The sequence below is a fragment of the Sus scrofa genome, chromosome 6, assembly GCF_000003025.6.
Source record: "Sus scrofa isolate TJ Tabasco breed Duroc chromosome 6, Sscrofa11.1, whole genome shotgun sequence".
Classification (NCBI taxonomy): Eukaryota; Metazoa; Chordata; class Mammalia; order Artiodactyla; family Suidae; genus Sus; species Sus scrofa.
Genome location: NC_010448.4, coordinates 81,997,322 through 82,241,481, shown reverse-complemented (window position 1 = coordinate 82,241,481; position 244,160 = coordinate 81,997,322). Strand labels below are relative to the sequence as shown.

At 47.1% G+C, this 244,160-nt stretch overlaps 4 protein-coding genes across 20 annotated transcripts; 1 reads left to right on the top strand and 3 right to left on the bottom strand.

Annotated features, from left to right (window-relative positions):
• Positions 15,342-55,176, bottom strand: RCAN3 (RCAN family member 3). 4 transcript variants are annotated; one of them, XM_021095552.1, is made up of 6 exons: positions 54,903-55,014; positions 45,765-45,910; positions 45,082-45,330; positions 20,725-20,898; positions 18,933-19,104; positions 15,342-17,398 (listed from the first exon to the last, which is right to left on the bottom strand). In XM_021095552.1, exons 2-6 carry the CDS (start codon positions 45,771-45,773, stop codon positions 17,214-17,216), a joined length of 789 nt encoding a protein of 262 aa, XP_020951211.1. In that variant the 5' UTR covers positions 45,774-45,910; positions 54,903-55,014; the 3' UTR covers positions 15,342-17,213. The 4 variants fall into 4 exon arrangements, with proteins under 4 accessions (XP_020951211.1, XP_020951214.1, XP_020951212.1 ...); XM_021095555.1 differs by lacking the exon at positions 45,765-45,910 and having other exon boundaries at positions 45,082-45,333; positions 54,903-55,176; XM_021095553.1 differs by lacking the exon at positions 45,765-45,910 and having other exon boundaries at positions 54,903-55,110.
• NIPAL3 (NIPA like domain containing 3) lies at positions 75,183-129,954 on the bottom strand. Of its 6 annotated transcripts, none has more exons than XM_005665096.3 (13): positions 129,725-129,877; positions 125,900-126,230; positions 109,990-110,058; positions 108,037-108,208; positions 104,112-104,171; positions 99,851-99,996; positions 95,622-95,718; positions 93,314-93,449; positions 91,307-91,395; positions 88,163-88,226; positions 85,014-85,108; positions 83,522-83,553; positions 75,518-79,607 (listed from the first exon to the last, which is right to left on the bottom strand). In XM_005665096.3, exons 2-12 carry the CDS (start codon positions 125,990-125,992, stop codon positions 83,537-83,539), a joined length of 1,038 nt encoding a protein of 345 aa, XP_005665153.1. In that variant the 5' UTR covers positions 125,993-126,230; positions 129,725-129,877; the 3' UTR covers positions 75,518-79,607; positions 83,522-83,536. The 6 variants fall into 6 exon arrangements, with proteins under 6 accessions (XP_003127748.3, XP_005665153.1, XP_020951200.1 ...); XM_021095541.1 differs by having other exon boundaries at positions 125,927-126,230; XM_003127700.6 differs by lacking the exon at positions 83,522-83,553 and having other exon boundaries at positions 75,183-79,607; positions 129,725-129,954.
• On the top strand, positions 130,014-188,800 carry STPG1 (sperm tail PG-rich repeat containing 1). 8 transcript variants are annotated; one of them, XM_021095548.1, is made up of 10 exons: positions 130,022-130,253; positions 138,491-138,626; positions 150,012-150,130; positions 160,297-160,398; positions 165,650-165,820; positions 169,761-169,820; positions 171,535-171,643; positions 176,337-176,502; positions 185,616-185,806; positions 187,701-188,800. In XM_021095548.1, exons 2-10 carry the CDS (start codon positions 138,554-138,556, stop codon positions 187,775-187,777), a joined length of 1,068 nt encoding a protein of 355 aa, XP_020951207.1. In that variant the 5' UTR covers positions 130,022-130,253; positions 138,491-138,553; the 3' UTR covers positions 187,778-188,800. The 8 variants fall into 8 exon arrangements, with proteins under 8 accessions (XP_020951206.1, XP_020951203.1, XP_020951209.1 ...); XM_021095544.1 differs by having other exon boundaries at positions 130,019-130,253; positions 185,616-188,800; XM_021095549.1 differs by lacking the exon at positions 169,761-169,820.
• Positions 191,242-227,460, bottom strand: GRHL3 (grainyhead like transcription factor 3). 2 transcript variants are annotated; one of them, XM_021095540.1, is made up of 16 exons: positions 227,198-227,460; positions 214,774-214,960; positions 211,738-211,799; positions 209,383-209,728; positions 209,056-209,129; positions 208,439-208,592; positions 208,106-208,217; positions 206,630-206,724; positions 203,920-204,078; positions 203,121-203,199; positions 202,855-202,988; positions 200,965-200,999; positions 199,636-199,724; positions 198,756-198,841; positions 196,257-196,321; positions 191,242-192,145 (listed from the first exon to the last, which is right to left on the bottom strand). In XM_021095540.1, exons 1-16 carry the CDS (start codon positions 227,212-227,214, stop codon positions 192,031-192,033), a joined length of 1,809 nt encoding a protein of 602 aa, XP_020951199.1. In that variant the 5' UTR covers positions 227,215-227,460; the 3' UTR covers positions 191,242-192,030. The 2 variants fall into 2 exon arrangements, with proteins under 2 accessions (XP_020951199.1, XP_003127753.4); XM_003127705.6 differs by lacking the exon at positions 227,198-227,460 and adding an exon at positions 224,499-227,191.

Below are 244,160 nucleotides of genomic sequence, written 5' to 3'. Positions count from 1 at the left end.
TTTATTTTTTTCTTGCTTTTTAGGGCCGCACCCGAGACGTATGGAGGTTCCCAGGCTAGGGGTCCAATTGCAGCTACAGCTGCTGGCCTATACCACAGCCACAGCAACTCAGGATCCAAGCCATACCTGTGAGCTACATCACAGCTCAAGGCAACGCCGGATCTGTAACCCACTGAGTGAGCCCAGGGATCAAATTTGTGTCCTCATGATTGCTAGTCAGATTCGTTAACCACTGAGCCATGACGAGAACTCCCAAGTATACGTAAATTTTTTTTTTTTTTTTTTTTGTCTTTTTGCTATTTCTTGGGCTGCTCCCACGGCATATGGAGGTTCCCAGGCTAGGGGTTGAATCGGAGCTGTAGCCACCGGCCTACGCCAGAGCCACAGCAACGCGGGATCCGAGCCACGTCTGCAACCTACACCACAGCTCATGGCAATGCCGGATCGTTAACCCACTGAGCAATGGCAGGGACCGAACCCGCAACCTCATGGTTCCTAGTCAGATTTGTTAACCACTGCGCCACGACGGGAACTCCTATACGTCAATTTTTTAAGCAAAGTGTAATTCTGTGATTCTACTTCTTCACCAAAAACATGAGACTCAATCTTTGGCTTCAAAGAGCTTTTCTGGTGGGAGAGGCAGATCTGTGCACAAAGCAGGGGCTGTGAGGGAAGACAGAAGGCAAGGAGCTCCTGGTGAGAGATGGTGGGCTGGTCCTGAGACCTGAGATCTAGAAGGCCACTTCAAGATGCTTCCAGAAGCTCTTTCTGGGTTGGGCATGGGGTCAAGGGCTCTGCAATCAGATGGCCTCAGGTTCTGATCCTGACTTCATTGCTTACTAATTGCAAGATATGAACGATTTTGTTTGTTCCTTTTTTTAGGGCTGCACCTGAGGCACATGGAAGTTCCCAGGCTCAGGGTCAAATCGGGCCTGCAGCTGTGAGCCTACACCACAGCCACAGCAACACTGGATCCTTTACCCACTGAGCGAGATCCCCACTGAGCCACAACGGGAACTCCTGAACAGTTTTTTTTTAAGCTCGCTGAGATGCAGTTTCTTCCAGTTAGATAAAAATAATAATATACTTACCTTAGTATAGTTGTGAGAATTAAAAATGAAATAAGGCTGGAGTTCCCTTGTGGTACAGTGGGTTAAGGATCTGACATTGTTACTGCTGAGGCGTGTGTCCCTGCTGTGGCATGGGTTTGATCCCTGGCCCAGGAATTTTTATATACCATGGGTACAGCCCCCCAAAATGAGATAATGCTTTTTTTTTTTTTCCAGGGCTGCACCCATGGCATATAGAAGTTCCCAAGCTAGGGGTCGAATCAGAGCTACAGCTACTAGCCTACATCACAGCAATAGCAATGCAGGATCCAAGCTGCACCTGAGACCTATATCACAGCTCATGGCATGCTGGATCCTTAACCTAGAGAGCGAGGCTGGGGATCGAACCCAAATCCTCATGGATGCTAATCAGGTTCATTAACTGCTGAGCCATGAAGGAAACTCAAGATAATGCTTATAAAATGCTAGATAAATGGAAGAATGATTATGCTAAGTGGTAGGGGGCTGGCTGCCCACACAAAGGGGACCTTAGTATCTGGTAGGCCCCCCTCTGGGGATTCAGTGGTCTTCAGCCCTCTGTCATCCAGGGCTCTGCTCCCCTTTCTGCTTTCTCCCCTAACCCAGGCCAACCAGGTCACAGGACCACGTCTCAGGACCCTGCCCTGTCAGAATGACTTTGCACACACCTGCCCTGAGGCTCTTGGGAATGAAACTGAAACCAAGCAGGACCCTGCAGGGCCTTCCCCAATACAAGCCCCTCTGTGCCCCCTACTTCTTGTTTGACCTTCCCCAGTTCCAAAGAGCAGACTCAAGCTGTTAATGATTAGAAAACAGAGTCAAAGATTCCTAGTTCCTCCTGAAGGGATATTGATAACTATCTGACACATGTCCTTGAGTTGTCCTGCAGAAACTAAGATCCCCACCTCCCAACCCGGTGAGCATGGTGACCACATGCTGACCACAAGCAGGTAGACCCCAGACTGGTTAGAACCAGAAGACTGATGATTGAGATTCAAAAAACATCACCCTCTCACCTCACCACCAACCAATCAGAAGAACGTTCATGAGCTGATCATGTACCTGCAACCTTCCCCCTGATGTTACCTTAAAAACCCTTGCTTGATGACCAGGGGAGTTCAGGTCTTTTGAGTACCAGCAGTCCATTCTCCTTGCCTGATTCCCTGCAATAAATGCTGTATTTTCTTCACCACAACCCAGAATCAGTAGCTGGGCTTTGCTGGCCTCAGGTGAGCAGACCCAAGTTTGGTTTAGTAAAACTCTTCCCTCTCACCAGACTCCGCCATACGGACTTGACCAAGGTCAAACACACAAGCCAAGCCCATCAAGGCAGAAGCATAAAAAGGCTCCAGCTAATCCTCATCTCTTGATTTATTTAGGTATTACATCCTCCTGAATGTTCACAATAGGCCAGGCACTCTGCAAGATGGGGCAGAGCCAATGGGGGCCCCTCCCCACCCTCCACCTTCCAATGGAGATGTGGGACAGCTGATACACAAGCACAAAAGATTGTAACACAAGAGGAAGATAGTCTGTGAAAAGCCCTATGAAGGAAATAACATGCTCTCTTTGATCATTACACGTGGGGGGGGGGGCAGGGCTCCTTCAGAAAGGGAAGGAGGACCATTTGCAAGGAGAAGACAGGTGGGCTGAGATCTAAAGGATACGCAGGCAGGTGCAAGAGGGGCTGGGGCTGGGGCTGGGTGGAGGGAAATCCCATAAGGAGAGTGTGGTTGACTGGAGTCGGGGCTGGAGGGCAGAGTGGACAGGATGAGGTCAGATCTCATGAAGTCTTAAAAATCAGAGTGAGGAGTTCAGATTTAATTCCAAGAACCATGGAAAGTCATCAGAGGGTTTAAGAAAGGCAACAGCCTGATCTGACCTAGTTTTTTGTTTTGTTTTTGTTTTGCTTTTGGGGGCTGGACCTGTGGATATGGAAGTTCCCAGGCGAGGGGTCCAATCAGAGCTGCAGCTGCCAGCCTACACCACAGCCACAGCCATGCCAGATCTGAGCCTTGCGTCTGTGACCTACACCACAGCTCAGGGCAATGCTGGATCCTTAACCCACTGAGCGAGGCCAGGGATGGAACCCACATTCTCATGGATACTAGTCTTATTCTTAACCCACTGAGCCACAGTGGGAACTCCCCTGACCTATGTTTTTAATAGGCCACTCTGGCTGGTTGAGAAGAATGGACCAAAGGAGCCCAGGGAGGAAGGTGATGTGGAAAGGCGGCGGCAGAGGCAGAGGAGAGAAAGGGTCAGATGTGGGATGTATTTTGGAGGACCGGCAGACAGGAATTGCTGATGGGGAGGAACATTCAAAGAAGACCATGTCGTGGTTTGGTTGCTGCTGAGCGGTCATGTCCTGAGCAGCAGAAGCTTCCATGACCAGAATCAGACTCTTCCTCTGCTGAGCAGGATGCAGCTCCGAGAAGTTCAGGTCAGCCCCGGATCTTCCACCCACCGTCTGAGCCCAAGCAGGTGCGGAAATGTGTAGTAAAGGCAGAGCTCCTAGTTCCCAGTCTAGAACCTGCCCGACCCACTGGTCTTGACTTATTCCTTGCGCAAACCAGGAAGAGATCATCTAAGGTGCCACACTGGGCGAAGGGATTATCAAGTGATGTTCTGCATGTAAAAACTAGCAACAGTCATGATGCTAAGTGATAGAGAATGACCAGCCATTGTCCTTCACCAGAGAGGCAGCAGGCAAACATCCAGGTGTTTCTAGGGGTAGAAATGTGCATATGTGAAATTGTGATGTTTAGTAAGAAATATGTCTTTATCCAAGGTTTCTGGCTCCCAGCTCCCCAAACCCCGTAATTCCTTAGTGATTAGCACAAGAGGGGCAGCTTTGGTTACAATGTTTGGTTTTTGCCCTCAGTTCCTAAAATAGCTTCAGAGTGATAAAGGTGAAATGAGTGTCTTCTGTGATTCATAACAAACCCTGTTTGGAGTTCCCGTCATGGCTCAGTGGTTAACGAATCCGACTAGGAACCATGAGGTTACGGGTTCGATCCCTGGCCTTGCTCAGTGGGTTAAGGATCTGGCATTGCCACGAGCTATGGTGTAGGTCACAGACACAGTTCAGATCCCACGTTGCTGTGGCCCCGGTGTAGGCCAGCGGCTATAGCTCCGATTAGACCCCTAGCCTGGGACCCTCCATATGCCTCAGGTGTGGCCCTAAAAGGACAAAAGACAAAAACAGAAAACAAACCCCTCTCAACCACACCTGAATTTATGTTAATGAGGTGATTTTTGGAAAGCCTCTAGGGAACCTAAAGATGAGAGCCAGTTGCCAGGCCAGCCAAGTGATTCAAGGGTTGGGAAATTTTAGTGCCACCCGCCCCACACTGGAGGAGGTGGAGGTTGATTCAATGACCAATGGCCAAAATTTAACCAACTGTGCCTGTATAATGAAGCCCCCATAAAACCCCAAAAGGACAGGGTTCAGAGAGCTCCCCAGTTGGCAAATAAGAATGCAATGGGTCTCTCACCTCAGAGTCCACAGGGACTTCACTGTCTGTTTCTCTTCATATGGCTGTTGATCCACATCCTTTCATGTCCTTTGTTGGAGTTCCCTGGTGGCTCAGTGGGTTAAGGATCTAGCACTGTCACTGCTATAGCTCAAGGTGCTGTGGTGGCACAGATTCAATCCCTGGCCCAGGAACTACTTTGTGGTGCAGGCATAGATCACCCCCCCAAAAAAATGTCTTTGTAATAGCCAGTAATCTAGTAAGTACACTGTTTTCCTGCATTCTGTGAGCAGACTGATGGAGTCCAAGGAGGGGATCACGGGAACCTCTGCTTCATACCAGGTCATCAGAAGCACGGGTGAGAACCTGGACATTTAGCTGGCATCCAAAGTATCAGGCTTGTAGGACTAACCCTACCTGTGGGAGCCATAACCCGTGGGATTGGATGTTAACTCCAGGTGGACGGTGTCAGAATTAAGTTTTAGCACACCCAGCCGGTGTCACAGAATTGCTTGCTGTTGAGAAAACCACCCTACATCTCCGCACTCCACCCCCCACACTGGGTGGCCAGCATATTGAGAGGAGAGGAGACATAGTATGTTTTCACATAAGCGTGTGTAAAAAGAAAATGAAAATGCACGTGCAGACTCCGACGACTATATAAAATGTCTGTCTAGCTGATGAAGATTTGGAGGGAATTTGGTGGAATGTAAATAAAATGGGAGATTTTTCTATGTTCTTTCTTCTGTCGAGATGGTGATGTTTATGCAAAACAGTTTTACACGTCAATGAAAATGGCTTAGAAAATTACCCAACAAACCGCCCCGGTTTCAAATGTACCATATGGAGCCTTAGGTGCTGGGAGATTTAAAAATAACAAGAAACTGCTCTTTCCACATGGAAAATACTTGAATGCACTGAGCTCTTCTTCATTGTCTTGTTAGCAGAGCGTGTTGTTGGGAACCAGCCTTTGAGCACCTGGGTTTTTATCTCCTGGCCGGGGCTGTGCCGTCTCTCACTTCTGCCCTCGGAGCCTTCATCTGCTATTTATGGCTTTTGAGATGGTTGCTGGGGAAACGAGGCAAATGTCATGTAGGATTAGAATGCAATTTCAGGGAGAGATGGAGCCCGGAGAATCATGAACCCAGAGAATTCCTAGTCTACACCGATTCATCCAGCACACAAAAACAGCTGCAGCAAACATAACCAGGCCAATTGATTCTGAAATCAATTCCTTGCCTCTCAGCCAAGGGGATGGAGGGTGCCGCAAAGGCCAAAAGCCTCAGAAGCCATGGTTCTTAATTAACGGTAGGGCACACGGTGCCACTTTCCATGTGAGTGCTCCCCAGCGTGACCTCGTGGTACCCAGGGATGCGATCAGAGGAGGCGGCCCTCCCCCCACCGCCCCACCCCCGGCTGCAGCCCTGCATTTGGGTTAATTCCCATTTCAGCTCTGGGAGCATCTGGGTGATGGAGGGTGAAGAAAAGAGAGAGGGGCCAAGGCTGAGCCAGGTTGCTGGAACCCCCAGAAAGCTACCTGGTCTCTCGGAGCCTCTAGTTTCTCATCTATAAAATAGCGGTTTGGATTGTTTGGTTTCTGAGGCCTCTTCCAGCTCCGTGGTGAGTCTGAGGTCATGCCAGTCCCTTTAAACAGCCAGACCAGGTCATTACCTGGCAGCCTCCTCATTTTCATGCTACCCATTTAGGAACTCCATGTTCCCAGAAGGAAAATGAGAGGCTGTAAATTAAGCCCTTTGACCACCGGTAGAAGCTGCCCTTCCTCGCCTTGAAAAGGAAACTGTGCTTTGATCTGAAATTCTAGGAGCACTTCCTGTCAGCAGTCAGCACACTTGCAGCTCTCTCTGCCGCTGGATGCCCTCTGCCCATGCACATCCTGGGTACCTAATATCACAGCCACCCTAGGAAACACAGAGCAGGAGTAGAAAGAACACACACAGAGAAGTTCCTCCATTTACTTGCTGGGTGACCTCAGGCACATTTCCTAACCTCTCTGGGCTTGAGTTTACTCCTCTATGATTCATTCACGCATTCATTTAAACAATATTTACTGAGAAGTTCCCGTCGTGGCTCGGTGGAAACGAATATCACTAGTATCCATGAGGACACAAGTTTGATCCCTGGCCTAGCTCAGTGGGTTAAGGATCTGGTGTTGCTATGAGCTGTGGTGTAGGTTGCAGATGCAGCCCGGAACCCCCATGGCTGTGGCTATGGCATAGGCTGGCAGCTGTACCTCTGATTGGACCCCTAGCCTGGGAACCTCCATATGCCATGGGTGTTGCTCTAAAAAGACAAATATAAATAAACAAACAATATTCACTGAGTGCTTGCTATGTGCCAGCAGTAAACAGAAGAGACAACAATCCCTGTCCTGATGAAGCTGACATTCTGATATGAGGGGAAAACAATAAAGATAAATAAGCCAAAGATATGGCATATCAGAAAGTAGAAAGTGATCTGGAGAAAAATAAAAAGGAGGTGGAATAGTGACGTCCACCCAGTGCCCCCCCAAAGGGTTGTGATGAGACTGAAGGAGCTGATGCTCATAAAATTACTTCCTCAAATGGTAATGGGCTGTGCAAATATGAAGAACAATTATAATATTATAAATGAACATTTTGTACAATGAAAGCATTTGCAGGGATCCTAAAGCCCCAGAGAATGTGGTGATCCAAGGATGGAGAAGCCAAGTCAGCCTGAATCACGCCCTGGGGCTGGAAGGGAGCTTGAATCTTCTTTAGCCTGGGGATCTGGATGTCCCTCAGAATCACCTAGGTGCTTTGAAAAACTGCAGAGATCAAGGTTGCACTGGAGAGTCCCTTGAATCAGAGTCTCTGGGGGACAAGGCCAGATACTCATGTTTGTTTGTTTGTTTGTTCTGCTTTTTAGGGCTGCACCCAAGGCATATGGAAGTACCCAGGCTAGGGGTCGAATAGGAGCTACAGCTGCCCACCTACGCCACAGACATAGCAATGTGGGATCTGAGCCTACACCACGGCTCACAACAATGCCAGATCCTTAACCCACTGAGCGAGGCCAGGGATCGAACCCGCATCCTCATGGATCCTAGTCAGGTTCGTTAACCACTGAGCCACGAAGGGAACTCCCCTTATGTTGTTTTTTAGAAGCTGCCCAGGTGATGCTAATATGGACCAGGGTCAAGAGCTGCATTTGACCATAGAGAGGGGGTGACCTGCCCAAGGGCCGATACCCGGGCTGAGATCTTCCCTCTCCCACACACGCTGCCACTGTGAGCCGTTCACACCTCATTCCCCTCTGTGTTGGGAGCCCCACAGGGCTGTAATGGCATCTTGGCCTCTCCTCCCACCTGCCTGCAGGCTGGAGCATCTCTCTAACTGAGGCCTAAGAGACTGTGTGACTTCTCAGTCATGGCTGATCCTTCCGAATTGGATTTCTGTTATGGACTGAATCGTTGTTACCTGCTCACTCCTCTGTCCCCCCTCAAATCCATGTGTTGGCAGTCCTAACCTCCAGTACCTCAGAATGTTATTGTATGTGGAGATGGGCCTTTAAAGAGGTAATTCAGGTAAAATGAGGTCAGACGAGTGGGCCCGATGCAGTATGACCGGTGTCCGTGTGAGAGGAGAGATCAGGACACAGACACAGAGGAAAACCTTGTGAGGACACGGGGAGAAGACAGCCATCTACAAGCCGAGGAGGGAGGCTCTCAGGAGAAACAGACCCAGGAGTTCCCGCTGTGGTGCAGTGGGTTAAGAATCTGACTACAGGAGTTCCCATCTCGGCTCAGTAGTTAATGAACTCACCTAGTATCCAGGAAGACACGTGTTCAATTCTTGACCTTACTCAGAGAGTTAAGGATCCAGTGTTGCCATGAGCTGTGGTATAGGTTGCAGACGAAGCTTGGATCCTACGTTGCTGTGGTTGTGGTGTAGGCCGGCAGTTACCGCTCTGATTTGACCCTCAGCCTGGGAACCTCCATATGCCTCGGGTGCAGCCCTAAAAAAACAAAACAAAACAAAAGAATCTGACCACAGCAGCTCAGATCACTGCAGAGGCTCAGGTTTGATCCCCAGCCCTATATAGTGGGTTAAAGGATCTGGCACTGCCAAAGCTGTGTAGGTTGCAGCTGTGGCTCGGATTCAATCCCTGGCCCAAGAACTTCCTTATGCTGTGGGTGAGAAAAAAAGGGAGAGAAAAAAAGGAAGGAAGGTAGGAAGAGGGAGGGAGAGAGGAAGGAAGAGAACCACATCTTAGGTTTCCAGCTTCCACAGCTCTGAGGAAATAAGCCACCCAGCCTGCGGCACTTTGTCCTGGCAGCCCTGGCAAACTAACACCATCTCGTAACCGGTTACATCATGGGCATCCAGAGAAAGCTGAATGAAGAAATGAAATACGGTCTTCCTTTTTTTTTTTTTTTTTTTTTTTTTGCTATTTCTTGGGCCGTTCCCGCAGCATATGGAGGTTCCCAGGCTAGGGGTCAAATCGGAGCTGTAGCCACCGGCCTACGCCAGAGCCACAGAAACGCGGGATCGTGGGATCCGAGCCGCGTCTGCAACCTACACCACAGCTCACAGCAACGCCGGATCGTCAACCCACTGAGCAACGGCAGGGACCGAACCCGCAACCTCATGGTTCCTAGTTGGATTCGTTAACCACTGCGCCACGACGGGAACTCCAAAATACAGTCTTTCTTGGATCATCAGATAAGGGTGAATAATAAAAATTAAAACTATAGGTCACATTTAGGGAGCAGGTGTGACATGCATAAGTCATGTGATTGGCTGGACAATTCTATGAAGTAGTTACTATTATTCATTGCATTTGACACATTGAGGCTCGGACAGGTCAATGTAATTTGCGCAAGGTCATCCAGGGAGTCTGGCCCAGGGCTTTCAGGCTTCCTCACCATGGGGTTAGCACCGTGTGGGAGGAGAACCAGAAAGGGCCTGTCTAGCCTCGTGATGAAGATGATGCTGGGCCTTCAGGGACGACTCTGGCCCTCAATTCCACTAATGCCCCTGATCTGCCCATTTCTTCACCTCTTGCTCGCATCACCGACCATCACTCTCTGGATCTGCCGGGCTTTTCAGTCTCCTTCCTCCCCTCCCTCCCTTCCTCCCTCCCTTCACTTTTTGGCTTTTTAGGGCCGCACCCACGGCATACGGAGATTCCCAGCTAGGGGTCAAACTGGAGCAGCAGCTGCCGGCCTACGCCACAGCCACAACAGTGCCAGATCCAAGCCGAATCTGTGACCTACACCACAGCTCACAGCAACGCCGGATTCTTAACCCAGTGAGTGAGGCCAGGGATCAAACCTGTGTCCTCATGGATGCTAGTCAGATGCGTTTCCGCTGAGCCACGATGGCAACTCAGATCCTTTAGGCTTATCTGGACTCCTCCTCAGCCCTATGGGCAGCTCCTGCTCTTTAAACTTGCCCTGTGCTCTGGGTCAGAGCCAGCCATTCCTTCCAGATAAATGCTCTCCTGTGCCTCCCATTCGAGAATGGCCTTCCTTAAAGATCCCACATCTTGGAGGTTCCCCTGTGGTGCAGCAGGTTAGGGATCTGCGTGGCTGCAGCTGCAGGGGAGGTCAAAACTGTGGCTTGGGTCTGACCCCTGGGCTCAGGAGCTTCCACATGTTACGTCCAAAAAAAAAAAAAAAAAGAAAAAGGATCCCATGTCCTTCCATGAAGCCTCTCTTAAACCTCTAAAGGCTGGAAAGGCTAAAAGACATCAGGGACCAATCCTGAGAGTTGCCGATGGCTTCGGTTGTGCCTGGACTGCTCTGCCTAAGGACAGAAAAGCGACACTCGGTGTGAGGACATCATCCTGGGATTTACTTATTAGGTTCTCAGAGGAATCAGGTGGGAAGGACCCAGTCATCCAAGGGTGCTAAAGATCATCGAATCCTGGGTGCCCATGGGCCTAGTAGACGTTGTGGAATTTTCTAGAAAGACTGGTTTCTTTGGGGCAGGGGCGGGGACGGGGGGGGGGTCTGCTCCCAGGGCGGGCGGATTAGAGAGCTGTTCGGGTTGAGGTCCCTCTCTCTGTCCCTCTCTGCAAGGTGAACTGAATTGGGCACAGTCCAGGGGAAGCCTGTCTGCAGCTGCCTGTGAGTGACAATGTCCTCTACCACTTCTTATTCCTCTCCCTCTTTCTTCCTTTTTAGGGCTGCACCTGTGGCACACAGACATCCCCAGGCTAGGGGTCCAATTGGAGCTGCAGCGGCTGGCCTGCAGCCACAACAATGCCGGATCTGAGCCATGCCTCCGACCTACACCACAGCTCATGGCAACACCGGATCCTTAACCTACTGAGGCCAGAGATCAAACCCACATCCTCATGGATATTAGTCAGGTTCATTACCACTGAGCCACAACAGCAACTCCAAGAGTGCGTCACTTTCTATAATAGAATACAGATGTATTGCCTTGTTTCCAAGGTGACTTCAATCATAAAATGCATAATTGTTTAAAAATCATGGATACCGGTCGGGTTCATAGTGCCTTTAACTCGGGCACAACACAGCACTAATGCTCAGCTGGGATCAAGCTAAAGCAATAAACGTATTTCACTTTTTTGCATTTTTTCAGCCAAATATGATATGTATTGAAAATACTACACCAGAGAACTTAATACAAAGAATTGACTTTTTTTTTTTAAAAAAAAAAACGCTAACTTTATTAGCTTGAAAAACAAAACTGGTTACAATTAATCACAGAGATTTCCCCCAACATTCCCCTGCTTTTGTCACCTTGATAGGACAAGGAACATATTTTTAAATGCCCTCAAAAGATGGAAGCGCCAAAGTTGACAAATACACATTATAAACAGCCACTTCGAGCACACCAAAATGTGGAATACACAGTGTGAATTACTGACTAGCTTTCTGAAGTACTGTAATAGTCACCACAGGTCACATACAGAACGTGCCCTCAAATGCAACACATGATCACAGACATGTTCAGATAAAATAATAAATCCAGCTCCTGGCTTGAGTTAACAGGGAAGTGAAATGGTGGAGAAACCTTAGCTCCCTTGGAGGATGCGCACAACACAGCAGAAAGGACATCCCTGGGCCCCACCCCGGGCTGAGCAGCAGTGGGGAATTCTGGTACAAGGACAGCACCAGCCACCTTTCTCCCTCCTCGGTCCCCGAGGTGAGTTAGGGAGGTTGAGGACTAACTAGAAAACAGTACAGAAAAACAGATACTGGCTGCATAGAGAGAAGTCTTCCTTTAGGACAAGAATGGACATTTGGTCGAAGCTGTGCAGAGTTCCAAGAGCGGCAGATGTGTTTTGTTTCAAAAAAAATGTAGTTGACAAGCTAGACCACAGGGCTAATTTCATGAAAGGGCTTTTGTGTGTGTGTGTCTTTTGTCTTTTGAGGGCCGCACCTGCAGCACATGGAGGTTCCCAGGCTAGGGGTCCAATTGGAGCTGTAGCTGTCAGCCTATACCAGAGCCATAGCAACACCAGATCCGAGCTTGCATCTGAGACCTCCACCACAGCTCACGGCAACACCAGATCCTTAACCCACTGAGTGAGGCCAGGGATCGAACCCAAAACCCTATCGTTCCTAGTCGGATTCACTTCCACTGTGCCACAACGGGAACTCCGTGAAAGAGCTTTAAACTTTCGTTTAAATGGACAGAGACACTGACTGGGCCCAAGGTCAGTTCTTAACCTTGGTTGGGAACTTCTATTTGGGACTTGATCATTTTTATGATTTTTTTTTGGGGGGGGGAGGTCAGTGCACCTAGGAGTTGTTGCAAATTTCAGTTGCTTTGTTGACTGTATCTTCGGTTATAATAACACTCTCCAAATTATAACCGTTCTCCCCGATTGGTGACAAACAAAACAAAACAACAACCAAAAAATGGCCTTCCAATGGAGATGTTCTGGCTGACCCCACTCCAATGAAAGATTAAAAAACAAGTATTTATCAAATTGTTGGACAAGCTTCAAAATCTTATTCTTTAAATTTATTTAACCTTTAAAAGGCAGGGTTCCGCAACATGGACTTACCTCCAGGCTAGGAGGCGACTATTTCTCCAAGTCTTTTGTTTCATTATATTGTCACACTTATGCTAAGTAACGTACAGGAAGATATCAATGCAAATGTGCCAAGAAGGGAAAGGCTGAGCAAGCTCACCTGCAGGCCAGGTATCTGGGACACAACTCGGGAGAAAAGAGAGAGAGACCCAGCACAGGGAACCTGGAGCACCAAAGAATTCTGTATATTTTCCATGGTTGCATTATGTTTGAGTTTTTTCCCTTTTAAAAATAAAGCCACAGTATGTAAAAGAGACTATATAGGAGTTCCCGTCGTGGCGCAGTGGTTAACGAATCCGACTAGGAACCATGAGGTTGCGGGTTTGGTCCCTGCCCTTGCTCAGTGGGTTAACGATCCGGCGTTGCCGTGAGCTGTGGTGTAGGTTGCAGACGCGGCTCGGATCCCGCGTTGCTGTGGCTCTGGTGTAGGCCGGTGGCTACAGCTCCGATTCAACCCCTAGCTTGGGAACCTCCATATGCCGCAGGAGCGGCCCAAGAAATAGCAACAACAGCAACAACAAAAAAAAAAGACAAAAAAAAGACAAAAGACAAAAAAAAAAAAAAAAAAAAGAGACTATATAAAAATATGATGCCCAGGTGGCCTTCAATTTTCAACGGAACTCCTCCTTACGAGCATGGAGCGAGCATGTCATGCCAATGCAAACTCTTTCCAAATCACAATAGGTCTCATTCTGCTTCATTAGAATTCACATCTCAAGCATGACTATTTATTTTTTCATCTCCTTACTATGAACATCTAGGGAAGTCCACGTAAAATGTCAACGCACCTGCTGGCTACCAAGATAACATTATTTAAGTAAGTAGAGTCCAAACCCAATGGTTCAAAGGCAAGGAAAACACAAAACACAGAACATTAAATTCATTCATTAAAACTACTAAGTCACTGACTTCATCAGATAAGGTTTTTCTTATTCACTGTATCCTATCAGGGGAAAAAGAATTTTTTCCCTTTTGTTTGTTTTCTTATAACTGGGATTCACTGCCTCTGAGTGTCTCAAAGAGGCTAATACAAGAAAAAGTAGAGAAAGCCCTAGCCCGGGCATTGGGAAATGCCAACTCTAGAACCTGGGCTGCCTTTCCATGGGCTTCATGGTAAGTCCTATCTCCTGTTTTAGAATCTGAGTCACACAAGGGGTGGACTATATGATCTCCAAAGTCACCTTCAGCTCTGTAATTGAGATTCTGGGAAATCGAATCTTTTCACTTTGTATCACAACATTTTTTAAAAGATGGAATTAATGTGAATGGGAAACAAAAACAACCATATTCTAGAAGAATGGCAGTGCTGTGCCTCACTGTCCCTTGGCATCTTTCTGATCGTTTCTGCCTGTTAGCACCTGAAACTGGTAGATGCTCACTCAAGTACTAAATGGATTCACTTCTGGCTCATCAGGTGGGTGAATTGCGAGAAGCCAGAACAGAAAAGCCCATGCATGGCAGGCTCTGTTGACTTTTTTTTAATGAAGCCTTGTGATTTTCTTATCCTTCATAGAGAGTTTTTCCTACCAAAAGACATCATCTTCTTTCCTCACAACTGTCTAAATAAACTGATACCCAAGAAGAGGTTATGATTTCTAAGGAAAACATAGAAAGTGACAGTACTGTCAGTTCAATCTAAGCAATGACTAGATTTCAAAGAAGAAAAAGAAAATGTAGATAAACTTATTAAAGGGAAGAGGAGCTCCCTGGTGGCCCAGCAGTTAAAGATCTGGGGTCGTCACTGCTGTGGTGAGGGTTCAATCCCTGTCCCGGGAACTTTCCCAAGCCGAGGATGTGGCCAAAAAAAAATAAAAGGAACTTTTTTTTAAAAAAAAGAGAGAGATGCATGGGACTCACCTCTTACAAGATGGATACACGATCTGGATACAAAATAGCAAAAAAAAAAAACAAAACAAAAAAACAACAAAAAAAGAGAAATCATGATACCTGGTGAGATCCTGGTAGATCTCACAGTATTAAATGGGCTTTCAGTAGTTTTTCTCTCCGAGTCCCTCTTATGGAAATATTATATACTTCTAGAAAAATGAAAACATTACTGTCCTTCAGAAACGTTTAACATATAATAAATAAAATATACCATTTAACATATACGTAATTTCAGTTTAAGTTTTTCTTCATTTATTCAACACTCAAAAAAAGAGAAAAGAGAAAAAGGAAAATTCAGGTAGTTTGCATTGCTTGACTTTAAAAAAAGATTTTAGTTAGGGATAGAATTTTTTTTTTTTTTTGTCTTTTTGCCTTTTCTAGGGCTGCTCCCGGGGCATATGGAGGTTCCCAGGCTAGGGGTCGAATCGGAGCTGTAGCCGCCGGCCTACACCACAGCCACAGCAACGAGGGATCCAAGCCACGTCTGCAACCTACACCACAGCTCACGGCAATGCCGGATCCCTTAACCCACTGAGCAAGGGCAGGGATCGAACCCGCAACCTCATGGTTCCTAGTCAGATTCGTTAACCATTGCGCCCCGACGGGAACTCCAGGGATAGAATATTCTTTAATTGGAGGGAAAAGCATGACAGCCAAGCCAAGTAATAAAACATCATGACTTTTGACCACTTAGAAAATATTAGTGAATAAATATTATCTAAAAGTAAATTTAAAAATTCTCAAATGTTGAAAATACATAATTTCCTGACTTACAGAGTCTGTTCTGCAATGATAAATCCGTGTACCCAGTGAAGATTAAAAACTGGCAAAATGCTGAATTTAGAACTGCAAAATAAATTTATTTATTGGGTTCCAGTTAAACTACCAAATAATGAATTTAATAAAATCACTTATGGAATTACAGATTTCAAGCGAATGCACACTGAGGCTTAGCAGTGGTGGACACGTACAAAGAGAGGAAGTGATCGTCTCAGCATTTGAGGGCAAGGAAAATATAGAAAACTTTTTTTTTTTTTGCAACAAAGTTTAAGTCCTCAGAAATAAATTCTACCACAGTAAGAACAATTAAACCACAGAAACATGTTACCAAAAATGTACAGACAGCGCGGCCTGCATTTCTGCATTTTTCTTTCTTTGTAGTGGCAGCCACATGGGTTTATTAGTCCAAACTCACATGGGAACACATATACACCAGGGAACACGAAGCACTTGCCAAACAAAGAAAACCACAGCGTGAGTAGGGAATCAGCAGAGCCACCCCACCGGAAACAAGGCCTTCTTGGTTGTGATACTTTTCTATGAAAGGGACTTGAAAGTCCGAAGAGACCACAAAGAGTTAAAAGGTGTCTGCTGCTACTTTAGCAGGTTCAACGATACACTCTGAAACACAAGCAGGAAACAGTTCTGTTTTAGGGTCAAAAAAATGTCACCCCAAAGGAAGTCTGACTCATGAAATATTTCCACCTGGCCCCATCTTCCCCTAATGCATACAAAAAGAATGTCTGTGACGTTTCTTTCAAAGGAAACTGGAACATGTCTGGATGGACAATTTAAAAACGGCCTTCAGAACATCTTATCCTTACTACTTCTAATTTAAAGACTATGAATGACAATGACACCAATATGTATAACAAACTCAACTGGTGCCTGAAGACAGTCCTGGCTACAGGCCAGGACCTGGTCACAAACGGCAGAGCGCGGTGGCTGCCTGAGGTCACAGTTATCCAGCTTACAGGGGATACCTCCGCTTCCAAAGCAGTAGCTCAGTCTTGGGAGGGCCAGCACTGGAACTGGGGTCTGGGTGTCCCTTTTCTCTGACTTCGAGTGAGTAAAGGAACAAGAACATGTGCCTGTAGATTTGGGCCCCTTGATTCTGAGAGTCAGAGCAAATTTGGCATTTCTTCCCCAAAGCTAAATAAAAAAAAAAAAAAAAAAAGCTTAAGACTAATGATTTTCTATGAATCACTTGTATTTCAGGTTTCTTTTGTGTGTGCAAAAAAATTCCTATGTTTATTGAAGAGTGATAAACTTTTGACCAGTAGCTTAGTTGGAAGCCAATACAACATTACGAAAATACCCACATTAGATGATTAAGACTATTTTGGGTTTTTTTTTTTTTTTTTTTTGGTCTTTTTAGGGCTGCACCTGTGGCATACGGAGGTTCCCAGGCTAGGGGTCAAATCAGAGCTGTAGCTGTTTGCCTATGCCACAGCCACGCCAAATCCTTAACTCACTGAGCGAGGCCAGGGATCGAACCTGCGTCCTCATGGATACTCGTCAGATTTGCTTCCACTGAGCCACGACAGGAACTCCTGAGTAAGACTATTTTTAAGTAGTACTGCACCTGGTGACTAGTTTTGGTTTTCTGGGTACCCCATGCTATATAGAATCAGAGAAATTAATGTTGCTAGAGGGGGGGCATTTTCCTAATTTGCTACTGTTTAAAAAGGGTGAAGAGTTGCCACAGGTTGGGGGGCTATTCTTTACTTTAAGGTGCTGTTTGGAACATCGTTTAAGTTTTGCACAGGCAAACCCGGCCACGGTTCTGTACCGCACGGCCCACGGCACAGGTGCTCGGCTCCGTCCTGGCCTGGCCGAGGTTATGCAGGTGTCAGGCGGTCCCCATTTCCGGCGTGTGGCCCCCGCTGCCCAGCCACGCGGGCCGCTGCCTCGAGCCACCAAAGCCTCACAGCGCACAATCGAAGGCCCGGGGCTCGCTCAGGGCTGCAGGTGGAGGCTCGGGGCGCCTTGTCTGGGTGATTTTCTGTTTAGGGGTTCTGGTTTCTTCTTCCTCTTCAGTCTCACTTTCACAGACATGAACCACCACACTCGGTGTTGACTCTGTTCCTGCGTGAAGCTCATATTTCTCTCCTGTGGAGGTAAACAGCAGGGTGGAGTCTGTCCTTGGAAACATATTGTTCTGCTATTCTTTTCATTGCTGTTTATTGGTTTTTAAATATTTAAATCCTATGTCCGAGGACTTGAGCTTGCTTCAGCATTAGAGAGGTGATGCTTTAAGGTTCTTATAAAGTTCTGGCATTTTGGGAAACAAGCCAGGGAGGTGTACTGAGGTCTTGTGTGTTAAAATTAACTGCCAGTCACTGTGCTATGAACAGCCCGGGTGTATCTGCCTAACTTCCTAATGGTCTCCGCTTTTCCCTTGGGAGACACCTGTCAGGTTCCAGGCAGCAGCGGCATTCTCTTTCGTACAGGATCTTAGAGAACCAAAATACAGCTCTGATGTCTAAAAACAACTAATAGCCACTTCCCCTCAAGATGCCTTTGGATCCCCTATAAAAGACCTAACTTAATTTTACGTGTGAACGAACAATGGCACTGGTTCTTTACACTGCTTTAAATGGATGAGAGGAGTTCCTGCAGTGGCGCAGCGGAGGCAAACCTGACTAGGTTGCAGGTTTGATCCCTGGCCTTGCTCAGTGGGTTAGGGATCTGGCATTGCAATGAGCTGTGGTGTAGGTCGTAGACAAGGCTCAGATCTGGCATTGCTGTGGCTGTGGCGTAGGCCGGCAGCTACAGCTCCGAATGGACCCCTAGCCTGGGAACCTCCATATGCCGCAGGTGTGACCCTAAAGACAAAAAGACGAAAAAAATAAAATAAATAAAGGGATGAGAGAGAGTAGTTAAAGAGGAGGAAAAGAAGAAATGAAAAAATTTAAATACAGGAGGAGAACATGGAAGAGATGATATGGTTATCACCACCAATTCCTTGAAATACTATTCAATGCACAAGTTGTCTGTTATTTTGATGGCAACTAACACTCATTAACAACCTGTGATGGGAGTTCCCATCATGACTCAGCAGGTTAAGAACCCAACTAGTATCCATGAAGATGCAGGTTTGATCCCTGGCCTCACTCAGAGGGTTAAGGATCGGGCATTGCCCACAAGCTTCGGTGTAGGTCACAGATGCGGCTGGTATCTGGCGTTGCTGCGGCTGTGGCGTAGGCCGGCAGCTGCAGCTCTGATTTGACCCCTAGCCCAGGAATTTCCATATGCTGCCGGTGAAGCCCTTAAAAAGACAAACAGAAAAAACAAAAACCTTGACCTGTTATTTACTAGAATTTATAGTGGTAAAAACTGCAGATAGCTCTATTAAGTATTATGTATATATCATTTAATCCTCATAACCACATTGAAAGGTAGCTGTTCAGATCCCTAGTTTAGATGAGAAAACAGAGGCTCTGAAAATGAAGCTAGGTAACTCGCCTAGGACCACAAAGTTAGCAAGTAATAGACTCTAGGCCTGTGTCTGTGGGATGCTGTTCCACACTGCTGACGTTTTGCCACTAGTTGGCTAGAACACAAGTGCTGAATACAGCCTTCAACACAAAAGCTTCTTGGGAAAAAAGCAAACACACGCACAGGAAAGACGGAAGTGTGTTACCTGGTCCCAGTTTGGAAACAGCACAGAGCAAATCATAATTTATAACAGGCATCGCGTCCTCCCCCTGCTTCCAGCCCACCGGAGGAGACGCAGGCGGGGAGATGAGGAACTGCTTGACAGGCTGGGGCGGCAGCAGGTACGATCTGTCCCGAGTTTCACTGGACACCTGCACCTGCAGGGAAGGAGAGACTCAAAATTCATGACTAGGCTCTTTTTCACCTTCATCCTTACATGAACTGTAACATCTCATAGGAGAAAATTAAAATTTTCTCTTCGACAGTCTACATCTTGGAGTGCCCTTCATGGCTCAGCGGTGAACGAGCCTGACTAGGATCCAAGAGGATGCAGGTTCGACCCCTGGCCGCACTCAGTGGGTTAAGGATCTGGTGTTGCTGTGAGCTGTGGTGTGTGGTGTAGGTTGCAGATGTGGCTCAGATCCTGCGTTGCTGTGAGCTGTGGTGTAGGCTGGTAGCTGCAGCTCTGATTCAACCCCCAGCCTGGGAACCTCCATATGCTATGGGTACAGCCCTAAAATGCAAAAACAACAACAACAACAACAACAAAAAACCCACACAAAACCAAAACAACAACAACAGCAAAACAAAAAACAGTACATCTGGCTGGGTCTGGATCTGTCCGGTTCACCACTGAGCACTTAGTGCACACATAGCACAGAGCATGAGGTGCTCAATAGATACGGGTTGAACAGAAAAATAAGTCAAAGAATAGATGAAAACACAGTGAATACTACTAAGCGCTGAATTCCAATTTTAGAAGAGATTAGCTTATATACAGTCCCCATCAACTCCACCAAGAAAATGTCCAAAACAGGTTTCCATTTGGAGTGTGAGACAACAAACCCCCGTGAAAAAAAAATTTTTTTTTTTAATCTTGAAAGCTAAGACCAAGGGAAAAAACACTTTGCTGAAAATAAAAGTGCTGTTTCTTTTTTTCTTTCTTTTTTTCTTTTTATGGCCACAGCTAAGGCATATGGTAATTCCCAGGCTGGGGTCGAATAGGAGCTGCAGCTGCCGGCCTACATCACAGCCACAGCAATGCTGGATCCTGAACCCACCACGTGAGGCCAGAGACTGAACCCGCATCCTCACGGACACTATCCCGGGTTCTTAACCCGCTGAACTACAACAGGAACTCCATACAACAGTGCTCTTAACGCATGATCTAATAATGCCTTTATTTCACTAATTCTTCTGAGAATATACTGGTTTCTCAGAATCGTAGCAGGGTAGGGTTAGAGTAAGGACAGCCAATTCTTGGTAACCTGCAGGATTCCCCTGCACTTTCAAAGTCTAGGACAGCCTTTCTGCACAGGCTGCTGCGTCTCCTTCCTGCTCGCCCCTTGGGCTGGGAGCCGTTTTCAGGGGGGTGGTTAGGTGAACCACAGAACACAGAACTGAGTTCAGAGATCACGTTCTCATTTCTCCCAAGGATGTCCTATCACAAGCACCATTCTCGATGCACAGGAGAAAAGCGACCTTAAGGGGTTACACCTTAACACTCAACCCTAGTTGAGAAAACCTGCCAGAAAAATGAATTCCTTTAACTAATCATCTAATACGCAACACAGAGTTAGGAGGGTAGCTATGCTTCAGAAATAAATACATTTATAGATCTGTAAAATAAAGGAAAAAAGGTTTTTACATGACTTGCTGATTGGGATTATTTATTTCAAAGACCTCTGATATAATAACATAGAAAATGGAGCAGCGGCAGTGTTTCTGGAAGAAGGAAACCAAGTTTAGAGAACACTGGCTTTTGCACGATGAAGTACCTGTGCGAAATACAGCTTCAGCTTCTTCCCGTTGAAGTCTGTCTCATGAAGCTCTATTCGAGCCCTTGCTGCTGCTTCAGGTTTGCTGAAATTTATTCTGACTCTTCGAAAGCTTTTAAACAACTGAAACGTTACTTGGTCGTCATAGATGGTGAAAAGTGCTTCGAATCTCTCCTATAAATGCAAGGCAGCAGGGCAGAGAAAACAGGGAGAGGGGAAAGAAAAACCTTTACCAAAAAGAAATTTAAATCATTAAACATAAGTGATGGGGTGGAACTCATGACGATGTGCCTTTTATCTCCCCAAAAGCATTCTTTTCTTTCAAGATCAAGTATCCTGTTAGTCCACATGCTCAATTCTGCAATTTGCGCTGAGGTTAAAAGTAATTAATTTTATTAAATATTGTATAGATTCATGTTATAAAACCAATAAATGTTAAGTATAAAAATGATACAAACATGCCCAGTTATAGAACATTACTATTGTTTTAAACTCCTCAGTGTGCCAGAATTTTTCCTATTCCTTTATTGCTTTTAAGTAGCCATTTCCTGGAATTTCATGCTTCTCTTGCTTTTCTTTATAGTTTTACATTTATATGTACCCCTAAAGATTTAACCATATCATATTGTGTGTATTCTTTTTTTTTTTGGTCTTTTTGTCCTTTTAGGGCCTTAACTGCAGCATATGGAGGTTCCCCGTCTAGGGGTCTAATTGGAGCTGTTGCTGCCAGCCTAGGCCAGCGCCACAGCAACACCAGATCCAAGCCGCATCTGCAACCTATTCCACAGCTGACGGCAATGCCGGATCCTTAACCCACTGAGCGAGGCCAGGGATGGAACCCGCAACCTCATGGTTCCTAGTCGGATTCATTTCCGCTGCGCCACAATGGGAACCCCGTGTGTATTCTTTTGTAACTTGCTTTTTTCCATTACATTTTATTCCTAAGACTCTTCCTTGCTGCTGTAACTCTGAGCTACCCTTTCACAACTATACAGTATTCCACTGCTGAGCTATATATGCCACAATTCTTCCAAAACAGCTGGAATCTAGACTGCTTCCAGTTTTTCGCTCCTACAAGTGCTGCTGTGAACATGTGTGGTACCCACATGCATGAGTTTCTCTGGTGTACATAGTGCAAGAGGAATTCCTGAGCCTCAGCACTGGTACATCTGTAACTTTACTTTTTTTTTTTTTTTGCTTTTCAGGGCCACCCCTGCAGCATATGGAAGTTCCCAGGCTAGGGGCTGAATTGGAGCTGTAGCTGTCAGGCTACACCACAGCCAAAGCAACTTGGGATCTGAGCCATGCCTGCAACTTATACTGCAGCTCTTAGCAATGCTGGATTCTTAACCCACTGAGCAAGGCCAAGGATCGAACTCTCATCCTCGTGGATACTAGTCAAGTTTGCTAATGCTGAGCCACAATAGGAGCTCCTTTTTTTTTTTTTTTTTTTTTTTTTTTTTTGCTTTTTTTGTTGTTGTTACATCTTTGAACTTTATAGATGACGCCAAATTGTCTTCAAAGTGTTTGTACCAATTTACTCTCTAAGAATGGATACATGTTCTGGTTGTATTATATCTATGTCAACATGATACAGATTTTTATATTTTTATTGATGTGACATAGGGAATATGAAATGGGCTCTAAACTTGGTTACAATTCACATTTCTCTGAATAATAAGGAAGCTGAGCCTCTTTTCACATTTACTGGCCATTTGGTGCTCCTCTTAATGAGTTACATCTGTTCCTACCTTTTGTCTGTTTTTGGGTTGTCTTTTTTTACTGTGTCATGGGAGTCCTATGGAGATCCTAATTTTTTTTTTTAAGGCTGCATCTGCAGCATAGAGATACTTATTCTTTGTCAATTATTGTGCCATAAATATTTTTCCCACTTCTTTTCACTGTAGTTCTTTGAGAAATATGTTTTATATTTGAACATTATTAAATGTATCCACTTTCCCTTTTGCATTGTATCTTAAATCTTTCTACAGTTTGAGATCATAATGATGTTTTCCTAGATTGCCTTCTCAAAGTTTTATGGTTTTACCTTTCATGTTCAATTTTTTTTTTTGTCTTTTCTAGGGCTGCTCCGGTGGCATATAGAAGGTTCCCAGGCTAGGGGTCTAATCGGAACTGTAGCCGCTGGTCTATACCAGAGCCGCAGCAACATGGGATCCGAGCTGAGTCTGCGACAGATGCCACAGCTCACGGCAACGTCGGATCCTTAACCTGCTGAGCAAGGCCAGGGATGGAACCCGCAACCTCATGGTTCCTAGTCGGATTCATTAACCACCCAGCCACGACGGGAACTCCCTTATGTTCAATTCTTTAGTCAATATAAAGCAGATGTGGGGTACCCGTTGTGGCACAGGGGAAACAAATCCAACTAGGAACCATGAGGTTGCAGGTTCGATCTCTGGCCTCACTCAGCAGGTTAAGGATCCGGCGTTGTTGTGAGCTGTGGTGTAGGTCGCAAATGCGGCTCAGATCTGGTGTTGCTGTGGCTGTGGCGTAGGCCGGCCGCTGTAGCTCCAATTGGACCCCTAGCCTGGGAATCTCCATATGCCGAGGGTGCAGCCCTGAAAAGACAAAAAAAAAAAAAAAAAAGCAAGCAAGCAGATGTGTCTGAGGAGCACCCCTCCTCAGTAACCACTCTCTCTTTTTTTCTGTCATTCTAGATTAGATTGTATTTTTTTAGCATTTTATATAAATGTACTTTTGGTGGGGGTGGGGTCTGGGTTTCTTCACTGAGCATGATTGTTCTGAGATATTACTGTGTTCTCTTTCCTGGTCCTTTATATTGTCGAGCAGAATTCCACTGTAAGGATGGTTATCCATTTACCTGTTAATAGACATTTGGGTCATTTCTAGTTTTGAACTATAACAAATAAGGCTGCTATGAACATTCACGTAGAGGTTTTGGATGGACTTTTTTTTTTTTTTTTTTGGCTGCACCCATGGCATAAAGTTGTTCCTGGGCCAGGGATCGAACCTGAGTCACAGCAGAGACCCAAGTCACTATAGTGACAATGCCGGATCCATAACCCACTGTGCAAAAGAGAACTCCTATGTACCCTTATGTTTTAAATACACATCCTGGAGTTCCCGTCGTGGCGCAGTGGTTAACGAATCTGACTAGGAACCATGAAGTTTCGGGTTCAATCCCTGCCCTTGCTCAGTGGGTTAATGATCTGGCATTGCCGTGAGCTGAGGTGTAGGTCACAGACGCGGCTCGGATCCTGTGTTGCTGTGGCTCTGGCATAGGCTGGTGGCTATAGCTCCAATTCGACCCCTAGCCTGGGAACCTCCATATGCTGCGGGAGTGGCCCAAGAAATAGCAAAAAGACAAAAAAAAAAAAAAAAGACAAAAAAAAAAAAAAAAAACCCACATCCTAAAAAGAATGTGTGTGTAAATGAATCCAACTTGACGAGCATTGTCTTTAAGTTGGAGAAATCAGCCCACTGTTGGGATTACTGATATTTTTGGATACTACCATCCTTCTTTATCTATTTGCCTCGAATTTTCTATGTTCATTTTATCTCTTTTTGCCTTCTTTTTCAATGGATTTTTTTTCTCTGAATGGAATTTCTATGAAAGATGTTAATGTGCATTTAGCACCTTTTCCCAAGATGTATAACATCCTATGGCCATGGATCCTCTCCTACAAAGATAAAAAGTCACATCTTGCTCTCAGGGTTCATTTCAGAGTAATTCCACAACAGTAGCACTTTTTAGTAAAAAGTAAAATTAGATAAATACGCCCTAAGTATTTGAGATGAACTAGAGCAGGAAAGAGGGAGAACAATATTTGAGTCACTCTATGAGGCAGAGAACAAAATGGCTCTTTTCCCATTTGTAATGAATTGGGATAGTGGGAAAAAAACCCTAACTTTAATTACCGAAAGAATAGCAAAATTAAACATTCTTTGCCAGTCATTTTATACAATAGTTTAATAAGTGAAATGCAACAAAATAGAACTAAAAAAAAAAAATCTCAATATCTTAAGAAATATTCCAAGAGTTCCCACTATGGCTTTGTGGTAATGAACCTGACTAGTAACCATGAGGACACGGGTTCAACGGCTGGCTTTGCTCAGTGGGTTAAGGATCCAGTGTTGCCATGAGCTGTGGTGTAGGTTGCAGACTCAGCTTGGATCTGGTGTTGCTGTGGCTGCTGTAGGCCAGCAGCCGTAGCTCCAATTCAACCTCTAGCCTGGGAAACTCCATGTACTGTGGGTGTGGCCCTTAAAAAAAAAAAAAAAGCAAAGCAAAAAAGAAATATTCCTTAGGCTTGTCAACAGTGACACAATAAAAGGAACCTATAAGGTAGCTTTATTTTTGGCCTATGTGAAGATCTTTTAACTACCGTTGATAGTGAAGTGAAAATTATATATTTCCTCATTTATTAACTTCTCCCAATCTAAACATTTACTTACCACTTTGTGGTTTTTCTCCAATTTGATAAAACATAGAATGATCTGTGCATAAATATTTATTTTCTCCTAACATTCAAATATCTTATTATTTAGGAAATGTCATTTAAATCCTAAAGATATTATTTTTTGTTCATTTGCTTAAAAAAAATATAAAACAACCAACGACCAGCCAGGCCATGTGTTAAGTGACGGATTTCTTTCTTTTTTTGTCTTGTTAGGGCCACACTCTCAGCATATGTAGGTTCCCAGGCTAGAGGTCCAATCAGAGCTGTAGCTGCCGGCCTACGCCACAGCCACAGCAACGCTGGATCCTTTACCCACTGAGCAAGGCCAGGGATCGAACCTGTGTTCTCATGGATACTAGTCAGATTCATTTCTGCTGAGCCACAACAGGAACTCCAAGTGATAGCTTCCAAATGTACTACAGAGGGAGGTGAACTTTAAGATCAAACCTGTTCTTATTTTCTACATTATTTCTACACATTAATGAAACAGGGACAAAGCACCATTTCCCTATCTATTTTAAAAGATAAACGTTTTAAAATAGCACATCAGGTCTTAAAAAGAAATATAAACATGTAAGTATATTCAATACTAGTAATTATCAATACTTCTAGGCATATTTCACAGTTTCCTCAGTATCCATTTCAAAGATGTTTGGCTTTGTCACTTTTAAAAAAATTAGAATTGAGACTCTGTGGAATCACATTTCATTTAATTCCTGGTAGATGCTTACTTTAAACATATTTTGAATACGAAGTAAACATTAAAACTCCCACAGGAGGCAGTTAAAAATATCAACACTGATCACAACAGAAATGGAAACCAAGGAAGAAAACTAATTAAGTATGGCTTAGAAAATATTAGTATAGTAATATGGAATAAGTGTTCCACATTCAGGGTGAAAGGACCATGTATTTATTCCTAATTTTTTCATAATAACAATAACACAAGCTATTTTGCAAACTAAACAGCTATTGATAATCATATCCTTCTTCCTATTTCCTTTCGTTTCTTAAAATTTAATTAGAATATAGTTGACTTACAATATTGCATTAGTTTCAGGCGCACAGCAAAATGAATCAGCTATACATATATCCATTCTTTTTTCCCCACAGAGGCTATTAAAACTATTTAGTAGACTTCCCTGTGCTATACAGTAGGTTCCTGTTAATTATCTATTTTATATAGCAGTATGTATATGTTATTCCCACTCTCCAAATACCTCCCTCCCCCCAAAGGTTTCACCTATGGTAACCATAAGTTCAGCTTTGAAATCTGAGTTTGTTTCTGTTTTATAAGTAAGTTCTTTTGTATTATTTTTGTTAGATTCCGCATATAAGTGATATCATACGATGTCTGTCTTACTTCACTTAGTATGACAATCTCTAGGTCCTTCCATGTTTGCAAATGATATTATTTTGTTCTTTTTTTATGGCTGAGTAATACTCCTTTGTATATAGGTACCATATCTTCTTTTTCCATTTCTTTGTCAATGGACATTTAGGTTGCTTCCATGCCTTGGCTGTTGTAAACAGTGCTGCAATGAACGCTGGGGTACATGCATCTTTTTGAATTATGGTTTCCTCCAGATAGATGCCCAGGAGTGGACTGTTAGATCATATTGTAGTTTACTATTTTTCAAAGGAACCTCCATACTGTGTTATACCAATTTATTTTTTTATTTTTTTTTTTGTCTTTTTGCTATTTCTTGGACCGCCCCTGCGGCATATGGAGGTTCCCAGGCTAGGGGTTGAATCGGAGCCATAGCCACCGGCCTATGCCAGAGCCACAGCAACGCGGGATCCGAGCCGCGTCTGCAACCTACACCACAGCTCACGGCAACACCGGATCCTTAACCCACTGAGCAGGGGCAGGGACCGAACCCACAACCTCATGGTTCCTAGTTAGATTTGTTAACCACTGCGCCACAACGGGAACTCCCTATACCAATTTACATTCCCGCCAACAGTGTGAGAGGGTCCCCTTTTGAATTACGGTTTTCTCCAGATAGATGCCCAGGAGTGGACTGCTAGATCGTATCGTAGCTCTATATTTTTTTAAGGAACTTCCATACTGTCCTCCATAGTTGTTATACCAATTTACATTCCCACCAACAGTGTAAGAGGGTTCCCTTTTCTCCATACCCTTTCCAGCATTTACTGTTTGTAGATGTTTTGATGATGGCCATTCTACTGGCGTGTGGTAGTTTTGACTCGCATTTCTCTAATAATTAGTGATGTTGAGCATCTTTTCATGTGCTTTTTGGCCATCTGTCTTTGGAGAAATGTCTGTTCAGATCTTCTGCCCATTTTTTTTTTTATTGAGTTGTATGTTTTTTTGATATAAAGCTGCATGAGATGTTTGTATATTTTGGAGATTAATCTCTTGGCAGTGGCTTTGTTTGCCAAGATTTTTCTGTGGATTGTCTTTTCTTTTTTAGTTTCCTTTCCTGTGCAAAAGCTTTTAAGTTTAATTAGGTTCCATTTGTTTATTTTTCTTTTTATTTTCATTACTCCTAGGAGGTGGATCAAACAAGATATTGCTGTAATTTATGTCAAAGGGTGTTCTGCCTAAGTTTTCTTCTCAGAGTTTTTTGTTTTTTGTTTTTTTCCCTTTCTTTCTTTTTCAGCTGCACCTGTGGGATATAGAAGTTCCCAGGCCAGGGATGGAAATTGAGCCAGAGCTGTGACCTATGCCACAGCTGTGACAATGCCAGATCATTAACCCACTGTACCACACCAAGAACTTCCTCCTCTAGAAGTTTTATTGTATCTGCCTTTGTTTAGGTCCTTAATCCATTTTTGAGCTTATTTTTGTGTATGGTGTTAGAGAGTTCTAATTTCGGTCTTTTGCATGCGGCTGTCCAGTTTTCCTCAGCACCACTTTTTTTTCTTTTTGCTTTTTAGGGCTGCACACGTGGCATATGGAAGTTCTCAGGCTAGAGGTCCAATTGGAGCTGCAGCTGCCAGCCTACACCACAGCCACAGCTACTCCAGATCCGAGCCTTGCTTGTGACCAACACCACATCTCACCACAACACTGGATCCTTAAACCACCGAGCAAGGCCAGGGATCGAACCTGCATCCTCATGAATACTAGTCAGGTTCATTTCTGCTGCACCATAATGGGAACTCCCCAAGCACCACTTATTGAAGAGACTGTCTTTTTTCCATTGCATATTCTTGCCTCCTTTGTCATACATTAATTGACCACAGGCGTTTGGGTTTATTTTTGGGCTTTCTATCCTGTTCCACTGATCTACATTTCTGTTTTTGTGCCAGTACCACACTATTTGATTACTGTAGCTTTGTAGTATGGTCTGCAGTCAGGGAGCCTGATTCCTCAAATCCCAGTCTTCTTTTCAAGACTGCTTTGCCTATTTCAGGTCTTTCGTGTTTCCATACAAAATTTAAAATATCTTGCTCTAGTTCTGTGAACACTGTCATCGGTAATTTGACAGGGATGACATTGAATCTGTAGATTGTGATGGGTAATAGAGTCATTTTGACAATATTGATTCTTCCAACCCAAGAGCATGGTATATCTTTTCATCTGTTTGTGTCATCTTTGATCACTTTCATCAGCATCTTATAGTTTTCCAAGTACAGGTCTTCTGTCTCAAAAATATGGACGGCTTCACAAATTTGTGTGTCATCCTTGCACGGGGCCATGCTAATCTCCTATGTATTATTCCAATTTTAGTAAATGTGCTGCTAAAGTGAACACCTATTTCCATTCAAAGCAATTTTTAAAATCATTTCCCAAATACACTGTAATTGAATGTAACAGGCAGGTGACAGCAATATATGGGTCTCTCTTCTAAATCCTAATATCTATGAACCAATTAAGAATTCCTCAAAAATGAAGCTATGCAAGAATTGATGAGACCTTTCCTACATTTAGTTTGTTCTTTCCTTCTCTTTCACATGCATTTTTCCCTGGATGTGGCACAAACAGGGTTTTTGGAATGTGTGATTTCAAGGTTACAGGTGTGCAGAAAACATGAAAAATGGACAGGGAGACAAAACTATTGCTGTTTCCTGTTTGAGGAAAAAGGGAAGATCCCTTAGCTGGTGGCTCCACCCTTCCATGAGTCCGCAGATAGCAGCTCATGGATTTCTGAGGCTGTCCCTGACTGTCCCAGGGATTTAGAAGACTGCAGGTAAGGACTTAATCTGTGACCTTGGGCTGAAAATGACTTGTGACAAATGACTGGTGACAAACATAATTTATTCAGAAACCAAATTACTTGCCTCCCTAAATTGTTTTAGAAATAAATCATCTTGTAAGTTTTCTGACTTCTCTAATGATGTAAAAGTAATATCATCCTGTTAAAAGGGAGATGGCTGCACACTGACTTTTGATAAGATAACAAGGATCCCATAAAATGAAAATCATCACTGACCACGCTTTCAGTGGTCACTACATAGTCCCCTCTGGCAGTACAACATCTTTTGGAATAACAAATAATTTGGCCTAAAAAACAAGGCTTCTCCTGTTATGTAAGTTTTCCACAAAATATAGACCAGAGCTGCCTTCACGTGCTGAAATCATCCATGCAGCAAGGCAGCAGTGAAAACGCCTATGAATACCTTGCACCTAAAACGTGCAAGGGATAAGGCGTAACCAACAACTTTCCTGGGAACTCAGGAAAGTACTGTGGAGCTAGCCGACAGGCACCTAAAATCACTGAAAGAGAAAACAAGAAAAGGTCCCAAAGGGGACTTCCTGTCGTGGTGTAGTGGTTAACGAAATCCGACTAGGAACCATGAGGTTGCAGGTTTGATCCCTGCCCTTGCTTAGCGGGTTAAGGATCCGGCATTGCCATGAGCTGTGGTGTAGGTTACAGAAGCGGCTCGAATCCTGCGTTGCTGTGGCTCTGGCGTAAGACGGTGGCTATAGATCCAATTCAACCCCTAGCCTGGGAACCTCCATATGCCGTGGGAGCAGCCCTAGAAAAGGCAAAAAGCAAAAAAAAAAAAAAAAAAAAAAAAAAAAAAGAAAAGGTCCCAAAGGAAACCAGGCTTCCGGGAGTAACAGAGGAGGATGGCAGCTAAGTGCACATTTCCCGACCTTTCTGGAAATACATCTGCTCTACTCTCTGATCCCCAGACCAAAACAGAGAAGGTGAGGTTTATCAACTTCACTGAGAAACAAACTATGATAAAAATTTTGCTGCACCCCTTGGCCTTGGATCCCTAAGACCTGAGGGATCTAACATTTCTGTACATTAAGTTGGAGGAGGAACAATTTCACTGTTGAGATAAGTGATGCTTCAGTCCATTCAGATATGAAATTACCTTTGGGGTCCTAAGGCAAGAGATTTTTACCTTCTCTGTCTTTCAAGTCCAGAGGAGACAGGGTCAGCGAAATCAGAGGCAAGGCCATCAGTTCTGCCTTTTCCTTTATGGCTAAGCTGGAAAAGAGTTTGTGATTGTGCTTGCACAGAGGACGTGTGCACAATGCAGAAGTCATTTTCCAGCGGGTTGGTGGCTAATTGCTCGTTCTAAAACACCTAGAGAACACAGCCTGCCACTTCAGGAGGGCAATGAGATCTGCAGCTACCACCCAATCACATTAACCATTAAGCTGATTATGTAGGGTCTCCACAGGAAAAATCTCCACCCAGACAAGTGTGTGCATGCACGCGCACACACACACACACACACACACACACACACACACACACACGCTCTTTCTCCCTTCCCCCCAGGATTCCTCCACCCAGACTCACACACACACATACACACATCCCATTTTCAAGTTATGAAGGCAATGCACTCAATCAATGATATTCAAGCCCCTAGGCCCAACAATAAACAAAAACACTTCTCATCTGGCTTTTCTGGGGAATATCTATTGGAGAAACACAGTCTTTGAAACCCTAACTATGAGAACTTCTAACAAGGTCCCAGCTGCTGACAGTCCCTCAGCAATGGCAATAGCTTTTGTCTTTTTTCTTATTAGCTTAAAAGCTCTTTGGCTGTTTACTGAAAAGAGCAGGGAAGATAGAGCAGTAGATTACCAGGTCCCCTGGAGGAAAGAGCAGACGGAACAAAAGTAGGGAGACAGGACAAATGGTGAGGCAGAGAATTCTGTCTCCTGTTTAGCCGTCCCCTGGCCCCTCATGAAGCATCTCTGCTGCTGACGGGTATCATGCAGAGGCAGTCAGATGACAGGGCAGTTACCTAAGCAAAGACTCAAAATGGCCCACGAAACACTTCAGGTTTGCAAACCCATCCAGGCACTTGTGCTCCAACATACAGCTTGTTCTAAAAATATCAGAGGTGAAGAGTTCCCGTTGTGGCACAGCGGAAACAAATCTGACTAGGAACCATAAGGTTGCGGGCAATCCCTGGCCTTGCTCAGTGGGTTAAGGATCCGGCATTGCCATGAGCTGTGGTGTAGGTTGCAGAAGCGGCTGGGATCCTGCGTTGCTATGGCTCTGCTGTAGGCCAGCGGCTACAGCTCCAACTGGATCCCTAACCTGGGAACCTCCATATGCCGCGGATGTGGCCCTAGAAAGACAAAAAGACAATAAATAAATAAATAAAATAATCAGAGGTGAGAAACACCACAAAAGTGAGTTCTTCTGAAAACTCTGTGAATTTTCCCAGGAAGAAGGAAAACAATTTCAGTTGCCCAGACTGCTGTTCCAAGCACTCAGGCTTCAGTTGTCAAGGTCAGCGTTGTGTATCTCTGCCAGCTGCACCAGGAAATCCATGACTCCCTTCCCTAGGCGTCCACCTGAATCTTCACTCTCTCTTTCTTGTCTCCCTGCCCGAGAAGTAGGAAAGATCAGAGAAGGTCCGGTTCAGCTTGAACTTCACGTCCAGGCTGAGGCTTCTGCTGGAGTAGGGAAGATAGCAGGTGCCAGCCTGGAGATGCTCTGATGGCCCCGTCAGGGACAAGGTCATCAACATGGTGGTTTCCTTCCTGTGACCTCGGTGACGGAGCACTGGCTTTGATGAAAAAGTACCAAACCCACCTCTGCATCTGAGGGGGATATGCATACATATGATCCGTTCCTGAGGACCAGCAGCTCTCTGTTCACTGGCCTTTAGCGTGGATAAAACCCTCCTTTCCGCATCCAGGGACAGAGACTGTTCGTGTCTTCATACATGAGACCACAAAAGGAAGACCCGGGGAGGAACCCATACCCTGAACGGATAACTGCAGCAAGGTCTTAGGGCTGCTTCTACCAGCCACTTATCTTCTGAGCACAGAAGTCTGGAGCTAGCTTGCCTGGTATTGATTTGTGGCTCTGTTTACTAGCTGTGTGACCTTGGGCAAGTTACTTACTTTCACTGTGCCTACAGTTTCCTTATTCATTAAATGAGGATAATAAAAGGACTCACTTCCCCGGTTACTGGTGAAGATAGCAAGAGAGAATACTTAAAGCTCTTACAACAATACATAGGGAGCATTATCACCATCATTAACAGAAATAGGTCGAGCTTTTGCAATAGTCCACTCGCCATTCTGTGGTCACAGAAACAGCCACTCTATTGGGTGCCGCGGATTCCCCAGGAAGGAGACAAATGCAGAGCGATGACATAGGATGAACCTGACAGCAGGTCCTATGGAGGTCACCAATGGAAAGTTAGAAACTGCCCTTCTTAAAAGCCCTTTAGCTGAATTCAGGTGCATTGAGCTGATGGAACAGTCACCTAGGAGACATGCCCTCCCAGGAGAGTCAGGTGCAGTGGGTGACAAGTGACTCACTGATTAGAACCAGTGGGTGATACAGTGAATCACTGATTAAAATCCATCTTCCCAGGATTCTTCAGAAGGTGACCTATGACCCTGACCCTCTGAAGCAGAGGACACTGCTTCTTTGTTATGACACTGAGGACTCTGCATGCCTGCTATGAACATGGACTTGAATTGAGGAAGAGAGTGCAGCGATTTTTTTCTAAAAAAACTGTAGCCATAGCAGACTGTATATATTGAAAACATATACTGTTTTCGCATCAGCGGCTTTCCATCTTGCTTATTTACTTTTTTTTTTTTTAAGGGCTGAACATGCAGCATATGGATGTTCCCAAGCTAGGGGTTGAACTGGAGCTATGGCTGCCAGCCAACACAGGATCCGAGCCATGTCTGTGACCTACGTCACGGTTCACGGCAACGCCAGATCCCCAACCCACTGAGGGGGATTATTAATTTTACCTTTCGGGAAAAAAAAGATAGGGCCATTCACTGTAGGGTAAATCTCTTTTTCCTTAAAATACCAGGTACTACGTATATTTCTGCATCTCCATCTTCTTTTCTTTAAGATGGAAACTTTATGGACACTCAAGAGATGATACTACTGAACAAGCATCAACAGTAAGTCTAGAATTTATTCACTAAATAAATACTTGCTGATCACTTACAATTTTTTTTTCTCTTTTTGTTTTGTTTTCTATTTTATCAAGCCAACCATTTGGTGATGGCCCTGAAATTGCTTCCTGCATGTGTAATCATGATGCGAAGCTTGCAGAGAATGAAAAGTCACTTAAAACAAGTGGACAAGGCTGACATGAAGGCTGACACAGTTTATAGGAAAATGTGGAGGCGCAAAACAGGACTCCTCTTCGTCAACGTCAGTTACACAAAAAGACCAGCAAACCTTTCACTCTCAGGCTTGTCCATGTGCTCAGTGATTGGCAGTAACATGGAGATCTGTTGTCTTTGGACTCCTTCTAGATCTTTGTGTGTATGTGAGCATAAAAATCACGACAGTAACAGATTATAACCATCAAATAAAATTGGAAACTGTGAATATCACTGATAAGAATAAATATATTTAAAACTTGATGGGTAAGCAGGACATTTACAGTTTCAAAGTACCTCCCACAAAACAGTTACTAATTACAAGGAGAAAAAGAAGGACCTGACAGTGGAGAAACCTGAGAGACACTGTCTTAAGGGCTCAGAGTGCATTTCATGGGTAACAGGACAAATTAAAAATGGATGTGCAAAGAGAACAGCATCACTTCTGTGATGTTCCTGCCAAAGATGCACAACCTGACTCTGATCCTGAGGAAACATCAGACAAACCCAAACTGAGATGCGGGCCACAAAATACCTAGCCTGCAGTCTCCAAAAGTGTGAGCATCCCGAACGGCGGGGAAGACCAGGGACTGCTTCAGACTGAAGGAGACTAAAGAGATTGGAGAACTGAATGAGCTGTGGGATGGGGGCTGGATTTTTTTTTTTTTTTTTTTTTTTGCTATAAAGGACACTGTTGGAACCAATATAATGGGGCCTGACGATTAGAAGGATGTAACGCATGAATCTTAATTTCCTGAATTTTGATTTTTCTTTTAGAATACCCTTGTTTGCAAGACATACATGCTGCAGTATTGGAGGTGCTGGCCACCACTGCTGGAGGCGACTCACTCTTAAAAGGGGTTGGGGGGTTCCCGCGGTGGCACAGCAGATGAAGGATCTGGCATTGTTTCTGCAGCGACACAGATTTGATCTCTGACTTGGGAACTTTCACATGCCTCGGTACAGCCAAAAAGAAGGCGGTTTAGGGAAAAGAGTCCTTTGTACATCCAAACCAGTGTAAGTGTTTCAATATGCACTGCCAATACATTTTATTTATCTACTTTTAAAAAATATACACACATGTATTATGGACATGTTGTGCTATCCCAATATAATACAACCTATAAAACTTATAAAAATAGAAATATAAGTCAGATAAGGAAATTAAATAGAAAATACACAGCTATTGAAATTAATTTAGGAGAGTTTAACATAATGTTAACATAAATGTTATCTGCCCTGTAGATAAGCTTCCCATTTTTTTATTCATCACATATTTTAAGGAACAGCAAGGCTCGAAAGCTGGGCTCCGTGCCAGGCAGTGTGAAGGCAACGCACACGTCTATCCTGAGCTCCCGAGCTCCTGAATTGCCCAAACTTCACCCCGAGGAGCAGCTGCTTTGGAGCACATACACAGGGTAATCTAGAGGTCTCTTAGAACCCAAGAGCATTCCATCCTAACCTGATCCTGGGAGTGGCCAATCTGTTTCAACTGAAATTGAAATTACTGGGGAATAAAAAGCTTCAACGCAGGAGTTCCTGTCGTGGTGCAGCAGAAACAAATCTAACTAAGAGCCATGAGGTTGTGGGTTCGATCCCTGACCTTGCTCAGTGGGTTAAGGATCTGGTGTTGCTGTGGCTGTGGTGTAGGCCGGCAGCTGTAGCTCCGATTTGACCCCTAGCTTGGGAACCTCCATATGCCATGGGTGCGGCCCTAAAAAAAGCACTTCAATGCAGGATAGGTACCCTTATTTGTTTTGAGATAGATTAAAAAAAAATTACAGGAGTTCCCGTTGTGGCTCAGTGGAAACGAATCTGCCTAGGATGGCGGTTCAATCCCTGGCCTCACTCAGTGGGTTAAGGCTCCAGTGTTGCTGCGAACTGTGGTGTAGGTCGCAGACTCGGCTCCAATCTGACATTGCTGTGGCTGTGGTGTAGGCTGGCAGCTACAGCTCTAATTCACTCTCTAGCCTGGGAGCCTCCATATGCCACGGGTGTGGCCCTAAAAAGACCAAAAAAAAAAAAAAATTTACAAGGAGTTTTGACTATATATACACATTGGAGAAAAGCTGTTTAAATTATGTTAGGATAAATCAGAGTTACTTTATAGGAAGCCAAGGCATCTTAAATATTCTACTGGTTCTTCCTCATTATTCAGTGACTTCAAATATCACTTCTTTCAGACAGGCCTTCCCTGACTGACTTGTCACCCATCAAGTCATTCTCTATCCCCTACTATTCATTTTCAGCATAGTATTTATTATCTGAACTTCTGATTCACTTGTTTGTATGTTAAATATCTTTCTCTCCTTCATGTTCCACGAGGGCTGGCATGTCATCAAGTTCACCACTGCTTCTTAGCACTCGTAACCACGGCTGGCACAATGCTCAGTGACCTGGGCCACAGCCAAGACACTAGACCCTTAACTGCTAGGCCACCAGGGAACTCCTGGGAATTTGTACACCCAGCTGGTAGGAATGCAAACAGGTACAACTTTGGAGACTATTCGACAGGATCTGCTTAAACAAGTGCACCCTGACGAGCCAGTAAGACCATTCCTGATCACATACCCTGAGGAGACCCTCCCTCTACCCACCTCCACACACACAGGACACACACACAACATTCACAACATCGCTTGTGCATAAGAACAGGTAAATCAATGATGGTATATTTGCAAAAGAGTATAGTATTCAGCAAGGGAAACTGAATATATATTTCAACATGGATTAATCTTACAGATAGAATATTGGAAGAGAAACTTACACAGTTCTGCCATTTTTATAAAATTTAAAATAATGTAAAATACTATGCACTTCATTAGTGTTTTACATTTTTCACTGTACAGATCCTATACATTTTTTTTATTCCTTTTTTTTTTTTTTTTTTTAAGGGCTGCACATGCAATATGGAAGTTCCCAGGCTAGGGGCTGAACTGGAGCTGCAGCTGCCGGCCTACACTACAGGCACAACAATGCCAGATCCGAGCTGTGTCTGCGACCTACACCACAGCTCACGGCAACGCTGGATCCTTAACCCACTGAGCGAGGCCAGGGGTCAAACCCATAACCTTATGGTTCCTAGTCGGATTCATTTCCGATGTGCCACGACGGGAACTCCATCTTCACTTACTTAAAAATTTGCTTTATACCAGCACGTTGCTTTTTACAAAAGATGTACGTTAGTATCTGTTTTTGTGAAGTGAAATAAATCCAAAGAGGATTTTCTTTTCTATGAAAAATGGTGAAAACATTCAGCCCCTGTTCTGCCATGGCCAGCACAAGAGGCACGGCACCTGAGCAGCAAGACTGATCCTGCAAAGCTCCGTCCCGGGAAACTACCCTCAGCATCTCAGCATCAACGGCCGATGAACCCGAACTGTGCCTGAGAGCATCTATGCTTTACCCTGATTTATTGTGAGTCCGCTAGCAAGATGTGCCGTAAGTAACTGTTTCTACGCTTTGCACCATTTCGGTTCATGAAAGGTTTGGTAAGAACACTGCACTTTCGGAGAGAGGGGGAAACCTGTATCTGAACATTTTGTTGCCCTACAAATACATCAATTTCACATGGTTAAACTTAACAAAAAGTTAAAATTGCATGGGAAATGATCAACATGGAATTTAGGATAATGGTTATCTCTGGGAGAAGGCTTCATTGTATTAGCAAAATTTTACTTGCTAAATTCAGTGGGCACAGAGACTTTCTTTATATTAGTCTTTGTCCTTTTTGCATAACCTAAAAATTGCCCCTTTATTGAGAGCCTGAGATAGATTCTTTCACACAGGAGGGATGACCAAGCGTGGAGGTTATCTGCCTGTGTCTTCCCCGGGCTTCTTGGGAAAACAGGGGTCAAGGCAACGGTACACACAGGGAGCCTGATTTGGGAAGTGACCCCCCAGGACAGGAGAGTGAACAGGGGAGGAGGGAGAGCCGGTCCTCCATCCATCCGTCCAGGTTGTGTTACCAAGCTGGTCACCTCTGTGGGTGGCTGAGGCTTGATCCCGCTGGGAGCCCTCTGCAGAGCTAGGACCCTCAGAATCAGTGGCCCGAGTCAGAGGAGGAGGGACTTACTGGCTTCAGTCCCCTCCTGGTCAAGGGCTGCCCCGTGAGAAGTTAACTCCCTCACGCTGCTATGTCTGCACAGGCATCCATACGGCCAAGCAACTTTGCGGAGGCAGCAGAGAAACACTGGGACAAAAAGCAGGATATTCACAGTGTCGTGAAGGCCAGCAGCTGCGGGTGACACACCTGCACACAGCTGAGTGCTCTGGCCACTGCTGGACTGAAAAGGTGGGCCAACAGGGTGCAACGAGGGGCCAAAGTGTTACTATCCATAAATACTACATATCATACACATATGTATTTTATATATATTATATATGTGTGTGTGTAAAAGCATATTACAAAGAATGCTAAACTCAAGAAAAATGGGGGGCTTTTGCATTTTTTTATTGTGGTAAAATATACAAAACACAAAATTGAGCATTTTTCACCATTTTTTAAGGGTACAATGAAAGTATAAGCATTAAGTGTGGCATTAAGTATATTCGCACTGTTATACACAACCACTATCCATCTGCAAAAGTTTTCATTGTCCCAAATGGAAACTCTGGACCAATTACACTGTAACTCCCCCTTCCCCGCTTCTTACAGGCCCTGGCAACCACCATCCTACTTTCCGTCTCATGTAAGAAGAATCATACAATATTTGTCCTCTTGGGTCTGGCTTATTTCACTAAACATAGTATCTTTCTTTTTCTTCTTCTTCTTTTTAAGGCCACATCCATAGCACATGGAAGCTCCTGGGCCAGGGATAGACTCTGAGCTGCAGCTGCAACCTCCATCACAGCTGCGGCCACACCAGATCCTTAATTTACTGTGCCTGGCCAGGGATGGAACCTGTACCTCGGCAGCAACCTGGGCCAGTGTAGAGACAACAGTAGATCCTTACCCTGCTGAGCTGCAGCGGGAAGTCCTAGCACAGTATCTTTCAGAGTTCCTCCACGGTGTAGTATATATCAGAATTTCATTTGTTCTTAAGGTTGAATAATATTCTATTATATGTATACACTGCATTTTATTAACTTATCCATCGATGGACATTTGAGTTGTTTCCACTTTTTGGCAACTATGAATAACTGCTGCTGTGATCATTAGTGTTCAAATACCTGCTGGAGTCCTTGCTTTCCATTCTGCTGTGTATATAGACACCCTGAAGCAAAACTGCTGGATCATATAGTAATTCTTTGCCTCATTTTTTGAAGAACTGCCATACCATTTTCCACAGCAGTCATACAATCTTATGTTCCCACCAGCAATGCACAAAGGTTCCAGTTTCTCCACATCCTTGTCAATGTTTGTTTTGTTTTTAATAATAGCCACCAACCCGATGGGTATGAAGTTATCTCACTGTGAATTTGATCTGTATTTCCCTAGTTATTAGTGATGCTGAGCATCCCTTCATGTGTTTATTGGCCATTTTGACATCTCCTTTGGAGAAATGTGTCTATTCAAATTGTTGCCCATTTTTCAATGGGTTGTACATACCCAACTTGGTTTTTGTTGAATTTTAGGAGTTCTTTATATATTCTGAGTATTAATCTCTTATCAGGTACATGATTTGAAAATATTTTCTCCCATTCTTTTTACTCTGTGGATACTGTCAACTGATGCACGTACTTTCAATTTTTTTTTAATTTAATTTTATTTTTTGTCTTTTTGCTATTTCTTGGGCCGCTCCCGCGGCATATGGAGGTTCCCAGGCTAGGGGTTGAATGGGAACTGTAGCCACCAGCCTATGCCAGAGCCACAGCAACGCAGGATCCGAGCCGCGTCTGCAACCTACACCACAGCTCACGGCAACGCCAGATCGTTAACCCACCGAGCAAGGCCAGGGACCGAACCCGCAACCTCATGGTTCCTAGTCGGATTCGTTAACCACTGCGCCATGATGGGAACTCCCGTATTTTCAATTTTGATGAAATCTGATTTATCTATTTTTTTCTATGGTTGCCTGTGCTTCTGGTGTCACACTCAAACAATAAACGCCAAATCCAATGTCAAGAAGCCTTCTCACTATGTCTTCTGAGAGTTTATAGTTTTATAGCTCTTACATTTAGGTTTTTGATCCATTTTGAATTAATTTTTGTATAGCGTGTAAGGTAAGGGTCTAACTTCATTCTTTTGCATGTAGATATCCAGTTTTCCCAGCATTACTTGTTGAAAAGACCTTTTCTCATTGTATGGTCTTGATATTCTTGTTGAAAGCAATGTGACCATATATGTTACGTAAGGATTTATTTCTGGACTCTCTGTTCTAGTCAGCTGGTCAATATGTCCATCTTTGTGCCAGTACCACTCTGCTTTTTTTTAAATTGAGATATAATTGACATGTAAGTACCAGACTACTTTGATTACTATAGCTTTGTATTCAATTTTGAAGTCAGAAACTCTGAGTTCTCCAACTCTGTTCTTTTACAAATTGTTTTGGCTATTTGGGGGGTCTCTTGAGATTCTATGAATTTTAGGGTGAGTTTTTCTATTTCTGCAGGAAACATCATTGGATTTTGAGAGAGACTGCACCACATCTGCAGACTGCTTAGGCAGTACTGACATCTTAGCAGCAATGTTTTATAGCTTTCAGTGTATAAGTGAAAAATGAGTTCTTAAGCAAGCTCAAATACTCTGTTACCCTATAGAAGAGGCTTGACTAGAATTTCTTCTAGCTCTAAACTTCTATGATTCTCTAGTACTTAAAACTAGCCTTGAAGTTAACTAAATGTTTACTAATTCCTGGCCAGAATGGCACTACAGATTCAATGAAACAAGTATTTACTAAAAATGTTTTATGTTCTAGGCATGTTAAAAATACAATTCACAGAGTTCCTGTCATGGCTCAGTGGTTAATGAATCTGACTAGGAACCACGAGGTTGCAGGTTCGATCCCTGGCTCCCTAAGTGGGTTAAGGATCCAGCGTTACCATGAGCTGTGGTGTAGGTCGCAGATACAGCTCGGATCTGGCATTGCTGTGGCTGTGGTGTAGGCCAGTAGCTATAGCTCTGATTAGACCCCTAGCCTGGGAAGCTCTATATGCCGTGGGTGCGGCCCTAGAAAAAACAAACAAACAAAAAAAAAATTCAGTTCACTGTAACAAACATGCTTCCTTTGATCCGTCTTTTTCAATTCCTAAAATTAAAACAAATTACTTTCCTCAAAAGATTTACTTCTTCCTGGAGTTTCCGTCGTGGCACAGTGGTTAATGAATCCGGCTAGGAACTATGAGGTTGTAGGTTTGATCCCTGGCCTTGCTCAGTGGGTTAAGGATCCAGCGTTGCCGTGAGCTGTGGTGTAGGTTGCAGACTCGGCTCAGGTCCCGCGTTGCTGTGGCTCTGGTGTAGGCCGGTGGCTACAGCTCCGATTAGACCCCTAGCCTGGGAACCTCCATATGCCATGGGAGCGGCCCAAGAAATGGCAAAAAGACCAAAAAAAAAAAAAAAAAAAAAAAAGATTTATTTCTTCAGTTGGAAGTTTGTATCAGAACACTTAATTGATTAGATCTGAGAATCAGCATATTTCAGTTAATCCCCAAATAGCGTTTACTTAAGTAATATTTTCTATTCTTCTTCAAACAGAGGATATAGAAGCCAAATGCTCGACAGAAAGTTTTATATCGTACACATGATAACACAGATCCCAGAAGAATGTGGGCCAGTGTGTCTGAAATTACAATTTCAGATTGAATCTCCTACGTACTAATTAACCTCACTCAGCTCACAGGTCTGTTTCTTCGTCATAGCTCTATATCACTAATCCTCTATAATCACCTTACAGAATCCACTCACTCAACAAACACTTAGCAGGCACTGCTCTCTACTGGGACCTGCATTAACTGTTAAGTGTCACTAATCAAAAGGCAGAACCAGGAGAGCAAGGAGAATTGTCCTAATACACTCCAACTATGGGAGTTCTCGGTGTGGCTCAGTGGTTAATGAATCCGACTAGGAACCATGAGGTTGCGGGTTTGATCCCTGGCCTCACTCAGTGGGTTAAGGATCTGGCACTGCCGTGAGCTGTGGTGTGGGTTGCAGATGCAGCTTGGATCCCGTGTTGCTGTGGCTCTGGTATAGGCTGGTAGCTACAGCTCCGATTGGACCCCTAGCCTGGGAACCTCCATATGCCACGGGAGTGGCCCAAGAAATGGAAAAAAAAAAAAAATACACACACACACACACACACACACACACACACACTCCAGCTACGGTCAGTAGGAAAATGAATCAAATGTTGTATGGTGAGGCAGTCAGGAGAAACAGTTTTATGTACAAGGAGTAGCTGCTTTGCCACGAGACTCATCCAAAAGCCAAATGCACTTCTTGGTAAAGTCAGTCCTATCGGAAATACGGCTTTGCATCAACATGTACCGAGTCCCTTCAGACACACAGACCTCAACCCCAAAGAAAAAACAGTCCAGTTTCTCCCACTAGACAAACCTAAATTGTATTCTGAAAACCCTCACGTTCAAATCAGAAGCCTGCTTCATTTTTCCTTATTTTAAGAAAGGGAACCCTGGGGTTAAAAATGAGAGGTCAGTAAAATTCACACTGGGACAACTTCCAGTCTGTTACGGAAACACTGACGAAAATGCAGAGCCCAAATCCAGCAAAATCAAAAATGAAGGTTCACCTTTTCTTGGCAACAGTTCCTGTGGTATTCCGTCTACCACTCAGAAGAGGGTAAAAGTTCACTCCAACAATTATAAAGTTATGAAGACAAAAACCTTTCCAAGTCAGGAAGACAACTAAAGTTCTTTTGAATATACAGCATTTAATTGCAGTCAGGATTATTTTGCCCATAATCCATCAGAAGTGGTTTTTGTTTTGCTTTGGTTTTGGTACATATGTGGATGACCTGCACAAACAGGTTATTCTAGGAGAAACTAAAGCAAAACAAGACACTGATAGAAGAAAACCGTAAAGGAAAAGATCTGATTCTCCCCATACTTTCTATCTAGTGATCTACATATAATTTGCTACATAAACAGGTTTTCTGCAGCTATTCATATTACCATGAAAGCTTTTATATAAAATTTACTATGAGTAAGAACTGCGCATAACATGAAGTCCACTAAACTATTACGAGAATTTCTGATATGATTTCTAATATAAATCAAGGTTAGCTGTAACCTCAAATGGTTTTAAAAATGAAAGCCAAGAATTCACCACTTTGGGAGTTCCCACTGTGGTGCAGTGGGTTAAGAATCTGACTGCTGAGGCTTGCATCACTGAGGAGGCGTGTGTTCACTCCCCAGCCTGGCACAGTGGGTTAAAGGATCCGGCATTGCCATGGCCATGGCATAGGTCACAGCTGCAGCTCAGATTCAATCCCTGGCCTGGGAACTTTCATATGCTGGAAATTTTTAACATGGCCATATTAAAAAAAGAAGAATTGACTACTTTGGCAAGTTAAAAAAAAGAATCCCTAAGCTATAGATAAAAAAGAAAAAGTTGGAATAGATAAGACTGTGAAGTTTCTTTTTTCTTCTTTTTTTTAACAGCCACATCTGAGGTATATGGAAGTTTCCAGACTAGGGGTTGAATTGGAGCTGCAACTGCAGGCCTACACCACAGCCACAAAAACGCAGGATTCTTAACCCACTGAGTGAGGCCAGGGATCGAACCTGCATCCTCATGGAGACTATATCGGGTTCTTAACCCGCTGAGCCACAATGGGAACTCCAGACTGAGGTTTCTCGAAGAAATCTTCTAACTTTAAGATAAACTCATAATACATGTGGTTTCTCATGCTAACAAAGTTAATGTAATTATTTATTACATGAAAATTCAGAGCTCTTAAAGCGCTGAGAAGCACGACTTCAAAATGTCTACACTGTGACTGAACTTGGGAAAGTAAATGGCATTTGTACATGAAAACAACCCTAAAGGGTACAAACCCGGCAGCTGCCACCCTCTCCTGCTCCCCTTCCAGGTCTTTGCATCTCTAGGCTGGTTTCCCGCAAAAGCACCCCAGCAGGCCCCTGCTTCTGGCTCTTCTGCCACCACTCAGCCCTTCCTGATGTGTGACTCCGTCACACCTTTGCTCAGAGACTACTGACCACAGAAGGGCGAGTCTGCAGGATGCTCCACCCTCACTTTTCCAGCCCCATTTCTCTTTGGCTCCCTCTCATTTCTGCTCCTGCCACACTGAACTGCTTGCTACTCCCCGAAGTGAGTGGTCCACGCTCTCCTGATTCGGCTCTTTTGCTCATTCTGTTCCCTTTGGCTGGAATGTCCTTTCCCTCTCCTGCTAAACCCCTTCCCGACTCACAGAGCTCTTGTGAAATGCCATCCCCTGGAAGATCTCTCTCTCCATCTGGCTGTGATCCTCTCTCCTTTGATACCTCAGTACTTTGAAGCGTCTCTAAAGGCACTAGTATTCCATGGAACATAATTTACTTAACTCCACCGCAGGGCAGGAAGCTCTCTGAAGCAGAAGCCCTTTAAATTCCTGCTCTATCCCCTGAAGCAACTGGGAACTTTGGTTGTGCCTTACACACCAGAGGCACTCAAGTATGTACCGGGTCCAGCTATATTGAGTTCTGCTCCACAAGAGTCCTTTCCGCTGGAAGGAAAGTACTTCGAGGGTAGAGATAGCAAATTAAAAGGGATCATGATGGGATTTTGAAAAAAAAGTCTTAGAACACATGCAAAGTTCACACCAATGGCAGAAATATTTTACTTTCACAAGAGCCTCAGGCTTTAGTGAGGTCATGATGGAAAAGAGAAAACAAACCACACAATCTCTTTTTCCAGGTAAATAATAAATGAGCTAAAGAAGATGAACCTTTAAAAAAACAAATTCAATCATTTTGCCCCAGTCAGCTTGTAGAAAGTAAAACAAGAAATACGAACAACTCTGTTAACATGAAAGCATGAAGAGTCCTGATTATATAATTAGCCCCAGAAAAAGGTTTAAAATAATTCCTTCTTTTGTGAATTCACTTCCAAGTAATAGGAAGCAGGGTTAAAAATCACTTAGCTTTTCTTTAACCACAGGCTCCGAAAATGAATGACTGAAGGAATAAATGGATGAACTCAATAAAAACTGATGTAGGGTTCACTATAAACCAGTGCCTCTCCCCCTATCTGCAGGGAAATATTAAATACTTAAATTTAATTACTTCCTATCTGTTGCAGACTAATGTTCTCATAAAACACACTAAAAAGGCTGCAGCAATGTCTAAAGTTTGGTGCACCCTTCTCCACCTGTCATGGATCCAAGAACCAACTTTGCAAACAGGCAGCCATCTGCTGGTTCCCCAAATCCACCCACATTCGACACAGCACCAAAGGCAGGGAACGGGAGGATATACGCCTACCTTCTGCTCCTGCACCTCAAACACTGCTTCATGGACACTGCACGCAAAAAGGGAGGTAGGCAGGTCACTTAAATCCATCATCTCTTCCAAATCCTCTTCATTTTCACCAAAAATCATGTCTTCTTCCTCTTGGTCACTGCTACAGAGATCTGACTGGCTATCACTCCAAGATTTCATAGTGTCCCTCAGCACTGTCCCCTCAAAGCAGGTCTTTTCCGTTTTTAAAGTTCTAAGGTGTCTACCAGGCATCTACTGTTTAAAAAAAAAAAAGAAAAGAAAACAACAGATAAGACTTTGAAGGCCCAGTAATGTTCCCATCAATTCTCAAGACAGCAATCATCAAATGACACAATTTTACTCAGGAAAGATCAATCAACTCATTAGAGTCCTCACAAATGAATTCTACATATACTGATTTGATTTGCTTAGCATACTTTATGCAAGGTATTTCACCAGCAGTGGCATAATACCAAAAAAAAAAAAAGAAGCCCAAAGTATTCTAGTGAAATGGGGTGTGGTGGGGGGTGGGGGATACAGCCTGAGATACTATCAACACGCACATCAGTTTCCAAGCAGAAGGAAGAAAAATGTGAACCAGAACTGCCTTCGCCTGTTTGTTTGGGTGTTAGGTCTACAACACTGGAACTCGCACAGCAGAATAAAACCCACGCTCGTTCACTCACCATCTGCATCCTGAAATACGGTCTGTGATGAGCTGACTTTACGTTTTTCACCGCTTTGTTCCTTTTGACTATGCTCTCAAAGAACCAAGCGACGCAGAAACAAAAGTTCTATATAAAGTTGGTCTTCGCTAATATCAGAAATATTTCTAATAGGGAAAATAGGACGTAGAAGACAATTAAAAAGATCTCCTTTTTTCTGAATGTGTAAAAATCAGGAATTTTAACCCCAAAGCATGGAGCTGTCAGCGTCTCATGGTTAACCTATGGGACCATCTACGCGCATTTTTGTCGCTTCTGATGAACTCCATACATGCACCATCATAACACTGACATGACACATTCAAGATGCTGGATTTTAAGCCATATCTATCAGGCATAGAAAAGTTAAGGTAGTATGATTATTACTACCTCAGTGTTACCTTATTTGTGATTTTTCTCTTTTATTTCAAAGAACATGAAGTTGCAAATATATTCCTTATATAGAATACAGTACAGAATGTAATTATGGGAAAACACTGATTTTTCTCCCCCCTGTTATTCCACTATTATCAAGCAGGGAAAACAGTGATTTTCTTTCCCCGTTATTCTACTATATCACTTCCACTAAATGTAAAAAGTAAAACCTCAGCGTTCCCTTGGTGGCTCAGCGGTTAAGAAACCCGACTAGGATCCATGAGGATGTGGGTTCGATCCCTGGCCTTGCTCAGTGGGTTAAGGATCCGGTGTTGCCGTGAGCTGTGGTGTAGGTTGCAGATGAGCCTTGGACCCCGTGTTGCTGTGGCTGTGGTGGAGGCTGGCCCCTAGCCTGGGAACTTCCATATGCAGCAGGTGTGGCCCTAAAAAGACAAAATGAATAAATAAAAGTAAAATCTCTCCTTGTTTTCATAAACATTTTCCAAATGCCTACTGCACGCCAAGTGCAGGGAGCTACGAGATGACCGACTCTGTTGCTACCCTCACGGAGTTCCCCCCAAAGCAAAGAGTTTCTTCTCCTCAACAACGCCAAGCACTCCAAAAGGACCTTGTGCCATTAAGCCGCTCCTACACTTTTAAAAAATTTCTCCGGCTCCACCCATCCCTTCTCCTCAGCAAACATGCCACTTGGAGGCTCCGCGCCCCACCCGGGCCAGCCTTGCACAGAGAAACCCTTCGCTCTGCAGCTGACCCGCCCCGCCAGCTACCTCTCTGTTCCGCTGCATGCTTCCTGCCAGCCGCCTGGAAGGAGGAATCCACTCAGTCCAGAAACTCCTGGACTCGGTGCCGCCGGACCCCTGCCACCGCTTCCTGGCTGCAACTGCATGTGTGGGACAGCGACAGCTTCCTGGGGCCTCAGCCTGTGTCTGCAGCTGAGACCCCCGCCCACCCCCGCACTGCCGGGCCTCTCGGGGGCCCTGCCCTCCGGCCTCTCCTCCCTCCCCAACGATCCTTCCCTGTCACTGGCTGCTCTTTCTCCACCCACCCTTCACGGCTCCGTCTCTCTGAGGTTTAACCCCAACCTCTTCCTCATCTTCCCCTTCCTGGGTGGTTCTATCCACACCCGGGCATGCACCCACTTCACAACCATGTGTCTCAGCTTGGTTTCCTGCTTCCCTGCGGGTCACACACAGCACATGTGTAGCAACACAGTCTCTCGATTCAGACAACTATTCATAAGGCAGAAAGGATGTCACCAAGGTGGAGGGGGAAGCCAGGGCAGAATCTTGGGCACTGGAGGGGATGGAGGTTTGAGAAACTACACAACCGACCGAGAGACTCTGCCCCCCAGGACCCTCGGGCATTCGTGCACTAACAATCACTGCGGTGATTTACACCCAGGCTCCGCCTCTCTCGCCTGAGATCTAGACTTGGGTTTTGAGCTTTCCATTGAATCTATCTATCTGGGTGGCCCACGGGTACTCCAGTTGTTTTATTTATTTTTAGCCTTTTCTAGGGCCACACCCTCGGCATATGGAGGGTCCCAGGCTAGGGGTCGAATCGGAGCTGTGGCCACCGGCCTACACCAGAGCCACAGCAACACGGGATCCGAGCTGCATCTGCGACCTACACCACAGCTCACGGCAACGCCGGATCCCCAACCCACTGAGCAAGGCCAGGGATCGAACCCGCAACCTCATGGTTCCTAGTTGGGTTCATTAACCACTGAGCCACAACAGGAACTCCCCACCCCAGTTGTTTTAAACTTATTCCTCTAAGTAGACGATTGCGCTAGAAACCTCCAATCAGAAAGGGGCTTGGGGCTTGGCGCAGAGAAATGATATCTCATTACGACTGTCATTGTCATCTTTTCTTCAAGAGGGAGCTGTCAGGCAGAGCCCTAGCTTTCAGAGCACTTTGTTCATTTCTCTCTTATGCACTTATGATGATTTGTTTACAGATCCCTCCTAGCTACCAGAGTGTGAGTGCCTCTGAACCCCCGTCCCTGGCATAGTCTCTAGCTCACAGGATACGCGTAATGAGGACTGCTGAACGGGAGCAGATAGCATTGTGTTTACCCCTCTGACACGGCAGCACGAAGGAAAATTTAATTCTGCAAGAGATTAGAGGCAGCTTCCCAAAAGAGGTTATGGATGGACTTAAAGGAGGAACAGAATTTCAGCAGGAAGAGAATGGGGGTTCCTCCAGGCGAAGCCAACAGTTCACAGACAGAGGCAGGAAGACAGGAAGGTGAGCAGGCGCAAGACGACGGGATCCAGCGTGGCCAGAGGGTACTGTGTACCGTGTTTGGTGGGGATGCCGTGAAACAAAGTGAGAGAGGCAGGTATGGGCCAGGCTGCCTGGAAAGCAGGGTTACCGAGTTATGACATAAAGATCAGTGTCAGCATGGCACTGAAGGGCTGAGGCAGGGAAATGATGATATAAACCAATGCAATTTAACTTCGGTATCACGAAGACTGGGCTGTCTTTATCTCTCTTCTCTTGGAGACGCCAATCCTCCCTCCTCTCACTGAAAAGAGGTGAGGAAAACACTGGGCCTGGTTGGAGGGTTGGGGAGCTCTGAATGGCTTGATTTGAGAAATGTGAGAAAAGTCAAGCTATTTTTGATGAGATTTTCTGTTTGTTTCAAGTTCCCTCCTTCAACCTTTAAAAAGAATTAAAAAAAAAAAAAAAAAAAAAAAAAAAAAAAAAGAGTTCCCATCATGGCATAGAGGAAACAAATTTGACTAGGAACCATAAGGTTGTGGGTTCGATCCCTGGCCTCGCTCAGTGGGTTAAGGACCTGGTGTTGCCGTGAGCTGTGGAGTAGGTCGCAGATGCAACTCGGATCCTGCATTGCTGTGGTGTAGGCCAGTGGCTACAGCTCCGATTAGACCCTTAGCTTGGAAACCTCCATAAGGTTGTGGGTTCGATCCCTGGCCTCGCTCAGTGGGTTAAGGACCTGGTGTTGCCGTGAGCTGTGGAGTAGGTCGCAGATGCAACTCGGATCCTGCATTGCTCTGGTGTAGGCCAGTGGCTACAGCTCCGATTAGACCCTTAGCTTGGAAACCTCCATATGCCACGGGTGCGGCCCTCAAAAGATAAAAGACAAAAAAAAAAAAAAAATCAGAGCACAGGAAACAATCTTTTACCTGACTTAAAAAAAAATTCTTAGAATGTTACACCTTCATTTCCTGTTTTTGATCTTCATTTTGGGGTAAATTTTTCTTCTGCTATAATTTCAAACAGAAAAGTTGGAAGAATAGTACAAGGAATTCCCATATCCCTTCTTCCTGGAGTTACTTACCAATGACCTACATTTTAGCCCATTTTAAAAATCATCCTCTCATTTTTTCACATATACATTTTTCCCCCCAAACCACTGGGACTAAGATAAAGTATGCCCCCTTTACTCTCAAATACTTTGGTGAATAAGAACAAGATCAGGGGAATTCCTATCATGGCTCAGCGGAAACAAACCTGACTAGTATCCATGAGGACGCAGGTTCGATCCCTGGCCTCACTCAATGGGTTAAGGATCTGGCGTTGCCATGAGCTGTGGTGTACGTCACAGACACGGCTCAGATCTGGTGTTGCTGTAGCTGTGGCATAGGCTGGCAGCTAGAGCTCTGATTCAACCCCTAGCCGGGAACCTCCATATGCCGCAGGTGCAGCCCTTAAAAAAAAAAAAAAAAGAACAAGATCATTTTCTTATATAAAAACCAATGAATTCAATATTGATATAATCCTATTATCTAAATCAGTCTATTTTCAGATTTTGTCAGTTATCCCCTATAATACCTTTAGAGGTATTTTCCCTTTGATTTTTTTATACTATTGCTAAAGTATTTGCCTTTTCTCCCAAGATAGCTCAATCATCTTTATAGCATTGCTACATTTTCTTCACTTATACATTACTATATATTTGATACGCTTTAAAAGGATGGATTGATGAAATACCACAGTTAACTAAAATCAAGTTTCAGGAGTTCCCATCGTGGCTCAGTGGTTAACGAATCTGACTAGGAACCATGAGGTCGAGGGTTCGATCCCTGGCCTTGCTCAGTGGGTTAAGGATCTGGCGTTGCCGTGAGCTGTGGTGTAGACTGCAGACACAGCTTGGATCCCACATTGCTGTGGCTCTGGCGTAGGCCAGCGGCTACAGCTCTGATTGGACCCCTAGCCTGGGAACTTCCATATGCTGAGGGAGCGGCCCCAGAAAAGGCAAAAAGACAAAAAATAAGATAAAATAAAATAAAAACAAGTTTCAACAGTCTATCTCAGAGAGATTCAGGCTCCATAATCAGACTTTTTTGGATTTAAACTCTGCTCCCCACCCCCAGTACTTTATATTAGGTAAATATAATTATTTTGCCTCCTTTTCTGTTTCCTCAGCTATAAAATGGGCATAACAATACTCCTTATCCAGTAAGGCTGTGAGAAATATTAAACGAGAATACACACTAAGTGCTCAGAATGATGCCTTGCATATAGCTGGTGCTCAGTAACTAATTACATTTACACAGGCACAATCTATGTCAATGTACTGTTGGGTTTAAAGGATCCCAATGATATCAGAACCTTGGGGGAGTTTATATTAAAAGAACAAAATGAGAAAAATACACACCCAAATGATCTAATTCCAGGCAACAAAAAGGATACAAAAATTAAACTAACACTTTGTATCATTTTAAGCAAACTGTTCAGTCACAGACCTATCAATAAAATCAGCTCCAGAACAACCACTGGCAGTAGTAACATGGCTCCAGTATGAAATCACTTAAAGATTTAAAAACAGAGCTAGCTGGAAAGAGCACGTGGTACACTTTTTAAGGGCCTCAAAGAATTTTATGCTGTGATTCAGCGCACACAATATTAGAGACATTATCTTTCAGATAATGGTTTTCATGCTAAAGGCTTGCCCTGAGATTTTTTGGGGACATAGCTTAAGTCAACATCGTCAACAATTTCATGATTTTCTGAAATCATAAATGCAGCTAGATTTGAATAGAGCGACATGATCAGAGTCAGCAAGTGGAAAAACAATCCTAGCACATCTGTAAAGAAATAGGCTTATAAGGTAACTCAGCTGGTACTTAAAAAGCAGTTTGGTTTTAGTAAGGCAAAGAAAAAAAAAGTGCAACCCTTCTACGCTGCTATTACTGGAGTTGTTGCTAACTCTGCCTCCCTCCAACTCCTCTAAGACTACACGTCTCTCAGTTTATTAACTCGGGGAAATATTGACTGGTTCAATGGAAAGGGCTGCAGAGGGCTGAACCAATATCCAGCAGCTTCGCTAAAGCAAAGGTCTGTGTTAATCAGGGTTTAGCATCATTTCCAGTGCAATTGTGGCTGTGGCTGGCTTCTGGCAAATTGTTTCTTCATGGAAACATCAAATGAGTGGAAAACTCCAAGGAGCATGACCATCTGCTCTGCTACAAGCCTTGTGACAAAAGTAATTCATCAAGACAAACTGTCAAGCACGCAGGTTTGCCTTTGCACTTTAAATTCTGATCAGGAGAAGATAAATTCCTCCTACTCCTCCAGGATGTGTTTTTCCTTTGCTTTTTAGGCTCTCACCTGCGACCTATGGAAGTTCCCAGGCGAGGGGTCAAATTGGAGCTGAAGCTGCTGGCCTACACCACAGCCATGGCAATGGTGGATCCAAGCCTCATCCATAACCTACACCACAGCTCATGGCAACACCAGATCCTTAACCCACTGAGTGAGGCCAGGAATCAAACCTGCATCCTCATGGATACTAGTTGGGTTTGGTACCGCTGAGCCACAATGGGAACTCCCATCCTCCAGGATTTAAAAAAAAAAAAATCCAAAACAGTATGCTTCTCAACTTGGTGAATATTTAAAATACCTTAGCTAGATGCACTTTATTATTTTTATTGATGTGCTCAAAATGCTACTGATCAATACTGTAAGCAAACGAGTACCCATTTCCAGTTCTACAAGTGTCCTGCTGAATAACCGTGGAAAACTCATTTGGCTTTTAATACTACGTTTGTTCTCTTACATTTAACAAAAAAAAAAAAAGGAAAATACTCACAGATGCTGTTGAACTACTAAATCCTTTTTAAGGATAAACAAGGTCCTATTGCATGGCACAGGGAATTATATAATCAGTATCCTATAGTACACCATAATGGAAAAGAATATGAAAAAGAATATATATGTATAACTGACACACTTTGCTGTATACTAGAAACTAACATTGTAAATCAGTAAAAAAAAAAAAATTTAATTCACTAATGAAATAATGGGAATGCCGAAAAAAAATTCCTTTTAAAAATTCCTAAATTACAGGAGTTCCCTCACTGTTCAGTGGGTTAAGGACCTAGCATTGTCACTGCTGTGGCTCTGGTTAAGCCTGTGGCACAGGTTTGATCCCTGGCCCAGGAACTTCTGCATGTCAAGAGTGTGGCCAAAAGAAAAACAAAAACAAAACCCCCAAAACTTCTTTTTTATTTTATTATTTATTTTATCACATCTGTAGTTGTATAATGATCATCACAATCCAATTTCACAGGATTTCCATCCCACAACCCCCAAACCTCTAAATTATAAATTTAGACTAAGTTTCTCTTTAAAAACAAAAACAAAAACAAAACAACTCTCAGGATTTTCAATGTGGGGGGTTCCTAATAGGCAGCAAGCCAGCCTCTCTCTCTTCTCCATCCTCCTCATTCACCAGTTACAGGCAGAACCTTAGACTTTTTAGTAGCTGTGGTAAAAGAAAAAAAAAAAAAAAATGGTGCAACCGTAAAGCAAAATAGGTAAAAATTAGATTTTTGAATCTCCTATGTTTCAATGACCTATTCCCTCTTTTCACAGATAATCTAGAATTGGTCCTATTATAATTATTGAGGTTCAGTGAAGTACTTGTCAGCAGAGAGAGAAATAACGAAAACCAACTGTCAGAACACATGAAAACAATAGGTTTTAAAGTATAATTGGGGAGTTCCCGTCGTGGCGCAGTGGTTAACGAATCCGACTAGGAACCATGAGGTTTCGGGTTCGGTCTCTGCCCTTGCTCAGTGGGTTAATGATCTGGCGTTGCCGTGAGCTGTGGTGTAGGTTGCAGACGCGGCTCGGATCCCGAGTTGCTGTGGCTCTGGTGTAGGCCGGTGGCTACAGCTCCGATTCGACCCCTAGCCTGGGAACCTCCATATGCCGTGGGAGCGGCCCAAAGAAATAGCAAAAAGACAAAAAAAAAAAAAAAAAAAAAGTATAATTGAAGTAGAGATATAAAGATTGATGCTATTTGTTTTGCCATAGGTAATTCATTGCCCTTCACTATCATCTCTACATTCTGGAGGAAAAGTGGAGATCCACTGTCTGACCTCCACCTTCTGTGGTCATTTGGGTCTAAATAACAAATGATGTTGAACTTCAGAGCTCCCATTGTCTTACAGGCTTCAGCCTAATGGATTTGCAAATCGTACTGTTTTTCATGATGTTTCACCCAAATTTTTCAACCAACATATACCGGCTAGTACCATACAAAATTTAGACTGATTCATAACCCTTAATGGGCGCATGTTTAAAAGCTTTACAAATGTGACAATTCCATTGTGGGGAAAAATCTTGGGTTTCTGAAAACCACTGGAATCTCTTCAAAGAAAAGATTTCCCAAGTGCTAAAACATAACGCTGACAGCATGGCTAAAGACGGGCCTCTGAGTTTACAGGCCTTTCACCATCCACCTGCATCAAGTCTATGTCTAGAAAAGCAATATAAAATCCCCACCAAAAAGCATGAACTTGTGTTATACCACAAACATCTATATTCTGAGTCTCAATACTGTGTTTTTATAATTTAGTATGCTGAACCGGAGCTAATGGAACAGTCTTAAAATTAATCATTTTAAATCCTATGTAATCAGAGCTACAAATAAGTAAATCGCTTCTCCCATCAAATGGTACATCAGAGACTTGCAGGAAAAGCAGAGACCTCTATTAAAAGTTCAAATAAACGTGGTGTGCTAGGTAACTTTCAAAAAGAGGAAGCGAATACTTTTGGCTTTGAGCACTACACCGAAACATCACTTTTAACAATCCCAGTCTGTATCTGCAACACGGATCTGAACTGCTTCCTACTCTAGACTCCTAATCCCTGAAGGAGACGATCTGATTCTGCACGGAAGCTGGGACGAGGCAACCCGAAAACAGACCACTCTTGCTCCATGGGTCCAGGCAGTAAACGGAGCAGACAGACAAGTTTCAAGAAGTTATCGAATAAGTCATACGATGGTTACCTGGGCATCACGGAGAAAGGAGAGCAAGAAAAAAAAGGAGGGCTTCCAACTTTTGGCCACCCTTGTTTTGTTTTTTGTTTTTTTTTTTTACTGACCGCACCCTTCTGCTTTCAGGAGCAGGTTGGGCCTTCAGCTTTTCAAAAGTCAAACAGGTGTTGGGAGAGAGAACATTTTTCTAGGTTTGTTTTCTAAGACACCACACCAGAGCTGCCAGAGAAGACCCTGGACGCGAGAGGGGCTGAACCTGGGTGGCAAAGGCGCAGCATCTCTGAAGTATGGGGCACAGGAGCGCCCACCCATCCCGGGCACCTGTGGACCGTTTCTTTTTTTTTTTTCTTTCCTTTTTTTTTTTTTTTAACTTTCTGCACGCGATGCCCCCCACCCTCCCCAGTGCCGGCTGCTAAGCCTGCTCGGAGAAGCAGGCGCCGGCCCCACCCTGCGAAGGGGAGACTCACCTGCGCGCATGGCGGGCGCAGGAAGGCAGGAAGGCAGGGAGAGGCCGGACGCGCTGCAAAGTGTCCAAGGAGCCACGAAGGTCCGGTCCTGGGGAGGCGCAGCGGACGCCAGCGGGGTAAGAGTCGGTGCCGCGCCGGCCGCCAGCAGCCTCGCCGCCACGCCCTCGACGCCGGCGGGAGCTGCCGCCTTGGCGGGGGCGCGAGCGGCGTCTAGGCAAGAAAAGCGGCCGGCGCCGCGCCCGCCCGGCTCCGCCCCGCCTCCGCCTCCGCCTCCGGCGAGCCCGCGCAGCGCAGGCGCCCGAGGTCGGCCGCCGGGGGGCGTGCGGGGGCCCAGACGCCGGCAGGAAGCGGCCCCGCCTCTCGCGTGCCGCCGTGGGGCTGGCGGGGGCGGGGGGGGCCGCGGGAGAAGGTCTAGCCGCGCTCGCGCGCGCGCGCGCACTTGGCACGCAGCCTGGGGTTTTCTCTTTACAGGCTTGTGAGGGGCTTGGGCGGTTGTCGTAGGGCGGATTCTTTAGGTGCCCCCGACGACGGGACCTTTGGGTATCTTCTTGTCTTGCGCCATGACTAGAAATAGCTTAGCTCCTTTTCCTGCCTGGCCCCATTGTGTCGTCGCAAGGAGTAGGAATATGAACGTTTACTGAGGGCCAGCTACTATGTACACTGCACCGCGTGCTTTGCAAGATTTACCTCGTTTAACCTCACAGCAACCAGCGAACCGAACGTCATTATCCTCCTTTTATAGATGAGCAGGGCGCCCAAATGCTTAATTGCCCGAGGAGAGGCAGCTAGTTAGGGGGCTGAGCTGTAGGTTGCATCGGAGTGGGTGCTATTCCTTATCCTGGGTCCTGAACCACTACCGGATTTTGCTGCCTCCACCCACCCCTCCTCTTCATCGTTTGTACAATGCTAATAATATTTACATTTCTAATGCTTATTTCCCGTTTGCAGAATAGTTTCAGGGCGGTCTTGCTTGCTTCTCTGAGAAGCCTTGGAAGACAGTAGGGCATAATTATGCCTATTTTACCAACAGAAAGACGAAGGGCCTAAGCTGTTCAATGAGTTGTCCAAAGTTACAGTAGTAGGACTGGGGCTTCCTTTTCTTTTTTAGAAAATTTATTATTATTTTTCTTACAAGGTACCTGAGCCAAGCTTGGAAGGGAGCCTGTGTCCCCTTAGTTCCCGGACAAGGAAACAGAGGCACAGAACAGGAAAGGAATTTGTCTTAAGGGTGTGCATTTAGAAGAAAATCAGCTCTGATCTCTCACACATAGCCCCCTCTGAGGCAAAGTGAAGCAAACTGAAGGTCAATGTCAGTGCTGTCAGGCACTCAGTACCTGGGATCTGGGTCAGGAAGAAGGGTTTAAGTCTGTAAAATACGTCTAATGTCTGTGAGGTTTAGACTAACGAAGCAGTTGCATTACGGTCACTCTTTAGCAGTTGACCTGGCACAGTCACAGAGACAGGTCCAGTGGATCACCCCTCTTGCTTCCTGTTTACTGCTTCTCTTGTTTCTGCTGTTTCCATCTCTGTTGCCCTTTGCTCCCCACCAAGGACTCCCTTTCACTCAAATGTTTACTAAGAGCTGCTTCTTGAGTTAAGGTCACCCTAAGAACCACAGTAAATTTTCCTCTCTACATTTCTTGAGTACAGCAACTTCTGCAAAAATTGAGTTTTTTGGGTCAAATGAGTTTGGAGACTGCTGCATTCTGTACCCCTGCTTGGGATCCATAGTGCATCTTAACACAGAAGTGCTTCTGGGACGTCCTAAAGTTAAAAGACTGGTTTAGCTTTGTTTAACTCAGGACGTCCCTGAGGTATTAAGCCTTATGCTGGGTACTGGGCTTGCAAGGGTAAGGGCCACACAAATCTACCCCTTTAGGAACTCACAGATAGGGAAGACAGAGAAGCAAACCACTAATTGTTTTTTTTTTATTATTATTAATAATTTTTTTATTTTCCCACTGTACAGTAAGGGGGTCAGGTTATCCTTACATGTATACATTACGCAAACCACTAATTGTGAAACCATTTGGGATATACACCAATAGAGGCATTTGCAAAATACTGACAAAATGGCAGCAGAAGAGAGCAATTCTGCGTGGAAAACTGAGGGAAGGCTTTACATTAAAAGGATATTTCTAGGTGGAGAATATGGAAAAGGGCATTCCACAGGGGGGAAAAAAGCATATTTAGAGATATATAGGTATGCCTTTGCATTGGTCTTTGGGTTAAGTATTAAATATTATTTGAAAGATATTTTTTTCTGTATGCGGTACATCACTCGAACTGGGTTAAACAACAGTTGGAATTCATTGACTTCTGTAACTCAGAAAATTTGGGGGCTTCAGGCATGGCTTGATCTAGGAGCTTAAAAGTATGACATCAGGATTTAGTCTTTGTTCTCCATTTCATAACGCTATTTTCCAATGTGTTGAATTTAATCTTAGGCTACCTTTCCCCATGAGATGGCAGAATTACTGCTTACAACCTCAGATCTTATCCTTTGAGAAAAAGGAAAGACAGTTCCTTTTTTTCAATGCTATCCATAAAAGTCCCAGGACTTCATTTTGTTAGTTTAACTTGAGTTACTTGTGCATCATTAAGCCACTCTCTTCAGAAGGGGTATGGAATATTCTGACAGCCCAGATTGAGGGTCATGTGCTAACCTTTAGAGCTAAGGTATGGTCGCGCCCCCCTCCTTTTTTTCTTTTTAGGGCCACATCCATGGCATATGGAGGTTCCCAGGCTAGGGGTCAAATCAGAGCTACAACTGCCGGCCTATGCCACAGCCACAACAACACTGGGTCTGAGCCATGTCTGCTACCTACACCACAGCTCATGGCAACCCTGGATCCTTAACCTACTGATCGAGGCCAGGGATTGAACCTGTGTCCTCATGGATGCTAGTCAGTTTCATTTCTGCTGAGCCACTGCGGGAACTACAAAGGTATTATTATTATTATTACTCCACAGGCCCTTTCCCTGCTGGGTCACTGCAGGTTGGCTTCTACTGCCCCTCTTCATACAGGTCCATCTCCTGGTTCTGGTAAAGTCTCCCTTCTCTTGGCCTAGAAGTGGTAATAGCTCCCTCCTGCTGGCAGCCTCAGCACATAAGACCATTGTTCCTTCTTATTTCCTTCAACCCTGCCCACACATTTGTTTATAACCTTTACCAAACTCACCTTGGATTAATCTTCTGCTGGAATCCTGGTGGTTACAGTCACCAAAGATAATTCAAGTTTCTGTTACTGAAAGACAGGGAAATGAATGAAGAGCAGCCTACAGCGATAAGATAGCGATGCTGGTTTGGGAGTTTGGGAGAGCTGTTGCAGTAAAGCAGACTAGAGATGACCATGGCTCGGACAAGGGTTATAGGGAAGGAAGTGGTGAAAAAAATAGTATGTTTCTAATATTTAAAGGGAAAAGTTTACAAAATTTACTGATGAATTATACATAAGTTATGAGCCTTAGAGAGGAGTTGGGACGGAAGCAGCTGGAAGAAATAGGTCTGGAGCCTAGCAGTGGGCTCAGACCACGCGTAGTGATTGTGGAAGGAGATGTGCTGGGTGGTGGAAATCACTGTCTCAGGTGAGATGGCCCAGGAGGAGCATGTGGGGAAAAACACAAAAAGGGCAGAGGGCAGAATTCAGAACATCAATCTTTTTTTTTTTTTTTTTTTTTTTTTGGCTGCGCTCATGGTGTGCAGAATTTCCCAGTCCAGGGATTGAACCCGAGCCAGCGGTGACAATGCCAAATCCTTAACCACTGGGCCACCAGGGAATATCTTTTTTTTTTTTTTTTTAAAATAACATCAATCTTTATAGCGCGGGCGGAAGAGGAGGTGTCATCTTGTATCCATTAACGAGGTTGTGAACTACATGAGTGGAATCTTCCACATCTTCCCTCTTATCATTGTATCCACATGTGTAATAAATGCTTGTTATGAATGAACTTTCTGTAATTTCACATTTCTTTCGTTCTTTTTTTCTTTTTGGCCTCCGCTTGGCATATGGAGTTTCTGGGCCAGGAATCAGATCTGAGCCGCAGTCTCGACCTAAGCTGTGTCTTTTTTTTTTTTTTTTTTTTCTATTTCTTTGGGCCGCTCCTGCGGCATACGGAGGTTCCCAGGCTAGGGGTCGAATCGGAGCTGTAGCCACTGGCCTATGCCAGAGCCACAGCAACGCAGGATCCGAGCCGCGTCTGCAACCTACACCACAGCTCACGGCAACGCCGGATCATCAACCCACTGAGCAAGGGCAGGGACCGAACCCGCAACCTCATGGTTCCTAGTCGGATTCGCCAACCACTACGTCACGACGGGAACTCCTCGACCTAAGCTGTGGCTGTGGCAACAGCGGAGCCTTAACCCACTGTTCCTGGCCAGGGATCGAACCTGCGTCCCAGCGATCCCAAGACACTGCTGATCCTGTTGCGCCACAGCGGGAACTCCTGTAGTTTCACGTGTCTAACACTCCCTCCTTCTTCTCCTCACCATTGTGATTTGAGTTACAGGCAGAGAAAAAAAAAGAGAGAGAAACTGATCCCTGTGGCTCAACCCATGTGCCCAGGTTGATAAGCATTTTGCTGTCCTGAAAAACTTAAGTAGGACCTGTCAGATAATGCTTCAGATCCTGAGGCGTTCATCTCTTGCTTTGCAGGAGAATTTCCAGACTGGCGATCTCATTTTAGATTGTTATTCTCATTTGAGTAGTCTTAAAAGGATATTTTGAAAAATCCGTGTTAGGTTTGTGCCGTGAAATTCGTAGAAATGATAAAAGATCTCCATCTTACACTCCAGTGTTGCTGGTAGAATGTAAAAAGAGGCTACCAATTTTTGGAAACTATATGCCAGTTTTTCAAGCTAAATGTACCCCAACCCTGAGATTCAGAAATTCCACTTTTAGGAGTTCCCATTGTGGCTCTGTGGGTTAAGAACCCAACATAGTGTCTGTGAGAATGTGGGTTCACAATTCCTGTCCTTGCTCAGTGGGTAAAGCATCCAGCGTTGCTGTGAGCTGTGGAGTGGGTCTCAGATGAGGCTCAGATCCCGAGTTGCTGTAGTTCTGGCATAGGCTGGCAACTGCAGCTCTGATTCGACCCCTAGCCTGGGAACTTCTATATGCTACAGGTGCGGCCCTAAAAAGCACACACACACACACACAAAAAGAAAGAAAGAAATTCCACTCCTAGATATACATTCAAGAGAAATGTCAGCAAAGGCTCAAAGAGGAGGTTGTGTAAGAATACTTTTAACATCTTTATTCATGATATCCCCAAACTGAAATATTCTAGATGTCCATCCAAAGAAGAATGGATAAACAAATGAAGCAATCAGTTCCATTCAAACAATGGAATACTACACAGCCATAAAAAGAATGACCTAGTGATACACATAGCAACATAAATAAATCTCAAAAAAATTGTTGGGCCAAAGAAGGCAGACATGAAGTTCGAGAGAAGGCCAAACTAATCCATGGTGATCAGCAGCAGAATAGTGGTTGCATCTGAAGGACAGAGATTGGTTGGAAGGGGTCCCAAAACAACACTCAGGGGACATTCATATTTGTTGGATTTCTATTTACCAGGCACTGTTCTGTGCATTGAAAAGCTTGTGGTGAAGAAAACAGACCAGGCCTCTGCTTTTAAACAGATGTACCTCAGTTCTTTTCACTGCTGTAGAGCATCGATGCATTTTATTTTATTTATTTGCTTTCTTGACAGCAGCAGCAGCTCGATGTGGGATCTCACGTCCCAGAACAGGGATTGAACCTGGGCACAGTGGTGAAAGCATCAGTCCTAACCTCTAGACCACCGGGGAACTCCCCATCAATGCATTTTAAATAGGAAACAAAAAAGTGCCTTCTTTTTAAATATAGCCAATGACAAATCTGAGGAACTTCTTTCTCCATTTTTCTTTTTTTTTTTTTTTTTTTTTTTGTCTTTTCTAGGGCCACACCTACGGCATATGGAGGTTCCCAGGCTAGGGGTTGAATTGGAGCTGTAGCCGCCAGCCTACACCTCAGCCACAGCAACGCCAGATCCAAGCCGTGTCTGTGACCTACACCACAGCTCACGGCAACGCTGGATCCTTAACCTACTGAGCAAGGCCAAGGATGGAACCCGCAACCTCCCGGTTCCTAGTCGGATTTGTTAACCACTGAGCCACAACAGGAACTCCCCTTCTCCATTTTTCAGTTGCTGGTGGGAAGGCAGCCAAATGCAGTAGAAAGAATATGTATAGGCTTCAGGAAGTCAGCTCCACCATTCACTGGTTGTGTGATCTGAATTGAACCTCATTTTCTCATCTGTTAAATGACACCAATGCTATCTGTATTGCAGGATTGTTTAATAAAGTGCCAGACATATCACAGACCTTCTGTAAATATTAATTGGTTTACAATCCGTTTACAAGTAAATTTTATTCAAGGCAGCAATGTGTTGCCTCCCTTGGAGCTAGGTTTGAATTAATATTTCCCAATGAGATACAAGCAAAAGGAAGCTGACTGAGCTGGGAGAGGTACCCTGTGCTCTTTTACTGTTCCTCTTTCTTCTGGCCTGCAGTGTGAATATGATAGCTGGAGCTCCAGCAGCCATTTTGGACCAAGAGGTAACCTTGAAGATGGAGGCCACATGCTAGGATGGGGGATCGGAAAGATGAGGATTCTGGATTCTTTGTGACACCGGAGTTGCCATACCAGCCCTGGGTTGCCTATATCCAGACTGCATTTACCTGGGAGAGAAATACTCTATACTGCTAGATGTCTGTTGCAGCCAAATGGGATTCCAACTGATATACCTTGTGAGTGACCCCACCATTCCTGTACTACTTTGCATGGCATCTATCACAATTTTATTTTTTTAATTTAATTTAATTTTGGTCTTTTTAGACTTGCACCTGCGGCATATGGAGGTTCCCAGGCTAGGGGTTGAATTGGAGCTACAGCTGCCCGCCTACACCACAGCCACAGCAACTCGGGACCTGAGCCTCATCTGCAGCCTACACCACAGCTCACAGAAATGCCAGATCCTTTAACTCACTGAGTGAGGCCGGGGATTGAACCTGCATCCTCAGGGATAATAGTTGGAGTCTTAATCTGCTGAGCCGCAACGGGAACTCCTAAAATTGTGAGGTTTTTTTTTTTTTATTTTTTTTATTTTTAATTTTTTTTGTCTTTTTGTCTTTTTGTTGTTGTTGTTGTTGTTGCTATTTCTTTGGGCCGCTCCCGAGGCATATGGAGGTTCCCAGGCTAGGGGTTGAATCGGAGCTGTAGCCACCGGCCTACGCCAGAGCCACAGCAACGCGGGATCCGAGCCGCGTCTGCAACCTACACCACAGCTCATGGCAATGCTGGATCGTCAACCCACTGAGCAAGTGCAGGGACTGAACCCGCCACCTCATGGTTCCTAGTCGGATTCGTTAACCACTGCGCCACGACGGGAACTCCGAGGTTTTTTTTTAATTAAAGTATAGCTGATTTACAATGTTCTATCAATTTCTGCTGTACAGCAAGATGATCCAGTCATATATATATATACATTCTTTTTCTAAGATTATCTTCTGCCATGATTGTGTTCTATCACAAGTGATGGGACATGTTACAACTTTCATTGAACAGTGAAAACATTACGCTAAGTGAAAGAAGCCAGTTACACTAGTCCACGTGTTATATGATTCCATTCATGTGAGAGTCCAAGACAGGGAAACCTAGACAGACAGAAGACAGAGGTCGCCCGTGGCTGGGAGGGCGCGGATGGGGGCATAAGGAGTATAGGGGGGTGGTAGCTCCAGGGCACATGGTTTTTTTTCCCTGATGGCCTAGCAGGTCAAGGATCCCATGTTGTCACTGCTGTGGCAAGGGTTCAGTCCCTGGCCTGGGAACTTCCACATGCAGCGGATGCAGCCAAAAAAAATTGTGGTACAGTATGCATAACATAAAATTGACCAGTTTATCCATTTTTAAGTATACAGTTTAGTGACATTAAGTACATTTGTGCTGATGTGCAACTATCACCATCCATTTCCAGAACATTTTCATCTTCCTAAGTTGAAATGCTCTGCCCAGTAAGCAGTAACTCCCCGTTCCCCCTCCTCCTGACTCCTGGCACCAGCATTCTGTACCCTCTGTCTCTATGAGTCTGACTACTCTAAGTGCCTTATATAAGTGGAATGGCCCAGGATTTGTCCTCTTGTACCTGTTTTTTTCACTTAGCATAATGGTTTCAGCTTTCAACCATACTGCAGCCTGTGTCCGAATTTCCTTCCTTTGAAGGCTGGATCATATTCTGTTGTGTATACCCCAAATTTTGTTTCTCCATTGGTTAATGGACACTTGAGTTGATTCCCTCTTTTGGCTTCTATGACAATGCTGCTGGGAACACAGGTATTCAAAGATCTGAGGCCCTGCTTTCAATTCTTTTTTGTATACACCCCGAAGTGGCATTTCTGGATCATATGGTAACTCTATTTTTAAATTTTTGAGAAGTTGCAATACTGTTTTCCATCGTGGCTGCATCATTTTCCTGCTAGCAGTGTAAAGGCTTCCAGTTTTTCCGCATTCTCTCCAAAACTTATTTTCTTTTCAGGGTTTCTTTCTGAGGTGGTGAAAATGTTCTAAAATCGATGGTGGTGAAGGTTGCACATATCCAGGGATATACTAAAAACCACTGAATTGTACAATGCACATGCTTGACGTGTATGTGAATTATGCCAATAAAGCTATTTAAAAATAAATGTAGGGAGTTCCCATCGTGGCTCAGCAGTAACAAACCTGACTAGCATGCATGAGGATGTGGGTTTGATCCCTGGCCTTGCTCAATGGGTTAAGGATGGGGCATTGCCGAGAGCTGTGGTGCAGGATGCAGATGCAGCTCAGATCCCATGGTGCTGTGGCTGTGGTGTAGGCCAGCAGCTGCAGCTCCCAATTTGACCCTTAGCCTGGGAACTTCTGTATGCCCAGGTGCCGCTATAAAAAAGGGCGGGCACAGTAGACCTGGGCCCCAGACCTCTGAGGAGAGGGTGCTGATGTCTCTGAGGGGTTGCCATGCAGCTTGTTGTGCAAGAGTTAGAAAGAACTGCAAAACCCCATGCCGGCAGCTGCTGTGCTGGAGTGAAGCAGTGATGCTGGGTGATGTATTCAGGAACAGGAAACAGAGAGAGCAAGTCCCTTCTTCCTCCTGCAGCCTCAGTCTCCCTCTCTGGGAGCAGCTGGCAAAGCAGAAAGGCGGTTTCTGCCCTGGCCTCCCAAAGCAATTCCCTGGAAGGGTGGGTCTTTAGAGCTGAGAGAAAAGAGCCCAACGACATAAGGTCTTAATCAGCTTGGGCTGCTGTAACAAAACACCATAAACTGGGTGCCTTATCAACAACAGTCATTTATTTCTGAGTGCTGGAGGGTGGAAGTCCGAGATTGTTGTGCCAGATCATGATCAGGTGCTGGGGAGTGCCTTCTACCTGGTTTATGGATGTCTTCCTGTGTATCCTTGCAGGGTGGGGAGAGAGGGAGCCACCTCTCTGGTTTTTTTTTTTTTTCTTCCTTTTTTTTTAATATTAAAAAAACCAACCCAATTTATTTGTGTATGTATTTAGGTGTTTATTTATTTATTGTCTTCTTAGGGCTGCACCTGTGCCATATGGAAGTTCCCAGGCTAGGGGTTAAATTGGAGCTGTAGCTACTAGCCCACACCATCTGTGACCTATACCACAGCTCACAGCAATGCCAGATCCTTAACCCACTGACCAAGGCCAGGATTGAACCTACATCCTCATGGATGCTAGTTGGGTTCATTACCACTGTGCCACAGTGGGAATTCCAGCTCTCCAGTCTTCTTATAAGGGCACTAATCCCATGCATGAGGGCTGCACCCTCATTACATAATTATGTCCCAAAGACCCCACTTCCTAATACTGTCACATTGGGATTAGAGTTTCAATGCATGAATTTGGGGGCCACGCAAACATTTGTTTCAGTCCATTGCATCTGCATGCCTTGGCAACGGGAAGATTTTATCCTTCAGTAGGACAGAGGCTAGCTTCGTACTCTTAGAAACTCTGTCTGCAAGGGGGTCTTCAGAAAGATACCCACAGACTTGGAGACAAGGTTAAACTTGTTAAAATCCATTCACGAGCAGATGAGGTAGATATCAGTTCAAAAGGCCTTGTAGATGACCAAACCCCAAATGCAACGCAGGAAGCCAAACATATAAGCACTAAGCTCTTTGTCTTTGGCCTTGTGGCTCTGTGCCTCCACTTATACTGCTCCCTAACATAAAGAAAAATAGTAACAATAGCTAATGTTATTGAGACGTCACTTGGTGCCAAGCATTGTTCTACATTATATCCTTAAGGTGGTATTATTGTCCCAATTTGCAGATGCGGAAACTGAAGCTTGGGGGGTTTATGTATTTCCCCGAGGTCTCAGAGAAAGTAAACTCCAGAGCCTGCCGGCACAGCCTTGTGTCTTGCCCTGTATTTCTCTTAGTTATTGGGCAGGGCATGTGGTCTTCCTTTGGTCAGGGAGCAGCATCTGTGTTTGCTATCTTGAAATCTTAATAATTTTATCTCTGAGCATCTTTCTGTTTGGAAGCGAGGTCTGATGCGACAGTGCCACATGCATGTCAGCAGAGGAGTTAAAAGCAACCTGGGTCCAGCATTCTTTGCACGTAGCCTTCCCAATGCCTCATCAGGTGTGCACAAGGCAAATCCTAGGGGAACATTAGGCCTGTGATTCAGTGGGGGCGGGGTTAGGAATGGGGAAGGACTGGCATTCTGAGAGGCCACACTTCCCATTCTTAGCAAAACTTTTTTCCAATGCAGGAAGAAGGCAACAGAAAAGAGTCTCCATCACATTACTTCCGGGTATCAGCCTATCAGACAATCACTTCTGCTGAAAATGATGACCGAGACAAAGGGGAAGCTCAGGCCACCTCCTCTTTTCATTTCTTTACTCATCATAAGCTGAAGGCAGAGAACATCGATTGGCCAAGTGTGTGTCCATTAAGAAATAAAAACAGTTGACTTAGTTTTGTGCAGGATTTCCACTGTTCAGGTAAGAACAAAATACCTATTCAGGTATAAGCCATGAAATACGAACTGTATAATAGCAGTGATTTCCATATGAGTTAAGTGCTCTTATGGTTGTATTTTAAATGGGCATTGAAGGAAATAAAATGAATGGTAAAAAAAAAAAAAAAAACAACTGTCCCTTGAATGGCACTTTTTCCCGCTTTTTTGGGGGGGGAGCTGTTGTTGAGCTGGCTCTGCAGATATCCTAGTTTGGATTAAAAAATTGTCTCCACCTTCTCCTGAATTCTGGGTTGGGCTGAGCCCAAGCGCTGGGGCAGAGACAGGCTGCCTACTCTCTGCCACACCTGGGGCCACGTCCACAGCTTCCTACTCAGTGCTGACATTGTTAGGGGACCGTTGACTGAAACTGCCCACCTTGGCCAGGCACAATAATACCTCCTTGGGAGTTCCCGTCATGGCGCAGTGGTTAACGAATCCGACTAGGAACCATGAGGTTGTGAGTTCGGTCCCTGCCCTTGCTCAGTGGGTTAACGATCCAGTGTTGCCGTGAGCTGTGGTGTAGGTTGCAGACGTGGCTTGGATCCCTCGTTGCTGTGGCTCTGGCGTAGGCCGGTGGCTACAGCTCCGATTCGACCCCTAGCCTGGGAACCTCCATATGCTGCGGGAGCGGCCCAAGAAATGGCAAAAAAAGACAGGAAAAAAAAAAAATAATAATACTTCCTTGCATGAGCCGTCTCACAACAGGAGGCCCTGGTAAGGAACTTGGTGTCCCCCTGAAGACTAACTGCGAGGATGTGGGAGGGGCCCCTAGGAGGAAGGAGACAACCAACCTCCCAGGATCCTGGGTGCGGGAATCCCTTCTGGCCAAAAGGTGCATGTGCCACCAAGAAGGACCCAGGGCCAGACCAAATAAGGGCCGAGCAAGTCGATTGGCCAGAGACAACATGGAAACTATTCCCATTCCCGTTAAACCGGAGACTGCAAGCCACGTGGCAGAGCAGTTCTCCCGGGTTCCCTCCCTCTGCTGCTCTCCGCCAGGGCACCGCTTCCCAAAAAAGACTTTTGCTTTGTCAGCAGTCGTATCGCCTCTGACAATTCATTTCAGAGTGTTAGACAAGAGCCCATTCTTGGGGTCCCCCCTCCGGCAACAATACCATGAAATGTCAGCATCACTCCTTCAGATATATTAACCATCAACCTTTATATCGTTTGCTTCATTTTCTGACTCCTTTGTATGGAGTTTCTCTGTATGTATGTACTTGGCATAGAACAAGTGCTCAAAACACCTTTTTTCTCCACTTTTTATTATGAAAAATTTAAGCATAATGACGAATGAATCCGTGTGGACTATTGCCTTTGTCAATGGCCCTCTCCTGCCATTCACGTTTCATCTCAGCTTTAGTCTTTTTCTCTCCTGCTATTGGATTTCCTCAAATGCCTTGTGATTCTCGGTGGATGACTCTGATTTATGAGCTAAGAGCTTTATTGCTTAGTACATAGAGATGGGCGGGTTTCCTTTGCAGATGTGTGGGTTTCTGTGGCAGTTGTGTGCATTTGTTTACCCAAAGGCTTTCAGTCCCCTGAGGGTGAGGGGTAATTTTTGTCTCTGAAGAAGTGAGCAGGGTCTCGCCATCAGCTTCCCCTTCAGGTGCATGAGTAAGAAGCCAGCAGGCTGCCTTGGGAATGCAGGCAAAAATAAGCAAGACTTGGAGTTCCCATTTGGCTCAGCAGGTTAAGAACCCAACATAGCATCCATGAGGATGCAGGTTCAATCCCTGGCTTTGCTTGGTGGGTTAAGGATCTGGCGTTGCCACAAGCTGACATAGGTCACAGATGTGGCTTGGATCCGGTGTTGCTGTGGCTGTGACATAGACTGGTAGCTGTGGCTCAGATTCAGCCCCTAACCTGGGAACTTCGATTTACAGCAGTAAAATTGCAAAAAAAAAAAAAAAAAAAAAAAAAAAGCAAGACTTGACTGACTCTCGGGATAGAGAGCTTCAGTGTCTAGCCCATCTGTGCAGGGCTGTTTTTCCTTTTCTCCTCTCCTGGTTATTGCAGAGGTCCATTCATTTCTTCAGCTCTGACTCACCCCCATCCCTACCACAATATCCTTACCATGGGTCCTGTACAGCCTCACTTCCACTGTTTAGAGTAATTCTTCAAGCTCCATCTGGGGCCTATGCTGCTCTGGGCCCATAGGGTCTATAAATAGACTTCGATTAATCTCTCTGATTGCTGCCCAGAGCACACTTCTTGGTACCTCCTAACTCTAAGCCCAAAGCCACTTTGAGCTGGAAAGGCGGTGAATGTGTGTGCTTAGGCTCCACGGTGAACAGATTAAAAAAATTTTTTCTCCCACTTAAGTTCAGGGAATGTGGCTTCTTCATCCGTGCTCTCCAGGACTTATATAGAGGCTTGCTGGCCTGGGTCCCAGTTTTCCAGGGCCTTCCACCAAGCTCAGAGACGGAGCTCCTACCTCAGTTCCAGCAACTCTGAGTTTCAACTCCACAGGGCCCCTCCTCCAGGCATCTAAGGTTTAACCACCCAGCCTCTTCCTTCTTTCCCTCCAGCCCTCGGGTGGGGGGAGTTGCTTTTTACAGTTGTTGCCTCCAGGACTCTGTACACTTTCTGTCACCTCGTGAACAACTTTATTCCTAGTTATCAATTCTTTGTGTTACATTTTCTGTTCTAAAAACTGGTGTGGTTTCTGTCTCCTGACTGGACCCTGATTCATACAATAGTTGTCTAAAATATAAAATAAATATAAATATACATGTAACAAAGATGGCTTGGCCCAGGGCAACTGCGAAGATTGAAATCAGACTCAGAGAAACTTTCTTTTTATACTAAAATTTTATACTAGAATTTAAAGGTTAAAAGAAGTATTTTCTACTGATATATCAAGGAAGAAATTTTCTTTATTTCTTTTCTTTCCTTTTTTTTTTTTCTTTCTTTTCTTTTCTTTTTTTTTTTTTTTCACTGTGCCCGTGGCATATGGAAGTTCCCAGGCCGGAGCTCAAACCCGTGCCACAGCTGTAGCCAGAGCCACAGCAGCGGCAATGCTGGATCCTTAAACTGCTGCTCCGTGACGGAATTCCACCCCAAGCAAATTAATAAAAAGTCCTTTTTAAGACAAAAAAAAAAAAAGAGAGAGAAAATGCTCACAGAGTTCCTGTCGTGGGTCAGCGGTTAATGAATCTGACTAGCATCTGTGAGGATGCAGGTTTGATCCCTGGCCTTGCTCAGTGGGTTAAGGATTCAGTGTTGTCATGATCTGTGGTGTGGGCTGCAGATGTGGCTTGGATCTAGCATTGCTGTGGCTGTGGCATAGGCTGGAAGCTGTAGCTCAGATTCCACCCCCTAGCCTGGGAACCTCCATATGCCGTGGATGTGGCCCTAAAAAGACCAAAACAAAACAAAACGAAAAACCAAAGAAACCTGAAAAAACTAAACCAAAATCAAAAAGTAAACAACAAACTCTGAGGACATACTTGCAGTTCATATCAGAAAGTGTTAATTGATGAAAAATACAAAGAACAACTTAAAATCAATGAGACCAACAGAATCATAGAATGATGGGCAAAAATGTGGACATTCACAGAAAACGAAACAAATGACATGTAAACACAGGCAAAAATACTTATTTTTTATTTTTATTTTTGCTCTCTTTTTTTTTTTAGGGGCCCCACCTGCAGCATATGGAAGTTCCCAGGCTAGGGGATAAATCGGAGCCATAGCTGCTGGCCTACACCACAGCCACAGCAACTCAGGATCTGAGCTGCGTCTGTAACTTACACCACAGCTCACTCTGGATCCCCAACCCACTGAGTGAAGCCAAGGATGGAACTCACATCCTCATGGATACTAGTTGGATTTGTTTCTGCTGTGCCAAAATAGGAACTCCTATATAGCTTGTATGTATGTATGTATGTGTGTATTTTTGCTTTTTAAGGCCACACCCATGGCATATGGATGTTCCCAGGCTAGGGGGAGGAATTGGAGCTACAGCTGTCAGTCTACACCACAGCTCACAGCCGGATCCCCGACCGACTGAGAGAGGCCAGGGATCCCACCTGTATCCTCATGGATATCAGTAAGATTTGTTTCCACTGCACCACAACTGGAACTCCCAAAGATACTTAGACTGCATGAAGAGAAATGTTCATGACTTGAACATTTTGATAGAAGATAGTATTTTGATAAGTGATGATGACGTATGTCCTAGCTATCTAATTTCCTGAATCATCCTGAAATGCTGGGCTTGATAAGATCAGAGCAACTGTATAGTTATCCTTCTGGTACTATTACTATTATTATTATTCTTTTTTAGGGCCACACCCACAGCATATGGATGTTCCCAGGGTAGGGGTTGAGTCAGAGATACAGTTGCTGATATATAACACAGCCACAGCAACGCTAGATCTGAGCCGTGTCTGCGACCTACACCCAGCTCCTGGCAGCGCCAGATCCTTAACCCACTGAGTGAGGCCAGAGATGGAACCTGCATCCTCATGGATACTAGTCAAGTTCTTTACCACCAAGTCACAATGGGAATTCCTTTCTGGTACTATTGCTTTAGGGACAAACAGGCTGTTGGAGAGTTAATGATGGGTTTTGTGGGTTTTTTTTTTTTTTAAAAAAAAACATATAGTTTTGTTAAAAAAAAAAAAAAAACACGTTTTTTTAAAAAACGTAAATCTTTAGGAGTTCCCGTTGTGGCGCAGAGGAAACGAATCTGACTAGGAACCATGAAGTCGAGGGTTCGATCCCTGGTCTTGCTCATTGGGTTAAGGATCTGGCATTGCCATGAGCTGTGGTGTAGGTTGCAGATGCGACTCAGACCCCGAGTTGCTGTGGCTGTGGTATAAGCTGGCAGCTACAGCTCCGATTGGACCCCTAGCCTGGGAACCTCCATATACTGTGGGAGTGGCCCTAGAAAAGGCAAAAAGACAAAACAAAACAAAACAAACTTAAATTTTTAAATGCATAAAAGTTTCTAGGGTGCAATGCTGAAGATTCACATTTCAGTGTAAACAGAAGGCAAAAGGAAATAGTCTCTTGGCCACAGGATTTGTCTCTGATTATACCTGGTGTCTTAGCCATTCAGTTTACTCTGAAAAAGATGCCACAGATTGGGCGGCTTAAATAACAAGCAATTACTTCTCACAGTTCTGGAGGCTGGGAAGTCCAAGACCAAGGATCCAGCAGATTCAGTGTCTGGTGAGAATCCAATCCCTAGTTCATAGTCTTTTTACTGTGTCCTCACTGGATGTCAGGGATGCAGGCGCTCTCTGGGCACTTTATCTTTTTTTTCTTTTTAGAGCCTCACCTGTGGTGTATGGAAGTTCCCAGGCTAGGGGTCGGATCCGAGCTGCAGTTGCTTGCCTTTACCACAGCCACAGCAATGCCAGATCTGAGCCGCATCTGCGAACTATGCCACAGCTTGTGGCACCACTGGATCCTTAACCCACAGTGAGAGGCCAGGCATTGAACCTGCATCCTCATGGATACTAGTTGGATTCTTAACCACTGAGCCACAATGGGTTTTCATTCATACTCCTCCTTTTTCATTCATGAGTACACTGATCTCATTCATGAAGATTCCACCCTCATGGTCTAATCATTTCCTAAAGGCCCCACATCCTAATCCTAGGGATTAGGTTTCAATGTATGAACTGGTGGGGAACATAAACATTCAGTCTATAGCCCCTGGGTGGTCTTCACACAATTGTGTTCTTACATAAATCTCTCATAGTATCACAGTAAAAACAAAACAAAACAAAACTTGTTTTTTTTGGCTTGCATTTGTTTATATCTTACAGCCTTCATGCTTGGTGCATTATTATATTTATGAAGACTGTGAAAGAACACTGCTGCTTTTATACCAAACACAATCTTTCTCTTAAACAGGACTTGGGCTTTGTTTTCTCTTGTCTTTTTTGTTTCTATTGCTTGTTTGGACAAAGCAAGCTGAATTTATTTTGTAGTAAAACTGAAAATGAAAACTACTAAGAAGGACACGATTAACTACAAGAAGAGTTAGTAACCCTTGCTAATCTCTATTTAGAAATTTTGTGATTCAAGGAGTTCCTTGGTGGTGCAGCAGGTTAAGGACCTGGTGTTGTCACTGGTGTGGCTTGGGTTTATTCATCCCTGGCTCAGGAAATTTCATATGCTGCATGGGCATGACAAATAAATAAATAAATACATTTTGTGATTCCATAAAGCTGAAAAGTAAAAACTAAAAATAACAAAAACATAAAAAATTAAAGAGAATAAGATTAACCACAAAATCCTTTGTCAATATTTTTTAAATAATGATTTTTATTTTTCCCATTATAGCTGGTTTACAGTGTTCTGTCAATTTTCTACTGCACGGAAAGGTGACCCAGTCACACACATGTATACATTCTTTTTTCTCACATTATCATGCTCCATCACAAGTGACCAGACATAGTTCCCAGTGCTGTACAGCAGGATTCCACTGCTTATCCATTCCAAAGGCAATAGTTTGCATCTATTAACCCCAAATTCCCAGTCCATCCCACTTCCCTGTTTCCCCTTGGCAACCACAAGTCTGTTCTCCATGTCCATGATTTTCTTTTCCATGGAAAGTTTCATTTGTGCCATATATTAGATTCCAGATATGTGATATCATATGGTATTTGTTTTTCTCTTCCTGACTTACTTCACTTAGTATGAGAGTGTCTAGTTCCACCCGTGTTGCTCCAAATGGCATTATTTTGTTATTTTTTATGGCCGAGTAGTATTCCATTGTGTATATATACCACATCTTCCTAATCTAATCATTTGTAGATGGACATTTAGGTTGTTTCCATGTCTTGGCTATTGTGATTAGTGCTGCAATGAACATGCAGGTGAATGTGTCTTTTTCAAGAAAAGTTTTGTCCAGGCATACACCCAAGAGTGGGATTGCTGGGCCATATGGTAGTTCTACATATAGTTTCCTAAAGTACCTCCATACTGTTTTCCATAGTGGTTGCACCAGCTTACCTTCCCACCAATAGTGTAGGAGGGTTTCCTCTTCTCCGTACCCTCTCAAGCATTTGTTATTTGTGGACTTATTAATAATGGCCATTCTGACTGGTGTGAGGTGGTATCTCATGGTAGTTTTGATTTGCTTTTCTCCAATAATCAGGGATGTTGAGCATTTTTTCATGTGCCTGTTGGCCATTCAGTCTCTATTTTAAAATTGTATTGTTGGAATTCTCATCATGGCACAGTGGAAACAAACCTGATTAGTATCCATGAGGATGCAGGTTCAATCCCTGGCCTTGATCAGTTGGTTAAGGAACTGGCATTGCCATGAGATGTGGTATAGGTCACAGACATGGCTCAGATCTGGCACTGCTGTTGCTGTGGTGTACACTGGCAGCTGCAGCTCCGATTCGACCCCTAGCCTGGGAACCTCCATATGCAGAGGGAGTGGCCCAAGAAAATGGCAAAAAAGACCAAAAAAAAAAAAAAAAAGACCGATAAATAAATAAACAAATAAATGAATTGTACTGTTCCATGAAATCAAAAAGTCTGAGACTCATAATTCTAAAATCCCCCCAGTTCTGTGACAAACTTTTTTTTTTTTTTTTTTTTGTCTTCTTAGGACTGCTGCGGTGGCATATGGAAGTTTCCAAACTAGGGATTGCATCGGAGCTGTAGCTGCTGGCCTACCCCACAGCCATAGCAACGTGGGATTAGAGCCTCATCTGCAACCTACACCACAGCTCACAGCAATGCCAGATCCTTAATCCACTGAGTGAGGTCGGGGATCAAACCTGCATCCTCATGGATACTAGTCAGGCTTGTTATCACAATGGGAACACCCTGTGATAAATTTTATTCCTGTGTCCCTGATGTTGGTGGCATAGCAAATGTGGTCCTTAGAGACTCAGTTGATGAGCTTCTCTTAAGTTTATATCCTTCTTAGAAATGGTATACCTTTTCTTTTCTCTTCCAGATAAATGTGAAATAATAATAATGCCTGGCAGAATTTATCCCATGGAAATTCAATCACACTAGGAAAGGCAGCAAGTAGAGGGGTGACAAGTTCAAGTTTGGAGTCAGTTCTGAGCTTAAAGCCTAGTTTGGCTATTCACCAGCTAGATGACCTGAGCCTCAGTTTCTTTCTTTCTTTTTTTTTTTTTTTTTCTGTCTTTTTGCTATTTCTTGGGCCGTTCCCGCGGCATATGGAGGCTCCCAGGCTAGCAGTTGAATCAGAGCTGCAGCCACCGGCCTACGCCGGAGCCACAGCAACACAGGATCCGAGCAGCGTCTGCAAGCTACACCACAGCTCACGGCAATGCCGGATCGTTAACCCACTGAGCAAGGGCAGGGACCGAACCCACAACCTCATGGTTCCTAGTCAGATTCGTTAACCACTGCGCCACGACGGGAACTCCCAGTTTCTTCATCTCCAAAATGGGGATAATATTAAAACTCACCTCATGGAATTGTTATGAAGGAGACTTGAGATGTACATGCAGTCTTTGTATAGTGTGTGGCATATGATAAGTGCTTATGAAATGTATGAGTATATATAAATTATTCTGTGTGTATAAATAAATAAATATTTAGGCACTATTCCACACCTGCCTTTGTAGATTGAAAACCTAGAATGAAGAGAGATACCTGTGCTTAGAATTCCTTAATAAAGAAAAAACATGGGAGTTCCTGTTGTGGCTCATCAGGTTAAGGACCTGATGCTGTGTCTATGAGGATGTGGGTTCAATCCCTGGCCTTTTTTATTTATTTTATTTTTTTTGTCTTTTCTAGGGCCGCACCCTCGGCATTTGGAGGTTCCCAGGCTAGGAGTCTAATTGGAGCTATAGCCACCAGCCCACGCCACAGCCATAGCAACATGCGATCCGAGCCACATCTGCGACCTACACCACAGCTCACGGCAATCCTGGATCCTTAACACACTGAGCAAGACCAGGGATCAAACCTGTAACCTGATGGTTCCTAGTCAGATTCTTTAACCACTGGGCCACGATGGGAACTCCAGTCTCTGGCCTTTCTCAGTGAGTTATGAATCCAGCATTGCTGCAAGCTGCAGCGTGGGTCACAGATGTGGCTAGATCGTGTTGCTGAGGATCCAGGCTGCAGCTGCAGCTCCAATTTGACCCCTGGCTGAAGAACTTCCATATGCCACAGGTATGGCTGTAAAAAGAAAAAAAAAAATCACAAGTGCTCATTATATAATTTTAAAGTGAATAAGTAAATAAATAAGTAAACAGAGAAACTATTGCTTCAGTATAATACAACATCTTGATGGGATGCTGGACACAGTTCTGACTTTACACCTATTAACTCGCTTGATCCTCACAATAACCCTTAGGACGATACTGTTACTATCCCGGTTTTACAGATGAGGCACAGAGCGTTTAAGCAGCTTGTCCAATGCTACACAACTAATAAGCAGTGGAACCAGGAATCAAACCTAAGCAGTGTGGCCACAGGGTCTACGCTCTTCACCACTGCAGGAAAAAAAAAAGTGCTGAATTTAGCTTTAACTGCAATCACAGGTGTTTCTAGATCTGCACTGCTACTACAGAGGCCACTAGCTATATGTAAATGCTTAAATTTAAGATAATCGCATTTAAATAAAACTAAAAATCCAATTCCAAGGACACATTCATCACATGTAACATACTCAATAGCCAGTGAGGACAGTGGCTGCTGTATTGGGCAGCAGAGACATCAGATCTCCATCATTGCAAAGTTCTACTGGACAGCATTGTTCTAGAGAGCTCTAGAAAATATTAACCAAACATAAGACTCAAGCTCAATGAGTGAACATAGATTTTTTACACCAAATACTTGCTAATGTTATCTGCACCTAGCACACACATTTTTTGGAAAAATAAGACATGCCATATATTAGTCTAAATTAACAAAATGTAAGCATCCACGTAGAATATATGCTGAGGTGACCTCACTTACACAGCTTCTCAGAAAAACACACAGTAAAAATTCTTCACCCATCGGCCAGTATTGGGCCAGATTTGGAACCCACGAGGCTGCAGGTTGGGGGCTCCCCAGTGCTACCCTGATGGACATCTTGTCTCCACACTGTGCCATCAAGCTGCCCGGCCTCCACCAGAAGAGCAACGGAGAAGTGAGTCCTTCCCTGCCTACCCGGCATTTGAGTTAATCCCGCCAAAACCCTCCATGACCTGAAGCTTGATGCCATCTGTAGCTTCATGGGAGGGGTGGGGGTGGGGTGGGGTGGGATGGGGGATGGGGCTCAGCTCTGTTCCCCACCTACAGGGAACCTGTCTGTGAAGAACTGGTTTTAATGTCTGATCAGGGCACCCAGAATCCCAGCCTTTAGAAGAGGGGGACAGAGTAGGGCTGGGAAAGGAAGCCAGAGAACAACTGGAGAGGTGAAACCCAAGACTGGTGACTCTGTTTTAGGCACTGGCTGTGGGGAAGGATATGCAGTGTTACTCTGAGTTTCAAGAAGGCTTGAGGACGTGAAAGCCGTGAGGAACAGAGTCACTGCCGTGCATGGAAAATTGATGTACTCCTTCCCGGGTCCTAACAGGGAAGTGTTTATCTGTTACCAGCAATAGTGCATTTATACGTGGGGACAAAGACTGGAAGGTGTCATCCCAAGACAGAGTCAGAATTCTGGAGACGGGGGCTCCACACCAGCGTCTTGGCATCCATTCTGGCAGCCACCATGAGGCTCTGCACAGCCTTCTGGTGCTCAGCTTCAGCGGACAATTCTGTCACCCTAAACCTGATGGCAGGCGAGCTGCCCAGGCCCCAGCAGCAGCTCCTGGGCAGCACTGAACCCCTAACTGTCAGTGGACACAAGACTGATTACAATGCACTTTTACCTGCTCATTGCTGTTGCCTGACTCTAGGTTAAAAGACCCACAACAAAACAAAGGGAAGGGACAGAGTAAGATTGGAAGCACGTAAAATGCCAAATGATCACCTGGGCTTGACACATTTTAATGGCCTTCCTTTTGTCCACTCTGCCCTCATACTCCCTCCTAGTCCACTTTAGAAACATTATTTGAAATTTTTGAATAGCAGCAAATCTGGATTTTAATTCCGCTTCTGGGTTTTGTTTCTGTAGGCCTGCAGCCTGACCCTGAAAAGTGACTTTTATCACCCCTTCAGATTCTTTCTCCACAGTGCATAAGGCCTCCTTTCCAATCAGTGCTGATCCTACCACTGTCAACCTCATGAACCTCATCGATGACTCCCTTGCCCTCCAGGATACACTCTAAATTCCTCGGCCAGGCCTTCAAGACCCTCCATGATTCTGCCTCCACTGCCTATCTTCCCAGGCTTGTCTTCTATCACCAACCCTGGCTCTTCTGTTGCCACCCCCCTCACCACCCATCCCTGTGCCTTTGCAAATGCTGGCCCCTCTGCCTGGGGGTGACCACTCTGCTTTCTGTGCTTTGCTCAAATCTTGGCTGGATTTGCCACCCACCAATGAGTGGAGCCAAAGTCATTTCCAATTCTGAAGACCTAGATCTAGGCTCAGGGTCGGACCATTAATAGGGCCTCCATAACTGTCATTTGCTGCAGTCTGCGATGGCACTCGGCCTGCCCTGCCATAGTTTCCTGGGTCTTTGTGTCTCTCACCATTGGCTTGGAGGGCAGAAACCAAGTCTTTTTATTTGTAGTCCTCGCCGTCCAAATGTTGAACCCATAGTAAGTGCCTCCTAAATATTGCTGAATTGAGCTGATACCTCTCCTAAAGGAAAAAAAGTCTCCATCTGTTGCCTTCTCAGGCATGTGAGATGCAATACAGAAGTGGTTAAGACACAATACAGAAGTGGTTATCACAGGCAACAACATCGGTTTTGAAGTCAAGGTCCTAAATCAGTACAAAGCACAATCCATAAAGGTTAATGATCTATCAACACTGGTCTAGTTAACACTGTTATCTGGCTTATTAGTTCAAGGCTGCCGAGAGAAGCAGGAAGTGTGGTTCTAAGAAGTAGTAATTACTGGATGGAAAAATGCCATGGATCCTATGGGGATTACTCGGCCTGCCAAAGGAACCCCCAAGAGGAAACAAGGAACCATTAATTCCAACTTTCCAGCAGGAAGGAGTGTGTCGGGTTTCAGCAGACTGCGTCTCGATTAGGAGGCTTTCAAGGTATGTGATACTTCGATTACCTGCCTCAGAATCACCTGTGCTGTCAGTTGAGAATGCAGACTCTTGGGCCCAATCCCAGTCCCACTTAATCAGAGTTTGTTTGTTTGTTTGTCTAGGGTATAGGAATCTGTATTTTAAATAAACTTCCTAGGGCATCCTTATTTTCATTGAAGTTTGCAAATCTTTTACCTGTCATTCTCAAACATATACAGTCAGTCTAAGGGAAGACAATTGTGAATATATGCAGCCAGACGGCAGGAGCAACCCTGCTGAGAATCCTTGCTTTTCCCAGTAGTATATGCACAGGACGGACAAGGAGCCACAGAGTCTCTCAACTCCAGGCAAGTTAGCCAATGACCTGAGCTTGGGTTGTTGGTCTATAAAGGAGAAGGGGGGAGGAGAGGTGAGTGAGGTGGTCTCTGGAATAAGCACCCCCAGTGTTCCCAGAGGGCACTGGTGTGCAGGCAAAATACACATAAAACAGCCAGACTGTCTGTCTGTCCTTTTATAGCGGATGCAATCACCTCTTGGAAAATGCAAAGGGAGTTTTCTTCCTTTCTGGGCTGAAGTCTCATCACCCCTGTTCCTGTCCTTCTTATTCTTCCCCTTCTCTTCTCAGCTCCTTTGAGGGGAATTAAAAAAAGTCATCCAGTAGTTCCCAGAACTAAAGCGAAATTAGTTTTCAAAGTGGATCCGACACACACACCTCAAGCACATTTTCGTTGGAAAGGCACAGACAATCGGAAGGCAGAGGCGCATTTCTTACAGGCGAGTGACAGAATGGTACACCCAGGGCTGGCTCGCCATGCTGCGTGAAAGTGACACGAGTGTTATCACGAGAAGAGAATCACGAGTAAGGTGAGGAGGGATCAGGCCTGCACATGTTGGGGGGCGGGGGGGCAGACCAGCCTTTCAAGGGATTTGGAAAGTAAGGGCAGAATCTCTGCCTTGCTTTAGCTCTGAATGGGGTCGCCTTTGGTCACTGACTGGGGAAGCTCAGTTACCATCCTCAAGGATGATTTATCAGTTTCCATCCTCAAGGATGACTTTCCAAATCTCGGTTGGGCTAAACCAGACAGAAGCTGAACGCTGCACTGCCCACCTAGAATGCTGTGTTCATCCCCCCGACCCCCACCCTCATCATTTGAAATTTCCAGGACCTATGTAATCTACTCTTTAACAGAGACAAAGGCTTTTCAAGATCCCCACCCATCAAGTTCTTGGATTGAAAAAATAAGACTCGCCCCGAAAGGCAAGTTTGAGGATTTAGAGTGGAACCGTGGTCTGCAGGGCTGGAGCAGCTGTAAATGGAGGGAAGGCGAGTCTCCTTCAAGGCGGGCTCACTCCTTCTTGGTGTGTTCCAGGACGCGGTAGGGAACCCCAGAGGCGCTTCGAGAGCCGTGTTCTTCCTGCATGACGGGCAGTGTGGCGGGAGCGTAGATCTCAGAGATGTTGTCGTTGTTTTCCAGGGCCCCGTAGGAAAAAGAAGCTTTGAGGTCAGGCTGGACCGTCATCCCCTTGTCATGCATGTTTTGCATACCTGAAATGAAATCCATTTCCCCCAAATCATTACATGGGGAGAGGGTCAAATTAGACCACATGCTCCTCCATCCCCCCGCCGATCCCCAGACTAATCATAGTGCTCAGGAGCTGATCATGTGTAGTGTCAATTTCCAGAATGCTTTAGCTTGAAAAGAGAGCACCCATGAATATACACTAGAAATGTTACAGTTGCTAAGCAACAAAGGATGAACCTTCAGGAAATATGCACACAGACCAGCCATTGTCAACAGAAACCCCTAGTTGGCTTAGAATGAGGCGGGAATGTCTGGGTCACAGCGGTGTGGAATCAGCACTGTGCTTAGAACGTGGTAGGTGCCAACACTTTTCGCTGAATTAAATCAGGATCCAGAAAACTTTACTATGCTGTTGAGAGAAGAGGGTAAAGGATACGTGATGGTGACACATCTATCAGGACTCTCAAAGGGAGAGTTTTGACCTTTAACATTAAAATCCCCGGTCCATAGAAAACCGACAGAACACTATAAACCAGCTATAACGGAAAAAATGGCAATCATTTAAAATAAATAAATGGGAGTTCCCGTCGTGGCGCAGCAGAAACGAATCCGACTAGGAACCATAAGGTTGTGGGTTTGATCCCTGGCCTCGCTCAGTGGGTTAAGGATCTGGTGTTGCTGTGAGTTGTGGTGTGGGTCGCAGACGCGGCTTGGATCCTGTGTTGCTGTGGCTGCGGTGTAGGCCGGCAGCTACAGCTCTGCTTAGACCCCTAGCTTGGGAACCTCCAGATGCCTCAGATGTGGCCCTAAAAGAACAAAAGACAAAATAAATAAATAAATAAATAAATAAATAAATAAATAAAATCCCGATCCACAGATGGGGTAAGGTGCAATTTTGGTCATTACTTTTGTGCACACTCATGTTGGATTTCCACTACATTTGAGGGCAAAGACTTTAGTCGGTACTTCCTTTAAACTTGAAATTGTATTCTACAGTTCCCCAAGTCAGGTGGGATGTGATCTCCTCTAAGGCCAATCCTTTTCCTGGTATGCAATTAAGACCTTTCAAATTCTCTTGCCCCCTGGCTGAGTCCTAAGAAATTGAATGCAAAGTGTTTTCCGTGAGACTCCGATGATAATAACAGCTGACATCTGACTGCCTCATATGCCCTAGGCACTGGGCTAAGTGCTTTAAATAGTAATAGTAACCACAACAGCAATAATGGTAATGGCTAATGAGGATTGAATGTTTAGTTGGTGGAAGGCACAGCTCTCAAAGGTTATAAAGTTTTATCTCATCCGATTCTCACAAATATCGATTAGGAAAATGAGGCAGTTGGAGGTTAAGGAACTTGCTTGAGGTCACTACGTTTCTAAGGGGCAGTGCCCCGGTTCAGACTCGGGTGGCTTAAATTTGAAAGCTCACAGTTAACTGGAATGCTGTGTGGACTCTCTATAGGCCTGTACTTAATCCTCCCAAATCTTATGACAGAAATATGCTACTATCCTCCATTCCTGGATAAGAACACAGAGATTCAGAGAGGTGAAGTAACTTGCCCAACGTCACACAGCTAATGAGAGACAGAGCTGGGATTGGACACCAAAGCCCGTGCTCTTATTCATTCTGCAAATGGCTTGGGAAGAGCCAGTCTGTGGAAGGTCCTTTGCTTCCACATGGCACAAGCCTTAGCTGATGGGAGTCTGAAGGGTACCTTTTAAGAGTCTGTGGTTTGGATTTTGGGGAGGGAGGTGGGAGGAGTTGAGGGGACGCCTACTGCTCAGGGGAGAGAGTTGGCCTCATTTAGCTTCATCAGGGCTCTCTAGCCCAAACCCGCCAGGAAGACACCTATAGTCTAATAAACTTGAGTTTCTTGACTCATTGCAATGAAGGAGATGTACACCACGGTAGTGGGGAGGGTTTCAGGAAGAGGGTATTGGAGAGGACTTATTGGAGTTCCCTGGTGTCCTAGTGGTTAAGGATCTGGTAATGCCATTGTTGTGGCTTGGGGCACTGCTCTGGCACAGGGTTTGATCCCCAGTCCATGGACCTCTGCATGTTGTGGGTGTGGCCAACAACAAGAACGAAAAAGAGAGAGACTTATTACAGGATTTGGATTGTGTCAGATGATTTTAGGAAGGGCTTAAGGAATCAGGGCTTTGCTTTGGATTTGATGGGGTCAGGAAGTGGGGATAATTCTATATAATTGGGGATCTTTTTTTTTTTTTTTTTTTTTTCGTCTTTCTGTCCTTTTTTTAGGGCCTCACTCGCTGCATATGGAGGTTCCCAGGCTAGGGATCTAATCGGAGCTGTTACTGCTGGCCTACGCCAGAGCCACAGCGACACCAGATCCAAGCCTCTTCTGCGACCTACACCACAGCTCATGGCAACGCTGGATCCTGAACCCACTAAGTGAAGCCAGGGATTGAACCCGCAACCTCACGGTTCCTAGTCGGATTCGTTTCTGCTGCGCCATGTTGGAAACTCCAATATAATTGGGGATCTTAATGATTGTTACCTAGAGGGAAAGACGAGTTGGGGACGAAAGCTGTGGTTAGTAAAGAGGCAGCAGTCACGCGTGTGAGGGGGAGGGTTGGTCTCCCTGTGGTGTGGACAATGTTCATGTTCTGTCTGTGTCTGGACACGATGACAGAGTGGTCCTGTCTGTCTTGATCTATCACAGTCCCAGGGTGACCTTGTCTGATGTTCATGTTCCATGAAATGGTCTATGTTCAGCCAGGAACGCCAAGGCTCAGCTGTGAGAGCCAGGCCAGCTCCCAGCTGTCAGGGGCTGCTTTTCTCTTTCTCATTTTCTTAAAAAAAACCCTTTTTATTACTATAATTTTTTAAAAATTTTAATTTGTTGTGAGTTTTAGGGCCATACCTGCAGCATATGGAAGTTCCCAGGCTAGGGGTGGAATTGGAGCTGCAGCTGTCAGCCTACACCACAGCCACAGCAACTCGGGATCCAAGCCACGTCTGTGACCTACACCCTAGGTCACAGCAACGCCAGATCCTTAACCCACTGATTGAGGCCAGGGATCGAACCTGTATCCTCATGGATCCTAGTCAGGTTCGTTAACTGCTGAGCCATGAATGGAACTCCCTATTACTACTGTTTTTTCAATCCTTCTCATTTTTTAGAAGTCTTTCAGGTGCTAGGTTCATTTCAAGCCTCTCCCAACTGTGATGTGTGAATTTTTGGAATTTGAATGCCTTTTGAACTGTGGCTACTGGTCAGTTGTGAAGATACCAATCTGGGTAGATCAAAAGCAAGGCAAGTCCTGATGCTGACTAGGGAAACCAAACAGCTGGAAAAGTGATTCTGTTTAAATATCCTCTTCCTGTTCTGCCTGGCATCAGATCAAGCCAGTGATTGAGATTTTCAAAGCCTTTTTTTTTTTTTAAAGCAAAAGGGAAGTGAAGCCAAATTCAACCAGGCATCTACCAGGTCCTAGACACAGTGCCAGGGGCTTTTAACATCTTATCCCACTACCCGGGGAATCCCAACTTACAAGTGAGGGTCAGAGGCCTTGGGAGGTCCAGGCACACGCCCAAGGTCACTCAGCAGGTAGGTGGTGGAGCTGGGATTTGAATCCAGGTCATCTGAACCCCAAGCCCATGCTCCGCTTTAGAGTACAGAACCCATGCCTACTCAGAAGTCCTGACATGCCATGGCAAGCGGGCAGGGTCTCCTTTCTCCAACATCCGAGGTCCCAGCAGTCACAAGGCACAAAGAGGAAGCCAAAGCCACATCCACAGACAGATCACAGAACGTGGATAACTAAGATTACCTTCGGTTACCTTCTATCTTCTACCAGAAGATACGTCTATATATATGCAGATGCAAATACTTATACAGATACATACACGTACATAGTTTGTAAACACACACATGTACATACACATACTTGCACACACACAGAGTTGACACCTCACCTATCTCGAATTCAGCTATCCAGCGCCCTCATCTATCCGGAACACAGCCGAGAAACAAGGAAGTAAGCAAAAAAGGCATCTGAGCAGCCAGATTAGATGTTTCAAAAGTCCATGCATTAAAGCTCATGCACTTAACTCCTAGGGGGAACCTTCAGGCCCCAACTCAGAGTTTATTTTTATTTTATACACAATTCCAACAACTTGGGTCAAGTGAGAAGATGGACAGGGAGCTGCGATATGCAGGCAGGCTGGTAACACCAAGAATGACACACAACTGCTTTGTAGCAAGAGATGAGGAAATAATAGACAAAGTAGACACATAAACTCTGGGGCCGTTAGAAGTAGGGCACCTCGGTCAGCCCTGAGGACATACCTCCCTCTCGAGTACTTTATTAGGCAGGGCTCTGCGTCATCACTGCAAATGTATCTTGTTCACGAAACTGTCTTAACGAAGGGTGGGAGATTACGTTTTGGAGAGAGTTCCATTTTATACATTTAAACTAAAAATTAGGGAGCTCCCTTTGTGGTGCAGCGGAAACAAATCTGACCAGTATCCATGAAGATGAGGGTTCAGTCCCTGGCCTCGCTCAGTGGGTCAGGGATCCGGCATTGCTCTGGCTGTGGTGTAGGCCGGCTACTGTAGCTCCAGTACAACCCCTAGCCTGAGAACTTCCATATGCCATAAGTGTGGCCCTAAAAAAAAGCATTAAAAAAAAAAAAAAGATAAAAACTAAGTTTGAGTTAAAGCTAGTGATCGCTGGCATCCTGTAGGATTTAGGTCAGCAAGCCTAGATGGGGCTGGTCCAAGGTCAGAGCTTTCTCGTCTGAGTCCCTTGAGGCTGGACGGGCACTCTCTAGCCCCACAAGCCCACCACTCCCTTTCGTGCAGCCCTCAGCCGGTTTGCACGTCTATGCTTCTGCCATTTGAACTTGTGCTTCCCAGTGTGAACCTTCAGCTCCCTGGGAAATTAGGCCTCACAGAACAATCCACTCCCTTGTGACACCAAAGGAGTGAGGTTATAGTATCTGAATTTCACGCCTCCTGTTTTCCTTCCCATCTCTGATCTCCCTTCCATGGAGACGAATGGATTTTCCCTTCGGTAGGCATGAAGCCTGGCACTGCACATTATAATTCTATCCAGTAGGAATCAGGATTGTCTTTGAAAGATCCCCAGAGAGACTCGAGAACTGGCAAGGTGCGCTCAAAGCCAATCGAGGTGCCCCAGCCACCGCCTCCTCTTTTGCAAACTGAGATTAAACAAATAAAAACCCCAACCCCATCACTAAAACAAAGAAAAACAACAACAACAACAACAACCAAAAAAAAAAAAAAAAAGAGAGAGAGAGAGAGAAAGAGACAGTCACACCATAATGACACAGCACATTTTCCCTGTACCAAACCCGGAGGCTGGCTGTGTCTTTTTAAACAGGAAGTAGCGGTCACTTTACACGGATGGACTGGCTGGCTGGAGACGTGGGATCTGAACGTTACCTGGCATGGCATCCATGGAAATATAGGGCTCAAAGGGAATGGCCTTCTTCCTGTTACGTGTGATTAGGAAGACGCCCAAGAACGCGATGAGGCACCTGACCAACACAGGAAAGGGAGGAAGAGAAAGTCAGAGTGAGGTCGGGAGGGGTACTTTCAAGTCCAGGTAATGAGAAAAAAGGGAAAAGAAGGTCACAGGCTGCTGCGGGGAGCTGACCGCAGAGCGGGCCTGAGAGGTGACCAGGCCTGGGGTTAGCAGGGAGCAGATGTGAGGTGAATAGCAACAGCCCCCGCAGCCCACACAAGCCTCAATCAGAACAAGTCAGGCTCTCCTGGCCCAAACCTGCAGCGTGTTCCCTGCCACTTACCCTGCCTTTCAGAACCTTGCCTTTCAAAATGTGTGTTTTTGTGGGTTTTGTTTTGCTTTGTTTTGTTTAATTACAAAAGCTCTTGGAGTTCCCATTGTGGCTCAGCGGAAACAAATCTGAGTAGCATCCATGAAGACGCAAGTTCAATCCCTGGCCTCACTCAGTGGGTTAAGGATCCAGTGTTGCTATGAGTTATGGTGTAGGTTGCAGACACAGCTCGGATCTGGCATTGCTGTGGCTATGGTGTAGGCTGGCGGCTAGAGCTCTAATTCAACCCCTAGCCTAGGAACACCCATATGCTGGGGGTGTGACCCTGAAAAAAAAAAAAGTTCTTTATGGCCTAAATTCAATCAATGCAGGAGCAGAGAAACTGAAAAGTGGAAAATCCCTGTACTCCCCCAAGCCCTGCCCCATCCCCCCCATAGATGTATATTCTTCCAGAATCTTTTTTTGTTTTTTTCTTTTCTCCAGAGCTTAGGTAAAAAAACACACTTTTTGAAAATGGAGGTATGATTTACATGCAATAAAATGCACAGTCCCTAAATGTGGAGCTCGATGAATCAATCTTACCTGTGTGCACACTCGTGTGATCACCACCCAGGTCACTAGGGAAGTCACTTCCATCCCTTCCACCCCAGAAAGTTTCCTGTGTCCCTTCCCCAGTTCATGCCATAACCCTTCCCTGGAGGAAACCACTGTGCTGACTTCCACAGATTTGATTTGCCTGTTCTTGAACTTCTTGTAAGTTAAACTATATAGTGTGTTTCTCTGCCTAGTTTCTTTCACCTGATAAATGTTCTTAAAATTTAGCCACTTCATTGTATGTATTAGTAAGTCATAATTATTATTATTATTTTGGCCATGCCTATGGCATGTGAAAGTTCCTGGGCCGGGGAATGAACCCATACCACAGCAGTGACAACACTGGATCCTTAACCTGCAGAGCCACCAGGGAACTTGGAGTAGTTCATTGTTTTTTTTGTTGTTGTGGTTTATTTATTTATTTATTTTGTCTTTTTGCCTTTTCTAGGGCTGCTCCCATGGCATATGGAGGTTCCCTGGCTAGGGGTCTAATCGGAGCTGTAACCACTGGCCTACACCAGAGCCACAGCAATGCAGGATCTGAGCCACGTCTTCAACCTACACCACAGCTCACGGCAATGCTGGATCCTTAACCCACTGAGCAAGGCCAGGGATCGAACCCGCAACCTCATGGTTCCTAGTTGGATTTGTTAACCACTGCGCCATGACAGGAACTCCCGACAGCTTCTGTTTTAAAGTTCATTGTTTTCAATTGTTGTGTTGAACCCACTGTTTGAATATATCACGATTTTCTTCCCACTCTCTTATTGATAGATATTTAGGATGTACCCAACTTGGGCATATTATGAGTAAAGCTACTATAAATATGCACGTACAGGACATTTTGTTAATATATGTAACTCATTTCTTTTGGGTCTATATCTAGATGTGAAATTGCTGGATCACAGGCACACTGTACATTTTAAAAATGTAAATTTTTTCATTAAATGTATCCTATCCACGGTTCTATGTCAGTACCTATAGACCAGCCTCAATGTTTCAAAATGGCAGTACGGTACTTAATTGTATGGTGATAGTATAATTTATTTTACCTGCATTTTACTGATGGGCATTTAGGTTACTTCCAATTATTTGCTTATACAGTTAATTTAAAAAATAATTAACACCCTCATACATATGTCTTTATGTCTATCATTTACTTTTCTAAGACAAATGATTAGAAATGGAAAACTGCATCAAGAAACATGCTCATTTAGGAGCTGTGGCTCAGCATAACGAACCTGACTAGTACCTATGAGGATGAGGGTTTGATCCCCGGCCCCGCTCAGTGGGTTAAGGATCTGGCATTGCCGTGAGCTGTGGTGTAGGTCACAGATGCTGCTCGGATCCTGCATTGCTGTGGCTGTGGTGTAGATCCGCAGCTGTAGCCCAGATTCGACCCCTAGCCCGGGAACTTCCACATGCCGTGTGTACAGCCCTAAAAAAGACTAAAAACAAAAACAAAGAAGGATGCTCATCTAAAAGTTTTCCTGATATTGCCAAACTGTGCTCCCACACGAAGGAACATCTCACACGGCAGCAGACAGCTTGTCTCCTTAGCCTCTTGTGGACATGGGCCACGACCCAGCCTATTAGTTTCTTTTTTTTTCTTTTTTCTTTTTTTTGTCTTTTTGCCTTTTCTAGGCCTGCTCCCGCAGCATATGGAGGTTCCCAGGCTAGGGGTCCAATCGGAGCTGTAGCCACTGGCCTTCGACACAGCCATAGCAACGTCAGATCCAAGCCATGTCTGCAACCTACACCACAGCTCACGGCAACACCAGATCCTTAACCCACTGAGCAAGGCCAGGGATTGAACCCTCAACCTCATGGTTCCTAGTTGGATTCGTTAACCACTGCACCACGACGGGAACTCCCAGCCTGTTAGTTTTTGCAAAATGATGGCCTCTCTAGTAGCTTCGATATGCATTTCTTTGATCTAAGGTGGGATTGAGAGCATTTTTGTGGATCAAATGGGATGTTTTTGAAATGACAAGGAGATTAAAGCCCAAAAGAGAAGGAAGGGAAAGTAAAGCTCTTGGGGAGTGAAATGCTCACCTCTGGGGACAAATCTCCCAATGCCAGCTGCTCCTCTGGCTCTAAAGGATTCTGCCTGAGAGGCTGAAGCCGGTGGCAGCGTGGGGGGAGGGTGCGGGGAGGGGCAGCCTGCCTGGAACTCAGGGCCGGGGAACAGGAAGGACTCACCCCAGTGCAAACATGCAGACGTGCAGCACGTCCTCCCCGAGGAAGTCCAGGTAGAAGATGGCACCTGCAGCAGCAAATGACAGAAAACACGGGTGAGCTGTTTCTGCATCCCCTCCTGGCCAGCCTGTCTAGGATTTGGAGAAGCTCTCATCCTTGCAGGAGACCAAAGTCATTCAAAAATACCCTGACTGCACCTAGTAGGATATTAGAAGAATGGAAGAAAAGCCCTTTGGGAGAATAAGTTGTCTTTTCTTTCTCCTCCTCCTAGGCCCCGCTTTTTTCTTTTTTCTTTTCTTTTTACGGCCACACCTGAAGCACATGGAGGTTCCCAGGTTAGAGGTCAAATCAGAACTATAGCTGCCGGGAGTTCCGGTCGTGGCGCAGTGGCTAACAAATCTGACTAGGAAACATGAGGTTGTGGGGTTCAGTCCCTGGCCTTGCTCAATGGGTTAAGGATCTGGAGTTGCTGTGAGCTGTGGTGTAGGTCGCAGATGCGGCTCGGATCCCGCGTTGCTGTGGCTCTGGCGTAGGCCAGCAGCTATAGTCCCGATGGGACCCCTAGCCTGGGAATCTCCATATGCCGCAGGTGTGGCCCTAGAAAAGACAAAAAAAAAAAAAAAAAAAAAAAAAAAAAAAAGAACTATAGCTGCCGGCCTACACCAGAGCCACAGCAAGACCAGATGAGAGCCGAGTCTAGGATCTACGTCACAGCTTTCAGCAACACCGGATCCCTAACCCACTGAGCGGGGCCAGGGATGGAATCTGCATCCTCATGGATACTAGTCTGGTTCTTAATCCACTGAGCCACAATGGGAACTTCAGCCCTTCTTATTTCTTTTTTTCCTTAACTTTTCATTTTGAGATAATAACAGACTCACAAAAATAGTAAGCAGTTCCCATGTCTCCTTTATCCAGAGTTCCCCATAAAGAGGATCTATGAACAAAACTATAGACCTTATTTCACCAGTTTTTACATACTCCTCTCTCCATCTTGTTTTGTTTTGTTTTGTCTTTTTGCCTTTTCTTGAGCTGCTCCCGTGGCATATGGAGGTTCCTAGGCTAGGGGTCTAATCGGAGCTGTAGCCACCAGCCTACGCCAGAGCCACAGCAATGCAGGATCCGAGCCATGTCTGCGACCCACACCACAGCTCACAGCAACGCCAGATCCTTAACCCACTGAGCAAGGCCAGGGATCGAACCTGCAACCTCATGGTTCCTAGTCGGATTCGTTAACCACTGCGCCACGATGGGAACTCCTCCATCTTTCTTAAGATGGAAAACAGGCTTGATGTTTAAGCTTTCTAACTTCACACAGCCAGCAGTTGTCAAGCCCTATGGAGTGAGAGTGCCACCGGCCTGCTGCCCTTACCATGCAGCCAGTGTCTGTCTGGACTCACTTTGCCCCTACGGGCTTCCTGCTGTGTGTATCCCCAGGTCCCTGATTCCCTGGCTGACTTCTGACTCAACCACAGGGTTTGCTCTTCCCCTCCACCTTGTCTGGACCAAAGTTGTTGACTGTGGATGAGGTTAGCTTTCTGGGTGCTCTGGGTCAAGCTCCACATGATCCCCTGGTACCGCTTACAGCACAGACCCTGGCAGGCCGAGTGCCCTCTTGTTCCAACCTCTGTGAGCAGGGTTTGGGCACCACTTGTCCTAAGTGCAGTGCAAAGCATATGGCTTAATGGCCAGGCCTTCCACAAAGGGAGGCACATTAGTTCTTACTGGTTTTTCACTCTGAAAATGTGAGTCACCATTGCCACTTAAAAACAAACAAATAAACGGATATGCTTGTAGCTTCAGCTACCTCAGAAAGAAAAAAAAAATATATAGGGGTGAAGCAGAAGAAAAGGGGGATGTGGTAAGGATGATGTTGGCTTACTGAGCACCTATTATGCATATTCTCACGATCTCTAAAAATTATACACACAAGGAGTTCCCACCGTGGCTCAGCAGGTTAAGAACCCGACTAGTATCCATGAGGACGTGGGATGGCTCCCTGGCCTCACTCAGTGAGTTAAGGATCTGGTGTTGCCGTGAGCTGTGACGTAGGTTGCAGAAGTGGCTTGGATCAGGTGTTGCTGTGGTTGTGGTGTAGGCTGGCAGCTGCAGCTCTGATTCTAGCCCTAGCCTGGGACCATATGCAGGTGCAGCCCTACAAAAAAAATAATAAGCAAAAAAATAGAATAAAATAGGGAGTTCCCACAGTGGCTCAGTGGAAACGATTCCAACTAGTAAACGTGGGGATACAGGTATGATCCCTGGCCTTGCTTAGTGGGTTAAGAATCCGGTGTTGCTGTCAGCTGTGGAGTAGGTCATGGACTCGGCTTGGATCCAGAGTTGCTGTGGCTGTGGTATAGGCCAGCAGCTGTAGCTCTGATTCAACTCCTAGCTTGGAAACGTCCATATACCACAGGTGTGGCCCTAAAAAGCAAAAAGACAAAATAAATGAATAAATAAAATAAATGATACAGATAAAATGTGTGGTTACTTGGCCAGTGGAGGCTGTGGAGCTAGCCCAGTGATGGTAAAACTTGTTAAAGGAGTTCCCAACCTGGAGCAGCAGAAACAAATCTGACTAGGAACTGTGAGGTTTCGGGTTCAATCCCTGGCCTCGCTCAGTGGGTTGAGGATCCAGCGTTGCTGTGAGCTGTGGTGTAGGTCGCAGATGTGGCTCGGATCTAGTGTTGCTGTGGCTGTGGCGTAGGCTGGCAGCTACAGGTCTGATTAGACCCCTAGCCTGGGAACCTCCACATGTCGCGAGTGCAGCCCTAGAAAAGACAAAAACCCCCACAAAACTTGTTAAAGAAACCTCCCACAAGCAGTACCAAGTAGGGGGCATTTGGACTGTACATATTTCAGTTCTTGGAGGTGTTGTTATTCCCATTTTATGAATATGGAACGGAAGCTCAGAGAGGTGAAGTGATTTTCCCAGAGCCACACAGCTCCTGTCTGTGCTGGGGTGCAAACCCAGGTCTCTCTGGCTCTAAATCCTGCACTTTCCCCATGAAACCATCTACAGCTGTGACGGACAGAACAAGTCAGTAGCACTGGCCTTCTGACAGAGGCGGCACCCCCTCCCTCCGCACCAGCATAAGGTCCCTGCTGTCGAGGAAGAAGACAGAAATCTAGCAGCTGCACCCTTACCTGCTGTGATGGCCACAGTCGTGGACAGAATGTAGCCCACGCTGGCAATCAGAGAGGAGTCATACATCTGCGAGGCCTGACCTAAAAACCTTCAACACAGAAGCACTCTGGTTAGTGGGCTGTTGGGGGTGTTACAAGGCCGAGGTGAAAGCTGATGACCGCAGGCTTGGTTTGAAATATGAAGATGCAGCATGAAGGAACATCCCCTGGGCTTATAAAGATGCTAGCCTTGTGTGTCTCCCCGGCTGGGGTCCATGCTTTGTTCCCTTTCTTCTCCTAGACGTGGCCTGTGGCCCATCCTCCTGCCCTACATGGGCCATGCCTTCCTGGCCTCACACCTCTGACCACCTGAAATGCCCTTCACTGTACCTCTGTGTCCCCTGCATCCTCAACCCACTAAAAAGCCATTCCTGGCTCCTTAAACACGCCAAGAAACTCTCATAGCACAGAGCACATTGTGCTTCGTGTTGTAATTATTTTAACTATTTTTTTTGAACAAGTCTTAATTCAATACTCACTGCAATACATACAGGAAAAAGAGAAAATTAGAATCATTTCTAATCTCTCCATCTAGGATACACACCCCATCATTTCAGAATATATTCTTTGCCCATTCTCTGCACAGCATTTTGGTTATTGTTGTCTAGCTGCTTATACCGTAACACACTTTCCTCCCAACTGTGATTGTCCGTCTGTTTACTGGCTGTCCCTGCACCAGGGCCGTGGGCGCCTTGACTTCAGTGACTATCGCTCTGTATGCAGAAGGCCCTGCACAGGCCTGGCACACAGAGGCCTCAGTGAGAGTGTGCTGACCCTGTGAGTAAGAAGCTCCCAGGGCGGGTGGGGCACCTGATCATCTGCGTAACCCCTGGAGGGCACAGCCCTGGGCAGGGGCACTGCAGAACAACCAAGAATAGTTAACAATGGACATCATAATAGTAACAATTATAAAAGAAGCTGTGCTTTGCTGGACGTTATCCTAGGGATTGTACTAAGGGCCTGATGGGATTCTGTTGTTATTCTCATCTGCGGACGAGGAATCTGTGTCTTGACGCTGAGCGGGAGGCATAGAGCCGAGGCTGAGAGGCGTGGGATGGGGTGCGAGCCAGACGCCTGCCTTCCAATCTCAGCTTCACCACTTCCTGGCTTCTTAACCTCACTCTGCCGCAGTCCCTTACATGCAAAATGAGGATGATTCATTGTTGTGGGGATCAAATGAACTCAAGTTCATGTGACGGCAGTGAGAGTTGAGCTTACACTGGGGAGCAGCAGACCCCCTATGATCCCTGCAGGCGCTGCTGGTGGACAGGGAGCCTTGGGGGCTGGAGTCCAGGGCCTGACCACCCTGGGTGAACCAGCCCCAAACACCACACTGAAACTTGCCCTGTCCACCCTCCCGCCCCCATGCACGATTGTCACATGCTATCCAGGCCCCCTGGTGGGCACCAGGTCTCAGATGTGAACCAGGTCTACCTGCTTTTTGGGGGGGGCCATGCTTGCCTGTGGCATGTGGGAGTTCCTGGACCAGGGACCAAACCTGAGCCACAGCAGTGACAATGCTGAATCTCTAACCCACTGCACCACAAGGGAACTCCCCACCTTCTCTTCCACTTGGAAAGATTTCTTGAGGACAAGAAAGGACAACTTTCTGCCTTCCATCTGGCAGACGAGTGGCTGCTTCATGGGGACGGCACAGCTTCCTCTGAGGTCCCTGAAACGGACGCCTGCCTTGGAGCAGGTGGGGGTGAGGCTGCCTCTGACAGGGTGGTTCTCACATTCTGAGGCAGAGGGAGAAATACACCCACTCCGGCTTTTCAAGTGGCACGGAGCCCCTGCGCGTGATAACTCGGCAAATTAGCAAGCCCCCTCAGGGAGGGCAAACCCTGGCCACAGGCTATGTTTGAATGTTCTGCTCTCCCTACAGCTTCAGACACAAGTGGAATCAGGCTCAGAATATGGGAGAGACCCTCGTGGAGATGCCCTGCGGGAAAAGAATCCACAACTCACGCGGCTTGATAGATGGCGGTGGCCACCATGCACACGAACATCACGTAGAAGATGGGGTAGTCGAGCTGCAGGTTCCCCTGTATGGACAGGATGAGCATCCCAGCCACGGCCTTCACCGTCACCACGGTCATCGAGCCTGAGGAAGGGTACAAGGACGTGTGGGAGCCTTGGACACGTGGAACAGGGCAGCCTCCTCTGAAAGCAGTTTATAACCCCAAAGGGCTCAGCGACAAAGGTGGAGGGAACGCGGGCAGAGCCAAGCCAGGATTCGCACAGTGAGCAGATGCGGTCGGCATCGGATCTTCTGTGCCTCTCTTGTCAAAGCAGAGAGGAAGGCAAAACCCAGACAGCTACTTCCAAGTGCCCCTTCTAAACTCCACTGAGAAAGGGCAGTGAGTTCCCTCTGAACCCCTGAGTGGCAGCACTGCATCTGGAACACAAGGCGAGGGCCAAACGATCTTTGACTGTATCGATACCGATGGACTTCTTTTGAGTATCATTTTCACAGCAATCACAGGAAAAAGGTGGCTTGCAAAGACCTTAGGAATTTTTATTTTTTCAAAAATTATTTTATTTTTTGGAGTTCCTGTCATGGCTCAGCAGTTAACAAACTCAACTAGAATCCATGAGGATGTGGGTTTGATCCCTGGCCTTGCTCAGTGGGTTAAGGATCTGGCGTTGCCGTGAGCTGTGGTGTAGGTTGCAGACGTGGCTTGAATCCCACATTGCTGTGGCTCTGGCGTGGGCCGGAGCCTACAGCTCCGATTTGACCCCTAGCCTGGGACCCTCCATATGTCGCGGGAGTGACTCAAGAAAAGGCAAAAAAAAAAAAAAAAAAAAAGTAAAATGATTGACTCGGAATTCCCATTGTGGCTCAACAGTAATACACCCAACTAGTATCCAGAGGACATGGGTTTGATCCCTGGCCTTGCTCAGTGGGTTAAGGATCCAGTGTCGCTGTGAGCTATGGTGTAGGTTGCAGACTCGGCTTGGATCTGGAGTTGCTGTGGCTGTGGTGTCAGTGGGGAGCTGTAGCTCCGATTCGATCCCTAGCCTGGGACCTTCCATGTGCCACATGTGTGGCCCTAAAAAGACAAAATATATATCTGTATATATATACTTATATATACAGATATATATATATATATAATTTTTTTAAAATATAAAAATAAAAAATAAAATGTTTGACATTCATAGTTTTAAAAAACATTTCTTGGGAGTTCTCATTGTGGCACAGTGGGTTAAGAACCTAACATTGTGTCCAAGAGGATGTGGCTTCAATCCCTGGCCTTGCTCAGTGGGTTAAGGAACTGGCATTGCCACAAGTGGGACATAGGTTGCAGACATGGCTCAGATCTGGTGTTGCTGTGGCTGTGCTGTAGGCCAGCAGCTGTAACTCCGACTGGACCCCTAGCCTGGGAACTTCCATATGCCACAGGTGCGGCTGTAAAAAGAAAAAAAAAAGGGGGAACCTTGTCCTGGGAGGACACATTTGTGTAGTTTATGGCCTGTTGCTGGAGTGGGAACCTGCGGTGGGAAGGGCAGAGGGAAATAACCCACATTGGGCACCCTGTGTTTAATCCCCTCTTCCCCTTGAGATCTGGGTGTTTTCTTAGGCCCAGTTTTAGAGGACAGCGAGGCTGACACAGGGCAAGTTCCCAGGAGGCAGCGGCAGGGCTATACCCACTCTTTCCTCTCCAGAGAAAATAGGTACTTTGCACAGTTCCATTTAGTAACTCAAACTCTATGCGGGACGAGAGCCTCCCCCGCCCCCCTGCACCCATGCCTCTAAAAGGAGAAAGAGCAAAGTCAAATCAACTCCTGCCCTTGAATCCAGAATTGAGTCCTCCCCTCCGTTAGGTCTTCCATGGACCCTTAGGGCCTCAGTTGTTGGAACCCACTCCATCCCTGACTTCTCTGAAACAATCTCTAACCCCCACACCCCCACTCTGCTTTCTTCCTCTTCACGGTAATTGTCACTGCCCAAACTCATGCCATCTGTCACTTTTGCCCTTTAGAATAGCGGCACGCTGCGGGCAGGGGTGTCTGGTTTGCTGCTCTAGCCAGTTTGCAGCACTGTTCCTGGCACTTAGGAGACCCGGCACTGGAGCAAGAATGCAGGATGCCACTAGCAGCACTGCAGAACCAACCAGAGCTGTGTCCCATCAGCAGAGACCCAGCTCCTGCAGCCTGAGCCAGCCTGGGCAGCTCCCGGGTCCAGAGGCCACAGCTCGGTAAACACAGCCCACACTTCCTTCTGGTGTGACTCCGCGGTGGCAGAACTCCAGTCACCCGGACCCTCACTTACCGAGTAGCGCCACCAAGAGGAGGATCACGACGACGTTGTTGGCGTTCCTCTCCTTGTAGAAGTACAGCAGCGAGCAGAAGAGGACGATCCCCACGAGCTACAGAGAACAGCAAGCGGGGAGGTCGGCGGGGCCATGGGCAAGACCAGGAGAGCCTGGGGGCTGAGTTCTCGCTGCCGTTTTCATCAGCCACAGACCCTCAGAGATGAAAGGGAACTGAAACACCCAGCATCTCCCATACCACTGACAGATCTCCCTGGAGAAAAGGAGGAAAGGCTGAATCTTTAATCCCTGGAGGACACCGAGCAGGCGGTCGCCTCGGGGCAGGGCTCTGAGGGTGAAGTGCTGGCCTCGTGTCTGCCCTGTCTTAGATGCTCAAGATGCCTCAGGCTGAGCTGGTTTCTTCCCACTTCACTGCTCCAGGGGTAACCCCCATTAAAAGTGGGAGTTGGTCAAGGAAGGAGATGCTTGTTGGCCAAGGAGAAGAGATCTTTGGTTGGGGATATATGCGCATGTACCACCTGTCCCCTAACTAAGCCCCTGCTGTGTGCAGCGTGGTGGGGTTGAAAGACGACGACATGTGGAAGCAGGGAGGCCCCGTTCTGAACTTGGATCTCCTTCTAAACAACTGCGTGACCTTGGGCAAGTCACTTAACATTTGCTAAACCTCAGTTACCCCGCACTGTGAAATAGGGATAATAGTTCTTAACTTACCAGGCCATAACCACAGCTTCCACTTAATGAACTCATAAATCTGCCAAGCTCTAACAGAAGCATTTTATCTTAACTCATTAAATCAGCACGAAGTAAAATTCTTACAACGTAGGTACTATCACAGTCCCAAGCTCACTGATGGCAGAGCCAGGATCTGAACCTGGACAGTCAGCCTCCAGGCCCCAGGTGCTTTCCCACTAAGCTGCACTGCCTGCAGACAGGGGGCCCAGTGCCTGGTGTTTCGAAAGTGCTCAAGCGGTAGACTCTTACTACTAGACAATGGCAGTTTGAGAAGCTCCCTGCCCCTGGCATCGACAACTTGTCCTTTCTATTCCTGAAGGGTCCGGGCACTTGGCAATATTTTCCCAAGGAAGGAAGCCAGCCCCAGCACACAGCAAAACTAAAGCAGAAAAATTCGACACTGGCTCAGCTCCATTTGCCTAACCTCCTACCAAAGTTTATGTATCATAAAAACCAAGGCACTGGCACTAATGGGCATTTTAAAAAAGAAAAAAATTTTTTTAAATTCCTCATAATTAGAGACCACCAAACACAGCTGTTTTCATTTTCCTGTTTCTTCCGGCCTTTGTCCCAGCGAGTACATATTTTACCCGCTTGTCATTATAGTGAAAACACAGTTTTGTTCTGGGACGTTTTTAGTTACCGTAAACAATTTTCTTGTTTTATGGAGCTGTCATAACTGTCTTTAATTGCTGCAGAACACTCCATCCAGCAGATGTACAGTTACTCATCAACATTCCCAACCAATGTGCATGCGTTCGGGGATGGGGATTCAATTTCCCAGCCGTTTTTCATGACGCTTCAATGCATGCTGGGATGAGCACTTGGCGCTCCATGGAGAGATGGCTGTGTATGTGTTGCGGCCTTCTGATGCACCCGAGTTTTGTGAGCATGTCTCTCTTTATTTATTTATTTTTGCTTTTTAGGGCCTGCACCCACGGCATATGGAGGCTCCCAGGCTAGGGGTTGAATCAGAGCTGCAGCTGCCGGCCTATGCCACAGCCACAGCAACGCCAGATCCTAGCCGTGTCTGTAACCTATACCACAGCTCACGGCAATGCGGGATCCTTAACTAATGGCAGAGCCAGGATCTGAACCTGGACAGTCGGCCTCCAGGTGCTCCAGGCTCCAGGGAGAGCCCAGGATTGAACCTGCATCCTCATGGATACTAGTCAGGTGCGTAACCCACTGAACCACAACAGGAACTCCCTCATTTATTTTTTTTATATCACAGTGTGTGGCACATAGTGGACACTCAATAAATATTTATTGACTTTGATTTGGCCAAATCTCTCTAGCTGGCAGCACTGCCTTACAGTCACGATGTAGGAGGACAAAGTGAATTGGTGACTGAGTGCTGGTCATGTGCTGGGTGCCTTCCACTGTCCCAGGTCCAGTGACGTCCGCCAACTTACAGAGAAGTAGCCAAAGCATCTGGCTAAGCAACTTGGCTAGGCCTACACAGTAGGTAACAGACTGGAGCCCTGAACCAAGAGCTCCCTGAATGAAGAGCCTGTGTTCTGGGGTAAAGCTCTCCCTGAACAGGTGGGTCTTTGACTGTGCTGGGAACATACTTTTCCAGACCCACCAGATAAATGCTGGGGCTGGCTGGCAGTAGGGAGGAGACACAGTCCCAATCTTGGGGAAATCTATCCTCTGGCTTGCAGGCAACCCGAGAAGAAGGGACTTCGGGGCCTCTCCAGCAGTCCCAGGCTGCTTGAGTCAAGAGAAAACAGTGAGCCCTTTCACCAGCGGGCCCTGGTGTCACGTCAGGCCAGGCAGGCAGGCTTTAAGTCCATCTCTGCTCTCACGGGACTCTGAGCAAGTTTGCTAACCCTGAGATCCAATGGGGAGAAAATCACCTATGTTACAGGGCTGTTGAGAGAATCTGAGATGTGATAAAACACATTTTCACATACTGGGGTCTAGGGCAGTCATTGTGGCTTGTACGTGACTTGAATAATTTTATGCTAACTAAAACACCCTGTTTGTGGCCCGTGAAACATACAATGTACATTTGCTTTAATTATTAAGAAAAGAGCATTGAACTAAAGAATGTCCATGTTAAAAATAAAGATTAAAACCTCTCTTCCTGGGATGCCAGTGTTAGTGCTCCTTAAATGATACGATTCCTTCCAGATGTCAAGGCCACTGACTAGCTGTGTACATGCTGACCTGCTTTTGTTGTTGTTGTTGTTTGTTTGTTTCCGTTTTTTAGGGCTGCACCTGTGGCATATGCAAGTTCCCAGGCTAGAGGTTGAATTGGAGCTATAGCTGCCAGCCTACACCACAGCCACAGCAATGCCAGATCTGAGCCACATCTATAACCTATGCTGCAGTTTGTGGCAATGCCTGATACTTAACCCACTGAGCGAGGCCAGGGATTGAACCCGAATCCTCATGGACACTGTGTCTGGTTCTTAACCCACTGAGTCACAATGGGAACTTCCATTTTTTTTTTTTTAAACCTTGAAAGAATGTACTCCTGTCATGTGTAGTGTTTTTTGTTCTGCCAACCTATAAAAACTGAAGGAGTCACCTTGTGTCTTAGCAGGTTAAGGATCCAGTGCTGTCACTGCAGTGGCTCAGGTCGCTGCTGTGGTGTGGGTTCGATTCCTGGCCCAGGAACTTCCACATGCTGGGGCTTTGGTCCAAAAACCAAAACCAAAACCAACCCCCCCGCAACAAACAAACAACCCCCCCCCCCCGCCCCAAACTGTACTGAAAACCACATTTCTCCAGAGCAATTCCTCAGTGTAATCTGAGAGGCTGTCTTCTGGGCTACAGTCCTCAGTTTAGTTCAAATATAACTCTTTTCTATTCCTATTATTGTTGTTATTTTTGTTGACAGATAATACATTAAAAAGTGATGAGCACAGTGTCGGGCACGGAGCAGGAATATACCAGTAGCTTTATCAAATACCTTGGACGTTTTCCATGATCAGCCTATTTGTAGACCTAATCAGGATGTAACTGGGGCAGAGGAAGGGGTACTAGGTGAGCGTTTAGGAAACAAAGTTTCCAGTGTCTCCGGTGTTTCTATGGCTTCCACTGCTGTGTGATATTGGGCAAGAAAGAAATAAATAACATTCCCTAACTGTTTAAAATGTTACTTTTTTCCTTAGCCTAACAGTTTTAAATGCTCAGGGTAGAAATTGTGGATGATATGTAAAGAAGAGGAAATAACACTCCTAATTCCATCTCCCAAAGACAACCAGTGATGCAGCTTCTGTATTTCCATCCAGTCCTTTACAGATAATGGGCAGCCCGACAAATACCTCTAGAAAATAAAGTTTTCATGCTATACATGAAGTTTTAGAAATGACTCTGGACACGAGTGAAGAAAAGCACCTCCTTGGAACCACACGCTCTCTGACAAGCGCTGTGAAAGGCACGATTCCCGTGACACCCCCCTGGCGGGGCGTTTAGGTTTCCCGGTTCTAGGACTCGCTCCCCACCCACCATTTCGGGTGGAAGGACAGGTGGCATCTCTTACCATGTACAGGAGAAAAGGCCAGCTCACAAGGTGCCTGGTGATGTTCTCGCCTGTCATCTTCTCGTGACTGTTGGGTGCGAATGTCACCAGCAAGTAGGTGCCCACGATGGCCAGACCGCAGCCAACGAAGGATAAAATGTAGCGCCCTGCAGGGAGGCGGAGGTGGTCACGGGGCTCACGGCAGGTGCAGGCTCCGGGCCAGCACGCGAGGACCTGCTATTGTTTGAATGTGCAGGTTTTCTTTACTTGAAAACAATAGAGTATCTTCCTGAATATCACTTTTTTTTTCTTTGCTGTGCCTGCAGCATATGGAAGTTCCGGGCCAGGGATCAAACCCATGCCATAGCAGTAACTCAAGCTGCTGCAATGACAATGCTAGATCCTTAACGGTAGGCCATCAGGGACCTCCCCTGAATGTTGTTTAAAAAAATAATATTTAATGTTAAAAAATGTTTAATGGGGGTGCAGCATGCATACAAAAAAGTGCTTGAATTCTTACAAAGTGAACTCAGCCATGTAACCAGCACCCAGACTGAGAAAGGGAACATGAGCAGAGGCCCCAGGTCCCCTCTTGTCCCCTTCCAATCCCTAGACCTCACCCCCAGGGCAACACTTTTGACGTCTACCAGCCAGACCATGTGCCTGGGTTTGTACTTTCCATGAATGGATTCGTGTCATTATGTTTTCTTGTAGCTGTGTTCAGGCAAGACTGTTTTTGTGGGGTGGTAGTTGCTTCATTCTCACTGCTGTACAGTCGTGTGATTATGAAACCACTGATCATTTCTATTGGTGATGGGCATGTAAGCAGTCTCCTGTCTTGGGTTATAACAAATCATGTTGCTATGAATATTCTTGTGCATGTCATTTGGAAAACACGTATATACTTCTGTTGGGTACAAAATGCGGAGTGGAATTCCTGGGTAACAGGACGTGTGGATGTTTCATTTAGTAGTTACTGTCAAATGGTTTTCCAAAGTGGTTGGAACAATTTACACTCCCACCGGTAGAATATGAGTAAAACCGCGTATTTTTCCTTTTTCATTTTGGCCATTCTGGTATTGCACTCCGTTTTGTTTTGGCTGTGCCTGTGGCCTGTAGAAGCTCCCAGACCAGGGACTGAACCCATACCACAGCAGGGACCCAAGTTACTGCAGGGACAATGCCAGATCCTTAAACTGCTGTGCCACAAGAGAACTCCTGCACTCTGGTTTTAATGTGCATTTTACAAGGAACATTCTAAAGCTAGATGGGCAGGATAAGAAAAATCAAAACCCTTCAAAAGCCAACCTTCAAAGCCTATCATGTACCTTTAAAAAGATTGTTTCATCCTCTCCCTTGGCTCCCATGGGAACTGTGTAAATACTATCAACACTCTAGTCCACAGAGCCAGCAGAGACAGTTGGTGGCCCAGGAGGTGTGCTCCTGGGTGAAGGACAAAAGTCTCCTGGCTCTTTCCAGGTCTTGTCACTCCAGTTGAACCCTGTGGAGTTGGTGAAAAGCCTCTGGAGGTTATGTCCAGCCCCGAGCAAGCTGAAAAAGGTTATGAGTTTTGAATTGCACATACTGTGACCATAGGCCTCTAGATTTTTCTGCAATAGAACTACATCTTTTCATCCCACTGTCTCCAGAGAATGTATCACTGTGCTAAATGTTTTTTTAAATTTTCATTCTAGGCCTCATAAGGTGCTCAAAAACAACTGAGCAATTGTTCAGTTGCTCAATGAATGAATGACGCATGGTTACCCTTAATATGTTAAGTGCTGTACAAGTCTATTATCCTAAGTTTTCCACAAGCAGGGACAGGTCTTACTCATCAACAGGCCTGCGTTATCCAGCACAGGTCTAGCATTAGGGGAATGTTTGCTGAATTTAATGGAACTTTAAGCAGGACAGCCACATACAGATGTGCAGGTTGCTCATTGCACAAGGGCACCTAGCTGGAGGGGTAAGAAGGGCTAAAATCTAGCCCATGCTCTGCTCACCAAAGCATGCATCCACAGAAATACGGATACCCAGAGGGATATCTTTTTCCAGCTCACATAGAGCACTGCCTGGACTTGCATGCCTCTCATTCCAGGACTACTTAGCGTGACCCTAGAAGCACTGGTCACTCTACACTGGTCTCAGAACCAGCCTAGCCCCACTCCTCCCCCAAGAGGGATTATAGCAAATCACTCTGAGTATTTTGCATCTTGGCATCATTGGTTTGCTGAGCAGTAGCTCTGCTTTTTGCAGTGTAAGATTCTTTTCTTTGTCAGCCTCCTGGCCCCATCTTGCTCTTATTCCACACCAGTGATTCAGAACAGTGGTTCCCAAACCTGGCTGTGTATCTGTGGCATCCTGGGAGCTTTTTTTTCCTGACAATCTGTATTTTAAAACTTTCAGACACACTTCAAAGTATTATACGTCAACTTCCTATAATCCCACCACCTAGATTCTAAAGTGACATTTTATTTGACTTGCTTTATCACATATCCATCTATTTTCTTCATCCTTCCACTCATTTACCAAGTCAGCTTATTTTGGGGATACATTTCAAAGCAAGTTGCAGACAAATATACTTCACCTTGGGGAGCTGTATGCAAATGCCCAGGCCCCAGGCCTGGTTCAAAATCTCCAGGTACAGAGCCTGGACCCATCACTGTATCACCCCTTAACTCCTTAGTGTAGCTTGTAAGGCCCTACATCATCCAGGCCTCCGTGCCTCCTTGTTCTCCTGGCTTCCTTTCTTCTTCACTCAACCCTTCGGGCTACCCTGGCCTTACTGATACCAGACGCACAAAGCTTACTCTTGCCTCGGGCCCTTTGCACCTGCTGCTCCCTCCACATGTAACACTCTGCCCACAGACCTTCTGTATCATTTAGGTCTGGGCCCCACCTTTTCTGAGAGTCTAACCCTGACCAGTCTAGGAAAAGTAACCCCCCCCATCCCCAATGCCCCACCAAAAAGCATGCTATTTTCTCTGAAGCACTCCCTAAGATCTAGAATTATTTTGTTTATTTAGTTATATAGTTCCCTTGTTTACTGTATGTTCTCCCCTCCAACACACACACACACATGTTCGACTGTAACTCCATGACAGTGGGATCCTATCTGTCCTGCTATTATATCCCCCTACCACAACAGAGTGTGGCACTTGGTAGGTATCTTGGGGAATACTTTTTCTCCACGCTTGGGTTTCCATGTGGAGGGCCTCCAATGGACTGACACTTCTGCCTCTTGCCCCATTGGTCTGAGTTTCTTGACTGAGTAGAGCTAATCAATGGAAAGAATTTAAAGACTCAGTCTTTGTTCTTTTTCCTTCTCTGCCCCAGACTCTGTGAGGCAGTGATTCTGGGTAAGGGTTCCATTCTGTAAACCCAAATACTTCCTTGGGAGACCGGCCCAAGGTCTAGCCGGGGGGTGGGGGCACATTGGGGCAGAGTGTAAGCAAGTGCACTTGGCTGCACACCTAAGCTGCGTGTTCTAATCTAGTTTTTATTAGTAATGAAGCATAACAGCTGCCCTCCTGTGTTTGACTTCCTTGTTTCCCACTGCTTTAGAACTCAGTAAGGAAAGAGGTGCATTTTATTGGGCCTCCTAGAATCCCCACGGTAGATGTTCAATCAATATTGATTGAATGGGAGTTCCCTGGTGGCCTAGTGGCTTAAGGATCTGGCGTTGTCACTGTGGTGGCTCAGGATGTTGCTGTGGTGTGGGTTTGATTCCTGGCCCAGGAACTTCCACAGGTGGTGGTCCTGGACCAAAAAAAAAAAAAAAAAAAAAAAAAAAAAAACCCAACTGAAAGGAATGAATGAAAGCCCATTTAAAAAAGTCTCACAGATGGTTCTGATATGTAGCCAGGTTTGGGAACCACTGATTTAAAAACCCAGCTCTCAGGAGCCTGATGAGGGTGGGACACAGAACCACATCGAGGAGCAGGAGACAGGTGATTTCTAAGTTGGTCTTATAATGAAAAAAAGCACAAGCATAGAGGTTCCCGTCGTGGCTCAGCAGTAACGAACCCAACTAGTACCTACAAGGACTGAGGTTCGATCCCTGGCCTTGCTTGGTGGGTTAGGGATCCGGTGTTGCCGTGAGCTATGGTGTAGGTCACAGATCTGGCATTGCGGTGGCTGTGGTGAAGGCTGGCAGCTGTAGCTCTGATTAGACCCCTAGCCTGGGAACTTCCATATGTCATGGCTGTAGCCCTAAAAAGACAAAAAAAAAAAAAAGCATAAAATAAAGAATAGGAGCTTAAATCCAAATCTGTGCACTTACTCAGAAAGTCTTTAGGTTTCCATTTTTCTTTGATGAATATGATTCCTATGATGGAGCTGGCTATAAAAAAAGAATAGAAGAGAGGCTGCCATCAGTCAAACGGAGTCCCTTCACCGTGCCCTTTGGGTGGCTCTCTTGTGGTGGAGCGTTTGGTGCTTCCTAACCTCTCACTCAGGCTCCCGAGAGCTCAGCCCCTTGTGATTCCCTCTTAGAAACAGAAGCTCCTCTTGGAGACTCCCTGAGGATTTCCTACAAGGCCAGGAGCACTGGGGGTTCGGTATTTGCTGTGTGGCAGGCAACTTAGAGAAGTTACTTCTGGCATGTTCACTCTTTATGGTGGGTGAGGTTACGATGGCATTTGAAAAATGGGGACACTGAGGCTGAGGGAGGGAAAAGATCTCTCTCAGATCACAGAGCTGGCGAGGAAAGGCTGGGCTTGAACCCAGGACTATGGGAGGCCAGGGCTTTCACTCCTTCCACGGCAATGCCTCCCTCTGATATTTTCCCCCTGGTTCTGTTTTCTCCCTGACTGCCACGTTCGCAGATGGACTCCAACATCCTGGTGGCTGCCCTCCAGGTCACTTCACCTGACCCTCAGTCTCCTTGTCCATGAGTCTGTGTGCTGCATCCGGCCTGCACCAGCCTGCTGAGTGCTACTATTCAGGAAACTATCGGTAGCTTAGAATCAGCTACAGTGTGGGTATTTACGCCACTGAGATCAGAAACGAAGTTCCTGCTGTGGCGCAGTGGGTTAAGAATCTGCTAGTGGCTTGGGTTTGGTCATTACAGTGGTGTGGATTCCTGGCCGAGGAACTTCCATATGCCTTAGGTGCAGCTATAAAACAAACAAACAAACAAACAAACAAACAAGCCCCCCAACCACCCCACAAATCCAGTCTTCCTTTTCTTTCCCACATTTCTGTCCCTTTCCTCCTTCTCTCCCTCCCTCTGCCTCTTCTTTCTTTTCTTTTCCTTCTCTCATTTTCTCTCTGAGTCAGTTTATCAGGACATCATTGGAAAATACCTACTTCTCAGAGTTACAGGGACAATTTAAATGAAATAATATATGCAAATCATTTATCACATACATGCTCTACAGCTGAGCTATTATTATCAAAGTACCTGCAACAGTGACCAATAATAGGTACCCAACAAATGGCGGTTATTATTTTAATATTTATTTGTTTTTAACATGATTTTTCACTGGGTGACTTAGGCTTCTAAGAGCCCCTTAATTGCCAGGGGCTAATACCTGAAGTCCCATCCTTACAATTCAGCCTAATTTTAAGAATTTGGTTATTTGATCTTTATAACAATTCAGAGACTAATATTTAAAGCACTTAGTCATTCAGTCACGTATTCCTCATTGTGAATAAAGGTTCTGAGAGCCCTTTGGATAGGTCAGCCATGGGCAGAGGACAAATCTAAACACATACGGTGGCTGGGTGATAACACAGATGTAGAAAGTGGGCCAGATGGAAGACAACAGGGAGAAGTTGAGACCATGGCAGACAACTTGCCTCAACTAAAAGCAAATAAATTATATACATACATACACACACATATATATTTTATTTTACACTTTTTTTTTTATGGCCACACCTGTGGCATATGGAAGTTCCTGAGCTGGAGATTGGATCTGAGTTGCAGTTTCGACCTTCACCATAGCTGCAGCAACACCGGATCCTTAACCCATCGCGCCAGGCTAGGGGCTAGGGACTGAACCTCCAACTCCACAGCACTAAGCCACTGCAGCTGGATTCTTTTTTTTTTTTTTTTTTTTAAGTGTTTTATTTATTTATTTATTTTTTGCTTATTAGGGCCGCACCTGTGGCATATGAAGGTTCCCAGGCTAGGGGTCAAATTGGAGCTACAACTGCAAGCCTACACCACAGCCACAGCAATGCCAGATCTGAGCCGCATCTGCGACCTAACCACAGCTCCTTAACCCACTAAGCAAGGCCAGGGATCGAACCCGCGTCCGCATGGATCCTAGTTGGGTTTGTTAACCACTGAGCCATGAAGGGAGCTCCTGCAGTCGGATTCTTAACTCACTGTGCCACAGCAGGAGCTCCTTTTTATTCTTTAAAAAAAAAAATTTTTTTTTTAAATTACAGTTGATTTGCAATGCTGTGCCAATTTCTGCTGTATAGCAAAGTGACTTAGCTACACACATGTATACATTCTTTTTTTACATATATTTTTTCAAATTATATATGTTTTTTGTTTTTTTAATTTATTATTATTATTTTTTTGTCTTTTTGCTATTTCTTAGGCCACTCCCACGGCATATGGAGATTCCCAGGCTAGGGGTCAAATCGGAGCTATAGCCACCGGCCTACGCCAGAGCCACAGCAACGCGGGATCCGAGCCGCGTCTGCAACCTACACCACAGCTCACAGCAACGCCGGATCGTTAACCCACTGAGCAAGGGCAGGGACCGAACCCGCAACCTCATGGTTCCTAGTCGGATTCATTAACCACTGCGCCACGATGGGAACTCCTCAAATTATATTTTGAAACGATACTGTGTGGGAAAGCACACTGCATGCTTGAGGACCTCAGTCATCTTGTGGGCTGCCAGTTTACCAACCCTGGCCAAGAGAAGGAGAGGCTTTTAATAAATAAGATCAGGGAAAGCGAATAGGTTTCTGCTCCTTTGCCCACTCCTGGTAACTGGTAACAATTGCCTGAAGCTCTAAGAATTTTGAGGGACCATCCAGGCTTACCAGGAAGGAATGTTATAATTGATTAGTGATGTCTGCCTTGGGTACAGGAAGGGCACATATTTGCTATGCATATGACATCCCTTAAAAAGAGGCCCTCTTAATTCCAGGAGGATTAAGACTCGAAATACGATTTTCTCCTTCAAGAGCAGGGAAGAGCTTCTAGGCCATATAAGGCTTGCCAGCAAGAGGGAAGGAAACACTCAAAGTAAGTTCACTGTTCCTGCTCCTATTTATAAAAAGCTACTGTTCATTAATCTACTAATATCTTTTACTTAAGAAAAGAATTTTTTTCGGAGCTCCCTTCCTGGCTCAGCAGAAACAAATTTGGCTAGTATCCATGAGGATGCAGGTTTGATCCCTGGCCTCTCTTAGTGGGTTGAGCATCTGGCGTTGCCTTGAGCTGTGGCGTAGATCACAGACAAGGCTCGGATCCTGCGTGGCTGTGGCTATGGTGTGGGTCGGCAGCTGTAGTTCTGATTAGACCCCTAGCCTGGGACCCTCCATATGCTGTGGGTGCGGCACTAAAAATACAAAAAAAAAAAAGAATTTTTTCTAATTCTATTTTTTGATAACCTCATGGACTTTAAACCTTTGACTTTTAGTTGGTTCAAATGATCTGAAACACTGGTTCAGTGATTATAGAAATCGCAGAAAAAATGGCAGATGAGAAAGTTAATGACATTTTAAAAATGGTAGAGTTAATGTAAAAAGGTCAGAGAATAAGCCGAACGTGCATCTCTTCGAGGTGTGAGCTCCCTAAACTACGAAAGCTTCGTTTATCTTGATAGTGTTAGGATGAATGGGTTAAGGTTTATCTTCCTTCTGTCGTAGAAATGAAAAGCAATTCTGACTAACTTTCCAAATCTTAAAGAGATTCCAGAGGCAGCCAGCCTGGTTTGTACCCCAGCCCTGCCCCCCATTAGCTGTGTGATTTGGAGAGAGTGACTTCATTGCTCTGTGCCTCAGTCGCCTCATCTGTAAAATAGGGATAAGAACAGGCTCTCCCTCAAAAGGCTGCCAGGAGGATTAGAAGAATCAGTATCTGGGAAGTGCTTAGAGCAGGGTCTGCTGTGTAGGAAACCCTTTGCAAGTGTTATTATCGAAGCAAAAGCTGGTTTGTTTAAGGAGCATTTTTGACCCTGGCAGTGACACTGGTTGCAGTCTCAGGGGAGGGGTGGGACGGGAGCTGGTCTTACCGATCACGGAGACTGCGCTGAGCGGCACGATCAGTGAGAGCGGAGCAAAGGCATAGGAGGCAAACACACCGAGCTCGCCCAGCAGCATCAGAAACAGGCCCAGCCACCATGTCTTGGTCTTGAAATAGGCCCGAGGGTCCTTGGAGCCTGCAAGGCGGATGTGGCAGTACTTCTAGAAAAAACAAAGTTAAAAAAAAAAAGTTTGGGGAGATCCATCAGGATTTTTTTTTTTTTTGAGTTGTTACTCAGGGAGGAATAAAGCAGTAGTGATCTAAATCTTAAATTGCTATTCTGAGACAGTAGTTCTCAAACTGGCTGGGAAGCCTTAAGTTCCCTGGGAAGCTTTGAAAAAATACATGTGTCTGGGCCTCATCCACAGAGGGGAGGTGTAGGTGAAGCCCAGAAATACGCATTTTTTTTTTCTTTTTTCTTCTTACAGCCGTACCTGCAGCATATGGAGGTTCTCAGGCTAGGAGTCAAATTGGAGCTGCAGCTACTAGCCTATACCACAGCCATAGCAACACCGGATCCGAGCTGCACATGCAACCTACGCACCAGATCTTTAACTCACTGAGTGAAGCCAGGAATTGAACTTGCATCCTCACGGACACATGGTGGGTTCTTAACTGTGAGTCACAATGGGAACTCCAAAAATGTGCGTTTCTGAGGCATATACCAGGCAATAAACAATCTGGGGTGGGAGCCACGATCCAAGGACCCTCTCTTTAGTCTGACCTTCTAACCACAATGCCCAGGAGTGCCCATGTTCAGGCACCCGCTAGAGGCAATCCTTTCTGTAGCAATGCCCACAGCGGGGCAGACTTGCAGGTGTTGGTAGACCCTGCCCTCCCTCGGGCGGATACCTGGTCCAAGCATGGACAATATTTCTGGTTCAGGAATATGAACTTGGGACACAGACACTGAAGCCATGACTAAGGGAAGCTAGAAAGGCATGTTGACCTAGAGGGTCAAGGCTGCCACATGGGGATCATGTTGGGGACTGTGTAAAAGCAGATGCGAAAGCAGAGGTGCTGGTCTGTAGAGAGAAGAGGGTAAACCCGACAAGTAGCTGAGAGGCCACGCAGCCTCAGACACACCCAGAAACACACATGTGTGCAGGGAAGCAGAGGGACCATGTGCCTGGTCAGAGAAAGGGAGCAGCTCGGGAAGCTGGGCAGCACTGGGAGAGAAGGGCTGGCCTGCCTGCCATGGGATTTGTCTTGGCAGCGGGTGTCATGTCTAAGCCTGGGTTTCCCAGAAGCAGTCCCTGAGACAAGGGCTGGGAGCAGGCAGTCGATGTGGGAGGTGATTCCTGGAAGCACAAATCAGGGGTGGGAAACTGAGACCAGGAAGGGAGAAGAACAGATGAAGACTGTTCATGGGCCAGTTAGTGCTTTGGGCAACTGGGGCTCAGTCCCACTGGGGAATCCCTGAGAAAGACTATGAGCTCCCCTCAGAACCATCCTACCCAAGGATGGGGCTTGGGCCATTGATCCATTGAGTCCCATCCCCCGCTGGCTGAAGGCTGCCTGGGGGCTTCAACAACCACCACCAGCACCCAACACACACAGCTGGCTTCCCGGCTGCACCTGCAGCCAGTGGAGCCAGTTCCCATGGTGCCATCAGCTGGCTCCAAACCACGGCTGCCTGGGAGCTAGCTCAACCAGGCTGAAGGGATGTAGTAGGGCAGGGCTTCCAGAGCAGAGGCTGCAGGGCGCCCCTGGAGACTTTTAAATAACAGACAGCACTGTCTTCATAGTTGAGGATGCTGGATGGGGGGACGAAGTGGGGGCAAAGAGTCGAGAGAGATTCTGGAAGAACCCACAAGGTATTGTCCCGGCCAAGGGATGGAGCAGGCAACATGCCACAGAGAGGAGGCAGCTGGGCCTGCACAAGATACCCCAGCGATCAGCTGTACCACTGACTCAGGTAGGGCTGGTGGTTGAAACTTACCTGAAGGTTAAGTGCAATGCTGACCACAAGGTGCCCGAAAATTGCCAAGAGTGCGCCGATCAAGTTTTCCTGTAAGGGAAGTTCACAGGAACAGACTGAGCTGAGCCTAAGCCAAGGGGCCCCAGGATACATTTGAACCCAACAGTTCTTTTTTGTTTGTTTGTTTTTTTGCCATCCCAAAACAAACCCACAAAATCAACAACCATCACAAAGCCATGACCCCTCTCTGCCTCATCTCCTCTCCAGATCCTCTATTGGAATTTTTATCCCTGAGCTTAATCTGGCTGCCTGGCCACTTTACAAAACACCACCCAGAACAGGACTCTACCAGAAGGCACCAGCCTTTGTGCCTGATAAGGCCTGAATCTGCTCTACCATTCCCCTCAACGTACTGACTTGCAAGGAAAAGCACCATGCTGAAACCAGAATTTACAAGAAAATCACAGACAGATATTATTTGCCACCTTATCAGTGAAGACTTCCTGTTCCCAGAGGGGTCTCAATGAGACTCTCTTAACTGGCCAAGTTGCTTAGGGCACTTTTAATTATTTAATTTATAAAAATTTAACTTATGTCACCTTAAGAATGAGGTTCAGACTCCTTGGCATGGCATTTTTTTAAAAAAATTTATACAATGATTACCAAACATAATATTCATTGTGGAATAATTAGGAAATATAAACCTAAAGAACAAGAAGATAAAAAAGCCACCTATAATTCTAAAACCCAGAAATAGTTACTGTAAACTTTTTTTTTTTTTGCTTTTTAGGGCCACACCTGAGGATCCCAGGCTAGGGGTCGAATCAGAGCTACAGCTGTCGGCCTAAACCACAGCTACAGCCACAGCAACGTGGGATCTGAGCCACATCTGCGACCTATACCACAGCTCATGGAAATGCTGGATCCTTAACCCACTGACCGAGACCAGGGATTGAACCTGCATCCTCATGGATCTTAGTCCGGTTCGTTAACTGCTGAGCCGCAAAGGGAACTCCAAAACATTTTGGTTTTTATAAATTTTTTTTCTGTCCATAAATAACACTGTCAATGGCAATGTTAATTTATTTTATAAAAATAAGATTATAATTTGTTTTATAACCTGTTCCTTTACTTAAGGCATTAGAAATATACTTCCTTGTCCAGCATATCTAATTCATATTTTTTTTGTCTTTTTTGGGGGGAGGGTGCCTCACCCGTGGCATATGGAGGTTTCCAGGCTAGGGGTTGAATTGGAGCTGCAGCTGCTGGCCTGCCCCACAGCCACAGCAACGTGGGATTCAAGCTGTGTCTGTGACCTATACCACAGCTCACCGCAATGCTGGATCCTTAACCCACTGAGCAAGGCCAGGGATGGAACCTGTATCCTCATGGATGCTAGTCAGATTCGTTTCTGCTGATTCATGATGGGAACTCCACAAATTCATAATTTTTAATAAATGTCAAATAACTCATCGTTTGTATGGTCCATATTTTATATCGTTGCTCTGTTACTGGATATGTACACTATTTCCTCTTTCTAAAACAATGCTGTGATTGAATATCCTAGTACATGCATTTTTGTGCATTTATGAGAATTACTCCCTGGGGCTAAATTCTTAGAAGTAGGCTGGTGGGTCAAAGTGTACGTGGCCCAGCGTTTAAACAGCATTTAATAGTATGTTACACTCCTAACACGCTCTCCAGCATTACTCCACGAAACACCAAAGGAATGCTTCATTTTAGACAACTATGAATCCTCTCTTCCCAGGATGGGCTTTCTGATTCCCCTTTGCTCAAGGGGTTCTTCCCATCAATTGCCTCCCCGGTGAAATCTGCCTGGTCCTCGAGGCCTGGACTAGGCCCTCGTGAATCAGCAGCGAACATCAAGACTAAGTCAGTCCTTTAATCCATCTGAAGGATAGATCATCAGGAAGCAGTAAGGGACTAAGGGACAGAGCCAGCCCTCTGTCCCTCCTCCCCTTCCCACTCCTCCCTTCCTTCTCCCAGAGTGCTGAGTGCCCAGAAGTCAGAGGGGGCCTTTCCAGAAAAGGGTCAGTCACTGTGGGACAGGGCGGGAGGAGGCCTGCTGATGGAGACCGCCCTGGCTGTCCCTGGCAAAGAGTAGTGCTGCAGCATAAAGGAAGGATGACGAGCTGGGTGCCAGGAGACCTGGGTTCTGGTCCCAGCTCTGCCGCCACGTCACTGCATAGCCGTAGACAAGTCCCTTCCCCTGCTCAGGCTTGTGTGTCCTCTCTGGATGATATAAGTGCTGTTCCAGACGACGGCTAAGGGCCCCTCCGGCCCTGACCCAAGCTTATGGGCACAGCCAGATTGCCCCCAGAAACCAAGTGATGCTCAGGCCAGGCAGGAAACTGACCAATTCACTTCACACAAAATAACTCATTAACAGGGGGTTATTGGGAGCATCTTGAGGGACCCAAAGGAGCTGGCTTCCACTTCTTCCTGAGATGGCTCTCAGCCTGAGCTGCAGTGGCTTAGTCCTTCTCCATCTCTGTTGTTTTACGTTTTTTTTTTTTTTGGTTTCTTCTCTGTTAGAATTAAACAGAAACCACATCCTTCCTGTAGGGTCACAGAACCTCAGAGCTAAAAGGGTCACTGGAGATCAACCAGGCCACGGTTTCCCTAACTGGGTCCCCAGAGTCAACGGGGTTCCAAGGCAGAAGGCATCATGCATCACGTGGTTAAATAAGTTTGGGAAACACTGTATCCTCTGTCCAATGCTTGGCGGCCCACAGGGCTGTTGGAGGCGCCCAGAGGCAGCTTCTCCTTGTCTCACTCAGGCTCTAGAACTCTTCCCTTGGAGTCACCCACTGCAGAACATCTGTGACTCTCACCGGCTTGGGGTTTTAATCCCTTTGCTTTATTTCTGGTCACAGCACCCGGCTTTTGCTGTGGAGGACTGCCCCTCCCCCATGACTCTTCATTCCACAGCCCTGTTGGGACTGTCATTCAAGGTGCTCCCTTCTCCAGCCAGACGGGTCAGAAACTCTTTGCTCTTGGATCCAAATCCTGGACTAGAAACACAAAGGCTGAAAAAGGCCAGTTCACTCCCACCTGAGGCAAGGCTTAGCCCCGGCAGACCCCAGGTGCCTTCCTGGCTGCTGTCCTTCCTGAAGCTGGCTTCTCCAGATCTTCCTTCTGTTCTGGGCCAGTCCCACTATCGTTTGCTTACGAGCTAGCTTCTGTGACTTGCAACCAAAGAGCATGAGTCAAGATTTCATGGAGGAGTTAGTTCCCGTCGTGGTGCAGTGGAAACGAATCCGACTAGGAACCATGAGGCTGCAGGTTGGATCCCTGGCCTCGCTCAGTGGGTTAAGGATCTGGCATTGCTATGAGCTGTGGTGTAGGTCACAGACACGGCTCAGATCTGGTGTGGCTGTGGCTCTGGCGTAGGCTGGCAGTTGTAGCTCTGATTAGACCCCTAGCCTGGGAACCTCTATATGCCGTGGGTGCGGCCCTAAAAAGACAAAAGACAAAAATAAAATAAAATAAAGTAAAATGAAACTTAAAAAAACCTTCATGGAAAACAGCTAGGGAATATGTTTATTATTATCAGTCCAACTTCTAGTAAATATGGGCTCCCCCTCCTTTTCTTTCTTGCTTTTTAGGGCCACGCCCACGGCATATGGAAGTTCCCAGGGTAGGAATTGAATTGGAGCTGCAGCTGCCAACCTACACCACAGCCACAGCAACATGTGATCCAAGCCATGTCTGTGACCTACACCACAGCTCACTGAGATGCTGGATCCTTAACCCAATGAGTGAGGCCAGGGATTGAACCTGCATCTTCATGGATACTAGTTGGGAACTCCCAATGGGAACCACAATGGGAACTCCCTTCCCCTTTCCTTACAGGGGTAGTTTTTACAGACAAAAAAGGTTACACGCATTTACTGTGATTTTTTTTTTTTTTTTTTTGTCTTTTTGCTATTTCTTTGGGCCGCTCCTGCGGCATATGGAGGTTCCCAGGCTAGGGGTCGAATCGGAGCTGTAGCTGCCAGCCTACGCCGGAGCCACAGCAACGCGGGATCCGAGCCGCGTCTGCAACCTACACCACAGCTCACGGCAACGCCGGATCGTTAACCCACTGAGCAAGGGCAGGGATCGAACCCGCAACCTCGTGGTTCATAGTCGGATTCGTTAACCACTGCGCCACGACGGGAACTCCTACTGTGATTTTTAAAAGAACTATTATTTATTATAAAAATAACATACTCCTGAATCCAGTTCTTTGGAAACAAAACCTTAACTGGGAACAAAGTAATTCTTATAGGTCTAATAAACTGCACTTATGAATATAAGGAATCTTAACTGCTCTTAAATACCTCAATGCTGTTCACATACATTAAAATTCTCTTACAACTTTTAATTTTATTTATTTATTTATTTTGCCTTTTTAGGGCTGCACCCATGGCATATGGAGGTTTCCAGGCTAGGGGTTGAATTGGAGCTGTAGCCACTGGCCTACACCACAACCACAGCAACACCAGATCCAAGCCACGTCTGCGACCTGCACCACAGCTCATGGCAACACTGGATCCTTAACCCATTGAGCAAGGTCAGAGATCAAACCTGCATCCTCATGGATGGATACTAGTCAGATTCATTTCCGCTGAGCCATGATGGCAACTCCACAACTTTTAATTTTAAACGACTTTTGCTTCCAGCAAGATGGAGTAGACATTCTTTTTCCGATGCTTCCTGCTACGCACAACAAAAAACCCTGGACACTGTATATAAAACAAACATAAGAAGACTGAAAGGTGAAGAGGAAAAGGCAGACAGGTTAGGGACCTGGGACCTGGGGAACCACGTGGTGGGGAGTTGCTTGGGTTTCTTTTTGCCTCATATATCTTAGACTTGGAGCTGAAGAAACTGGAAACCTGACAATATCAACAGGTATAACCAAAAAAGACCCCAAGAAAAGCCTGCAATCTGGTTGGAGAACTAGGCGATAAACAGCCAAGTCAGACAGAAAACTTATAGACAATAACTGATACACTACGCTGTCAGCATAAGCCCAGTAGTAGCTTAAATTTCCACCCTCTGGGGGCTGTAACAAAGCACCCAACTCTCCCACTGGAACTATCAGGGCAGGCCAAGGAGGGAGCCTGAGGCCAGAGTCCCCTGTGTCAGTAGAGATGATGTGGAGACTGGACTTCTGGTCCGTCTGGCAGTCATCAAGCACCCCTTTTCCTCTCCACTGGGGTGGTATCAGAGGAGGCCTAGTGGAGAGGCAGGACTCTTCCCACTGTGCTTTCACAATTATATTGTCCTAAACTTGGGGCTCCTTTTGGTAGTAAACGGCAATGATGGCTACCAACAATTCCTCCAATCCCTCTATGCACCTGCTACCACTCCCCTCAATAAGTGGGGGCTTTCTTCCCACCATTTGAACCTGGGTTGGCCTGTGACTTGCTCTGATCAGCAGAATGAGTGAGAAGTGAAGTTCTGGGATTTCTGAGCTTAGGCCTTATCGGTTCTGCTTTTGTTCAAAGGGGAACCCAGACACATGTAAAGAAGTCTGGCTGACACCAAAGAAGAGAGAGAAGGGCCATGTGGAGGACCAGAGACATGTGAGTGGGACCAGTCAACACCAAGAGAAGAGAGTGGCACAGCCACCTCGGCCAACTGCTGGCCAATTGAGCCATCCCAGCTGAGGTTCTGGACATAAGTGAGGCCTTAGGATGCTCCAGCTCCAGTCCTAGCTGAACACCCCCAGATGGAGCAAAGATGCAAAGACAAGCCTTCAATGCTATTTGACGGCTCAAATTCTTTCGTTTTGAAAAAATTTTACTGTGGTAAAAACACAACATAAGATATATCCTCTTCACAAATCTTTAGTGTAAAATACAGAGTTGTTAGCTGTAGGGCCAATATGGAACTACAGATCTTTAGAATTTATTCATTTGGCATAACTGTGGCCCATTGATTAGCAACTCCCTGTTGCCACCCTCTCTGCCAGCCCCCGCAACTACCGTTCTATTCTCTAATTCTATGGGTTTGATTACCTAAGATACTCCATACAAGTAGAATTACGCAGTATCTGTCCTTCTGTACCTGCTTATTGTCTTAGTCAATTTGGGTTGCTATAATAAATATTATAGATTGGGTGGCTCAACAGACTTTTATTTCTCACAGTTCTGGAAGCTGAGAAGTCTAAGATCAAGGGGCTGGTTGATTCTGTTCCTAGTCGAGCCCTTTTCCTGGTTTGCAGATGGATACCCTACTGCTGTGTCCCCACAGGGTAGAGAAAGAGAGCTCTGCCTTGTGTCTCATTACGGCACTGTTCTCATTTATGAGGGTTCCACCCTCATGACCTAATTACCTTCCAAAGCACGCATCTCCAAATACCATCATATTGGGAATTATGGCTTCGACACACGAATTTAGTTGACGGGAACACATTCAGTCTATCCCTTATTTCACTTAGAATAATGTCTTCCAGGTTTACCCTTGTGGTGGCATATTACAGGACTTCCTTCTTGTTTAAGGCTGGGTAATATTCCATTGTATATATATACCACATTCATTTTCTTCTGTTATCAATGAACATTTAGGTGGTTTCCACATCTTGACTATTGTCAATAGTGCTGCAATCAATAAGAGAGTGCTAGTATCTCTTTGAGATCTTTTTTTTTTTTTTAGGGCCACACCCATGGCATATGGAGGATCCCAGGCTACGTGTCCAATTGGAGCTATAGCTGCTGGCCTACATCACAGCCACAGCAACATCAGATCTGAGCCATGTCTGTGACCTACACCACAGCTCAAGGCAACGCCGGATCCTTAATCCACTGATCGAGGCCAGGGATCAAACCTGCAATCTCATGGTTCCTAGTCGGATTTGTTTCTGCTGTGCCATGAAGGGAACTCATCTTTGAGATCTTAATATCAATTCTTTTGGATCCTGTCCAGATTCTTGACCTACAGAATTGTGAGTAGTAAGATGGTTGTTGTTTTTAGCTACTTAGATTTTCAGGTGGTTTGTTACACAGCAATACCTAAGTGATGTGCTTCCTTAGGGCACCAAGGTTGCTTAATGGTCCAACAATTTTTAGCTGGGACTCAAGACGTGACACCATTCCACATATTTACTAGTGAGGATTTGACTGTCCATCTGATTTGAGTATGCATCACTCAACTGCTTGGTTGTCTCCCTGAATTTTTGCTCAGTTAAGGTATTTTAATATGTTCCCATTTTAATGCCTGGCTCTAAATGCCTTTTAAGGCCAGTCTATGAACCTGGAGCATCTTCATTTAACTTGTCATTACCTTTTTTTTTCATTTAGACAAAATTAAAAAATCATAAAAGTCAGCATTTTGACCTTTTTAAAGTGCACCATTCAGTGTTTGTTTTTTTCCCCCCCAGTATATTCACAACGTTATAAATGATGCCTTGAAGATGGTGGAACAGAAAACTCCAGGGACTCATTCCTCCAGTAAAGCAATAAATGAACTGACTAACACTGTCTGAATCAACTTTTATAGAACTCTGGAGTCTAGTTAAAAACTTATAACAATGAAGGAAAGGCTTGGTGAATAAAAAAGAAGTTGCTTGATGGTCAGAAAGCACGGTGGCATTTTAAATTGCATGCCAACCATCGCTTACAGTCTAGACCTATGGCAGTCATGAGGACAGAGGGAGCAATAAGGACCTCATTTTTAAAAAACTGTGGTTGTGGATTCTGACCTGTCTGGTGGCTCCCTGAAGAAACAATACAAGGGCTTGCCTTTGTTGGTATTGCTTCAATACCAGGGTCGGTTACAGCTTCCGAGATGCTTTTGCCAAAAGCATTTAAAGCCACCAGTATTGGCTGCAGCAGCCTGGGGCAAGGGACAGCACTGGAATGAGCAACAGACAGAAGGAGAAGCCTGGGCAGGAGGGGGCTGGAAAAGAAGATATGTGTATGTGGGGCGGGGGACAGGTGGCTTTAAGGGTGCCCCAGTATTCTGGGAACTCAAGAAGGCCGTGCATATACCCAGGGCTGGATTATGCTCCACAAAAACTTGAGAAGATGCTAAACCCTCCCCTTTGGTGGACTTCAGGCTGGGCAGAAGCTGAAAGTAAAAGCCAAGGCAGAGCTGTAAATAGACCGGTGTTGGAATCTATTGGAGTAGTGACCTAGCACAGACAGTCTGCAAAGACTGGGAGTTTCAGCTCTTATATTTAGGTCTCTGGCCCATTTTGAATTATTTTTTTCCTACATGGTGTGAGGAAGGAGTCCAACTCCATCCTTTTACAGGTGGAGATCCAGTTGTTGCAGCAGCATCTTCTGAAAAGACATTATATTCTTTCCCTATTGAGTGGCCTTAGCATCTCTGTCAAAAATCAACTGACCATAGATGTATTGGTTTATTTTTGATCTCTATTCTATTCCACAGATGTGTACATCTATCCTCATGCCAGTACCACATTGTTTTGATTACTGTAGCTTTGTAATATTTTTTGAAAGCAAGAAGTATGCATTCTCCAACTTTATACTTCTTTTCCCAAAACTGTTTTGGAGTCTCTTGTATTTCCACAGAATTTAAGGATTAGCTGTCTCAAGTATTTTCTAATTTCCTTTGTGATTTCTTCATTGACCCATGGGTTAATTTTCACATATTTGTGAATTTCCCTGTTTGCTGCTGTGAACCTCCTTTTGTAATTGATTTCTCATTTGGTCTCACTGTGATCATAGGACATGCTTTGTATTACTTCAGTCTTTCAGGTGACATTTTTTTTGTAGCCTAACATACGCTCTATCCCAGAAACTTCCATGTGTATTTGAGAAAAATCTGTATTTTACTATACTTGGGTGGAGTGAGGGTTTTTTTTGTGTGTGTGTCTTTTTAAGGCCGAACCTGCAGCATATGCAGGTTCCCAGGCCCAGAGCTACAACTGCCAGCCTACACCACAGCCACAGCAATGTGGGATCCGTGCTGAATCTGTGACCTGTATCACAGCACACAGCAACGCTGGATCCCCAACCCACTGTGTGAGGCCAGGGATCAAACCCACAACTTCATGGTTCCTAGTCAAATTCGTTTCTGCTGCACCATGCTGGGAACTCCAGTTTTTTTGTTTTATTTTATCTCTATGGCCATACCCACAGCATATGGAAGTTTCTGGGCCAGGGACTGAATCCAAGCCACATCTGTGACCTATTTCACAGCTGCAGAGATGCCAGATCCTTTTAGCCCATTGCTCTGGGTCAGGGATCGAAGCTGTGCCTCTACAGTGACCTGAGCCATTGCAGTTGGATTCTTAACCCACTGCACCACAGTGGGAACTGGGTGGAGTGTTTTATAGATTTCCCTAGTGATAAACTGCCCATTCTAGGAATTATTTTCTCTCCTCTCATACATACTCCTGTTAAGGCATGATATCAGAATGGGATACTTTGGCCCTTGTTAAGATATTCTGAAATCAGGGGTGTTCCCGTCATGTCTCTAGTCAGGAAATGAACCTGACTAGTATCCATGAGGATGTGTGTTGGATCCCTGGCCTCACTCATTGGGTTAAGGATCTGGTGTTGCCATGAGCTGTGGTGTAGGTCACAGACTTGGCTTGGATCTGGTGTTGCTGTGGCTGTGGTGTAGGCTGGCAGCTGTAGCTCTGATTTGACCCATAGCCTGGGAACTTCCATATGGTGCAGGTACAGCCCTAAAAAGCACACACACACACACAAAGGCTGGATTTATGGAACACTTTATATATACATATATTTGCGTGTGACATTGATGCTAACTAAGCTAAGCTCTTTCTATGCATCACCTCTGGGCTGCAAACAATGCTATGAAGTGGGTACTATGATAAGTCCTACGTTTAGCACACAAATTGGAAGGAGTTCAGAGAGGAACATGGGAAGGCTCAGAGAAGTGAAATAACCTGCCTGAGGTGAGGGTGGGAGGACCTGAAACTAGAGGTCTGACTTCCAGTTTCCTCACGGGAATCAGTCCTCCACACTGTCTCCCACTATGTTCTCTGCCGTGTCCTTCAAAGGTGGCAACATAACTTAGGAAAGAGAGACACCTACCTTATAAAGGCGACAGTCCCGATAATGACACAGGCAGCCGAGGTGGTTTCTTTTGAAAGCCACTTCCACAAGCATATTAATCCCCACACATAACAACTGGCTACAGACAGACTCGGTGAGTCACAGCACAATGGAACTTAATGCCCTTTCATCCAAGGGCTTCAAAGGGCTTCGTCAACACTAATTATGCCCCCAAACCCTTGTGAAGCGGTGACTGGTTCAATTTTAGGAGCATTCAGTCACATATAGAAGTTGCCAGCAGCCCAGAGGTTACACAATTCCAACACACACCTACCAGCCCCCCTCAAGTGCCCAGTGGAGGGCAATTCAGAGTTGAGTGACAATCTGAAGAGCTCCTAACATCAAGTTCCTTCTCCAAACTCAGCACTGGAAACTGAGATGGTGGCATCCAGGTCTGCTGGCAGGGAAGGAGGAGAAGGAGGACGCTGGGCGCCTCCACCACTGGACACCCCCGGGAGCTTTCCCATCCCACCGCGCTCCACTTTTCACTGAGGACCCATCCCTGGTGTTTTCATCAACATTATTCAAAGTGCTAAGTGCTCCTGGAGCTCCCATTGTGGCTCAGTGATAACGAACCCAACTAGTATCCGAATGAGGATGCTGGTTCAATCCCTGGCCTTGCTCAGTAGGTTAAGGATTCGGTGTTGCCGTGAGCTGTGCTGTAGGTTGCAGACGCAGCTTGGATCCTGCATTGCTGTGGCTGTCGTATAGGCTGGCAGTTGCAGCTCCGATTCGACCCCAGGCCCGGAACTTCCATATGCCGCAGGTGCAGCCCTAAAATGCAAAAAAAAAAAAAAAAAAAAAAAAAAGTTAAGTGCTCTTAAGTCCAAGTGGACGACTAACCCAGAAGAGGGATTTGACCTTGGGATCAGTGACTCTCTGCTTTATGGGAGAAAAAAAGATGCAGGAGGAAATACGGGTGCTCCCACCAAAGGGCAGGGCCCAAACACCAAAGGGGAGGGGACAGTGAACCCAAAGTCACTTCCCTCTCTGCTTCAGCTTGCCATATAGACTTGGCAGTCCTACCTCTGCCACTCCCTGCTGTATGGCTTCAGGGGGTTACCTGAACTCTCTGAGCCTCAGCTTCCCCTCTGAAAAATGGAGCTGACTGTAAACCCTCCTAGGATTGTCGTATTATATGAAATAAGGGACATGCTGAAATATCACCTGACATGAAATATCACCTGATATGTAATAAATATTAAAACAATTCTAACTGCTACTATTATTACTTTCATAATTTTCTTTTTTCTTTTTCTTTTTACAGCTGTACCTGTGTTATACGGAAGTTCCCAGGTTAGGGGTCAAATCGGAGCTGTAGCTGCAATCTTATGCCACAGCTTCAGCAACAATGCATCTGAGCCACATCTGCAATGTACATGGCAATCTACATGGCAACTTGCGGCAATGCTGTATCCTTAACCCAGTAAATGAGGCCCGGGATCAAACCTGCATCCTCACAGACACCATGTCAGGCTCTCAACCCACTGAGCCACAGTGGGAACTCCATAATTTCCTTTTTTTTTTTTTTTTTTTTTGGTCTTTTTAGGGCTGCACCTGCAGCATATGTAAGTTCCCGGGATAGGGGTTAAATCAGAGTTGCAGCTGCCAGCCACAGCCACAGCATCACCACATCCGAGCCACATCTGTGACCTATACTGTAGCTCATGGCAATGCTGGATCCTTAACCTACTTAGTGATGCCAGGCATCAAACCCACATCCTCACGGATACTAGCTGGGCTCGTTCCCCCTGAGCCACAACAGGAACTCCCCTAATTTTCATTTGTATCATCATTAGCAACAGCTCTAAGGACCCTTCCGGCTCCAATGTTCTCTGACCCAAAAAGTGATCTTTCACTAGCTGCAACTCTGAGAGAAAAGAAATCATTCTCAGAAAAGCAGTCAGAGGTCACAGAGGCAGGAAACCTTGCTTGGATGTGGGAAAGCCTGGCTCAGATCTGCTCCACTGTCTGCTTTACATCTACCAACAACTGCCCCCTATTTAAATTCTATGGTGACACAACTGGCATCGCTTGCTACTAAAACTGACTTTCCACAGTCCCTTGGGCTTAAAACGACTAAGAGGTAAGTATAAACTGCATTCTGGCTTGCTTTGAGGGTTACGCATATTCAAATGCAAGGGATGCCACAGGCTGGCTAACAGGCTCAGCTACACCTGTAACCTGGCTTGGCTTCCCTGATGTTTACCTTCCTCATCAGGTGAGGCATAACCTTCTGCATGACTGCCATTTCAACACTTACTAACCAGTGTGGGGAGAGAAGGGGCCCTGCAGGGTGGCACAAGGTAGGCAGCAGGGAGGGGTGGATAAAACCAAGGCCTTTGGCAGTGCACAGACTAGATTCAACTTCCAGTTTTACTACCCATTGACGGTGTGACCTTGGGCAAGTTAATTAACCTCTCTGTGCGTTTCCTCATTTGTAAAATGGGGATAGCATAATACCAACCTTATGGGGCTTTTGCGAGGATTAACACAGTCCCTGTCGCAATAAACACAGCTACTGTTAGCTGCTATGATGATGATGGTGATGATCACAGCAACTGCGAATTGGCTATAAAAGTGTGGATAAAGGACCTATATTTTCCTGCCAGGAAGACTGACAAAGGCTTCATGGAAAAGGGGATATCTGAGCTGGAGCTAGAAGGGTGGGTAGGATTTCCACAGGCCCAAGACAGGGGATGGTGCTGGCAGCTTCGGTTTCCTTATCTGTAAATTCAGGTATCCTCATGACCACCCCATGGGGTGGACTTAATACTGACCTGCAGAGGAAGTGCATTAGGGAAACCAAGTTATCACGCCGCAGTGACAGAGCTGGCAGCAGAAGCCAGGTCTCTCTGATTCCAAAGGCTGTGCTCTTAACAGCTGTATCTCTCTTTTGGAGCCAAATTCTGTCCTGAAGATAGTCACTTGTGGAAATGGCTTCCTCACCTCCCTCCCAGATTTCTTCGGGGAGGTGATATCTCAATTATCATACAGTTCCTGCCCCACCCATCACAGGCAGGTGACACAGCAGGTGCTCAGGTGACATGCCTATTTGCTAAATAGAAGAACTGAGGCCTGACGCTTGCAGGCTGAGGCAAAGCCTTCAGTGTCAGGGATCCGTGGGGATGCTGCCTCCCGGGCAGTTCAACCTGTTGTCTCTCTTTCACAGACCACCCTCCCCCAACAACCAAGATACAAAGTTTTTGTACATTCTGATGCCCAAGTTGTAACATCAGAATCCCTTCCCTGCTGGGTAGGGCAGAAGGCAGGGCTGCAACTCACAGCAAACTGCTTATTTCTTAACAAATGCACCCTGACCAAGCTGGTCTTGGAGCCTCTTAAGGTTTTCCCCAAAGGTAAGAGATGACTTTGGGGCAGCCTGCCCAGCCACAAGCCCATAGTGTGGAGGATGAGAAACCATGCTGTTTTGCAGAGGTTGGTGGGGGGGGACCCCAACCCAGCCACCAGTGATTGGACCAATGCCAACACCTGACCCAAGCTGGGCCAATCATCTGCTCCTTCTTTTTCAGGTGAGGGTAAGAGTTCTAGCACCTTTCAGGCACCACTGCCCATCCCGCCCCTGGGGTCCTGTGGCCTTATGATAATTTTCCCTTCTGCTTCAGCTTCCCTGAAATGGATTTTTATTCCGTGCAACCAGAATAGCCACAACATAGTCAAGGAGGAAGGAGAGAGCTTCCCCATAGAACCCCCTTCCCCTACCCCGAGGCTTCTTTCTGCTCTGGGTAACTTCATTTGTTCCTGTTTGTAACTATGGGACATTTCTGAGTCAAGCAGTGAGTCAAGCCCCTCCTGCATCCTAGCTCTGGGCTAGGCACTTTTTTACAGATCTCCGCATCCCTGGAGGGATAAGGGATGGAAGGAGGTCTTACTACCACCATCCGACCCATAACAGAAGCTCTGAGGGTTAGCCAAGCCCTAGGTCCAAGGTCACTTAGCTAGGTAGCAGCAGAGTAGGGATTTGAGGCCTGGTCTTCTTCCCTTTGTCAGCTTATCACCCTTTGTTCAGCTGCCTGTCTGCCACCTCAATTCTTAAGTTCTTGGTACAGTCAGTCTAACTCATTTATCTTTGCTTTGGGACAAAAATCTTTCTGTAATAAGTAACTGAATGAAATCTGTGATTAACACAGAAACTTATTAGAAACATCATAAGGGAGAGCGTTCTGTATTTTCTTAGATTCTGTGTTTGGCTATTTGGCACCATTCACCACGGGGCCAATTATACCAACTATATGTTCCATTTTCCTGATGCTCTGGCATCTGTGACCTCACTGGTTGGGGAAAGACCGCCTCTCACAGGGCTACCAATTCTTTGTGGGTTTTTTTTTTTTTTTTTTTTTTTTTTTTTTTGCTTTTTAGGGCTGCATCTGTGGCATACAGAGATTCCAGGCTAGGGGTCAAATTGGAGCTACAGCTGCCGGCCTACACCACAGTCACAGCAACATCAGATATGAGCATGTCTGTGACCTACTCCACAGCTCACAGCAATGCCGGATCCTTAACCCACTGAGCAAGGCCAGGGATCAAACTTGCAACCTCATGGTTACCAGTCAGATTTGTTTCTGCTGCACCACAATGGGAAGGGGCTACCCAATTCTTAGAGACAGCAAAGGGGCACGCATTCTGGGCTGTTCACTGCAGCCCTCTATACAGTCACCCCAGATTACAAACAACCTAAACATTCAACGATGGGAGGAAGGTCCAACAAATTTTGATACAGCAGCTCAAGGGATTACTGGGCAACCAAGCAGAAAGCACGCTTGCAATCACTACTCAATGACACGGGGAACTAGTACACAAATGAGGTTAAGTAAAACAACCAAGACACCAAACTTTCTGTACAATCTGATCCCAAATTTGTAAAACCGGAAAAGACTAGGAAGGAAATACACTGAAATATGAACAACTGTATGTTGTAATGGAGCAGGTGATTTTTTAAAAAAATCAAATCTTCTAAGTAGAAATGAATTCCTTTGAAAATATTTCTCTACTTTGGAGTTACCGTTGTGGCTTCGTGGCTTATGAACCCAACTAGTATCCACAAGGATGCGGGTTCCATCCCTGGCCCCAGTTAGTGGGTTAAAGATCTCTACTTTCCTATTTTGATGTATTTTGGGAAATGGCTTGACATGGGATCTCAGTTCCCAGACCAGGGGTTGAACCTGGGCTGCAGAGGCGGAAGTGCTGAGTCCTAACCACTAGTCCATCAGAATTCCCTACTATTTATTTATTTATTTATTGTCTTTTTGCCATTTCTTGGGCCTCTCCTGCAGCATATGGAGGTTCCCAGGCTAGGGGTCCAATTGGAGCTGTAGCCGCTGGCCTATGCCAGAGCCACAGCCAACGCGGGATCCGAGCCGCGTCTGCAACCTACACCACAGCTCACGGCAACGCCGGATCTTTAACCCACTGAGCAAGGCCAGGGATCGAACCCGCAACCTCATGGTTCCTAGTCGGATTCGTTAATCACTGCGCCATGACGGGAACTCCAGAATTCCCTATTTTTTAATTTTGATTTTTCATTTATTTTATTGGCCATGCCTGTGCATGCGGAAGTTCTCAGGCCAGAGACTGAACCTGCGCTATAGCTGTGACCCAAGCCATAACAGTGACAACACTGGATCCTTAACCACGAGGCCACCAGGGAACTCCAGGGATCTCCCTATTTTGATGTATTTTGATGAATATTTTTATTACACACACTCTTGTTGGTGTGGAGGGTCTGCTTGTCTCTACCAGCAATAAGCATGCAGACCCTGGACACGTCTGTTAGTCAAGGCTGCACAGTGTTACTTTCTTGTTAGAAAAATAAAAAATGCCCAAACCCCCCAAATAAAAGCTCTTGCCTTGTAGGAGAAGGAAGCCTCACTCACGGGGTCAGCGCTGCTCGTGGGTGGGAGCTGCTGCAGCTGCAGGGCTGCGCTGTGGGCTCCGTCCATAGTGGCCTAAGGGCACATCCCACCAGGCCTGCTCAGGAGCTGGAGCGGCTGCTAAGCCATCCTTCCCACCAGGGGTTCACCTCCTTCCACCGGCCGTCGCTTCTCAAGCCAAAAGAGCGCTGCAAGCTTCCTTTGGTTGATTTACAGCTGTTTCCTCATCTTCACTCACAGAAGGGCCAGTGTCTAGGTCTCTTCCCAGGCAGACAGACAGGGATACGTTCCCAATTCTTGCGGTGTTCTAGGGGGTGGGGAAAAACATTAAAAATGCACAAACAAGGAAACTCCAAGCCTGAGAAGAGAATACTATTAGGACAAAGCACAAACTGCTATGAAAAGTGAGCCTTTTTTTTTTTTTTTGGCCACACCCACGACATATGGAAGTTCCCGGGACAGGGATTATAGGTGAGCCTCCTCCTCGACCCGAGGCTGCAGAGACAACGCCGGATCCTTAACCCACTGTGCCACGGAAGGAACTCCTGAAGCAAGGCTATTTTAAAAATTACGTCATGCCTTGGCCCCTCAATGAAGATATGGTTCATCTATCTCAAAACCTTTTCTCTTGGCCCTTAAAAATTCCCTTTCCTCTTCTCCTTTGCCGCCTTCTTTTTTTTTCAGTTTTTTTTTTTTTTGCTTTACTTATTTATTTATTTTTATTAGAGTATAGTCGATTTACAATGTTGTGTCAATTTCTGCTGTACAGCACAGTGACCCAGTCAGACATATATATATTCTTTTTCTCATACTACCTTCCATCATGTTCTATTCCAAGAGAAGGGATGTAGTTCCCCGTGCTACACAGCAGGACTTCATTGCTTATCCATTCTAAATGGAAGAGTTTGCCTCTCCCAATCCCAAATTCCTCCCCACGTCCATCCCCTCTCCCCACTGACAACCACAAGTCTGCTCTCCATGTGCATGGTCTGTTTCTGTTTTGCAGATGGGAGCATGTGTCTCCTTGGCTTCCTTCTATCATCTCCTAACTTAAATCCTATCTTTCCATAGGCTCGTCTACAGAGAACACTGCCTATAGCTACTTCTCCAGGACTTGAAAGAAAGAAAAAAAAATCCCACTGTCATAAAAAAGGAACCACCTGCATTCTGACTTAGGAAAGAAAGGAGGAGGAGAAGAGTTATCTCCATGGAAGATGGGAGAACCGACCTGCTCCTGAGGGTCAGCCCAGCACAGGTGACATAACACTTGGAGCTGAAGGGGGAGGACCTAAAAGACCAGATCTTTTTGCCTCTGGGCATCTCAGTTGCCTCATCTGTAAAGTAGGGCTAATAATGTGGCCTAAAGTAAAATCATCAATGACTGTCATTCTCACTAATTTCATTGAACGAATATTTTCAGGGCGGCTCAAGCTTTTCTACTAAATAGAGAAGGAAGTATGGCCAAAATACCTTACAACAAATGCTAAAGGTTTTTTTGTTTTTTTTTGAGGTCTTATATTTAAAAAAAAAATCATACAAATTTGGAGTCTACTTTAAAGCCTAAGTTTATTTCAATTAAAAAACTTAAATTGCTTGTGATCCATCATGAGCTACCCATTTTACCTTGGCCACGTCATTTAATTTTTTAGCCAGTTTCCTCTGCTGTGAAATCTGGATATTCACTCCCATGTGTTGATGTGAGAATGTGGTGAAATAATGCATATAAAATGTGTGCACAGCAAACTGTCAATGAATGTCAGTTATTATTTGTACTGACTTTATTCTTACTGGTTTAATTATTTAATTTACCCATGAACATTCCTTCCTTTTTTTCATGCATTCAGGCAACAAATATTTGAGGGCTTACCACATGCCTGTTAAACGGGCAACGTTTCTGCCACGCTTCGAGGCTTCAGAAAGCTGTCTCTCGTCTTTCCTGTAGCTTCCATTTCCTTAGGTTATCTAGCCTTAAGCCCGGATGTGAACTGCACAGTCATGTGTTACAGGACTCGAATCATGTCCAGCATCCAGGAGATACCAGATGGAGGGCTTAGCACAGGGGCAGCATGAAGACTATTTAGCCCAGGTCTCACTTTGTCAAAGAGCCTCAAACTTAAATGATTGCTATTGCCTCCAGATAAGGTTATATAGTCAGTATATAGGTACAGGAAGTATATTCATCAGACAACTTTATAACTCATAGCCTATAATTGGGCCTCCCTGACAGTAAAGCCCTATGAATGTGAGTTTGTAATCTTGTGAAAAGCATGATTCTTCTTCACTATACTTTCATGCATGGGTGAAAAGCATTACTGTGTTAAATGTATGTATCCCTACAGCAACGTTTTAATATCATAGCCTTAGAAAGGAAAAGTAGCCCAGGGCTCTCTGGATTTCTGAGATATTCTTAGAGGCTTTCCACCTGGAGGTAAAGGGGCGCTGGAGCACAAATTCTCGGAAACTGTTTGCTGAATCCCTTGGGCAGTTGCTCCTTCCTGAGATCAAGCCCAGAGCTTGGCACAGTGACCTCCGTACATACCTACCAGCAGACTATAGAGAGGCCTCCGAAGCACCTGGTGCAATGTGACTGCTTCACAGTCAAGAATAGAATGGCTTACTCAGGCCTAACCAACCGAAACTCCAGAGATACAACTGACAGATCCAGCCCCACCCACGGCACATCAGAGAAACCACAGGGAGGTGCCAAGGGGGTGATGGGAATCCAGGCCCTCTGGTTTCCCCAGGGAGGTCTCTGTTTTTTGCTTTCCTTTGTGGAGGCTGTGGTTGCTTTCACTTAATTCACTTTTAAAAAGCAGCCTCCCTCTCCGCCTCAGGAACCCCCAAGCCTCTGAGGCATCATGGCCTGCAGATAGAAAACTCTCCCTCAGCTGGGTAGGAGTTTGGACTAAAAGCCTTGGCCAAACCCTTGGCAGGTTGTCCTCCATTACAAGGTGCACATTCTTTACCTAGTGACTCTCTTTTCCTGATTTCAGAGCACTTCTGCAGGACTAGCATATGCCCTAGAGGCAAGCAGCCAACTGTGTTGCCAGCCACCCCTTAATTTTGAGCTCCTCACAGCCAGCAGTGAGCACGGGGTCACTGACTTAAAAAAAGGAAAGATAATTCACTAGGTGATGGCTTCCACTTCACCCCCAACCCCTCATCTCAATGAATTACTTCACCGACCCTCAGAGCAGGTTTCCCAGATGAGAGAACCACAGCTCATGGCTGCTAAAAGTAGGGTCTGTATTAGAATTTGGTTCTATCTATCTGAAAAAATAAATAAAACACGCCCTTTCCCATCACCTGACAATTCAGCTTCTGGCTGCTGAGTGTTCATTACACGTTGAGTGCTCTCCCTTTTCTGGCTTTTGCTCACTAAAGGGTTACACTCTTCAGTCCCCACCCAACCTGCTGGAAACTACAACTTCCAGCGGCCGGTTCGGATCAAGAATGCCTCCCCTCATCCACCTGCTAACTTGACCATCTCCTATCTCCAGGAAGCTCAAGCTGGCGTGTACAGGGGCAATTTTGACGAAGTTACTTCATTTCACCTCCTGACTTGGTAAAGCCTGACATCGCCTTTATTGAAGCAAACCCACGCCCCCTCTCCTCGATGTGAAAATGGAAAAAGCATTCTGAGGCAACAAGACCCAAAGTGACAAGCCTAGTGACTGCAAGAAGGAAGGTATTCATACTAGGGAATGTACGATGATCACAAATGTAGTCGCTTTTTCTGAAACGAAGGTTGAATTCAAGTCTCCGCCACCCTCCTCCTCCTTAGTCTTAATCGCTACTTACCGGGGGCGTTTCCACCAAGGCCCACCTAGCAAACGTTTCTGAGAGCGACTTGGATTCTTCTCGCAAGCCGGCGACACAGCCTCTTCAATTCCTTCCTCAACTCAGAGCTGCCGGAATGCTGCAGTGTTTTGCTTTCAAAGGCTTCTATTTTATTTGTCAGGTCGCCTGCCCGTCAAAATCTGGCGGACATTTTGCGCAAACGAATGGCTGCGAGGAGGGAGTGGGCGGGACACTCCGCGATCATTGGCTGCACAGCAAAGCTTGCTTGAAGCGTGGGGTCGCGGAGCCAGGCAGAGGCGGCTCCCCGACGGAGCTTTGCGCTCACCTGGAGAGAGTCCCCTCTAGCGGCCACAGGAAGGAAGTTGGAATAAAACCTCGCTCCTCTTCTTTGGCTGTCTGCAGAGCTCCGGTGACTGCTCACTCCACCTGCCCGACAGATGGGCAGCCTGCCAGGTGTCCTCCCTCCTTATCCTCAGAGTCACCTCCTGGGCTTTGCTCCTGCTCTTCGCTCACGCCATGCTCTCACCAGGTAATCAAATCCTACACGTCTTTCAAGGCCCCTTTCCTCGCAAAACGGAGGGGCCCCCAAAATTTCTCCTTGTGTGCCCTCCCAGAACACCTGTTGGCCGCAGACTGTACGAGCCCTCCCTCCGCAGCTCAGCAGTTCTTAAGGTTCTCAATAAGCCTAGCGCTTGGTGAATGCTTCCTTAATGTACAACTGAAATAATTGTAATTGCCAGAAGGATATATTGCACAATATGGGGAATATAGCCCATATTTTATAATAACTATTACTGAGCATAACCTTTAAAACTGTGAATCACTGTATTGTATTCTTGTAACATAATGTTGTACAGCAACTATACTTCAATTAAAAATTAAATTTAAATGGGAAAAATGTATTTTAAAATACTGAATACGTGCATGGTGTTTCTGCTTTTTCACTCACATGCCTTTCAATTGAGATCCTCTCAACAACTCCCTAAGTGAGACACTGGGCTCATGCCCATTTTACAAATGAAAACATGACATTTGGATAGAGACCTCCATGATGAGAAAGAGCCAGTCATGGCTCAGACCCTGACCCGAGCGAACTCAGAGGGAACAACTGAGAGAAGAAGGAGACATAACTGTTGAAACTGCTCCAAGGACTGCGGGGCTAGTGAGAGATTTTTCTGGCGCATGTGAGGTAGAAGTTGTTACCAGAGGGACTGGCCAGGAACCGCTTACATGAAGATGTTTGGATTTCATCCTAAATTTATTTATTTTATTTATTTATTTGTTTTGTCTTTTCTATCCTTTTAGGGCCGCACCCACGGCATATGGAGGTTCCCAGGCTAGGGGTCCAATCGGAGCCGTTGCCGCCGGCTGTGGTGGCCTGCACCACAGCCACAGCAACGCCAGCTCCGAGCGGCGTCTGCCACCTACACCACAGGTCAGGGCAACGCCGGATCCTTAACCCACTGAGCAAGGCCAGGGACCGAACCCGCAACCTCATGGTTCCTAGTCGGATTCGTTGCCGCTGAGCCACGAGGGGGAACTCTTGGATTTCATCCTAAATTTAAAGGGAAGTCACTGGAGTGAAGATCACCGTGATTGCTCTGAAGTGTGTGAAGAGGGGCACGTGAAACACTCACTGGCTGCCTTTGTATGGTGACCCATAACAGTCTTTTTTCTTTGTTACAAACAGGGTTTGGATGAATGTTAGTTCTTTTCGGTTTATTCCTTGAAGTAGGATCTCTGGGTGAGCAATATTCTAAGACTTTTGGTCTATCACAAGATTTTTGAGGGGTTGCCTAGATAAGTCCATGTCAGGTTTCTCCACCTATCCTGACGTAGTAAACCTGAACCCTAAATTGTGGCAGCAGCCCAGCGGTTTTTGAAATGCCTCTGATCATTGGTCAATAACTTTGCAACTAAAGAAACAGAGGACGCCATTGGCTAGAGTTCGTCAGAAGGCGGGCAGAAGGTGGACTCTGGAATGTTAGATCTGTGGTTGCCATAGCGACAGGGAGGCGGGCAGGCCAGATTCAGCGCTGGGGACCCAACGAGGTAGGAGACCGTCTCTTGTTGGGACGCGGATCCCGGGGTCCTGGGGAGGAGGAACCGGCGCACCGCATGGGATGGTCAGTGAGATCCCCGCCGGCCCGGTGCGTGCAGAATTCTGGTGTCGGGCTAGGTGGTGCCCTGAGGGCTGGAAGAAACCACCGTTGGAGGTGCCCCTCCCCAGAGGTGTGCCCTCAGAGTCCCCCACCTGAAAAATGATAATAATCATGGCGTGCTTTCCCCCACGGAACTCCGGTGAGGGGCATGGACATCTGACTCCCCTGCCTCAGCCCCTGCGAGGGCACCAAAGTTTTGGGGCTCCAGTGCTGGGCAGCAGGTGGACGAAAAAGAGTTCTAATCCTAGATCCACTTCATCTCCTTGGGTGTTCTTCTTCAAATGTCTTCCCTGCTCAGGGCCTTGGTTCACCATCTATAAAACAAAAGGATGTGATTAGAATCTAGAGGTCACTAGCTGGCTGTTAAAACTTCTTTCAGATCTCTGACAGGCTTTCTCAGCTGATGAAAAATATGAAATGGATTATTTACCTGAGAGGGCTTTGAAAAATGTAAAATACTTCAAGATGCACCATAGCATTATAACGGAATCAATACAATCTCATAGAGTCGAAACTACTCGTGCAAATCCATAAAAATACCACATAGAGTAATCGTATACATGGTTTAGTATATATTGATTACTGTACAGTAACATACATGTATAAATATATGAAATATGGGATAATACTATGGGATAAATAATAAAGGATTTTTTTTAAAAAACACAGACATGGTAGAAGGAAAATATGCCTATAGTTATGCTCATGCGAGTTAAATCTTTATAGAATATAGCTCCTGATGGAAAGAGTTGTTTTATGAGTATATCCATACACATTATTATTATCTTTGGCTGCACTTGAGGCATGCAGAAGTTCCTGGGCCAGAGATTGAACCTGCAACACAGCAATGACCCGAGCCACAACAGTGACAATGCTGGATCCTTAACCCATTGAGCCACCTGGGAACTCTTCTATGCACATTATTGATAAAATAGGTCTACTCCTAGCATTCTTTCATTCATTCAGTCTGCACATATTTATCGAGCTACTTGTTTGAAAGTGGCTTTCAAACTTTATGACTATGACCCATGATAAGAAATGCATTTTATATTGTGACCCAGCATACACACACATGCACATAACAAACAAAAACTTCACAAAAGAAATTCACCAGTGTGGAAGAGGAGTGAGACTTATTCTGAGCTTATTCAGGCAGGAACTTTCTAGCAATTCAAACTATCCAACAGTGGGCTGCCTCAGGAAATTTCAAACTACGTTCTGGGGAACCCCAATACTGTGAAAATCCAAGACAGCTTCAAAATACGAGAGTTCCTTTTGTGGTTTAGTGGGTTAAGAACCCGGCATAGTGTCCATGAGGATGTGGGTTTAATCCCTGGCCTTGCTCAGTGGGTTAAGGATCTGGTGTTGCCACAAGCTGCAGTGGGGGTCACAAATATGGCTTGGATCCGGTGTTGCCATGGCTGTGGCGTAGGCCAGCAGTTGCAGCTCTGATTAAACCCCTAGTGGGGGAACTTCCATATGCCATAGGTGTGGCCCTAAAAAGGAAAAAAAAAAAAAAAAGACTCAAATACTTGCATTTTGAAAACTCTATGCAATATCCTAATTTTTAAAAAAATACGCACTTAAAGGTAGTAAATGTCAACATTTAGCATGTGTTAACATTTAGTGTGTGCTGCCTTGGAGGGAATTACAATGGTTTAGAGCAAGCAGAAGTCAGACTTCCAGGGTTCAAAGCCTGAATCCACCTCTTATTCTGGTGTGACCTTAAGTAAGTCACTTAACCACCCCTCTCTCTGAACTTCTGTTTTCTCATCTGTAAAATGGCTATAAAACCCCACTGGATTATTGTAAAAATTGCATGAGGTACTCTATATAAGGCATTTAGGAGTGTGAGGGCTCAAGAAATGATAGTTATTATTTTAAGCTGTTAATATATTACTCCTGTGCATTTGTTAAAACCTAATGTTAATAAAAGCCTACAGTAGGCCAGGCAGCATCAACTTCTTCACGTGTATCACCATATTTAATCCTCGCAAGCATTTTGAGAGGAAGGTACTCTTTCCAATCTCAGTTTATGGAGGAGGAAATGGGTTCAAAAGTAACTCATCCAGAATCAGTTATTAAGCAGCAGTATCCAGGACTATTAACCTTGAATATAGGACTGGATACTCTTGATCTCTGCACTGGCCCCCACCTGCCAACAGCTGAAACACATGCGGTTGATTAGGAAGGTGGTGTATCTTCATTGCTCTTTCTTAGACTCCAAGCCCATGATCTCCTGTCATGAGCAGTTAGACAAGCAAGTGCACCAGTGAGGCACACCTGGGCAGTGCTCCATTCCCTCCTGGGCTGCACCTTCTCTCATCCTGGCTTCACAGGTATGCAGTAGCAAGGCTGGAAGGCATTATTAATAGTGTTGTTATTAGGTGGTAGGAATATGGATTGTTTTAAAAAATCTTTTAGATTTCTTGTCTTTTCCCAAATTCGACAATATGCACATATTACACATATTACCATTATAATAAGAAGCTTGAATTTTTTTCTAATCACCCATAACTCTAACATAGTACTGCATTTAAAAAATAACAGCTTTAGGGGAGTTTCTGTCGTGGTGCAGTGAAAACATATCCGACTAGGAACCATGAGGTTTCAGGTTCGATCCCTGGCCTTGCTCAGTGGGTTAAGGATCCAGTGTTGCCATGAGCTGTGGTGTAGGTCGCAGACATGGCTCAGATCTGGCATTGCTGTGGCTGTGGTGTAGGCTGGTGGCTACAGCTCCTATTAGACCCCTAGCCTGGGCACTTCCATATGCCACGGGTGTGGCTCTAAAAAGCAAAATAATAATAATAATAACAGCTTTATTGGAGTTCCCGCTGTGGTGCAGTGGGTTAAGAATCTGACTGCAGTGGCTGAGTGACTCAGGTCTGTGCACAAGTGCAGGTTCAATCCCTGGCTGGAGTTAAAAGATCTGGTGTTGCTGCAGCTTCGGTGTAGGATGATGCTGTGGCTCCCATTCAGTCCCTGGCCTGGGAACTGCCATATGCTGCGAGTACAGACATAAAACACAAACAAACACAAACCCAAACCCAAAAAAAAGAAAACAACTTTATTGCAGCTAGGAAAGTAAATGGTTCTAAGACAACAACACAACCCTGAAAGGTGATGAGTGAATAGTGGCTGCTTTTATAGACCCTAAAAGACATTCTTATACTGGAGCAGTGATTGTGTCATGATCACCAATGACTTGTTTCTGTTGTTTTTAATTTCTTGATTTCTTTGGGTGTGTTGTCAATGATTATATTGCATATTAAGTTTTTAGTATAGATATTGTCAACTTAAAACAGTTGAGAATTGCTGCTCTGAGGGTGATAGAATAGATTGAAGAATAAATATTGAAGGAGCAAAGAATTGGTAGAGCATAACATCATTTATTCAATCCTTCCTTCGTTAGTATTTATAAATGGTGTAAATTCCTCAGGAAAAAAAAAAGTGAGCAAAATAAAACTCAAGTCTGTTCATTAAAGATTAACTCCTATGAAATTTAAGTCAGGCTCCTGCTGTTAAACAAAAAATAGACAAATACATGAAACACTATTTTTTTTTCTTTTTTTTTTAGGGCCGCACCCATGGCATATGGAGGCCCCCAGGCTAGGGGTCGAATCGGAGCTGTTGCTGCAGGCCAACACCAGAGCCACAGCAACACCAGATCTGAGCCGCATCTGCGACCTACACCACAGCTCACAGCAATGCCGGATCCTTAACCCACTGAGCAAGGCCAGGGATCAAACTCGAAACCTCATGGTTTCTAGTCAGATTCATTTCCTCTGTGCCATGATGGAACTCCTGAAACACTATTTTTAGGGAGACCAGAACTGTGAACCCCACAGTTACCCCATCTTGGGGGCAGTTTCTAGGCCACAGTTCAAGGGAGAGGGAGACCCACAGCAAGTCCAGTTTTCTGAGTTGGGGATGTAGAAATCAGAGTTCAGAGAGACCAAAGAGGCTGGAATTTACAAGGTAGGACACCAGAAAAGAGAGACCTGCATAGAAGCTGCTAAAAATAAAATAAGTGTCACCAATAAAACAGCAATACAAGTAAATTGGAATCAAAAGAAAAACTCCTCAGAGTTCCGGTCGTGGCGCATCGGAAACGAATCCGACTAGAAACCATGAGGTTGCGGGTTCGTTCCTGGCCTTGCTCAGTGGGTTGGGGATCTGGCGTTGCCGTGAGCTGTGGTGTAGGTCGCAGACGCAGCTCGGATCCCGCGTTGCTGTGGCTTTGGCGTAGGCCGGTGGCTACAGCTCCGATTGGACCCCTAGCTTTGGGAACCTCCATATGCTGCGGGAGCGGCCCTAGAAAAGGCAAAAAAAAAAAAAAAAAAAAAGATAAACTCCTTTAATTCAAAAGAAGGAAGGAAAAAAAAAAGAATGAGGGGAGTTCCCGTCGTGGCGCAGTGGTTAACGAATCCGGCTAGGAGCCATGAGGTTGTGGGGTTCGGCCCCTGCCCTTGCTCAGTGGGTTAACGATCCGGCGTTGCCGTGAGCTATGGTGTAGGTTGCAGACGCGGCTCGGATCCTGCGTTGCTGTGGCTCTGGCGTAGGCCGGTGGCTACAGCTCCGATTCAACCCCTAGCCTGGGAACCTCCATATGCCGAGGGAGCGGCCCAAGAAATAGCAAAAAGACGAAAAAAAAAAAAAAAAAAAAAGAATGAGGATGAAATGGAACAGTAGGAAAATAGTAGGTCTAAATCCAGCCCTATAAATTACTACATTGACTGTAAAAGGTCTAAACAGTCCAATCCAAAAGATAACCAGAGCAGATTTTTTTATGTTTTTAATTTTAATTTTAATTTTTTTTTTTTTTTTGCTTCTTAGGGCCGTACCCGAGGCATATGGAAGTTCCCAGGTTAGGCGTCCAGTCGGCGCTAAAGCTGCCGGCCTACATCACAGCCACAGCAACCCAGGATCGGAGCCGAATTTGCCACGTACACCACAGTTCACAGCAACACTGGATCCTTAACCCGCTGGGTGAAGCCAGGGATTAAACCCACAACCTCATGGTTCCTAGTTGGATTCGTTTCCGCTGAGCCACGACGGGAACTCTGATCAGATTTTAAAAAACCAAGATCCAACCCAACTATAAGCTGTCTTTAAGAAACTCGCTCTACGTATAAAGATATAGATAGGTTAAAAGTAAAAGGATAAAAAAGATACAGTTTTCTAACAGTAATCAAAAGAAAATGGCGTGAGTATATTAACACCCCCCCCCCCAAAAAAAAGCAGACTGCAGAACAAGGAATATTTCCAGGGATAAAGAAGAGCATTTCAAGGTTCATCAAGAAGAGGTAAAAATCATAAATGTGCGTGCTTCAAAATACACGAAGCTAAACTGACAAAACTTAAAAAATAAATAAATTCACAATGCTGTAATGTGGGACACTTTTCTCTCCTGAGTGATAGTATGAATAAATAGAAAATGATATAAAAGACTTGAACAACACTGTCAACCAATTTAACCTAATGGACATTAAAAAACCTCCATCCAAAAACAGCAGAAAAACTTGAAATCAATAACAAAGATATCTGGAAAATCCCCCAGCTGCTTGGAAATTAAACAGCTGACTTCCAAGTAAACCATATGTCAAAAGATATTACAAGGAAAAAGTAGAAGCTATTTGAAATGGAAAAATGAAGACACAACATTACAGATTTTTTTTAATGTTACATTTAATTTTAATGTAACATTAAACATTTTTTTAATGTTACATTTAATTTTTACATTTAATTTAATGTTTTATTTATTTTTGGGGGGGTTCTTTTTTTATTACTCAAATGAATTTATCACATCTGTAGTTGTATAATGATCATAATAATCCAATTTCACAGGATTTCCATCCTATAACCCAAGCATATCACAACATTACACCTTATGTGAGATGCCATTAAAATGGTGATTAGAGGAAAATTTATAATATTAAATACTTAGATTAAGAAAGAAGAAAGTCTAGGTTCCATGATTTAAGCTTCCACCTTTAAAAGCTAGAAAAAGAAGAGCAAATGAGGAGTTCCCAGTGGCCTAGTGGTTAAGGACCTGGCATTGTCACTGGTGTGGTGCAGGTTCAGTCCCTGGCCTAGGAGCTTCCCTAGTGTGCCATGGGTGAGGAGAAATAAAAAAAGCAAATGAAGCCTAAAGTAAATAGAAAGAAAGAAATAGTAAAATTAATAATAGAAATAAATGAAATCCCAAAAAAAAAACCCCAATAAAACAATCAATAAAACCACTTGTCTTCCTTTGAGGAGATCAATAAACCTCTAACCAGATTTATCAACAAAATGAACCTTACCAATGCTGTATTTTGTTTTTCTTTTTTTGTTTGTTTTTTTAGGGCCACACCTGCGGCATATGAAAGTTCCCAGGATAGGGGTGGAATCAGAGCTGTAGCTGCCAGCCTACACCACAGCCACAGTAACAGGCAGATCCAAGCCAAGTCTGCGACCTACACCACAGCTCACGGCAATGCCAGATCCTTAACCCACTGAATGAGGCCATGGATGGAACCTGCATCCTCATGGATGCTAGTCAGATTCGTTTCCACTGAGCCACCATGGGAACTCCAACAGATGCTGTATTTTGTTGTTTCAGGTGCTTAGAAGAACATGTAGTTGAGAATCAAACAAATGGAATATAGCACAGAACTTTGCTGAAATGGACAACTCCACGCAAAAAGACCAACACTCTGGCAAAAAGTGTTCCAGAAAGGCCAAGAGAGTACAGAAAGGTCTGGTGAATTTTATAACGGAGGTTTTTGATGGGGAGGACAGAGCTCCTGACATGTTCATTTTTGTTCATTTTTAAAATTATAGTTGATTTGCAATGTTGGGCCAATTTCTGCTGTACAGCAAAGTGATTTAGTTATGCATATATGTACATTTTAAAATATTCTTTTTCATCATGGCCTTTCCAGGAGATTGGATATAGTTCCCTGTGATATACAGCAGGACTTCGTTTATCCATTTTAAATATAAGAGTTTGCATCTACTAAACCCCAATCTCCCAGTCCATCCCTCTCCCTCCCCACTGGCAACCACAAGTCTGTTTTCTGTGTCTGTGAGTCTGTTTCTGCTTTGAGGGTAGGTTCATTTACATATACACACACATCCTGCAGCATATGGAGTTCCTGGGCCAGGGATCACATCTGAGCCATACCACAGCTATGACCTAATCCACAGCTGCAGCAATGCCAGATCAGATCCTTAACCAACTGTGCTAGTCAGGGGATGGAACCTGCGTCCCAGCATTCCCAGGACACTCCTGATCCCATTGTGCCACAGTGGGAATTCCCATTTGTGCCATATTTTAGAATCCACATATAAGTGATATCATATGGTATTTGTCTTTCTCTTTCTGATTTTGCTTAGTATGATAATCTCTAGTTGCATCCATGTTGCTTCAAATGGCATGATTTCATTCTTTGTTTATAGCTGAGTAGTATTCCATTGTATATATGTACCACATCTTAATCTATTCATCTGTTGATGGACATTTATGTTGTTTCCACTGACATGTTCATTTTAGTACATAAGAGCAAATTTTAGGGGAATGTAGTAAATCCTAGATTGTACCCACAACACCATCCTTGAGGATTATCAAATAGATTGCTTCTGTCATTCCCCCACTGCTTCTGGTGTGATAATTGGGAAGAAACTGTGAGAAGAATGGATGGGGGGGGAAGGAAGAAGAAATCGTATGCTCTTTATTTCCTAAAACTTAACCCAAGCCTCCATTCTGCTGGGTTGTTGGAAAGCTTAACTCTAGTCCTTACTGGCACAAATCCTATGTCTTTCCTCCTTGTTTCAAGGTTTGGATCTTTCTCAGTAGAAATAGGTGATGTGCTGATGGGGAGGCTGGGCGAGGGAGGGGAGAGGTACTCAGATCATGGGTCATCCTTCCAGACAGGTCCGCACACTGTCTCAGCCCACACACTGCTTTGGTTTTGTGAGTAAGCACTAATCCTGACTACTCCTGAGGTTTAGGAGTCAGTGCTAAGGCTGGACTCTTCACTCCAAGATCCTCCTTCACCCCACTGCTTTCTTCACCCTTCTGGTGGGTTTCTAGAGTCCCTGCTGCTGTCAAACCCACAGCCTAACCTCTCTTTCTTCCTCCCATCTGTTGATTTAGTGCTCTTTTTCTTTACTACTTGAAAATTGAAACATATTTATTTATTTATTGTCTTTTTGTCTTTTAGGGCCACACCTGTGGCATATGGAGGTTCCCAGGCTAGGAGTCGAATTGGAGCTGCAGCCCCCAGCCTACACCACAGCCACAACAACGCCGGATCCTTAACCCACTGAGCAAGGCCAGCAACCTCATGGTTCCTAGTCGGATTCGTTTCCGCTGTGTCATGACAGGAACTCCTGTATTATATATTTAGAAAGCAAATCATAATTATACAGTTTAATGAGTTATCCCAAAGCAACCACCACTTATGGAATCACTTCTCTGACCCAGAGACAGATAATCAACAGCATCCCATAAGGCCTTACCTTGTCCCTTCCTGGGCATCATCCCCCTTCTCTGCAAATATAAACACTACAGCTATCCTGGCTTCTAATATCATTAATTACTTTAGTTTGTTTTGCACTTTATATACACTGGCATCATACAATATGAACCCTTTCCTCTCAGGCTTTTTTTCTTCTCATCTCGTGTCTGAGAGATTTAACTTCGTGTTTTGTGTATCAGTAATTAGTTCATTTTCATCGCTATTAAGTTTGTCTTGGTTCGAATAAACCACAATTTGTTTATCCATTGTACCGTTAAAAGACATTTGGATTGTTTCCAGTTTTGACCTACTATGACTAAAAGTTTTTATGACTATTCTTGTTCATGTCTTTGGGGACATATATGTATATATTCCTTGTATCCATATTTAGGAGAAGAATTGCTGGGTCATAGGGTATGTTTATGATCAGCTTATTGATGCTACCAGAGAGTTTTCCAAAGTGGTTGTGCTAATTTTACTTCTGACAGGCGATGTATGAGAATTCCAGTTGCTTCACATTCTCACCAACATTTTTTTAGCTCATAACAGTTTTAATTTGCATTGTCCTTTGGTCAGATTGAGCACTTTTTCGTATGTCGGCTCACCTTCAGGATATTCTCTTTGGAGAACTGACTCTTCAAGTTTTTTGCCCATTTCTTCTGTTGGGTTTTTCTTTTCTTAGGAGTTCTTGAAACCTTTCTAGAAATGTGTCCATTCATTGGCTATAGGTAACGTAAATATCTTCGCTGTCTGTGACCTTCCTTTTCACTCTCTTGATGGTGTGCTAATGAATAGAAACTCTTCATTTTAATATAGCCCAATGAATCAATCTTTTCCCTTTTAGTGAGTGTACATGTCTGTCCTGTTTAAGAAATCTTTGCCTACCCCAAAATAATTTCTGGTAACTGTAATATTTTACCTTTCACATCTAGACCTATGATTCTCTTGGAATTATTTGTGTGTATGGTATGGAGATGTCCAAATCTACTGTTTTGTCGATATGTGTTTCCAATCAACCCAGCATCATTTATGGAAAGAGCATTCTTTTTCTAACACGCTGCAGGGCTGTCGTTGTTGTAAATAAACTGTCTATGTATATGAGGTCTGGATTCTTTATTCTGTTCAAATACCAAATACCAGCCTTAGTCACTATAACTTTATAAGAAGTTTTTTTTTTTTTTTTCCTGGTGGTAAAAGTTCTTCAACTATGTGCTAAGTTTATCTTGGCTACTCTTGACCCCACTTGGCCCCAATGCATTTCCACATACATTTTAGAATCAGCACATTAATGTCCTAAAAAAATCCCTACTGTCATTTTGATTTGGATCATATTGATCCTAGAAATCAAGTTAGGGATGATTTACATCTTTACAATATTGAGTTCGCCAATCCATGTGTATCCTTTATTTAAGTCTTCTTAAATTTTTCTCAATAATGTTTTATATTTTTCTGGGTGGAAGCCTTGTATATCTTCTATATATATCTGCTCTAGGTATTTGATGGTATGCTGTTGTAAATGGTACTATTTTAATTTAATTTTCTAATTGTTTGCTGCTGGTATAGAAATAAAATAAATTGATTTTTATAGAGTGAGCTTGCTAAATTTAGTTATTACCTTTAATAGGTTATCTATAGATTCTTTTGAAATTTCTCCATGTACAATCTTGTCATCTATGAATAATGACAACTTTATTTCCTTCCTCTCTGACCTATATATTTTCATTTATTTTTCTTGGCCTTAGTACTGTTTAGAGTCCTTCAGGGCAATGTTAAATAGAAGTATGATAGCAGTCAAACTAGTTTAATTCTCTATCTCAAGAGAAAGATTATCAGTATCATGTTTGCAATTTGGCTTTTGTCAATACCTTTTATCAGATTAAGGAGAATTGCTTGTATTCCTAGTTTGTTAGAGTATTTTTTAAATCACAAAAGAATATTGAATTTTACAAAATGCTTTCTCCATCTACTAAACAGACACTTTACAGAAAAAAATATAAAGAGCAAATGCATATGAAGAGATGCTCAACATCACTAGTCATTAGGGATATGCAAATTAAGGCCACAATGAGATACACTACACATCTAATGGGGTGGCTGAAATTAAAAAGACTGCCCAGGAGTTCCTGTTGAGGCTCAGCGGTTAACAAACCCGACTAGGACCCATGGATGCAGGTTCAATCCTTGGCATTGCTCAGTGGGTTAAGGATCTGGTGTTGCCGTGAGCTTCGGTGTAGGTCACAGACACAGCTTGGTTCCCGAGTTGCTATGGCTGTGGTGTAGGCAGGCAGCTATAGCTCCTATTCGATCCCTAGTATGGGAACTTCCACATGCCACAGGTGTGGCCCTAAAAAGAAAAAAAAAAAAAAAAAAAGTAGACTGTCCATTGCTGATGAGGATGTGAAGTAGAAGTAACTTTCATACAGTAATACAGAGATGCACAAAGATACTTTAGAAAGAGTTTGGCAGTTTCTTTTTTTCTTTCTTTCTTTCTTTCTTTTTTTTTTTTTGTCTTTTTGCCTTTTTCTTGAGCCGCTCCTGCGGCATATGGAGGTTCCCAGGCTAGGGGTCAAATCAGAGTTATAGCCACCGGCCTATGCCAGAGCCACAGCAACGCGGGATCTGAGCTGCATCAGCGACCCACACCACAGCATCATGGCAACGCCAGATCCTTAACCCACTGAGCAAGGCCAGGGATCGAACCCGCAACCTCATGGTTCCTAGTCGGATTCGTTAACCACTGCGCCAGGATGGGAACTCCCTTGGCAGTTTCTTAAAACGTTAAACAGGATCCGACCATTCCACTCCTAGGTATTTACCCAAGAGGAATGAAAACTTATTCCATTCAAAGAATGTTTGACTGTTGGTAATAGCTTTATTTGTAACACTTGCCGTTTAGCAATAATTCAAGTATCCATCAACTGGATTAAAAATTGTCACATTTCCAGGCAAGGGAATACTACTCAGCAATAAAAAACAAGGCAGTATTGATATTCAACAGCACGGATGACTCTCAAAGTAACCGTGCTCCGTGAAAGAAGCCAGACCAAAAAGAGTACATAGTATTCGATTCCATTCCGTCTCTATTGAGATGATCATGGAGTTTTTCTTGTTTAGTGTATCAATACGGTGAATTTCATTGATTTTCAAATGTTACCCTATTGTTGAATTACTGGGATAAACCTCATTTCATCATGGTGCTCTATCTTTTTAAAAATAAATTGTTGAGTTTAATTTGCTAACATTTTTATAAGAATTTCTGCATGTATTCTTGAGGGTTCATGATCTTTAGTGATTTCCCCTCACATTCTGTAATGAATCTGTCTGGTTTTGGTATCCTGGTAATGCTGGCTTCATAGAATGATTTGGGAAATCTCTTTTTCTCTTCAGTTTTCCAGGATAGGTTATAGAGAACTGATAGGTGGAGATTCTACAAATGTCAGCTAGGTCAAATTAGGTCAAGTCTTGTATATCTTTACCGATCTTTTATGTACTTGTTTAAATTATTGAGGGAGAGATTTTGAAATCTCTGACAATTAATTGCGGAATTTTCTCTTGTGCAGTTCTATCCGTTTTTATTTTCTGTAATTTGCATTTCTTGTTGTTGAATATATCAGCATTTAGAAATGTCATATTCTCCTGAAGAGTTATCCCCTTTATCATCATGAAATTACCTTCTTTATTGCAGGTAATATTTTGACTCCGAAATCTGCTTTGTCTATTATTAATACCTAGTTTTCTTTTGATAGCATGGTGTTTCTTTTCCCATACTTTTACTTTTAACCTATTCCTGGGTTCAAATTTATATTTCTTGTAGAAATCATATACTTAGATCTTTCTTTCGTATCCAACTCCACTATCTCTGTCTTTCAATTGGGATGTTAAAATTATTTAAATTTAATGTGGTTATTGGTGTGTGAGTTTAAGCCTACTATCTTTCTACTTGTTTTCTACTTGTCCTGTCTGTTTCTTATTTGCTTTTTCTGGCTGCTTTTGTATTGAGTGTTTTTTATTTCTATTTTATCTCCTTTGTTGGCTTCTTAGGAATAACTCTTTGCAGTGTTTTCTTAGTGTTTGCTTTAAAGCAAAGGTTGGCAAACTTTAGCCCTTAGGCTTAATCTGACCTGCTGCCTATTTCTATAAATCAAATGTTATTGGAACATAGCTACCTGTTTATGTGTTGTCTATGGCTCTTTCACTTGATAATGGCAGAGTTGGATAGTTGTAGGAGAGACTATGTGGCCTAAAAAGCCATAAATATTTACTATTGTCCCTTTATAGACAAAGTTTGCTGATCTGTAGTATAGAGCTTATAACATTCATCTTTAATTTTATCACATTCTACTCTCATGTGATATTATTATACTTCGTATGTCGGAGAAGCTTCTTACAACAGTGTATTTTAATTTTTCCCTTCCTTGCCTTTGCTCTATTGTTGTTAAACCGTTTACTTCTATGTGTTATAAATACCATGATACAGTGTTATTATTTTTGCTTTAAAAAGTCAGTTATTTTGAAAGTGATTTGAATTTTATACTTATATCTAAATGTATCACTTTGTGCTGGTTGTTCTATGTTTCACATTTACCCACATATTTACTGTTTCCAGAGCTCTTCATTCCTTTATAGAGATCCAGATTTCTAACTGGTGTCATTTTCCTTTTGCCTGAAGGACTCCTTTTAACCTTTCTTATAGTTCCAGTTTGCCAGGGATTTATTTTTTTCAGTTTTTGTATGTCTTCAGAAGTTTTTATTTTGCTTTCGTCATGGAGAGATATTTTTACTGGGTACATGATTCTAGAATGACAGCGTTTTTTCCCTCTAGTACTTTACAGATATTGTGTCTAACAGTCCTTTGCTGTCACTTTTATTTTTGTTCTTTTGTATGTAATATTCTGCTGCTTTTAAAAAGCAATGCATTTACTGTGTGCCTTGGTATAGTTATACTCCTATTTCATGTGCTTGAGGTTCACTGACTTTCTTGGGTCTAAGGGTTGGTTTTTTTTTTTTATCAAATTTGGAAAATTTCAGCCACTTTTTTCTTTTTTCCTTTTTTTTTTTTTTTTTTTTTTTTTTTTGCTTTTTTTGCTTTTTTTAAAGGGCCGCACTCACAGCATATGGAGCTTCCCATGCTAGGGGTCAAATAGGAGCTACACTTGCTGGTCACAGCCACAACCACAGCAATGCCAGATCCGAGTCACATCTTCGACCTACACCACAGCTCATGGCAGCGCTGGATCCTCAACCCACTGAGCAAGGCCAGGGATGGAACCTGCAACCTCATGGTTCCTAGTCAGATTCATTTCTGCTGCATCATGACAGGAACTCCTAGCCACTTTTTTCTTGAAATATTTTTTTCTATTTCCTCTCTGCCACCCTTCTTCTTTGGAGAGCCTAATTACATGTGTATCAGGCTCCTTGAAGTTTTCACATAGCTCACTGATAGTCTGTATTTTTCAGTCCTTTTTTTTTTCTGTGTTTTATTTTGGATAGTTTCTAATTCAGTGTGTTCAAGTTCACTAGGTTCCCCCCACCTGCAGGATCTAGTCTCTATTATTAGTCCCATCTAGTGTATCTTTAGTCTCAGACTTCTTAGTTTTCATCTACAGAAGTTTTATCTTTTTTTATATCTTTCACATACCTACTTAATAAGTTCAATCTTTCCTCTAGCTTCTTGAACATATTAAGTGCAGTGATTCGTATGAATAATGTAATGTTCTTGTATTCTATCATCTGTATCATTTCCGAGTTGGTTTTGATCAATTCTTTATTTTCTCCTCATTGTGAATTTCTTTTCCTCTTTGCAGGTCCATTATTTATTTATTTTTATTGAATGCGAGATATTTTGACCTGTTGGGAACTGTATATTTTTAGTCCTATAAATTCTTGTGCTTTGTTCTAGGATGCAGTTCAATTACATGGAAATAGTTGGACATGTTCAAGACCTGCTTTTAAGCTTGGTTAGCTGGAAGCAGAGCAGCATTTTGACCTATTTCTGAGGCAAAACCCTCTGCATTTGCTCCTTGTATTCCATGAATTATGAGGCTTTCCACTCTGACTTGTGGGAACAGGAGCTATTCCTGTTCCCAGTAGTCAGACGTTGTTTCCTTTAATTTTTCAGGTGATTCTTTCCCCAACCTTGGGTAGGTCTCTCACATGCGTGTGCTGACCACCACTCAGGAAACTCCTGGAGGGGATGCCAGTGCAGGTTTCCAGAACTCTTTCTTCACGTAGCTCGCTCTTCTATGGCTCTCTGCACCACCCTGCCTTTCTGGACTCCCAGATTTATCTCTTCAGCTCTAGGAGACCACCAGGCTCCACCTGGGCCCCTCCTTCCTGTGCTGTGTCTGCAGACCTTCTCCAGGCGGTTAGCGGGGTGCAGTCTTATCATCGCTACCTCATTTGTTTCCCATCTCCAAGGGTCCCTATCCTTTGTTGTTTGATATCTAAGTCTTGAAAACCACTGTTTTATGTATTTTGTCCATTTTTATCTTTTTTTTTTTTTTTTAGCTAGGATGGCAAATTTAGTTTCATTTTGTTTGGGAATGGAAATTCGATTATCCAGAGTGTTTTATTTATTTTTTTAGGGCCGTACCCACGGCATATGGAGGTTCCCAGGCTAGGGGTCCAATCAGAGCTACAGCTGCCGGCCACAGCCACATCAATGCCAGATGTGAGCCATGTCTTCCACCTACACCACAGCTCACGGCAACACTGGATCCTTAACCCACTGAGGAAAGGCCAGGGATTGAACCCAAAACCTCATGGTTCCTAGTCGGGTTCGTTTCCGCTGCACCACGACAGGAACTCCTATCCAGCGTGATTTTAATAATCCTGTTTTTCTAGTTGTCCTCAACAAGCTCCCTGCTTTGATATATGCAGTTCTACCACCACCAAAAGCCAAAGTGTTTCTTCATTTTTAGTCAAGGAGGAATCTTTCCTTCCCCCCTGGGGAATGTCTTTTCCTTTTACCTTTTGAAAATAACCCCCGGCCTTCTTTACCTGTCTCCTGTGTAAACTCTTTCTATGAGCTTAGGCTTTTAGAAAAAAAAAAAAAAAAAAAGCTAGGAAGCCTGTATCTATGGCTTTCTGATTGACTCTCTAACTTCTTTAAAGAAAAAATTCAGGGTTCCTGTGTGGCTCTGCAGGTTAAAGATCTGGCATTGAAACAGCTGAAGCTCCGGTCACTGCTGTGGCATAGGAACTTCCATATTCTGTGGGTGCAGCCAGAAAGAAAGAAAGAAAGAAAGAGAGAGAAAGCCATCTACCTACTTGAATGGGGGGCAGGGGGAGGGTTTGAGGGAGAGAGAAGGGATGAAAGGAATAAACATACTATGTATTGATAACTTCAAATGTTTTCTAACCGAGTATATTGTGCTTCTTCTACTTGCTTTGCCCTCAATCCAGGCAAATTAAGCTAAATTGCACCCTCCCCATTATTTTATTCATTCTTTTTTTGAGTCCTCAGTCTGAGCCAGGCCCAGGAAGAGGAAGGACAGCTTAGAGTTTAAGAGCCCGGGTTCAGTAGACAAGCTGTTCACATCCCAGCTATTTCATTTAATGGTTCTGTGATTTGCACAAGTAGCTTAATCCTTCTAAGCCTCAGTTTCCTCATCTGTAAAGCTGGTTCATAATTGTACCTTCTGGTATTGGATCCCCTCCCCCCTTTTTTTCATCTTTTTGCCTTTTCTTGGGCCGCTCCCGCGGCATATGGAGATTCCCAGGCTAGGGGTCTAATCAGAGCTGTAGCCCCTGGTTTATGCACAGCCACAGCAACACAGGATCCAAGCCACGTCTGCAACCTACACCACAGTTCACGGCAACACCGGATCCTTAACCCACTGAGCAAGGTCAGGGATCGAACCCGCAACCTCATGGTTCCTAGTCGGATTCGTTAACCACTGTGCCATGGCGGGAATTCCTGGATTCCCTTTTTGAAAAGCAGTTTTGTTTTTGCAAAATTCAGAGACTGAGAAATGGGTCTTAAAGAAATTTCCATGCAACCTCACTCCCATCCTAACACATCTCTTCTTTTCTTTCTCTTAGTTATCTTTTTTTTTTTTTTTCACTTTTGCACACATTTTTCTCTCTGAGGCTTAGGATTCTGATATTGAGATAAGTTAGCCCACTTTTGTGGACATCTTGCTGAATCAGGATGGATTCCCCACACCCCAAATTTGGCTTAGATGTCAAGACTGCTCATGCCACACAGACAGTAAGAGGATGTGAGGAGTTCCTCAGCGGGCTAAGAACCCCACATAGTATCCAGGAGGATGCGGGTCTGATCCCTGGCCTCATTCAGTGGGTTAAGGATCTGGTGTTGCCACAAGCTGCAGCATAGGTCACAGATGTGGCTGGGATCTGGTGTTGCCCTGGCTGTGGTGTAGGCTGGCAGCTGCAGCTCCAATTTAACCCCTACCCTAGGAACCTCCATATGACATAGGTGCGGCTGTAAAAAGAAAAAGAAAAAGAAAAAAAAAAAGGATGTGAAAAGGTTTATTGCTCATACTATGAGGTTTTTCTGGGGACAGCAGAGCAGACTTCTAATCTGATCCAAAAGTGGCTTGAGAACAGGGAAAGGAGACTGGCTTGGGGTTTTATTGTGGTTAGGAAGTGAGGCTGGAGTGAGGGCAGGGCTTTGCTGTGGTTTGAACTTGCAGCTCAAGTTCAAAGAGGGAGGGAGCATCTAGCCCTTCTCATCACTTTGCCCACTTATGGAGCAGAAGGGGAAGAGGCAGGGTGCAGCTTAAAAGCTGTCAGCAGCCAAAATGGAAAAACGGAGTCAGATTTTTTCACACGCACTGATTAGAGTTTGTAATCAGCCTGCCATGCCGGTAGATGCTGCCTGTGGAGCCCTCACCCACGGCATGTAGCAGTTCCCTGGCCAGGGACCGAACCTGAGCCACAGCAGTGGCCATACTGGATCCATAACCCACTAGACCACCAGGGAACTCCTGCCTGTGGAGTCCTCACGATTGTGGACATTCTCCCACGTGTGGGGAGTGGGAGGGAGGAAAGGGGGCGTTATCATTTATACATCACGACCTGGACGTACATAAATTTAATTTGATTTTCTATAAATGATCCCCTTCTGCTTTCTCACCCCACATCTGCTCAGAGCAGAAACCTAACCTTACACTGGTCTTGCACGGTGTCCCGAAGAGTGAGAGTGAGCCGAGCTCTGGGACTTCTGTCCTCTCTGTGTCTCTGTAGTGCTTTGCTGATCTGTGACTCTGGACTGAGGAGAAGTGAGGATGCTCGCTCCGGCCCCCTACCTGGCTCTGCTTCCCAGGCTTCTCCAGACGGTTTTATGTTCTTTTCCTCCTTGGCAAGAATGCCTTTTTCGATGGAGCTTTTCTCTTCCCTGGGGCAGGAAGCTTTAGCGCTGTGACCAGCTCTCACCAGTTTAAAAGCAGGAGGTTGGGGGCCAGGGGTGAGGGATTGGGGGTGACCCAATACATGATCAGAGGGTCTTTAAAAAAAAAATCTAGTTTCCTGTTTATGTCTTGTCCAAAGACAAGTTTCTCTTCTATTGCATTTAAAATAAAATGTTAGTGTATAGCTCTGTGACTTGTGCATTTGTCAATTCTTTGTTTGGGGCTAATTTTTATTTTTGTTGTCTAGGTTTTACTGCTGCATATCCAACACAATCCTCCATTCCTTATAAATATCAGCCTTCAGTCATTCCAGAATCAGAAAAAAAAGGATTTAATAGTCAAGCCAAGAGATTTTACCACAAAAAGGTAATGGCATTGTTTTAGAGATTCTTTTTTATTTATTTATTTATTTATTTATTTATTTTATTTTCCCACTGTACAGCAAGGGGATCAAGTTATCCTTACATGTATACATTACAATTACATTTTCCCCCTCACCCTTTGTTCTGCTGCAACATGAGTATCTAGACAAAGTTCTCAATGCTACTCAGCAGGATCTCCTTGTAAATCTATTCTAAGTTGTGTCTGATAAGCCCAAGCTCCCAGTCCCTCCCACTCCCTCCCTCTCCCATCAGGCAGCCACAAGTCTATTTTCCAAGTCCATGATTTTCTTTTCTGAGGAGATGTTCATTTGTGCTGGATATTAGATTCCAGTTATAAGTGATATCATATGGTATTTGTCTTTGTCTTTCTGGCTCATTTCACTCAGTATGAGATTCTCTAGTTCCATCCATGTTGCTGCAAATGGCATTATGTCATTCTTTTTTATGGCTGAGTAGTATTCCATTGTGTATATATACCACATCTTCCGAATCCAATCATCTGTTGATGGACATTTAGGTGGTTTCCATGTCCTGGCTATTGTGAATAGTGCTGCAATGAACATGCGGGTGTATGTGTCTCTTTTAAGTAGAGTTTTGTCTGGATATATGCCCAAGAGTGGGATTGCGGGGTCATATGACTGTTAAGTCTGGATTTTAGCCTCGCAGGACAGGCCTGTGAGTCTGGCTAGCGCATCTGTCCTTGTGACCTCTAGAGGGCAGTGTCACCCAAGGAGCTGCAGCACCCTCTCCAGCTCTGTGCTCTGATTGGATGGTAGGAATGGGCTGGAAAGTTCTGAACTCCAGGGGGAGACAACATGTCTGGCCCCTGAGGCCATACTGAAACCAAACAAGTTTTTAAGAAGAAATGTACTTTTAAAAATTATTATAAAAATTAAAAATGCAAAAATCCCAGGTGTATGTAAAAGCTAAAAATCCTTTCCTTCCCCTCCCCCCAGCCTCACTCAAAACACAAGAGGAACTAACAAAACTTTCTTCAAATAGCGTAAGTGGAAAAATGAGAGTCTAATAAACTTAAACAAACCTTTGTAAGGACACCTTCCTCTCCCTGTCCCTTTTTAAGCTTCCTTTAATAATGTGTTATCACTGTTTCCGCACTTCCCCATCCTCACCCGCTTCCCCAAATATCTGTGTCTCTTTGCCTCTTCGATCTGGAAAGTTCTGCTTGGCTCCTCAGGGGTCTTTACCTAACTTGTGGAACTTCATCCGTTCACGGCCGAGGTCTGACGTTCTCCCCTCTCACCAGCAGGGGGACGAAGCAACCCGCAGATGCCAGAGTCTTGTAAATTCTTCATGCCTTTATTCGTTTAACTAAGCCCTTTAGAATAACATTCCTTTGGAGCAGTCATCATCTCAGTTACCTTTTGCTGCATTCTAAAAATGTTTTTCATCCTATCTCCTGGCCAAAATGGCGAGAGGGAATGGGCAGGTCTGGGTCCTGAAGGCAGGCGAGTCAGGAAGCAGCAGAGAGGCCTCAGCAAGACCCTGTGGCCCTTGCCCCGTTTCCTCCTTTGTAAACAAGAGCACTGAGCCAGAGAATGTTTAAGTTCCTTCCACTTCTGGTATTTTAGGAGTATATCAAGAAAGCAAATAATAAAGAATATAGTGTGTATGTGTATGTATTCACATACATTTTAAATTACTTGTTATTAAACACACACACATTTTTAATTGCTCGTAGGTTTTCTCCAAAGGTGATAAATAAGATAGTTACTCAGGAGTTTTCTCTCTTTTCTCTTTGGTTTTTCTATGTTTTAACTGTCTGTTGGTCTCTCTCTGTCTAGTTTTCCACTGGTCAATTTAACAGTAACATATTGTTCATCTCTGGAATATTTGCAGCCCTGCTTCCAATAAAAATCATGGCAGCCACCATTTACCAATCCCTATGTGTGAAATCAGTTTTAGACCATATTTCTAATCTCAGAACAATACTAGAAGGAAGAGTTTAGTACCTTAATTTAACACAAGAGGAAAGAGAGGCTTAGGGGAAGTTAAATAACCCACCCAAGGTCACACATGCAGGGTTTGACATAGAAGAGGCCTGACATGGGTATTTGCTAAATCAGTGTTGAAAGAATTAGCCCTCAAACGCAGGCCGAACTCACTCCAAAGCCTCATTCTCTTTCCACACACGGCACCACGCCTCCCCTATGGCCTGAAAAGCCATCAAGTCCTGCGAAAATCAGCCAGTGTGTTTCTGAAAAGGCCTCAGCCACACAGACCAAGCTCAAGACAGGGGACAATGTCAGGTGGTGAGGGTAGGCCCCACTCCATGTGATTGCATCCTGAAGACTCAAGCCCAGAAACAGAATGGTATGGCTTTTAGAGTTTGCATTTTAGACTATTACTTTTCAAAAATCTTTCTGCTGGAGAAAACAAGGTGACAACCAGCCAAAGCTACAGGCAGCATCAGATAGAAGAGAAAGAGCTCAGAAATTTGATTCCTACTTTTCTTTTCTTTCCTTCTCTCTTCTTTTTTATGGCCGCAGCTGCAGCATATGGAAGTTCCCAGGCTAGGGGTCAAATCAGAACCCCAGCTGCCAGCCTGCCCCACAGCCACAGCAATACCAGATGGGATCCACATCTGTGATCTACACTGCAGCTTGTGGCAATGCCAGAGCCTTAACCCACTGAGCGAGGCCAGGAATCAAACCCCCATATTCTCACTGACGCTATCTGTGCCTGATCTCATAACTTGGTGGTGTCCTCACGTGATTCATGCTTTTCAAACGTGATCGCATTGACTTGACAACGTAAAAACGTTTATCTGAGTATTTGAAAGCTTTTGTAAATAAGTATGAAATTTTGGAGTTCCCACCATGGCACACTGGGTTAAGAACCTGACTGCATGAGTTCCTGTTGTGGTTCAGCAGGTTAAGAACCTGACTAGCATCCATGAGGATGTTGGTTCCATCCCTGGCCTTGCTTAGTAGGTTAAAGGATCCGGCATTGCTGCAAACTACAGCATAGGTCTGGCAACTGCAGCTCCAATTCAACCCCTAGCCTGGGAATTTCCATATGCCACGAGTGTGGCCCTAAAAAAAGAAAAACAAACAAACAAGCAAAAGAATCTGAGCGCAGTGGCTGGGGTCTCTGTGGAGGTGTGGATTCAATCCCCAGCCTGGTGCAATGGGTTAAAAGATCCGATATTGCCACGGTTGCAGCATAGGTCACAGCTATGGCTCAGATTCAATCCCTGGCCCAGAAACTTCCATATCCTGTGGATGCAGCCACAATTTTTTTTTTTTTAAAGGATGGGGTTTTGTGGAAAGGGCGTGGGATCCACACACCAGGTCCCCCATCCATGTCCCTCTCTCTTACCAGCCATGTGCCTTTAGACGAGTCACCTGATTTTTCTGGGTTTCAGTTTCCTCCTCTGAAATGTAGTTTAACTTATTACAATTTTTTAGGTTTTTCAAGCTATAAAAACAGGGGGAAAAATGCCTTATTCTATGCTCATTATTCTCATTTTTCCTGAGGGAGATGGGCATTGAGAAGTTAAGACTCCTGTTTCACGTCGCCCAATAATTTAGTGAGGCAATACAAATTAAAAGCAGATTTTAAAGCTCGGATGTCTCCCCACCCTTCTTATAACATTAGCTGCACACACCCTATGCCTGATCTCATAACTTGGTGGTGTCCTCACGTGCGTGCTCTGACCCACTTAGTGCATCCTAACACAGAACCAGCAGCCCTGAAAAGCGCACTTACTTTATCAGTCTGACTTCGTGGAGAAACCTCAGGGCCTCGTGGCCCAGCTCACGTTCCCCCTGAGCATCTGACTGCTGGGTCCCAGGAATCCTTCACTGAGCTCAGTGTCTGCACTGGCAGTTTTGGCTTCTAGAAACGTCTGCTCCCCTGAACATTTTACAATTATTTACAGATGCGCCGCTGACTCTGGGTACATGAAGAGACATACCTAATCGGGGACAGAGCATAACCCATCAACCCCAGGGACACTTTTGTCCCCCACCTCCCCCATTCTGTCCCGGTGTCACCCTGGATTGGGGTTACTCTTGCCCAAGCTGTGTGACACGGAGAGCAACCCACTTAAAGACTTTGGATCTCTGCTTCCTCATCTTCAAAATAAGGATGTTAGGAGTTCCCTTGTGGCTCAGCAGGTAAGGATCTTGTGTATGTCACTGCTGAGGCTCTGCTTACAGCTGTGGTGTGGGTTCAATCCCTGACCCAGGAACTTTTACAAGTCTCAGGTGCAGCCAAAAAAAAACCCACCATGATCCTCAACCTGACTGATCCATTCTAGGTGCAAATGAATGAATACTGGTAGGACACCCTATCCTTTAGGTGCAAATCTGTAAAATACATGTTAGTTTCATACGTAGTCTAACAGTAAAGCCACCCACCCCACTGCTAAGCAACCCAGTGTTTAATTTGTGGTGAAACTGTACAAAGTGAATACTCTTCACTTCTTACCTTGATAAGGTACCAGATTAGGGATATTTTACACATCGGAAATTTTTAAATGAAAAATGATCCGTGTGCAGAGACCACCGTGTTCAGGGGATAAGTTCCCAGGTGCAGGTCTGAACCACAGCAGGCTCTTCCTGCTTGGAAGCCTGACCTCTCTGTATCAGTCACCTGCGCCCCCTCCCCAGGGCGTCTGCAGGACATGCTGGTGGAAATAGCAAACATGTGGCAGGCACAGACAGCATGCCAGCGCCCCTCACCCCCCACCCCTGGAAAATGGTGCATTTATTTACTCGTTTAATCCCCATAATCACCCTGTGAGCTAAGGCTCATCATTAGCCCCACTTTTCAAATAATGACCCTGAGACCCAAAAGGGCCTAGGTAACTTGCACAGCCGGGGTCAGGCAGAGTGAGGACGACCAGACAGTGGCTCCTGGTTCCCAGCCCGTTTCCCGAGTCTCCCTGGGTGGAAGCATCACGTCCTCCCCCCGAACGCCCCACCACCTGCTCTTGGCGGGGCGGTAACGGGCACTGCGTCTTGTCTCCCCCAGCCTGGAACTCCTGGGGTGGTGGTCATTGTCCTTTCCAGACCCCAAATCCTTCAAAAGTGGATCGAATAAATGACCCCAGCTCTAGTCCATGCCTTTCTCACTGCGTCACGGGAACACCTTGCATTGTTTTGCTGTGTCTTCTCCATCTCCCTCCCAGAATGTTCCAGCTTCCTCTAGGTTGTGCCTGTGTCCGTGCGCGTCCGCACAGGCCCTGTCCCACTGCAGGTTTCAGTGCGTGTCTGTTGAATTGAGCCTTTGCCCAAACTCCACTCAGGGGATTTCAAGGGGCTGCTGATGGGCTGATACCAGATTTAAGAAAGAAGAGGGCTCTGCAGAGAAGGGCCTGGCGCTCAGAGGCTCTACTGATGTAAACTGATGCTTTGAAAATGCGGGTTTGGTTTCTCTTGCCTGACTGATTCTCCCACCCAGCCAGGCCAGTGATGGGCAAAGACCTGGTCCCCGTTTTCACTGCCCAGATGGTCAGTGTCGCCGGGCTTCCCCCACACCTGCTCTTCCCCTGGGCCTCTAAGAACCAATCTGCTCAAGACGGCATCCTAGTTTCCCTCCAGGCTCCCGGGGAACTTCCATTTCTGACATCTTCTCTGACTCTGCATAAGAAAGTGTCATTTCCTTGGTTGACGTGTGCTCCCTGTGATCAGAGGCGTGGAAACTTTGATGCCAGACACGAGCGTGCGGACTTGAGGGGGGGCATTGCGGAGGGGGAGAAAGCAGGAAGGAGGAAGAGCATCTTACAGGGGGCACATCTCAGAGTGGGAGACGGTTTGAACCAAAGGGCTTCAGGGACCCTGAGCTTAGCAGATGGGCCCGTCTGTGACAGCCTCTCATGCTGAGGCTCGTCAGTGGTGCAGGTAAAGGGAAATTGCTACTTGAAGCCACTGTCAGCTTGGCTCCTTTCCCCGCATTTGTTGTGGAGGCCCGGAGTGCAGTTGAAAACCGTGGATCTTGACACCCCCGCTTTGCAGGTTCACAGAGGCGGGGACTGAGGCCCAGTGAGGGGACTCGCCACTTTGGCCACAGCAGCCTGAGAAAAGGCTTTCTGGCCTTTGGTGAAGTCAATAGGGTAGACGAATGCCTTGTCCCGAGACCCTAAGACCAGAGGCATTTGTGAAAGGGAATTGTTCTCTTAGGAATCCCGAGCTCCCAGGTGGGTTTGCCAGGGGGGTAACCACAGGACAGGGCTCTGTTTCCACCCCAAAGCTGTGCTTTTTCTGTTATATACCTCTAGGCCTTCAGCAGACTCCTAGGTTTTGTTCTCCTTGGCATTCCTGAGAACTCTGGCTAGTCACCCCCTAAAATAGACCAAAGCAGGGTGGAACAGCTCTGAAAGTTCCAAAGGCAGCTCCAGAGTGGGCTTTAGGCAGTGATCCAGCAGAGAGCATATTTTCCAACCTGGAAATGGTTGGACAAACCTGAATCTATTCGTTGGGCAGTCTCTGAAATCAGGACTGGGAGACCCTTGCTGGGCAAGGCTAGACTGGCTCCCATAACCAATGAGCTGTCTGGGTGAGGAGGTAAACGCCCTACTCCCGATTCCCCCTCCTCCTCTTTACCTCTTGAAACTTATTCCAAGGTCAAGTAGATGTTGGTCTGTGTCTACCCTTGGCACCTGCAGAGGCTGCCCATCTGGGACTTTAATCCCCCGAAAGTGCTCTCAAAATGCCTTTCAACCAAATGCTGCCCAGATGTGTGTCGGGTGTGGGGCAGGGAGCACACCAGCCAGTCATCTCTTGCTCAGTCCCTCCTGTAGGTCTTAACCTCCCGGGGAAAGTCCTGGCTTCACAGATACTGTGGTGGCAACTCAAAGACTGGTGATAATGACGCCGGTGGGACATTGATTCATTTAATCTGCACGCTGTGGGGCAGGCACAGGGGACAACAGGTGCCCCGGCCCAGAGCTCTCCATAGACACTCAACAGCCGAACTCCCTCCCCGCACCCACTTAGTTTCGTTTGTTTATTTTTTTTTTGCCTCCTGAGGTGATCTCAGCTCAGGAGCCAAAGGGTGGCTGAGATCACCCCAATTCCAACTTGGATTCTTGCCCTGGGATATGTGGAGAGGCCTGAACTCATCAACGTCGCATAGTATCAGTCACCTGGACCATTATCCCAGAGCTGAAAGTTTGGGTTTTTATTGCGCTCCCTGGAGCCATCCGCCACCTCTAGGGTTTGCAGGAGAAAGCTTGAATTCACTGCGGCTGGACCTTTCCCGGTGGCTTAGAAACCCACATGATGTCCAGCGTAGGTGGTGGTGTGCTGGTAAAATCGCTCTTCCCCCCGCCAAGAAAGGTCCTGGTTTCTAGCACTTGCCAGTCTCTGTGGTGTGAGGATCCTCGTTCTGGTCCGTTTCAAGCCTCTGCCAGCAGCATTTCTGAATACTTAACAGCCACCCTCCTGTGCTCCTACTGGCCAGCCCCCAGCTCTCCGCTGCCCCGAAGGCCCTTCTTGGACATGTACTAAGAGTAAACAGGCAGCACGCCTTCCCTCCAGGCTAAGAGGTGACAGTTCTCTTCCTGTGTGTCCTGACGCAAACCAGTTTGCAATGCGGCAGAATTAAAATGTGATTAAGGTCCAGTAGGGTTGCCAGATTTAGCAAATGAAAAGGCAGGATTCCTAGTTAATTCAGAATTTCAGAGAAATAACAAACTATTTTAGTATAACGTACACTAAAATAGCTTTCTGTTGTTTCTCTGAAATTCAGATTTAACTGGACAGGGCGGGATGGGAAGCCTCTCAGGTCTTGTGTTTTATCTGGCAAGCCTAGGCTCCTCAGACATGTGTAAGTGCCCAGAAAATTCTGGTGAGCTGATGCTGGTGTTGGGAGTGTGGCAGCACACTAGGGGTCAGAGATGCACTAGCCTGTTTACGCTGTAAACCCGGAAAAAATCACAGATACATTTTCTGTTCAGCTTTCTCTTGCTTTAGGGACTCCGGAAGCTCAAAGGCATTTAGTGCTACATCTTTGATTTACACATGAGGAAAGAGGTCTAGAGAGGCGACTTGTTCAAGGTTACTTAGTCAGCAGCAGAGTTCCTATTTGTGTACATTTATTTATTTTTTAATTACAGTTGATTTACAATGTTGTGCCAATTTCCACTGTCAGCAAAGTGACTCAGGCATATATATATATATATATATATATACAGTCCTTTTCTTAATTTTATCTTCCAACACGGTCTATCCCAAGAGATTGGATGTCGTTCCCTAGGCTAAACAGCAGGACCTCATTGCTTATCCACTCTAAGTGTAATAGTTTGCGTCTACTAACCCCAAACTCCCTGTCCATCCCACTCCCCCACCCCCTTGGCAACCACAAGTCTGTTCTCTATGTCTGTGAGTCTGTTTTGTAGATAGGTTCATTTGATGTGAGAATTCCTGATTCAAAACTTAGCAGGATTGTCTTTCCTTTCATCCTACACTCATCGGAGAGTTATTTGGGTTCGTGGTCGAGAGTAGCCTCTGTCCTCAGACTGCCTGGGTTCAAATTCTGGCCCTGATAGTACACTATATCAATATAACAATATATAACAATACTGGCTGCATGACCCTGGTCCTTATCCTTTTAGGCCCTGTCTTCTCCTTATCTTTACAGTGGGGATTAGCTTTGTTAGTGAGTGTCAAGGACTCAGAACAGTGCCTGGCAACAGTAACCATCAGCAAACACACCGGCCCTACAGACAGAACCCCTGGAACCTTTTTCACACTCCTCTTCCTTCGGCCCCTCCAATCAGCACCCACAGGTCCAGGCTTTTCTGGCTGTGCTGTGTCTCCCGCACCTGCTACACCCTCCCTGGAAGTCTGCTCTGCCACCTCCCCCCGCCCCCCGCCCCCCGCCCCATCCACCAGGGATCATAGTCACCGTCAAGGCAGGAATCGGCTCTTGGCTCCCAGGTCCCCACCTGCTGCAGAGCAAAGCAAAGGATTCACTGAATTTAGCATTCAGCCCAGAAGGACCTCTTAACAGCCCTGATGAGCACATGCCTTCTGTTAAACCATAGTCACACACAGCTAGGGCCAGACCGGAGTGTCCTTGGAGACCCTGATGGTACCATAAGCTCTCCTTCTGCTCTGAGGAAGGCAGTAGGGACGGCGGAGACAGGAGGGGCCTTGGTGGCAGACGTTGGCGGCAGCGAGCTCTGGAGTCAGGCTGCCTGGGTTTAAATCTGCACTGCACCATGCACTAGCTATGGTCCCCACATCTCTGGGTCTCACTTTCCTTAAAATGGACCTGAAAATACCCCCAGAGGCTTGTGTACAGCATTACATGGGACTGCAGTGGGACCCTGGGCGAATTCATCGCAGTGCCTCAACGTCCCCATCTGTAAAATGGGAGCATCCCTTCCTCACTGGGGGACTAACTGAGACAATCTTTGAAAAGCTCCTGGCACCCAGGAAACTCTCCAGATACTAGAACATCCTTCTCATTTCATGCTATTTGCCTGGCCAACTTCTGTCAACATTCACGTCCCCCTGGTAACGCGTCTGGGAAGTGAGAGGCCAACCCAATGGACTGTGACAGCAGAAACGACCTTAGACATGGCGCTTCTGTCTGTGCCTCTCTAACCGACCAGCCTCCCTTAGCCCTTGAGCCCCACGAGCCCGCCTCTTTCTGTCTGCGGAGTAAGAAATGGTCTTGTTTGGGATGAAGGCTGTTTTTGTTTCATTTTGCTTCATAAACAGAAACACTCCCTGATTTCTCTTCTGAAAGGCTGAGGAGGAAGCTGAGTCAGGTGGGGTGTGGTGAACGTGAAATCGGTCACCCTCCCCTGGCCGTGGGCTCGGCACACCCAGTCCACACACGCTGACCTGCACATCCACCTCGCACAGGTCCCATTCCCCGCTCCCTCCTCTGATGGGACGCCGAACCGAGCGCTCTTCCGGAATGCAGTTGGGCATCGAGGAAAGAGCAAGGGGTCTCGGGGGTCCCAGGGCCGGGTTGGAATTCCAGCTGGTTCAGTGAGGTGGTGACTAGGCAGGTCTGGGAATGGTGGGGCCGGGCTGTCATCCGTGTAGTGGCATCCACGCCTGTCCCGGAGGGTTACACCAAGGCTTAGTGTCAATGGATGTAAAGCTGGCAGAAAAGCCCCGTGGAATTGAAAGTATCCTGATGACACTGCGTTCTCTTCCCTTTCAGGACGACATCCCTGGCCCTGGGTTCTACGACGTCATTCACCAGTCCCCTGTGTTCGACAGTGTGTCCTTGTCTAAGAAAGGGACGGGCACCTTTCCCTCTATGGTGAGAACCCCTTCTCGGAGCGAGGGCATTATCTGCGGGATGCTTTCCTTCCTTCGTTGCACAAGCAGGTATTGGCCCTCCGGCCCCTTCTCTCCAAAGGCCTGTGGTTCTATTTAGGAGAGTAACCACCTCCTTAGCGTTCATGCAGGGAAACTGGAGCCCATGCCTTTCAGTAATTTTTTTCCACTGCTACACATTACCAGAGTGGGGAGCGAAGCTAGAAGAACATTCAAAATCCAATTTTGTCTTTAGGGAGCAGACCAGCAAATATCTTCCTGAGTGTTTCAGGCAAACCAGCAAAAAGTTATTATTATACATCTTGCCCTAATAGGATTTTTTACAAGGCTTAGTCTATGTGGGTTATTCATATTATTCAGAAATCGGATGCGACCAGAAAGAATGCAGGCGGCAGGCTGGGAATTTGGTGACATTCCTCTCTTCTTCATTTCTCTTCTTCGTAAGATGGGGGACTTTATCTTTGTGGAAGGCTCAAACCACCAAATAGCTAAACAAAGTGCTGATGTCTCTGACCAGATCTGGGCAAGGATAGTCTGATTGATTGATTGATTGATCTTTTTAAGGCCACACCCGTGGCACATGGAACTTCCCAGGCTAGGGGTCAAATTAGAGCCGTAGCCACCAGCCTACACCCCAGCCACAGCAATGCCAGATCCGAGCCTTGTCTGCAACCTACACTACAGTTCACACCACAGCTCATGGCAACACTGGATCCTTAACCCACTGAGCGAGGCCAGGGCTTGCACCTGTGTCCTCATGGATTCTAGTCAGATTCGTTTCAGCTGAGCCATGACGGGAACTGGGCAAGGATACTCTTTATTTGAACATTTCTCAGTTGGCAAGAAAAATAGATATGACAAGGAGAAAGGGTCAAAGCAGGTAGTGAGAGTAGCTGAGGTAGGAAAGTGAAAAAGAAAGCAAACCCACACTCCAGCATCAACAAGACACCTATGCCGTCTGTCCCTTTAAAAGTTATAATAATCTCTTGCAAAAAATGTATTATGATACCTGACATTGGAATTGATTTAAAAAAAAAAAAACAAAAAACCACACAACACAAAGAGACCATTTAAGACACACTGAATGCAGCCACTTATTGGAATTCAAGCTTGGCAGAATTGAGGACCCAGGGAGCAAACTAACTCTGGAGTTAACTCTTCTTTAGCAAAGACGTTGAGGCTGCACATGCCCCCAGTGAGTTCACAGAACAGCCAAGCCTCTGCCTCTTTCTTCTGCCCCAAACCCTGCAAGCAAAGAGACTCCAGAGCAACCGGGCAAAAGATGTGCCGTCTCACGATGGCCTGGTGCTGGAGACAAGACTTAAACCTAATCCCGACTCAGCTGTGGGTTCTTGATGTGACCTCAAGCACGTCACCCTCAGTGTCCCAATTGCCTCATAGAGCAGAGACGCCCCGGAGGCGCTGGGCAAGTTAACGTTGCAGGGAGTGAAATTCTCTTTGAAACTGCGGAGCATCGTAAACACGTTAGATGTTGTGATTGTTACCGCCTGAGTCACAAACAATACTTCCTGCAACACCTCGAGTTTTCTCCCTGAGAATGTCTTTGCCAAATGGTGGCACAGCCCATTCCTGCCTGGTGCCAAAGAAGGCACTGAATCAGAGCACACCATCAATTTCCCTGCTGGGCTTTACGGGCAGTAACTTTCCAGATGACGCAGCCCGGCCGTCTGGAGGAGAAGGGGCCCCAGGGAAGATCTGCACAGGACAGGATCTCATCAGACCTTTCAGGTCTTTAAAAAACTCAGACCCAACCCCAGAGAAGTCAGATGCAGAGCTGTTCAGGCTTCCTCTCCTGGCTGTGATGGATATGAGGGTTTGTATTTACATGGATAAACACACAAGTGCCTGCATCCTTGGGCAGGGCCCTTAAGTGGTTGGAGGAGCTCTGTCAGGACCTCCCCGCATCTTGCCTAGTTCCTTTCCGAACTGGACACAAATTTCATTCCTCCGCCCCTTCTTTTGGTGACTGTCATGTTCAGTGCCTCCTGGTTCCAGATTCCAAGACTCTGAAGGGATTAAAAGTAGTCCTCCTAAAAAAAAAAAAAAAAAAAAAAAAGTTCCCATCGTGGCTCAGTGGGTTAAGAACCCGACATAGTGTCCATGAGGATGCAGTTTTGATCCCTGCCCTCGCTCAGTGGGTTAAGGATCTGGCATTGCCGCAAGCTGCACTGTAGGTTGCAGATGTGGCTCAGATCCCATGTTGCTATGCTGTGGTCAGGCCTGAAGATGCAGCTCCGATTCCATCCCTCGCCTGGGAACTTCTATGTGCCTCCATAAAAAGCAAACAAATGAAAAGAAAGAAAAAGAAAGAAAAAAGAAATAGAAGCGGTCCTGCTCGTGGAGTTCCCTGGCGGCCTAGTGGTTAAGGATTCGGTCTTATCACTTCTGTGGCACGGGCTTGATCCCTGGCCTGAGAATGTCCATGGCCAGGAAAAAAAAAAAAAAAACAAAAAAACGCAGTCCTTGTCAGAGAAAGGTCTGCCTTATTGACACTGGTATGGTAGAAGGAGTGTGATGCTGGGGTGAGGCCGACCAAAACCCTCTGTGGGTCAATACGTTTTAGAAACTTCCTGATGACTCTTGGAACAATTGCACTCAATCTTTTGAGAGGACCTGTCATCAAAGTCCACATAATCTACTGTATTCCAAAGCTTTGCTCCAGAATTATTCACAGGGCCGACTAGGAAGTCAAACGAGGCAGGCTGGGGAGACTTCCACAGCCTTTCTGTATTTGCCCAGGGGCAGCAGTGACTTTGGAAGAACTGGTATGTGCTGGAGGGGGGCTCATAAGTGCCAGCATGAGGCCAGATTGGGGACCGTAGGCCTGACAATGAAAAGAAAATCAAGGGAGGGTTGGGGAGCAAGTGTCACTTGAGCTGTGCTCGGGCGCTAACTCCATTATGACATTTTATGAAACTTTGCTTCGAACAGGCATCTTTCGGAACAACCGTTCCCAAAGGGTATGTTGGTAGATATTCTAAGCCAAAAAGATCCTATGATGGAGGAAGGTTGAAAAGGGCTGTTTAAACCAAGTTAGGTCTCTTTACTGTGGCTCTTCTCAGAGCATTTACTACCCCCATGAGTGCTAGGAATCTCTGAAATGGGATCATGTCGTGAGACTTCTCAAATTTATTTGACCCTGGAGCTCTCTCCTTACTGCTGCTATGACCAATAGGATCTTATCTTATAGAGCTGGGATGCCAAGGAACACACTTTGGGAAAGAGTGCTTTAAGAAAACACACTTGCTGGAGTTCCTGTTGTGGCTCCACAGTAACAAACCGGCCTAGTATCCATAAGGTGCAGGTTCGATCCCTGGCCTCGCCCAGTGGGTTAAGGATCCGGCGTTGCCCCAAGCTGCAGCTTAGTTCGCAGATGTGGCTCAGATCCCTTGTTGCTGTGGCTGTGGTGTAGGCCGGCCACTGCAGCTCCAATTCATCTCCTAGCCAGGGAACTTTCATATGCTGCAGGTGCAGTCCTAAAAAGACAAAAAAGAACAAAAGAAAAACATACTTGTCTATACCGCTGGGTGACCCAAGACAGACACACTGCAAAAGGTAGCACCAAGGAAGGTCTGATCTCAACACGCTTCTTCTGTGGGAGTTAAGAGGAAAGAGCAGAGGGTGCGCCTCCACCCCTGGGCACAGGAGATTTTGAGTGGTGATTCTTCCTGAATTAAAACCTCCCACAGGCATTTATCAGCTGCTCACCTCGTGGAGACAGACCGTCTGGGTGAGGATGTTGGTTCCACCACTTCACTAGCTGAGGAGGTTCAGTTTCCTCATCTGCAAAGTGGGGGTAAAATCATAACAGCGTCTACACAGGGTTGTCATGGGGATTCAGTGCAAAGCCCCCGAAAAGTATGCAGCTAACTATTGCCCCAAGCGCAAAGGCAAAGTGACTCCCAGGCTGGGGTGACCTTACTTCTGAGAACATCCATGCATCCTTCCACGTGGGAGGAGGCAGATCTGGGACTCGAACCCAGGTTAGACTCGGCACAACTAAGACTGGACAAGAACGCTCCTGCTTCTGATGGCGCATCCGCCCAGTAATCAGTGGCGCCTGAACCAGGTGGAGAGAGTTACCGCCACCAAGTACAGCGTGAGGTCAGGTGGGGCCCTGAGGCCTTCACACAGCCTCCCCCACCTTCTGTGCTTGGGGAGTCGCTGACCCCTATCCAGCAGAGGTGACCCGGGCAACGTTCTCAAGCTTTTAACCATGAAATAACAAAACAAATTTTTTGTTTTATCAGGCTTCAATACTTGCCATACTACCCCAGGGAAAGGTGATGTTATCGCCCAGTTTTTATGGCTTTTGTCCCTTTTCATTTGGCAAACATTGATTCTTTTTTTTTTTTTAACCGAAAATAGTTTATCATAGCTTCCTGGAAGGGGTAGGATTTGTTCTGTTGAAACACCAAAAATATCGTAGGGTTTTATGAAATCAGTGATTACGTGGGGGGAGAGGAGGCGTGGGTGGACAGGCGTGGTTCCTCATGGGACCTTGGACCTTGGAGGCCTTAGAAACAAATCGGTTATTTAGGAAGTTCTGATTATTTAACCTCAGAAACGAGAAGTGAGGTTTGACTCAAAGGAAAGCCAAGGTAGGAAGAAAAAAGACTACAGCCTCCCATTGTACAAATCACCCAGCAGCTGATGAGTCAAGCGGCCTGCATCAGGATTGGGTGAAAATGCATTTATGGCAAAAATTACTTTTGCCAAATCCCAAACATAAGATGAATAATTTGAGTTAGTTTACAGAAGTAAACACAGGCCTGAACTTGCATTTTCCAAGAGCAAATAAATCCTCAAAGCCCAAGGTAATTTTGTCATTGTTCCCTGCCAGAGTTTCACCTTTCATAAAGTGCTTTTAGGAGTTTCCGTTGTGGCTCAGCACAAATTAATCTGACTAATATCCATGAGGACGCAGGTTCGAGCCCTGGCCTTGCTCTGTGTGTTAAGGATCTGGTGTTGCTGTGAGCTGTGGTGTAGACTGCAAACATGGCTCGGGTCCTGTGTTGCTGTGGCTGTGGCGTAGGCCAGCGGCTATAGCTCCAATTCAACCCCTAGCCTGGGAACCTCCATGTGCTGCAGAGGCAGCCCTAAAAAGATTAAAAAAAAAAAAAAGAGTAAATGCCAGGCACCATCTCTTTGACATCTGTCCTTCAGAGCCATAAGATAAGTGGTGATGTGGATTCTTTGGCTTTTCCTCACAGCGGGCCCGGTTGGATACCATCATTTCTAAACACCCTGCAGCTAATGCATACACAATCCCATCACATTTTGTTTCGAAGAAAGACTTCAGTAATTCCTGTTCCAGCATGTTCCAGCTGCCAAGCTTCAGGAAAGTTCTCAAACTTGAAACTCCCGCACCAAACCATTACAATGTAAGAACACCGCACCTGCTTTCTAAATATATACTGAGTGAATTGTTTACTGAAATGGAAGAAGGGAAGAGGGAAGCTTAGGGAAATGGTGTTTAGTGCACCTGGTAGTTGGTTGGCCTTTGTTGACCATCCAATGGTGTCACGAGTCTGTGCAACACTCTCATAGGAACTTGCAGAACCCAGAGGGAAAACCGTGGGCAACACGGGGGAGAGCATGGAGCAGCGGGAAGACCACCGCCCCGGAAAATACTTATCGTCATGACTCCTCTCACATAACCTTTCGGGGCGACAGTTTTCTCATCTGTAACAATGAGTATATTATTTGCCACCTTGTTTGCAGACACTATTCATTTCCTTTTTAGATTCTTATAGGGAAAGTGAACTTCTATCTTTACATATCAGACAATTGGTATTTCTTTCCTTTTTTTTTTTTTTTTGACTTTTTGCCTTTTCTAGGGCTGTTCCCGTGGCATATGGAGGTTCCCAGGCTAGGGGTCGAATCAGAGCTGTAGCCGCCGGCCTACACCACAGCCACAGTCACAGCAACTCAGGATCCAAGCGGAGTCTGCGACCTACACCACAGCTCACGGCAATGCCGGATCCTTAACCCACTGAGCGAGGCCAGGGATTGAACCTGCAACCTCATGGTTCCTAGTTGGATTCATTTCCACTGCGCCACAACAGGAACTCCAGAAAATTGTTTTTTGTTTTTTTTTTTTAAACAGCTCTTTGCCAATTCCCATCACTCTGTAGTCACTGAGGCAGAAGGTATGGTTCATAGTTAAGATATGAACTCAGGTTCAATCTCCACTCTACCATTTTCAAACTGTGTGGCTTTGGGCAGGTCTCTTCACTTTTTAGGACTTGGTTGGTTAATCTGTAAAGTGGGGTTTTATGCCTACATGTCTGCATGGGATTAATGCAAATACGAAATGAGGTAGTCTTTGCTGAGTGCTCATGTAGCACAATACCTGGTGCACAAGGACGCCACAGTGCATGGAAATCAGTAGAACTGTCTTTGAGGAAGTCACGCTATCTCTTGGGTTTCAGTTGTAAGATGGAATTGATTATACTTGCCCTACAGGCTTATTACATGAAGCAAATGAGACTACAAATGTGAAAGCACTCTGAAATAACTGAGACATAAATTGACATAAGGTATTAATATTTTTATGCCATCCTTTCAAAATATTTTGGTCTTAGAATACTTAATTTAATTTAATTTTATTTTCTTATTTTACGGCCACACCTGTAGCATATGGTAGTTGCCAGGCTAGGGGTCAAATCCAAGCTGCAGCTGCCAGCCTACACCACAGCCACAGCTACGCAGGATCCGAGCTGAGCCTGTAACCTACACCACAGCTCACGGCAATGCTGGATCCTTAACCCAATGAGCAAGGCCAGGGATGCAACCTGCATCCTCATGAATACTAGTCAGGTTCTTAACCCACTGAGCCACAGTGGGAACTCCCCAGAATACTTCATTTTAAATTGCCTTTTTCTTTTACAATATTTATAAATAATATTTATTTTCCTGACTATAAAGATCTTGCCCACCTTCTATGATGGATCCAATCATTTATAATATGCTCGAAGTATATGAGTGCCTGCTAGGCCAGCATTGTCCAAAGGAAATATAATGGGAGCCACATAGGTCATTTAAGTTTTCCCAGCAGCCACATTTAAGAGTAAGAAGGAACAAGTGAAATTAGTTTGGATAATATATTCTGTTTAACCCAGTATATTCAAGATATTTCAATATCTAATCAATATAAAAATTATCGATGAGATGTTTTGCATTTTCTCCCTCATCCTAAGTCTTTAAGATCCCATGTACATTTTATACTCGCAGCACGTCTTAGTATGTACCCCCACATTTCCAGTGCTCCGTAGTTACACGTGGCCGGTGGCTACTGTGTGGAATAGTGTAGCTCTGGATAGTCTTTTCCTGGGCTGATCCGAGCCTGAAAATAATAATGATGAAGCACTTTTCATGGTCTATGTGCTGTATTAAATATGTGTTCACTTATTTAATACTTGCAAGAGCCCAGGAAGTGGATTATCTTATTCTCAATTTACAGAAAAGGAAACTGAGGCACAGAGAGGGGAAGGGACTCACTCAAAGTGACCCAGCTTGAAGGGACCATTTGCACATCAGTGAGCACAGCTGGGTCCTGAGGTCTAAAGCTGGGGAGGGATTGGAATTCCCACGTTCCGGCGCTGCTGGGCTTCCCTGCGTAAGTCTTGTGGCTGCTCTGAGCCAGACCAGCGATATACCTTAGATTCCAGTGGGGAACTCAAGATGAGAACTAGTCGACAAACGAAATAATTCCACACTGTGCTTTGAGGGGTAGCCCAAGAAAAAGAATATGCGAGGGTGGGGTGTGGGGGAGTGGGCAATACCATGTACTTTTTTTTTTTTTTTTTTTGGCCACACATGTGACATATGGAAGTTCCTGGAGCAGGGCTCAGATCTGCTCCATGGTAGCCTCCCAAGCCATTGCAGTGACAATGCCAGACCCGCTGGATCCTTAGCCTACTGTGCTACAAGAGAACTCCCAATACTATGTACTTTAGACTGGGGGGCCAGAGAAGTTCTGAGGCTGGGACCCAAGGATTGAATGAAGAAAGCCAGAGTTGGGGAAATAACATGTGCAAAGGTCCTGGGGCATCAAACAGCTTAGCTGGCGGGGAATACAAGAAGGTGGCCGAGTGGCATGAGGAGGAGGGGTGGGGACGAGGAGAGTCTGGACAGATAGGCAGGGGCTAGTGCATGCAGAGCCCTAAAGACCTTGGAAGGGAGTTCAAATTTTGTTTTCTGGGTGCTGGGAAGCCCTGGAGGAGAACAGGAGGTATTGAGTAATGTCATCTCACATACTTTTTAAAAAAGCTCCCTCCAGCTGCTGTGTGGAGAATGGACTACAGTGTGGGTTAGGAGTGGATTTTGGAAAACCAGTTAGGAGACTGATATGCTAACGGAGTCGAGGCCTGGCCCAAGAAAGTGATAATGAATGTGCAGGGCCATCGTGCCTTTGCCATTCCTGAGGGAGAGCCAGGTTCCTTGGGAGATAAACACAAGGCCAACTGCCTGCAGGTGAGCATCCTCCTGGTGGAAGCTGAAGGATGTTGTACTTAGTGCTTTGTGCTTCTGCCTCCCCAACCTGCTGCTCCTTCATTCAGCTTCCTATCTCCAAGGCCCAGCTCAGGTCCTGGTATGCAGTAAGCATGCAATAAATGTTTAGGACTTCAAGGAATGACTTTCTTTGTTAATCCAAAACTGAACATCTCTCAAGTCGGTACTCTGTCCTTCCGCCAACAGATCAGTTTTACATGTTTCTTGTTCATTAATGTTTTAATGTGGCCCTGAACAACACATGCTCATCATAAGATATATATAAGCATCATAGAAAGCCACAGACCAGAAAGTGGAAGGCCTTTATCATCCTGCTCCACAAAGCAAACCACCATCAAAATCCAGGTGAAGAGTTCCTGCTGTGGTGCAGTGGGTTAAGGTTCTGGCATTGTCTCTGTGGGGGGCCTGGGTTCGATCCCTGGTCTGGGAATTTCCATGTGCTACAGGTGCAGCTGAAAAAGAAAAAAAAAATCAAAAAACTAAAACCCCCCACAAAAACCAGGGACAAATGTGCTCACGCTCTCTTTCTCCCCTGGTCCTTCTCTCGGTTTGGGGATTAGGCTGTCCACGGTAGACGTGCATTTTCAACTTAATGATAGCTGGGTTTTTTTTTCTCCCCCCATGGCAGTACAATAAATCTGCTTCATTCCTTTTTTTTTTTTAACCTGCCAGTGGAGCTGACTATTTTCTTAGTCTAGTGGTGAAATCCTCCAGCGACACACACTCAGTGTATACAAAAACGCCCCCTTTTTCAGTTGCTTTTCTGTCTGGGTGAGGAATAAAGCTGAAGTAGTGTTTTGTCTACAGGAAGCTTTTTTCAGACCTGGAGAACAATGGTGGAGTCAGCTGGCAAGGAGCAGAAATGCGGTAATCCTGTTAGCTGCACGGTGCTTTGAGGCCGTCAGGTCTTGCTCTGGCTGTGCCTCTCCTGATCCCCCACCTCTCTGTTGGAAGCCTTCCCCTTGGTTCCGTGTTCTTACTTCCTCTCCGGCATCCTGGCTCCTCTCCCCGTGTCCAGCAATTAGCCTGTTCCATTTGATCTTTTCGTTTGCCCTCTCCACATGCAGTCTGGCCACTAGGACCCTGGGAAAAGCTAAATTTCGCTGCCTTTGTCAACACAAAATCAAAATGCCATCTGCATGTCTCAAGAAGCATTTCTTTGGACAAAGGCATATCACAGAAAATCAGATCATCCTGGCCCCAGCAAATAGTTCCCCTCATTCAGTAAACACTCCCAGCCATTGCAGGCACAGTTTTTATTGCACCTTTTATTTAATGAAGGTAGGAGACTGACTGCAAATTGGCATTTAAAATATTTATGATTTGTGTGTAACATAAGAATGATCTCAGGGTTATTTTTTTTCCTCCAAAATTATTGTTAGAGTTCTGAACACATGAGCCACTCTTGAATGTTTGTATATCGCCTGGGTCAACCAAAAGTCTTAATTTCTGGTCAGTCCAGAAAAGTCAAGACAAGACAGTCCTTATAAATCTGAGCATAAACTTTTTTTTTTTTTTTTGTGGTCTTTTTAGGGCTGCAACCCGCGGCATATGGAAGTAATCAGAGCTACAGTTGCTGGCTTATGCCACAGCGACAGCAACGCAGGATCCAAGCTGTGTCTGCGACCTACACCACAGCTCACGGCAACTTAGGATCCTTAACCCACTGAGCAAGGCCAGGAATTGAACTCGCATCCTCATGGACACTAGTCAGGTTCATTCCCACTGGGCCGCAGTGGGAACTCTTGATCATCATCATCTTAAATTACATGATTTCTTTGTATGTCCTAAATCCTGCACGTATAGAAGGATTATCTGAGCAGTGAGGAATCAGGGTGGGGATAGGTAGGTCTAAGTGTTCTGAAAAGAATAAAAATTGTAGAAAAAATAATGGAAATCTTTTGCCTGTGTTGCAGGTACAAGTTAAAGAAGAAAAACAGGAGTTCCCGTCATGGAGAAGTGGAAATGAATCCCACTAGGAACCATGGGGCTGCGGGTTCAATCCCTGGCCTTGCTCTGTGGTTTAAGGTTTTGGCATTGCCGTGAGCTGTAGTGTAGGTTGCACACGGGGCTTGAATCTGGCGTTGCTGTGGCTGTGGTGTAGGCCGGCGGCTACAGCTCCAATTGGACCCCTAGCCTGGGAACCTCCATATGCTGCGGGAAGTGGCCCTAGAAAAGGCAAAAAGACAAAATCAAACAAACACCCCCCCCCAAAAAAAAAAAAAACACTCTGCATCAAGTAGAACAGATATTTCCTGATCCATTTTACAGATGAGAAAACTCGAAATCAGAGAAAGTAGACCGTGTGAGCAGGATCCCCACCCCTGGGCTCGGGGAGCAAGCTTGAAAGCCGGGTCTGCAGGCTGGCTCTGTGTTGTGTTGGGTCCCTGGACACTTGCTGGTGATGACAAAGCCGTCGTCCACTCCAGCTGGGGTGTGACCTTTTCTGCTTGCGTCCTTTCATTTTCTGAGGACAGGTTTAGATCTGATTTTTCACCCCAGTGTGCCACTTGTCCAGGCACGACGACAGGGACACGGAAAGGGAAGGCCCTGAGCTCACCGTGCTTATTCTCTCCCCCAGACTTCTGTCTCTTGCTGCAAGCAGACAAACAACGTCTGTGCCCGAGCCGGGTTCATGTCCAAAACCCAGAGAGGACTTTTCATGATTACGGAAACAGGACCTGCCCCAGGTAAGCCCTGGCCTTGACTAAGGGTCATGGACCAGATCCGATCTGCAGGGCACCGGAAGAAGCTAGGCTTTGAGAGCAGAGGGAGTGCAGGCCGTCACTGTACAAAGAGGGGAAGCCTGGCTCCCCATTCAGGGGAAGAACGACGGCTTTGGAAACAGACCCCAAGGCAGCCTGACACTTTGGCCTTCCTTTCAGACCAGGCACACCTGCCCTGGGCCGCCAGATGGGGGTGAGGGGGTGGGGGTGGCTTCTCACATCAGAAGTATGCACATGTGCACACCCCGAGGGGCCACCACAGGCATTGGGGGGGAGGGAGGGGGAGCCGGAGGCTGGGGACACATGTTAGATCTGGGTCCTCGGATGCTGGGCTGCCATATTCCTTCTCTCCCGCGTCTAGAGGCAACTTCGCCATCTATCATCAAACGATGGCAAATAGCTCTGTTTACTGAGCACCTACTCTGTGATAAGTTTTTTCAGGCAGCCCTCACACACCCATCTTCACGGGCCATACTCTTAGGCCTGTGTTTGAGGTGAGGAAGTGGAGGCCCAGAGAGTTGAAGTGACTTGCTCAGCGCCACACAGCTAATAAACAGCAGGCCTGACCCCAGAGGTGTCTGAGGAACCTCTTACTCCTGTCATCCCAGTGTGACTTCTGAAGCCACCAGGATGTATGAACACACAAGGGCTTGCCTGCGAATGTTCTTCCTGCCGGACTGGGAAAATATATTGCACCGGTCGTGGGCCCTCAGACCTCCACCCCACATCGGCCTTAGTGAAAAATTTCCAGAAAAATTTGGTGGTGCAGCAGGCCACACTCCAGGAACATTGCTTAGAAGAGACCTCCCCAAATGGGAAGGGACCTTTCCAAGGGAACTTGGGGCCCCAGAGCCCAGGGGAGGAGCTGGAAAGTCTTGCCTCTGCAATCACGCTTCTTGGAGGAGGCGTGGATAAAATTGCAGCTCCTGTGAGATTTCAGCAAATCCAGATTAAAGTTGAGAAGATCAGTCTGAAGCTGAAGAACAAAACCAGCTCTAATTAGGAGGCTGTCTCCGGCTAAAGCTCCCTGCCTTGCATCACCATGGGCGAAACCCCACCTGGTTTGTTTATACAGGAGAACAAAGCCGGCATCCCTGGGGTTTGGCCAGAGGTCCCAGCAGTGAGTCCCAGGATGTGGCAGCCACTCCCTCCGGGAGGGTCCTGAGGGCCCCTTGACCCCTCGTAATGGAGCAGGAGGGGGAGAGGTGGCCACCAGCATCTGTTAAACTCCTACTGTGTGCCAGGAGCTTTTCACTCATCGAATACTCTCAAAACCCCATGGAGCTTTGTCTGGCACATATGTGCTCAGAGAGCATGTGTTGTTGTTGCTGCTGCTGCTGTTATTATTATTATTATTATATCCCCACTTTACAAGCAAAAATGATTTTTAGAAAGCAAGTGCCAAGCCCAGGATTTGAATCCAGGTGCCCTAGACCTAGCCTGCTACCTTGAAGAACCTCCTTCCATCCCCCACACCTGCCAGAGCCTGGAGAATCTGCCCACTAGAGAAATCCTCTGCTTTGAGCCCTTGGAAAAATGCTGCTCCCGCTGTGGGAAAAGCCAGGTGTGGAGCGTGACTGGCTTCCCTACCATGTCCCAGGTGCTCTGGGTGCCCGGCCACAGGGGCTGAGGCCCAGTCTGGTCTGCCCTCAATTCTGAGCAAATGCCACCTGCACACACGGGCTGGTTGGGTCTTTTAAAGTTTGTCTGTGCCAGGCACAAGGCCAGCCACTGCTCCAATGTCCTCCTCTCTCTTTATTTCTCCTTAAACAAACGTCAGTGGAACATGGGGAAATGCCTATGTTAAAGTGTCACTTGAAAAATGTGACATGGAGTTCTTATCGTGGCTCAGTGGTGAATGAACCCAACTGGCATCCATGAGGACACCGGTTCAATTCCTGGCCTCGCTCAATGGGTTAAGGATCCGGCGTTGCCGTGAGCTGTGGCTGTGGTACAGGCTGGAGGCTACAGCTCTGATTCGATCCCTCGCCTGGGAACCTCCATATGCCACCGCCAGTGTGGCCCTCAGAGACAAAAAGAAAAAGAAAAAAGAAAGAAAAATGTGACAGAATTGAGCCCAACACCATGAGACAGTGTCCAGAGAAGCGGAGTGTTCACCCTGCTTCTCTGCACCACGGGAGCATGAGTGCCTTTCCCTCTTGCTTCTGTTTTTTAGCATTTTATAATCAAGCACTGCCTTAAAATTTTTGGTAGAGGAAATACTAAGAAAAACTAAATACATGTACATGTAAAAGGAACAGATAATTTGAGAGGTATATATCAGTATTATAAATGCTACTAACTGAACTTTTTTGTTTTTAACTTAAGTGTATATTTTCATGTTGTTAAAAATCTTCCTAGATGGAGTTTCCTTATGGCACTGCGGGGTAAAGATCCAGCGTGTCACTGCAGCAGTTCGGGTCAATTCCTGGCCTGGAAATGTCCACATATCGTGGATGCAGGGGAAAAAAATCCTCTTAGAACGCCTTTTTTAATAGTTGCATGGTATTGCATGTCTGATGGTCTCATCAGTTAAGGAACAAAAGCCTTCTTGTTGGAGATTTAGGTTGTTTTAAGCTGATCACTCATATAAATAGAGTGGCAGCAAACATCCTTATAGCTCATAACTTGTGTACAATCAAGATGATTTCCTTATGTAAATTGCCTAACATGAAATTGCGAAGTCAAAAGGCATGTAAAATATTTAAGGTTTTTGATACTTGTGACCAAACAGCCCTTCAGCAGAGGTAATTTATCCTCCTGCTTCTTTGAAGACTCTACTTTCCCTCACCTTTGCCCTCGCTGAATATTAATTACCATTTAAATATAGTCTTGCTAGTATGTCCCATATTGTCATTCTCAGTGCTTTCATAATGGAAAAGTCAGTTTTATTTAAAACACAGTCAACTTTACAAGATTTAGAAAATTTGAAAGATCTTACCCACCCGTAGTGCCATCACTGATATAGTTTTTCCCACTTTTCTGGGTTCTGACCTATTTTGATTCACATCTACCCATTTGTTCATTGATGCTGTCATATATACAGTGTAGATCTTTTTTTTTTTTTTTTTGTCTTTTTGCCATTTCTTGGGCCACTCCCACGGCATATGGAGGTTCCCAGGCTAGGGGTCTAATCGGAGCTGTAGCCTCCGGCCTATGCCACAGCAACGTGGGATCCAAGCCGCGTCTGCGGCCTACACCACAAACCACGGCAACACCGGATCCTCAACCCACTGAGCAAGGCCAGGGATCGAACCCGAAACCTCGTGGTTCCTAGTTGGATTCGTTAACCACTGAGCCACGACGGGAACTCCTAGATTTTAAGCTTTATTTTTTTCCCTCACTTTTATTTTCAAAAACATTGCTATGTGGCTTTATGGCCTTTGTATTTACCTTCCTCAGACTGGGCTGTTTTCCCATAACTGCCCCCTTGACTTGGACTTTTAGACTCATGATCATTCCTCACACTGTAGCTACTGCTGTTGTGTATATCTTCAGGCTTCAAGCTTTTTCATTATGTTGAATAGTTTTCCTAATTTCTTTTTCTTTATTCCTTTTTTTTTTTTTTTTTTTTCTTTTTGGCCATGCCTGCAGCATGCAGAAATTCCCAGGACCTGAGCCACAGCAGAGATGTGCCGGATCCTTAACCATTAGGCCCCCAGGGAACTCCTAATTTTACTAATTCTTGAGTAAATTAGGAAGCCAGGGTCAAAACGTGCAGGCATCTTGAAGGCCTTTGTCTGTACTGTCACTTTACACTCCAAAACACCTGCCTCCGTTTACTGGGCCACTGACTACTTAGGGGTGATACTGTGCCTTCTTTACCCTGACTCAGATCATTCTCTTCTTCCTTAAAGCTTTGCACACAGTCCAATTAATTTTATTCTGATATAGTTTCTTGAGACAAGGCATAGTGGGAAAGCATGGACCTTGGAGGCAGGTGAGCCTGGGACCGCATTGTAGGTGCTCAATAAATACTTTGGTTTTTTTTTTTTTTTGGTCTTTCATCCTTTTAGGACCCACACCAACGGCATGTGGAGGTTCCCAGGCTAGGCATCTAATCAGAGCTCTTGCCGCCAGCTACGCCAGGGCCACAGCAATGCCAGATCTGGGCAGCATTTGTGACCTACACCACAGCTCACGGCAATGCCGGATCCTTAACCCACTGAGCAAGGCCAGGAATCGAACCCACAACCTCATGGTTCCTAGTCGGATTCGTTAACCACTTCTCCACGACGGAAACGCCTATAAATACTTGTTAACGGCATAATAGTTATGGCATCACTGCATGCCAGAACTAAAACATTCTGCTACTGCCATAGCTTCCCAGTCATTGGAAGAATCATTATCTTTAGTTTATAGGGGAGGAAGCTGGGCTTGGGTGGACGAATGTCTCTTGGCCAATTATTGAATACGTCTGCGTCTTGGTTTTCCCACCTTGCTGGGCTGCTGTGAGGATTAGATGAGCTCAGCGTGTGTTGCATGGACACGTTCTCTGAAAGGTGAGTGCGGTTGTCAGTTATTCCTGGTGACCCCCTCCGTTTCCTGGAGTGATTCTGCCTTATAGTCATTCAGTGCATTCTTAGGCACATGGTACTGCTTTTTTCTTTATTTGAGAAAAGTCCTTTATTCTGTTTTAAAATGTTTTTCCACTCAGGGCATTATAACGTCAACGAATCCCTTGTGAAGCAGTCGCCAAAGATATTGATGTCTTGTTTTAAATCAAAAACGGGGCGTGGATTAAAACTCACGTCGACAGGCCCAGGACCCGGTTATTACAACCCGAATGATCACACCAAAGTTCCAAAAAAGACTCTTATCCCGTGAGTCCTGATCATTCTGATCTTCCTTCTGAAAGGTCTTTCTGGGGAAGGGCTCCAGCACGGGAAGGAAAGGAAGGGTGTCACCACTTGGCAGACACAGGCTGAGTTGCTCTCCTGGGGCCCTTGCTGACAACTGGCAGGTGTGTAATAAATTCTTGGGGGGGGAGTTCCCATGGTGGCTCAGTGGAAATGAATCTGACTAGTATCCCTGAGGATGCAGGTTCAATCCCTGGCCTTGATCAGTGGGTTAAGGATCCCGTGTTGCCGAGGGCTGTGGTATAGGTCACAGACAAGGCTCGGATCCCATGTTGCTGTGGTTATGGCTAGGCCAGCGGCTACAGCTCCCATTTGACCCCTAGCCTGGGAACCTCCATATGCCACCGGTGTGGCCCTAAGAAAAGACAAAAAAAAAAAAAAATTCTTGTTTTTTTTTTTTGTTTGTTTGTTTGTTTTTGCTTTTTAGGGCTGCTTATGTGGCATATGGAAGTTCCTAGGCTAGGGGTTGTATCAGAGCTGTAGCTGCCAGCCTATATCACAGCCACAGCAACACAGTATCCGAGCCGCGTCTGTGACCTACATCACAGCTCATGGCAATGCCAGATCCCTAACCCACTGAGCAAGGCCAGGGATCAAACCCTCATCCTCATGGTACTAGTCAGACTGGTTACCACTGAGCCACAATGGGAACTCCCAATAAATCCTTGCTGAATACTTAATCTTTATTGAGCAACTACTATGTGCCAGCAGTGGGACATATTATTCAACGATCATAACGCTATTGCAGGAATGATTACTTCATAGAGGAGGAAGATAGGCTTTCATGAGGCTGTGAGGTTTGCTTGAGTCCACACAGCTGTCCTCAGGTGCTACTGGGGATCAGGCACAGGACTGGCTGGTCTCCTGATGTTCCCTGTGATGCTGTACCCCCTGGTGCTGACATTATTTCTGTAACATAAAATCCACTGGGGAGGCAGCATATACAGAAGCAGTGAGGCTCGCACAATTTTGTACTGATAGGTTAAAAACCTAGACTTTGGTCAGACCTGCTAGATTTTACCTTCAGCTTCTGCTGTTTTCATGCTGTGTGACCATCAGCACTATATTAACCCCTCTGTGCCTCCATGCCCTCACACGTAAAGGGGGATGAGTGCATTTGGAAGTTGCATTAAAATATATATATATATATATATATATATATATTTGACATAGTATCAGTGGTGACTTTAGCACACATTTTAAAAGACAGGGATTCGTGTTACCATTTTTAATATCCTGTATATTTAATGTCACTTTCACCTCAGAAACTCAAAAACTCACAGGGCTTAATAGTCCTCAAATGGGTCTAGAACTTCTAGAAGTAAGTGCCATCAAGGTCAGTTGTCCTGTGACTTTCTAAGACCTCACTCCAGGCAGGATTGGCTATTGGGAGGGCTGACCAGCAGGATGGGGCTGAGGGTATGGCCAGCTGGGCCCCCTTCAGAGAGGCTGGGCAGCTGGCTGGGCCTGCAGCCACAGTGGGTCAGAAGGCTGGGCAGCCCAGGGAGGCTGGTGACACTGGGTCCCCTCTGACCATCAGCCCTGGGCAAGGAGAGCGGAGTCAGGGGGAGGAACAAGACTTGAGTCCAACTCAAGACCCAGAGAAAGGGTGACCTCAGAAGGAGCCCACCAGCTAAGTCCCTTCTGCCCTTCCGACTTGGCTTCTGCTTGTTAGCCCTTCACAGGCTGCAGGGTGGGGGTGGGAAAGTCGGGAACGGGCTCTCTTCAAACATTAGGTGTTTCCTGCCTTGGAGTTGGCCTGCAGCCTCTCCCCTACACTGCCCCCGAGGGAGTGGGTGGAGGCAGGCTCCCCGTGGAATCACAGCTCTGTTTCTGGCAGACACCTCTCCTCCCTGAGCCTCTTTTTCCACATTATTAAGTGCCAATAAGGACCTTATCTCACAGAGATTCTGTGAGGATCAGATGAGAAATTGTTGGAAAATAGCCATCGCTCTTCTTGTTCTATGTCTTCGAGATGATACATGAGGATATAGGATACAGCTGTTCCGTCGCTTCTAAAGGGAAGCGGTTCGAGCAGAGTGGGCAGCACTTGGTGTTTCACTGCCTTCCCCAGGGCCTTGGCCTTTGGCCTTTGTTCAGGTTTGGACCAGCAGTTTGACACATTCGCCTTTCGTGGCATTCGCATCTGTCAGTCCACAGGCCCTGAAGGTTTCCAGTTCTGTGCCGAAGGCCCAGGTGAATAGAGCACCGGACGCATCTTTAGTCAGGCTCATCTGGGACCAACTCCCGAGCAAGGCAGAGGACCGTGCAACAAAATGCTGGTTCGAATGGGCCCCTAGCTTGCGTGGCCACACACAAGGGCTCTTTCCAGCCAGGCAGTGCAGTAGTGCTGGCATGTCTGGGGGCCTCTAGGGCACATGGCTCTCTGTGATGCTTCATGAATGATGGATCCTTGGTTAATAAACCGAGGAAACACACTGCATGCAGTTCCTCTGCCCCTGGGAGCATCGCAGTGTGTATGAACTTATTAAAGGCTCTGAGAAGACCTGCAGTAAAGGGACCTGTGAAACTGAGTGTCTCTTTAACTTGGGTTCACCCTGGTGAGTGGATGGCACCCCGGCTTCGATGGCAGGACACTTGTGTGGACTGGCTCTGTGGTCAGAAGCTGCTTTCAGCACTTCCCTGGGTCTTTGTTTCTCCATGTGTGAGGCGGAGAAGTCTTTCCACTTCAGACACTCTGTGACCCCCAGCTTTGCTCACCATGTCGCTCAGGAGAGCATACAGGGGGTAGGGTGGGGGTGGGAGAGGCTGGACCCACAGAAGTCCAAAAGATATATTACTGAGTTGACATGGAAAGGAAGAAGTGAACTCTGTAATTTCATTGAAAAGCAAAAAGATAAAACTGAAGTGTGCTGCTGGTTATGCTAAAATAGCAGCCTTTTGTATGTGGAATGATGGAGAAAGGGATGTAACATAAAGAAAGACAAGCCAAAGATGGTCATATTGAAAGCGCATCTAAACTCCGGTCTCTCAAAGTCAAGTCCTGTTTCCTTTCCTGTGACCCTGGAGGGAGGACAGGGCCAGGGCACCCGAGGGCCTGTCTTGGGGTCATCGGGCTCTGGAGAAGGTCTGTGCTGTTTCTGTCCCATCATCTCCAGGCCCCTGGGCTTCGTGGGGCAGTGGTGGAGAATCAGAACTGTCACCGTGCTTCCTTTTTGGAAGCATAGGCAGCCCAGGTTTCCCATGCATGCAGCAGGATTGTGGGCCCCTCCCCTTATCTCTCTTGGTTTGAAGTGCATGGCTCCCTGTTCTTGGGTGGGGTTCCAGTTTTCAAAAATGACATTTTGGCCCTGCTTTCTTTAAGATGCAGGAAGAACCAGGGGAGATGTTAACTCTCTCTGGAGCTGCTGGTCCCATGTCACCAACCTCTGCTGACCTCCTGAGCTGGGAATGGGCCATAGAGGCTGTGTGGCTCTATGGCCCAGGCAGGAAGTCAGGCCACTGGAACTCCTGCCTACCAGTCTCACCAGCCCTGGGCAGGGGAGATGGTAGTGGTGGTAGGGGGTCACTTTCTTCTCCAGGAATTCAAATTCATCCTCGGAGAATTGGGGCAAGAACACTTTACGATGGGCTTGCATGAAGAAAATAAGGTAACCCACACAACTCACCAGGTTTGGCGGACGGTATGCTTTTGATCTGTGTAAGCTGTGTCTTTATGGAAGTGTGTGAGCGAGTCCTCCACACTCACCTGATGTTTCGGGAGTGGCAGGTGCTGTGCTCAGGGCTGGAAAGGTGTCACAAAGTGCCTCTTTGCTATGGCCACGTTGCTGACTCAAAAGCTGAGATGATTTACCAGCTTCTGGGGGGGGGCTCTTTAGAGGAGGGGTGTCAGCCCAGGTTTCACTTCTTTAGGTCTCCAGTCTGTCGCAGGGGTGGATGACTCAGGGGATCAGGGTGAGTCAGGGTAAGGGCTTTTGGAGATCAAAATAGTTCCTCCTAGGCGCTGCCTTCCAATGCACGCTAGCAAGGAGGTGAAACACCCATTGACATCTTTCTAACCCTTGATCTGCTTCCTGGAGTTTTTAAGCCACTGGGTTTGCACAGACACGCTGTCCTGTCACGGCCAGAGTTGAAGAATCAAGCCCCGTTGGCCCCGCTCCAATTTGGGTAATTATGTCGGACCCACCTAAAGTTCCCCAGGGATTTTCAATTAGATATGGGATGCTTCTTCCCAAGCGGCTGTAATCTGTCACCCGCTACCCTGTTAAACAGATACTGCATTCCACCCCAGAGGCAATCAGCTGCCCTTTAATGATGAGAAAAAATTGCCCCTTTATCCCTCCCAACCCTGGGAATCCTTGAGGCAGAGTGAATCTGTGCTTGGGAGTGTCCCGAGGGTCTCAGATGCCCTCCCCAAGTGACCTGCTGAGAGCTCAGAGATGTCTATTATTCTTGGGCGATTTGCAAACAGCTCACGTTGGAAGCTGCAAACACACTTAATCCAGTTGCGGCCAACTCAGAGCCTTTGATAGATGTTTTCTTTCCACAGGGCAGGACCAGGTTGGCTTTTATAACTGGGTGATGAGGCTCATAAAAACCCCTGTCACAATGCACTGTGGCTGCCCTGGCCTTTGTGATTTGCCCAGGCTCACTGTGACCCGGAAGGACTAGCCCTGCACCATGATAAAACTGTCAGGTGCGGTTCAGCTGCCTGCTTGCTTCAACCCCTCTGCTTTTCTCTGTAGTTAGGCAAATGTCTCAGGAATAGGGACCAGGGCCTCAGAAATGGATAAGACGCCAGCCCCTCCCTTAAGTAGCTAAGCAGGTAAAAAGGACAGAAAATCCAGTGTTTTGTGCAGAGACATGGAGAATGGCCACAGTGTATTGAGGGGCCAGTTATGCTGTACTCAGGGCTTTCCTGGACATTATCTAGTGTCTTCTTCCAGCTCTCCCACAGGGCAGGCTTGTTACATCGAGTTTACAGATGACTGCAGACTCACTGAAGTGGTGGAGCAGGGTGGAATCCAGGTCCATTTGACTCCAAAACCCACGCTCCTCTACGGGGCCACAGCAGGGAGATGGGGCAGGGAAAGGGCAGTGGCTGGAGAAGTTTCCCTGGAGACGGTGAGAAGGAAGAGGGAGTTCGCAGGGAAAGGAGGTGCTCCCGGCAGGAGGAACAGCATGGCAGGAGTGTGGAGTTGCCGGATGGCGCCAGTGCTGGGCGTTTCTGGGAGGTGACCCGGGTGAGCGGCCTGGAGGTCAGGGCTGCATTCAGAGGTCGTTGGTAGAAGCTTTCCTTTGGCCCCTCATCAGGGTCTGTAAGGGGGGATGATCAGGAACCCACGCTGACAGCCCGGAGTTCGTGGGGGGCTGGAGGGTTGCAGGCGTGGGTTCACAAGGGCTCAGCCTTGTGCCCTGATTCCTGCCATGATTTACTACTTGTCCCTTGTGCATGTTTTTACCCCCGCTGTTTCCTCAGAGAGAAATATCCCCTTCTCCACCTTTGCTACCTGAAGAATTCCTGCTTACCTTTCAGGGCAAATGTTACCTCTTCTAGGGTAGATGTCTGGATTCACCCAGCTGGAGTCAGTCTTCGTGACCTCTGGCCTAACGTTTCTTTTTTCTTTTTCTTTTTGTCTTTTTAGGGCTGCACCTGCGGCATATGGAGGTTTCCAGGCTAGAGGTCTAATCAGAGCTGTGGCTGCCAGCCTACACCACAACCACAGCAACACAGGATCCTTAACCCACTGAGCAAGGCCAGGGATCGAACCTGCATCCTCGTGGATATTAGTCAGGTTCGTTATCACTGCGCCATGATGGAAACTCCTTCATTTTTGGTTTTTTTCAAATGATACTTGAGTAAAACACTTGTTAATCTTCACAGCAATCCTGGGTGGCAGGTATTATTATTCACTGTTTTATAGACGAAGAAACTGAAGTTTGGGAGGCGAAGAGATTTGCCAAGGACACACAGCTAGTGAATGAGGAAGTGCAGGGTCAAAGTCAGGTCTGGCTAAGGGCAACGCCTGTACTGCCTTAAGGTGTCACCTGTCATGATTGCCTCCAGCAGTGGATTGTGGAACCCTCGGGAGCATTCAGGGTCTGTCAGGTGGTCTGGACTCCCCAGAGTGCCAGGCACAGAGCTGCACAGGTGGTTGATATTCTTTTTTTTTTTTTTTTTGTCTTTTTGCTATTTCTTGGGCCGCTCCCGTGGCATATGGAGGTTCCCAGGATAGGGGTCAAATCAGAGCCGGCCTCCACCACAGCCACAGCAGTGTGGGATCCAGAGCCACGTCTGCGACCTACACCACACCTCACAGCAACACCGGATCCTTAACCCACTGAGCAAGGCCAGGGATCGAACCTGCAACCTCATTGTTCCTAGTCAGATTCATTAACCACTGAGCCACGACGGCAACTCCTACAGGTGGCTGATATTCTCCAAAGATCCAGGGAGCTGAGCTGGTGGGGCTGAGCCTCTTCTGAGCAGGTGAACGGAGGAGAGAGGGGGCCTCTCATCCACTCTCGGCAAGAATACTGGCAGGACGAGGCCCCGGCCTGCCCTGCCCCTGCAGGCTATCCCCAGACAGGAGACAAGATAACTCACCATCTCCCCAAAGTCTCAGGGTGACCCAGACCCCTGGGGTGACCTTGTGCGGTGGTTGGCTCGTTCCAGCTCTAACTTCCAGGGATCAGCACCAGTCACACACTTATCAGATCTCTGGGGGTGATTTAATGGGGTGAGGCTTTTCTTTATGAGGGGAGAGGGGTGGGTCACACACCGTCCCCACACACCGTCCCTGGGTCTTCCACGCAGACCAGAGGGGAAGAAAGGAGGCAGGTTTTCTCGTTTCTTGTGGGCACCTTGGTTCTAAACAAGCATCCAAGGCAGCTGTCTCTCCATCCCACCAGGGGAGCCTCAAGCAGGTTTATGGTGGCTGCCAACAGCCTTCCCGGCAGTGGGAGTGTCCGTCCTGCTGCAGGGTGTGACTGGTGAGGGACCCAGTCTCCTTTTCCTAAGGCTCTGCTGCTTCTTGGGGACCAGGCAGTAGGTGGTGGTACTGCAAGGGATCGTGATAATAACAAGTGCTTTTACTGAGCACTTACTGTGTGCTGGCGCTCTGCTAGGCACCTGAGATACCTCTTCTCCAGTCATCACCTTCCGTAGGAGGAGTGAGGGTCGCTGCTCCTTGCTCTGGGACGTCGAGGGACTTGGCCGATTGGCATTCAGATTCAGGTCCATAGGACCCTAAAACCTGAAAATTTGGAGTTCCCATTGTGGCTCATAGGGTTAAGAACCTGCCTAGTATCCATGAGGATGCAGGTTTGATCCCTGGCTCTGCTCAGTGGGTTAAGGATCCGGCGCTGCCGTGAGCTGTGGCACAGGTTGAAGCAGAGGCTCAGATCTGGTGTGGCTGTGGCCGGCAGCTGTAGCTCTGATTTGACCTCTAGCCCTGAAACTTCAATGTGCCACGGTACAGCCCTAATAATAAAAAAAAAAACGAAACCTTAAAAATCCTCCGCCCCACCATGATGCCCTCCCCAACAGGGAGGCACTGAGACTGAAGGGCCGGGGCTGACATTACCATTAATTGCTCTGTGACTTTGGGTGACTGACTTTCTCTCTCTGGGCACCAAATTCTTTAGCAAAATAAGGAGGGCAGATAGGACATCTCTAGGTCCAAGTTTAAGAACGCCTTTGCTTCCAAAGGGGTTGGCTGAAGGGCAGCAGAGTTCTAGCACCTCCTCTGTTTGGATGGGTTGGCTTTGAGCTGGGGTGAGTCTCCTGCGGCTGTTCGGGGCTCTGAGAAATTTTTCTTCCTTTTGGTGAGAGACCTTGAAGTAGCTTCAGGTGGGAGGTGAAGCAGGCAGCAGAGTAGGGGGATTCCTCTAACAATCCCAGGACCCCTGGGCAACGCCAGGGACCTCTGTGAATCCAGGCCTGATGGGAGGTCGCAGCTGGACGGGACCTCAGAGCTGGTCTGTCCAAGCCCTCATTTTACAGCTGGGGGCACTGAGTCCCAGGGTGAGTTAGTGACAAGAGCTAAGGCTCGAGCATAGGTTCCATTTCACTTTCATTTATCCTCTTTGTACCAGGCATAAATTAAGACGCCTTTCCTGAAGGAGGGGGAGACAGACCTGCAGACAGACAATTGCAATCTAAATGGTGATCGTTATTCAGAGGTCTCTTGATTTCCACCCCAGGATATTTCCATTCCTGCCTCCTGCCTTGCCAGAGAGAGATTCCATAGGTTTCTGAAGCACCAATGCTGGAAGGGCCTCTAAAGATCTCCTAGTCTTGGGGTGGCAACTCCTGGGAATTCAGGATGCCTCTTCCTATTTCCTGGCCATGGCAGACATCACAAGTGGCTCACCCATGCTCTTAGCATAGAGCCCAACTGAAGTCTCAGTTCTTTACAGGGAGCCCCAACCCGGCACCAGGAAGCAGTCAGAGGTGGCACATGGCAGCAATGCTGTCCACCACACCTGATTAGCACAGCAATATCATCCACCACAGCAGTGTGTCCTGAGCTCTCACTTTGTGTTGGGCCCTGTGTTGACACCTGTGTTCTAAGGGTACCGTCTCCTTTAACCCTGACAGCAAACCCACAGCTAGGTATGCCTGACCGCCCTTGTGCAGGTGCAGAGACTGAGGTCCAGGGCCCCCAGCTCCCTAGTGGTGGGGCTGGAGCAAGAAATGGGTCTCCCGGTGCCATGTCCGGTCCTCTCTGCCAATGGCTCAGCACTGAGCTGGCCTTGGCTAGTCTACAAACTGCCATCCCCCGAGGAGTTCCCTTTGTGACTCAGCGGTTAACAAAGCCGACTAGGATCTATTAGGATGCAGGTTTGATCCCTAGCCTCGCTCAGTGGGTTAGGGATCTGGTGTTGCCATGAGTTGTGGTGTAGGTCACAGACGTGGCTCAGATCCCGCATTGCGGTGGCTGTGGTGTAGGCCGGTAGCTGTAGCTCCAATTGGACCCCTAGCCTGGGAACTTCCATGTACAGAGGGCACAGCCCTAGAAAGAAAAAACAAAGCAAAACAAAACAAAAACCCCAAACCAAAAAACTGCCATCTCCCCAATAGTGATATCTTTCCCATTTTGTCTTTTCTGAAGGAGAAACCCCATCCTGAACTTCTCTGCCCAGCCTTTGCCTCTGCCCCCCAAGCCGCCTCTTCCGGGCCCCGGCCAGTACGAGATCGTGGACTACACGGGCCCCCCCAAGCACTTCATCTCTAGTGCGTCCTTTGTGTCCAACACCAGCCGGTGGACAGCGGCGCCAGCCCAGCCAGGCCTGCCCGGCCCAGGTCAGAGGACTGCTTCAAATGACTGTAAAAACCAAACCTGGAATTGTTTGTCATTCCTGGGCCATCAAGCGCCACTGATTTATGGGCTGTTTGCCAAACAGTTTACAGGGGTTAAGCGTGGATCTAGAAGTCTCTTCAGCTCATGCTCTCAGAGTATGAAAGGTGGAGGGGTTTTGTTTGTTTTTTAAGGTGAAAGGGCTCTTAGAGATGCTCTAGGCCAGGGATTTATAACTGAGGACTGTGAATGTTTGAGGGGCCTGAAGATGGGCTGCAGGCGCCTTGTCACCCTGAAATCATCTACAGATTTGGAGCATGCAGACGTTATTTTGGTGGCTGGGGAGAGCCAGTGTTTTTGTCCAAAAGGTTCATGTTCTTAAAAATGTTTAATCATGGCTCTAGTGTGGTGGAGCCACCTCACAGATGGGGAAGGTCCTGAGAGCGAGGTGTCACAGTCCCTCTGTGGGCCATGCCCACCCCTCTCTTCTGTGTGTGTCTGTTGTGAAGTACAGCAGGGCTCCAGCAGAGCGGGTCTTTGCAGCTATCTAGTTCTGCGGCCTTTTACAGGTGGGTTCAAGCTGCGGGTCTCTGTTACCTAGGATCTGCCTGAGAGCTGATAGCCTCAGGGACTGGCTCCAGGGGCTGGTCTCTGCACTCTCCCCACCCCCCGCCTGCTTGTGGCTCTCAGTGGAGCCCTTAGCTATTGACCACCCCCGGCACCGGCCAGGGTGGATGGCCTTGGGACCGATGGGTGGGCTGGTGGGCAGGTCTGTGAAATTCAGCTTTTCAGTGAGCGCTACTGGGGATGCAAGAATGACTTAGGCCCAGGCCCTGTCCCCAGAGGTGTCACCTTCCCTCCACACACTCAGATGGGTAAAGCGTAAGGTAGATGGGACAGGGAGCACGTCATTCTCATGGCTTTGGTCTTGGGAACATAGTCATAAGGAAGCCAGCAAGGGCCGGAGGTTTGGCCTTGGGGTCATCTGGTCCGTCCAGGCAGAACTCAGCTTGGGCCAGCACATGTCCAAATGCTCCATGTGCGTGGTGAGCTCCAGGACCCCGGCGACCAGCCGGGTCCTTGTCTGACCCTGTTCGGCCCAGAGCTCCAGGAGTTTTTTTCTGAGCTTTCTGGCCATGCTGTGATCATCTAGGCCAAGTGAGCTTCCTTGAGCTCCTCCTTCCTTTCCCCCCACCCCCCGCCTGGCATAAGCACATGCAAACATCTGCCTCCTTGGCTTCCAGTGGATGCAGGCCTACCTGGACTGCCACGGCTGCCACCTCCCTGTTATACCAGGCTCCTTGTAATACCAGAGGCCGTGTGTGGCCCTTGTGAACCAAATTAGCATGAGAGGTTTCAGTCACCCCAGGTTGTGGGTCCCAAGCCCTTGAGTAGTCCTGGCTGCTGTTGTCATGCTTTTCAGTTTTTTGGAAATTTCTAAACTAAGTCAAACAGCATCCCTCTAAAAGCTGACACATTGTTTCTGTAAGAGTATTTTTCTACTCTATATTTTTTTCAAATTTCATGCAAAACTCTTTTGTAAATTTTCTTCTATTAAAAAAGTTAAAGGTTGCTCTAGTATGGGTTCAATCCCTGGCTGGCTTGGGAACTTCCACAGGTGTGACCAAAAAAAAAATATATATATATGTATATATATATACATATATAAATATATACATATATATATGGTTGAAGAAGGTGGGAAGCCAGAGTTCAGGTCCTGCCTCAGCTAGTTAGGCGCCAGATGACCCTGGGCCAGTCCCTGCCTCTCTGTCTCCCCACATGTAAGGTCCAGGGGCGGGACAGGGTCCTGCCGGCCTTGCCAGCTCTGATATAGAATGCCAGAGCCTTGAGAACTGGCCTTTTGTCTCTTAATGTTGTCTCCCTCTCTCCTCAAAGCCACATACAAGCCGGAATTGCCTGGAAAACAGTCTTTTCTCTACAATGAGGACAACAAGTGGATCCCAGTGTTGTAGTCACCTCGCCTGAGCTCGAGAAGAGCCCTGGCCACCGGCTGTCCATCCGGGTGTCCCAGGATGTTCATTCAGAGAGCACCCACTTCGTGTGTGACAGCTGATGACTCTGGGATGGCTCTGCTGCCCCAGCCTGGTGTTAGAACCGGGCTGCTGCATTTGTCCTTGTCTTGAGCTGCCCCCTGGACAGAGCCTCCCTCGGTCACTTTGCCATGCAGCTATCTGGGCCGGCTTCTGCACAGCTCCCCTCAGATTTCAGGTGTCCCTGAAGCTCCATCTCCAGGAGAAGGAGGCTGGTGGCAGATGCCCCATCTAGAAGCCTGATGCTGAGCCAGGGCCCTGGAGCCACAGGATAGATGACACAGGGCCTCAGCCCCAGCTCTCTCCCCATCCTCTAGCCTTGACTTCCGGACTCCTCCAGAATTCCAGGAGCTGGAAAGGCCAGAGGCACTGTGACAGGAACATGAAAAGCATGGCAGCGAGTCACTGTCGTCACGTGGTTACCCACCCGCAGGAGAGGCCGCCACACCGTTTACTGGCCTGTGCTTGATGGACAGCCGCAGGCGGGACCTGCTGGGGCCAGAGCCCTGGGCGCGGTGGTGTGAGGGGCACCTGCCAATTTTTCCACCTGGACTTTTGCCTCCCCTGGCCTGGTCCCATCCCCTCCCATCTCCCGCTCAAATTCAATATGACCTTAATGGATCCTTTCTGCCTGCCAAGTCATTTCTCCTCAGCAAGAGGAAGATTCTCAAAGAACCAAGAGGAACTAGAGTTAACCACTCATCCCCTCCTTCCCCAACCATTGACGCATCTTTCGCTCATGAGCCGAGGTGGCTGATGCTCTCCCCCGGCCGCATCTGCCTGGGGCCCCGCTGCCCCTTGGCTCTCTCCTTGACCTTCCTCCAGGAATGGCAGTCCAGACCTGGCTGCCGACGGGCTCTCCCTTTGGGGAGGGGTGGGCGAGGAAGAGGGAGGAGAGGAGGGAATGATGTGTCCCATTAAACTGAGTTCTCATTTCTCTCCAAAGCTGGCCTCCTTATGAACCTCGGATTCCAAATGCCACTCTGCTCTGGGGTGCCTGGGAGGTGGCCTGGAGCTCAGCACCAAGAGCTTCCGAGGTCTGGACCTGAAGGCAGACACCCTGTGCTGCCATCAGCTCAGGTCCTTAGCTTCTCCTGGAGGTGAGGAGTTGGGTCAGAATTTGGGGGCTCAAGGCCAAGCACTTCCAGGGCTGAGTGGGCAAGACAGGGAGCAGAACAGATGAGGCAGCAGGGGTCTGGGAGCTGAGGCTGCTGCCCAGCTAAAGGCCAGCTGTCTATTGCTGGATCTGCAGATTCGGAGACATTTTAAAATGTGAGACCTCCTGGAGTTCCCGTCATGGCTCAGTGGAAACATCTGACTAGTATCCATGAGGACGCAGGTTCAATCCCTGGCCTCGCTCAGTGGGTCAAGGAGCTGACATTTTCATGCACATTGTACCTGGGGGCTTTAAAATTACTGAGGCCTGGGCCTAAACCCCAGAAATTCTGATTTACTTGCTCCAAGGTGTGGTCTGGGCAGTGGGGACAGAAGCTGCCTGGGTGATTCTGATGGGCAATCAACGTGGAGAAGACGGCCTTCCTGCTTCCTGCGGCTCCAGAAGGAATGAAAAGACGCTGAGTGCCCCTGGCGTGCCTGGCAATGTGCTGACGCTCTGCATACACTTTGCCATTTCACCCTCACGTGGCACCTACTCTGACATCCAGGGTCACCGCAGCAGTGAGGCCTGTGGGGGTAGAGCAGTTCGGGGTGCTCCCAGGGTCCCTCCACCCGTGCCAGGCAAGCCACGAAGGAGCCTGAGGCCAAAGGAAACATCAGTAATACTGATCCTCACTTAGAAGTTTTGATATTTTGTTCATCATGGGTTTGGGTTTTTTGATGGGGTTTTTTTGCTTTGATTTTTTTTTTTTTTTTGCCTTTTTTCTAGGGCCACTCCCGCGGCACATGGAAGTTCCCAGGCTAGGGGTCAAATCAGAGCTGTAGCCACCAGCCTACACCAGAGCCACAGCAACTTGGGATCCAAGCTGCGTCTGCGACCTACACCACAGCTCAGGGCAACGCCGGATCCTCAACCCACTGAGCTAGGCCAGGGATCGAACCTGAGTCCCCATGGTTCCTAGTCAGATTCGTTAACAACTGCACCACGACGGGGACTCCATTTTTGCCTTAATTTAAAAAGACGTTGCATGACTTGATCACTGAGCTCTGGTTCCTCTTAATTTGCACCAGACGCTAGGGTCTCCCTTGCCTGATCTGAGTCCTGGTCCCAGGGCTTTGGGAATCAGGACTCTAGGCTGGCTCTCAGAGCTGGAAGGCCCTTGGAGACATCTACAGTTTTCAAATTTTTTAAAAAAGTTTTGTTTAGGCAAAAGTTTACAAGAGGCGTTCCCGTCGTGGCACAGTGGTTAACGAATCCGACTAGGAACCATGAGGTTGCGGGTTCGATCCCTGCCCTTGCTCAGTGAGTTAACGATCCGACGTTGCTGTGAGCTGTGGTATAGGTTGCAGACATGGCTCGGATCCCACGTTGCTGTGGCTCTGGCGTAGGCCGGTGGCTACAGCTCAGATTCGACCCCTAGCCTGGGAACCTCCATATGCCACGGGAGCAGCCCAAGAAACGGCAAAAATACAAAAAAATACAAAAAAAAAAAAAAGTTTACGAGAGATCTTGGTACGTAAATGAAGAAAAGCAGAGCTTCTATGATCAAAGTTTGGGGCGTCACGGCCTACCTGCTGTCCCCACCCCCACCTCATGGGGGGGTTTTGAGACCCACCAGCGAACCCTGGGCCTCTAGAGGTAAGAGCAGCCTGACGACCCAGCTAGGCCATGGTCCTCACTTTAGAGCCCAAGGAGCTGAGGACCGGAGGTGGTGGCGGCCGGTAAGGCAGAAGGAAGGAGGGCAGGACACTCTGACTTGTCCTCTGCCCTTCAGGGGAAATAAAGGCCTTGATCTGTGGCAGTTGTCAATTCCTCTGGTGTAAACACTCCCTCCAACATCTCGACATGACCGTGGACTTGGGGGGAGAGAGCACAATTGCTTCTGTGAGCTGGTAGGAGCTGGCTCCAGGAAGAGTGAGTTGGTGGAGAGCATGAGGGTGAAAATGGCACTGGCGCTCCGGTGACACGCTCCCTGCCCTGGGCTCCGTGCGCTGGCCTGGCTGGGAGGCCCTTGGCAAGGGCGTCCCAGGACGTCTTCTCTGGAGGAGAGGACCCGAGGTCGTGACGTTCAGCCTCTGGACCACACAGGACCACACTGGGCACCAGGACTCTGCTGCCTTCCAGGTGGGCACCTCTGCCTCCCCAGGGCCCAGCACATACCACCAGCCATCAAGTCCAAGGCAAGCTGCTCACAGATAGAGAAGGAAAGGCATTGTTTACGTCCACGCTCTCTTTCTGGAAGACTTTCACACAAGGACCAAGCGTAGCATTTGAAGTAATACATAAGTAGAATTTTATTACTAAATACCATATGAGTATACAAAATGCATAACTGAATAACAGCTAAAAAAATAGTCCAAGAAATGTGAAATACACATTTTTTGAAATGATAAAAATGTATCCATGAAAAATATAAAATGTTGCATATATATACACAATATATACTTATATATATATTTATATATATCACATAAATGACAATTGTAAATAAGAAATGTGTACAACAGCGAGTGGCCCCTTCGTTCCAGTTGGTCGACTCCTCTCCCTCTTGGGTTGAGGGAGTCTCTGAGGAGTGTTTCCACCACAGTGTCTTTTAAAAGGCATTTGCACGGCAAATCCAGTGTTTTCAGGGTAACTAACTGACCAGAGGAAGAGAAATCACTGGTCTGAAGATGGTGGAAGAATCGAGAATGGAGCGAAGCGTCGGGTGAGCCTGGGGACATAGGGTCCGCATCCCCCCGGGGAATGCAGCCTGCCGGAGATGGGTGGCAGTGAAGAGTCTTTGGGAGGCAGGAGTCCGCTGGGCACGTCATCAAGATGGCCTGACTGCTGGGCAGGTGTGGCAGGAGGTTCAGAGAGCAGATCCAAGCACGACAAGGGTGTTCCGATCAGAACACCTCCCAGGTCCCTTCCTGGCCTGGACACACGGGGGAGGGACTCCCGGGCCTCTTCCTTCGGCGGGAGGAGAGGGTGTGTGCGGCGAGGGACTGCGTCCCAGCTGGCTCCCGGCCTGGAGCCCGTTCCCAGAGGTCCGAGGGGGGAGGGGGGCGCGCAGGCCTCACAGCTCCTTAAGGATGATCTGGATCTTGCCGTCCAGCTCCCCCATGTCCAGCAGGAAGGCGACGTGGTTGCTATAGTGCTGAATGATGTTGTTGTCCATGTTGACCAGGATTCTGGGAGAGAAGGGTAGGCCCGGTCAGATGGGGGCAGGCCCGTCACCGGGCTTCGGTGTGGAGAGGCCGACAGTGAGGGCTGCTGCCTATCGGCGGCCCCCAGCACCTCAGGCACCTCGTGGACTTTCTGACCCTCATGACACCTGCAAGGTGGGCATTCACTGTCCCACTCCAAGGGGAGGACACAGATCCCCAGGGGCGGAGCCCAACTCAAACCCGGGCCTGCTGGCGGCCACCCCTGCCCACCGCCGCGCCAGGTGGCCCCGCCTCACACACACACGAGCGTGGACTAACGCGTGGCCCTGGGAAGCCGCAGGGCTCCTTAGTCACCCGGCCTGACCAAGCACTTGGACACGGACTGTGAGTTCAAGTGCAGAAGGTGTGGTGGGTGGACCAGGGAGGTCTGGGTTCAACGAGAGGCTGTCATGTTGTCACTCAAGTGTGCCTGCCTGGCTAGAGGCAGGTGCCACACAAGCCCCTGAGTCCCCAGCCCAGGAAACTAAAAATCAGGGATGGCTTCATGGACTTGAGGGGCTTGGCCCTCTCCCCACCCCACCCCCGCGCCCCACACTCTTCGGGCAAGGACCTGGGTCAACCTGAGAGGGACAGAGCTCTGCAGGGGGTCGGAGCCATAGCACAGCCAAGGGCACCCCTCTAGGAACCGCCTCCCCAGTGAGGGGCCCACCGGGCTGTGACTGACTGAGCGCAGCGGCTGCCCTTCCGTATCGGGTGGGAGCTTGCCTCCCTCCATGCCCCCAGCCGCCCTGCCGCATCTGCAGGTCTCCTTTCCGGGTACACGGCCTTGCTCCACACCGAAACAAAGGTCCTGCCCTCTAGGAGTTTAGAATCTAGCAGTGCCTGGCAGAATGAATCTTTGCTATGGCGTCACCTCAGTTCCCAGGCGGGGAAGGTGAGGTTCAAAGTAGCAAAGTCCTTTGCTCTGGGCCACACAGTCACGAGAGGGCAGAGCTGAAATTGGAATCCAGACTTTTTTCTCTTTCGACTGCATCGTTTTTTAGAAAAACAAAACTAAACAAAACACAAAACCCTATCAATATGAGTTAGGGAGTAACATATCAAAGGAAGGCAAAATCCAGCACTGGGGAGAGTTCAGATGAGACATGATAACTTAAGTGGGGCGGGAGCGGGGGTGAGGATCCCAGATTCCTACCCCTGCCAGCTAGCCATCTGTCTGCTCTTCTGAGGGCCCTAGGAGAGGTGGTGGCCTTGTGCCCCGAGACCCCCCAGGTCAGGAGGGGCATGGAGAGAGCGGAGGGCTGAGGCCTACTGCCCAGGCCTAGCTGTCTCTGTGGCAGCATCCAGCTGCTGCTGCTTTCCGGAAGAAGTTTGGGCTCAGGCTCCGAGGCCTGGGTGCGGACTGCCAGCATCTAATCACAAGATCCCGCTTCCTGGGTCCTGCTTGCGGTTTCTTCATATCACAGAGGATCTCTGTCTGGGGCTGCAGGCAGGGGACAGACCAGAGGAGACCCGGGCTGGGGCAGAGCGCTAAGCACTCTGTCAGCTTTGGGGCTTTGGTTTGGTGTTTCATGTAGTGGCATTTATTGGATGCTTCTAGGGGCCAGGCATGTGTAAGTGCCCTGTGCGCACTAACTTGAAGTCCGCCTCCCTCCCGCTCCCGGGCAGGGCCTCGCAGCAGGCCCAGAGGGCAGACCCGCGCCCCAGGAAGCCCAGGCAGGCCCACAGACCCCTTCCCCTCAGGCCAATGACAACCGGGCCCTAGAGGCAGGGGCTCATCAGGAACCACTGTCCCAGAATAGGGCCCTCTTGTCACCTGCCAGCTTCTGACTGTCTTCTGTCCTGGTTCACAGGGAACCCTTGGCCAGCTGCCAGCAAAAACCATGCTCTTGCTAATCTTTCAAGCACTCAGTGGTGCTTGCAGAGCTGATTGTATCTACCTTTGTCCAGAGGACTTTCTGGAGGTTTCTGTGAAAATAAACCAGGCCAGTGATTACAATTTCCTGTTCCTGAAATGAAGGAGGCAGCAAATGAGCCTGGCCTCTCTTCTCCCACAGGTTTTTTTGGGGGGAATTCCTCTCATTTAGGCATCTTAGATAATCCTAGGCCTGAGGTTTCATGGGTAGGGTGTGTATGGGGTGTGGGTGTTTCTGAAGGCCCGCTGGGTGACACCCTGGGCTATGGGGCTGGGCGAATAAATTGGCTGGTCTGGCCACAGCCTTATTTGCACATGGCTTAGTGGTTAGAGGAACAAGCAGGAGGCAAGATGAAATAGTGGGTGCACGCACAGGCTTTAGACGGGCCAGGATCCCTCCTGCCAGCTACTAACTCTGCGACCCTGGGGCTACGCTGAACCTCACTTTCCTCATCCAGATTCGAAGGGTTAATGACATGATGCCAGGGAGTTGTTGAACGCAGCACTGAGCACGTAGGAAGTGCTCCACAAATGGAGTTACCATAACGGTGGATGGACGAGCTGGCTGGGTCCTGAGGGAAAGACTTGCGGCTCGGCCAGTGGGGCTGAGAGGTGGGGCATCCTTGATGCTCCCCTCCCGAATCACCCGCGAAGGCATTTCTCAGCCCCTCAGCACAGCTTGTGGTGGGATCTGTAAGGGAGGCTGGTGGTGGCACGGGGTTGGCAGCCAGGGGGTGTGGACACTGGCACTAAAGGGGAAGTGGGGCTGGGCTTGTCTGGGCAAAGCAGAGCCTGCCCTCCACGGGGAGATGGCTTCCGCCCCAGAGAGCATGTGGGCCCCAGTTTGAAACCGAAACTCGGAAGGAAAAAAACACACAAGAACCCCAGACACTCATACAACCAAAACCAAACGGATTCTTTCCCAGGGGCTGCGGGGCGGCACATCTTACCTCTTCTACAGGAGGCTGGGTGGGAGCCCAGGGGAGGGAGGTGGGGAGGCTGGCCTGTGAGGAAGGCGGTGGCCCCCCGGGCCTGACTGGATAGGGCCTCAGACTGAGTACAAAACATGCATGCCTCACTGAAAGGAGAGCTGGCAGACAGTAGCCACGGGGCAAAGCCTGAGTACCTTCCAGGAACAGCCAGTAAGTGTAGCTGGAGTTAGCTGGACTGTCCCAAGCTGGAGGACAGGGCCTGAGCTGGGGGCGGGGGCTGGGGAGCTGTTTCCCAGGGCTCTGGTCCTATGTCCTCTAGGCAGGAAAAGCTAGTGACAATTCCTCAGCACCCAGGGGCCCCCAGGCTGTGCTGGTGAAGTGACCTGGACAGCAAGGGCCACAGAGGCCCAGCTCAGTGGCCCTGAGCAGGCTGGACAGCTGCTAGGGGCCATCGCCTGGCCCTGCGGCTCCACCCCCCGTGCCCCCCACTAGCTGAGAAAGAAATCTCCTGGGCAGATAGCCAAGGCCGCAGTGGTCCTCGGTGCTAATCCCCTGAGCCCTCACAGTGGGGGCAGGTACTGCCTGGCCTCCTAGAAGGCCAAGCTTCACTCCCTCCTGCCCCGTATCCATGGAGCATCCCTGGCTGGGCTCCCTCAAGATGACGTCAGGACAGGTCTCCCTGTCCTGGCTCATGGCCAGCTCTTTCCTTCATGAACCCCCGACCCAGCCGGCAGCAACTTGGCTGGGCCCGTCCGCCTCTGTGCCCTCATTCCACTGCTGCTGACCCTCTGAATGTTGCTTATCACTCCTGAGCTTCCGTCTCCCCATCTGTAAAATGTGAGTCACGGTATCCACCTCATGGGGTGGCCGCGAGGGTTAAACGTGACAGGCTTAGCCCAGGACCTGACACGTAGTAGGTGGTCAAGCAAGCGACCGTCACTATCGTCGTTACCATTACCATCAGATGGTTCCCCGGGGACCTGGGGTCAGAACCTGGGTCTTCTGACATGTGGCCCCGTGCTTCCCTCTCCACCCGAGTAGGCGGCGGATACCGGACCTTCCCTCTGTCTCCAGGGAGTGATTGGTGTCTGGTCTCGGCAGCGGCCTTGGCCTGCCTGGCCGCTCTCCACCCCAGCTCCACGTCGCTGCCACTTCTCCACGGACGGGGCCAAGTACAAACAGCTCGGCCCTGAGCAGCAGGCCTCTGCCAGGCAGAGCGAACCCGCCGGGAGCAGCCTGAGCCCACGCGTGAGGGGAGAGGGGCAGGCGGGAGCTTACGGGCACTCACCCTCGCTTGCATTTCTTGTAGACCTTGTGAATGTTCTCCTCGGGGAAGCCGTACTTCTCAGAGATCTGGAAGAGAAGGACCGGGGGCGGTTACTGCCGGCCGCCCAAACCGGATTCAGACCCGTCTTTTTCTACCATGACTTTTAACTTCCGGGTTAAAAATAATAGATCCCTACTGTAGAAAAACACAATGAAGAAAACTACAATCATTCATAATTCCGTCTCCCAGAGAGAATCACGAATAATATCTGCACATTCCCTCTGTCTTTTGGCCACATGTACACAGACATCTGTGCATCTCGCATAGATAGTTTAGCTGTCATCGTACAAGCCCTCCCACATTGCAACAAACTCTGGACAAACAGCAGGCTTCGAGCTTATAAAATATCCCACAGGGCGCCCACCATTCCCTTCAACCCTTGCCTGTCGCCAGACATCTGGATTGTTCCAGTGCGGAGGGCTCCCCACTCCCCAGCTGGCTGACCAGCTGTGCAAACCCCTGGTGGGTTTGCTTGAAGGGCTGCAGGAAGAATTAAAGCAACTGGTTCCCATGAAACACTTAGGACAGTTCCCAGTGTGTGCTAAATAAATCAATACTCAAAAATGGTCACTGTGCCTATGTTATCAGCGGAGCAATGGGGACGCTCCTGCCTGGTGTGTGGGGCGGGGGGGAGGTAACCCAAACATCCACCCTTTCTGGCGGGAACTATTAACCCCATCTGATGGGCAAGGATGCCGAGCTTGAGGGAGATGAGGCTCATGCCCAAGGCCTAGCCGAGAGCCCAGGTTTCCTGTCTCTGGCACATCCCAGAACGTGGGTGCTGAAGCTACAGGTGAGGAAACCACAGCCTGGGGCCTGTGAGCGACCCAGTGGAGCTCCCACAGCCAGAGTCAGCCCGCTTCTCCCCAGACTTCCTGAGGTTTCCTGTGAGGCAGAAAGCACCGGTCTGGTCCCAGCGCCACTGCTTGGGTTTGCAGAACTCTGAACGAGGCACCCTGCTTTGCCGAGCCTCAGTTTCCTCATTGGTAAAGCGGGTGTCACCCAGATGGTTCCACACGGCTAGGTCCCCAGGGAGAGCTCGGGCCAACCCTGCTGGTTAGAATTACTGGCTGCCTTGGAGCTGCAGGCTTCAGATTGAGGTTGTCCCTCTGGGCCTTTTAGGAGGAGGGGCCAATCCGGCTCCTCAGGTGGTCTCTGCCTTGACAGAGATCTCACCAGGCAAGGAAAGTTCTTAGACGACTTATCCTAAGGACAACGCGGCTGCAAGCTACCAGGAAGTTCTCAAGGCAGGCTAAGCAAGAATTTAGGAACTTTCTGACTATATGTTGCACAAAGACAACTGCTTGGCACGGCTGCCCCACAAGGCAGTGAGCTCCCCATCCCTGAGGTACGCAAGTCAAGTGTGGGCGCCCACTCGGAAGAGCTGTTGGAGAGGGAGCTCAAGCACCAGATAGGGAGCCGACCCTTTAAGGCACCGTCCAAGGCAAAGATTCTAAATGTGTAGTGGAGTAACACTAATAGCTTCCTGTGAGCCCAGCTTCCTGGGGCTGGTGCCCAGCAGGGCTGATAATGTGGGAAGAGAGAGTGGAGGGAGCTTGGGTTGGGACCCCAGCTCTGCCACGTCCAGTGACCTTGGCAAGTCACCTGACTGACCTCTGGGAGGCTGTTTCCTATGGGAAATGAGGGGAGCATAATGGTGCCTACTTTTCAGGTTGTCAAGAGAATCTGGTGAGCTAGTAAATGCAGCATGCTTGACAAGATGCCCAGCACACAGTAGGTCTTCAATAAAAGGCAGCTCTGTTATTATTTGATTCATCATCCCTTCCCCAACCTGACATCTTGGAAACATGTGGCTTTTCTGAGTGGCCTGACCTTTAAGCCCAGCTGGCCCTGAGGGAAGCTGTGTTTGCTCGGGTTTTAGCTGAATCACAAAGCTGCTGGGGGTTTTGTTCAGGGTTGTTTCACCCGCTCTCTGGCGGTTTGGGGGGTTGGGGAAGGTCTCCTTGCCCAGATACCACCTTCAGCCGCCCGGCCAGCCGCGCCCACCCTCACCCCCACCCCTCTGGCCCCCCGGCCCCCGTGCAACCACAAGCTGGAAGAATGAAGCCCTCTGGGAAAGAAAAATGAGTATCCCTGGGCCCGGCCTTTTGGGGTTTCATTCCCATTAAAACAGAAACAGGTTTGCAAAGCCAACAAAAAGTTCTGGCCTGTCAGATGGCGGCCATCAGATTACGGAGGATTTACGGTGTGTGCAACTCCCAGGGGGGAGCCAGGGCTCTGGCTGGGAGATAGTATCTCCAAGGCACGGCCCCACCAGCCCGGCCCCATAGGCGCCCTTGAAGGGGCTGGGATGGGTGGGCGACCAGAAAGCCCACGTTCTAGTATATTCCTTCCAGGGTCTCGCTGTGGGCCATCGGAACTACACGGTGAAGAGCAGGGGGAGACAGCCGTGCGGGAGGGGGGTGGCCCAGGGCAGGGCGGGGTCCGCAGGCCTCTTACCGCGTTCCTCAGCCCCTTCAGGTCCGGGGTCTTCAACATCAGGGCGTCAAACACCTCCTCCGTCTCCCTCCGCACGTACAGCAGAACTGAGAAGCAGAGAGCTGGCTATTCATGGTGCAGGGGACCACCTCAGGGGGTGGGGGAATCTTAAACAATATTATTTGTAACCTAAGATCGATTTCTGCAGAGAGAGCAAATCCTGGCTGAGGGTCTGGACCCAGCTGGGAAACACCCCCAGGGCTGCAGGTCCTACACGCTGGCTCAGACTCCGCTGACTTTGGGGCATTGGAATCCCCGCTCTGCCGCCTGCCCGCAAGGTGAGCCTGAAGAAGTTCATTTAACATCACGGAGCCTCATTTTAGCCAGAAGGAAAAGGAAGGCGGCTCCCCCACCATTTCAGACTTGTGGGCAGTAGTGATATAACATCAGGTGGGGTGAAAGCCTCAGTTCAAGGCTGGAAGCCTTTGGTCTTAGTTGCTGGTTGGTTTCTTCTTGACGGTCAGCTGCAACCCCCCTTCCAGGGAGTCACAGATTTACAGTGTCAAGGCCAGCAAGCCAGGCAGGGAAAGTCTGCTCCTACCCCATAAGAGGGAGCGGGGAGGCTGTGCCAGACGTCAGGAGCCCGCTGCCTTACCAGCTGCCCAGGATGCCCTGCCCAGCAGCTCTCCAGCTCTGTGCTGTCTCTCAAGCACCCTGGCTGCCCCCGTCACCCACTCCCCCACATCTTGGCCTGGTTGCAGCTCCAGGGAGTACAGCGGCCCCACGTGCCCTCCCTGCTGGGGTGGGTGCTGCCCAGGCTGCCCGGGCTGGGAGCAGTCTGAGGCTTTGGGGGAGGCCCCACAGGGAGCTGGGGGAACACACGGGGCGGGAGTGAGGCTACCTCTCTGCAGATCATCTTCCTTGGCCTGTTTGGAGGGCAGAGGCTCGAACTCCTCGGTGAAGGGCGAGCAGGTGCGCTTCAGAGGCAGCCTGTGCAGAGGGCAGGGAGAGGCTTGTGAGGAACCCGGGGGCATCCCAGCGTCTGAAGGGGCCCCAGAGGTGAAGACGGCACTGGGAGGGTAGGCACGAAGCAGTGGGGCAGAGGTTAAAGTCCCAGGTTCTGGAGCTGGGCTACATACGGGTTCAAATCCCAGCCCTGCCCCTCACTAGCTGGGTGAGGGCCTCTCAGTGTCCCCATCTATACTAGGGTGCTAATAAAGTAAAAATGACAATATTTCATAAAGTGGCGAGGCTGAAGGAGAGAACGGCGTGTGCCATGCAGCGGGGCCTCCATAAACACAGCCTTACGCAGTTCATCAACGTTACTCCTTCTTGAAAGAATCAAGCTGCTGTGAGTCCATGGGAGGAAGGTTTGCTGGCTTTGGAGTAAAGACGGACTCAGGTTCCACCCGCCTCTGCTACCTAGTAGTGGAGGGACCTTGGGCAAGTCACTTCACTCCTCTGAGCCTCAGTTTCCTCAGCTACAAAGGACAGCAATGACCCTTGCCTGCCGGACTCACTGGGGCTGCTGTGAGGTGGCAAGCGACATAGGGCAGCGTGAAAGCCCCTTCGGAAAACTACCTCGCCCGCAACATTGTAAATCCACTATACTTCAGTAAAAAAGATACAAAAACATTTAAAAAGAAAAGTACTTCTTGTTGATGAGGAAGAGGCCGATACCAACAACGACCCTGACAACCTGCTTGGCTATTATACTCGGCCTCTCACCAGTGCCGCATCCTCCCAGGGCCATTCTCCTCTTTCGACAGATTTCCAGCCGAGGCTGAAAGCGGCGAAGGGACGGCGGCTGATGGAGGGAAGGTGGTGAGGGCCCTTCCTGGGCTGAAGGGCAGAGGGGCCCCAGCCTCTCCCAGGCCTCGCGGGGGAGGGAAGCGGGGCTGATCCCCCTAAGTCCCCCCCGCCAGCGGCCCCCCTCCTTACTCTCCAATCTGCACCACCATCGCAGAGGCTTTTTCTTTCCCATTTTACAAGCAGGTGTCTCGCCAGAGATTCGCCAACTTTTCACATAAAACAAACCCGTAAAAACTCAGGCGGTTTCAGTGAGAAAGGAGCATGAGTCTAGCTTGGGGGCTGGGGCAGAGTCTCCAGGCTGCTTCCTCTGGGCCCAGCCTCTGGCTTGGGGGGCAGCAGAGGAATGCAAGCTGGGAGCCCGCGAGCAGGGAAGGGGGACAGGGAGGGGGCTGGGGGCCTTGGCTACTTCTCTCCGTACCTGTTGGAGCTGCTGTGTCCTGCAGAGAGCACCGCCTGCAAGGAAGAGAAAGACATGTTTCATCACAGCCAGGAAGCTGAGAGGGGCCGTCAGTCACTGCAGTCTTTCTGAGACAAACAGTCTGGGGGGAGGTGGGAGGATGCAGCTTCAACGCCTTTCCAACTCACACTGCTCAGCTAAGTCCCCTTAAGTGAGCTGAGCTCTGGAATTGAAAGGAAGCATCAAGCCCAAGGTGGCCAGGCCAGGGACCCAGTGAACATGTGGGGTGCTAAGGAAACTGCAGCAGACTCAACAAGAAGTGCCTGAGCCCGGTCCCCCTGAAGGGCGGGCACTGCAGACCATCCTGCAGCTGGGAACTCGGCTGCCGGAGCTGAGGCGAGAGGCATGGGAGGAGGGAGGCACGCTTTCCGAACCCTCTCGTGTGCCTGGCACCGTGCTATCTGCTGCAGCCATCACCAGTTCTATGACTTAGGACACTCAGACCCCGAGGGGGCAGAGCCTCCTGGGGTGACACACCACAGGGGGCCGAGCTGGGATGCAAACACAGGCTCTGTACATTTCTGCTCCTCAGGCCCCTTCTCTTAGACTCCCAGTGGCCCACTTCTGCCTCCCACAGCAGAGCTGTCAACCCCACCATGAGGGTCTGAATCCCAAGGGGCCACCTCCTCACTTGAAGCCTCTGGTTGGGAGAGAGAGCGGGTGTACTCAGCCTTCTGCACTATGGGGGCCACAGAACAAGCTCGGGGGAGTTAAGGGGGTGTGGTGGACATAGAGAGGGCTGCGGATGCCTGCCAAGCTGGCTTCGGTACCGGCTGCTCTGTCAGCTCCACGGTCTATCTTACCACCCAAGGTCAAGGCACTGAATGCGTCTGTACCACAAGGGCCATGTTTATAAACATCCCCACCTCAGCAGCGGGGAGCTCCACGGAAGGACATCGTCAAACTGTTTAAGACGGAAGCAAATGAGCAGACAGGCTCCGGGACCTTGATTCTTGCCACTGATCTTGTCTGGCAAGTGGGCATAACAGACGCTACCTCAAAGGGTAGCTGTGAGGGGAAACGAGACAGGGCAGCCACGGCTGGGCCCAGCACTGGAGGCACAGGCAAGGTGCTCGGCAAACGACTCCCTTCCTTGAGAGCTGGTGGCACTGGTGGTCACAGGCGCTGTTTCTGAAGCCGCAGGAGTAGCAAGGGTTAAAGGGGAGTGGAAAGGACTGGGGCAGCGCCCGGCTCCCAAGTGCTGTTGTGACGATTACATCCTCCCAGCTCTGAGGCAGCTTTCGTCTACCTTGGGGCTCAGATACAGAACCTCCCCTGCGTGTGCTCCAGGCATGACCAGTTCGATACACAGGAAATCCCTTTCTTCATTAACATTCGTCTCTTCAGTAGAAAAGGTCACTCAAGTTTTTTTATCTATCTATCTATCTATCTATCTATCTATCTATCTATCTATCTATCTATATCTCCCCTGAGATGAAGACAAATATAGAGTCCCCTGTGATTCAATAAAGATATTTTCATTTTGATGCTACAAAAAAAATAATAATCAGGACCCAACAACATCTAAATTGGCCTGTACTGGAGTTCCTGCCCTGGCGCAGTGGGTTAAGGATCCGACTGCAGTGGCTTAATCCCCAGCCTGGTGCTGCAGGTTAAAAGACCTAGTGTTGCTACAGCTGCGGCACAGGTCACTGCTAGGGCTCAGATTCAGTTCCTGGCCTGGGAACTTCCCTGTCTCCACATGCTGCAGGTGTGGCCAAAAAACAATGAATAAGTAAGCAAGTAAGCAAGCCACCGTGTGCTGGCTGAGCGGCAGGCTGTTCCCCACTGGTCTGTGCTAAGGCAGCCCGACCCAGGGGCCAAGACCCTCTCTCAACCCAGGAGCCTCACCCCGCCAGAGCGCTGCAGGCCGGAGAAGTGCACGTTGGGGATGAAGAGCACCGGCGGAGTTTCCAGGTCTGCCTCAGGCCGCAAGTAGGTGGTCTCATTGCCCCTAAAGCCCGACAGCAGGGAGCCCTTGATGCCTGGTAGGAAGAGGACGGCATTGTGCCTTGAGGCCCCTCCACTCGGGACACCAGCCTCTGCCCTCCAATCTCCTACCCCCGTCCCTCCAACCAAGCCCTACGGAGCCCCGTCCCTGGCCCACCCCCACTGACCACTGTTGCTGGAGTCGGGGCATTTGATCTTCCTCCGGAACTGCTTCCGCTCGTCATCCCGCATCTTCCTTTCTGCTCCCTGAGGGGGACAAGGGGAAGGGGGTCAGCAAGGGTCTTGACAGGGGGCTGGCTGCTTCGCCTCTTCCATACGGGCCGGGCTTCTGGGGCTGCTTTCTTCCCAGAGTGAGACCAAGAAATGGGCAAGTACCAGGCCTCATCCAGCCCAGCCCTGTCTGTAGTCAGGTAGGCCATGGAAAGAGACACAGAAAGACAGAGGAAGGAGAGACTGAGGGAGCCAGAGAGGTGTGGAGAGAGGACAGAAAGAGAAACAGAGAATGGACTCTGAGAGAAAAGGAGAAAGAGAAACATGAGAAAGACACGGAGAAAAAGAAACCTGGAGAGCTCCTTACAGCGATCTAGGAAGAGATCTTCAGAAAGAGGAAACAAGGAGAGAGACAAAGGCAGACAGCAGAGGAAAATACATACTGAGGGAGACAAAGACAGACAGATGACAAGCTCGCATAGACAAACACACAGAGAGTGAGAAACAGGAGTTCCTGTGTGGCTCAGCGAACTAAGGATCACTGCACTGGCTCTGGTCGCCGCTATGGCATGGATTTGATCCCAAGCTGGGGGGACATCCACAAGCCTCGGGTGCAGCCAAAACAACAATAACAACAACAACAAAACAGAGAGTGAGAAATAGAGACAAACACACCCTGAATGGCTCGGGAGAATGCATGGGTTGGGGCTGGCCCTCCTTACTCCCAGGGCCCATCAGAAGGTCCACCCCAGCTACCTTGTCACAAAAGATCTTGATCTGGCAGACAGCACGGTGAACCAGGCGCTCGGTGCCTGAGCCACAGTCGTAGGTATCGATCTGCAGGTTCAGGGGGACACCCTTCACCCCCTTCTGTGAGGAGAAGTCTGTGCTGAGGCAGTTGACGCCAATGAACACCTGGTGATGGATGGGGGAGCTGGGTAAACACCTGACCCGCTTCAGCAGACCTGTGTCCCATAACCACCCTGTATAATACAGAGCCAACCGTGTGCCTGGTGGGCAGCTTAACTTCACAAGGCCCCTGGAAGGCAAACATCACCACCTTTTGCAGACGGGGAAACTGATGCTCAGAGAGGCATGGCAGCTGTCCTAAGGTGATGAAGGAAGTGTGTAAGGGAGCTGGAGTTTGAGCCCACGTCCTTACCATGGACAACTCAGCGTCCACTAGATTGCCAAGGGCAGCCCAAAGGATCCAGGCCCTGAGAGGAGATTAAGGGTCCTCTGCAAGGTTAAAATCCAGAGCCGGAGTTCCCGTTGTGGCTCAGTGGTTAACGAATCTGACTGGCATCCATGAGGACGCAGGTTCGATCCCTGGCCTTGCTCAGTGGGTTAAGGATCCGGCGTCGCCATAAGCTGTGGTGTAGGTCGCAGACACGGCTTGGATCCCGTTTTGCTGTGGCTCTGGAGTAGGCCAACGGCTACAGCTCCAATTCGACCCCTGGCCTGGGAACCTCCATATGCCGTGGGAAGCGGCCCTAGAAAAGGCAAAAAGACAAAAAAACAAAAAACAAAAAACAAAAAAAATCAACCACAGCCTCCTTTTTTTTTTTTTTTTTGGCAACTCAGAGCAAGGAGGTAGAGAAGGGTCAAATCCTCCTCCTTGCCAGATTCAGAAGACCACTCTCCTGCTGTCCCAGACCTCAGAGGGTAAGACTCTGCCCCTCCACACCCCAACCACCAGCTCTTGCCATCGCTGAACCAATCACCCCCACTTTACAGCAGAGAAAATGGAGGCTCTGGGCATGGATGGTGCTTGCTAGCGTTTCCACAGGGCGTTGGGCAGGGCAGCAGAGCAGGATGAGCCTGGACGTGGGGGCCCCCAGACCTGGGATGGGAGGTTGGGCTCTGCCACTTAGGCCATGTGGCTTTGGACAAATCCTTTAACCTCGAGGAGGCCCAGTTTCCTTATCTGAAAAATGGGGACAAGGAAACCTACCTCTTGCGACTGCGAGGGTGGGAGAGTACCCAGGGGGCTTGGATATTTTGTAACTGTTGTCGTGAGTGGGACAGCAGAAGTCCCAACCTAAGCGAAGCCTAGGTCAGGCCGATGGCAGCCTGCGGTCAGCTTTAGCTGGGCATTTCTTGGTAGGCTCGCGTAGTGATTGCCTACTGCTGACTCCTCCATGGGACACCAGGGCCAGGCCCCACTCCAGGCTGGCCCTGATGTGCTGGGAAATTTCCCTTGGAAATGACCCTGGCTGGAAGAGGTGGGGGTGGGGGTGGTGCCGAGCAGACCCCCTTCCTTCCCTGGCTGTGGGGGCCAGGCCCCCGGGTGCATGCCAGACATACCTCCCCCTCGCCAGCTCAGCCCTAACGCAGCCCCCACCCAGCTCACACCTGAGAAAGACCCAAGCCTGGGGGCTTAAGAGGCTGTGAGAAAATCCCAACCGAAACCCACCTCTCCCTTCCCACGAAACTCTCCCCCCCCACCTACTAGAGGCCCCAGCTCCTCCTCCAGTCCCTGGTGTCGGTTTGAATAATAATAATCCCTTGCCTTTGTGCCTCTCTTTGTTGTTTTCAGAGCCCCTTCACCTCCATTTTCTCCAGGCAGCCTGGACCACCCCAGGAACGAGCAGGATGGCAGGAATTAGCTCCCCTGCTTGTCTAGGCTAGAACTGCCCTTGCCAAGAGCCAGACCCCACCTTGAGCTGATGGGCTAAGTCTGACCCAGATGACGGGACAGGTCCAAGGTCACTCAGCCCCCACCTCTCAGACTAGTTAGTGCCCTTTCCACAATGCCAAACGGAAAACCAAGACACAGTGGGACCCTGAAGCACAGGTGAGTTCCAGGCAGGTCTCAAGCATTAAGTGGCGTAATCACTGGTAGGCAAAAAATCAGCAGAGGCTCCACTGCTCAGGCCTCCCCGATGGGCTGATGGGCCTGGCACTGTGCCCGTCTCTCCGACATGTGTGATCTCACCACAACCCGGGGAGGCAGATGATTCTTCCCTCTCTATGGGCTCCAGAAGTGAGGCAACGGATTTCAGCCCTCCTCTACAGTCCTCATCTCGCAGACCCCAAAGCACTTCTGCCACACTCCGCACTGGCCTGCAAGTCAGGCAACCTGGCAGCTGGGGCAGCTTGCTGTGTGGTCTTGCACAAGGCTTCACTTTCCTATCTGGTAAATGGGTGGATTGGACTGGATTAATAACAACGACCACTGCTTATGTGCCAGGCTGTGGTCTACCTTTTATTCATCTCGCCTGATCCTCAGGCCAAAGCTATCAGGTGGTGCTATGATTACACCCCAACTTCCTGCTAAGGCACTGGTCCAAGGAACAGAGCCTGACTTCAGAGCCTGCGCTTCTCCACCGCTCCGAATGAGGCCTCCTCCACAGGCGCCCTCGCTGGAGCAACTACCACAATTCAAAGTACAAGTGAGCCCTCTGCCCAGGATGGGGACTTCCTGGTAGCCCAGCCCCATCCCGGCCATGCTCCCAGCACTGACCTTGGCCTCCTCGTTGACATTCCACACAAAGGACAGTGCATTATAGGCCACCTCTTCAATGTGCTGCACGGTGTTGAAGTTTTCTTTGCAGTCCGCTGAAACCACAGGAGACCGCAGGAGAGTCAGGAGGGAAGGGATTTGGGGGCGCTGTGGGGAGGGGTCATTGAGGGTCTGGGTCTCATTCCTGGCAGGGACTTGTATCCTCTCCACCAAGAACCATGCTTCAATCCAAGGAGGAAACGAGTTGTTTTATCCTGGGTTATGGATGGAAAAGCTGAGGCCCAGCCTGAGAAGCAGACCTGCCCAAACCCCAGAGTGACTCCTTAACCTTGCCAACTAGGGCAAGGCCCTCATCCTTTTGGGGTGGAGGTGATGCTTTTCCCTGGGATTGTGACTAAAGGATGTCCCAGCGAAGGCAGCAGTAGCAGCGGTATCACAGTGAAAGTGGGAGTAACAGCCACGGGAAAAGCAGAAGTACCAGTACTGCTAATACTGAACTAGTAACATTACGCATGGTAGCAGAGCTTTCATTTGCTGAACTCTTATAGTATAGCAGGCCCTCAGTTAGTCCTCACAACACCACCGTGAACATCCAGCTTGCATGGGAGGAAAACAGAGCTCAGAGAAGTTTGGTCACTTGCCCAGGGTCACACAGTTAATAAAAGGTAGAGCAAAGACTGGAGCTCGGCTTTGTCTAGCTCCTGAACCCAGGCTCCTGACCACTTTGCTATCTGGCCTCTCAAATAAGTCACTGAATTGTCCCTATTTGTATCACATTCTGCAGTACATGTGGCTCCAAGGTAGAAAAGGCACTGTAGACCGGCAGGCAGCTGGCGTTTCCCGATTGATAGCTGAAGACACGGAGCCTCAGGAAGGGGAGGTGACACAGGTCACACAGCCAGGAAGAGAGTGATGGAGCCTGAACCAGGAGATCTGAGGATGGGCTGTGCCTTCCACCCATCTCAGGGCCCGGGACAGGGACAAGATGGTGTACCCAGAAGGCCTTCTTCCGTCCCCTCCCCGCCGACAAAGCCCAAAGGTCCTATAGCTCCCAGAGCAGAACTGCCCTTACGCTGCGGTTCCAGCCTGCCAGGTCACTGCTGCCGGCACTGTTAGCTCATGCATTTGTATCTCAACTGCCCAAGCCCCCTGATGGGGACAAGCAGGCCAGCATTCCAAGAATCTATTTATCTGACCCTGCTGGGGTCCCCAGGGCCCTGTTTATCCCAAAGCAACACAGACAAGAGGTCACTGCTTCCAGCCAACAGATGCAAATCCCTGAAAACCCCATAGCATCTGACCTGGAGAAAGGGGCCAGGCAGGCAGCTAGAATCAGAAAGAAGTCCTGCAGAGGTCAGAGGGGGCTGGGGAAAAGTGGCACAGCAAGAAAGGCCTGACGCGTGTACGCGCGCGCATGTATGTGTGTATGTGTGTGTGTGTGTAGACAGAGAGAGGGAGACGTAGGCGGGCTCTTACCCACATCGATGACCCGCTGCTTGGCTGTGGGCTGCCGGGAATGCCAGTGCTTCCAGAAGCGCAGCTGCTCTAGCGGGACCTTCTCGTTGTCAAAGACCACCATGACCACACTCTGCAAGCACAGTGGTCACTGCCACCCGCTGCCTCGGGAGGGGCCCAGGCAGTCTCAGTCCCTTCCCAGGGCCCGAACAGGGGCCCTGCCCTTTGGCCTGGTTTGTCCCGCTCCACGGCAGTGGGCGGTTATCTTACTGCACCCTCTCCCTGGGGTCCCAGGCAGGCAGGGCTAACGCAACTCTCCCACCCACTTCCTGAGCAGCTTCAAGGCCAACGTACCTTGACTTTGTTGGAGGACAGGGCAAGGCCTTTGCCGCCTGCTGGGGTCCGCAGGGTGACAGGGTAGAACTGGCCCTTGTTGAGGTAGGCCATGGGCGACTCGCCTGATTTGATGTGGATGGCTTTGGGGGAGCCCAGAGTGTACTCAAAGTCACTGCAGGGAGGAGGGGAGGGGAGTGAGGCTGGGCTCCCAGGCAGGAGAATTCCAGAGGGCAGTGGGGCAGGAAGCCTGCGGCGCTGCCACGGACTTCCTGCGAGACCTCAGTAAGTCACTCTATTTCCCTGGGCCTGTTTCTGTATTTTCAGGGTTTCTATTTAATGGCTTTGCTGAGCCACAATCCAGTATAATGTATAATGGAAATCAGAGACCCCTGAAGGGTGACAAAGTTATAGGGAAGACTAGGACAGCAGAACCTGGGTTTTCTAACAGGGTGCTGAGCTCTGAGCATCCTGTCACAGCCCAGGAAAGGGAGGCAGAAATCACGCTTTCCTTTCATGTGTCTTCACTCCCCTCTTCTCATTCATGGACGATGTCTGCTCTGGAGACAGTGTGATGCTCTTTCTGCAGCTCCCTGCCCACTACCCAGGTGGCCAAGGGGCCAAAGAGGCTGAGTTACCTCTTGGGGCTGGGATAGTCCTCTGGACACGGGGGTTCCTGGGACGTTTTCAGGATATCTGGGAAGAGCAGTGACTGCAGAGAAACACAATCCAGAGAAATAAATGGCCACATTCACTTCTGCTGGGCCTTGGCCCAGGACCACTGCATACAACTGTGAAGGCTGTACAGTGCACAATGTGGACAACAGTACAAGGCAGCCCTGTCTCAGCTCAAAGACTCTCTCCCATGGATTCCAAAGCTCCGACCTCCTCACTACATTCTCTCCCTCTGTACATGAATGCATATATCCAGGGATGCTGTGAGGGGTACAGGGGTGGGTCCTCACCTCCTGTGGGTCATCTTTGAAGGTGCTGTCAGGTTGCCAACGCTGTGTGGGAGGCACGCCGTGAATGCTCTCAAACAAGGAGCTGAGGGAGCCATTATCATACACATCACTGGTGGGCAGCAGGTAGCTGTCCACAGAACCGGCTTCCAGCTTGCTGGGGCCTGGGGGGAGGAGAGCTGCCTTGCCCGCGGCGGGCGCAGCCCCCTCCAAGCTCATTAGGCTACTCTTCTTGAGCACATCTGGGTACTCTGGGGTTCCAGACACATTCTCTGTCAGGAATTTCATGAGGTGCGTGGGACTTTCAAGGGGGGTGAGGTCCATCTCACATTCCATGCCATGGTAGTACCTGGGGAGAGAGAGGAGGGGTGAGTGGGAGCACCTCTTCTCTCTGAGGGGCAGGGGGGCGGTCCTTGGCTGGACTGGAGAGAGGGCCCATCACAGTGACACACCGACCTTCTCTAGTCTAGCGTGCTATTAGGTCTTCCCAGTGTTTGTGAAGCAAGACACTGCGGCAGGCCAATGTGTCACAGGGATAAGCAGGGGAGAGGGTGTCAAGAATGGAACCAAGGGGTCCTCTTTGTGGCTCAGCGGTTAATGAACCTGACTAGGATCCATGAGGACACGGGTTCAATCCCTGGCCTCACTCGGTGGGTTGAGGATCCGGCACTGCTGGGAACTTTGGTGTAGGTCACAGACATGGCTTGGATCCTGTGTTGCTGTGGCTGTGGTGTAGGCCAGCAGCTGTAGCTCTGATTGGACCCTTAGCTGGGGAACCTCCATATGCCATGGGTGTGGCCCTAAAAAGCAAAATTTTAAAAAAAGAAAAAAAAAAAAAGAATGGAACCAAGTACAGGCTCAGGGGGCAAATATCTGCTTTGTTCATTACAGTACTTGATAAATTTTTTGTTGTTGTTGTTTTTGGCTGTGTCTGCAGCACGTAGAAGATCCCTGGCCAGGGATCAAATGTGCACCATGGCAGCAACCCAGGCCACTATGGCAACAATGCTGACCCTTAACCCACTGAGCCACAAGCAAACTCCCAGTATTTGGTTGTGGCAAACTCCCAGTATTTGGTAACTCATTTTATTTATTTTTTGTCTTTTCAGGGCCATACCCGAGGCACATGGAGGTTCCCAGGCTAGGGGTCGAATCAGAGCTGCAGCTGCTGGCCTATGCCACGGCCACAGCAACGCCAGATCCAAGCCGCATCTGCGACCTACACCACAGCTCACAGCAATGCCGGATCCTTAACCCACTGAGCGGGGCCAGGGATGGAACCCATGTCCTCATGGATATTGGTCAGATTCATTACCGCTGATGCCACAATGGGAACTCCTATTTATTTTATATATTTTTATAGAGTTTGAATATTTTATAACAAATAGGTATTATTTTATAATCAGAAAAGCTAACTACATTTTAAGAAATTAGTTTTGAGAAAAGTCCCATGCACCAAACCCCACTGTTTCTAGCAGTGGAGGGGCCCTACGCCACCATAAGATCTGCAATGTCTGCCTTAGCAGTCTGGATTTTCTGGAAGGTGGGGAGGCACCCAGAAGGTTTCCCAGCAGAGGCCCTGCACAGTGTGGGGGTGGGGAGGAGGAAAAAAATGAAGAAGAGGGGGCAGGGTCCTTCCAGTGCCCATCCAGCCTAGAGCACGGCCTGGGCTGCTTTCTACAAGAAAAGGAACATCAGTGCCCTGAGGCACTAATGCCAGGAAGAGGCCCAAGAGAGCCAGGGGACTCAGGTGTCCCCGCCCCTTGAGGCTGCAGGGAGGAGGGTTTTGGAGCTGGGACAGAAAACCTTCCTTCACGGCTTTTCTACCACTTTTCTAGCTTTGAAGTTTGTTTTCAGTAAACTCCAGCCCACATGGCCTGCAGGCATCTAGGGTGTGGGGGGTGGGTGTGTGTCTCATTGTGACTTTGTGGGCCCCAGTCTCTTTTGCCTTCACAAGACCCTTCTTCCATAAAATAAACCATATATTCTTTCTTTCTTTCTTTCGGGCTGTGCTAGCAGCATGTGGAAGATCTCAGGCCAGGGATCAAACCCCAGCCACAGCAGTGACCCAAGCCACTGCAGTGACAACACCAGATCCTTAACCCGCTGCACTGTAAGGGAACTCCCATAAAAAGTATTTTAAAAAAGCTTTTATAATCACATTGGTAATAAATACAAATATATTCCAAGGTGGATTATCTTGCTTTCTTCTGATTTTAAATAGATTAAAATCCTTTTGTGGGCCCCTAGGAGTACTGGGTGCCTCCTGGGCTCAGTGGATAAAGGGCCTGAGGTGGAGGCAGGGGTGGGCACTGGGAAGGGCAGAGGGGCAGAGATGGTGGCGAGGATGAGCCTTACCTCTTTCCTTGGTCATTCCGGCCCCCAGTGCTAGAGGATAGTATCCGCTTCTCCTTGGGGCCCTGAGAAGAGAGGAAGGAAGGATTTATGCGGGCCTCTCAGGCAAGATCTGGCTGGTAAGAGCCTCCACCCCTCCAGAGGGCTTGGCCTGGCAGGGGGAGCTACCTTGGTCACTGGGGGAAGACCCTCCAGTCCTTAGAGCGGGCAGGCCATCTTTTAGTCTGAGCACCAAGTTGGAGAGTGGGGAGAAGTACTCCAGTCATGGAAATTGGAGTCAGGCAGGCCTGGCTTACATTCTAGATTTACCACTTAAAAGTGCTGTGTGACTCTGGATAAATGCCTGCACTTTTCTGAGATTCGATTTCTTCATATGTCAAGTAGGGGATTATAACCTCTACTTCAAAGGGATTATGAAGATTTATTAATAAAAATAATGCTCGCTGTTTTTTAATGGAGTACTTCCTAAACACTCGGCCCTGATTAAGTGCCTTCTCTGCATCCTCTAATTTTTATTTATTTATTTATCTTTTGTCCTTTTTAGGGTTGTACCTTCGGCATATGGAGGTTCCCAGGCTAGTGGGTTGAATCAGGGCTGTTGCTGCTGGACGACACCAGAGCCACAGCAATGCCAGATCCAAGTTGCGACTGCGACCTACACCACAGCTCGGGGCAACGCCGGATCCTTAACCCACTGAGCGAGGCCAGGGATCGAACCCGCAACCTCATGGTTCCTACTCGGATTTGTTTCCACTGCGCCATGAAGGGAACTCCCTGTCCTCTAATTTAATCCCTACAACCACTCATGTCTACTAATGTTATCCCCATTATACGGATGAGGAGACTGAGGCTCCGAGATTAGAAGCATGGACTCTGAATCCAGATTTATTGTGTTCAGTTCCTAGATTTGCTACATTCTGGCCATGTGACCTTGAGCAAGTCCCTTCACCTTTTTCTCACTGTCCTCATCTGTAAAACAGGAGTAACAGTAATACCAAACCTTGGGAGTGTTGCAAGTGCTTAGACCAGGACCTGGTACATGGAGAGCATGATATAAATGCTACCTTTCATGATTATCATTATAATATTGTTGTAACTTAGAGAACTCAGGTCATTTCTCCTTGAGGCGAATAAAGTTAGAACAAGGTCTCCAACCCAGCCTAGTGACTCCAACGCCTAGGTTCTTAATCACACCTGTGGGAGAGAATGAGGAAAGGTGCCTGGCACCGTGCCCAGCACTCGGTAAAAAATGGTAAGTGGTCACCTTTAGGCCTATACTGCCCAAAGCCACCTTGTCAGTTTACAGTAGGGACAGGTCTCCAACTCCCACCTGGTGCTCTTTCCACTCCATTAGGCTGTGTCCTGACAATCCAGGGGCTGCTCTGAATCCAGGTGCTCTGGGATGGGGAGAGTGGTACAGGTATATCTCACCAGGACACCATGTTTTAATAAGCCACTACAAGTGTCCCCTTCAGAGCCTGTCCCCACTATTCTGGCTCTGGGAATGGTCTCTTGCCCTGGGGAGATGATGCTGGCTTTCTTTTTTTCTTTTTTTTTTTTTTTTGATAGTCCAACCTCAAACTGTAAATCCCAGGCTGGAGTCTAGCCTAGACCTAGAATGCTGGCTCCTACCATGTCCTGAGGCTGAGGCAGTCAATCTAAGTTTCTCTCCCATTAGCTTGGGCCAAGTGCTCTGAGAATGTTATGTTTGCTGGGGAGAGGGTGAGGCAGAGTAACCATACATCTCCAGGATGAGAACCAAAGCCAGAGAGATCACTGGAGCTTTCTCATGTCTGAGACCAGTTTCCCCCTTGGCTTCTGAATTTGTACAGAGAGTGTGCCTCCCTTTGTATAGTAGATAAACCTGGGTCAGTGAACTTGAGGGCTTATTTACAAGGTGGTTGTAAATCTTCAAGCTCAGATTCAGCTCACAACAGTTAGCTGTTCATGTCCCCCTAGCCTCAGGGAACGTCTCTTGGAGCAATCACCCAGACCACGAATAGCAAGACAGTTTGCTGTCACATGTCAATTCAGACAGATGGGTAGGAGCTGCCCAGACACTAGGTTGAAAAAGATCTTGTGGCCTCATACACCCTCAGTGAGAAGACAGGTCATAATCCATTAGCAATGTCTGGCACATGCACTGGAAGGGGAGTGACGTCAGGTGTGTTATGTGGCTACTGACAGGTTTAAGCCCACTTATCATATATGAGAGGGTCCAAGTCCTGTTCTCAGGGTTGACAATCTCCCAGAGTCAAGGCCAAGGCCTAGAAACAATTAGAGAACAATAAGAGGTAGTCTGTCAAGGCATATATGCCATTATGCATATAATGGCAGCAAGAGTATGAAGGAGAGGGAGACGCTCAGGAGAGGGAGAGGTGGGGTGGCAGGACGGCTTCCAGGAGGAGGTGGGCCTTGGGAAGGGCCCTGAGGGAAAGGAATGGATTCAAGAGCAGAAGGCATGATCTAGGTGGTGGGAATGGAACAGGCAGGTGGGGGTGGCAGGATGACCTAAAGGACAGGGGCAGAAAGAAAGCGGGAAGTGGGAGGTCCTGCAGGGATGGAGTGTGCGTGGCCAAGGCATGGATCCATTTAACCAAAATGTATTGAACACTATGTGGCAGGCAGTGTGGGGTGCTAGGGACTCGGCAATGATCATGACATGGTTCCTGCTCCCCAGGAGCTCAGTGCCATGAGGGAGCTGGAGGAATAAACATACAAATGGCACGTTTCTAAAGAGAGCATCAAGGATAATGACGGTGGTTGCCGAGGGTGCCCAAAGGAGGCCTCCTCCGCCTGCAGTGAATGAGTGAAGTGACCCTGGAGCTGAGCCCCGAAGCTCAGAGGAGGGTTTCGCCAGGGGAAAGGAGAGCAGGCCAGGCAGGAGGAGGAACATGTGCAAAGGCCCAGAGATGAAAAAGAACACGCTGAGGGGTGAGGGGTGGTCGTGGTGGGCTGGTGAGCCATGCAGCCTGAAAGCAGAGACACATTCAGTCGGGGGCGGGGATGGGGGGAGCACGCCCAGGGTGGCGAAGGTACCATGTAGTAATCGTAGAGGAAGCTCAGGGCTGCAACGCTGTCATCGTCTCCATTGACCCTCATCATGGCCTTCGTGGCAGCTGTCAAGGGGTTCTCCAGGTAGGTCTTCCAGGCCTCATCCTCGGTAGTGTAGGGGAACTTCTGGAAGTTAACCGGGTCATTCTTTAGCAGCCGCACAGATCTGAAACTGAAAAACCAGTAAAGGAGCTCAAGTTGTGGCTGTCCCAGGGGATGGTCGGTGAAGGATCAGCCCCAGGCCAACGTCCAGGAATCCAGAGAGTTACCAGCCTTGAAAACCTGAAACTCCTTTTTCTGTCATCATTGGATAGATTGGGCAGGAGAATGTACCCCAGCTCTGGAGCTAGATGCTTTGGGGTCTCTATCAAATGTTGCCAGGTAGAAGCTGCAGACCTGGGACCTTGGTTCCCTCATCTACAACATGAAGGCTGTAACCCCATTATTACAAGGCTTCAGAGAAGGGGCAGTGAACTGCCTACAGAGTAGATGCTTATTCCGGGGGAATTAGTGTAACAAGGATAGAAAATAACAATGACAAGCTGCAAAGGATAAAATTTCCAGGTCACTCAGCATGAGGAGTTCTCCTCAAGACAGTGAAAGACACAGAAGGCTGGAGATCATTTTGACGAAAGAGAGAGAGAGAGACACAGAAGAGAGGGTGGCGAGGGACAGAGAGAGTCAGAGTGAAAAGTCCTGAGGGTAGAAACTAGTCTTGGGAAATGGTATTTCAGACCAACTTTTATCGTAGGGTGCCCAGATGCCAGGAACTGGAGTGGAATGCTGCTGGGCACACGAAGGCAGGCGGAACCTGAGCACTGCACTGAGAACTCTGACAGGCCAGGTGGGTTCAAAGGCAGGAGATCGAGAAAGACTTTTTGAAGGAGGAGACATTTTAGTTGGGGACACTCAGCATGGGAGATTTATCACTCAGCTATGTCGGGGGCGGGGGGGAGCCAGGAATAGAGACATAATACAGAATAATGATGACGATGATAAAAATAATATCTAGGAGTTCCCGTTGTGGCTCAGTGGTAACAAACCTTGCTAGTATCCATGAGCTTGTGGGTTCAACCCCTGGCCTCACTTAGTGGGTTAGGATCCGGTGTTGCCGTAAGCTACAGTGTAGGTCGAAGACACGGCTTGGATCTCCCGTTGCTGTGGCTGTGGTGTAGGATGGTGGCTACAGCTCTGATTCGACCCCTAGCCTAGGAACATCCATATGCTGCAGGTGCAGCCCTAAAAAGCAAAATAATAATACTAGTAATAATAATAATGATAACAATGATATCTAACCTTTATTGAACGGTGACCATATTTGAGGCATTGAGCGAAGCACTTTTCATGGATTATCTCATCCAATTCTCGCAATCATACCCTGTGAGGCAGGTACGATTATTGTTCCTATTTTATACATGAGGAAACTGAGGCTTAGAGAAGTTAAGGGAGTTGCCCGAGGTCCTTGTTAGTGGGTCAGTGAGTGGCCCAGAGGGGATTCATGCTCAAGCAGGATGAGCCTGTAAGACCGGATAGTGTTCTCAAACTTTTGCTGCATCCGAATGGCATGGAGGGCTTAGTAAAACAGAGATTTCTGGGCCCACCCCTGAGTTCCCTGGTAATGCTGATGCTGGTAGTCTGAGGACCACACTTTGCAAATGACTGGTGTCGGACGTGCTTTTACAGAGGTGGGAACGTTCTGGGTGTGTTCCTTTCAGAGCCAAGAGTGTGTGAAGGATAGGGGTAGGTGAGAGCATGGGGAGAGCCAGGCTGGGAAAAGAGAGCCCCAGAGGTGAAGCGGCACTGATTAGTCTCCTAGTGACCAGATGCCACCCCCGCTTTCTAGGTGAGTCTCATTCATTCTCGCACGCTATAGATACAGGAACAATGCCAGCCGCCATTTACAACCTGATACATGAACGCTTTCCACTCATCAGCTCTGTTCCTTCCAAGAACCCTATGAGCTAAGGATCATTTGCTTCATTTTCCAGATGGAGAAACCCGAGACTGGGAGAAGATAAGAAAATGTCCCAATTCACCCAGCTAGTCCATGACACAACCAGGATTTAAACCGAGGCTTGGCTAGTACCAAAGCCACACACTTTCCTCTAAGCCACCCTGCTTCGCCGTAGTCCAAGAGGGGAAACCGCGCCACAACAGAGGAAGGCCTTGGTGTGGGACTGAGGCACTGTGGCAGACTGACAGGTGGGCAAGGACCCTCACAAATCGTGCCACAGGAAGTGCCCTCCTGCTGCCTGGCAGTTCAAGCCTACATCCTCAGGCACAGGGTGGGAACAGCAGCCAGGCCACACCCACACCCCTGAGGGCAGCCGTCTCCCAGGGGCTTCACAGGTGCCTCCCATCCCACTGAGCCCCAGGGAGTGGGGTGTTGGGCTCTGGGAGGGAGGAAGAGGGAGCTGTCACACAGGAAAGAGAAATGACAGAAACCTTCCCACTACAGGGCCACAGAGAGGGAGGCACACCCCAAGTTTCTGATGCTATAAATCAAGGGCCTTAAGATGAAGAGGTGAGAAGAGGCCCCTCCCAGCTGCTTCCTGGGCCTGGGGTTAGAGGAACGTACAGAGCAAGCCCAGGGGGCTACCCCACCCCCTCCCAGTCCCAGCATAAGCACAACTCGTACACCAAGGGGGCATGGGAGAAACAGGGAAAGGCCTGGGGGAGCCCCACTCTCCGGGTGCTTTGCGAACCCCAGTGCCCAGCACTGTTCCTTGTTCGTAAAATGAGTGTAAGAATAGCACCTATAATTATTAGGCCTGAGTGCATCCTCATGCAAAAAAATGCTTAGAACCGTCTCTGGCACGTAACAACTGCTTAATATATGAAGAATGATGGTGCCATGCCACGGAAAGGATATACTTGATAGAAAACTTTAGAATGCCCAAAATCTTGAGCCTATGGAATCTTTGGCTGTAGTTTGGTCTTCAGGTGTTGATATAATATTCCATTTATAATTTTTAATAAAGAAGTAACACACACACACACACACACACACACACACGCAAACTGTGCTCTCGGCCCAGCTTGGAGCTAGACATCAAGGGCTTGAGAAGTGGTACAGAATGTGGTCACCCTGCAAGTCACTGGCAGAGCTGGGCTTAGAGTTCCAATTTGCTGAGTCTAGTTGAAGGACCATATTGGCTTCGATGAGCCATCAGCTACCTTACCCTACCCAAAAGTTAAATTTTAGAAGACAATGATAAAGTCACTTTAGAAACAAAGAAAAGGCCAGTGTGTGGTGTTCCTCCGGGGGGCTTTTCTGGCCTACGAGGGTCTCCAATCCATCCTGCCGGGATCCCAAAGTCTGATTCCTTGATACACAGCAGCTACCATACCTCAAGTGCTTACCATAGGCAGACACCTTTCCAGCTGTCTTTCTGCATCATCTTATCCACTCTGCACAACAGGGTCTAGGGAATTGAAATTTAGGTGGTATTTCGTGCTCAAGGTCACTCAGCCTAGTAAGTGGCAGAGGCTCAACTTGAACCTGGACTTGTTGGACTCCAAGATGTAGCTCTTAACTCCACGTTGGTATCCTTTCAAATGCCTTTCTGATTCTGGAAATTCCCCTCCTCTGGAATACATTGAACCAAGCTTCCACTGCAGGACAGAAAGGGATTTCCCACTGCACAAGGCAAGGGGTAGTTAGGGAAGAAGCAAGAGGACTGGAAGTTTCTGGCCAGGTGCTGGGAGTGCTGGTGTCCTGCTTCCCACGCCTGCTCATGCTAACGATCACGTCATATTCTAGGACAAAGCATTTGGCTTCTAGAACGTCTTGGCTATGGATAAGGTTAGCCAGCATTGACTTACGTGCCAAATCCTGAAGTCCAAAACCTTTTGGCTCCCTGACGCCTTAAAGATGAAAACTGAGGGCTGAGAGCCCAGGGGGCGCCGGGTGTGAAAAGTGTTCTGAGAAGCAGTGAGCCCTACTAATGGGAGACAAAGCCAGAACAAGAGGGGAGACGAGATGACTCGAGCCTATGCAGTCATCTTCCCCGAGGGCCTCCACAAACTCTGTTGGTGTCCCTGTCCAAGGCAGAACACCTCAGCTATCAGAAGATGAAAGGGGAATGGGGGAGGAGGGTACAGGGGGAGGACTTGGCCCTGGGCAGCCCTCTGTCGTCAGCTCTTCACCAGGGCACAGCCCAGAACAACCTCTGGCACCATGGGAGGAAGCAGCACCAGGGGCATAGCCTTGCAGACCTGAGTAACTGTGTGCGACCGTGGGTGAGGCACTTAGTCCCTCTAAGGCTCATCTGTTAAATGGGCCTATTTGGCGTCTTCTGTCTGCCAGTCAGGGACTCTTCTAGGCACTGAGGAATCAACCAAGAAAAGACAGATAAGGCTCTGCTTCCAGGGGACTTACAGTCTAATTGGGGCAGACAGACCAAAACAAGGAGGTGAATGAGTGAATTTTAGTTAGTGATGAGTGCTGTGAAGAAAACGAGAACACAGTCGTGTGAGGGAGTCACCGGGACTGGCTACTGCAGAGTGGGGATAATCTCACGGGTTGTTAGGAGAATTAGGGGCATTAACCTTAAGAAATGTGCTGAGCCTAGAGCCCGCCGGAGAGTAATTGCTTAGTAAATAAGAGCCGTCATCGCTATCATCATCATGACCATCATCGTCTTTGAACCCCCAAATGAGAGTAAAGGGGAGACTCTGCCCGAGGTTCTTAAATTAACATCCTCCCCAAGCCTCCTGTCTGTGAACCAGGGTCCATGTCAAAAACAAAAGAGACAGTGTAATAACCCCTTGCCTTGACTTTCACATTCATTATCTCGTGGAGCCTCCCAACACATAGGATGTGTTATTATCTCTGCTTCACAGACCAGGAAATAGACAACAGAGACTTATAGGTGACCTGTTCCAGGGCACTGGCTGAGTGAGTTACAAAGCCAGTCTCCCGAGACTTAACTCTGTGACCATCACTCTTCCACCAACCACTGGTTTCCAAGAAGGGATGTAGAAGAAAAGGGGGAAAAGCCAATAAATCTTTTTTTTTTCTTTTTCTTTTCAGGGCCACACCCACGGCATACGGAAGTTCCCAGGCGAGGGGTCGAGTTGGAGCTGCAGCTGCAGGCCTACACCACAACCACAACCACAGCCACAGCCACACTAGATCCAAGCCGCATCTGTAACCTACACCACAGCTCATGGCAACACTGGATCCTTAACCCACTGAGCTAGGCCAGGGATCAAACCCGCATCCTCATAGATACTGGTCAGATTCATTTCCACTGCGTCACAGTGGGAACTCCCCAAACCAATAAACCTTGGTGGCATCCATCCATCTAACCATCTATGCCTCATTTTCATAAATATTTATCAATACTTGTTATACTATATGCCAGGCCTTGTCCTAAGCAGACGAGATCACAGAGGTTGCATTTTAGGGGCAGGCAGACAGACATGACTACAAAAACAAATGAACAGCTACTATCAGGTGAAGAAAACTATGGAGGAAAAGAAGCAGGAGGCCTTCTGACCTGGCTAAACTCGGGGGAGTGACTAGATGTTGGTTGAGAAGAGAGGTGGAAGGGAAGAGCGAGCATGGAGACAGGTGGGAAGGATCTTGGACCTTCCAGATGAAAGGCAAGGTCAAAGGCATAAGCCCAGGATGGCTCCCAGAGCTTGTCTGCCTACTGTGTGGCTGGTGTGAGCCAGGTTTTTTGCATATGTTGCCTAGTTTCAGGGAAGGCCAGCCCACTGAGAAGGAAACTCAAGCCTGAGATTTGATAATCCCTTGCATTTGCATAGCATGCTATATTTGTCAATATGCGTCTCACACATGTGTCATCACCTCTTATCCTGCAATGCCCCTGTAAGGTGGGGAGGCAAGGTATGACTATCCCTACTTGATAGCAGGAAGAAAATGCACCACAGTGAAGGCCACTGGCTTGCCTAAGGCCACCCAGCTGCTATCTCATGGCACCAGGCCTTGAACAGAGGTTTCTGGCTTCTGGCCTCAAAAACCTTCATAAGCCTGCCTCCTCAGAGCCTCTCTGGTCTGGCTTCTCCTTCATCTGGGAGAGAGGAGAATAGGAGACCAGGACAGAAGAGCTCTGGAGTCTGCCTGAGGGCTCCTTCCTAGGCTGTGGGGGATGTGCAAACCGCCCAGGCAGGGGTTCTAGTGTGGGTGGGGTTTTTCCCCAGCAGTTTACTCTGGGCCCACAGCCTGGGAGAGGTGTGCTCCATGCCCAGTTGGACTCAGCCTCCTGACCCCAGCATACATCTTTCTGGGCATCAGGATGGAGGCAGCCTAGAGCACTGAAGTAGGGTTTCCTCCCAAGTCCTTTCAGACTCTAAATGCACACTGCTTTCTGGCCGAGCCACTTAAAACGTCCAATGAGACTAGGTCAATGTTCCTCAGTCATTCGTTGAGGCTTTTCAGGTTCCAGGTAAAGTGGAAAGAGACTTTAGAAACCCAGTCTCTGGGAGCAGGTGACTTGCCAAAGGACACACAGCACATAACAGGATTGGGATTCGAGTCTCCTAGCTTCCCATCCAGTACTCAGCTCCATCACTACCTTATCTCAAAGGCATTCCAATAATTCGGAGGTGGAAAAATAAAGCCTCTTACTCAGTTTTACAGAGGAGAGGAAAACTCACCACCAAGGGAGTAGCCTCAAGCCCCACAAAAGGAGGAGGTGCCTGGCACAGGAGAGATCCAGTGATCTGGGTGTACCCCACTTCCCTGCAGCCGGAGGAGGAAGAGTTCCAGGGGCTGCCTGAGTTGGGTGTTGACACTGAGATACACCCAATGACTTGCCAAACCCTGCTGTGAGCCACCCAGCCTCATCAGCAGTGATCAATCACACTCACTAATTACCCACGGGGAGGCCCTGCCACGACGGCTCAGGGAGGAATCATTTTTCAGTCATCCCCATGCAAGGTGTTCCCTGGGCATGACAGGAGTGCTCCAGGGTTGTCGTGCTTACAAGTGGCCCATCTGGTTTCTGGATGCACAGGTTGTGAAATGTGCCTTGTCACATGGTGGGGGCTCATTTGGGGGCCTCAATGGGGAAATGGCAATGCCTAGGGCATGGCTCTAGAATGACTCCATGAATGAGGCAGTGTGAACTAACGGCTGCAGGGTGGGCCCCAGAGCTATGCAGACCTGGGTTCTAGTTTCAACTCTGTTGGTTACTAGCTGTGTGACTTTATGCAACTTGACCTCTCTGTGCCTCAATTCTCTTACCTGTTAAAAATGGGGGGAAATGAGAGCACTAAGCTCACAGGTTGTATGATACCCATTGTTCATTGAGGGCTTACCAAGTGCCAGATGCTGGCTCCAAATTTGCTAGTTACTGTTTTAATTTTTCCAACAACCTTGTGAGATAGTACTGTTGGAAAATGCAATGAGATAAGGGAGGCAAAGTGATCAGCATAGTGCCAGCACATAATAACATGAACTATTATTACTAATACTAACTTTGTGGGATGGCCCCCACAAACTGTATGACAACTCAGTCTCACTTTCTCCTCCTTCTAGTGGCAGGACACTTGGTGCTTGGAGAGTCCCAGATATAAAGAGGGGCAGCCACTGCCAGCTTCATCATCTGGATCCAGGTGGGCAAGTTAACTGAGGGCAGCCAGGCTCCAGCCAATGCTTCTAGTTGCATGTAAGTTAATTATGTGCCATTTTCTAATTATACCAGAAACTCACTTTCTCCCCTTTGAAAATTCTTCCCTTGACGGGAATTCTTCTTTCATGCTCTATTCTCCTCTCGGTTTCCTGTCCAATTTTCCTATTTTTTTCCCCCTCTATTGTTCAATTGAGATGTGAAAGTTGTTGCCATCCACCTCCAGACTCAGGGTACTACGTCCTTTCATTCATTCACTCACTGATTCATTCAACACTCACTGAGGGTTATTCTGTAATTGGCCCTGTGCTGAGGACTGGGACACAAAGGTAAATACTTCGCTGTCCCTATCCTCAAAAGGTCCCAATTCTTGCTGACCTCCTAAGAAGGCCCAGAGAAACAACACCTCATTCTGGTGACAGAATTTTCCTTCAAGACTTTCACTACATCAGGTGCTCTGACCTTTTTAAGGAGGCAAAAGGAAGAGAAGGAGGGCGCTGCCAGGATTATCTGCTCTAGTTTACAAATGGAAAAGCTGAGTTCCAGAGAGGAGGGAAGACAGGGAAAGAAGAAGGAACTAAGTTATTTTATAGGTCAGGCCGTGTACCTTTGCATCCTCATACATGCCCCGTGAGCTGCTGCGTGTTATCTACACATGCAGAAACTGACACAGAGGTTAGGGAGCTCATTCAAAAGTCACCAAGTCTGTATGTGGGGGAGCTGGAGCAAACACAGGTGTGACCCCACAGCAAAGCTCTCACCCTGCTGACTCAGCAACTACAGTGGAGATCAGAGGGGATCTGGGAGCCTTCTGCCTGCCAATCCTCTGCCAGGTCTTCTAGGCCAATGGTTCTTCACCTGGAACATGTATCAGAATCACCTGGAGGGCCTGTTAAAACACATATTGCTGAACCTCACCCCCAGAGTTTCTGATTCAGTAGGTCTAGGGTGGGGCTGAGAATTTGCATTTCTAAGGAGTTCCCAGGTGATGACACCGATGACGACGCTGGTCCAAGGACCACACTTTTGAGAAGAAAAAAAAAAAAAATTTTTTTTTTAGGTGAACCAGTAATTTTCTCTTTTAAAAATAATGACTCTCTCTCCTCCCTCTCCTCATTTCAAAAGTGACACAGACTTGTAAAATACAATATATAAAATGTGGAACCAATAGAAAAATTGGAAGCAGAGCCTAGAATTCACCTGCATTCCTCTGCTCAGAGACAAACACTGTGAACAGCTGGGCATATCTCAACTTTTTGCAACATCTCTGCTGGTGGGAAGCAGGGTGGCACACTGGTGTGGAGCATCCTTTTAGCCCCTGCAAGATCCCAGCTCTTCAGTGAGATCTTGGGAAGCCGGGGACAAGCCGAAGTCTCCGCATCTGCAAAGTTGTATTTACACTCCCAACCCTGACTGGAGTGCTGGGAGGATTAAAGGATATGACGTATGCATCAAGCACTGGACCCTGGGTCGGCTGTGGAATCAGCGCTCAAATAAAGGCTTGGCTATTATTTTTCTTTTAACCGAAAGGAGCTTCAGGTATGCTATTTGTTTCGGCCCTGCGGCCCTTCCTCCCCGCCCCGCTCCTCTGCGTGGACCCCTGAGAGACCCTTTTCGCTCCAGGCACCGACCGGGCTCTTCTGGGCAAGCTGAGCCAGCAGCGTGGAAGTGGCCACCACTGCTAGGGTGTTAGGGTCTTCGAGGGCTCTCGGCCCGGTTCCCCTGTTTTACAGCCCAGCCTTAATGAGGGTTTTTAACTTTTCATTCAGCAGCAGCGTAGCTCTGACTTTTAATAACACACCTCGTGCACGACAAAAATTTGCTCCTGGCAATCATGGTTTCGACCACAAAAACCACAGCGGGAGGCGTTCCTGGTTAACTCTTTCAGTGCTGCAGGCAGTCTGGAGCCCAGAGCTCCTGGCGCTCACGTGGAGCGGCGCCCCCCCCGCCCCCCAGCCCCGAGGTCTTAGTCAGGGATGGTTCTGGGCCCCCTCCCGCCCTCCACTGTGGCTGCAGCGAGCTCTCCAAGGTTTCGGGGAGGAAACTGCTTCCAGAAAAGCGGGGGGCGGGGGAGGGCAAACTGCCGCAGCCCGAATGGGTCGCACTCACTTCCTTCTCTCTCCTCCACTGATAGACCTACTGCGTGCTGATCACTTAATCTCGATCCTCTCATTTCCTCGTTGGGCGAGACAGGACTGCGCAAGCCGACTGAGCACCCAGGAGGCCCTCGACCACCATTTGGCCACCACTCCATTTAGGACTCTAAAGAGGGCAGCCTTCCTGCGGCCGGGCGCCCCCGGGGGAGCTGTTTTCCCGCGAGAGGAAGGCAGCAAGCAGCGACTTCCGGGATCCCCCACCGCCCCAGGATCCTTTGCGACTGGCTCTAGTTCCCCCAGCGCCTACGACCTGGGCTGGCGGCCCCTGGCCACTTGCAGAGGCCGCGTCCAGCCCAACCACATCAAAGGCCCGTGCGCTCCACCTGCCAGCTGCCTAGAGCTGGCTTCTGACTCCACCGCCTTGGCCTCCATGCTCCTCGAGAGCTGCCCTTCGAAGTGGCCTAGTAATCGGGCCCGCGTTTATGGAGCTCCTCCTCCAGGCCGGGTGGCCCACAGATGGGAGCTCACTGTTTCCCTGTCCAGGTAGGTGTTTTAGTCCTTATTGGACAGAGAAGGAAACAGACGGCCAGGGAGGAGAAGCACATTCACCAGGATCCTTAAGTTGCTGACTGGTAGAATCACGTACACATCTGGCTTTTTCCACTACACCAGGGTCTAGCAAGACATGGTTGTTCTTTGGGGGCTCAAAACGGACGCTAGGACCAATTCTCTTAACTCAGCCCTTTTAGGGGGACTGTAACAGCAACATCCCTGGCCACCGCAGCAGCAGCTCAAAACTTGCAAGCCAAGCATTTGATTCGCTGCCCACCCCCCACCCCTTATCAGTAAAGTCACTTGAGCCCCCAGGCACTGAGACTCCATCATTGTGATCTCTCAGGGTGACTTCAGAGTCTGCCTGCAATTACTCAGCAGGCACAGGTTCCTCTGACCCCACCCCAAAAGGAGAAGCCTCAACTGTCAGGAGATCTGACTTCAAAATCCAGTCATAAAGGAGGAGAAGAACAGGAAACGTCTTTGTTCACGTAACCCAGCTTCAGGATACTTACCCCCTAAGGGGCACCAATGAATACATTTCGGTCCACAGCCTCTGCTGTTTTAACCAACAGATCTAAGTGGGATGGAGACACATCACAAGATGGTTTTTTTTTGTTTCAAAGAATAGAGAAATAGAAAGCAAGGGATTCCAAAATGCTCACTGATTGGTTGTTTCTGTGTGAAGTGACAAGAGAATTTTAGATTGCTTTGAACCACTTTAAACCAACTGCTTCAAACCAATTGCTTTCCTAAAGCTATTGGATACCCCAACACCTCCATGAGGTGGGTACCAATATGGCCACAATTTACAGGTGAGGAAACTGACACTCAGGTGAAGTGACTTGGCCAAGGTCACACAGCTAATTAATGGCAGAGCTGGGACTTGAACCCATATGTTGGCTCCCCTGCCCCTGCTCTTATTCCAGTTGTAAACACATCGTCAACCCCAGGGAGTTCATTCAAGAGAAATCTGATGCCCAGTGGTCGTACCATGAACATAGTCGGCTAACCCAAGAGAATCCAAGAGCTGACTCGTATCAGGGAAACTTGTCTGCAGTGAGGACCCCCCAACTGCTCTACTGTCAGTTCTTCAAGTTCTTAAAACAATCTATTAAGGAGTAGCTAGAGAAAAAAAGATGGTTCAACCCTTGACTCTGCCCACTCACCTCTGAGGGTGGCAGGAAGAGGGTAGTCTGTGTTTTAGAAGCCTGGCTTCTGCCAGCTCCCCAAACCCAGGCTACAGCAGCCCAGAGTCCCAGCCTCATCCCACCTTCTCTGAGGCCTGGACCCCAAGCAGAAATCCATGATGAAAGCATCACCCAATGGGGATTCTAAATCCCAGATGTGGGCAGAAAGGCCCCTGCATCCTGTCAGGCAAGAGAGATGACCTCGCTGAAAACCACGCTCACCTTCCTCCGTCTTTGAACTGCCTCTGAGTAAAATCAACCACGTTTTGTTGGACGCATCTTTAGACCACGGCTCTGTGCTAAGCGTTTTACAGCCTTTACCACACTTAACTCTCTCAAGAATCCTACAAAACGTTGTTGTACCCATTTCCTAGGTGAGGAAAATGAAGCTCAGGTCCGTTGAATGACCTGTCCAAATCCAGATCGCACAGCCCTTGAGGAGCGGAGGTCTGGTTTGAACCTAGGTCAGGCTGACTAAAGAGTGCGTATGTTTAACCAGCGCACTGTAACCTTCCCACTTGGGACTGTTCCAACCCAACAAACAAGTCCCCTTAGAGAAACCCAACACTTTGCCTACGACAGTTCTTAGAACCACCTCAAAGAAGTTCCTTTTGGCATGAAGATAGAAAGCCTAGATGGGATTGGAGCCGTCTCTGATTTCTAAGGCTCCTTCACAGTATCAGAAAGTGGTGCCGAAAGCCTTCACAGTTTCAGTCCTGTGTTTCCCCTGCTTGGCTCGAAACTGCTCAGCAGAGAGAGAAAGGAGAAAAAAAAAGATTTTCCCAGGGAAACTCAGCCCTCGCTTGAGATGGGGCTTGCCTCAACACGCCAGAATGAGATCGTCAGCCCATTCATTTACTCTTACAAATTGCTCTGTGCATCTTGGCGCCAGCCTCCCAGCTCTTTCCCCTTCTAGAAAGCCCATCCAGCCTCCACACTCAGCGCCAGGCATCCACCGATGTTTACTCACTCAAGTTCATTCGACATCTTCCTGCTCCCAGGCTCCCAGGCTCAAATGGTCGATGGGCACTGGGCACCAAAGCTCTGCTGACCGCTCGTCTCTAATTCTTGCCTGACACAGACATTCCCTGCCCAGGGAAGTGTTTGATTTATGTTGAGGTTTCAGTGTCGGGATTCTGCTGACAGGTAGGTTCCCGGCAGCGCTGGCGCTGATTGGCTGCAGGTACAGGTGCTGCCGACAGCAGGTATACCTCAACAGGTGCAGCTGTTAACTCTTGGCCTGCCGAGTTGGGGGCGGAGCCATGGGGGGGTGGAGCTGACCAATTCCTTCCTTGGTGAGGGGGTGGGGGGTGGAGAGGAGGGAGGAGAAAAAAAAATGTGGGAGAGAAGATGGCTAGAGGAAAAGTACAGAGACAAACAGATACTTGGCTGAAGGAAATCCTGATTCCTGTTTCTGGTTAGTATCTTGGATACCCAAGACCATCCCCCTACACACAAATTCTTTTGACCCCTCCTCTGCCCAGCATCAGCTTCTTCACAGCCACTGGGCAATTCTCAAAGGAGAGAACATATCTTCCTCAGGGGGTCTATAGGTTTAAGTTCCCTTTCCTTTTTTTTTCCCAGAGCTTTCCCTTTAAGATAATGATACGTTATTTCTGAATAGTCTTTTTACAGTTATTCAAGTGATTTCTTTTGACTCTCACAGTAAATCACGGTATAAATATTATCGTCACCCTCCCTTCCTCCCCAGCACTCACAGTTGACAGGGGAGGAAATGGAAGCCGGAGAGGTAACGTGACTCGCCCAGGGGGACGCGCTAGTGAGTGTCAGAGCCCAGATGGGAATCTTCAGGCATCTCACACCAAATTTGGCAGTCCCTTTGAGCTGACGTCCGTGGCCTCAACGCAGCAGACATTTATTGAGCACCTGTTGTGTGCCAGGCCCTACTCTGGGTCCTGAGGGGACAGAGGCCAAAAAGACAGGGTCAGTGCTGTGGGAGGAGTGCTGTGTTGGTGGCAGGGGAGTGAGGGAGTAGAGTGGGAGGCAGGCTTTTCTTTGGTGTGATGCACATCTGAAAGAGATGTGAGCAAAGCACATACCTCTGGCCAACACAGAAGGGATGGAAAAGTGGAAGTCGGTCACCTGCAGAGCCTTAGCTGGCCAGTCGTTTCACATACTCTAACAAGTGTTTCTTTTGCTTTGGAAACGCAGGAGAAAGCAGATGCCTATTAGACGGTAAGCAATTGTGGAGTAATTGCCGTGAGCTCTCTTCTATAAAGAACAAGGTCGGTAAACCCAGAAGATCCACAAACACAAACAGGAGAATAGTAGAGCTTTTTTTAGAGCTTCCACCAGGATTAATTTGAAATTACGTCTAAGCCAGTCTTGGTATCTTTTGTTTTTCCTCTCTGTCCTCCCCACCCACCCGCTCCTTCCCTTTTGGCAAATTATCTCTTTACTCTGTCTTCCCGGGAGCCTCACCTTGGCCCACTCCTTCCTCTCTCAGGGAAAGGCGGGGTTTCAGCTACTCCTGCCAATTTGATGGAGGTGTTCAAGCTAAAGTCAGAACCCAAAGGAGCCTTCTTGGGGTATGGTCAGGTCTATGGGAAGGGGATGCTGGCTCTGAGAATCGTCACAGGTTGATTTCTCACTGGAGGCTGTGTTGGCGACAGCCACAGGGGTCCTGACAAATAATGGGAAATAATAATCATTGCTAATGAAGCCACCTCCTCAGAGCAGGCTTTGCCAGCCACGCTTGTTCAAGCAAGACTTTCAGTCACTATATCATACACTTCATTTTTGTTTTCTGCGAAGCCGTTATGACTTTTGGATGTCTTTCTGCTTGTGTGTTGTTTGTTTACTTCCCTTTCTTCTAGAATGCAAACTCCATGGGAGCAGAGACCTTGTCCGTCTCGTTCACTGTTGAATCCCCAGCGCCTGCCATGGTATCTGGGGGGTCCCCAGCGGACCACCCATGTCAGGTGTTGTGCTGAGCCTTTGCATACATCGTCTCGTCTAATCCTAACAACCACCCGATGAGACAGGCACTTTTATTGTCCTTGTTTGGGAGATGAAGAAAGTGAGGCATAAAGTGATTAAATACGTTACTCAGGCTGGATGTGGTAGAACTAGAGCTGGGATCTGACCTGAGAGCAGAGCCTGGGTGCCCAAGCACTGCACAGAGGTTATTGGTGGCAGGAGGGCTCTCTGGTGCCAGTTGTAACTGCAGAGCTTACTACAGCCCAAAGGATGGCACACTTGTCTGGGTACCTGTCTGCTCACCTCCTGAGAGGCTGTGGAGTTTCTGTCAGCTGTGTTGCAACTCACCGGTAAAGGGCTGTGGGGGTGACTCATGCTGGCTGGACCCAGGTGGAGGCTGGGATTCCAGGCAGCATGTCTGTGCTCGCTGGGCCTTTTTAAATGGGTCCTCTCCCTTTACCTCTGGATCTTGCCTCTTTAATCACCTGCACCCATCTGCAGAGATCAGCACAGGCCCAAATCATGGGCCAGAGGTTTCTATCTGCACATGAAAGGCTCTCCAAGGTGCCCTGGGTGAGATGGAGGGCCTGGTGGTCTGGGACAGGTAGGAAGGAACCATGAGCTAGTTTATGAGGTCACCAGACCCCACCAACAAGAGCTAAGCTAATCTGGAGGCACAGCCTGTTCTAGGCTTTTGTTGAAAGACTCAGAGATGCCAAGCTTTTAGAGAGACACTGCCCAGGCTTTGCTCCCGCTCCTGCCCCTTTCCTACTCCTGTGTAGTATGGGCATGGCCCAGGGCCAGGCTGGGCTGGCGTCTCTTCCCCTTCTTGGATTGGCCCAGTTCTTTGTTTCTTGGCAGAGGAGATGGAAAACAGAGACCAGCCAATCAGATGTGACATGATAATTATATTCACAATGATAACAGTAAATGATGGCTGCTATTTATTTCATGTTTGTATGTCGCAAGCATAGTGCCAAGAGGTACCTGTATTAACTGATAGAATTGTTCTGAGACGGGCAGACCTGGGTTCAAATCCCAGATCCACCTCTTACTGGCCGTGTGATGTTGGGCAAATGACTTAAGCTCTCTGAGCCTCAGTTTCCTCACCTGTAAATGGATATAAAAATCCCCCTCATAGGGATATTGTGAGGCTTAAATGAGATAATGTATGTGAAGTGCACTGTGCAGTGCCTGGCACATAGAATTCAATAATTGTTAGGGAAGCTTTTTTTTTTTCCTCATTTAATTCTCACTTAAACCCACTGAGGAAGCTGTTACCTCATTTTACAGAGGAAGAAACTTACGAGAGGGGTTCAATGATTTGTAAAAGCTAATAAGTGAAAGTTGAGATTTGAACCACTAAGTTAGGGATTGACCAAGTTAGGGATTGTCTTGGGTTCAAATTCTGCCTGACGCCAGCCGCTTGTCAGCTGTGCAACTGGGGAAATCTTTCCTCAGAGTCCCAGCTCCCCTCTCTGCAAGACAAGATTAGTGAATCTCTCTAAGGGTAGAGTTGCATTTAAATCACCTAGGTTTTCTTTTCTAGATCACTCTGGAAAAGAAATGTCCCCCTCCCCGATCCGCCCCTCTGGTGGGTGCACAGTCCTTCGTTCCTCCCTCTGCTTTCCAGGGCCGTGAGTGCCCATGAGCTGCTGTTCCCAAAGAGTGTGCCATTCTCAGTATGCTGGGGAGGAGTCAAGGTTAGGAGCACTGAGTTAGTAAGTGCTGGGAGCCAGGATTGCCTTGTCTGTCTGTGAAGGTTGTGCACGGTGCAGTCACGGTGCTCTTTATAGGAGGGAGTTTGTACTATTAGACACGGGGGCCCTGCTGACAGCCCTTCCTTTTCTAACAGGTTAAGACTTCATGGTTATCCCAAACCTAATGAAAATCTGTTGACCTGTGTAACAATATTGAAAGGACCTAAACTCAAATGTCAACAATGACAGGATTTTAATTGTTGCTCTCTCCTCCCCTCCCCCACCAAGTTTTCTGCATTGAATGTGCTTTGCTAAGTAGAAATTCTAAATAAAACTCTAGTTTAAATGTAGTTAAACCAAAATAAATGTCCATTGACTAAATGGCCATCATGTCCCTATGCTGACCGGAGTAAAGGTGGGGATAAGGTAGTAAAATCCAGAGTCCTTGCTCAGAGCTCCCCTGTGATGTGGGTGAATGGGGAACGGGGGCCATCCAACCTGCAGGCTCTAGGCAGTGAGCTCGGGAGTCAGAACAGATCTTCATCAGAGTGATTATCATTTATCGAGCACTTACTCTGTGGTACTTTCTTTAGATACTTTATCTCAACTTCATGTCATTCCTCCCTGTGAAATGGGATCACATAATCCATCCCAGACAGACTTGACTCCTGGCATACTGGCTAGGCTGCTAAAGGAGTAACTCTGGAGTCAACTGCCTGAGACCTTGGACAAGTGACTTCACTTTCTCATTACCTGATCTCCTTCTCAGTGAAGTGATCACTATGAGGATTAAGGAGATAGCACAGTGTCCTTCGTATGTGTCAGGCACAGTTCTAGGTGCTTTATGGGCCTATCGTGTAATTCTCTTGAGTCCCATGAACTAGTCGTCATAATTATCCCCATCTGACAAGGAGGAGCAGTCTCAGAGAGGTGAGGTAACTCATCTAAGGTCAGTTGGCTATCTACTCAGTGACAGAGATAGGATCAAAGCAAGATCTACCTGGCCAAAAAGCCATGGAAACAGTTCTTTCATCCTCCTGAGCTCCTCTTTGGAACAAAGTCTTGGATGGGTGGATGGATGGAAGGATGGAAGGATGGATGGATGGATGAAAGGATGGATGGATGGATGGAAGGATGGATGGATGGATGGAAGGCAGGCAGACAGACTGGAAGGAAGGAAAGAGGGAAGGAGGGAAGGAAAGTAGATAGGTTGGTTGATAGCATATGCAAGGTAGGAAGGATTTGTTAGCTTCTGGACTGCAGAAACTATACAAGGCAAAACAGATCTCACATGGCCCCTGTCCCAGGTCTCCACCTAAGTGTTCAATAAGTATTTGTGGAATAAATGAGAAATGAGTGAATGCGCATGATTTCCATTGCACAGCTGTGGCCCTCTATCCCCACCCCTCTAGGGAAGCCCTCCTACCTCTGAATCCCTGCCCTCCCTTTTTATTAGCATATACCTTTGGGCCAGTGACTCTGTTCTGTAAATTTCAGTTTTCCCATCATCCCTCAATAGGGTTGACCTGATGATTAAGTAAGATGTCAATGTAAAGCCAAGGGCAAGGAGTAGGTAGCGGGTATCATAGGTGAGCACCCAGTTTAGAAAGGGGTCCCAGCCACCACCCATTTCCAGCTTCAATGCGCAGCTTAGTTCATAGTGCTCAGCATTCACCGTCCCTTAAAAATAGCCCCATTCTGTGTATAAAGCTCTTTTCACTTTACAAAGTGTTTCCCTATGCTTTATCTCCTCTGATAAAGCCTCAGAGTGTGGGGGCAGAATATGTAATGGGCCCCGTTTGATAAGTAAACTGAGGTTTAGAGGAAAAGCACCCATACTTAAGCAAAGAAGTTTGGATGGGACTTCAGAGCAGCGATAGAGCATCACTGAAGATACCATTCTGGATCCTGCGGGTCCCATGAGGACTCTCCTGCGTTTGCTCCTAAGGCTGTGTTTCAGCCTGCTGCTCTTTCCCCTGTCACTGGACCTGAGTGGAGGGATAGGCCACACTCCCGACATAGAGGATATGGCCCCAGTGTGAAGGCATGAAAGGACCTGGAAGTCAAGCGCATGAAGAGTCAGGACAAGGAGTGGGCAGCCTCCAGGCCCCTTTACACTCTGTACCTGAGGTTTTTATCACAGTTGTACCCGTAACACCACTTACACTCCTTCCTAGAGGTTCCTGGGACTTGAGGAATCATAGGATCTAAAGTTATCCTGAGAGCGCCTCTTAAAACCAAGAGAAAGTCTCTGAAAACTGTGGAAACTAACAAGCAAGTTTTTTTTTTTTTTTTTAATCAAATTGATAAAGATGAAAGAAAATGCTAGCCCCTGGTATTGACAAGGGGGAGGGAAAACAGGCTGTGTCCTGGCTGGAGGTAGTGTGACTCAGTCTAGACTTTGGCTTTAGATTTTAACTCATCCTCTGGTCTGGCAATTTCACTCAGAGGAATTTAGCCTAAGCAAGTAATTTGTGTGCAAAGAGTTATCTTCAAGGATATGCATCAGAGCATTGTTTATAATCCTGAGAAATTAGAATTGCTATAATCACCCTTCAGCCGAGGCTCAGCGAAGTGAATGGAGATACCTGAATGCAGCTGGATTCCACATCACAGCTCAAAAGGAGGCTGCAGAAGACCTCTTGGCACCAAGGACAATTACCTCCTACAGCACAGTTGTCAGCATTTCGGAGTCTTTATATGTGTGGCACTGGGCTCAGTGTTTAATCTCATTTAATCCTCACAAAACCCCCAGGAAGTAAATACTATTATCTTTATTTTACAAATGAGGAAAGTGAGGCCTACAGGTGAAATGACTTCCCTAAGGTCATTTCCAGGGAGTCTCTGAGCTGGTTTTGAACTTGATTCCCTACTTTTAAGTCTTTCACTTACTCTCCCTTTAGTAAATTTGTCCATTCCTATTTTTAAAACCCATTTATATGAATAGAACAGGAAAGATACCCACCAGAGAGAATTGTGGGTAATGAGGTCAGGGTGACTTATAGTTTATTCTTTTTGCTTATGTATCCACACTTTTCTTCTGCTGAAAAACAAACAAGCAAAAACCCTATTTACAGTTATTAAAGAGTAACAAATAAGAGAATGTTCATCCCTGAGCTGAGAAGGGAGAAGCATCCAGAGTGCTGTCTGGAGATTCTTTCTCTGTTGCCAGGAACCAGCCTGAACAGGAGGCAGCTGGAGAGAAGCATGCCAGGAAGAATTTAGCCTCACTCCTGGAAGGAGAGGACCCACTGGAAAGAACAGAACCCAGCTGGCTTAGCCCTGGCCCACTCTTTCCGGGGCCCTGGCCTCAGGCCCCTGTAGCCCACCTGCTGTTGTGGGCCGTCACCCACCTACATGGTCAGAGGGCCATGAAACAAGGTACTGCCTATTTCTAAATAAAAGAGAGCTTTGCTGAAAAACACCTATTAATCCCTACCACCGCCATGGCAAACAATGCTAAAAATCTATCTCCCCCTTCTTTTTGTCTATCCGAAGGGATCAAACTCGGGACTCAGGGATTCAGATGAGGGTTTCCTGGAGGAACTACAGAGAAAAAATGTCCAAGGCCTGGCTTGGACAAAGAGGGTCCTGATACCAAGTGCCGAACAGAAGGACAGAGTGTCTGGGGTCAGGGCTGCCTTCCTAGGTTAGAGCAAAGGGGGGATGTGGAGGGCCGGATGGATCGGTTGAGCCTGTCCAGGCTCAGGGAGGTTCAAGCAGGCACAATTAACGCATAAGGTCCTTTCCTCTCTTTAAGGGTTTTCCTTCCTAGGCTGCCTCTGGTGTTTGTTTAGATCTGATCTCACTGGAGGTGGGTGTGGTAGGAGGGGAAGGGATTTGCTAGGGCCTTCTGGGCTCCATACCTTCTGGGGAAGGCAGAGACTGTGTGGTCAAGAGGTTATGTGCTTGACCTTGGACCCTGGACGTTCAGGTGAGGGTTTTTTTGAATCTGTGGCTGGCCTGCCCAGAAGGCTTTTAAGGTCCTAGATTGGGGTTAGGTGATCAAGCAGTGGGGAAGGGAAAAGGGAATAGTTTAGAAACTGTGGCCTGGAGATGCCTAAGAAGCTTATCTTTCACCAAGATCAGGCCCCTTGGGCTCTTCCCTTAGGAAGGCAGCCACTCAAAGATCACCATCCATTCACACGCCTCTCCCGCCCCAGCTCACCTTTCAGTCTGTGCTCTGGACAGGCTGCCCGTGCTACCTGGGCACATGCCATGCTATGCTGTGGCCAGCTTTCCCTCCCAGACTAAGCTCATTTATTTGGCTCCATCACCCCCACCTTCCATTCCCCAATTGCCCTGGAATCTCCTCCACTTTGCTGTCTCTTCTCATGCATTATCCATTCATTCATTCAATGAATCTGGAGATTGGTCATTAAAAATTATAATGGTAGCTCTCTTAACCCTATGCCGACTCCACTGAGCACATACCTGCCCTGTTTCCCTCAGTCCTTACAACCGCCCAAAGGTTTAGGTGCAGTCATCCCCTGGCTCATGGGTGTGGATTTCCTGAGAAGCTAAGGAACATCATCAGGTCACGCAGCCCTAGAGTGACCCAACGAGGGTCTGAACTCTGACTGTTTGGCTCAAAAGCTCAATCCCGAACCACTGCTTTCTGTTGCCCAAACAAGCAGTCATTCAGTAAACTTAATGAGGACCCGCTGTGGCCAAGCATCTGCAGACTCTGTTTCTGCCCTCAGGGAAACCTGGTGGTGAACCTTCCTCAAATCCCTCCTTTGTGGGAAACCTTCCTTTCTCTGTCCACAACTGGAGCTTCGTGGAATTGATTTTGGTATCGACTTTCATGGATTCACCCGTGGTGGAGGACTCCGTGAGAGTTCTCTGCTCTCACCTTCCAGCTGATACAGGAATCTGCACTGCAGAGTGCGCGCGCACACACACACACACACACACACACACACACACACACACACACACACACACACACACACACACTGGAGCACATCTAGTTGAGAGCTTAGATTCTGGAGATAAACTGCTTGAGTTCAAATGTTGACTCTAGCATTTACTGCATGTGTGAGCTTGGGAAAGTCCTTTGATCTCTCTGATCCTGTTTCTTCGTCTTAAAGTTACTCCTGGGAGTTCCCTGGTGGCTGAGTGGTTAGGACTTGGCACTTTCCCTGTTGCAGCGCAGGTTCAATCCCTGGTCTGGGAACTGAGATCCCATTTCAGGCCGCCGCACACCATAGCCAAAAAATAAAGTCCTACCTTGTAGGGTTTTATTTATTTGTTTTTTTCTGCCTTGTAGGGTTTTAAATGAGGTAACACATGCAAAGCCATTACACCACTCTTGTACACTAAGCCCTGATAATGTGAGCTGTTGCTGCTCTCATTAGGGATGGGCCTATCTGGCCTTCCCAGTGAAACAGTGAGTTCCTGTCTTGTCTCTTCCTTTGCTCCTGGCACCCAGGACACTCAGCCCAGGGCAGATGTGCCTGGGGATGGAGCTTAGTCACCAGGTTCTTCAGCCTGGTGTTCCCCTCTGCCCAGGCTCCTTTGAAATCTGAGTCATGCCTGACAGCTTTCCCTAGAGAGAGATTTTCTTCAGCCTCAGCCCACTCCCCTTTCACAATAACCTCAGTCATTGGCACCCTCCTAGGTCATGTGCAAATATCCACCTTATTACCCATCGATGGGGTGATGGGGCGTAGGGAAAACTCCAAGGTGATAAGAGTCTTGATAGGCAGTGACTTGACTCTCTAGCCAGTGGCTTTGGCTGTATTTGCAGACTATTTGTGGCATCTGAGTTGACTGATGACCCACTATAGGACTAAGTGACAGCTCAGTCACAGTCCCATCTGGATGAGACAAGCTTGGCACTCTCTCCCACTCTTCAGTCTCCAAGGCTTCCCTGAGGGAGGCGATTTGGGCGTACTGACAAGCACCAGGTCTCTTAGTCCCAGGTTTGAAACCTGGTTCGGCTTTTTGTGAGCTGGGACCCTGAGCTTCTTAACTTGTTTTTCTGAGTCTGTTTCCTCATCTGTAAGATGGGAGTGGTAATAGTCTTTGCTCCATAGGGTGGTTATGAGGATTAAATGCATGTGAGGCACTTAATAATAGCGCCTGGCACATGGGTTTTACCAGTACTTTTGGGGTGCAGTGGGAGGGAACGCTGCGCCCAGAGTCAGGAGATGGGGGTTTGAGGTCCAGCCCTGCTGCTCATTGGCTGGGTCCACCTTGGGCAAGTTAACTCCCTTCTCTAAGCCACATTTTCTTCAACTGTGAAATGAAAGGTTTGGGTTTGAAAATCACGTGAGTTCTTCCTAGCTGTCTAAGATCTGTGAACTGACCTCAAAGGTAACAGTTCCTTCAAACAAAAACAACAACAATAGGAGTTCCCGTAGTGGCATGGTGGTTAACAAATCGACTAGGAACCATGAGGTTGCAGGTTTGATCCCTGGCCTCGCTCAGTGGATTAAGGATTTGGCGTTGCTATGAGCTGTGGTATAGGTTGCAGATGCAGCTCAGATCCTGCTGTGGCTGTAGTGTAGGCTGGCACCTGCAGCTCCGATTCAACCCCTACCTTGGAACCTCCATATACCACAGGCATGGCCCTAAAAGCAAAGCAAAACCAAACAAAACAAAACAAAAAGAATTATCTCCAGATACCTTTATCTGCCAAGATTACAAAAGTTTTACAAATCCCAGGACCTTGAGGCCCTCTTCAAAAGCCACCCCAACCAGCAGCCTCTAGACCAACCCAAGGAACTGTTTGAAAGCCCTCAAGACTGCCAGGCCTGGGGTGGGGGGGAGCGGAGAGGGCATCACAATGAACTGCATCACAATGAACCGGCCCCCATCATACCCGGGATTTTACCCTTTGGTGCCTTGGGCGAGTCACCCTTCACCCCACCAGAATGGATTAGTTTATGACAAGGGAGGGGTGTTTCCTCTGGAGCCTGATCTGTTGTAAAACAGGCCCCGCCAGGGAAATAGAAGGGTTTCTTTTTGGTCTAGTGACCTCTGACACTACCCCCCTTCCTGCACCCCCCTCTCCAGCAGTCTGGGCCACCCCCTGCAGGAGCCCCATGCTGGGAGCAGAGGAGGAGGCCAGCATCCCTGAGAACAAGAGCCCTTCCCCAGTGAGTCTCCGTCTGAGCAGAGTCCCACTGAGTTATTCTTAAGCTCAATTTGAACCCGGAGGGGATGAGATGGGTGGGATTTGCAGAAAATGAAAAGCAGTTGGTTTCAACTAGTTCTACCAGTTTTTACCCTCTACAGTAAAACATCACTTAACCATTTCCCTTTCCAGAGACAGTGGGCTTTAGAGGAATTTATGGGTAGTAACTAACAAACAGAGGCACCTTTTATGAAGCCCTTAGTGCATGACATTGTGCCAAACGTCCTATACCCATTATCTTACTTTAAAAAAATTATTGGTTTCACTGTGGGGAAAAATATGATTTTACTTTTTCAGGTGGGAAAACAGAGGCCCAGAGAAGGGAAGGGATTTACTCGGAATAAGTGGTGGAGCCGGGACTTGTGTTATCCCAGGACATCAGCTGCAGCCATGACTTCATGTGCAGACTTGAGTGAAGTCTTGTTGGTGAAGCTCTGCCCAGAGATTTGCCCACCTTTTATGCAATCACAGACTCCGTTTTCTGTAAGACCCAGCTGATCATCTTTTAGGCCTTGGACAGCTGGGAGAACTGAAGCACCGTGAGGGGAGGTGACTTGGCCCAGCCGCACAAAAAGGGAGCAGAGCTCAGGGCTCCTCTGTGTGTGAGCTGGTTTGTAGACCTGAAACACTTTTTTTTTTTTTTTTTTAATGGCCACACTCTTGGTATATGGAAGTCCCTGGGCCAGGAATTGAATCTGAGCCACAGCTGTGACCTGTGCTGCAGCTGTAGCTACAAGGAATCCTCTAACCCACTGTGCTGGGCCAGGAATTGAACCTGGGCCTCTGTAGCGAATCAAGCCACTGCAGTGGGGTTCTTAACCTGCTGTACCACAGCAGGAACTCTGACCTGAACCATTTCTGAATTCTTTCAAGTCATCTCAGGGAATCCCACAAGTGCATTCTGGGAAACACAAGCATGCCCAAGATGCTCCAGGCAGATAAGGTTCTGGGAGCAAAACATTTGAGAAAAGCTGCATACCAGACCCTCTTCTTAGAAACTGACAATGCACAAGTAACAAGTCTCTAAAAAGGTCTGCAGTTAGAAAGACTATTTTTGGTTTTTTTTCAACCCAGTGTTTCCCAAACAGATGACCATGAAATTGTCTACCCCCCATCTCCGCTGCAGACCTGTAAAACCCATGGAACCAGTGATCCACTGTGCAACACACTTAGGGAAATGCTAGCCCCAGCCCACCACCAAAGTACAAAGTTGACCTTCCTATTTTTCTGGGTTTATCTCACATATAAAATAATCTCAGGTGATGTCTGCTCTGTGGGGCCTTCAAGACAGACATAACCAATGGAGATAAAGATTTTCTTAACATTTGATAAAGGTGGTACTTTCAGAAAAAAATCAAGGACCTTTCAGAATTTGGGAGGAGGGGAATAGCATTGAAACAATCAGCAGACAGGGTTTACAAAGCTTTCTTTCTTTTTTCTTTCTTTCTTTTTTTTTTTTGGCCATGCCCACCGCATGCAAATGTTCCTGGGCCAGGGATCCAACCTGCACCCACAACAGGATCAAACCCTAGCCACTGCAGTGACAATGCCGGATCCTTAACCTGCTGGACCACAAGGGAACTCCTACCAAACTTTTATTTACTTCCTGTTCCGAGGACCAAAGCCAGGGATAGAATGTAATGGAGAATAACCAAAGTCCAGACCCCAGTACTAGGTAAATACTTTTGGGGCAAATGAGTGAAAGAATGAATAGTCTGGTTAAAAAGTTGGGAGGCTGTGAATGAATGAATGCTTGCATGAATGAATGATCAAGTAACTGGTTTCCTGGCCTCCGGACTCCTCCTACCCACTGGGTGCGACCTTCTGCATACATGTCACCTCAGAACCTAGATCTCATCAGTCTACTTTTCTGTCCAGAAATCCTGGGGGACTCCCTCCTTCCTTCAGGATAAAGTTCACGTGCCTCGACCTGGCATTGAAAACCCTGCAAAACAAAACTCCAGGCTACCTCTTCATCCTTCTTTCCCCCGACTCCCCATTGGGCACCCCTTATTCTAGTCACACACACCCCCAAATACACTTCGTGTTTGTCTTTCTCCCTTCCCGCCTTTTCTCAAGCTAGTCTTTTTGTCTCAGATTCCCCCCCCACCTCCGCCGCCCCCACTTTGGGTCTCAGGTCACAACTTACCACCCATATTAAATGAAAGCCAGATGCAAAGAGAGGGCATTATGAATGATCACTTATATGAAGGTCAAAAATCGGCAAAACTAATCTATGTGGAAAAAAACATGGGAGCTGTGGTCACCTTTGGGGAGTAGGGCTTGTTTGGAAGGGGCCTGTGGGGGTATGGCGATATTTTGTATCTTGATTCCAGTTGTGGTTATATGAGTGCATATGTTTGTCAAAATTCATTGAACTATGCATTTGAGATCTGTGAATTTCCCTGTATTACAATTTTTTTTTTTTTTTTTTTTGTCTTTCTGCCTTTTCTAGGGCTGCTCCCGCGGCATATGGAGATTCCCAGGCTAAGGGTCCAGTCGGAGCTGTAGCCACCAGCTTGCGCCAGAGCCACCGCAACTTGGGATCCAAGCCGCGTCTGCAACCTACACCACAGCTCAAGGCAATGCCGGATCCTTAACCCACTGAGCAAGGCCAGGGATCGAACCCGCAACCTCATGGTTTCTAGTCAGATTCGTTAACCACTGTGCTACGACAGGAACTCCACAGAATTTTTAATCTGAAAATAAAAACCATAGCATTTAGATCTCCCTGGCAAGAATTCACTCTTTTGTCCTTTATTCTCTCAAAGTGCTTTGTCTGTACTGACAGAACATCACTAACCATAGAAGCCTCCCATGAGAATTATTCATGTACATGTCTCTTTGCTTCCCCTGTGTGAGCTTCCCCCGAGGGCCTCACATAGCTAGTACTTGACAAATGTTTGCATGCCTGAGCTGAGGCCAGAGTCATAAAAATAAAGAGCAACAGCAGCAGCCATCATGTCTTAAGCATCTACTGTGTGTCAAGCTGTGTGCCAGGTTCTTTACACATACATTTAATTATATTCATGGATGTGCTTACACATGTATGTATATGTATGCACACACATAACCCCCATGAGATACAGGTTAGCCATTAAGTCTGAAAACAGAAAAAATATGCATAACAAATATGAATGGTGCAGCTATATTACAATATAGGCAAATTAATAGTATCTGACTTTCCAAACATTATGTAATTACATGCGTGCGTATGTTATTATCATCAATCTCCGTTTTACCCTGAGAATACCGAGGCCTGAGGTCACGGAAACATGTAGTACTGGAAATAGGATGCAAACCCAGGACTGCCTGATCTCAGCGCAATTAGGCTGGACTGCCTCCAAAGTGGCGTCACCCAAATCCAAGAGAAATGTGAGATCTTTCTGGCCAAGAGGCTTGAAAACAGCAGTTGCCCTGAAACTGAAAAATTGGGTGTGAAGTGTGGGTGTGTGGGTGTGTTTTCTGGGAAGTGTAAAGGCTTCAGGGGGCTCCCACAGCTCCAGGAAGGGGGTGCCTAGCAGGAGGAGGACTTGGGTTTATAACCCTAACTTCACTGTTAATCAGCTGCCTGACATGACTGTGGGCAAGTGATTTAATGTCACCCAGCCTGGGTTCTCCCACCATCGAGACTGCTGTAATAACAGCGCCTATCTCATGGCTTTTGCAGGAGGATTCATTCAGTGAGATAACGCGTGTAAGCCTTAGCATGTGGAAGTTCTCAGCAGATATTCGTTGAGGTTATTATTATCATTTTGCTACTTTTACTATAATTCTAACTCCCTGACTCCTCCTCCTTCTACCCCATCCCCCAGCACCTGTTCTTTGGCCTTCTCTCAAGAAGAAAGGGTGGAAACCCAGGATATAGTCCTCTAAGAGCAGCTGTGACAGGTAATTCCATCATGAACACATCACAACAGCCAGTCAGTCTAGGGAGTTAAAAAAAAAAAAAGTCAGCTAACTCCCCAGTGGGTGGTGGCTCTAGGGGATCCCTAGCTGATTTGGGACCAAAAAAAAAAAAGAATCTTTCCTTTGTCTTTAAAGAGTCTTTGCCACCTGCTTTGGGCTTTTCCTTGCCTAACTCGTCCCGAAACGGATTGTTTGGACGCCTTACAATACGAAGAATGGGGCCACTGTGCCCTGGGTGCCCACCTGTGAGTTTCAGGTGGAGTCAGGCCTTGGGATTTGGGGGCTGGTGGGAAGACCGGAACGTGCCAGCTGGAACCTTGCCCCTTGGGATTTTGCCTGGGGGGGGCTGTCTGGGGATGAGGTTTCCCCCATTGGGCTTCCAAAGTCCAGCCAATATTAGCTCTTATTATAGCAAATGCACATTATTACCCCCTCAAAAAAAATGCCATCACACCATAGATACTGTTTATAACCTGTTCCCCCCACCCTCCACCACCAGCCAACACTGTGACTCTTTTCAACATTGAATATTTTATGGGGCTCTTTGTATGGAAGACCTGGCCCTGGCCTGAAACAACCCTCTGGCAGGTAGAGGACTTGCCAGGGGAAAACCTTCTCAACAGGTCAGGGTTTTGGTCCTTTTGATTTGTGGAATTCAACAGGCCAGTGTTACTTGAAATAAAATAATGATGTTTCTCATTTTGAAAGCAACCTATTTCCAGAGTTCCTGTTGTGGCTCATCGGTAACAAACCCGACTAGTGTCCATGAGGATGCAGGTTCAATCCCTGGTGCCGCTCAGTGGGTTAAGGACCCAGTGTTGCCGTGAGCTGTGCTGTAGGTCTCAGATGTGGCTTGGATCTGGCATCACTATGGCTGTGGTGTAGGCCAGCAGCTGCAGCTCCGATTAGATCCCTAGCCAGGGAACTTCCATATGCTGCAAGTGTGGCCGTAAGAAAGACACATGCACAAAAGGCAACTTTTTCCTTTGGGAGGGAAAACAGATATAAATATAATGAAGAAAAAAATTTAATACTGATAAGTTTTCACCCAAAAGAACCACTGTTGTTCTTCCCTACCCTTTACTTTGCTTAAGGCCGTTGCCCTGCAATTAAATGCGCAGCCTCTAGGACTGGACTCTAACCCTAGTTATGTACATGTGGGCTAGCCTTGTTTCCTCAATTGTAAAATTAAAATAAAAAAGAGCATCTACGATATAAATTTCTTTTTAATTTTAAAGAGAACATCTATATTATAGGGTTGAAATGATGCCTAAAAGCGACTCAACCAATATTAACTCTTATTATAGCAAATGCATATTCTTACCAAAAACAAAAAATGCCATCACACCAGTAGACACCATTTATAACCTGTTCCCCACCACCACCAGCCAACACTATGACTCTCTCCAACATTGTATATTTTATGGGGACCTTTGTATGGAAGACCTGGCCTCATTTATGAGTGCCCCATTGATGGACATTCAGATTAGAGCCACTATTTCATTATTATAAACAATGATGCCCTAATATAACTATGGCTAAATTTTTGTGCCCAGCTATCCTTTCCTTGGGGCCAATTTCAATAAGTAGGACTGCAGGAGTTCCTGTTGTGGCGTAGCAGGAAACGAATCTGAGTAGTATCCATGAGGATGCGGTTTCAATCCCTGGCCTCGCTCAGTGGTTTAAAGATCCAGCATTTCCGTGAGCTGTGGTATAGCTTGCAGACACGGCTCAGATCCCTCATTGCTGTGGCTGTGGTGCTCCGATTTGACCCCTAGCCTGGGAACTTCCGTATGCCACAGGTGCGACCCTAAAAAATAAATAAATAAATAAATAAAATAAAATAAATAAAATAGAATTGCAGGGGTTTTTAAGGTAGGCACAATTTTATGATTTTTGATACCTGTTACCAAACTGCCCTCTAAAAAGACTGTCCCAAGGTCCTTTCCCAGAAGCAGGAAAAGGGGTGACTCTTGCCTGTGCCATCACCAACATTGGCTATTATCCTTTTGTCCATCTGCAAGCAATTATTCTTGAGCAGGGGATTTCTTCTATCTGTCTGATTCAACTGGGAATTCCCTGAGGGGCAGGCAGGGAGGTAGCTCCTTGGATGCGTAGCTCCCGTGCCTAGTACACACGCTACTCAAAGTAAACACTCAAGAAACATCTGAACCGCATCTCGGAAGACAGAGTGACTTGAAGTGCCCCGAACAGCCAGTTCTTCACATTGCAAAACCTAA

Excerpts from the sequence above, each read along its gene's own strand:
- RCAN3 (XM_021095552.1), bottom strand. Across the intron at positions 20,899-45,081 it reads TTGAGGTGCAGGAGCAGAAG|GAGAGATTCGAAGCACTTTT; the intron begins GTAGGCGTATAT and ends TTGCATTTATAG. Across the intron at positions 17,399-18,932 it reads TGTTTCCAAACTGGGACCAG|GAGAGAAATATGAGCTTCAC; the intron begins GTAACACACTTC and ends TTACCTCCACAG.
- NIPAL3 (XM_003127700.6), bottom strand. The coding sequence starts at position 125,992 with ATGGACGGAGCCCACAGCGCAGCCCTGCAGCTGCAGCAGCTCCCACCC. Across the intron at positions 104,172-108,036 it reads CAGCGCAGTCTCCGTGATCG|CCAGCTCCATCATAGGAATC; the intron begins GTAAGACCAGCT and ends CTTTTTTTATAG. Across the intron at positions 79,608-85,013 it reads TTCCATGGATGCCATGCCAG|GTATGCAAAACATGCATGAC; the intron begins GTAACGTTCAGA and ends ATTTCATTTCAG.
- STPG1 (XM_021095544.1), top strand. The coding sequence starts at position 138,554 with ATGGACAACTCCACGCAAAAAGACCAACACTCTGGCAAAAAGTGTTCC. Across the intron at positions 150,131-160,296 it reads AGAGATTTTACCACAAAAAG|GACGACATCCCTGGCCCTGG; the intron begins GTAATGGCATTG and ends CTTCCCTTTCAG. Across the intron at positions 165,821-169,760 it reads CCGCACCAAACCATTACAAT|GAAGCTTTTTTCAGACCTGG; the intron begins GTAAGAACACCG and ends TTTTGTCTACAG.
- GRHL3 (XM_021095540.1), bottom strand. Across the intron at positions 208,218-208,438 it reads TGTCCTCCAACAAAGTCAAG|AGTGTGGTCATGGTGGTCTT; the intron begins GTACGTTGGCCT and ends CTGTGCTTGCAG. Across the intron at positions 201,000-202,854 it reads GCCTGCAGCGCTCTGGCGGG|GCGGTGCTCTCTGCAGGACA; the intron begins GTGAGGCTCCTG and ends TCTTCCTTGCAG.